This window comes from Coregonus lavaretus, assembly GCF_964263955.1.
Source record: "Coregonus lavaretus genome assembly, chromosome: 4".
Classification (NCBI taxonomy): Eukaryota; Metazoa; Chordata; class Actinopteri; order Salmoniformes; family Salmonidae; genus Coregonus; species Coregonus lavaretus.
In genome coordinates, this window is record NC_139991.1 from 72,175,539 (window position 1) to 72,438,418 (window position 262,880).

The 262,880-nt window shown below is 44.2% G+C and overlaps 2 protein-coding genes across 5 annotated transcripts; both read right to left on the reverse strand.

Moving 5' to 3' along the window:
• Nucleotides 1-27,672: 27,672 nt before the first annotated feature.
• Nucleotides 27,673-38,623, reverse strand: pofut3 (protein O-fucosyltransferase 3). Its single transcript, XM_084159675.1, has 4 exons — nucleotides 38,352-38,623; nucleotides 37,371-37,650; nucleotides 28,680-29,515; nucleotides 27,673-28,348 (listed from the first exon to the last, which is right to left on the reverse strand). The coding sequence occupies exons 1-4, from the start codon at nucleotides 38,439-38,441 to the stop codon at nucleotides 28,124-28,126; spliced, it is 1,431 nt and encodes a 476-aa protein (XP_084015801.1). The 5' UTR covers nucleotides 38,442-38,623; the 3' UTR covers nucleotides 27,673-28,123.
• A 33,036-nt stretch (nucleotides 38,624-71,659) lies between these two features.
• On the reverse strand, nucleotides 71,660-224,219 carry psd3l (pleckstrin and Sec7 domain containing 3, like; the record flags this gene model as incomplete). 4 transcript variants are annotated; one of them, XM_084158985.1, is made up of 16 exons in its annotated part: nucleotides 71,660-75,143; nucleotides 87,073-87,216; nucleotides 89,265-89,409; nucleotides 90,104-90,261; nucleotides 103,114-103,184; nucleotides 105,185-105,363; nucleotides 117,371-117,414; nucleotides 143,739-143,828; nucleotides 154,591-154,649; nucleotides 155,422-155,534; nucleotides 155,770-155,850; nucleotides 161,159-161,353; nucleotides 197,639-198,133; nucleotides 201,960-202,989; nucleotides 207,102-207,213; nucleotides 223,125-224,219. In XM_084158985.1, 16 exons carry the CDS (start codon nucleotides 224,217-224,219, stop codon nucleotides 74,949-74,951), a joined length of 4,206 nt encoding a protein of 1,401 aa, XP_084015111.1. In that variant the 3' UTR covers nucleotides 71,660-74,948. The 4 variants fall into 4 exon arrangements, with proteins under 4 accessions (XP_084015111.1, XP_084015113.1, XP_084015112.1 ...); XM_084158987.1 differs by lacking the exon at nucleotides 223,125-224,219 and adding an exon at nucleotides 216,749-216,845 and having other exon boundaries at nucleotides 161,159-161,350; XM_084158986.1 differs by lacking the exon at nucleotides 223,125-224,219 and adding an exon at nucleotides 216,749-216,845.
• Between the last annotated feature and the right edge of the window lie 38,661 nt (nucleotides 224,220-262,880).

A 262,880-nucleotide genomic window follows, 5' to 3' on the forward strand; every position in this document is an offset into this window, starting at 1 on the left:
TGTTTAAAGCTGTTCAACTGAAAAAGTTTGTAGATTAGAAATGTAATTAGTTAAGAATGTTGGGTAAGGCTGGAAAACAAAAGTTGCAAATGGGATTTGAACTAGAAACCTTGCAGGTCACAACCCATGTATAACACCCTCCATCCACCTCCAAACTGCCACCTGTAAGGCCTCTTAGAATTTGACTCTCACCTGTAAACTCCACCCACTGCCCTGTCACTCTAAGCCTTGCCCACTGACCTTCCATCTAATCAATTCACCCCTGACAACCTCTGGAGGTGGTCAAGAAGATCGAATCACAGTCAGTTCTTAAAAGCTTTGTTTATACAGTTGCAGTCATAAGTTTACATACACTTAGGTTGGAGTCATTAAAACTCGTTTTTCAATCACTCCACACATTTCTTGTTAGCAAACTATAGTTTTGGCAAGTCGGTTAGGACATCTACTTTGTGCATGACACAAGTAAGTTTTCCAACAATTGTTTACAGACAGATTATTTCACTTATAATTCACTGTATCACAATTCCAGTGGGTCAGAAGTTTACATACACTAAGTTGACTGTGCCTTTAAACAGCTTGGAAAATTCCAGAAAATGATGTCATGGCTTAAGAAGCTTCTGATAGGCTAATTGACATAATTTGAGTCATTTGGAGGTGTACCTGTGGATGTATTTCAAGGCCTACCTTCAAACTCAGTGCCTCTTTGCTTGACATCATGGGAAAATCAAAAGAAATCAGCCAAGACCTCAGGAAAAAATTGGTTCATCCTTGGGAGCAATTTCCAAACGCCTGAAGGTACCACGTTCATCTGTACAAACAATAGTACGCAAGTATAACACCATGGGACCACGCAGCCGTCATACCGCTCAGGAAGGAGCCTAGAGATGAACGTACTTTGGTGCAAAAAATGCAAATCAATCCCAGAACAACAGCAAAGGACCTTGTGAAGATGCTGGAGGAAACAGGTACAAAAGTATCTATAGCCACAGTAAAACGAGTCCTATATCGACATAACCTGAAAGGCCGCTCAGCAAGGAAGAAGCCACTGCTCCAAAACAGCCATAAAAAAGCCAGACTACGGTTTGCAACTGCACATGGGGACAAAGATCGTACTTTTTGGAGAAATGTCCTCTGGTCTGATGAAACAAAAATAGAACTGTTTGGCCATAATGACCATCGTTATGTTTGGAGGAAAAGGGGTTGCTTGCAAGCCGAAGAACACCATCCCAACCGTGAAGCACGGGGGTGGCAGCATCATGCTGTGGGGGTGCTTTGCTGCAGGAGGGACTGGTGCACTTCACAAAATAGATGGCATCATGAGGAAGGAAAATTATGTGGATATATTGAAGCAACATCTCAAGACATCAGTCAGGAAGTTAAAGCTTCGTCACAAATGGGTCTTCCAAATGGCCTGCAAAATGTCTTAAGGACAACAAAGTCAAGGTATTGGAGTGGCCATCACAAAGCCCTGACCTCAATCATATAGAACATTTGTGGGCAAAACTGAAAAAGCGTGTGCGAGCAAGGAGGCCTACAAACCTGACTTAGTTACATCAGCTCTGTCAGGAGGAATGGGCCAAAATTCACCCAACTTATTGTGGGAAGCTTGTGGAAGTCTACCCAAAACGTTTGACCCAAGTTAAACAATTTAAAGGCAATGCTACCAAATACTAATTGAGTGTATGTAAACTTCTGACCCACTGGGAATGTGATGAAAGAAATAAAAGCTGAAATAAATCATTCTCTCTAGTATAATTCTGACATTTCACATTCTTAAAATAAAGTGGTGATCCTAATTGACCTAAAACAGGGAATTTTTACTAGGATTAAATGTCAGGAATTGTGAAAAACTGAGTTTAAATGTATTTGGCTAAGGTGTATGTAAACTTCTGACTTCAACTGTACCAGCTGTTAACATGGGTACTTTGTCCTGAACTTATCCACATTTTGATTGTGCCCACATTGTAGCTGTTGCATCTACACATGGTAGTAAATGGGTGTCTTATTCATACACTGTGTGTCCTCTAAAATCATTGACAGGTGACGCCATTGATTTAGGGGATCAATATGTGTCAGAATAAACAGATACATATTATTTTGAAAGAATATCTATCAAGTTATTTGCATACATGGATGGTCCAGGGAATCTGGTGACAATGCTTCACAGTTGACGGATAAGATACATTTTACTATATTGTCGAGAGATCAGAATGCAGACAAGATCAGAACACGGGATACATGTTACTGCCAGGTGTATCAGGGGCTTCTCAAACTGTTAATTGCCAACTTCAATGGTGTGGCATACTGTATGTATTGCATGGAGTAAAAACTAAGGCCTAGATTCAATCAGATCAAGCATTAACCAGCGATAGCAGACACCCGCATAGTGGATGTTTTGGCAGTGTTGGAGGTGGAACTGTGTTGGAGCAGTCAAATTGGTGAGCAGCTACTCTTGCGATCATTGTCACGAAGCCACACCTGCCCCACTCACATTAGAAGATCAGAACGAGAAAGTGAAGGCTATATATAAATAATTACGCTCAAATTGAAAAATCATTAAACTAAATAATAAGGATTTCTATCAGCCTAATCGAGGTGTAGATGATATCTTACATTCCAGTGTTCGAACTTGTAAATAAGGCTGGCATGGGATTTATTTTAATACGACTCCGTGTAGCCAATGGTAATGTCCGCTTTAGGTATAATGCCAGGAGCCGCTTGTGGATTTAACAGCTCCAACACAGTTCCACCTCCAACACCATCAATACATTAGCTATGCGGATGTCAGCTAAAGCGGATCTTATTGAATTGGGCCCTAAATCCTAAAGCTATCTGCTATCAATCATTTCTGTGCAATACTGCACATATGTTCAATGGAGATACAAAATTAGTACGCAATAATGATTAATAATACATGTATCGCTTGTCAAACGCTGTCCTAGAATTCCGCAAATAAAAATACAGAAAATAGATTACTGGGAAATGAAAAGAAAAGTTGTCATTGGTTGCACCGATCTGGACATTCTGGGCTGAGAGCAAAAGCAATGTTTTTACTTCGTCCTGGTGGTTGATACTGATATCAATAGTGTTTTTGTTCAGGCACCCCTACAGACATAAATTATGAAGGATTCTAAGCTGGTAGTTTACTAGGGGCTCATTGGGCTGACCGTGTGGTTTATGGGATATGCTCCTACTGCTGACAGAGACTCCTCAGGGATACTACAGCCATTTTCCCCCAATTTATGGCTCCATAGATTGTTTAACTTTCAGTGACAAGCTACAACGAGAATGGACAAGGATCTGCCTTCTGTCTGTTTTGAATTCAAAAATATAACTTTCATAATTGTTATGAGGCTTGTGTAATTATCTTTTATGTTTTTGGGTCTGAATATTTAATAGGACATACAGTCGGTACTAAAACACACAGTGGCTCTCTTCCTGCAAGTGGCCATAATGCACTACAGTTCACAACTCCATGATGTTGTTTCCTATGTCCTCAGCATTTCGTCAGTTTCATCTACCTGCCCGGGCATGTCCCCTGGATTCATGCACTGTCCACATTTCGCATTCCTGTCATACATTCCTCTTGACATAATCAGCAAATAGATGAGGTAAAGGGATCAATTACATGCACAGTAATAATTAAATATTAAACTGATTATGGCAGTAGGCAGATTATGCAATAGCTATGTAAACACCTTACTCTGTAAACACCTTACTCTGCTCATCTTAATCGGCGTAAGGTCAAAATCTAAGTAAGCATACACCGATTTAAAACATCTGGTTTTCTGAGCAATCTTTCAAATGATTAGGACATGTACACACCTTAAAGGACATGTAAACAACTTAAAGGGACAGTCAGCAGTTGCTACATACATTTTTGTACTTGTAAAACGTTGGATGCCAACCGCCGAAAAACCCCACAGAAGAAGAAGAGGCGCGCGACAACAGTAGCTAGCTATAGCTAGTATACACCGGTAGTGTCCTTCGGCCCCCCGCCTGTCAGGCACTGTTCTGTTAACGGCAGGCGAGGGCAGGTGTTCGGCAGGCATAGGCGAAGGACACTGTGTGCTAGCTTAGCCAGTTAGTCCTAAGGAGGACTCCGGTACACATCAGGCAGGAGACGCGGGTGACACCATGTGCTAGCTAGCTAACTAGCAAGCTAGCTAGCACATAGTGTCGCTAGCACACAGTGTCGCCCCCACCTCCCCACTGCTGTGTCCCGGAGTAGCTAGCGGTCGGCGTGGGCAACATCAGTAGACAGTGTCCTTTGCCCCCGCCTGTCGGGCACAGTTTTCTCCCGTACACAGCAGGCGGGAGGCGGGGGCGACCCTGTGTGCAGGCTAGCCACACAGTGTCGCCCCAGCCTCCCGCCTGCTGTGCTAGCGGTAGGCGGGGGCGACCGGTAGACAGTGACCTTGGCCCACGCCTGTCGGGCACGGTTTTCTCGGGTACACGGTAGGCGGGGGCGACACCGTGTGCTAGCTAACTAGCAAGCTAGCACACAGTATAGCTAACTAGCAAGCTTGCTAGCTAGTTAGCGCACGGTGCCGCTCCAGTCTCCCGCCTGCTGTACTAGTGTGTCCTTCGCCCGCCTGTCGAGCACTGTTTTCCCGCAGTGAGGGCAGGTGTTCGGCAGGCAGGAGTGAAGTACACTGTCTACCGCTCACGCTAGCTAACAAGGAGGACTCCAGTAGGTAGGAGTGAAAAAACTCAAATAATGCTTTTATTTCCCTTTTGACCCACATTCAAAAGTGTCACACAAGCATAAAGATGTCATGCTCGACAGGAACCAATGGGATGCTTGAGGTGCAGGAACACCCCGAATTGCAGGCTGCAGTTGCACACTATTGCTTTAGCACGAGTGAAGTGAGTTCGGAACAACTGAATATGTCCGAACGTTGATTTTGATTGGTGATTTTCTGCAATTATCTGAGTGCCTCAGGTAGCATGATTTCAGATGTGTCCATGTAAACAGGATTATTAGGGAAATTGTTCTTCTTGCAAAGCATGTAAACGTTTTAATCAAATTATTTTATTAATCTGACCATCCACAATAATCACAGTATTGTGTGTAAACTGGTTAACATAGCTAGCATACACAAATCAGAAGTCGTCAAAGTTGTTTTTATCTGAAATGCAGCTGACTGGTCCTGATGACATTAACATGTGTTGGGGTTGACATCCATACAAGCATTATACTCCTATTTTTACCTCAACATAGTGTGAAATACACATATAAATAATACCCTAAATGTAGGCTAATTTTGCTGGGGGGGCAATCAGGAGATTCGGGATCTTTCCCCCACTGCCCTTTCCCCGCCGAGTTCGATTGGCCTCTTTACCGCATCTATACCTTGCGTACCCATTTATCATTCTCTTTGGTGTAGCTAACAGCTGACTCACAGAAGAGGATTGCACTTTAGGGACAAGGGTGAATCCCTACTTGACAGATAATGAGGTCAACGCCAGTGAAGTCAATCATCAGCCTTCTGAATACCTGAGGAACTTTGCCACGTTTGGCTGAGATGATTGAGCTGACATCCACAGTATTTACCAGGGGTGGGGGTCTACTAAGCTATATGGAATTGTTTTAAGAAGGTCATACCAAGGATCATTTAGCTATTTGATTTTACATTTTAAGACCCCTTGAAGTATAAAACAAAAAATATTGTAAAAGAATGTGATGCAAAAAATAATTTGGCCTTACTGCTATTAGCCCATACAAATGCATTGAATAACAGATTCACTACATGGAACAACAGATAGTCCTTACTGCTATTAGCCCATACAAATGCATTGAATAACAGATTCACTACATGGAACAACAGATAGTTCCAAAAGAAAAATCTAAAGGAAGTTTGTTCTGTGTCTGTCCTACAGTGAGGGAAAATAGTATTTGATCCCCTGCTGATTTTGTACGTTTGCCCACTGACAAAGAAATGATCTGTCTATAATTTTAATGGTAGGTTTATTTGAACAGTGAGAGACAGAATAACAACAACAAAAAATCCAGAAAAACACATGTCAAAAATGTTATAAATTGATTTGCATTTTAATGAGGAAAATAAGTATTTGACCCCTCTGCAAAACATGATTTAGTACTTGGTGGCAAAACCCTTGTTGGCAATCACAGAGGTCAGACGTTTCTTGTAGTTGGCCACCAGGTTTGCACACATCTCAGGAGGGATTTTGTCCCACTCCTCTTTGCAGATCTTCTCCAAGTCATTAAGGTTTCGAGGCTGACGTTTGGCAACTCAAACCTTCAGCTCCCTCCACAGATTTTTTATGGGATTAAGGTCTGGAGACTGGCTAGGCCACTCCAGGACCTTAATGTGCTTCTTCTTGAGCCACTCCTTTGTTGCCTTGGCCGTGTGTTTTGGGTCATTGTCATGCTGGAATACCCATCCACGACCCATTTTCAATGCCCTGGCTGAGGGAAGGAGGTTTTCACCCAAGATTTGACGGTACATGGCCCCGTCCATCGTCCCTTTAATGCGGTGAAGTTGTCCTGTCCCCTTAGCAGAAAAACACCCCCAAAGCATAATGTTTCCACCTCCACCAAATTTCACAGTGGGTGCGAGACACTGTGGCTTGTAGGCCTCTCCAGGTCTCCGTCTAACCATTAGAAGACCAGGTGTTGGGCAAAGCTGAAAATTGGACTCATCAGAGAAGATGACCTTACTCCAGTCCTCTACGGTCCAATCCTTATGGTCTTTTGCAAACCTCAGCATGGCTCTTCTTTGCTTCTCATTGATGAAGGGCTTTTTTCTAGCTTTGCACGACTTCAGCCCTGCCCCTAGGAGCCTGTTTCGAACCGTCCTCGCCGTGCACTTACATTTAAGTCATTTAGCAGACGCTCTTATCCAGAGCGACTTACAGTTAGTGAGTGCATACATATTTTTATTTATTTTTCATACTGGTCCCCCGTGGGAAACGAACCCACAACCCTGGCGTTGCAAACGCCATGCTCTACCAACCATTCCCTCCCCTACCCTACCCTGGACGACGCTGGGCCAATTGTACGCCGCCCCATGGGTCTCCTGGTCGCGGCCGGCTACGACAGAGCCTGGATTCGAACCAGGATCTCTAGTGGCACAGCTTGCACTGCGATGCAGTGCCTTAGACCACTGCGCCACTTCACCCCAGCTTCCGTTTGCCATTCTTTTTGTAGGTCACTTGATGTCATCCTGCGGTTGTTGAGTGACATTCAAATGAGTTGGCGTCATCCCGGTCAGTAGAGAGTCGTTTTCGCCCTCTGCCGGTCTGTAGCTTTGTTGTCTCCAATGTCTGCTGCTTGACCTTGTTCTTATGAACCGCCGTCTTTGACATTTTAAGGATGGAAGCAACCTGACACTCACTGTATCCCTCTGCCAGTAAAGCCAGAATTGAACCCTTCTTTTCCTCACTCAAAACTAGTTATTTTTTTATTAATATTACTTTTGAGGTACAATTAGCACTGTTTTTGCCATCCAGCTGGTCCTATTGCAAGAGGATAGTGATGACCACAGCAAAGGTTTTTATACTTTTCCTCGTTAAATAAGATTTGGTTCATGTGATCACCTAATCAGTACCTAATTCAGTAGAATGAGGTGTGCCTGTGTTGGAAATCAACAGACACTGGAATGGAATGGCTGTCATACATGTAGAGATGCTGATTTAAGAAAAATTTGCAGTGGTCTCTTAATTTTTTCCACAGCTGTAGGTAAATCGAAAAATGTAAAAAGGTGAACTGTCACTTTAAGCACCTCATCGATACCTGTGGCTCATGTCCGAGAGGAAATGAAGACCAGAGAAAATGAATATCATTAAAGCTAAATGGAGCATGTGGAATGTTGAGGTAAAGTGGCATCTAATATGATAATTTAGACTGTAGTGAAGTTAAGGCTTGTGCAATCAGTACAATTTACTGTTCCATCTTAACTGCACTTAGTTTTCACACACACTATACACTGTATTTGACAGGGATCATTAACTAGGGGGGGGGGGGGCAAATAAAATAACCGACAGTTGGGGAACCCTGTTATATAGTATATTCTATATACAGTAACTACTATTAACATGTATGACCAATGTCCACAATGTAATTAATACCACTTCTAGTGATACGTGCCACACATGGTCACAAACGAACATCAATGAGGCGAAGTGACACACAATTCAGAGGATTCAGTGAAAAGTAAAGGATGTAGGAAGTGACAGGAGGAAGACAGAGGAAAGGCAGTTCCAAACGTGATCATGGACCCTGGGCGTTAGACAAAGCAAATACCTTCTACTCCAACAGTTTCCACATTCCCAGCTGTCAACTTCGCACAGAGGAGCGGAAGGAAGCATTTAATAGAACTACTACTTTTACATCTTGCATATTTGATCATGTACATCACATACATTATTTATGATGTGCATATGGGTCTTTCTATAAATAAAGGGGCCAATGTGTGACATTGGGATGAACATTTCATTCCTGTGGTTTAAAACAAAAATAAAAAAGGATTTTGAAAATAAAAGTGAATATATGAAAATGGCCCCTAACTCCACCTACACAACAACATAGGCCTTTACCTCCTGTAAGCAAGGTTCATACACACATTGGCAAGTCACATTCAAGGACTTTCAGGGACTTCTTCAAGCACTTCATTGTAAGTTATACAATTGTATAATTTATATAACTGTACTTATAGGGTTTTTCAGGGGGTGCTGCAGCACTCTCAGCCCCCCTACTTCCTGTGGTTATGTAGGCTAGGATGTCTTGAACAGGATTATCTATTTTGGACGCAATTTCAATGGAATTGATGGAGAGAGAGAGACTTATCGCGCAATGCTCTGATTTAAAGCAAAGATATTCGAGTGATAGGCTGTTTTGAAAACTCTGCAACTGCAATTTAAAAAACTGTCTCTACAATAAAAAAAATATGGTGACCCCAAAAGCCAGATGCAGATGGGAAATTAGACGCGCATTCATTCATTATATTACTGTAAGCTATGCTGCAGCAAATGTAAGCCTACCTGTCACATTTTTTTTTCTTCCCATGATGATACATTATATTTACAAAGGTATGTGGACACCCCTTCAAATGAGTGGATTCAGCTATTTCAGCCACACCCGTTGCTGACAGGTGTATAATATCGAGCACACCGCCATGCAATCTCCATTGACAAACATTGGCAGTGGAATGACCTTACTGAAGAGCTCAGTGACTTTCAACGTGGCACCGTCATAGGATGCCACCTTTCCAACAAGTCAATTCGTCAAATTTCTGCCCTGCTAGAGCTGGCCTGGTCAACTGTAAGCGCTGTTATTGTGAAGTGGAAACGTCTAGGAGCAACAACGGCTCAGCCGCGAAGTGGTAAGCCACACAAGCGCACAGAGCGGGACCGCCGAGTGCTGAAGCGCGTAAAAAAAAGTATCTGTCCTTGATTGCAACACTCACTACCGAGTTACAAACTGCCTCTGGAAGCAACGTCAGCACAAGAACTGTTCGTCGGGAGCTTCATGAAATGGGTTTCCATGGCCGAGCAGCCGCACACAAATCTAAGATTACCATGCGCAATGCCAAGCGTCAGCTGGAGTGGTGTAAAGCTTGCCGCCATTGGACTCTGGAGCAGTGGAAACACGTTCTCTGGAGTGATGAATCACGCTTCACCATCTTCACCAGGAGAATGCTACCTGCCCGGATGCATAGTGCCAACTGTCAAGTTTGGTGGAGGAGGAATAACGGTCTGGGGCTGTTTTTCATGGTTCGGGCTAGGCCCCTTAGTTCCAGTGAAGGGAAATCTTAATGCTACAGCATACAATGACATTCTAGACGATTCTGTGCCTCTAACTTTGTGGCAACAGTTTGTGGAAGGCCCTTTCCTGTTTCAGCATGACAATGCCCCCATGCACAAAGCGAGGTCCATACAGAAATGGTTTGTTGAGATCGGTGTTGAAGAACTTGATTGGCCTGCACAGGGCCCTGACCTCAACCCCATCAAACACCTTTGGGATGAATTGGAATGCCGACTGCGAGCCAGGATTAATCGCCCAACATCAGTGCCCGACCTCACTAATGCTCTTGTGGCTGAATGGAAGCAAGTCCCTGCAGCAATGTTCCAACACCTAGTGGAAAGCCTTCCCAGAAGATTGGAGGCTGTTATAGCAGCCCATGATTTTGGAATGAGATGTTCGACGAGCAGGTGTCCACATACTTTTGGTCATGTAGTGGATAGGGACTGCTCTCCATACTGAGATGGGCTGTCTGTCCCCACCATGAGCGTTGATGATTCATCATGCAGAGAGAAGGCCGTAGAGAAGCCAGATTTAGACATTGCATATAATTGAACAGTTCCATTTCACGTCATGCTGTTGATATAAATAATGTATTATAATTTACCAGTTTCTCCCTAAGTTCTATACCTCAGCTGAATCTGATAATGAATTATGTGGCTGTTGAGCAATTTGGGGAGACTAAATTACTTGGTGTTACCTTGGAGTGGTTTTGGGAGGTAAATCTCGGTAACTGGGTTTCCGCCATTCAACCCTACTTCACATCAACTGACAGAATACCTATCCCAGTGTGAAAAATGTGGTTGCAATGACGTCATTATGATGTTTTTATAACGTCATGGTCAGATTGTATACTGGTTGTATAAGGTAATGTAAAACTTTTGTTAACATCTCTTTAGCAACCAGAGACGTTGACAAACAGACCAGAAACGTTCACAGATAACAACCAGAATATTACTTATTTTCCATGACATCTTGATGTTGTCATGAAAAATATGTCTTTACCTGGTTGTAACAGTGACCAGTTGGTAATCTGGTTTTACAAAATATTCTCAACCAAGAAAACCAAGATGCCTTGTCTTGACCTTGGGACTGTAAGGTCATATCTAAGCAAAGCATAGTGCTGAGAAATTGAGCATCAACTTCTTTCATAATCCATTAAGGTCCTCACCTTTAAAGGTACCTAAAGTGCAGAGTTTTAGAATCCTGAGACATTTGTAAATCTGTTTTATTAGAGGGTTGCAATCGCAGATAGAACCTTATGGCTCTGAAATGTCAATCTGGGTTCAGCCATAAGGTTCTGTCTGACACTTCTGAATAAGATATTCAAATGGATTTATGCAGATTTAAAATTTACTTTAAAAATGTACTTCACAGCCATATGAAGAAGCATCTAAAGATCAATTAAATGTGACTAACTCATTTATGACAAAAATGTCAGATAGAACCTTATAGTCCCAAATTCTTGATGTGCCAAATTTTGCCCATTGGGATACATATTTTGAAATGGATCTGATAGAACGCTTAGGTCTTGAATTTCAAACTGGGAAATGGATCAAATATAAAATATGACTGTGAAATTGATAAAAAAGTACAGGTAAAGGTATAGAACATTCTGACATCTAAGTATTGGCACATGCAGTCAGTTCAAGATTATTATCTATTTTTTTAAAAGGTAATTTAACATACTATGTGCAATGACACTTTTGTCATCTGATAGGAAGTCACAATGAAGAGGCGCGTGCCATAAATAACTAATTCATCTGGGATGTTTCAAAAGCCTGACAAGGAAGGGCGCATTAGTTGTATTTCCTCAGAACCCTTGACTGCTCTGCCTAGATTCCAGTTGATCTAAAGTCAGAAGTTAACATTCACCTTAGCCAAATACATTTAAGCTCAGTTTTTCACAATTCCTGACGTTTAATCCTAGTAAAAATTCCCTGTCTTAGGTCAGTTAGGATCACCACTTTATTTTAAGAATGTGAAATGTCAGAATAATAGTAGAGAATGATTTCTTTCAGCTTTTATTTCTTTCATCACATTCCCAGTGGGTCAGAAGTTTACATACACTCAATTAGTATTTGGTAGCATTGCCTTTAAATTGTTTAACTTGGGTCAAACGTTTTGGGTAGCCTTCCACAAGCTTCCCACAATAAGTTGGGTGAATTTTGGCCCATTCCTCCTGACAGAGCTGGTGTAACTGAGTCAGGTTTGTAGGCCTCCTTGCTCGCACTCGCTTTTTCAGTTCTGCCCACAAATGTTCTATAGGATTGAGGTCAGGGCTTTGTGATGGCCACTCCAATACCTTGACTTTGTTGTCCTTAAGCCATTTTGCCACAACTTTGGAAGTATGCTTGGGGTCATTGTCCATTTGGAAGACCCATTTGCGACCAAGCTTTAACTTCCTGACTGATGTCTTGAGATGTTGCTTCAATATATCCACATAACTTTCCTTCCTCATGATGCCATCTATTTTGTGAAGTGCACCAGTCCCTCCTGCAGCAAAGCACCCCCACAGTATGAAAATGTATGCACTCACTAACTGTAAGTCGCTCTGGAGCGTTTGCTAAATGACTAAAATGTAAAATGTAAATTATGCTGCCACCCCCGTGCTTCACGGTTGGGATGGTGTTCTTCGGCTTGCAAGCAACCCCCCTTTTCCTCCAAACATAACGATGGTCATTATGGCCAAACAGTTCTATTTTTGTTTCATCAGACCAGAGGACATTTCTCCAAAAAGTACGATCTTTGTCCCCATGTGCAGTTGCAAACCGTAGTCTGGCTTTTTTATGGCGGTTTTGGAGCAGTGGCTTCTTCCTTGCTGAGCGGCCTTTCAGGTTATGTCGATATAGGACTCGTTTTACTGTGGATATAGATACTTTTGTACCTGTTTCCTCCAGCATCTTCACAAAGTCCTTTGCTGTTGTTCTGGGATTGATTTGCACTTTTCGCACCAAAGTACGTTGATCTCTAGGAGACAGAACGTGTCTCCTTCCTGAGCGGTATGACGGCTGCATGGTCCCATGGTGTTTATACTTGCGTACTATTGTTTGTACAGATGAACGTGGTACCTTCAGGCGTTTGGAATTTGCTCCCAAGGATGAACCAGACTTGTGGAGGTCTACCATTTTTTTCTGAGGTCTTGGCTGACTTCATTTGATTTTCCCATGATGTCAAGCAAAGAGGCACTGAGTTTGAAGGTAAGCCTTGAAATACATCCACAGGTACACCTCCAATTGACTCAAATGATGCCAATTAGCCAATCAGAAGCTTCTAAAGCCATGACATCATTTTCTGGAATTTTCCAAGCTGTTTAAAGGCACAGTCAACTTAGTGTATGTAAACTTCTGACCCACTGGAATTGTGATACAGTGAATTATAAGTGAAATAATCTGTCTGTAAACAATTGTTTGAAAAATGACTTGTGTCATGCACAAAGTCGATTTCCCAAAACTATAGTTTGTTAACAAGACATTTGTGGAGTGGTTGAAAAACTAGTTTTAATTACTAAGTGTATGTAAACTTCCGACTTCAACTGTAAATCACTTGAGTGCACAGAGTTTCTGAGTTCAAAACAAAACAATAAGGGGAATTCCAGAGGAGTTTTTCATCAGATACATTTACATTTTAGTCATTTAGCAGACGCTCTTATCCAGAGCGACTTACAGTTAGTGAGTGCATACATTATTTTTTATTTGTATATTTCATACTGGCCCCCTGTGGGAATCGAACCCACAACCCTGGCGTTGCAAACGCCATGCTCTACCAACTGAGCTACATCCCTGCCGGCCATTCCCTCCCCTACCCTGGACGACGCTGGGCCAATTGTGCGCCGCCCCATGGGTCTATCAATACTATGTATGCCAGATACACAGCTAACCTAACACTAAGGTATGACTAAAATGTGTTTACAGAGAACAACTAGTTCTGGCCAACAAAACCATCCTCTCTTTGCCGTTGAATACTTTTTGGAACACTGTCACAATACTATGCCATTTTAATTCACAACGCTATTAGTTAAAGCACAATGTTGTTGATATTGGAAGACGAAACAAAACATGGGAGTATTCTGTTTCTACAGTGCAACTGCTTGGTAACAGCTAAACCAATAACCAAAGATTAACAGCTTTAATTGTGAAATATGATACATATTCTACCCTTTTTATCATCGTAGATTACAAAAATTCCTAAATCTCTTCTTCAATGTAGCCCTGTGAAAACCCATCTCTGGCTGAATGTCCGGCTGAGTGTCCATAAGTGTCCAGTTGAGTGTCCGGCGGAGTGTCTCTGCTGTGTCCGGCGGAGTGTCCGGGATGTTTCCGGCTGAGTGTCAGGGCTGTGCTTAGATGCTCCATTCCTGAACATCTCTAAAACTAAGAGCATTGCATTTGGTACAAATCATTCCCTAAGTTCTAGACCTCAGCTGAATCTGATAATGAATAATGTGGCTGTTGAGAAAGTTTGGGAGACTAAATTACTTGGTGTTACCTTGGATTGTAAACTGTCATGGACAAAACATATTGATTCAATGGTTGTAAAGACAGTGCTCTGCTTTTTTGACACCACACTCCACAAAGCAAGTCCTGCAGGCTCTAGTTTGATCTTATCTTGATTATTGTCCAGTCATGTGGTCAGGTGCTGCAAAGAAGGACCTAGTTAAGCTGCAGCTGGCTCAGAACAGAGCTGCACGTCTTACTCTTCACTGTAATCAGAGGGCTAATATCAATACTATGCATGCCAGTCTCACTTGGCTAAAAATAGAGAGACTGACTGCATCACTTCTTTATACAAAAAACATTCATGTGTTGAAAATTCCAAATTGTTTTCATAGTCAACCTAGACACGGCTCTGACACACACACTTACCCCACCAGACATAAAGAAAACGTACAGTATTGTATAGAGCCATGATTGCATGGAACTCCCTTCCGTCTCAGATTGCTCAAGTGAACAGCAAACCTGGTTTAAAAAAATCAGATAAAGCAACACCTCACAACGCCTTTCCCCCATTTGGCCTTAAATATTCTGTGTGTGTGTACTGATATGTAGGCTACAGTGCCTTCAGAAAGTATTCACACCCTTTGACTTTTTCCACATTTTGTTGTGTTACAGCCTGAATTTAAAATGGAAGTAATTGAGATTGTTTTTGTCACTGACCTACACATAACAACCCATAATGTCAAAGTGGAATTATGTTTTTAGCCATTATAACAAATGAATAAAAAATAAAAAAAGCTGAAATGTCTTGTGTCAATATGTATTCAACCTCTTTGTTATGGCAAGCCTAAATAAGTTTAGGAGTAAAAAAGTCACATAATTAGTTGCATGGACTCTGTGTGCAATAACAGTGTTTAACATGATTTTTGAATGACTACCTCATCTCTGTACCCTACACATACAATTATTTGTAAGGTCCCTCAGTCGAACAGCGAATTTCAAACACAGATTCAGCCACAAAGACCAGGGAGGTTTTCCAATGCCTATTGATAGAAAAGCACCTATTGGTAGATGGGAGAAAAAAAAAGCAGACATTGAATATCCCTTTGAACATGGTGACGTTATTAATTAGACTTTGGATGGTTTATCAATACATCCAGTCACTACAAAGATACAAGCGTCCTTCCTAACTCAGTTCCGGAGAGGAAGGAAACTGCTCAGGGATTTTACTATGAGGCCAATGGTGATTTTAAAACAGTTACAGAGTTTGATGGCTGTGATAGGAGAAAACTGAGGATGGATCAACAACATTGTAGTTACTCCAGAATACTAACCTAATTGACAGAGTGAAAAGTAGGAAGCCTGTAGAGAATAAACATATTCCAAAACATGCAACAAGGCACTATAGTAAAACTGCAAAACATTTGGCAAAGCAATTCACTTTTTGTCCTGAATACAAAGTGTTATGTTTGGGGCAAATCCAATACAACATATTACTGAGTACCACTCTCCATATATTCAAGCATGGTGGTGGCTGCATCATGTTATGGGTATGCTTGTAATCGTTAAGGACCGTTGAGTTTTTCAGGATAAAAGGAAAACGGAATGGAGCTAAGCACAGGCAAAATCCTAGAGGAGAACCTGGTTCCGTTTGCTTTCCAAAATAAAAAGCATGAGCTGGCGCACACCCAGATAACATTATTTAGTGTAGAGGTGCTGACTAAACGGTGAATAAACTGTAAGCTATAAAAACAAATAAAGAGAGTCGCACTCTATGTATAAACTCCCAGTAATTTATTGGGTAAGAAACCAATGTTTCGGCATCACTGTGCCTTCTTCATGGTCAGTCTGCTTTCCACCAGACACTGGGAGATGAATTCACCTTTCAGCAGGACAATAACCTAAAACACAAGGCCAAATCTACACTGGAGTTGCTTACCAAGACGTTTTAAATGAATGTAGGTCTGTCCTTGAGTTGTTCTTGTCTATTAATGTAATGTTTTATGTTGTTTCATGTTTTGTGTGGACCCCAGGAAGGGTAACTGCTGCTTTCCCAACAGCTAATGGGGATCCTAATAAAATACCAAATACCATTCTCCTGAATGGTGAGAGAGGATAACCCCCAGGAGTCCAATGAAAGTGTTTATCACTGTTATTTCTACAGCTGTTGCATAGTTGCTGGGGTAACTCCATAGGAAAAGACAGCAGAGATGGTCAGAGATGTTCACATGGTTCAGTGGAAGATCAGGGAGACAAAGGCTGAGAGGATTTTGACCACAACTAACAGCAAAAACAAGACGTTGCTAATATATGTAGATATGTATATATGTAAACTATATATATATATAAATATATATGTAAACCATATATGTAAATCATATACAGTAATCCCTCGTTTATCGCGGGGGTTACGTTCCGAAAATGACCCGCGATAAGTGAAATCCGCGAAATAGGAAACTTTTTTTTTTTACAATTAGCAACTATTACATGTATACAAATACAGTGACTCACGTGTAGGCCGTTTCACTGCTCTTCAGACTGGGCCGCTGCATCCTGACTGCGCTCTGCAGTGTTCTCTTCTTCTGAAGCCCGCGGTGCAGGTGTGTTTGTTCGGGAGAAGAACATAGTGATAGGCAGCTGTTGTCGCTCTTTTTTCTTCTTTGCAAAAAGATCCTTGTACACCGACATGCCACCATCGATTACGTTGGAGAACTGTAATGAACGGCTCATCAAAGGGTCCCATTCCTCAGCTACTCGCTTAAGTTCAGTGGCCATTCGCACCATGGTTGCTAAGCGACCAAGCGTTAGTCCTTCCTCCTCATTGACTGCTGCTGTCGTCCTTATGTTTTTTTCCTCCTTCTTTATGTAACGAACGGAAGATTCATTGATTCCGTAATGGCGAGCAACGGCTGCATAGCTTTTACCTTCCCTTAGCATGTCCAGAAGTTTAACTTTATCTGAGATAGGTAGCATCTTCCGCCGTTTGGGCCCATCCGCAGGTGCTTTTGTCGGTCCAGGCCGTTTCGTCGACATTATGGGTTTAGGAGATGTTCGAAATTACAAGATAATTTGGCCAACTTAATGTAAATTTGCCAAGCTGTTTTATGTACGTACACATAACTGCACGAGACGACAAAATGATAGCACAATTCGTAGCATGTTTTGATACAAGAAGCGGGAGTGAGTTTTTAGCGAATCAGAATGCAGAGCACAATGCACCAAAAAAAAAAAAATGCATTATGAAAATCCGCGAAATAGCGAATCCGCGATAAGTGAACCGCGAAGTGGCGAGGGATCACTGTATACAGTATGTAAATATATATGTATATATGTAAACCACTTCAATAACTTGACTTGGATAGTATTGTCATGAAGAAGTAAAAGATATTGTGTCACTAATAAGTACCGACTTGCACGGAGATGCCGCTCTACTGGAAATAGGTTAATGAGTCAAACTCGATGGAGCCTTGCACATCTGAGTGGTGTTCCTATTGATGTAGATAATTGTGCATTTGGCCACCCACAGACAATAAAGTGAGTTCAACTTCATAGGCTTAGCATCCAATTAAGGGTTACGCCAGAGGCCTTTTGCATCAGTTAATATAGTAATATGACATTTGTGTCTACTTGAAATAATTAAACATTTAAAAACAATTCTCTAGCCTAGCATTAGGATGCAGTCATTTGAAATCCAGCCCATTCAAAGATCAAGATGCAATGTAACTACTATAAAGGCTTTAGAATATTCTCACCATCAGAAAGGTTTAACCAATAGGCTTTAGAATATTCTCACCATCAGAAAGGTTTAACCAATAAGGTCTGAGTTCAATCATATGTCTTCCGAAGAGATTTTTGTCAAAGTGCTTGTTCTCTTCAGCTGATCTTGAATACTTACGTAAATAAGGTATTTCTGTTTTCTATTTTTAATACATTTCCAAACATTTCTAAAAATGTGTTCGCTTGGTCATTATGGGGTATTGTGTGTAGATTGATGAGGAAAATGTTTCATTGAATCTATTTTAGAATAACGTAACAAAATGTGGAAAAAGGGAAGGAGGATGTCCATCCTGTTTCAATTGATCATCCTTGAGATGTTTCTACAATTTGATTGGAGTCCATGATTTGCAAAGGCACACACCTGTCTATATAAGGTCCCACAGTTGACAGTGCATGTCAGAGTAAAAACCAAGCCATGAGGTCGAAGGAATTGTCCGTAGAGCTCCGAGACCGGATTATGTCGAGGCACAGATCTGGGGAAGGGTACCAAAAAATGTCTGCAGCATTGAAGGTCCCCAAGAACAGAGTGGCCTCCATCATTCTTAAATGGAAGAAATTTGGAACCACCAAAACTCTTCCAAGAGCTGGCCGCCCGGCCAAACTGAGCAGGGCCTTGGTCAGGGAGGAGACCAAGAACCCGATGGTCACTCTGACAGAGCTCCAGAGTTCCTCTGTGGAGATGGGAGAACCTTCCAGAAGGACAACCATCTCTGTAGCACTCCACCAATCAGGCCTTTATGGTAGAGTGGCCAGACGGAAGCCACTCCTCAGTAAAAGGCACATGACAGCCCGCCTAATGGACTCCCACCTAATGGACTCTCAGACCATGAGAAACAAGATTCCCTGGTTTGATGAAACCAAGATTGAACTCTTTGGCCTGAATGCCAAGCGTCACATCTGGAGGAAACCTGGAACCATCCCTACGGTGAAGCATGGTGGTGGCAGCATCATGATATGGGGATGTTTTTCAGCGGCAGGGACTGGGAGACTAGTCAGGATCGAGGAAAAGATGAACGGCGCAAAGTACAGAGAGATCCTTGATGAAAACCTGCTCCAGAGCGCTCAGAAGGGGGTGAAGGTTCACCTTCCAACAGGACAACAACCCTAAGCACACAGCCAAGAAAACACAGGAGTGGCTTTGGGACAACTCTGAGTGGTCCAGCCAGAGCCCGGACTTGAACCCGATCTAACATCTCTGGAGAGACCTGAAAATAGCTGTACAGCGACGCTCCCCATCCAACCTGACAGAGCTTGAGAGGATCTGCAGAGAAGAATGGGAGAAACTCCCCAAATACAGGTGTGCCAAGCTTGTAGCGTCATACCCAAGAAGACTTGAGGCTGTAGTCGCTGCCAAAGGTGCTTCAACAAAGTACTGAGTAAAGGGTCTGAATACTTATGTAAATGTGATATTTCCATTTTAATTTTTTTATAAATTGCCAAAATGTTCTAAAAACCTGTTTTTGCTTTGTCATTATGGGGTATCGTGTGTAGATTGATGAGGGGAAAAAAACAATTTAATCAATTTTAGAATAAGGCTGTAACGTAACAAAATATGGAAAAGGTAAAGGGGTCTGAGTACTTCTGAATGCACTGTCTAAACCCATCTAATGGTCAGAGTTAATATGCTAATTATAAGCAGGGTAAACCCATCTAATGGTCAGAGTTAATATGCTAATTATAAGCAGGGTAAACCCATCTAATGGTCACAGTTAATATGCTAATTATAAGCAGGGTAAACCCATTTAAAGTAATTACTCTTGTACATCTTATGAAGGGTTTAGATTTGAGCTTCTCTACTACATTTACAGAGAGCCTAGCTTATCAGTCAGCTGCTCTATGAGCTCTCCCCGATCCTCCTAGACACACAATACATTTTATTCTGCTTCGGACAAGGAAAGCTACTAATTAGTCCATAATAATAATAATAATAATGAGAGTTTCGTGTGAGGCAAAGAAAGCGTCTGCATTCCCAAATGGCACCCTATTTCCTACATAGTGCACTACCTCTATGGGTCCTGGTCAAAAGTAGTGCACTATATTGGGAATAGGGTGCCATTTGGGATGCATCCGGGGTATGTTTTCAGAACATGTCTTCAAACTGGCAGCCCTCCCTGAAGATTAACCCAGTGCAGCTAATGAGGACATCACGTTTACTGTCCACGCAGGTTATACTGACTGGCTGATGTTGTTCCTACATCAGGGGTGTCAAACTCATTTTAGCTCAGGGGCCACATGGAGGAAAATCTATTCCCAAGTGGGCCGGACCGGAAAAATCATGGTATATATAACTTAAAAACAACAACTTCAGATTGTTTTCTTTGTTTTAATACGATCAACATACAACATAAAGCTGGAGCCTGAGGACAGTGTGTCCAAAATAGTACAAGCACAACATCACTATTAATCATAAAACACGTCAAGTTTATTTGAAAATTCTAAAGAAAAAGAACACACAAACACACAATGCCTCAGTGATTAACATAACTGTTTCACAGATCACAGAACTATATCAGGGTGTCATTTCTCAGGCAGAAATGTAGATAAAAAATAATGAAATCCTGTTCCCCAAACAAGTGCAAGAACCACAGAGTCAAGAATAGGTTAAATATACAAATAAAATAAAATCAATTAAAAACAATAGCACATCAACATAAAAACATATAAACATAAATCTGAAAGCGTTGCTCAAACTCCCGTAACAGTCCCGTTATTTTATCTTTGAACCGCTTCATGTCTGCCACATGTTGGGTCGCGCACACATTTTTCAGACAGGGGAAGTGAGCTGCATCACCACCGGCAAGTTGCGTCTCCCACAATGACAGCTTCAACTTGAAAGAACGTATGCTGTCATAATACTGCGTGACAACTTTGTTGCGCCCTTGCAGCTGTTTGTTCAAGTTATTCAGGTGCTCTGTAACATCCACCATAAATGCAAGGTCCTGCATCCATTCTGCGGAATGAAAATCTAACACTGGTTTGCCCTTTTCTTCCATGAACTGTTCAATTTCTTCTCGTAAATCAAAGAAACGCCTCAGCACAGCACCTCGGCTTAACCATCTTACCTCAGTGTGGTATGGCAGGCCATAGATGTGGTCTTTCTCTCTGAGAAGGCTGTCAAACTGACGGTGATTCAGGCTTCTGGATCGGATGAAATTAACAGTTTGGATGACCACCTTCATGACGTTATCCATCTTTAATGACTTGCAACACAAAGCCTCCTGGTGCAAAATACAGTGAAAAGTCAAAAAATCACGTCCTCCATTTGCAGATTGCACTTTCTCTCTGAACTTTGTCACAACGCCTGCTTTTTTCCCGATCATTGAGGGCGCACCATCTGTAGCCAGGCTGACAGCGCGGGACCAGTCCACTCCGACCCTGTCCAGCGCGCCGACGAGTGCGGTAAAAATATCAGCTGCTGTCGTTGTATCTGTCATCGGCACCAACTCCACGAACTCCTCGGTGACGGTCAATGTGTCATCAACTCCGCGGATGAAAATGGCCAGTTGTGCAACATCTGTAATGTCCGTGCTTTCATCAATTGCAACCGAAAACGCAATAAATGACTTTACTTTTTGCTTCAACTGGCTGTCCAAATCCACTGAAAGATCGGAAATCCTGTCTGCAACTGTGTTTCTTGTCAGGCTGATATTTGCAAAAGCCTGCCGCTTTTGAGGGCACACAATCTCCGCTGCCTTCATCATGCATGTTTTTACAAATTCACCCTCACTAAATGGTTTTGAAGCCACTGCGATTTCATTAGCAATGAGGTAGCTAGCTTTCACTGCAGCGTCACTGATGTCTCGGCTGTGAGTAAACACAGACTGCTGTTTCTTCAGACCCGCCAACAGTTCATTCACCTTCTCTCATCTCCGCTGTCCTTGAAAGTTGTCATATTTGTCGGCATGAAGACTCACATAGTGGCGACGAAGGTTATATTCTTTCAGCATAAATAGGATGACCATTTTTCTTGGAACACTCTGCGTCCACTTTTCTATTTTTTGACAGAGACATATTGGGGCAATGAGGGTGCCAAAGCACATAATGTTAAAAGTAGAAGCCGTAATAAATATATCGCGGGCAAAACAAAGTAGCTCATTGGCTGCACGTGCTTGACCTACTTGCTCTGCCCCGGTATAAACAGTTTGCTTGCTTAACACAATTGCTATTGCGCCATCCAGTGGACGCAATTGGAACAGCAGTTTATTTTATTGAAAAATTGCAGCGCATTTTTATACTTTACAAAATTATTATTATTATTATTTTTATTTTTATTTATTTTTTTCTCCAAAATCATCTCGCGGGCCGGATTAAACCCATTTGCGGGCCTGATCCGGCCCGCGGGCCGGACGTTTGACACCCCTGTCCTACATGCAGTAAGGATAAGGCTACTAACAAGGCTGTATACGCCTCATCACAAAAGGGGAAAGCTATGTGATCATTCGTACCATTGGTCAATTCGACCATTGATTCACAAAATCTGGTTTAAATATAAGATCTTGCTATTGAATTTAATCAAAAGTTTTATAACCTGAAAATCAAAACAGACTTGTCAATAGGTGACGACAACATCAAATGATGTTGAACTTCAACATATTGCAATATTTAAAGAACTGCAAATTGGCCCCTTAGAGCTGCCTGATTCCTGTGTCTGTATCCAAATTCAGTTAGGAAACACCCAGAGCCATGCTAGTAGGAAGGGTTTCCAGAGGTTAGTTCTGACTTCGACGTACATACAGCACGAAATATCTCGCAAGCGTAATAATGACTCCCTCTCTGCCAGCAACAGCCATCTACAGTGAGAGATGCAATGAAGAGCAGGAAGATGGAAAATACTCATCTGTCATCTGACTCACACGCCCGTCCTCTTGAAACACCATTAACCAGCTGCAACACCGAAAAGCTAGTGGAGGTACAGTGCATTTGGAAAGTATTCAGACCCCTTGACCTTTTCCACATTTTGTTACGTTACAGCCTTATTCTAAAATTGATTAAATTCATTTTTTCCCCCTCATCAATCTACACACAATACCCCATAATGACAAAACGAAAAACAGGTTTTTAGAAATGTTTGCTAATTTATTAAAAATAAAAAATGGAAATGCCTTATTTACATAAGTATTCAGACCTTTCGCTTTGAGACTCGAAATTGACCTCAGGTCCATACTGTTTCCATTGATCATCCTTGAGCTGTTTCTACAACTTGATTGGAGTCCACCTGTGGTAAATTCAATTGATTGGACATGATTTGGAAAGGCACACACCTGTCTATATAAAGTCCCACAGTTGACAGTGCATGTCAGAGTAAAAACCAAGCCATGAGGTCGAAGGAATTGTCCGTAGAGCTCCGAGACTGGATTGTGTCGAGACACAGATCTGGGGAAGTGTACCAAAAAACTATGCAGCATTGAAGGTCCCCAAGAACACAGTGGCCTGGAGGAAACCTGGCACCATCCCGACAGTGAAGCATGGTGGTGGCAGCATCATGATGTGGAGATTTTCCTGAATAAATGTTTATTCTACCAGGTTAAACTAACTGCAGGAGACTGTCTTAAAAGACAATGGTCACGTTCGACGGTTTCTGTCAATATAGCCCAGGAAATGAATTCAAAAAGTGAATTATTTTCAAAGAGGAAAATATCCATTCAAATTGAATTTCAATTAATCTCCTGAATTGATTGCAACTGAAATGAAATTGGTCCAACCAACTCAGTGACACCACCACCACCTCTGCACACCATGAAGCCACAAACATATTTTTGGTAGTTCTATTTCTTTAATATTCCCCACCGTCTATCATAGGGTATCATTGCAGTAAAATCCAGAGGCCACATTTGACTGCTATTAAAATATATTGGATGTGATGGGCCATTACTTTCATAGGGGGAAAACTAACCAAAGATAATTCCTCTCTCCATAATTCTGAGATTTAGATTTATCCAGTCTGGAGAGAGATGTCTCTGTTAATGGTACAATATTATCACAAGGCTTCCAAAATTATCACAAGTCATCCAATATTATCACAAGTCATCCAATATTATCACAAGTCATTCAAATGGGAGATAATGCTTATCGCGGAACATGTACACTACATGAACAAAAGTATGTGGACACCTGCTCATCAAACATCTCATTCCAAAATCATGGGCATTGATATGGGGTTGAGGTCAGGGCTCTGTGCAGGCCAGTTAAGTTCTTCCACACCGACCTCGACAAACCATTTCTGTATGGACCTTGCTTTGTGCACGGGGGCGTTGTCATGCTGAAACAGGAAAGGGCCTTCCCCAAACTGTTGCCACAAAGTTGGAAGCACAGAATCGTCGAGAATGTCATTGTATGCTGTAGCGTTAAGATTTCCCTTCACTGGAACTAAGGGGCCTAGCCCGAACCAATGGTGGTGAGCTTTACCCTACTCCAGCCGACACTTGGCATTGTACATGCTGATCTTAGGCTTGTGTGCGGCTGCTCGGCCATGGAAACCCATTTCATGAAGCTCCCGACGAACAGTTCTTGTGCTGAAGTTACTTCCAGAGGCAGTTTGGAACTCGGTAGTGAGTGTTACAACCGAGGACAGACCATTTTTACGCGCTACGTGCTTCAGCACACGATGGTCCCATTCTGTGAGCTTGTGTGGCCTACCACTTCGCGGCTGAGCCGTTGTTGCTCCTAGACATTTCCACTTCATTATAACAGCACTTACAGTTGACTGGGGCAGCTCTAGCAGGGCAGAAATGTGATAAACTGACTTTTTGGAAAGGTGGCATCCTATGACAGAGCCACGTTGAAAGTCACTGAGCTCTTCAGTACGGGCCATTCTACTGCCAATGTTTGTCTATGGAGATTGCATGACTGTGTGCTGGATGTTATACACCTGTCAGCAACGGGTTTGGCTGAAATAGACGAATCCACTAAATTGAAGGGGTGTCCACATACTTTTGTATATATAGTGTATTAAAGTAAGTTCCAGACCCTTTGCAGGAATAGGGGTATGAAGTCCAGCATGGAGGTATTTGATGCATAGCGCAAATGTGCCATTAAAATAAACATTTTATTTTAGGTTTATTTGTGTTGCTTTGAGGGTGCTAGACAAATGGGAGGCAGGTGACTGACCAATCAGGTGAAAGGTGAAGGTGAGAATAGAGTTAACATGAGGTTTAGAGTATTAATACATCACATAGAAATAATGTAAACATATTGTTGTTCATCCCACAAAGGTAAACATAATAATGTTTCCTCCTCTTCTACATTACATTTACATTTATATTTTAGTTATTTAGTAGACGCTCTTATCCAGAGCAACTTACAGGAGCAATCAGGGTTAAGTGCCTTGCTCAAGGGCACATCAACAGATTTTTCACCTAGTCGTCTCGGGGATTAGAACCAGCGACCTTTCGGTTACTGGCACAATGCTCTTAACCTCTAAGCTACCTGCCACTACATGGTTTGATCCAGGCAGACATTACAAAACACTTTGAAAATACCGGATTTACATTTGTCATAACTGACATTGCTGTTTAAATGTATCCTGCAGTCAAGATTGTCGTGGAAACGTTCAGTTATTAACCTTATCTAGCAGGTTTCCTGACCGGCACTATGAAACAATTTAATCAATTTTAGAATAAGGCTGTAACGTAACAAAATATGGAAAAGGTAAAGGGGTCTGAGTACTTCTGAATGCACTGTCTAAACCCATCTAATGGTCAGAGTTAATATGCTAATTATAAGCAGGGTAAACCCATCTAATGGTCACAGTTAATATGATAATTATAAGCAGGGTAAACCCATCTAATGGTCAGAGTTAATATGCTAATTATAAGCAGGGTAAACCCATCTAATGGTCAGAGTTAATATGATAATTATAAGCAGGGTAAACCCATCTAATGGTCAGAGTTAATATGCTAATTATAAGCAGGGTAAACCCATCTAATGGTCAGAGTTAATATGATAATTATAAGCAGGGTAAACCCATCAAATGGTCAGAGTTAATATGCTAATTATAAGCAGGGTAAACCCATCTAATGGTCAGAGTTAATATGCTAATTATAAGCAGGGTAAACCCATCTAATGGTCAGAGTTAATATGCTAATTATAAGCAGGGTAAACCCATCTAATGGTCAGAGTTAATATGCTAATTATAAGCAGGGTAAACCCATCTAATGGTCAGAGTTAATATGATAATTATAAGTAGGGTAAACCCATTTAAAGTAATTACTCTTGTACATCTTATGAAGGGTTTAGATTTGAGCTTCTCTACTAAAGTGTTTTGTGAAACTACTTAATGAACATGGGATGTCAGTTGATAACACATTATATTGATGAACGGCATTGCAATATTACTTGAGTTTCTTCGAGCAACAAAAACAAAAGACCCACTAAAATAGATAAACTATAGCATCATTTCATCATTCTAACATACTTTGCTGGAACCAAATTTGTGTTCCAACTTTGGAGACAGAGTCCAGGACTAGGCTTAATCTAGAACTGGGAAACCAGTCCTTAAGGTTAAATGGCTGCAATTTCCCCAGATACGAGGAGCCACAACTTTGCAGAACTTTTGGATTTCACTTGAGAGCTGAACAAATTAAACCACAGAGAGTGAGTGGTAAACTGACTTAGTTTGAGGATAAATCTATGACAGCTTTGCACATTCTTGGCATTCTCTCAACCAGCTTCATGAGGTAGTCACCTGGAATGCATTTCAATTAACAGGTGTGCCTTCTTAAAAGTTAATTTGTGTTTGAGTCAATCAGTTGTGTTGTGACATGGTAGCGGTGGTATACAGAAGATAGCCCTATTTGGTAAAATACCAAGTCCATATTATGGCAAGAACAGCTCAAATAAGCAAAGAGAAACGACAGTCCATCATTACATTAAGACATGAAGGTCAGTCAATCCGGAACATTTCAAGAACTTTGAAAGTTTCTTCAAGTGCAGTCGCAAAAACCATCAAGCATTATGATGAAACTGGCTCTCATGAGGACCACCACAGGAATGGAAGACCCAGAGTTACCTCTGCTGCAGAGGATAAGTTCATTAGAGTTACCAGCCTCAGAAATTGCAGCCCAAATAAATGCTTCACAGAGTTAAAGTAACAGACACATCTGATCATCAACTGTTCAGAGAAGACTGTGTGAATCAGGCCTTCATGGTCGAATTGCTGCAAAGAAACCACTACTAAAGGACACCAATAATAAGAAGAGACCTGCTTGGGCCAAGAAACACGAGTGATGGACATTAGACCGGTGGAAATGTGTCCTTTGGTCTGGAGTCCAAATTTGAGATTTTTGGTTCAAACCGCCGTGTCTTTGTGAGATGTGGTGTGGGTGAACGGATGATCTGCGCATGTGTAGTTCCCACTGTAAAGCATGGAGGAGGAGGTGTTATGGTATGGGGGTGCTTTGCTGGTGACACGGTCTGTGATTTATTTACAATTCAAGGCACACTTAACTAGCATGGCTACCACAGCATTCTGCAGCAATACGCCATCCCATCTGGTTTGGGCTTAGTGGGATTATCATTTGTTTTTCAACAGGACAATGACCCAACACACCTCCAGGCTGTGTAAGGGCTATTTTACCAAGAAGGAGAATGATGGAGTGCTGCATCAGATGACCTGGCCTCCACAATCCCCTGACCTCAACCAAATTGAGATGGTTTAGGATGAGTCGGACCGCAGAGTGAAGGAAAAGCAGCCAACAAGTGCTCAGCATATGTGGGAACTCCTTCAAGACTGTTGGAAAAGCATTCCAGGTGAAGCTGGTTGGCAGAATGCCAAGAGTATGCAAAGCTGTCATCAAGGCAAAAGGTGGCTATTTGAAGAATCACAAATATAAAATATATTTTGATTTGTTTAACACTTTTTCGTTTACTACATGATTCCATATGTGTTATTTCATAGTTTTGATGTCTTCACTATTATTCTACAATGTAAAAAAATAGTAAAAATAAAGAAAAACCCTTGAATGAGTAGGTGTATCCAAACTTTTGACTGGTAGTGTATATTGATCAAACGTTATTGTGTGATTGTCATGTGCAACCAGAAGTCATAATATGTGGACCATTTTCATGTTCATAGTGTTTCTGAACTTTTACACACCACCACCAAAGCGTACGGTGGCCATATGAATTATAGTATTTTAGCAGTGTTTTAGTCAGTGAATACCTCCTTCCAGTACTGCGCCACAGTGAAATTCCTGTTCCTCTCGGCCAAGCGACGCAACGCCCTAGCCTCTTTCTTGGACTGCTCGTAACTGGCCGTCCAAATTCCTCGCAAAAATGTCCGGTTTCTAGGGTCTGAAGCAAAGTCAAATATCCTCGGAGGCGGACACTTTAGGTGGTTTCCCTCTGCTTGCCAGGTTTTCGGAACAAGGCCCTGTTTGGGAGGCAAAAATTTACTATAATATGCACAATAGAAAAATACAATATTCTTGCAGGTCTATTTCATACCAGCCTGAATATTATTATTATTATTAACACAATATTGTGTTACAGTCTTGTAATGCCAATAATGTAAAGTCTACTGTCTTTTTTGTTGTGTGTACAGACCACGGGAAGAGTAGCTGTCATCATGGCGTCAGATCATGGGGATCTACTGTCAAACTAATAATACTGTCAAACTGTTGACACACCAAGTAAATTGTACTCAAAGAAATGGGCAACCTTATCATTAGACGTCACAAATAAAACAGTTCAGTTCATGTTACCTTTTTCTGTCTGTCGATGTTCTCCCACACCCTGTTGCACACCATGCACTCAAACACATCTACGTAGTTCTCCTGTGTCAGGTCCTGGACACCCCACGGGCGTTCCTTCAGCTCCTTTACCAACTCCAGGTTGGAGACTTCACGCTTCAACTTCCACTCCAGATAAGTGGCATACTCCCCGTCGTCCTCATCTAACCTCTTCAGATACCGAGCCAGTTTTTCTGGGGGCTCGTCTGGGACGACTACAACCGCACTACTGTTGCTCGGCAGCCATTTCCGAACGTTGGGAGCCCCGTAATACACGGGGACCACCCCAAGCTTGAGAGGCCTCCACAGTTTCTCTGTGATGTAGTCGTCGCAGACGGCGTTCTCAAAGGCCAGAATGAACTTGTACTGGGCCAGGATCTGGTAAAAGGCCTGCTCCTCCATGGTGGTCGAGTCCCTCAGATGGGAAGGCAGGTCTTTGTTGTGGAGGCATTGTCCATAGGAATCAACCTGGATGTGCTTCATTAACTCGCTCACATAGGTGTCCCGGTCCGACGGAGGGTCGCAGTCTGACTGGACGTACACCACCGGGGCTAGTGTTTTCCTCAGCTCGTTCTTCTGGTCGAGGGACACCAGGTAGGTCTGAGAGGTCAGAACCTCAAGGCTCTCCAGGTACTGGGAGGTGAGGGGCAGGTGGGAGTGCTGGCTGAAGGTGGCTGTGTGGTTAAAGAGGGTGATGACGGGCTCGTGGAAGAGCTTGTAGTTGTTTTTGGGTGACTCCTCGTGAAACAAGGCCCACTGGTGGTGCGCTCTCCTCGGCAGTGGAAGACTCTCGATGTTGAAGTCGGTGCCTGGTTTGATTCAAGAGGGTTGGAAAGGGGAGACATTAGTATAGAGTTGATGTCTTGAATGTGAAGGGTCAGCACACTGAAAGCAATGCTGACCATTTCACTTATTACAGAAGCAATACGTAGAGTAGATTACCATAAAATATGATTTATATTCTTCCTTTTACTCATTTTATCTGAGATGACTTTGAGACAGATTACTCTGGGATCTGAAGAATGATGAAGTAACAGTTGTATGTCTTTCTGCCTTGCAGTGTTTATGGTAGGAGATGCCAGGTGTTTTATTATCATCGGAAATGCTCAAATCAATTTGTCTCGGATATCCTCTTAAATCAGGTGCACTGCTGTCCTCTACTAGGCTGTCAATATATATATTAAATCCTCAATGAGAAGGTTAATATTCCTGTAATAATAAGATATATATAGGAAATCCTCAATGAGAAGCTTAATATTACTGTAATAATAAGATATATTTATATATATATATATTAAATCCTCAATGAGAAGTTTAATATTACTGTAATAATAAGATATATATAGGAAATCCTCAATGAGAAGGTTAATATTACTGTAATAATAAGATATATATAGGAAATCCTCAATGAGAAGGTTAATATTACTGTAATAATAAGATATATATAGGAAAACCTCAATGAGAAGGTTAATATTACTGGAAAAATAAGATATAAAGTGAGGGAAAAAAGTATTTGATCCCCTGCTGATTTTGTACGTTTGCCCACTGACAAAGAAATGATCAGTCTATAATTTTAATGGTAGGTTTATTTGAACAGTGAGAGACAGAATAACAACAACAAAAATCCAGAAAAACGCATGTCAAAAATGTTATAAATTGATTTGCATTTTAATGAGGGAAATAAGTATTTGACACCCTCTCAATCAGAAAGATTTCTGGCTCCCAGGTGTCTTTTATACAGGTAACGAGCTGAGATTAGGAGCACACTCTTAAAGGGAGTGCTCCTAATCCAGTTTGTTATCTGTATAAAAGACACCTGTCCACAGAAGCAATCAATCAATCAGATTCCAAACTCTCCACCATGGCCAAGACCAAAGAGCTCTCCAATGATGTCAGGGACAAGATTGTAGACCTACACAAGGCTGGAATGGGCTACAAGACCATCGCCAAGCAGCTTGGTGAGAAGGTGACAACAGTTGGTGCGATTATTCGCAAATGGAAGAAACACAAAAGAACTGTCAATCTCCCTCGGCCTGGGGCTCCATGCAAGATCTCACCTCGTGGAGTTGCAATGATCATGAGAACGGTGAGGAATCAGCCCAGAACTACACGGGAGGATCTTGTCAATGATCTCAAGGCAGCTGGGACCATAGTCACCAAGAAAACAATTGGTAACACACTATGCCGTGAAGGACTGAAATCCTGCAGCGCCCACAAGGTCCCCCTGCTCAAGAAAGCACATATACATGCCTGTCTGAAGTTTGCCAATGAACATCTGAATGATTCAGAGAAGAACTGGGTGAAAGTGTTGTGGTCAGATGAGACCAAAATGGAGCTCTTTGGCATCAACTCAACTCGCCGTGTTTGGAGGAGGAGGAATGCTGCCTATGACCCCAAGAACACCATCCCCACCGTCAAACATGGAGGTTGAAACATTATGCTTTGGTGGGGTTTTTCTGCTAAGGGGACAGGACAACTTCACCGCATCAAAGGGACGATGGACGGGGCCATGTACCGTCAAATCTTGGGTGAGAACCTCCTTCCCTCAGCCAGGGCATTGAAAATGGGTCGTGGATGGATATTCCAGCATGACAATGACCCAAAACACACGGCCAAGGCAACAAAGGAGTGGCTCAAGAAGAAGCACATTAAGGTCCTGGAGTGGCCTAGCCAGTCTCCAGACCTTAATCCCATAGAAAATCTGTGGAGGGAGCTGAAGGTTCGAGTTGCCAAACATCAGCCTCGAAACCTTAATGACTTGGAGAAGATCTGCAAAGAGGAGTGGGACAAAATCCCTCCTGAGATGTGTGCAAACCTTGTGGCCAACTACAAGAAACGTCTGACCTCTGTGATTGCCAACAAGGATTTTGCCACCAAGTACTAAGTCATGTTTAGCAGAGGGGTCAAATACTTATTTCCCTCATTAAAGTGCAAATTAATTTATAACATTTTTGTAATGCGTTTTTCTTGATTTTTTTGTTGTTATTCTGTCTCTCACTGTTCAAATAAACCTACCATTAAAATTATAGACTGATCATTTCTTTGTCAGTGGGCAAACATACAAAATCAGCAGGGGATCAAATACTTTTTTCCCTCACTGTACACTACCGTTCAAAAGTTTGGGGTCACTTAGAAATGTCCTTGTTTTCGAAGAGAAAATCTTTTTTTTTGTCCATTAAAATAACATCAAATTGATCAGAAATACAGTGTAGACATTGTTAATGTTGTAAATGGCTATTGTAGCTGGAAACGGAATGGAATATCTACATTGGCGTACAGAGGCCCATTATCAGCAACCATCAGTCCTGTGTTCCAATGGCACGTTGTGTTTGCTAAACCAAGTTTATCATTTTAAAAGGCTAATTGATCATTAGAAAACCCTTTTGCAATTATGTTAGCACAGCTGAAAACTGTTGTGCTGATTAAAGAAGCAATAAAACGGGCCTTCTTGAGACTAGTTGAGTATCTGGAGCATCAGCAATTGTGGGTTCGATTACAGGCTCAAAATGGCCAGAAACAAATCACTTTCTTCTGAAACTCGTCAGTCTATTCTTGTTCTGAGAAATGAAGGCTATTCCATGCGAGAAATTGCCAAGAAACTGAAGATCTCGTACAACGCTGTGTACTACTCCTGTCACAGAATAGCACAAAGTGGCTCTAACCAGAATAGAAAGGGGAGTGAGAGGCCCCGGTGCACAACTGAGCAAGAGGACAAATACATTCGAGTGTCTAGTTCGAGAAACAGGCGCCTCACAGGTCCTCAACTGGCAGCTTCATTAAATAGTCCCGCAAAACACAGGTCTCAAAGTCAACAGTGAAGAGGCGACTCCGGGATGCTGACCTTCTAGGCAGAGTTGCAAAGAAAAAGCCATATCTCAGACTGGCCAATAAAAATAAAATATTAAGATGGGCAAAAGAACACAGACACTGGACAGAGGAAGATTGGAAAAAACTGTTATGGACAGACGAATCGAAGTTTGAGGTGTTCGGATCACAAAGAAGAACATTTATGAGACGGAGACCAAATTAATAGATGCTGGAGGAGTGCTTGATGCCATCTGTCAAGCATGGTGGAGGCAATGTGATGGTCTGGGGGTGATGGTCAGCTCCAAACTATGCAATAACTATTTAGGGAAGAAGCGGTCAGCTGGTATTCTGTCTATAATGGAGTGGCCAGCACAGTCACCGGATCTCAACCCTTTTGAGCTGTTGTGGGAGCAGCTTGACCGTATGGTACGTAAGAAGTGCCCATCAAGCCAATCCAACTTGTGGGAGGTGCTTCAGAAAGCATGGGGTGAAATCTCTTCAGATTACCTCAACAAATTGACAACTAGAATGCCAAAGGTCTGCAAGGCTGTAATTGCTGCAAATGGAGGATTCTTTGACGAAAGCAAAGTTTCAATTAAAAATCCTTATTTTTAACCTTGTCAATGACTACATTTCCTATGCATTTTGCTATATTTCCTATTCAAACTCATTTCATGTATGTTTTCATGGAAAACAAGGACATTTCTAAGTGAACCCAAACTTTTGAACGGTAGTATATATATATATATACACAGTGGGGAAAAAAGGATTTAGTCAGCCACCAATTGTGCAAGTTCTCACACTTAAAAAGATGAGAGAGGCCTGTAATTTTCATCATAGGTACACGTCAACTATGACAGACAAATGGAGAAAAAGAAATCCAGAAAATCACATTGTAGGATTTTTATTAATTTATTTGCAAATTATGGTGGAAAATAAGTATTTGGTCACCTACAAACAAGCAAGATTTCTGGCTCTCACAGACCTGTAACTTCTTCTTTAAGAGGCTCCTCTGTCCTCCACTCGTTACCTGTATTAATGGCACCTGTTTGAACTTGTTATCAGTATAAAAGACACCTGTCCACAACCTCAAACAGTCACACTCCAAACTCCACTATGGCCAAGACCAAAGAGCTGTCAAAGGACACCAGAAACAAAATTGTAGACCTGCACCAGGCTGGGAAGACTGAATCTGCAATAGGTAAGCAGCTTGGTTTGAAGAAATCAACTGTGGGAGCAATTATTAGGAAATGGAAGACATACAAGACCACTGATAATCTCCCTCGATCTGGGGCTCCACGCAAGATCTCACCCCGTGGGGTCAAAATGATCACAAGAACGGTGAGCAAAACTCCCAGAACCACACGGGGGGACCTAGTGAATGACCTGCAGAGAGCTGGGACCAAAGTAACAAAGCCTACCATCAGTAACACACTACGCCGCCAGGGACTCAAATCCTGCAGTGCCAGACGTGTCCCCCTGCTTAAGCCAGTACATGTCCAGGCCCATCTGAAGTTTGCTAGAGTGCATTTGGATGATCCAGAAGAGGATTGGGAGAATGTCATATGGTCAGATGAAACCAAAATAGAAAAAAAAACTCAACTCGTCGTGTTTGGAGGACAAAGAATGTTGAGTTGCATCCAAAGAACACCATACCTACTGTGAAGCATGGGGGTGGAAACATCATGCTTTGGGGCTGTTTTTCTGCAAAGGGACCAGGACGACTGATCCGTGTAAAGGAAAGAATGAATGGGGCCATGTATCGTGAGATTTTGAGTGAAAACCTCCTTCCATCAGCAAGGGCATTGAAGATGAAACGTGGCTGGGTCTTTCAGCATGACAATGACCCCAAACACACCGCCCGGGCAACGAAGAAGTGGCTTCGTAATAAGCATTTCAAGGTCCTGGAGTGGCCTAGCCAGTCTCCAGATCTCAACCCCATAGAAAATCTTTGGAGGGAGTTGAAAGTCTGTGTTGCCCAGCGACAGCCCCAAAACATCACTGCTCTAGAGGAGATCTGCATGGAGGAATGGGCCAAAATACCAGCAACAGTGTGTGAAAACCTTGTGAAGACTTACAGAAAACGTTTGACCTGTGTCATTGCCAACAAAGGGTATATAACAAAGTATTGAGAAACTTTTGTTATTGACCAAATACTTATTTTCCACCATAATTTGCAAATAAATTCATAAAAACTCCTACAATATGGTTTTCTGGATTTTTTTTCCTCATTTTGTCTGTCATAGTTGACGTGTACCTATGATGGAAATTACAGGCCTCTCTCATCTTTTTAAGTGGGAGAACTTGCACAATTGGTGGCTGACTAAATACTTTTTTTCCCCACTGTATATATATATATATATATATATATATATATAGGAAATCCTCAATGAGAAGGTTAATATTACTGTAATAATAAGATATAGGAAATCCTCAATGAGAAGGTTAATATTACTGTAATAATAAGATACAGTTGAAGTCGGAGGTTTACATACACTTAGGTTGGAGTCATTCAAACTTGTTTTTCAACCACTAATTTCTTGTTAACAAACTATAGTTTTGGCAAGTCGGTTAGGACATCTACTTTGTGTATGACACAAGTCATTTTTCCAACAATTGTTTACAGACGATTATTTCACTTATAATTCACTCTATCACAATTCCAGTGGGTCAGAAGTTTACATACACTAAGTTGACTGTGCCTTTAAACAGCTTGGAAAATTCTAGAAAATGTTGTCATGGCTTTATAAGCTTCTGATAGGCTAATGACATAATTTGAGTCAATAGGAGGTGTACCTGTGGATGTATTTCAAGGCCTACCTTCAAACTCAGTGCCTCTTTGCTTGACATCATGGGAAAATCAAAAGAAATCAGCCAAGACCTAGGAAAAAAATGGTAGACCTGATAGATTTGAAGGTACCACATTAATCTGTACAACCAATAGTATGCAAGTATAAACACCCTGGGACCACGCAGCCGTCATACCGCTCAGGAAGGAGACGCGTTCTGTCTCCTAGAGATGAACGTACTCGGGTGCGAAAAGTGCAAATCAATCCCAGAACAACAGCAAAGCACCTTGTGAAGATGCTGGAGGAAACAGGTACAAAAGTATCTATATTCACAGTAAAACAAGTCCTATTTCGACATAACCTGAAAGGCCGCTCAGCAAGGAAGAAGCCACTGCTCCAAAACAGCCATAAAAAAGCCAGTCTACAGTTTGCAACTGCACATGGGGACAAAGATCGTACTTTTTGGAGAAATGTCCTCTGGTCTGATGAAACAAAAATAGAACTGTTTGGCCATAATGGAGGAAAAAGGGGGTTGCTTGCAAGCCGAAGAACACCATCCCAACCGTGATGCACGGGGGTGGCAGCATCATGTTGTGGGGGTGCTTTGCTGCAGGAGGGACTGGTGCACTTCACAAAATAGATGGCATCATGAGGAAGGAAAATTATGTGGATATATTGAAGCAACATCTCAAGACATCAGTCAGAAAGTTAAAGCTTGGTCGCAAATGGGTCTTCCAAATGGACAATGACCCCAAGCATACTTCCAAAGTTGTGGCAAAATGGCTTAAGGACAACAAAGTCAAGGTATTGGAGTGGCCATCACAAAGCCCTGACCTCAATCCTATAGAACATTTGTGGGCAGAACTGAAAAAGTGTGTGCGAGCAAGGAGGCCTACAAACCTGACTCAGTTACACCAGCTCTGTCAGGAGGAATGGGCCAAAATTCACCCAACTTATTGTGGAAGGCTACCCGAAACGTTTGACCCAAGTTAAACAATTTAAAGGCAATGCTACCAAATACTAATTGAGTGTATGTAAACTTCTGACCCACTGGGAATGTGATGAAAGAAACAAAAGCTGAAATAAATCATTCTCTCTACTATTATTCTGACAACAAAAGCTGAAATAAATCATTCTCTCTACTATTATTCTGACATTTCACATTCTTTAAATAAAGTGGTGATCCTAACTGACCTAAAACAGGGAATTTTTACTAGGATTAAATGTCAGGAATTGTGAAAACTGAGTTTAAATGTATTTGGCTAAGGTGTATGTAAACTTCTGACTTCAACTTTATATATAGGAAATCCTCAATGAGAAGGTTAATATTATGGTAAGAATTAGCAAATGGATGCACACAATGCTATTGGATACATATAACTCTATAGTTCCCTCTAAGAAAATCATGGTTAGAACCAAGGTACGAGGAGGTAAGAACCAGATGTGATTCTGAACCTTCATTCACATACATTAACATACATTGCAATTCCAGCAAGAGTTTTTAGTGCCATACACATAAGGTAGGCCTACAGGATACGCAAATATTATCTTTCATCAATCACTGTTTTCACAATAAGGTGCTCTAGGGTCAACTATTTCTATGGAAACGGTTGAACCAATACAGTAACATGCATCTGCAATCGCAGGGCATTCTCTTCAGCGTGGACCCACAGAACAATGGCTCCCTCTAGTGTACATTTGATCATGTTTACTCAAATCAAAAACGTGGTCCATCCCTACTGTATCATATCACACCAATTGAAGAATCAGAGGATGATAATGTCATACCAAACCATCCATGTAGATGAATACATCTCAACAAAGACGGTCTAATCAGTTTTTACTTGACTGTAGAAATGTACTAAATCTTGTCCTCCTTCAAGCCTCTTGTCAACTAGGCTAAGTATCATGAAGACAAACAATTCGTCTAAATCAAACACCATACCAAGTTGAAATAATTATTTACACTGTTAGCTTGAGGAACTATACAGACCCATACATAGTACATTTTCAGATGTTCCTATAGTCTCAACGAATGTCAAATAAAGAAATACAAATAAAGTCTCACCATAGAATAGGAAGGCCTGTGTTGATGAGTGAGAGTAGAGGGTTCTGTTGATGGTGAAGAAGCACTTGTTTGTCCCACACTCTCCTAGTCGTCCAATCTCTCCTGTTAGTGGGGACCACCATACAATGTAAGGGTACTGGCCCTCTGGACCTCCAGGGGGGGTTCTCTCACTGGCCAACATGCCGCTGCCATGTAAACCATGTCTCCAGCCTGACTCGTGTAGGTTCCTTGGAGGGAGGATGTGTACTGTCCTTTCAAACTGACCAAGCTCCACCACCACCTATGCAAAGACAGAAAATCTATATTACCACTGAATGTACCTTTTGGGAAATATAGACCATCTTTTTGACACCACACTGTTTGGGAAGTATATGGATTTTGAATGATTCAGGTTATGGTCATTTTCATGAAGATGTGCAATGCATGCAATAACATGCACCTCAGCATAAACACATGCATGCAGCCTGACAGTAAAACACTACGAAAGTATGATGATAATACATGCAATAACGTATGTATAGCTAAATTAATGAGTTTCAAATACCAACAGACATCTAATTCCATGCATTCTGGAATATACCAGTTAATGATATGGGATTGAGATGGTTAACCAGGTGGGAAAAGATAAGGAAATACCAGAGGTGAAAGAGATTCTAGTTTTCATCCCAGTATTAGTCAGATAGACCAAGCAGACCTAGGAACAGATGTTGGGGAGGGAATCTATTGCGTTTCTGCACTTTGTGCCTGCAAACAAAAGATAGGAATCAACACAACTCTCTATATGCAAATGTTTGCGTGCAAAGCGTTTGTTATTCTATGTAGTGCCACGTTCTTGAAGACACAATGTAACCACTGCGAGAAAAAAATGGATACATTTCACAACGGTGGAAACCATTGGCGTGAAAAGGTCACTACTGTAGGGTACAACTGACAGTGTTTCTGTTCGACCTCTATACTTTTCGTTCATGTAACAACAAATACCTGCAGAGTAATCCAAATAAAAAGTACAGCTGATAGGCAGAGGAAGAAAACTAAAAGTTTCCTCAAAGAAAGTCTTGAAAGTCTTGCCATCTTTCGACAATTGAGCAGCACGGAGGGAAAAACAACTTGCTAAAACTCATATTTAAATGTTCCTCTGTTCAGTGGCGTTTCTAAAAGTATTTCAAATTGTTTGATTGTATTGTTAATAGCGAATCGCTTGTTTTGAAGTAGCGGAGATGCACGCGGCCATTTTCCATATTTTCGTTGGCAATGAGGGGATTCGATTATTCGGCCCGGGTTACCCGGTGAAAGGAGTTTCAAAGGGTGAAAAGTGATATCATTCGTTTTGGGAACCGGGCTGCCTCCTGTGTGTGAGACAGGAGCCAGTTCAAAGCCCACGCGAGAAGTCGGCTCAAAACAAAAGTGATGTAGCCTAGGCCAGATTAAGCACGTGGAGAAATTAGTAGGAATCTGTGTTTTCACTTGCAAAAGTGATTGCTTTTTAAAAAACACTTTATCTGCCTTCCCAATGAAAACTATTTTGAAAATACGAACATATATTTTACGGAAAATATATATTGTATGTTTTTGGACGATGCACCATGCTGCCTTGTTGACAACCTGACCGAGCGGCGCAGATTACTGCTCGATTTGAGAAGGGCGGTCCTCCCTCACCGCTTTTTCCCGTTCACATCACGGGCCATAGACCGTTGCACCGCGGCTCAGGTTCATAGAGCTCCCTCAGCATTTTCACAAACATCAGGGGAGGTCCCAATTCTCATTGGTTATTGTACACTTCCGTCAATCAGAGACCTTCTAGGAGTCTGATAGGCTTGTGAAGTAGGCTAAATGATCATGCCAACAAATATACATGAACATAAAATTGCATAAAATAGTACAATTACATAAAATTAGGCTTATAATTGGTATAAAAATTTATATATTTTGTATCACTGCTCAATACAGTATCTGAATAAGTAATTTTACATGAAGGTATCTACTATCTATCGATTGAGCTTATACCACAACTCGAAATCAGGACCACCTAGCTGATGAGTGATTTTCACAGAGTGTGCAGCATTTTCCTTTCTGTTCCCCATCTGCTACACCAATCTATTTGGAGACTTACCTATTCTGTCCACTTTAGATTTAATCAGTCCATGTTTAGTCCAGCTTTATCTTGGCCAGGTCGCAGTTGTAAATGAGAACTTGTTCTCAACTGGCTTACCTGGTTAAATAAAGGTGAAATAAAATAAAAAATAAAAAATGTGTGGGTTGGTTGGTTCTTTACAAGACCTTCACCTTCTCTTTCACATTTTTGTCACTTTATGTAGGGCTTTTGTACTTGTGAAATTGTTTTCTTTGTCTGCTCCAGATTTATCCCTTTCAGGGCCAAAGTATCACTGAAGAGAAGCTTTAACATTTTAAAGTAATTTCAGATTGAGCCAACATATGCAGCGTTGACCTTGAATGCAGTCTCCGCGACCACGGGAACATTGCCTTTAATAGTCAATGGCGCTAGAAAGCGGATGTTCAGCGTTACGGATTGAATAGAGCCCTTTCACTTCTTTCCTCTGTTGAACTTTAAAGCCAAAACTCCACTTCTTATAAAAACTTGATTATATGAAACAGGCCCAGCTGACATGTTTGATGAGAAAAATATAGTCCAGAGACCTAGTCTTTCTTTATACAGTATAGTGTATTTTTTCATGTGTTTTCTGTCAAAGGTTTGCCTTTAAGAAGAGAGACAGTAAGAAAAAGAGGCGTGAGACCACAGATGTAAAGAAAGTGAATCAGCAAAACAAATGCTGGGTACAGCACAGACCATTTTACACAATCAATAATTTTCAGCAAATAATTCTCTCAAATTCGTCTACAGGGATTTACTCTCTAATTTTACTCATGGCATAACATCTGATTGAATATGTATGATGTAATGACTTCCATTTAACAACAACAGCAGTGGTGACCTGTCATTTAGCTAAAATATATACACTACCAGTCAAAAGTTTGGACACACCTACTCATTCCAGGATTTTTATTAATTTTTACTATTTTCTACATTGTAGAATAATAGTGAAGACATCAAAACTATGAAATAACACATATGGAATCATGTAATAACCAAAAAAGTGTTAAACAAATCAAAATATATTTTATATTTGAGATTCTTCAAATAGCCACCCTTTGCCTTGATGACAGCTTTGCACACTCTTGGCATTCTCTCAACCAGCTTCATGAGGTAGTCACCTGGAATGCATTTCAATTAAAAGGTGTGCCTTGTTAAAAGTTAATTTGTGGAATTTCTTTCCTTCTTAATGTGTTTGAGCCAATCAGTTGTGTTGTGACAAGGTAGGGATGGTATACAGAAGATAGCCCTATTTGGTAAAAGACCAAGTCCATATTATGGCAAGAACAGCTCAAATAAGTAATGAGAAACGACAGTCCATCATTACTTTAAGACATCAAGCGCTATGATGAAACTGGCTCTCATGAGGACCACCACAGGAATGGAAGACCCAGAGTTACCTCTGCTGCAGAGGATAAGTTCATTAGCGTTGCCCAAATAAATGCTTCACAGAGTTCAAGTAACAGACACATCTCAACATCAACTGTTCAGAGGAGACTGCGTGAATCAGGCCTTCATGGTTGCCCCACCAACATTTACATGCAAAAATTGCCACTGCACAACAGTCACAGAATGGGAGGGGGAATTTACTTCATTTTTTCTGTGTCCTAACTGACCTCTTCACCTCTTTATTTATATCTGCCCAGTGTCCTAACTGACCTCTTCATCTGCCCAGTGTCCTAACTGACCTCTTCATCTGCCCAGTGTCCTAACTGACCTCTTCATCTGCCCAATGTCCTAACTGACCTCTTCATCTGCCCAATGTCCTAACTGACCTCTTCATCTGCCCAGTGTCCTAACTGACCTCTTCATCTGCCCAGTGTCCTAACTGACCTCTTCATCTGCCCAGTGTCCTAACTGACCTCTTCATCTGCCCAGTGTCCTAACTGACCTCTTCATCTGCCCAGTGTCCTAACTGACCTCTTCATCTGCCCAGTGTCCTAACTGACCTCTTCATCTGCCCAATGTCCTAACTGACCTCTTCATCTGCCCAGTGTCCTAACTGACCTCTTCATCTGCCCAGTGTCCTAACTGACCTCTTCATCTGCCCAGTGTCCTAACTGACCTCTTCATCTGCCCAATGTCCTAACTGACCTCTTCATCTGCCCAATGTCCTAACTGACCTCTTCATCTGCCCAGTGTCCTAACTGACCTCTTCATCTGCCCAGTGTCCTAACTGACCTCTTCATCTGCCCAGTGTCCTAACTGACCTCTTCATCTGCCCAGTGTCCTAACTGACCTCTTCATCTGCCCAATGTCCTAACTGACCTCTTCATCTGCCCAGTGTCCTAACTGACCTCTTCATCTGCCCAATGTCCTAACTGACCTCTTCATCTGCCCAATGTCCTAACTGACCTCTTCATCTGCCCAGTGTCCTAACTGACCTCTTCATCTGCCCAGTGTCCTAACTGACCTCTTCACCTCTTTATTTACACTACATGACCAAAAGTATTATCACAAGTCATCCAATATTATCACAAGTCATCCAATGTTATCACAAGTCATCCAGTATCACAAATCATCCAATATTATCACAAGTCATCCAATATTATCATACGTCATCCATTATTATCACAAGTCATCCAATATTATCACAAGTCATCCAATATTATCACAAGTCATCAAAATGGGAGATAATGTTTATCGCGGAACATGTACACTAAATGACCAAAAGTATGTGGACACGTGCTCGTCGAACATCTCATTCCAAAATCATGGGCATTAATATGGAGTTGGTCCCCCTTTTGCTGCTATAACAGCCTCCAGTCATCTGGGAAGTCTTTCCACTAGATGTTGGAACATTGCTGCATGGACTTGCTTCCATTCAGCCACAAGAGCATTAGTGAGGTGGGGCACTGGCCCGCAGTTGGCGTTCAAATTAATCCCAAAGGTGTTCTATTGGTATGAGGTCAGTGCTCTGTGCAGGCCAGTCAAGTTCTTCAATACCGATCTCGACAAAGCATTTCTGTATGGACCTCGCTTTGTGCACGGTGGCATTGTCATGCTGAAACAGGAAAGGGCCTTCCCCAAACTGTTGCCACAAAGTTGGAAGCACAGAATCGTCTAGAATGTCATTGTATGCTGTAGCGTTCAGATTTCCCTTCACTGGGACTAAGGGGCCTAGCCCGAACCAATGGCGGCGAGCTTTACACTACTCCAGACAGCGCTGGGCATTGCGCATGGTGATCTTAGGCTTGTGTGTAGCTAATCGGCCATGGAAACCCATTTCATGAAGCCCCCTGACGAACAGTTCTTGTGATGACATTGCTTCCAGAGGCAGTTTGCCTCGAGTCTTCTTGGGTACGACACTACAAGCTTGCTACACCTGTATTTGGGGAGTTTTTCCCAATCTTCTCTGCAGATCCTCTCCACCTCATTTGAAAAATAAAACTACTTTGTACAGTGAGGGGAAAAAGTATTTGATCCCCTGCTGATTTTGTACGTTTGCCCACTGACAAAGACATGATCAGTCTATAATTTTAATGGTAGGTTTATTTGAACAGTGAGAGACAGAATAACAACAAAATAATCCAGAAAAACGCATGTAAAAAAAAAAAATAATTGATTTGCATTTTAATGAGGGAAATAAGTATTTGACCCTTCTGCAAAACATTACTTAGTACTTGGTGGCAAAACCCTTGTTGGCAATCACAGAGGTCAGACGTTTCTTGTAGTTGGCCACCAGGTTTGCACACATCTCAGGAGGGATTTTGTCCCACTCCTCTTTGCAGATCTTCTCCAAGTCATTAAGGTTTCGAGGCTGATGTTTGGCAACTCGAACCTTCAGCTCACTCCACAGATTTTCTATGGGATTAAGGTCTGGAGACTGGCTAGGCCACTCCAGGACCTTAATGTGCTTCTTATTGAGCCACTCCTTTGTTGCCTTGGCTGTGTGTTTTGGGTCATTATCATGCTGGAATACCCATCCACGACCCATTTTTAATGCCTTGGCTGAGGGAAGGAGGTTCTCACCCAAGATTTGACGGTACATGGCCCGTCCATCGTCCCTTTGATGCGGTCAAGTTGTCCTGTCCCCTTAGCAGAAACACATCCCGAAAGCATAATGTTTCAACCTCCATGTTTGACGGTGGGGATGGTGTTCTTGGGGTCATAGGCAGCATTCCTCCTCCTCCAAACACGGCGAGTTGAGTTGATACCAAAGAGCTTGATTTTGGTCTCATCTGACCACAACACTTTCACCCAGTTCTCCTCTGAATCATTCAGATGTTCATTGGCAAACTTCAGACGGCCCTGTATATGTGCTTTCTTGAGCAGGGGGACCTTGCGGGCGCTGCAGGATTTCAGGCCTTCACGGCGTAGTGTGTTACCAATTGTTTTCTTGGTCACTATGGTCCCAGCTGCCTTGAGATCATTGACAAGATCCTCCCGTGTAGTTCTGGGCTGATTCCTCACCGTTCTCATGATCATTGCAACTCCACGAGGTGAGATCTTGCATGGAGCCCCAGGCCGAGGGAGATTGACAGTTCTTTTGTGTTTCTTCCATTTGCGAATAATCGCACCAACTGTTGTTACCTTCTCACCAAGCTGCTTGGCGATGGTCTTGTAGCCCATTCCAGCCTTGTGTAGGTCTACAATCTTGTCCCTGACATCCTTGGAGAGCTCTTTGGTCTTGGCCATGGTGGAGAGTTTGGAATCTGATTGATTGCTTCTGTGGACAGGTGTCTTTTATACAGGTAACAAGCTGAGATTATGACCACTCCCTTTAAGAGTGTGCTCCTAATCTCAGCTCGTTACCTGTATAAAAGACACCTGGGAGCCAGAAATCTTTCTGATTGTGAGGGGGTCAAATACTTATTTCCCTCATTAAAATGCAAATCAATTTGTAACATTTTTTACATGCGTTTTTCTGGATTTATTTGTTGTTATTCTGTCTCTCACTGTTCAAATAAACCTACCATTAAAATTATAGACTGATCATTTCTTTGTCAGTGGGCAAACGAACAAAATCAGCAGGGGATCAAATACTTTTTTCCCTCACTGTATGTGCATTTGCAGAGACATTCTGAAAAACAGTTGGTTGCTCTGTGACATCACTTGCTCAATTGCTCTGTGACATCACTTGGGGAACCACTCGCTAAACTGGTGGCGTTTGAACAATGCGACTGAGTGTACTGGCACTGCAAATATTATTCACATGTAAAGCGTTTTATGTCATGTTGCTATCCTATGAAATTATTTTGCAACAAAATGTTCGGTATAACAATGGGCCATTTTGGATATTTTACAGATGTACATGTCCTACGATAGGGTGACAGATGGCCTTTACACTCATCACTGAAATGTGCCGATCATGCCAGCTGTCATATCATAATAACACAGTCATTTTGTAATGTCAAATATGAGATGTAGGGATGCATAGATCAGGGGATGTTCATTAAACAAACGAACCGCCAGCTGTCCAACTCAATGCCTATCCAGGGGAGTAGCCTACTGTCCAACTCAATGCATATCCAGGGGAGTAGCCTACTGTCCAACTCAATGCCTATCCAGGGGAGTAGCCTACTGTCCAACTCAATGCCTATCCAGGGGAGTAGCCTACTGTCCAACTCAATGCCTATCCAGGGGAGTAGCCTACTGTCCAACTCAATGCCTATCCAGGGGAGTAGCCTACTGTCCAACTCAATGCCTATCCAGGGGAGTAGCCTACTGTCCAACTCAATGCCTATCCAGGGGAGTAGCCTACTGTCCAACTCAATGCCTATCCAGGGGAGTAGCCTACTGTCCAACTCAATGCCTATCCAGGGGAGTAGCCTACTGTCCAACTCAATGCCTATCCAGGGGAGTAGCCTACTGTCCAACTCAATGCCTATCCAGGGGAGTAGCCTACTCACACGTCCAAAAGGCTACTGACTGAGAGTACAGTGATAAAGTCTAAACGCTATAGCTGCCATGGTCTCATGTTAGAAAACATGCCATGGTCTCTGCCTAGAAAACTCCTTGGACTAGCCTATTATGTAAGCCAGAGGGGACAGCACAGCACACGAACAAGGGAGGGAGGGAGACAGGGAGAGAGAAGTTGGCGGCCGCCCACTGGGGCTATACAGTGCATTCGGAAAGTATTCAGACCCCTTGACTTTTTCCACATTTTGTTACATTACAGCCTTATTCTAAAATTGATTAAATTGTTCCCACCCCCTCAATCTACACACAATACCCCATAATGACAAAGCAAAAATAGGTTTTTAAATATTTACAAATGTATTAATAAAAAATAAAAACGGAAATAACATTTACATAAGTATTCAGACTCTTTACTCAGTACTTTGTTGAAGCACCTTTTGCAGCGATTACAACCTAGAGTCTTCTTGGGTATGACGCTACAAGCTTGGCACACCTGTATTTGTAGAGTTTCTCCCATTCTTCTCTGTAGATCCTCTCAAGCTCTGTCAGGTTGGGTGGGGAGCGTCACTGCACAGCTATTTACAGGTCTCTCCAGAGATGTTCGATCGGGTTCAAGTCTGGGCTCTGGCTGGGCCACTCAAGGACATTCAGAGACTTGTCCCAAAGCCACTCCTGCATTGTCTTGGCTGTGTGCTTAGGGTTGTTGTCCTGTTGGAAGGTGAACCTTCACCCCAGTCTGAGGTCCTGAGCACTCTGGAGGAGATATTCATCAAGGATCTCTGTACTTTAATTTGTTAATCTTTCCCTCGATCCTGACTAGTCTCCCAGTCCCTGCCGCTGAAAAACATCCCCACAGCATGATGCTGCCGCCACCATGCTTCACCGTAGGGATGGTGCCAGGTTTCCTCCAGACGTCACGCTTGGCATTCAAGCCAAAGAGTTCAATCTTGGTTTCATCAGACCACAGAATCTTTTGGCAAACTCCAAGCGGGTTGTCATGTGCCTTTTACTGAGGAGGGCTTCCGTCTGGCCACTCTACCATAAAGGCCTGATTGGTGGAGTGCTGCAGAGATGGTTGTTGTCCTTCTGGAAGGATCTCCCATCTCCACAGAGGAACTCTGGAGCTCTGTCAGAGTGGCCAATCGGGTTCTTGGTCACCTCCCTGACCAAGGCCCTTCTCCCCCGATTGCTCAGTTTGACCAGGCGGCCAGCTCTAGGAAGAGTCTTGGTGGTTCCAAACTTCTTCCATTTAAGAATGATGGAGGCCACTGTGTTCTTGGGGACCTTCAATGCTGCTGCAATTTTTTGGTACCCTACCCCAGATCTGTGCCTCGACACAATCCTGTCTCGGAGCTCTATGGACAATTCCTTCGACCTCATGGCTTGGGTTTTGCTCTGACATGCACCGTCAACTGTGGGACCTTATATAGACAGGTGTGTACCTTTCCAAATCATGTCCAGTCAATTGAATTTACCACAGTTGGACTCCAATCAAGTTGTAGAAATATCTCAAGGATGATCAATGGAAACAGGATGCACCTGAGCTCAATTTCGAGTCTCATAGCAAAGGGAAATACTTTTTTTATTTTAATACATTTGCAAACATTTCTAAAAACCTGTTTTAGCTTTGTCATTATGGGGTATTGTGTGTGGATTGATGAAGAAAAAAATATTAATTTAATCAATTTAAGAATAAGGCTGTAACATAACAAAATGTGGAAAAAGTCAAGGGGTCTGAATACTTTCAGAATGCACTGTATATCTACCCAGTGTCCTTACTGACCACTCCACCTCTTTATGTATATCTGCCCAGTGCCAGATAATGGGGATGAGACCATCCACACAAATAACTTCATTATATCTGGATCTATTTACGTAAGAAAGCCACGACCCTGGATTTACAAACAAGAGCAATATAATATAGATTAGTACAGTATCTAGTCTGCCACATGTCAATTATATCACATGACAATCATCCAGCAATAAGATAGTTGTTGTCTTTCACTTCACTTTTGTATTCTGAATATGACCATTTTGTTATGGCTGCTGTAGTTGAATTGAATAAAGCATGTTAACTCATACCTTTTTCTTATTCGACTTGACCTAAGGACACAGCCTGGTCTCATAGACTAGACGTAGCATAGTAAATGTAAATCCTGGACACCCAAATTAGTATGATACGTTATCTTTGGTATGGTTACATAAGACAGGTGGTTACCTAAGGCAAAAACGAAAGTAGGGTGGTTGGTCGGGGTGGTTAGGTAGGCATATGACGCAAACGTCTAGCAACCCAAAGGTTGCGAGTTCAAATCTCAACATGGACAACTTTAGCATTTTAGCTGATTAGCAACTTTTCAAGTACTTACTACTTTTTAGCTACTTTGCAACTACTTAGCATGTTAGCTAACCCTTCCCCTAACCCTAACCTTAACCGTTTAACCTAACTCCTAAACTTAATCTTAACCCTAACCCCTAGCCTAGGTAACGTTAGCCACCTAGGTAGAATTCGTAACATGTCATACATTTTGCAAATTCGTAACATATAGTGATTTTGAAATGTTTTAACACATTGTAAGTTTAGCAAATTCCTAACATATAATACGAATTGTAATTCGTAACATATCATACAAAATGGGTGATGGACATCCACAAATTAATACATACCATACGAAATGTAGCATATTATACTAAATGGAGTGTCTCAGATTCACATACAGAATAATACAAAATGCTCTGAAACCAGTTCGAAGGACAGAGTGCCCTCAACCTGTAAAAGACCAAGATGCAAAATTGGGTGCATTTTTCAAAACCTTCAATGTTTTGATGCTGAGTCTTTTCAGAAGGACATAAACTGCATTACCCTGATAAAATAGACTGAGGACAAATGGTTACGAGCTCGAGGCAAAAGTGTGAGACAGCTGGCCTATCCTGCCAATTTTGAAAAGCATAGTTAAGAGTTATGAAGGCCTGACACTGCTGTGAGAATAAAGAACATTTTAATGGGCCTACATGAACGTGTGATATAAAAGGATTGGCCCAGAGCTCACGCCGATAACTTTAGTAAAACTTGTAAAAGGGAACTTTTGGCATACTGAATTTGAGGTTGTGAACATGTTGTGATGTTGGGTGACAGTAGCATTTGTGAATGGAATGAAGAGCTGTTCGGAGCCGGCTCTTTTCGGTGAACGAATCCAATAAGAATGAAAAGGCTGAGTGAAAAGACTTGAAATGCCCTTCACTAGTAAAGGTCTCTGCATCAACATAGAAGACAAGGAGGCAGGACAATTGATAAGAGGAGACAGACTATTACTCTTTGATATTTATTTGATATGATTAATAATATTAATAAATATGATATTTATTTGGCTGGTCTCCTCTTAGGACCTGCTTAGAGTGCTGGATGTGTGTGTGTGTGTGTGTGTGTGTGTGTGTGTGTGTGTGTGTGTGTTAGAGTTCTCATCTGGCTTGAAAATTAAAGCCCGGTCTTACCCAAGCCCGGTGAGCTGAAGCCCAAACCCAAGCCCAGGCCCAGTCCAACATCACTGAAATGTAAGCTAAAAAAATATATATATAGCCAGATTTCAAGAAGGCGTGCGGCAGTGAAATGTGATGAGACGAGGAGACAGCCCTTGTCTTCGAAAAGCGAGGAGAGAGGGAAAACTCACCATAGTAATAATCAACTGAATGATGAACATATTGAAATAAAGTTGGCTAATGCAATTGAAGGCATGTATCAAATTGTTGCTTATAGGCCTACTGAAAGTCCTATCCAACCGTTATACACAATTTAAAGCAATAACCGTGTGTGGTCAACTAGATGATCATTTCAGCACTGTTTTCATTGGGACAGCGCCAAGTGTGGGGTTTGTCTTGATAAATCAATCAATGTCCGATTTGTTTTCACTTAATCTCCGTTTGGATATTTAGCTAGTCTACAGTTAGGCTGGGAAAATGTTATCTAAGTTGAGGTGAATGCTCATGATCATCTTTATTCTTGTTTGCTCATATATTAGTGATCATTAACATTTTGCTAGCATGTTATGTGGCTCAGTGGCGACCCGTTATTCAGGGCCCTGCCCCACCTGTTTTGAGCCCCACCTGTTTAGCAAAAAATAAATAAGTTGCCTGTTTTGCATGTTATTTTGGCATTAACACATGTCACATATCAGTTAGTAAACAATGTAAAAATATATAATATTTGAGTTAATAAAGCCGCATACAAACATGGTCTGTTTTTTGCTTTCTTGGTAAGGCAGCTCCAAAACGCAGGTGTTTCAGCCTAGCTCAAATACGGAGCGTAGGGGTTGGTAATGTTCTCTAGTTGCGCTGTGATTGGCTCAGCGTTCTGTCACTCATGGGGACACTACGTCACTGCAAAATCTACAGGGAGAGCAAAAAAATTCAAGCCCCTTGGGTGCTGCCATAGAGTTACATTAGAAGTACCCATCCAAGAAGGCTCAAGGTCATTGGCCACAGATAAAATGACGTCAAATCACGCTATATCTACCATAGCTTTGATTGGACTGATCATGTCAACATCATACTTTGATAATCTTAGCTAGCAAGCTAGACAAGCAGTCATCATCATGAATCATGTCGACAATCTACTGGCAAATCCTTTTCAATCATATGAAGAGAAATCATAGATAAAATGTATTGGTGCTCATCGGCCATTGGACATAAACATTACACAACAAGTTGGAAATCGCAAATTCAACAATGAGTCGTTTGGAAGGAATCAGTGGCTAACTGCAAGCGTTGCAAAGCAATCACTAGACTGCTATTCAGTGGAGAGGGTCTGTGGTCCAAGTCTAGGTTTAAGGGTCTCTTTTCCGAGCTTAAAAAGATAAACATTCACATGCCATGGGCCAGAAAAGGTTGAATACATTGGCCATGCTGTCAATTCAGCATAACTTCTGCTGTGTTCAAAACAACTGGAAACTCAGAACTGGGAAATATCAGACTTCAGTGAGTTCAAGACAACTGGGAACTCTGAAAAAAATGAGCTCCGACTGGGAAAATAAGTTTGAATGGTCATCCAACTCGGAATTCCAAGTTGAGAACTAGGGCCTCTTTCTAGAGCTCCGACCTAAAGATCACTGACGTCATGATTCGACCTTGTTTTTTTTCCAGAGTTCCCAGTTGTCTTGAAAGCACCATAAATCCAGAGAATACCAGACTTTGATAACAAAGCTTGATGACAAAATTTGCCCACAAGGACCGCCATGCAACCTTCCTGTTCAAGTGAGCACAGCACAACAAGGTGAGTCCAAAATTGTATTTTATGCTGCTGCATAAATGATGTAATATGCCAGGGAGATATGTATACTGTAGCTAAGAAAGTAATACTAAGTGTATGTTGTGTAGTAAGCTGTTACCCTAATAATTTGTTCCCTTTCCCCCTCATAACTTAGCCTACTGTTCTGACTTGGTGGTGCACATGTAGCCTATAGCCTGTTTTAGAGAAATGTCATCATCGAATATTGAAAGAGCTTTCATTGTCTGCTTATATGCCCCCGTTATTTATCCTACGGTTCTGACTTGGTGTACAGGGAGAATACTGTAAGAACGGCCCATGTTCTGAATTCTGTCGCTGTGCATTTCTGAACGAAGTGCTGAACGAATAGTTATATTGACTACATCCATCCTAGCTCGCTCATTAATGTCTTAATCGAAATTACGGATTGCCTCTTATCCGCTCGTCATCCCCTCATGCCATAGTTTGTACATTTCAATTGTCAGTAGAAACCACATTTGTTTAAGCAAGTCAGCCATTTCAGCTATGTTTTTAAAAGGCAGTAAATGAGGCTGAATGAACTGTTTCGCTGCCAGACAAGGCTCTGCTGATAGCCGGGTGTAACAGTGATAAGGTGTTGGGACTGCTGTTGGGACTCTGCTGTTGGGACAGCTTTATGTACAGTGCCTTCAGAAAGTATTCAGACCCTTTGACTTTTTCCACATTTTGTTACGTTACAGCCTCATTATAAAATTGATTAAATAAAAACAATTCTCAGCAATCTACACACACTACCCATAATCACAAAGCGAAAACAGGTTTTTTGAAATGTTTGCTAATTTATTAAAAATAAAAAACAGAAATTCCTTATTTACATAAGTATTCAGACCCTTTGCTATGAGACATGAAATTGAGCTCAGATGCATCCTGTTTCCATTGATCATCCTTGAGATGTTTCTACAACTTGATTAGAGTCCCACCTGTGGTAAATTCAATTGATTGGACATTATTTGGAAAGGCACACACCTGTCTATATAAGGTCCCACAGTTAGTGCATGTCAGAGCAAAAACCAATTAATAAGGTCAAGCTAATTGTCCGTAGAGCTCCGAGACAGGATTGTGTCAAGGCACAGATCTGGGGAAGTGTACCATAAAATGTCTGCAGCATTGAAGGTCCCCAAGAACACAGTGGCCTCCATTATTCTTAAATGGAAGATGTTTGGAACCACCAAGACTATTCCTAGAGCTGGCCTCCTGGCCAAACTGATCAATCGGGGGAGTAGGGCCTTGGTCAGGGAGGTGACCAAGAACCCGATGGTCACTCTGACAGAGCTCCAGAGTTCCTCTGTGGAGATGGGAGAACCTTCCAGAAGGACAACAATCTCTGCAGCACTCCACCAATCAGGCCTTTATGGTTGAGAGGCCAGACGGAAGCCACTCCTCAGTAAAAGGCACATGACAACCCGCTTGGAGCTTGCCAAAAGGCACCTAAAGACTCTCAGACCATGAGAAACAAGATTCTCTGGTCTGATGAAACCAAGATTGAACTCTTTGGCGTGAATGCCAAGCGTCACATCTGGAGGAAACCTGGCACCATCCCTACGGTGAAGCATGGTGGTGGCAGCATCATGCTGTGGGGATGTTCTTCAGCAGCAGGGACTGGGAGAGTAGTCAGGATCGAGGCAAAGATGAACAGAGCAAAGTACAGAGAGATCCTTGATGAAAACCTGCTCCAGAGCGCTCAGGACCTCAGACTGGGGTGAAGGTTCACCTTCCAACAGGACAATGACCCTAAGCACACAGCCAAGACAACGCAGGGGTGGCTTCGGGACAATCTCTGAATGTCCTTGATTGGCCCAGCCAGATCCCGGACCTGAACCCGATCAAATATCTCCGGAGAGACCTGAAAATAGCTGTGCAGTGACGCTCCCCATCCAACCTGACAGAACTTGAGAGGATCTGCAGAGAGGAATGGGAGAAACTCCCCAAATACAGGTGTGCCAAGCTTGTAGCGTCATACCCAAGAAGACTTGATGCTGTAATCGCTGCCAAAGGTACTTCAAAGTACTGAGTGTAAAGGGTCTGAATACTTATGTAAATGTGATATTTCCATTTATTTTTAATAAATTAGCAAAAAAATCTAAAAACCTGTTTTTGCTTCATCAATATGGGCTAATGTGTGTAGATTGATGAGGGGGGAAAAAACAATTTAATCAATTGTAGAATAAGGCTGTAATGTAACAAAATATGGAAAAGGTCAATACTTTCTGAAGGCGCTGTAGGCCCTAACAGGTTGTGGGCACCGTTTGTCATCGTTATAGTGCAATTAATGTATTGTTTAGTGTTGTGTTGTGGCTTTGCTGGCATGCATCTACATATATATATATATTTTTTATCCCACCAAGATGTACATGCTAAAATCGCCATTAATGTAGCTTTACAAGTGGCTTTTGCTCTTCACTTGCATAGTAGCCTGTTCTTCTACCAACCAAAAGCCTGTGACTTGTCTGATAATCAATCATTGTGATTTTGTTTCACTGAATCTCCTTCTGTATATTTGTATAAGTGGAGGTGGTATCTTATTTATTAGTTTGCTCATCTTTTGCTGATCCAAAACATTTTTGCATGCAATAATGTAGACTAAATCAATTGCATTATTTTGCCTTATACAATCTATCCATCCAACTGTGAGAGCATGTCCTGTTATATCTGTCTTAACGTAACTTACTTCAATATATCTCAATCAATCATTCATTCATGTCATTACACAGCATAGGAGTCATTCAACAAAATGTATTCATGCCCCCCCCATCTTCTTTGCAAATGTGAAGCTTACAGCAGATTTTGCTGATGCTTAATCAACCTGCTGAAGCAAAACAGAAGGAGAGCGGTGAGCTGAGCTGAGTATTCCAGTTGATGTATTTTCATATTACAGCTCAACAGTTTTGGTAACCATGAGTTCTCTCTCATGGGCTTTTTATTTTTGAATGTTATATTTAACATTACAACATTATCTCTTACACATAGACCAATTTAAATCAGCAAACGGTATTGCAACCTTAAAACCGGAGAACTTATTTTAAAATGAACTCATACATGTTCAGTACTTTCTATTTTACCACAAGGTCCTGAAACCCCTGTAACCGCTGCCTGCCAGCCTCAATAACAACCCCTACTCTGACAAATGGTCTCAAACATTCTTACTGAAAGGAGAAAATGGTAATTCAGCTACTGTGTGTTATACTATTGGGGCAAACAGACTATATTACAGTACTATCTATTGTCGACATTGGTAGGTTATTCCATGGAGATCGATAATTACACATCTGTTACACAGCATAAAGATGAGGTAACTGATGCTCTGGAATCTTAAGTTAAAATAGTTATCACCAAGCACAGGGAAGATGAAAGGATTTGTTGCATATATACTGTGAAATATTAATTAATAGAACGATGCATACATCCTGCTATCATTTATAGATATTTTCAACCTGATTGCTGATGTATAACATGAAGCAGAGGGCCTCACTGCCCTTATGTACCATCAGCAGTGTGTGCATTTGTGTGTGTGTGTGTGTATATCCGTACGTGCACGTCCGTGTCTGCGCGTGAGTGTCCATGTGTCTCCCTCCCACTCCATGGCGAGCTCTTCACAAGGGAAAACAATGAGTCATACCTGTATACCTCCATAGCAACTGCAAAATACATTGATTGGCCCATGAGTACATCTATTTTTCTGGGCTTTCAATGAGCAATCATTTGTTTACCGAGTTAAATAAAAAGAATATGATTCAATGCATATGTAAGCAGAGGAAATGTCAGGCAAATGACAAACTGCTGCATTCACATTTCAGGACCAAAGCTGGGATGTAGAGACCTGCTCTTTTACCTTAAGGTAAAATAATCTTATTATTCATTATATAATTCATTCATTATGTAAATGGTTTCATTATGTAAAGTGTGTGAAATAGGGGCTTTCAAACTAAACACCAATAATTAAATCAATTCATAAACATCCTTCTATGACCATATGACTTCCTAACTTCGGACTTCTGTAGCTTTAAATCAACCACTGCAGGTAGACAAATTAATACATTTGTCCTTGAGCCTCTTGCATTTCTAGTAGTCATTTCTCATCCATTTAAACAGCATTCAGCCCAGCCAAGCCCGAAACTCTATTTGCATTGATATTGAATGTGTAAACCAAAAAGTAACTATTGGAATGCAGCCCAAAAAAATATTCATAGCAAATGTACTGCCTGACATACCTTTTTCAATGTGGTATAAACCCTGGTCATTCCACCTATATTATCCCCAACATATAGTACTGAGATATATCAACCCTGGTCATTCCATCTATATTATCCACAACATATAGTACTGAGATATATCAACCCTGGTCATTCCACCTATATTATCCACAACATATAGTACTGAGATATATCAACCCTGGTCATTACACCTATATTATCCCAACATATAGTACTGAGATATATCAACCCTGGTCATTCCACCTATATTATCCCCAACATATTGTACTGAGATATATCAACCCTGGTCATTCCACCTATATTATCCACAACATATAGTACTGAGATATATCAACCCTGGTCATTACACCTATATTATCCACAACATATAGTACTGAGATACAGTGGGGAAAAAAAGTATTTAGTCAGCCACCAATTGTGCAAGTTCTCCCACTAAAAAGATGAGAGAGGCCTGTAATTTTCATCATAGGTACACGTCAACTATGACAGACAAAATGAGGAAAAAAATTCCAGAAAATCACATTGTAGGATTTTTAATGAATTTATTTGCAAATTATGGTGGAAAATAAGTATTTGGTCAATAACAAAAGTTTCTCAATACTTTGTTATATACCCTTTGTTGGCAATGACACAGGTCAAACGTTTTCTGTAAGTCTTCACAAGGTTTTCACACACTGTTGCTGGTATTTTGGCCCATTCCTCCATGCAGATCTCCTCTAGAGCAGTGATGTTTTGGGGCTGTTGCTGGGCAACACGGACTTTCAACTCCCTCCAAAGATCTTCTATGGGGTTGAGATCTGGAGACTGGCTAGGCCACTCCAGGACCTTGAAATGCTTCTTACGAAGCCACTCCTTCGTTGCCCGGGCGGTGTGTTTGGGATCATTGTCATGCTGAAAGACCCAGCCACGTTTCATCTTCAATGCCCTTGCTGATGGAAGGAGGTTTTCACTCAAAATCACACGATACATGGCCCCCTTCATTCTTTCCTTTACACGGATCAGTCGTCCTGGTCCCTTTACAGAAAAACAGCCCCAAAGCATGATGTTTCCACCCCCATGCTTCACAGTAGGTATGGTGTTCTTTGGATGCAACTCAGCATTCATTGTCCTCAAAACACGACAAGTTCTATTTTGGTTTCATCTGACCATATGACATATGACATTCTCCCAATCCTCTTCTGGATCATCCAAATGCACTCTAGCAAACTTCAGACGGGCCTGGACATGTACTGGCTTAAGCTGGGGGACACGTCTGGCACTGCAGGATTTGAGTCCCTGGCGGCATAGTGTGTTACTGATGGTAGGCTTTGTTTCTTTGGTCCCAGCTCTCTGCAGGTCATTCACTAGGTCCCCCCGTGTGGTTCTGGGATTTTTGCTCACCGTTCTTGTGATCATTTTGACCCCACGGGGTGAGATCTTGCCTGGTCATTACACCTATATTATCCCAACATATAGTACTGAGATATATCAACCCTGGTCATTCCACCTATATTATCCACAACATATAGTACTGAGATATATCAACCCTGGTCATTACACCTATATTATCCACAACATATAGTACTGAGATATATCAACCCTGGTCATTACACCTGTATTATCCACAACATATAGTACTGAGATATATCAACCCTGGTCATTACACCTATATCATCCCAACATATAGTACTGAGATATATCAACCCTGGTCATTCCACCTATATTATCCACAACATATAGTACTGAGATATATCAACCCTGGTCATTACACCTATATTATCCACAACATATAGTACTGAGATATATCAACCCTGGTCATTCCACCTATATTATCCCAACATATAGTACTGAGATATATCAACCCTGGTCATTCCACCTATATTATCCACAACATATAGTACTGAGATATATCAACCCTGGTCATTACACCTATATTATCCACAACATATAGTACTGAGATATATCAACCCTGGTCATTACACCTATATTATCCCAACATATAGTACTGAGATATATCAACCCTGGTCATTACACCTATATTATCCACAACATATAGTACTGAGATATATCAACCCTGGTCATTACACCTATATTATCCACAACATATAGTACTGAGATATATCAACCCTGGTCATTACACCTATATTATCCCAACATATAGTACTGAGATATATCAACCCTGGTCATTACACCTATATCATCCCAACATATAGTACTGAGATATATCAACCCTGGTCATTCCACCTATATTATCCCCAACATATAGTACTGAGATATATCAACCCTGGTCATTACACCTATATTATCCACAACATATAGTACTGAGATATATCAACCCTGGTCATTACACCTATATTATCCACAACATATAGTACTGAGATATATCAACCCTGGTCATTACACCTATATTATCCCAACATATAGTACTGAGATATATCAACCCTGGTCATTACACCTATATTATCCACAACATATAGTACTGAGATATATAAACCCTGGTCATTCCACCTATATTATCCACAACATATAGTACCAGTCAAAAGTTTGGACACACCTACTCATTCAATGGTTTTTGTGATCAAGGCGTTAGGCTTACACTATCTGCTGCGAGGAAAAACACTATCTTCCAGGGTGAAGTTTCCCCTAGGTACAGATCTAGGATCAGCTACCCCTCCCCCAATCCTAACCTTAACCATATAGTGGGGGAAATGCTAACCTGTAGGACAACTTCACTCTACTCTGGAAAACTGCAGAGAGAAGTCCTCCATTATAAAGACTGTGAGTTGGCACCATGTGGTTGGTACGCTGCAGAGTTCATTTCCCCCCTCCACTCCTTGGAGCCGGAGACCGAATGATTGGCATGTCCCTAGAGTAGGGTCTGTGTGACCTCTGTCCCATGTGACAGACACTAAGTCAGACAGTAATTTTTTGAGTTTTCATTTTCTAATCAAGTTGAAGTGTCCTTCATTCCAAAGATCATAACCTATTCCTGGAAGAAAAGATACCGATATATTTAGCTTCTACAGGGGCCTCTACCGGGGAAGTGGAACTGTATCTTCAACATGTTTAGTGCTTGTATGGACATATAGGTTTAGAGGGACACTGTCCTGCCCCATGTTACGGACCCATGGCATGAAAACTAAGCAGAGACGGTATCAAATAAGCCTGATTCATTAAATAAAGAGACAATATACCATCATAGACCAGGTAAATATTTATTTATGGACACTTTTCTACTCTATTAAAAAATGCAGATACTAATGTCAAAGTCCATTCTCCATCTGAATACACTTAACTGTACTTTTCAAGAATATGGCTGAGAATTTATGTAAATTAAAGTCCTATAATTCCGAAGCAAACTCGATGGCTTCTGAATATGAAAGCGGAGCTAATTATGAACAAACGATAAGAAAAGAGTTTACAAGAAAATGGCCGTTGCTAATGACAACTTGAGAGACATCTTGTATCTAGTTGCTAGAGGCAACGTGTGTAGGTGGCCACAAGTCTAGAAAGTGAGAAAAAATACAATTTGTTTTATGATTGGAACGACAGCTCATTTACTGTGTCTGGGGTGCTATATTGCTATTATAATCAGTCAAATTTGATGTCAACATGATAACAAAAAGTGCTGAATGAGGTCAAGTACAAGTCAATGCTATTTGAATTTCATCAGAGAGACATATCATTTATGGCAATGGCAGACAGAATGAACTAAACCTTGCTATCCTCCATGTCACCATCGTCCCAGTGAGGAAAGTAGAAAACGCCAAGAGAGTACAAGGTACACTAAAAGGTCTGATTACTTTCTGATCTAAAAATTGAGGGGAACTTGAGCCCTGTTCTTTGAAACATTTTCTTTACTGCATTAAGGCAGTTGTTTATCATTGTTTATTTTTACTGCAAGTACAGTAGCCTTCATTGTTCAAAAAAATGTAATATGAAGAGTATCCTTATATTAGTATTCAGAGAGTGTGGTCTCTAAACACATTTATGGAATCCACTGTTACCGAATGATGGTGGAGAGTAGATCCTAGACCCCCAGATTCAAGATCTACTGCAGGGATGCACATCTTCAAGGCTGCAGACGTGTTGGTTTTTGGTTCCTGACTTACACTTTAGTGATCCATAATGCCACTGATTGCAAAAAGAGTGCAAACAGTCACTGATTAAAAAGGCAATAGTTAAAACCAGCAAAAAACAGATGTTGCTATGTAAAACGAAAACAAGTGTTTCTCTTTGGACAAGTTCAGATAATACCAGCGTAGTGTTTTCTTCTGGTTTGAGCCTACCGAACACAAGCCTGGTCTATAATATTGTACGGCTGTTTGACATATCTTTGAGCTCATTTGATTAGTGGTTGGGGCTAATGGTAGCGAAATAAACTTCTCACAGACAAGTGATCCTCGTCTTGACCTTACCTGAAGCTGGAAGCAGACAGGCCACTCCTCTCCTCAGAACAGTGTAGATCAAAGGGCCAACAAGGCTGTCTCCCTGAGAATGTCCTGTCAGGTGGAATCACGACAATACAGACAATCCATCAAAGCCAGGGAAAACAGTGGGACCCTGGTGACTGGGACCAGTCATGGGTGTCCACTCTTCTCATTTCAAATCTCTCCTCTCTATTGCCTGGTTGTGTGCCACCAAGGCTGTGACAGAACAGCGGGGGGAAGAGAGAAGAGGACAAAATGTCTTCAGTGTCACCTTTCTGTCCAAGAAAATATATTATTTAATATTGGCTTGGCATTTTAAAGGTAGAAGTGTCGGTACTGGAATAAAAAGAGAACATCTGTATGCTTATTCCAAAGATGCTGTTTTAGTAGATAGTAGTTGGTGGTAATTGTTATGGTTAGGTAAACCCTATTCCTTAAAATAATACATAGCCAAGTTTAGACCCAAACTCAGTTGCTATTACAGTACACATTTGTGTCATGTATTGTAAATATAACATGATTTAAAATGTTCTTGTACAAAGGCGTCTACAAGATTCATTTACTGTAGCTTACGCTCCACTGCATTTCAAATCAGTTACCATAATAATTGGTTGCTTCTCTACATGTAACAGACAAATGATTGTGATTAGCACCAACACATTGCACGGTGGAAATGACCTTTTATGAGGTGGTTAACTATTTGGCATCAGTCAGAATGTACTTTTTCATTAACTTGACGTCAGTTAGATATACTGTATGCCGTTTTTTCAACCTTTCTCCAAACCCAATTTACACCACACTGTTTCAAATGTATGGATTCTCTTGGCACTGATGATTTTCAGTTGCATTCACTTTCCTGAACTTGAAAAAGTAAGCCTACCAAACATCGCGGCCTGACTATTTCGGTTCATAATGTACGACTGCACTTCCTACTGCCAGGGTTTTCACCAACACCGCTTGTCCACCTTTCATCAACCTATCCGGAGATAGGGGCTCCAAGGTCTTTCGTCACAGCTTCACAAGTTTTATATACAGTGGGGAGAACAAGTATTTGATACACTGCCGATTTTGCAGGTTTTCCTACTTACAAAGCATGTAGAGGTCTGTAATTTTTATCATAGGTACACTTCAACTGTGAGAGACGGAATCTAAAACAAAAATCCAGAAAATCACATTGTATAATTTTTAAGTAATTAATTTGCATTTTATTGCATGACATAAGTATTTGATCACCTACCAACCAGTAAGAATTCCGGCTCTCGCAGACCTGTTAGTTTTTCTTTAAGAAGCCCTCCTGTTCTCCAATCATTACCTGTATTAACTGCTCCTGTTTGAACTCGTTACCTGTATAAAAGACACCTGTCCACACACTCAATCAAACAGACTCCAACCTCTCCACAATGGCCAAGACCAGAGAGCTGTGTAAGGACATCAGGGATAAAATTGTAGACCTGCATAAGGCTGGGATGGGCTACAGGACAATAGGCAAGCAGCCTGGTGAGAAGGCAACAACTGTTGGCACAATTATTAGAAAATGGAAGAAGTTCAAGATGATGGTCAATCACCCTCGGTCTGGGGCTCCATGCAAGATCTCACCTCGTGGGGCATCAATGATCATGAGGAAGGTGAGGGATCAGCCCAGAATTACACGGCAGGACCTGGTCAATGACCTGAAGAGAGCTGGGACCACAGTCTTAAAGAAAACCATTAGTAACACACTACGCCGTCATGGATTAAAATCCTGCAGTGCACGCAAGGTCCCCCTGCTCAAGCCAGCGCATGTCCAGGCTCGTCTGAAGTTTGCCAATGACCATCTGGATGATCCAGAGGAGAAATGGGAGAAGGTCATGTGGTCTGATGAGACAAAAATATAGCTTTTTGGTCTAAACTCCACTCGCTGTGTTTGGAGGAAGAAGAAGAATGAGTACAACCCCAAGAACACCATCCCAACCGTGAAGCATGGAGGTGGAAACATCATTCTTTGGGGATGCTTTTCTGCAAAGGGGACAGGACGACTGCACCGTATTGAGGGGAGGATGGATGGGGCCATGTATCGCAAGATCTTGGCCAACAACCTCCTTCCCTCAGTAAGAGCATTGAAGATGGGTCGTGGCTGGGTCTTCCAGCATGACAACGACCCGAAACACACAGCCAGGGCAACTAAGGAGTGGCTCCGTAAGAAGCATCTCAAGGTCCTGGAGTGGCCTAGCCAGTCTCCAGACCTGAACCCAATAGAAAATCTTTGGAGGGAGCTGAAAGTCCGTATTGCCCAGCGACAGCCCCGAAACCTGAAGGATCTGGAGAAGGTCTGTATGGAGGAGTGGGCCAAAATCCCTGCTGCAGTGTGTGCAAACCTGGTCAAGACCTACAGGAAACGTATGATCTCTGTAATTGCAAACAAAAGTTCTGCTTTTCTGATGTATCAAATACTTATGTCATGCAATAAAATGCAAATTAATTACTTAAAAATCATACAATGTGATTTTCTGGATTTTTATTTTAGATTCCGTCTCTCACTGTTGATAAAAATTACAGACCTCTACATGCTTTGTAAGTAGGAAAACCTGCAAAATCAGCAGTGTATCAAATACTTGTTCTCCCCACTGTATGTATACTAGTTGAAATCGTAATGTTCGTGTTTTGATGGAGAATCACATCACAGGTGAGAGCAAGAAAACTAGATATATAGTTAGTACATAGTATATGGTTAGTACATAGTATATGGTTAGTACATAGTATATGGTTAGTACATAGTATATGGTTAGTACATACAGTACATCAAAGCAGTGGGCATAAATATGATTATAATATAATATAATATGCCTTTTAGCAGACACTTTTATCCAAAGCAACTTCGTCATTCGTGCATGGGTGGCAGAAATTAAACCCACAGACCCTGGCATTGCAAGCGCCACGCTCTACCAACTGAGCTACACAGGACCACATCTTATAGGTGATCTTATAGTGCCTCAGAGGTATAAGTGGGGTATTGTATGATTACCTTTGAAGTTGTTTGGTAGGTGCAGTTGAAAGCTGAAAACTAAACCTGAGCTGTCATACATTGATGAACAGTAAAAGCAGTGGTGTAAAGTACTTAAGTGAAAATACTTTAAAATACTACTTAAGTAGTGTTTTGGGGTATACTTTACTTTACTATTTTATTTTTTTACAACTTTTACTTCACTACATTCCTAAAGAAAATAATGTATGTTTTACTCCATACATTTTCCCTGACACCCAAAAGTACTCGTTACATTTTGAATGGCTAGCAGGACAGGAAAATGGTCAAATTCCCGCACTTATCAAGAGAACACGTGGTCATCCCTAGTGCCTCTGATCTGGCGGACTCACTAAACACAAATGCATAATTTGTAAATGATGTCTGAGTGTTAGAGTGTGCCCCTGGCTATCCGTACATTTTAAAAACAATACAATGGTACCGTCTGGTTTGCTTAATATAAGGAATTTGAAGTGATTTATAATTTAACTTTTGATATTTAAGTATATTTTAGCAATTACATTTACTTTTGATACTATATAGTATATTTAGAACCAAATACTTTTAGACTTTTACTCAAGTAGTAGTTTACTTGAGTAACTTTCTATTAAAATTGTAGACCTGCACCAGGCTGGGAAGACTGAATCTGCAATAGGTAAGCAGCTTGGTTTGAAGAAATCAACTGTGGGAGCAATTATTAGGAAATGGAAGACATACAAGACCACTGATAATCTCCCTCGATCTGGGGCTCCACGCAAGATCTCACCCCGTGGGGTCAAAATGATCACAAGAACGGTGAGCAAAAATCCCAGAACCACACGGGGGGACCTAGTGAATGACCTGCAGAGAGCTGGGACCAAAGTAACAAAGCCTACCATCAGTAACACACTACGCCGCCAGGGACTCAAATCCTGCAGTGCCAGACGTGTCCCCCTGCTTAAGCCAGTACATGTCCAGGCCCGTCTGAAGTTTGCTAGAGTGCATTTGGATGATCCAGAAGAGGATTGGGAGAATGTCATATGGTCAGATGAAACCAAAATATTACTTTTTGGTAAAAACTCAACTCGTCGTGTTTGGAGGACAAAGAATGCTGAGTTGCATCCAAAGAACACCATACCTACTGTGAAGCATGGGGAAACTTTTGTTATTGACCAAATACTTATTTTCCACCATAATTTGCAAATAAATTCATTAAAAATCCTACAATGTGATTTTCTGGATTTTTTTTCCTCATTTTGTCTGTCATAGTTGAGGTGTACCTATGATGAAAATTACAGGCCTCTCTCATCTTTTTAAGTGGGAGAACTTGCACAATTGGTGGCTGACTAAATACTTTTTTTCCCCACTGTACTTGTTAAAATGGTAATGAAGGCTTCCATTGGGAGAGTTATATTTGGGTGTTGTGGTGAGGGAGGCCCCGCTCTCTCCTTTCCCAGATGTTTAGTTCATTTCATTCCGATCTCCTTTGCATTATTGTAGCCATTTTCTGCAGCCTGTCAACTATGCCTCTGTCTATCCCTGTTCTCTCCTCTCCGCGCAGGCTATACAAACGCCTCACACCGGGTGGCTGCTGCCTCTCTAAACTGGTGGTCCCTGCACGCACCACCCACGTGGAGTTCCAGGTCTCAGGCAGCCTCTGGAACTGCCGTTCTGCTGCCAACAAGGCAGAGTTCATCTCAGCCTATGCTACCCTCCAGTCCCTCGACTTCTTGGCGCTGACGGAAACATGGATTACCACTGAAAACACTGCTACTCCTACTGCTCTCTCCTCGTCTGACCATGTGTTCTCGCATACCCCGAGAGCATCTGGTCAGCGGGGTGGTGGCACAGGAATCCTCATCTCTCCCAAGTGGACATTCTCTATTTTTCCCCTGAACCATCTGTCTATCTCCTCATTTGAATTCCATGCTGTCACAGTCACTAGCCCATTTAAGCTTAATATCCTTGTCATTTATCGCCCTCCAGGTTTCCTTGGAGAGTTCATCAATGAGCTTGACGCCTTGATAAGTTCCTTTCCTGAGGATGGCTCACCCCTCACAGTTCTGGGGGACTTCAACCTCCCTACGTCTACCTTTGACTCATTTCTCTCTGCCTCCTTCTTTCCACTCCACTCCTCTCCTCTTTTGACCTCACCCTCTCACCATCCCCCCCTACTCACAAGGCAGGCAATATGCTTGACCTCATCTTTACTAGATGCTGTTCTTCTACTAATCTCACTGCAACTCTCCTCCATGTCTCCGACCACTACTTTGTATCCTTTTCTCTCTCGCTCTCCTCCAACACTACTCACTCTGCCCCTACTCAGATGGTAATGCGCCGTCGCAACCTTCGCTCTCTCTCTCCCGCTACTCTCTCCTCTTCCATCCTATCATCTCTTCCCTCTGCTCAATCCTTCTCCCTCCAATCTCCTGATTCTGCCTCCTCAACACTCCTCTCCTCCCTTTCTGCATCCTTTGACTCTCTATGTCCCCTATCCTCCCGGCCGGCTCGGTCCTCCCCTCCAGCTCCGTGGCTTGATGACTCATTGCGAGCTCACAGAACAGGGCTCCGGGCAGCCGAGCGAAAATGGAGGAAAACTAGACTCCCTGTGGACCTGGCATCTTTTCACTCCCTCCTCTCTACATTTTCTTCATCTGTTTCTGCTGCTAAGGCCACTTTCTACCACTCTAAATTCTAAGCATCTGCCTCTAACCCTAGGAAGCTCTTGCCACCTTCTCCACCCTGCTGAATCCTCCTCCACCTCCCCCCTCTTCCCTCTCTGTGGATGACTTCGTCAACCATTTTGAAAAGAAGGTTGACGACATCCGATCCTCGTTTGTTAAGTCAAATGACACTGCTGGTTCTGCTCACACTGCCCTACCCTATGCTTTGACTTCTTTCTCCCCTCTCTCTCCAGATAAAATCTTGCGACTTGTGACGGCCGGCCGCCCAACAACCTGCCCGCTTGACCCTATCCCCTCCTCTCTTCTCCAGACCATCTCCGGTGACCTTCTCCCTTACCTCACCTCGCTGATCAACTCATCCTTGACCGCTGGCTATGTCCCTTCCGTCTTCAAGAGAGCGAGAGTTGCACCCCTTCTCAAAAAACCAACACTCGATCCCTCTGATGTCAACAACTACAGACCAGTATCCCTTCTTTCTTTTCTCTCCAAAACTATTGAGCGTGCCGTCTTTAGCCAACTCTCTTGCTATCTCTCTCAGAATGACCTTCTTGATCCAAACCAGTCAGGTTTCAAAACTGGTCATTCAACTGAGACAGCTCTTCTCTGTGTCATGGAGGCTCTCTGCACTGCTAAAGCTAACTCTCTCTCCTCTGCTCTTGTCCTTCTAGACCTGTCTGCTGCCTTTGATACTGTGAACCATCAGATCCTCCTCTCCACCCTCTCCGAGCTGGGCATCTCCGGCGCGGCTCACTCTTGGATTGCGTCCTACCTGACCGGTCGCTCCTACCAAGTGGCGTGGCGAGAAACTGTCTCCGCACCACGTGCTCTCACCACTGGTGTCCCCCAGGGCTCAGTTCTAGGCCCTCTCCTATTCTCGCTATACACCAAGTCACTTGACTCTGTCATATCCTCACATGGCCTCTCCTATCATTGCTACACAGACGACACACAACTAATCTTCTCCTTTCCCCCTTCTGATAACCAGGTGGCGAATTGCATCTCTACATGTCTGGCAGACATATCAGTGTGGATGACGGATCACCACCTCAAGCTGAACCTTGGCAAGACGGAGCTGCTCTTCCTCCCGTTCCATGATCTCGCCATCACGGTTGACAACTCCGTTGTGTCCTCCTCCCAGAGTGCGAAGAGCCTTGGCGTGACCCTGGACAACACCCTGTCGTTCTCCGCTAACATCAAGGCGGTGACCCGATCCTGTAGGTTCATGCTCTACAACATTCGGAGAGTACGACCCTGCCTTACACAGGAAGCGGCACAGGTCCTAATCCAGGCACTTGTCATCTCCCGTCTGGATTACTGCAACTCGCTGTTGGCTGGGCTCCCTGCCTGTGCCATTAAACCCCTACAACTCATCCAGAATGCCGCAGCCCGTCTGGTGTTCAACCTTCCCAAGTTCTCTCACGTCACCCCGCTCCTCCGCACACTCCACTGGCTTCCAGTTGAACCTCGCATCTGCTACAAGACCATGGTGCTTGCCTACGGAGCTGTGAGGGGAACGGCACCTCCGTACCTTCAGGCTCTGATCAGTCCCTGCACCCAAAACGAGGGCATTGCGTTCATCCACCTCTGGCCTGCTGGCTCCCCTACCTCTGCGGAAGCACAGTTCCCGCTCAGCCCAGTCAAAACGGTTCGCTGCTCTGGCACCCCAATGGTGGAACAAGCTCCCTCACGACGCCAGGACAGCGGAGTCACTCACCACCTTCCGGAGACATTTGAAACCCCACCTCTTTAAGGAATACCTGGGATAGGATAAAGTAATCCTTCTACCCCCCTCTTACCCCACCCCACCCCCCCCAAAAAAAGAAAAAAAGAAAACATTGTAAAGTGGTTATCCCACTGGCTATAAGGTGAATGCACCAATTTGTAAGTCGCTCTGGATAAGAGCGTCTGCTAAATGACGTAAATGTAAAATGTAATGTAAATGTGTTCTCGATGGAGAATCACAGTTGAGAGGCATATGGTGTATCTAGGCATACGTACATCAAAGCAGTAGGCTTAAACATATACTCATGCAGAGGAGCTGAAGTTGAGAATGACGTCAGCCAGACCCTTCACCTCCTCGTTCCATTCTCCTTCTTCACCACATCCAGTACGTCTTGGTCGCTTCTATGCTGATAATGAGAGGAGCAGGCTGCCTCTCTCTCCTACTCACTCCTTTACTTCCAGTGTTCACATTGATTAGGCACCATGGATACCACCAAACTACGAATTAGCCTCCACTCCTTTATCCTTTCCATTTAATCTTGGTATGTCATCTGCACTGAGAAATGCACTGAGAGATGGACATTGCCTGTAATGATATTCTGATACGTATCATGTGTATTTCAATTGAAGTGTTTCCACTCATTTCTGTGGCAGCGATAGCCAATAAACAACATTATTTAAAAAATGGAACTTGCTATTAGTGCTGAGCGATTAGTGCTTTTTGAGGTTGGTTTGGTTTCGGTTCGATTATTAAAAAATAATCACGATTTTCAATTTTGGTTTCGATAATTTTTTTAAACATTAAATGCACTATGCATTATGTGGGTTGAATGCTGTAACAACACAGAATAAAACAATTAATAAAAGTCCCAAGATGGTAGTGCAGCGTTACCAAAACTCGGTCCTCGGAACCCCAAGGGGTGCATGTTGATTTTTGCCCTGCTGATTCAAATAATCAAGTACTCATTGGCTATAGGGTGAATGCACCAATTTGTAAGTCGCTCTGGATAAGAGCGTCTGCTAAATGACGTAAATGTAAAATGTAATCATCAAGCTTTGATTTTTGAATCAGTTGTCTAATGCTTGGGCAAAAAACTAAATGTGCACCCAGGGGGAGGGGGGGGGGGGCCAAGACCGAGTTTGGGAAACACTGTGGTAGTGACTGACCATTACTGCTTATCAGTTATTCATATTACTTTACTTTAATAAAATATTTCAGTTGTGTATATTACATTTATTTTATTTGATGACTTTATTATTTCATTCCAAGTCATCATCTCATTTCTATAGAGCTGCTGCCTATGCTGTCTGACTAAATCACTATTTTAGTAGTTCTTCAAAGTAAATAAGGCAAACTTTTATGACTGCTGAATACCAATATCTCGTGAAGCAACTGATCTATCTAGTGTCTAGATAGATAGACCACAAAGTAATGTGTCTGGATAGATACAGTGCATTCAGAAAGTGTTCAGACCCCTTGACTTTTTCCACATTTTGTTAAGTTACAGCCTTATTCTAAAATGGATTAAATTGTTTTTTCTCCTCTTCAATCTACACACAATACCCCATAATGACAAAGCAAAAACAGGTTTTTAGACATTTTTGCAAATGTATAAAAAGGAAAAAAACGGAAATATGACATTTGCATAAGTATTCAGACCCTTTACTCAGTGCTTTGTTGAAGCACCGTTGGCAGCGATTACAACCTAGAGTCTTCTTGGGTATGACGCTACAAGCTTGGCACACCTGTATTTTGAGAGTTTCTCCCATTCTTCTCTGCAGATCCTCTCAAGCTCTGTCAGGTTGGATGGGGAGCGTCACTGCACAGCTATTTACAGGTCTCTCCAGAGATGTTCGATCGGGTTCTCTGTACTGTGCTCTGTTCATCTTTCCCTCGATCCTAACTAGTCTTCCAGTCCCTGCCACTGAAAAACATCACCACAGCATGATGCTGCCACCACCATGCTTCACCGTAGGGATGGTGCCAGGTTTCCTCCAGATGTGACGCTTGGCATTCACGCCAAAGAGTTCAATCCAGGTTTCCTCGAATAATAATAATAATAATAATAAGCCATTTAGCAGACGCCTTTATCCAAAGCGACTTACAGTCATGTGTGCATACATTATTACGTATGGGTGGTCCCGGGGATCGAACCCACTACCCTGGCGTTACAAGCGCCATGCTCTCCCAATTGAGCTACAGAGGACCACATGATGCTTGGCATTCAGGCCAAAGAGTTCAATCTTGGTTTCATCAGACCAGAGAATATTGTTTCTCATGGTCAGAGTCCTTTAGGTGCTTTTTGGCAAACTCCAAGCAGGCGGTCATGTGCCTTTTACTGAGGATTGGCTTCCGTCTGGCCACTCAACCATAAATACCTGATTGGTGGAGTGCTGCAGAGATGGTTGTCCTTCTGGAAGATTCTCCCATCTCCACAGAGGGACTCCAGTGCTCTATCAGAGTGACCATGGGGTTCTTGGTCACCTCTCTTCTTGGTCACCAAGGCCCAAACTTCTTCCAATTAAGAATGATGGAGGCCACTGCGTTCTTGGGGACCTTCAAAGCTCCAGGAATGTTTTGGTACCCTTCCCCATATCTGTGCCTCGACACAATCCTGTCTCGGAGCTCTACAGACAATTCCTTCGACCTCATGGCTTGGTTTTTACTCTGACATTCACTGTCAACTGTGGGACCTTATATAGACAGGTGTGTGCCTTTCCAAATCATGTCCAATCAGTTGTATTTACCACAGGTGGAATCAAGTTGTAGAAACATCTCAAAGATGATCAATGGTAACAGGATGCACCTGAGCTACATTTCGAGACTCAAAGCAAAGGGTCTGAATACTTATGTAAATAAGGTATCTGTTTTTTATTTGTATTACATTTGCAAACATTTCAAAAAACCTGTTTTCACTTTGTCATTATGGGGTATTGTGTGTAGATTGATGAGGGAAAAAAATTAATTGAATCCATTTTAGAATAAGGCTGTAACGTAACAAAATGTGGAAAAAGTCAAGGGGTCTGAATACTTTCCGAATACACTGTACACCACAAAGTAATGTGTCTAGATAGATGGAGGGAAATAGAAAGTAGTGTTGTGTAGCTCCATTTATTTTAAGAGGCGGGCGTAGACTTAGGGAGTCTTATCAATAAGAGGCGGGCGTAGACTGTGGGAGTCTTATCAATAAGAGGCGGGCGTAGACTGAGCGAGACTTATCAATAAGAGGCAGGCGTAGACTGAGGGAGACTTATCAATAAGAGGCAGGCGTAGACTGAGGGAGTCTTATCAATAAGAGGCAGGCGTAGACTGAGCGAGACTTATCAATAAGAGGCAGGCGTAGACTGAGGGAGACTTATCAATAAGAGGCAGGCGTAGACTGAGGGAGACTTATCAATTAGAGGCAGGCGTAGACTGAGGGAGTCTTATCAATAAGAGGCAGGCGTAGACTGAGGGAGTCTTATCAATAAGAGGCAGGCGTAGACTGAGGGAGTCTTATCAATAATAGGCGGGCGTAGACTGAGGGAGTCTTATCAATAAGAGGCAAAGCGTAGACTGAGGGAGTCTTATCAATAATAGGCGGGCGTAGACTGAGGGAGTCTTATCAATAAGAGGCAAAGCGTAGACTGAGGGAGTCTTATCAATAAGAGGCAAAGCGTAGACTGAGGGAGTCTTATCAATAAGAGGCAAAGCGTAGACTGAGGGAGTCTTATCAATAATAGGCGGGCGTAGACTGAGGGAGTCTTATCAATAAGAGGCAAAGCGTAGACTGAGGGAGTCTTATCAATAAGAGGCAAAGCGTAGACTGAGGGAGTCTTATCAATCCCTGGATGTCATTCTTTGCCCTCTCCCGAGTTCTAACTTTCTGATTGATAAGCTACTTTACAGGTCCACCCTCTCTTTCATTGGAACTGCCACATGCTTTTATTTCATCATTAAGCTCCCCATGTAATGCCAGTTTATATGCCTCTCCCCCACATGAACACTAGATCCCAATACTTTCTCGAATGCCCCCGTATTCACCTTTCTGATGGTAACATTCTACAATCTCGCTCTGTTGTTTACCCATATGTCTAATATTCTACTATTCTACCGGTCTTTTCTGGCCAATCATATTGTAATTTTCTCAAATGTGATTTCATAGAGAGAACACAATTTCCTGCTGGAATTCAGTTGAAAGAAGTCTTAACCAAAGAACAGACCAAACTGAGATTAGCATGTACTCTTAGCATCTTGAAACTACTCTGGTACAGAGGATTTTATTGCATACTACTCTAAAGGCAAAGAACTAAGAGAACGATACAGATATTTTTTCCTTATGAGGTTTACATGAATTTGTGTAATAACATTTTCCAACTGTCCCAGAGTCCAAATGGAAAGAGAGATTAAGACATTTGAGTGTCTCAGTTGCCCATTGACTGAGGTGCATGTTGGGTAATAGAAATCAGGACATTTAACACGTACTACCTGCTGAATTCTGCACGACTGCCTGATTGGACCAAATCAAATGTTGGGATTTTGTTATGAGATGCATTAAAAGACCATACTATACAAATGGAATAACCTGTCAGTTGATAAATGCAATAATAGTGTATTAAAGTAAACCCCATTAATTGACTGCATTGCCTTGTTGATTATTGATCTATTAAAAAGAATGAAAAGGGGGAAGTTGCATTCAACTGAAATGTGTCTTCCGCATTTAACCCAACCCCTCTGAATCAGAGAGGTGCGGAGGGCTGCCTAAATCCACATCATCGGCGCATGGGGAACAGTTCTGCCTTGTTCGGGGGCAGAACGACAGAGTTTTACCTTGTCAGCTTGGGAACGCTCCTACCCGCCAGGCTACCTGCCACACCAATTATTATATTGCACTAGTAAATAGGTTATAAACTTTGCCACGTGAGTTAACCTTTTTGTCCATTGGGATGATTTTCTTTCAGAACCAGATCTTTAGTGCCTATCTATTTTCTACCAACACAGCGCAAGACTGGGGAATAAATCACAAGAAAATGCAATGTTCAAATAAGTACAGTATTTTATTAATTGAAATCACCTACAGTTGTATTACCACCGACATAGTGTTACCAATCCTGACCTAAGGGCGTAAGACACGCTCTGGGCCGAAGAAGAGACCACTTGAACAACCAAACAATGCAATCCTGGGCCTTTGAAAAAACAGAGGGTAACAGTTATATTTAACAACATTTACAGAGTTAAAGGATTGTACAGGATCACAGCTTTCAGAGATATTTGATGCGTACGTACGTGTAGAGACAAATAGAGCCTCGTAGGAGACTTAGGTGCATTGTTTTTTTACAGTATAGAACAATCAATAGGCATGGGAATCTATAGGGGCACACAGTCCTCTGTCTGTCTTCTCATGTCCACAGACAGAGGTGCAGGACTGAGTCTATTCTAACAAGTGATACGCCAGTATACAGAGGCTATGCAAGATATGGTTGAGAAAAGTATTAGAGGTAAGTGCTAAAAATAAGCCCTCCATTGAAGTGATATGGAGAAATGTTGTAAATGTTAAGGGAAAGGTAACAAGACGCCTGACTCACTGCTAGTCTTAAATTGGAAAAAATGTCACATATTGATGCATTTACTGTGCTTCATGAAAAAGATCAGTCTTTGCTACCCCTTTTCCAGACCATCTAATATCAAATCAGAAATTAATCAGGAGGTGAGATTTGACATTTCAACTGAAACAGTAATTTAGATGAGCCGTTCCACATGAATACACAATTCACTCCACTGGCAAGATAGTATTACAAGGTTGTTTTTAAAATGAGTTCATAGATTCCATCTACAGACGTAGATTATTTATCAATCCACTCAAAAGCACAGTTTATGCTAACGCATCATTACAACAACAAAAGCCTATATTTACTTAAAATCCTTTGAAATGTGCAAAAGTAATAAAAGTGTACCAATTGATAAACAGCAACAACATATCTGTAAAATGTAGGATTTATCATTTCAGAACAAAGGATTATTGTATGCGCATAAGAAAATACTGGGATTATGTTTACACTATGGAGGAATTTTGAATTTTGACTATAGATGTCTTCAAGTGGTCAGCCATCGTCTTAAGATAAAATATCAAAAGGTTAAAAGAATAAAACATTTAATATTATATTCAAAGTGAATTCAAGGGCAGACCTCTTCATATGGACATATGGACATCTGTATATAAATAAAAATACTATCCTCACATTTATATAACAGAATCAGCTGTTAAGGTCTCGTGATATTAACTTGAAACCTTTGATGAATGTACCACATGTATTCTCTATATTAAGTGCTTCAATGTCAAAACACTCACTAACTTTCACAATAATCGTATGGGTAAAATAGCGCCACTAAAGTGAGGAAAACATTTCCAAGGAAAAGGTTTGCACACTAGCTAGCTAGCACAAACTACTGTAGAACGTTTTTTTCCAAAAACATGCATTACGGATATAGGTATATTTAGTTGGCTATTACCATCGAGCTCTACTAAGACATTCTATTTTGTGTCCTCGTAGTGAATTTAAGAGAAAATAAAAAAAGGTAATAAAACAAAGTGTAAATAATAAAAACATTTAAAGTAAACAATATATATTTTTTTTAACTGTAAAGACTCGGTACTAGCCTAATTTCTTCCAAAAAACAAGTACATTTTCAATTGGCTTTGTATCGTTACAAATGTTTCTTCATAACATGTTAAAAAGCAAAATTCCTTCCGAAATCTTCAACACATGGAAAAAAAACGCACACATTTTGGTAAGGACGAAACATATGTTGGTATGCAAAGGTCCATTGTGGAAGTGTAGACATACAATCCAATGTCTAACAAAAATGCTTATGTCGTTCAAATGTCAGTAATATTTCTAATGAAAATGTGTAAATGACATTATAAATATAATATCACCAGCATTGGAAAAAGGCAATAATTGCAACGTACAGCTCTATAAATAGTTTCCTAAAAGGAAACTTTGTCAATTCAACAAATCTACCTAGAACAGCAAAACTACCAAACCACTTAAAACAAACTAAGACGACGTTACGAGTTGAGCTGACGGAAACCTACTGAACTGTCGCGCTCAAGTACCTTCAAGAAAACTAAAATAGTTCTGCCTGAAAAACCTGTGATGTCAAAGAAACATAGCAGTCTAACCTTTATAAAGCTCTCTATAATATCCAAAAAGAACTCATTTATAAAGTGCACTATAAATACTAAATTTGATCTTTACAACAATAGTTTTCAACTTAGAATCCAAAATACATACAATTATAAAAAGACACAAAGAGCATTGGCATTTACACTACTCAAAAAGCAGAAGTATATTTTTTGCCTTAAAAGGATAAAAAATAAAAGGCTCAGCTGCATAAACTCTGATCTTAAGTCCACCATCAGTGATATACTGCAGTCTGAAAAGGTACGGATGCTGCTGCGACCTGGGGAATAGGTTTATACATCCCAAGTTGTTAATATGCACAATTAGGGATTGGAACTCTTTTGAACTGCGTTTTCTAACGTGATAGTGCAGCCTCCCAAACAACTAAGGATATTACTACGTTGTTATCTGGGGTTGTTTTTTTTTGTTGTAAATGAGAGGCAAGAGATTCAAGATCCTAACCACATTTTTTAAAATCCACAATTAATCCCTTTCCAGCATTTACACCTTGGTGCGTCTTCTGTATGAAAAATAAACATTCCCAGGAGAAAGGAACCCTAAAAGGTCTATGAGGAAAAAGCAGGGAGGAAATTGGACGTCAAAACCACCTACCTATTCTCAATGGAAGCCATATTCATGTCAAATACTCTCAACTTTTAACTGGTTCAATGTCCAACATTCACTTAACCTACATATTAAAATAAAAACTTCAGAGCGAGACTACTCTATATCTAGCTACTATTTATATATCCAGGAGCTAGCGTTGGTAATTCCACTAAATTGGAGACAAGAAAAATCCTTTCTCTTGACTGAAAGGCAAATAAATTGTTTTTATGAGAGGAAGGAACAACACAGCGATATCGAATAAAGCAATAAAGAGTCAAATGCGTCACAAAAAAAAAATCTTACGTTCAATACAAGAATGACAACATCAACATCAACATAAAAAGGACCACAAACATATAATGCAATGTTTCCAAACAAAAACACTTCGCCAGTCAATTTAAGAAGGACGAGTATTCATCATTTACATTTTACACAACTGTTTTTGTTACAACAGTGGCCAGATAAATAAATTACATAAAATATATTCACACATTTTTGTTGCGTATTCATGGCTCTTTTACAGGGGGGGGTAGCTTCCTATGTCACCTTGGGCGGCGTCTCGGGTCTCCTCTCCGAGGTGTTGCGTTTGACTTTGGCCGCGGCCGGCTGGCCCTCCTGGTTGAGAGAGGGGCTGGACTGGGACTTCTTGAGGCCCGCGTCGCCATCTTTGCCAACGAGCAGCTCCTTCACACCCTCCCTCAGGAGTTTGACGTACATCTCATAGCGGTTCTCCTACAGGGGAGAGACGACACAGAGAGTGGGAATACAAACACAACACTGGAGAACATGAAGAAATGACGGAAACACAAACTACAGCAACTACTTTAGTTTACACCAGAAATTCTAATAAAGAAATATAGCTAAACGCAGCAATGAATCATATCGCCACCTCTGGCCTGATCATGTATCCATTGAATGAGCGCCTCCTCTACAAGTCTGCCAAATATCATGACAACAAAACAAGTTAAATAATCATGTGCTAATTATAGCACCAACAATGTCAGCATCTATGTTAAGGTAACGCCCTTATTCAAGCTCATTGGTTCACGGCAACCATTTTGCAGTGCTTGGACCCCTACTTACCACACAGAATTAAGAGGTGAAATCAAGGGTCGATAAGGCAATTAATTACAACAAATGGTATGTACTGTAAACAATGAGGGCGTCCAGTCAAGGATGTGTCCCAGTGCTGTAAGCAGCCACATTTCAGGATGCTTTCCTTGTTTAACCAGAGAAACAGATTTATCTGCAAATCGAGTGACTGCACCGTTTTCTCATCATTTCTTTAAGGTTCTATATGACACATAACAATTCCAGGGAGACAGACTAACACTCATATAGCAACAACTCTAGAGACATTTTCTTCTGTAGTATGAAACAGTTCTCAAAGTATCTCTGAAATGTTAAGTGCCTTACAGTGGAGAGGGACCAGGGGATGATGTTTGTGTTATATCGCTCTGATTTAAGATCATTCTATTAATTCAGGGAAGGATTCATTGGAGATCCACAACAGAATTAATGAGTTGGTCATGAATGTTTAATTATTCTCTGCCATAACTCCCTGTGGTAGAATAACTCTGCTAAAAATGAGAAATATCAAACTAAACTCAAATAGCAGAAGCATTGATAAGACATGTGGCAGTGAGGTGGACTTCGTTCTCTGAGATATTCCTGGCCCAGCGTTAAATCCTCTATTAACCCTGCAGATTACTAACTCAATAACTTCACTGACCGTCACCCCCACCTGCATGACAAGCTTGTACTAATGGAATACCAACACAAAAAACATACATTAGAAAACGAAACTACATATAACTAGATCTAATGTACAGTGGGGAAAAAAAGTATTTAGTCAGCCACCAATTGTGCAAGTTCTCCCACTTAAAAAGATGAGAGAGGCCTGTAATTTTCATCATAGGTACACGTCAACTATGACAGACAAAATGAGATTTTTTTCCCCAGAAAATCACATTGTAGGATTTTTTATGAATTTATTTGCAAATTATGGTGGAAAATAAGTATTTGGTCAATAACAACAGTTTCTCAATACTTTGTTATATACCATTTGTTGGCAATGACACAGGTCAAACGTTTTCTGTAAGTCTTCACAAGGTTTTCACACACTGTTGCTGGTATTTTGGCCCATTCCTCCATGCAGATCTCCTCTAGAGCAGTGATGTTTTGGGGCTGTCGCTGGGCAACACGGACTTTCAACTCCCTCCAAAGATTTTCTATGGGGTTGAGATCTGGAGACTGGCTAGGCCACTCCAGGACCTTGAAATGCTTCTTACGAAGCCACTCCTTCGTTGCTCGGGCGGTGTGTTTGGGATCATTGTCATGCTGAAAGACCCAGCCACGTTTCATCTTCAATGCCCATGCTGATGGAAGGAGGTTTTCACTCAAAATCTCACAATACATGGCCCCATTCATTCTTTCCTTTACACGGATCAGTCATCCTGGTCCCTTTGCAGAAAAACAGCCCCAAAGCATGATGTTTCCACCCCCATGCTTCACAGTAGGTATGGTGTTCTTTGGATGCAACTCCGCATTCTTTGTCCTCCAAACACGACGAGTTGAGTTTTTACCAAAAAGTTCTATTTTGGTTTCATCTGACCATATGAAATTCTCCCAATCCTCTTCTGGATCATCCAAATGCACTCTAGCAAACTTCAGACGGGCCTGGACATGTACTGGCTTAAGCAGGGGGACACGTCTGGCACTGCAGGATTTGAGTCCCTGGCGGCGTAGTGTGTTACTGATGGTAGGCTTTGTTACTTTGGTCCCAGCTCTCTGCAGGTCATTCACTAGGTCCCCCCGTGTGGTTCTGGGATTCTTGTGATCATTTTGACCCCACGGGGTGAGATCTTGCGTGGAGCCCCAGATCGAGGGAGATTATCAGTGGTCTTGTATGTCTTCCATTTCCTAATAATTGCTCCCACAGTTGATTTCTTCAAACCAAGCTGCTTACCTATTGCAGATTCAGTCTTCCCAGCCTGGTGCAGGTCTACAGTTTTGTTTCTGGTGTCCTTTGACAGCTCTTTGGTCTTGGCCATAGTGGAGTTTGGAGTGTGACTGTTTGAGGTTGTGGACAGGTGTCTTTTATACTGGTAACAAGTTCAAACAGGTGCCATTAATACAGGTTACGAGTGGAGGACAGAGGAGCCTCTTAAAGAAGAAGTTACAGGTCTGTGAGAGCCAGAAATCTTGCTTGTTTGTAGGTGACCAAATACTTATTTTCCACCATAATTTGCAAATAAATTCATTAAAAATCCTACAATGTGATTTTCTGGATTTCTTTTTCTCAATTTGTCTGTCATAGTTGCCGTGTACCTATGATGAAAATTACAGGCCTCTCTCATCTTTTTAAGTGAGAGAACTTGCACAATTGGTAGCTGACTAAATAATTTTTTTCCCCACTGTAGATCTAAAAGAGAGCTCCTTGGCTTTGCATTCAGATCACTCCTTGACCAATTAGCGCGTTAGTTTCCCTGAGGTTGGGGTGGGGTTTGCCCTGACATGGTGCGGATTGGGAGTGAAGGATAACGGAGCAGTTCGGAGGTTAATGTAGCCGGTGTATCAACCAGGGCTCTCCAGCCACAACGCAGTCTTTAATCACTCAACTAGAGAACAAGGCAAAGGGGCCTTAGGTCCCAAAAAAATCTAAAATGATCTGTTCATACCTTCATACTCCAACAGGACATAAAATAGAAACAGTGTAAGTAATGCCATCTCATGCAGACTTTTTGGATACTGTAGGTGGAAAAATACTATTCCTTTGGCACAGAGGTATAGCTAGCGCATTGACTACAGTAGTGTTTCACAGAGGTATAAATCAAATCAAATGTATTGGTCACATACACATGGTTAGCAGATGTTATTGTAAGTGTAGCGAAATGCTTGTGCTTCTAGTTCCGACAGTGCAGCAATATCTTGCAAGTAATATCTAACAGTTCCACAACAAATACCTAATACACACAAATCTAAGTAAAGGAATAAGAATATATAAATATATGGATGAGCAATGTCATTATCAGAGCGGCATAGGCTAAGATGCAATAGATAGCATAGAATACAGTATATACACATATGAGATGGGTAATGCAACATATGTAAGCATTATTAAAGTGGCATTATTAAAGTGACTAGTGTTCCATTTATTAAAGCGGCCATTGATTTTCAAGTCTGTATGTAGGCAGCAGCCTCTCTGTGCTAGTGATGGCTGTTTAACAGTCTGATGGCCTTGAGATAGAAGCTGTTTTTCATTCTCTCGGTCCCAGCTTTGATGCACCAGTACTGACCTTGCCTTCTGGATGATAGCAGAGTGAACAGGCAGTGGCTCGGGTGGTTGATGTCCTTGATGATCTTTTTGGCCTTCCTGTGACATCGGGTGCTGTAGGTGTCTTGGAGGGCGGGTAGTTTGCCCCGGGGGATGCGTTGTGCAGACCACACCATCCTCTGGAGAGCCCTGCAGTTGTGGGCGGTGCAATTGCCGTACCAGGCGGTGATACAGCCCGACAGGATGCTCTCAATTGTGCATCTGTAAAAGTTTGTGAGGGTTTTAGGTGACAGGCCAAATTTCTTCAGCCTTCTGAGGTTGAAGAGACGTTGCTGCGCCTTCTTCACCACACTGTCTGTGTGGGTGGACCATTTCAGTTTGTCAGTGATATGTACGCAGAGGAACTTTCCACCTTCTCCACTGCTGTCCCGTCGATGTGGATAGGGGGGGTGCACCCTCTGCTGTTCTTGAAGTCCACTATCATCTCCTTTGTTTTTTTGACGTTGAGAGTTTATTTTCCTGGCACCACACTCCCAGAGCCCTCACCTCCTCCCTGTAGGCCGTCTCATCGTTGTTGGTAATCATGCCTACTACTATTGTGTCGTCTGCAAACTTGATGATTGAGTTGGAGGCGTGCTTGGCCACGCAGTCATGGGTGAACAGGGAGTACAGGAGGGGGCTGAGCACACACACTTGTGGGGCCCCAGTGTTGAGGATCACCGAAGTGGAGATGTTGTTTCCTACCTTCACCACCTGGGGGCGGCCCGTCAGGAACTCAAGACACCTGTCCACAGAAGCAATCAATCAATCAGATTCCAAACTCTCCACCATGGCCAAGACCAAAGACCTCTCCAAGGATGTCAGGGACAAGATTGTAGACCTACACAAGGCTGGAATGGGCTACAAGACCATCGCCAAGCAGCTTGGTGAGAAGGTGACAACAGTTGGTGCGATTATTCGCAAATGGAAGAAACACAAAATACTTGTCAATCTCCCTTGGCCTGGGGCTCCATGCAAGATCTCACCTCGTGGAGTTGCAATGATCATGGGAACAGTGAGGAATCAGCCCAGAACTACACGGGAGGATCTTGTCAATGATCTCAAGGCAGGTGGGACCATAGTCACCAAGAAAACAATTGGTAACACACTCCGCCGTGAAGGACTGAAGTCCTGCAGCGCCCGCAAGGTCCCCCTGCTCAAGAAAGCACATATACAGGGCCGTCTGAAGTTTGCCAATGAACATCTGAATGATTCAGAGGAGAACTGGGTGAAAGTGTTGTGGTCAGATGAGATCAAAATCAAGATCTTTGGCATCAACTCAACTCGCCGTGTTTGGAGGAGGAGGAATGCTGTCTATGACCCCAAGAACACCATCCCCACCGTCAAACATGGAGGTGGAAACATTATGCTTTGGGGGTGTTTTTCTGCTAAGGGGACAGGACAACTTCACCGCATCAAAGGGACGATGGACGGGGCCATGTACCGTCAAATCTTGGGTGAGAACCTCCTTCCCTCAGCCAGGGCATTGAAAATGGTTTGTGGATGGGTATTGCAGCATGACAATAACCCAAAACACACGGCCAAGGCAACAAAGGAGTGGCTCAAGAAGAAGCACATTATGGTCCTGGAGTGGCCTAGCCAGTCTCCAGACCTTAATCCCATAGAAAATCTGTGGAAGGAGCTGAAGGTTCGAGTTGCCAAACATCAGCCTCGAAACCTTAATGACTTGGAGAAGATCTGCAAAGAGGAGTGGAACAAAATCCCTCCTGAGATGTGTGCAAACCTGGTGGCCAACTACAAGAAACGTCTGACCTCTGTGATTGCCAACAAGGGTTTTGCCACCAAGTACTAAGTCATGTTTTGCAGAGGGGTCAAATACTTATTTCCCTCATTAAAATGCAAATCAATTTATAACATATTTGACATGCGTTTTTCTGGATTTTTTTGTTGTTATTCTGTCTCTCACTGTTCAAATAAACCTATCATTAAAATTATAGACTGATCATGTCTTTGTCAGTGGGCAAACGTACAAAATCAGCAGGGGATCAAATACTTTCTTCCCTCACTGTAGGTATGTATTCCTCTTGTCCAGATGGGATAGGGCAGTGTGATGGCGATTGCATCGTCTGTGGACCTATTGTATAGCTTGCTCATTAAGGTAGTGTTTCACAGAGGTATAGCTAGCTAATTGATTAAGGTAGTGTTTGTATTTGTATTTTGTATTTATTTTTGAGGCAGCAGCTACTCTTCCTGGGGTCCAGCAAAATTAATGCAATTATACATTTTTTAAAACATTACAATACATTCACAACATATTAAGTGTGTGCCCTCAGGCCCCTACTCTACAATACAAAATCCATGTGTACGTGTGTGTATAGTGTGTATGTTACTGTGTGTTTGTATGCATGTGTCTGTGCCCTAGGTTAGTGTTGCTTCACAGTCCCCGCTGTTCCATAATGTTTTTTTTTTAATCTAATTTTACTGCTTGCATGAGTTACTTGATGTGGAATAGAGTTCCATGTAGTCATGGCTCTATGTAGTACTGTGCGCCTCCCATAGTCTGTTCTGGACTTGGGGACTGTAAAGAGACCTCTAGTGGCATGTCTTGTGGGGTATGCATGGGTGTCCAAGCTGTGGGCCAGTAGTTCAAACAGACAGCTCAGTACATTCAACATGTCAATACCGCTCACAAATACACAAGTAGTGATGAAGTCAATCTCTCCTCCACTTTGAGCCAGGAGAGATTGACATGCGTATTGTTAATGTTAGCTCTCTGTGTACATCCAAGGGCCAGCCATGCTGCCCTCTTCTGAGCCAATTGCAATTCCAATTCCAATTTGTGGCACCTGACCACACGACTGAACAGTAATCCAGGTGCGACAAAACTTGGGCCTGTAGTACCTGCCTTGTTGATAATGCTGTTAAGAATGCAGAGCAGCACTTTATTATGGACAGACTTCTCCCCATCATAGCTACTGTTGTATCAATATGTTTTGACCATGACAGTTTACAATCCAGGGATCTTCAAGCAGTTTAGTCTCCTCAACTTGCTAAATTTCCACATTATTCATTACAAGATTTAGCTGAGGTTTAGGGTTTAGTGAATGATTTGTCCCAAAAACAATGGTTTTAGTTTTTGAAATATTTAGGACTAACTTATTCCTTGCCACCCATTCTGAAACTAACTGCAGCTCTTTGTTAAGTGTTGCAGTCATTTCAGTCGCTGTGGTAACTGACGTGTATAGTGTTGAGTCATCCACATACATAGACACACTGGCTTTACTCAAAACCAGTGGCATGTCGTTAGTAAAGATTGAAATAATTAAGAGGCCTAGACAGCTGCCCTGGGGAAGTCCTGATTCTACCTGGATTTTGTTGGAGGGGCTTCCATTAAAGAACACCCTCTGTGTTCCATTAGACAGGCAACTCTTTATACACAATATAGCAGGGGGTGTAAAGCCATAACAAGTTTTTCGATAATGTCAAAAGCCGCACTGAAGTCTAACAAAACATTTTTTCCCCATCCATTTCTCTCAGCCAATCAGTCATTTGTGTAAGTGCTTTGCTTGTTGAACGCCCTTCAGAGAGGTATAGCTAGCTCATTGATTAAGGCAGTATTTCCCAATCATGATCCATTTTAGTTTTTGCCCTAGCACTCACAAACTTGATTTAACTAATAATCTCACCATCAAGCCTTTCATTATTTGAATCAGGTGTGTTGGTGTTACGGCAAAAATATGAATGATTGGGAAACACTAGCTAGATTAAAGGGAACTCATGGTGATTTGGTTAGGGCAGGGGTGTCATACTCATTTTGGCCTAGGGGCCACATTCTGTATTCATCGAGGTTCGGGGGGCCGTACTGCAAATTGGGTATAGGCCATTGCCTTGCTGTCAAAATATCATTTTTGGATGTCGATGCCCGCAACGGTCTATGCTCCACATCTCTAGCTTTTGTTTTGCCGATTGTGGGCTGGACACAGTAACGAGACTGCAATCAACCACACCAACCTTCAAATAACAGATTTAAGAAAAAGTTCTCAAAGAGGAAATATTCTTATATTAAATATATATTTAGGTCCATTACCATTTCTATAAAATGTCTGCATTAGGGATTAATATGTCTGCATGGTTTTAGTCATTCAAGTTGAATGATGAAGTAGCTTGTTCAACAATAAAATAACTCAGGGGTTGTGGGATGGATGGACACTGTGTTTCCCAGCAACTCGACAGCAGTTCTGAAGGTTAGGGAGCTGAGGGGCCTGTCCTGTGTGTCTGAACCCTACTCCAGGAGATCTGACCACATTGATCCCCAGTAGCTCGACAGCAGTTCTGAGGGTTAGGGAGCTGAGGGGCCTGTCCTGTGTGTCTGAACCCTACTCCAGGAGATCTGACCACATTGATCCCCAGTAGCTTGACAGCAGTTCTGAAGGTTAGGGAGCTGAGGGGCCTGTCCTGTGTGTCTGAACCCTACTCCAGGAGATCTGACCACATTGATCCCCAGTCAAAGGCTGTGTAAACAGGGTCTGCGTCCTAAATGGCACCCTATTCCCTTTATAGTGCATTACTTTTGACCAGGGCCCAAAGGGTAGTGCACTATATAGAGGATGCCATTTGGGACACAAACAGGGCTGTATAGTAACACACAGGGCTGTATAGTAACAGACAGGGCTGTAGAGTAACAGACAGGGCTGTAGAGTAACACACAGGGCTGTAGAGTAACAGACAGGGCTGTAGAGTAACACACAGGGCTGTAGAGTAACACACAGGGCTGTAGAGTAACACACAGGGCTGTAGAGTAACAGACAGGGCTGTAGAGTAACAGACAGGGCTGTAGAGTAACACACAGGGCTGTAGAGTAACACACAGGGCTGTAGAGTAACACACAGGGCTGTAGAGTAACACACAGGGCTGTATAGTAACAGACAGGGCTGTATAGTAACAGACAGGGCTGTAGAGTAACACACAGGGCTGTAGAGTAACACACAGGGCTGTAGAGTAACAGACAGGGCTGTAGAGTAACAGACAGGGCTGTAGAGTAACAGACAGGGCTGTAGAGTAACAGACAGGGCTGTAGAGTAACACACAGTGCTGTAGAGTAACACACAGGGCTGTAGAGTAACAGACAGGGCTGTAGAGTAACACACAGGGCTGTAGAGTAACAGACAGGGCTGTAGAGTAACACACAGGGCTGTAGAGTAACACACAGGGCTGTAGAGTAACACACAGGGCTGTAGAGTAACACACAGGGCTGTAGAGTAACAGACAGGGCTGTAGAGTAACAGACAGGGCTGTAGAGTAACAGACAGGGCTGTAGAGTAACAGACAGGGCTGTAGAGTAACAGACAGGGCTGTAGAGTAACACACAGGGCTGTAGAGTAACACACAGGGCTGTAGAGTAACACACAGGGCTGTAGAGTAACAGACAGGGCTGTAGAGTAACAGACAGGGCTGTAGAGTAACAGACAGGGCTGTAGAGTAACACACAGGGCTGTAGAGTAACACACAGGGCTGTAGAGTAACACACAGGGCTGTAGAGTAACACACAGGGCTGTAGAGTAACACACAGGGCTGTAGAGTAACAGACAGGGCTGTAGAGTAACAGACAGGGCTGTAGAGTAACACACAGGGCTGTAGAGTAACAGACAGGGCTGTAGAGTAACAGACAGGGCTGTAGAGTAACACACAGGGCTGTAGAGTAACAGACAGGGCTGTAGAGTAACAGACAGGGCTGTAGAGTAACAGACAGGGCTGTAGAGTAACAGACAGTGCTGTAGAGTAACAGACAGGGCTGTAGAGTAACAGACAGGGCTGTAGAGTAACAGACAGGGCTGTAGAGTAACAGACAGGGCTGTAGAGTAACAGACAGGGCTGTAGAGTAACAGACAGGGCTGTAGAGTAACAGACAGGGCTGTAGAGTAACAGACAGGGCTGTAGAGTAACAGACAGGGCTGTAGAGTAACACACAGGGCTGTAGAGTAACACACAGGGCTGTAGAGTAACAGACAGGGCTGTAGAGTAACAGACAGGGCTGTAGAGTAACAGACAGGGCTGTAGAGTAACAGACAGGGCTGTAGAGTAACACACAGGGCTGTAGAGTAACACACAGGGCTGTAGAGTAACAGACAGGGCTGTAGAGTAACAGACAGGGCTGTAGAGTAACACACAGGGCTGTAGAGTAACAGACAGGGCTGTAGAGTAACAGACAGGGCTGTAGAGTAACACACGGGGCTGTAGAGTAACACACGGGGCTGTATAGTAACAGACAGGGCTGTAGAGTAACAGACAGGGCTGTAGAGTAACAGACAGGGCTGTAGAGTAACAGACAGGGCTGTAGAGTAACAGACAGGGCTGTAGAGTAACACACAGGGCTGTAGAGTAACACACAGGGCTGTAGAGTAACAGACAGGGCTGTAGAGTAACAGACAGGGCTGTATAGTAACACACAGGGCTGTAGAGTAACAGACAGGGCTGTAGAGTAACAGACAGGGCTGTAGAGTAACAGACAGGGCTGTAGAGTAACAGACAGGGCTGTAGAGTAACAGACAGGGCTGTAGAGTAACACACAGGGCTGTAGAGTAACAGACAGGGCTGTAGAGTAACAGACAGGGCTGTAGAGTAACAGACAGGGCTGTAGAGTAACAGACAGGGCTGTAGAGTAACAGACAGGGCTGTAGAGTAACAGACAGGGCTGTAGAGTAACAGACAGGGCTGTAGAGTAACACACAGGGCTGTAGAGTAACAGACAGGGCTGTAGAGTAACAGACAGGGCTGTAGAGTAACAGACAGGGCTGTATAGTAACACACAGGGCTGTAGAGTAACACACAGGGCTGTAGAGTAACACACAGGGCTGTAGAGTAACAGACAGGGCTGTAGAGTAACACACAGGGCTGTAGAGTAACAGACAGGGCTGTAGAGTAACAGACAGGGCTGTAGAGTAACAGACAGGGCTGTATAGTAACACACAGGGCTGTAGAGTAACACACAGGGCTGTATAGTAACAGACAGGGCTGTATAGTAACACACAGGGCTGTAGAGTAACACACAGGGCTGTATAGTAACAGACAGGGCTGTAGAGTAACACACAGGGCTGTAGAGTAACACACAGGGCTGTATAGTAACAGACAGGGCTGTAGAGTAACACACAGGGCTGTAGAGTAACACACAGGGCTGTAGAGTAACAGACAGGGCTGTAGAGTAAAACAGAAGAGGAGAGAGTGGTAAAACCGGGAGGATATCATTATTCCTAAGATGTTTTGCACACAAAGAGAGCGCACACTTTAATTACCATTCATGTACTGAGGCAAATTAGGACCAACTGATTATCTGGTACTTCAAGAAAGCGCTGTTTTGATGAAACAAAAACAAGAAAAAATAACAATTTGCTCGTTGAAGGTTTGTGATGAGGTCGTGTCTTCTCCTGTGGCAGTTTGATTGGAAACCATGCTACAATCACAGCTCAATTAATACTGGGCTCTGGTGGGCTTTATTAGAAACCTATGACATGGAGGAAGGCCAGAAGAAAGCTGTGATGAAATAATTGCTGACACTGATGAGAAGCATGTGTAAATTCTCTAACATGTTCATCAACTAATGCTTTTTAAGATGAAAAAAATATTCTAAAAGACTCGCTATCCATAATCAATGTGTAAGACTCCTGATACCTGTATGTAAATACATTGATTTTCCTGTGGTTACCAGCATAAATGAGTTAAAGGGATGAAATGTAAATTACATTTCTAATGGAGGTTTTGTCTGTGCGCTATACTGTAACGCCATGACAGTAGAGGTCAGATAATTCCTTTTACAAATGCTCTCGTTAAGCTTGCCAGTGCAGCCACCCCCTAAACAGTGATAGATCTGCATACTGTACGGGTCTACCATACCCACTCTATTTAAATCAGGAAAACAAACGCCCAGAATTACCTTTCAAGCAGCTACTTGGCAGTTTGTAACCTTGTGTGTTTTCAAAAAACTAATGCAAATCAAAAAAGGTAGCAAGACTTCTCAAATGTTTCTATTCCATCTTCGTTGATATCCTTGGAATCTTGACCTAAGGACGCGCCCGTGTTCAGAACACAGAACAGGGCTGAGAGACGCAATCCTGAGGCTGGCGGATGAGAAAAGCAAAGCTCCATTTCGTTTGTCAGAGACTCTTCCCCAGTGGTCTGCCTGGAGGCATGTCAGAAACAATGGGTGTATAGTCTCTGTGTCCGCACGGATCAATGTTCGGAAGGGCTAGATGCAGAACGAAACAAGAGTGTTGCGGAATAAAAGAAAAGACCATGTGTACCAGAGCGTTGGACTCTGACTGGCAGCAATCTGCTGCCTCGCCCACCCAACCCCCCGCCAGTGCACATCTGTGCTGAATGGTGATGTCTTACCTCAAACTCCAAGTAGTGCTCTTTGAGTCGGTACTCGTCGATCTCCTTGGCTTTGACCTTCTTGTCAGGAGGGTAGGATCTGTGCTCTGCCAACTCCGTGGAGACATGCTTCAGCTTCGCCTCGTGAGACTTCAACTGTTCCTCCTGTAAATAGCCAGATAACACTTTGTAGACGCAACGCCAGGTTCTTAAACGCCAGACTGTGTCATCTCAAATAACATTTTGGGCCAACAATGTATTTAATGGTAGGCTGGTCTAGAACAGTGGTCAACCTTTGAGTCCAGATCACTTTCTAAGTCAAAATGCAAGCCGAGATCTACTGCTCAGATAAAACAATTAAAAAAACGTAAGTCTATACTACATGAACCAATTAAAAACAGTTCTGTAGCAATGAGGTTTGTGCAGTAGGCTATAGGCCCAATACATTATCACCTCATATTGGCTACGCTTGAATTGTCCTGTCAATGTTGTTCTTCTCTGAACATTTAGAAATTATATTTCAACATGTTAGGTATATGATTCCACTGGTAGTAGATCATTACTTGTGAGCAGAATATTTTTTTATATTTTTTTACTGGACTGATGGCCTGCATCTGATGGTCAGTCTGAGGGGAGGGAGAGAGCAGCGGTGAGGCTGACTGATGGCCTGCATCTGATGGTCAGTCTGAGGGGAGGGAGAGAGCAGCGGTGAGGCTGACTGATGGCCTGCATCTGATGGTCAGTCTGAGGGGAGGGAGAGAGCAGTGGTGAGGCTGACTGATGGCCTGCATCTGATGGTCAGTCTGAGGGGAGGGAGAGAGCAGTGGTGAGGCTGACTGATGGCCTGCATCTGATGGTCAGTCTGAGGGGAGGGAGAGAGCAGTGGTGAGGCTGACTGATGGCCTGCATCTGATGGTCAGTCTGAGGGGAGGGAGAGAGCAGCGGTGAGGCTGACTGATGGCCTGCATCTGATGGTCAGTCTGAGGGGAGGGAGAGAGCAGTGGTGAGGCTGACTGATGGCCTGCATCTGATGGTCAGTCTGAGGGGAGGGAGAGAGCAGTGGTGAGGCTGACTGATGGCCTGCATCTGATGGTCAGTCTGAGGGGAGGGAGAGAGCAGTGGTGAGGCTGACTGATGGCCTGCATCTGATGTTCAGTCTGAGGGGAGGGAGAGAGCAGCGGTGAGGCTGACTGATGGCCTGCATCTGATGTTCAGTCTGAGGGGAGGGAGAGAGCAGTGGTGAGGCTGCCTCTCACCCGACTCACCGTCCCTCCCTCCCTGCATTGAGAAAAGGGTGCACAGTCTTTCAGCTGATGGCGAAACACAAGTCGAAACTCAAGCATTATTTCTGCCTCATGCACCAATTCATTCTCTATGACCAGAGAAAGGGAAATATTCCACGATATTAAAAAAGACAAGGGGCTAATGATACCAACGCAAGCTTATAGGAACACTCTGCTATATCCACTCATTGCAGCTGCAGTCTTGGTTGTAGCGTGAGTGGGAGTAGGGAGAATACACATTTTATTGCTAATAAAAAGGTGTCGAACAAAGTGTTGACAGCTGAACAACAATTTAAACATGAACTTACACATAAAATCAACAGCTCTTTGCTGTATTTGTTGAGTCTCTCTCTAGTCATGTTTTAAACGTTTTGAAATCTCACAGTATCAACTTTGCTGTGCGTTCAAGGTTTCTTTTTACAGTCTATAGCTCGAGGAAACTGTGCAGACACAGTGATCTGAGCTAACCGATTGGCCAGCGGTAGGCCTATAGGTGCACTTGATTTGCTCTCTGGGCCTGCCGGGTAGGCGGAGTTCTACCTTCAGACACATTAAATGGCTCAAAATAGGAACACTTTGCCTTCCCGGCGCTAGGGCTGCTGAATCAAGTGCGCCTACCGCCAACAGCACGAAACAAAACAAAAAAATAGGAACGCAAGGCTTTATCGTTGGGATTTTTACAGAAATGTTTGGGGATCGACTAGGAATGCCTTGGAGATCGACCGGTTGGTGACTACGGTCTAGAAGGACATTTGCGCTAGCAGGGGCGAATCCTAACTTCAAGTAAAGCCGAATTTTCACTTAGTCAGACATTTATGTCAATGGGAGAAGTGAACATTTGACTAAAGTGGAAGTTAGGATTCCCCCACAGAGAGCCCAAATTTGTACCTAGGTAACAGTGATACTCCAGAGAAGGAGGCTGTACCGTACCTGTGACATCCTCGTGGTGGTGGCAGGTAGCAGTGGACGGCTGAATTTCTTCTGAGAGCCAATGGCGGCGGGGAATGAGGGGGCAGAGAACATGGCCGCCACAGAGTTGACTACTCTGATCCAAGAGTCCATTTCCTCTGGGCTCCTGTTGGGAAAGAGACAAATAAACACTCACATACAAAAACTGCCATTTGCTTTGAGACTTTGTATGGGAACATTTTGATTAAACACACAGCTTTGGTATTCAACCAAGTTCAGGCTAAAGCTGCAAACAGTTTTCCCTGGAATAGCTTTGTGTTGGGGAAAAATCATCATTCAAAGTTGATAACAGAGTAAGGTAAACTATAAAGCAATACAACCCAACTGTGCCACAGTTGATTTATGCATCATGGAAGCACAGCCTGTGAGAGGTCCTGCCTTCTTCATTGATAAGCACCTCTATTAGGTACCTGGAATACTGCATGATGAGGGAACAAAGGAAAACAAGAACAATAGACTTTGGACAGACTAATGGCAGAGATAAATGGGTTTTCACTGTGCTTGAACCCAAGCATGAAATTTGATTTTGCTTCCAGGAGTGGTCCTTCTACTCTCCCGTCTCTCTAGCTCTACTGGAAATAATGTTGGGGTTTGTTTTGCGGCAGTAAATTGTGCGTCTCTCTCTCGCCCGATGGCGGCGGCAGCGGTCGACTGTTGCGCAATTTAGGAATAAAGGTTGCCCCTAGACGCTGATCTGTGGTTAGTTTTGCATTTCCCCCCACTAATCGTTCAGGTTAGAATTGGAGGGGCAGCTGATCCTAGATCACCCTAGGGTAAACTTCACTCCGGAGCCAACTTACTGGGCCTGGAAGAGGAAGACCCTCCAGTCGGCTGTCTTGAGCTTGAGCACGTTGGGCTTCTTCTCGTAGTCCACGGCTTTGATGGACAAGGCGTGGTGGACGCTGATGGCATTCTTTAGGTCCTCCTCCGAGAGGGCCTTCTCAGGCTTGTACTCATCCTGTGGGAGGGTAGAGGACAACAGAAATCAGGCATTGGGTCGCACACCTCTATACTGCACAAGAAACCAGTTGGATATAATCTGATCATATGACATCTTCTCAACCAGAAAACAGTTCACAACCATAAAGTGACGCCATGTCCCTCTGTTCCATTTTTCCCACTGGGTATATGATACCATTTATGTCGGAGAGGATGGCTCGGGGAGCCGGAAAATCATTATAATCATTTTTACACTGCGAATTGACCACAACTAAGCCCCAAAATAGATTGTATTTCAAAATAACAATAACTTCATACCTTGCTTACATTGAGACACGATCACATAATTTTTTTGTGGGAATACTTGGATACAGATTTCCTAAATTAAACACATTTCTAGCCCAAAATGACAAAAAATATTCTAAAAACTTTATCACTGCCTGTTGAAGACCCCTGCTCTAAATGATTCTCCAGAAGAGTACATTGTCCAGCCATGCTTGCACCAATCCAATGTTTTTAAATGCAGCAGGAGGGAGTGTAGGGCAGTGTGAAGTCTGTCAAACTTTCTTTGTTTTGTGTCATAAAAGAGTTCCTCGAGTGACACCTCACGGCATACAAAACCCCAAAGACACAGAATAATGACTCAGGATGGATAAAAATATGACAAATGAGTTGAAGAACTGTCTTGAACAACAACAAATCTAATATGACAAGACAGACAGGTCTGAATACGAGGTGTGGGTTAACATGAAATCGCTCAAACCTTTGCGCCTCAGTGCATTGACAGATGTGTGGAGAATAGTAAACAGTGGGGTGCTGATAAGAGTAAATCTGTCAGGTGGCATGTCAAGGTTACAGTTTATCATTTAGCCTAGCACCCCCAAGCTTCAATAGGTTACAGTTGATAATTTAGCTTCAATAGATTACAGTTGATCATTTAGCCTAACATCCCCAAGCTTCAATAGGTTACAGTTGATCATTTAGCTTCAATAGGTTACAGTTGATCATTTAGCTTAAATAGGTTACAGTCGATCATTTAGCTTCAATAGGTTACAGTCGATCATTTAGCTTCAATAGGTTACAGTTGATCATTTAGCCTAACATCCCCAAGCTTCAATAGGTTACAGTTGATCATTTAGCTTCAATAGGTTACAGTTGATCATTTAGCTTCAATAGGTTACAGTTGATAATTTAGCTTCAATGGGTTACAGTTGATCATTTAGCCTAACACCCCCAAGCTTCAATGGGTTACAGTTGATAATTTAGCTTCAATAGGTTACAGTTGATAATTTAGCTTCAATAGGTTACAGTTGATAATTTAGCTTCAATAGGTTACAGTTGATCATTTAGCCTAACACCCCCAAGCTTCAATAGGTTACAGTTTATCATTTAGCCTAACACCCCCAAGCTTCAATAGGTTACAGTTGATCATTTAGCTTCAATAGGTTACAGTTGATCATTTAGCTTCAATAGGTTACCGTTTATCATTAAGCTTCAATAGGTTACAGTTGATCATTTAGCTTCAATAGGTTACAGTTGATCATTTAGCCTAACATCACCAAGCTTCAATAGGTTACAGTTGATCATTTAGCTTCAATAGGTTACAGTTTATCATTTAGCTTCAATGGGTTACAGTTGATCATTTAGCTTCAATAGGTTACAGTTGATAATTTAGCCTAACACCCCCAAGCTTCAATAGGTTACAGTTTATCATTTAGCTTCAATAGGTTACAGTTGATCATTTAGCTTCAATAGGTTACAGCTGATAATTTAGCTTCAATAGGTTACAGTTGATCATTTAGCCTAACACCCCCAAGCTTCAATAGGTTACAGTTTATCATTTAGCTTCGATAGGTTACAGTTTATCATTTAGCTTCAATAGGTTACAGTTGATCATTTAGCTTCAATAGGTTACAGTTGATCATTTAGCCTAACATCCCCAAGCTTTAATAGGTTACAGTTTATCATTTAGCTTCAATAGGTTACAGTTGATAATTTAGCTTCAATAGGTTACAGTTGATAATTTAGCTTTAATAGGTTACAGTTGATCATTTAGCCTAACACCCCCAAGCTTCAATAGGTTACAGTTTATCATTTAGCCTAACACCCCCAAGCTTCAATAGGTTACAGTTGATCATTTAGCTTCAATAGGTTACAGTTGATCATTTAGCTTCAATAGGTTACAGTTTATCATTAAGCTTCAATAGGTTACAGTTGATCATTTAGCTTCAATAGGTTACAGTTTATCATTAAGCTTCAATAGGTTACAGTTTATCATTTAGCTTCAATAGGTTACAGTTGATCATTTAGCTTCAATAGGTTACAGTTGATCATTTAGCTTCAATAGGTTACAGTTGATAATTTAGCCTAACACCCCCAAGCTTCAATAGGTTACAGTTTATCATTTAGCTTCAATAGGTTACAGTTAATCATTTATCTTCAATAGGTTACAATTGATCATTTAGCCTAACATCCCCAAGCTTTAATAGGTTACAGTTGATAATTTAGCTTCAATAGGTTACAGTTTATCATTTAGCCTAACACCCCCAAGCTTCAATAGGTTACAGTTTATAATTTAGCTTCAATAGGTTACAGTTTATCATTTAGCTTCAATAGGTTACAGTTGATCATTTAGCTTCCATAGGTTACAGTTGATCATTTAGCTTCCATAGGTTACAGTTGATCATTTAGCTTCAATAGGTTACAGTTGATCATTTAGCCTAACACCCCCAAGCTTCAATAGGTTACAGTTTATCATTTAGCTTCGATAGGTTACAGTTTATCATTTAGCTTCAATAGGTTACAGTTGATCATTTAGCTTCAATAGGTTACAGTTGATCATTTAGCCTAACATCCCCAAGCTTTAATAGGTTACAGTTTATCATTTAGCTTCAATAGGTTACAGTTGATAATTTAGCTTCAATAGGTTACAGTTGATAATTTAGCTTTAATAGGTTACAGTTGATCATTTAGCCTAACACCCCCAAGCTTCAATAGGTTACAGTTTATCATTTAGCCTAACACCCCCAAGCTTCAATAGGTTACAGTTGATCATTTAGCTTCAATAGGTTACAGTTGATCATTTAGCTTCAATAGGTTACAGTTTATCATTAAGCTTCAATAGGTTACAGTTGATCATTTAGCTTCAATAGGTTACAGTTTATCATTAAGCTTCAATAGGTTACAGTTGATCATTTAGCTTCAATAGGTTACAGTTGATCATTTAGCTTCAATAGGTTACAGTTGATCATTTAGCTTCAATAGGTTACAGTTGATAATTTAGCCTAACACCCCCAAGCTTCAATAGGTTACAGTTTATCATTTAGCTTCAATAGGTTACAGTTAATCATTTATCTTCAATAGGTTACAATTGATCATTTAGCCTAACATCCCCAAGCTTTAATAGGTTACAGTTGATAATTTAGCTTCAATAGGTTACAGTTTATCATTTAGCCTAACACCCCCAAGCTTCAATAGGTTACAGTTTATAATTTAGCTTCAATAGGTTACAGTTTATCATTTAGCTTCAATAGGTTACAGTTGATCATTTAGCTTCCATAGGTTACAGTTGATCATTTAGCTTCCATAGGTTACAGTTGATCATTTAGCTTCAATAGGTTACAGTTGATCATTTAGCCTAACATCCCCAAGCTTTAATAGGTTACAGTTTATTATTTAGCTTCAATAGGTTACAGTCGATCATTTAGCTTCCATAGGTTACAGTTTATCATTAAGCTTCAATAGGTTACAGTTGATCATTTAGCTTCAATAGGTTACAGTTGATCATTTAGCCTAACATCCCCAAGCTTCAATGGGTTACAGTTTATCATTTAGCTTCAATAGGTTACAGTTGATCATTTAGCTTCAATAGGTTACAGTTGATCATTTAGCTTCAATAGGTTACAGTTGATCATTTAGCTTCAATAGGTTACAGTTGATCATTTAGCTTCCATAGGTTACAGTTTATCATTAAGCTTCAATAGGTTACAGTTGATCATTTAGCTTCAATAGGTTACAGTTGATCATTTAGCCTAACATCCCCAAGCTTCAATGGGTTACAGTTGATCATTTAGCTTCAATAGGTTACAGTTGATCATTTAGCTTCAATAGGTTACAGTTGATCATTTAGCTTCAATAGGTTACAGTTGATCATTTAGCTTCAATAGGTTACAGTTGATCATTTAGCTTCAATAGGTTACAGTTGATCATTTAGCTTCAATAGGTTACAGTTGATCATTTAGCTTCAATAGGTTACAGTTGATCATTTAGCTTCAATAGGTTACAGTTTATCATTAAGCTTCAACAGGTTACAGTTCATCATTAAGCTTCAATAGGTTACAGTTGATCATTTAGCTTCAATAGGTTACAGTTTATCATTTAGCCTAACACCCCCAAGCTTCAATAGGTTACAGTTTATAATTTAGCTTCAATAGGTTACAGTTTATCATTTAGCTTCAATAGGTTACAGTTGATCATTTAGCTTCCATAGGTTACAGTTGATCATTTAGCTTCCATAGGTTACAGTTGATCATTTAGCTTCAATAGGTTACAGTTGATCATTTAGCCTAACATCCCCAAGCTTTAATAGGTTACAGTTTATTATTTAGCTTCAATAGGTTACAGTCGATCATTTAGCTTCCATAGGTTACAGTTTATCATTAAGCTTCAATAGGTTACAGTTGATCATTTAGCTTCAATAGGTTACAGTTGATCATTTAGCCTAACATCCCCAAGCTTCAATGGGTTACAGTTTATCATTTAGCTTCAATAGGTTACAGTTGATCATTTAGCTTCAATAGGTTACAGTTGATCATTTAGCTTCAATAGGTTACAGTTGATCATTTAGCTTCAATAGGTTACAGTTGATCATTTAGCTTCCATAGGTTACAGTTTATCATTAAGCTTCAATAGGTTACAGTTGATCATTTAGCTTCAATAGGTTACAGTTGATCATTTAGCCTAACACCCCCAAGCTTCAATAGGTTACAGTTTATAATTTAGCTTCAATAGGTTACAGTTTATCATTTAGCTTCAATAGGTTACAGTTGATCATTTAGCTTCCATAGGTTACAGTTGATCATTTAGCTTCCATAGGTTACAGTTGATCATTTAGCTTCAATAGGTTACAGTTGATCATTTAGCCTAACATCCCCAAGCTTTAATAGGTTACAGTTTATTATTTAGCTTCAATAGGTTACAGTCGATCATTTAGCTTCCATAGGTTACAGTTTATCATTAAGCTTCAATAGGTTACAGTTGATCATTTAGCTTCAATAGGTTACAGTTGATCATTTAGCCTAACATCCCCAAGCTTCAATGGGTTACAGTTTATCATTTAGCTTCAATAGGTTACAGTTGATCATTTAGCTTCAATAGGTTACAGTTGATCATTTAGCTTCAATAGGTTACAGTTGATCATTTAGCTTCAATAGGTTACAGTTGATCATTTAGCTTCCATAGGTTACAGTTTATCATTAAGCTTCAATAGGTTACAGTTGATCATTTAGCTTCAATAGGTTACAGTTGATCATTTAGCTTCAATAGGTTACAGTTGATCATTTAGCTTCAATGGGTTACAGTTGATCATTTAGCTTCAATAGGTTACAGTTGATCATTTAGCTTCAATAGGTTACAGTTGATCATTTAGCTTCAATAGGTTACAGTTGATCATTTAGCTTCAATAGGTTACAGTTGATCATTTAGCTTCAATAGGTTACAGTTTATCATTAAGCTTCAACAGGTTACAGTTCATCATTAAGCTTCAATAGGTTACAGTTGATCATTAAGCTTCAATAGGTTACAGTTGATCATTTAGCCTAACATCCAAGAGATTCAATACCGCTGCTGTCTATCTCACTATATGGAAAAGTTGTTGTTCTGAATTTATCTAGAGTCATGCCTGTCATCCCTCACCAACAATACCAAGGCAGTGTCGTTTTTAAATCCCATTCAATTGTACTTCGATCATCGTTCACTCATTCATTAAATCACAACTAACACAGTTGATAATTTAGCCTAACATCCCCAAGCTTTATTAGGTTACAGTTTATTATTTAGCTTCAATAGGTTACAGTCGATCATTTAGCTTCCATAGGTTACAGTTTATTATTTAGCTTCAATAGGTTACAGTTGATCATTTAGCCTAACATCCCCAAGCTTCAATAGGTTACAGTTTATCATTTAGCTTCAATAGGTTACAGTTTATCATTAAGCTTCAATAGGTTACAGTTGATCATTTAGCTTCAATAGGTTACAGTTGATCATTTAGCCTAACATCCCCAAGCTTCAATGGGTTACAGTTTATCATTTAGCTTCAATAGGTTACAGTTGATCATTTAGCTTCAATAGGTTACAGTTGATCATTTAGCCTAACATCCCCAAGCTTCAATGGGTTACAGTTTATCATTTAGCTTCAATATGTTACAGTTGATCATTTAGCCTAACATCCCCAAGCTTTAATAGGTTACAGTTGATCATTTAGCTTCAATAGGTTACCGTTTATCATTAAGCTTCAATAGGTTACAGTTGATCATTTAGCCTAACATCCCCAAGCTTCAATAGGTTACAGTTTATCATTTAGCTTCAATAGGTTACAGTTTATCATTAAGCTTCAATAGGTTACAGTTGATCATTTAGCTTCAATAGGTTACAGTTGATCATTTAGCTTCAATAGGTTACAGTTGATCATTTAGCTTCAATAGGTTACAGTTGATCATTTAGCTTCAATAGGTTACAGTTGATCATTAAGCTTCAATAGGTTACAGTTGATCATTTAGCTTCAATAGGTTACAGTTGATCATTTAGCTTCAATAGGTTACAGTTGATCATTTAGCTTCAATAGGTTACAGTTGATCATTTAGCTTCAATAGGTTACAGTTTATCATTAAGCTTCAACAGGTTACAGTTCATCATTAAGCTTCAATAGGTTACAGTTGATCATTAAGCTTCAATAGGTTACAGTTGATCATTTAGCCTAACATCCAAGAGATTCAATACCGCTGCTGTCTATCTCACTATATGGAAAAGTTGTTGTTCTGAATTTATCTAGAGTCATGCCTGTCATCCCTCACCAACAATACCAAGGCAGTGTCGTTTTTAAATCCCATTCAATTGTACTTCGATCATCGTTCACTCATTCATTAAATCACAACTAACACAAATAATTAATCTCATCTCAATGTATTTTTCTTCCAAATACAATACAAAATATACTACAGTATAACATTGCATCAGAACAAAATAATAGGAACCTTAAGGGAAACTGGAATAGGACACAGAGGAAAAGAGATGTGAACACAACCAGTCTGTTTTGCACTACAATAAAACTGCACTTAAAGCCTACAGATGCACACTTCATCCAATTTACACCGTAGAAAGTTAATAAACATGTCAACAAGCGGAATGCACTATTTTTACCCTCACTTCGGTTATAAAACAGTTGAAGTTATGCTGAAATATGCAAATACGTCAGGATTTACATCATTCTGATATGTAGGAGTACTGGCAACCTTTCACTATCTTTAAAGGATTCTTCTACACATCTCCAGAGCATAACGTTTCATAAAAACATTACTGAATTTCAGGAGTAGTTTATGTAACTTCCTGTGTGTGTGACGTACTAAAGGGAAGTGCCATTGACCTCTGCCGGTCGTGATTGTCACTCAGTGTTCTCAGGTGTTGTGATGAGTGCTAGAACTCAAACCAGCTGGTGTCAAGTCTGAGCACCTCGCTGCCTCCACATGTCACAGGAGTCCACATTATAAACGTAGGACAAATTATTCTCTGCTTCCCAGAGCCTATTGACGAGGCACAGAGATTAATTTCCGGTGATTGCTACTTCAAAGTTAATGTAGCAGTAACGTCATTGGTCATTAGCCAACAATACCACGGCAACCTGTGGCAGCCAGGCATCGAAATCAGCACACGAGGTAGAAAGGCAATCTTCAAGACAGCCGGTTTCCTAGCCATTTCCAATCTGTGCTTTTCAGCGGCACCAGGCTACATAGCAGCGGCACCAGGCTACATAGCAGCGGCACCAGGCTACATAGCAGCGGCACCAGGCTACATAGCTCATCTGTCGCTACGGATTGAAAAGTAAAAAGTTATCCAACTGTTTTGCTCTGATGGGTTTAGTCAAGGTTTTTATAAGGACCATGTTTAGCATGACAATGTCATTTTAATTTGGCAACATTTTGTCTGTGCCACTTCGGAAATTACAATGCAATCCAATATTATACTACTCTTAGTAACAGATGTTGATAATTAATAGCTGCATCTGTGAGTGATGCATGTGGAAGGCAGAATGGAAAACCGTTTAAAAAGAGTGCACCCAATGCGAGCGGTTCCATATGTGACAGAGATGAAAATATCCATTAGAAACTTAGAGTCGGAGTCTAATAGCAACAAGGATGGGCTGCTAATATGACTAAGATTGTGCCTTTGGCTTCTGGACAACGAAAGAAAGGTGATATGAAAACCAATACAGGACAGAAATGCTGGTTGACCTCTCCTGGATGGGTGTCCCGAAAACGGGACAGTTGTTGCTCAATATGGATAATGTGACTACAATGACGTTGTAAACAAAAGCACATTTTCACGGACATATACATGTCTTATATGGGCAGAAAGCTTCAATTATTGTTAATCTAACAGCAGTGTCCAATTTACAGTAGTATTACAGCGAAAAAATACCATGCTATTGTTTGAAGATAGTGCACAACAACGAAACACTTTTATCACGGCAATTGGATTGATACATTCATCTCTGAAGGTAAATAATGTACTTACATTCAGTAATCTTGCTCTGATTTGTCATCCTGAGGGTCCCAGAGATAAAACGTAGCGTTGTTTTGTTTGATAGAATCCATTTTTATATCCTACAGCGTGTCGCCTGAATTCCAACTCGTTCAACTTGCAACAAAACATTGAGGGACTGGTATTACGCTCGATTAGTTCTACCAAGTTTATTACTATTTTAGAAAGTAGAACATGGCTAATAAAACAGGAAAAGCTCAATCGAAGACCAAGTATACAGATTTGGACGAGATTATTGCAGAAATCGATCGGGAAAGTGACATAGAAATTGATGAGGACTCCGTTCGTGATTACACTGTAGACTCACGCTAATTTCTTTAGGATGGGAAAGACATAACTTTAGACTGACTTTTTAAAAACATTTTGAGTAATTTAGCAGACGCTCTTATCCAGAGCGACTTACAGGAGCAATTAGGGTTAAGTACCTTGCCAAGGGCACATTGACCGATTCTGATACTGGCACAACGCTCTTAACCACTAAGCTACCTGCCGCCCACTTCTCATGCAGTTGTTTAAATGGTTGCATATTATTCATTTGAGATATTTTTATTTGATTGAGATATATATATATAAATAATCACTATAATGAAATATGTTTACCAATAGTAAATAGGGCACTCAAAAACCACAGGCACAGGATGTGATAGTCAACATAAAATACACATTGGCTAGGGCTCACCCCCCTGCTAAAATAAAGGTTCAATGAAATAAGTAATAGTAAAATTGAGTTCTTACTGAATTTGTTTTACTTCTATAGTGCTAGAGACTCAGTCCACATAAAATACACAATGGCTATGCTAATACATTTTAGGTCTGTATAAATACATTGTAGGTCTGTCCCCTATTTACTATTGGTAAACATATTTCATTATAGTGATTGTGTTCCCCAAACTCTCTATAATATGTTTATAAATATGTGTTGTTTATTTGATGTATTGATGCAGGGCTCATCCGTAAAAGTATTGATGCAGGGCTCACCCCTGCTAAAATACAAGTTAAGTAAAATAAGTAATAGTAAACTTGAGTTCTTACTGAATTTTTAAAATCTTCTATAGGGCTAGAGACTGACTCAGATGACCTCTGGGAGCCAACACCAAAGAGACCACATTCAAGTCCTCCAGTAGAAACTGGTTCATTCAGTCAGACCCCAGCTGCTGTCTCTGGCTCCACACCCACCCCGCCCAGCCATCTAGATGTGTGAAGGTAAGTGTCTTATGTAGGGAAGCTAATGATCCATCATGTATGACAATACTGAGTGTGTAAACTTGTATTTTTTTTTTCCATAGCATTTTTGTATGTTCTCTATAGTTACAGTGGAATGTCTGACCTCTGTGATTGCCAACAAGGGTTTTGCCACCAAGTACTAAGTCATGTTTTGCAGAGGGGTCAAATACTTATTTCCCTCATTAAAATGCAAATCAATTTCTAAATTTTTTTTACATGGGTTTTTCTGGATTTATTTGTTGTTATTCTGTCTCTCACTGTTCAAATAAACCTACCATTAAAATTATAGACTGATCATTTCTTTGTCAGTGGGCAAACGTACAAAATCAGCAGGGGATCAAATACTTTTTTCCCTCACTGTATGTACTTGAAAATGTATCAATTTACCGATTCGGCCACTTGGGTACATTTGGGCAAACTCGTGAGGGACTCCTGGGTGACATCATACTAAATGTTATGTAGCTCCCTTATTCTTGAAGGAATCAGTCTGAAACTTTGCACATACACTGTTGCCCTCTTGTAGACAACATCTAAATTACCTCCAGCTTCCTATCTGAATGTATGGCTTTTATTTTTAATGTCAAAAATGCAACAAAAATAAAAAGCGTATGTTTTTTGTTTTTGTTTGATCTTTTACCAGATCTATTGTGTTATGTTCTCCTACATTAATTTCACATTTTCACAAACTTCAAAGAGTTTCCTTTCAAATAGTACCAAGAATATGCACATCCTTGCTTCAGGTTCTGAGCTACGGGCAGTTAGATTTGGGTATGTCATTTTAGGTTGGAAATTGAAAATAAGGGTCTGATCCTTAAGAGGTTAATGACATGAGGAAGTCTTTATAAAATAATTGCACGCTAATATCCTGCCTACCGTTGACTCGAATGGTGAATGCGAGGCGTACTTTAATTAAAAGTTGATTGCGAAATAAAAATAGCTATTTTTAAATCAAAAAAACTGTTAACACACCATTGCATTTAGAACTGTTGTTTGATGCGTAATGACTGGGCTTACAAAAGCACGTTTCACGCCTAGGGTTGCATCCCAAAAGCACGTTTCACGCCTAGGGTTGCATCCCAAAAGCACGTTTCACGCCTAGGGTTGCATCCCAAAAGCACGTTTCACGCCTAGGGTTGCATCCCAAAAGCACGTTTCACGCCTAGGGTTGCATCCCAAAAGCACGTTTCACGCCTAGGGTTGCATCCCAAAAGCACGTTTCACGCCTAGGGTTGCATCCCAAAAGCACGTTTCACGCCTAGGGTTGCATCCCAAAAGCACGTTTCACGCCTAGGGTTGCATCCCAAAAGCACGTTTCACGCCTAGGGTTGCATCCCAAAAGCACGTTTCACGCCTAGGGTTGCATCCCAAAAGCACGTTTCACGCCTAGGGTTGCATCCCAAAAGCACGTTTCACGCCTAGGGTTGCATCCCAAAAGCACGTTTCACGCCTAGGGTTGCATCCCAAAAGCACGTTTCACGCCTAGGGTTGCATCCCAAAAGCACGTTTCACGCCTAGGGTTGCATCCCAAAAGCACGTTTCACGCCTAGGGTTGCATCCCAAAAGCACGTTTCACGCCTAGGGTTGCATCCCAAAAGCACGTTTCACGCCTAGGGTTGCATCCCAAAAGCACGTTTCACGCCTAGGGTTGCATCCCAAAAGCACGTTTCACGCCTAGGGTTGCATCCCAAAAGCACGTTTCACGCCTAGGGTTGCATCCCAAAAGCACGTTTCACGCCTAGGGTTGCATCCCAAAAGCACGTTTCACGCCTAGGGTTGCATCCCAAAAGCACGTTTCACGCCTAGGGTTGCATCCCAAAAGCACGTTTCACGCCTAGGGTTGCATCCCAAAAGCACGTTTCACGCCTAGGGTTGCATCCCAAAAGCACGTTTCACGCCTAGGGTTGCATCCCAAAAGCACGTTTCACGCCTAGGGTTGCATCCCAAAAGCACGTTTCACGCCTAGGGTTGCATCCCAAAAGCACGTTTCACGCCTAGGGTTGCATCCCAAAAGCACGTTTCACGCCTAGGGTTGCATCCCAAAAGCACGTTTCACGCCTAGGGTTGCATCCCAAAAGCACGTTTCACGCCTAGGGTTGCATCCCAAAAGCACGTTTCACGCCTAGGGTTGCATCCCAAAAGCACGTTTCACGCCTAGGGTTGCATCCCAAAAGCACGTTTCACGCCTAGGGTTGCATCCCAAAAGCACGTTTCACTCCTAGGGTTGCATCCCAAAAGCACGTTTCACGCCTAGGGTTGCATCCCAAAAGCACGTTTCACTCCAGTACCAGCTTTCTGAGGAGCTGCTCTCAAACTGTCTGAGATGCATGACGACTAACGAAAATACACACACGGCAATTTAATTCCACTAAATTACGCAAATGAACCTATAGCCCGATAAGCATGACTGGTCAAATGTATTTACGGCGGCTAACCGATTGACGGCTTACTATTAACATCCCTAGTTGGAAACATACCCACTATATGGAACTATGGGCACTGTGTGGAACATATGGTGTTAATGAAATGATTAGCAACATCTAATACGTTTTACATTTACAGAGCGACTTACAGGAGCAATTAGGGTTAAATGCCTTGCTCAAGGGCAGATACAGATTTTTCACCTAGTCCGCTGGGCGATTCGAACCAGCAACCTTTCGTTTACTGGCACGACGCTCCTAACCGCTAGGCTATCTGCCGCCTCATGAATGGACAAATAGAATGGACAAAATCAAGTCAGTGTCATAAATGACATGTGGCCCATTGTTAACCTGAGCAATGACCACAAATGTTATAGAACGCTTAATTCAAGGTGGTGTACATAGCATTGTATTACCTTCTGCAAGTAGAGGATCATTCCTTTGAGAACAGCATAGAATGTTTTCCAGCCTCGCTTTCCTCTCGGTGCTGGAAAATGAAGGAGGACATTTTAGTGACCAACAACATATCGTTTTAAAAGAGAATTATAGGTACATTATTATTTTGGTAGGAGCGCAAATAGTGCTCAATTGCAATTTCATCTCTAATCTGTTGTGTTAATCACTGATACGATCTGTTTCAGTATTGGGGTCGATCTCATTTAATTCCAGTCAAATAAGGAATTCAATGGAATTCATATAGAGAGATTCAATGTCCAATTCAGCTGTCAGGAATCGGAATGGAATCAAGCCCAGTTCTGGAATTCATTTCAGGTCTTCCCCATTACTTTAAAATCCTTCTTTCATGATATTGACTTCAACAACCGATCAAAACAAAACCCAATCTGATTATGAATAATCTAGCGTGACTCAAAAGTAATCTAAATCATTCAGTTGGAAGACCAACTAAATGCGCCATAACAAAAATACTATTTCCAGCCATGCTACCGGGGAGAGGGTTTTGTCTTTGGCAGACATTCCAATGAGGACTCTGATGTGGGACATGGATTTCATCCTGAGCAGTGCCTGGGGTTGCGTCTCAAATGACACCCTATACCTTTTATAGTGTACTACTTTTGACCAGGGCCCATAGAGTGCACTATGTAGGGAATCGGATGCCATTTGGAATGCAGCCCTAGAGTCTGGGGTTCTGAGAATCTCGTCTCTAGCTGGTCATATGTATGAAAAACGTATGCACTCACTAACTGTAAGTCGCTCTGGATAAGAGCGTCTGCTAAATGACTAAAATGTAAATGTAATATGTTATGGCCCGACTGCAGCCCCCCGTGGGACAGCGACGTGCATTCTTACAGGGCATCATGTGATTAGCGGGATCAGGGATGAGTGTGGACACTCGTAACCGGAGCTACTTTTAAACTCCATTGTGGTCCCAGCATGGAATGGTATGGGAACGTTAATAACCACTCAGGGGTATGGAAAATATTGGAGGAATGGTCTGAGACTGTTTGGAATGTCCCAGGCTTGGACTAATGTACCTGAAAACAGCCTGCTCTGGAAGGCATCACTATAGTTATTTATGTCGACCATAGAGACTGACAGTTGAGAGGGATTCATTTTGTGTGACTTATCTCCCACGAGCTGTGTCCAGAATTTAAATAGGCCATTGTAAAAATCTGCATAGTGTACATATAAACCTTGACGACAGGACGTGATGCGGAAAACTAATCATCTATCAAAGACATTGATCAAGCAGCTTCTAACACTTTCCTCACCGGTGACCTCTCGTTTCATGCCATATATTCAAATATATTTACTATCAGTCGGAAAGCCATTGTGGTATCTTGGAAGTGAATTCAACTTTCAAATGCCGGGTTACCCTGTGCAGCAGATATTGACTGTAATCTGGATGGTTTTCAGCAGGCAAAATAAGCGCAGTGCTAACAAGTCAGCAGGTATTTTCTTCCTGAGGAACTCCTTAAAGTCATTAGAGCCCAGAGATATATGGATGTGAAAGACCAATACCATCCATTCACGTCGGGTTAGCCAGCAGCCGCTGCATCTAAAGTGCACCCGGTAGGGGTTACGCATTACGCAGCAATTCTTTTAATGCCCTATTTGTCTCCGTTTCCAGACACACATCACCATCTTAAGGCAGAGGTGGAATCTGGATCTTCAGACTGGGAAATCGGCCATTAGGGGGATCCTAGAGAGCAGAGGTTTGTCACAACGTTCAGTCTTTGAACCGAGAGGCTGCAGCAAATCAGCATTTCAAAAAGCCCCAAAATCCCATCCCTCATTAGAATGGTATGAATTAGAAAAATATGTTTCTCTGACTGATGCTAGTTAGGAAACCACAGAATGCTAATAATATCCTGAGTGGGCATATGAAATATATGCTGAGCACAGTGCCATTTTAAATATAATATGTTACGTACTGTATGTAGGTGACATTTAAAATGGTTCTGCTTGGGTTCATCTGAAGGCATACTTCAAAAGAAAACAGAGAAAATCGGTCTAAGACACACTTACTTTTCTTGCCGTCCATGTCGGCGTGGATTTTGCGGGCCAGGAAGCCCATTTTGTAGACTGCGGCGTTGGGGTCGTGGGCAATGTCCAGGAAGGGGTTACTGCCACTGCTGATCCGCGTGATGCTTTTATTGTCCTTGTCTGCCAGCTCAGACAGAGACTTCTTCAGCTCATCTCCATCTCTGGAAATAAAACCCACAAATAGGATTGTGTGTTATGGATGTTGGCTAGGGTTAGGGTAAGAGGTATGCTAACTTTGATCATATTCCCTGAATAGATAGAGGCGATTTGGCTTTTATCTCCTCCCACCATTTGGGTTATTTTCTAGTGGAACAGAGGCTGTGCTTTTGGAGCTTTCTGGTTGTTTCCATTGATGACGATTCAAAACCGTCATTTTGACTTTTACCACGACTGACTGGGGGGGGTGGGGGTGAAGGACAGTTTGGGAAAGCCTGGGATATCCACTGTAGTTGTACATCCTACTGAACCACTCCGCTTTAGTTTTATGTACTACTGAACCACTGTTGTACTATTGACCATTTAGAATGTTGTTTGATGCTTTGTTGGCGTGCTATGCTTTCACTAGGGGACTCCCAGTGGGGGTGTTTGTGCAGTCGGAAACAACGGCCCCATTCAGACGGCTCTACTAACAGCACCCTGTCCGCCTTCATCACAATCAATTCTGGGACCTCAGCGTCATGACACACCATGGTGCGCATGCACACACAATCACTGGGTCGATCAGCACCACACACAGGACACAATGCCATTACACCAATGAGTGGTCTTTGAGAGTCTGTCAGTTTCTATTCACGAACCCAGAGCTCTTAAATGAACTCTAAATATGGTATTGTTTATGGAACTGTTGGTGATTTTGAAACTCCTAAAGATAGTTCTCAGTAAACAAAAGGAAAAAGGATTACTGCAGTATCCCACCCAGACATTTCACAGGTGTCCTCTAACTGAAGGAGCTAGTTGCAGTGCCTGCCTAGTCAAGGTCTACAGTACACCCTTGCAAACATTTCACATTCGACAGCCTCAGATCAGAGGTAGGTTATGAATTTATTCCAAGACACTAAATATTCCTTTGAGTACGGTCATGTATGGTAATTAATCTGTGGATGAAGTATCACATCACCCAGACAGATCTGTCCGTCCACCCTAACTGAGCCGTGGGATGGTAATGAATACAACCTGCTCAGGGGTATCACTATGAGGCTAAAGGTGCTTTTAAAACAGCAACAGAGTTCATTAGCTGAGCGGTGAGAAAACTGTGCATGGATCAATAACATTGCATTCACTCCACATTACTGGCCTGTATGACAAGAGTTAAAAGGAAGAAGCCTGTGCTAAAGAAATCCATTCCAAATCCTGTTTGCAAAAAGGCCTTTAAGTAACACCGCAAGAGAACAGATTTAAAAGTAAAGCAGCAAAATGTGACAACTGTGCATGGGTGTTCAGACTTTCACCATAGGTATTGTATACAGTATGTGGGAAAACAAAACCCAAACATTTCATACCAATGTACTATATACACACACTGTATTATAGCCTATTCTGTGCCATTGGGGTGAACAAAATGTAAGTGAACCAAGGTGCGAAATTTGGCACATGACGTCATAAAGGGATATTTCTCCCTTGAAAGAAACTTTGTCAAACATTTGTATACCTTGATCAACCTGAACTTGTATTTACTCCATGTATCCATAAAAACCTCTGCAGAAGGAATAAAAACATTTTGCCAGAAGGAATGGGAAAAAAATTGCACCATTACATTTTTGCACAACTGTTCCAAAAAACTACTTCAAATTTGCACACAAAACAGCAAACGATATGTTGAAAAGTTAATTGCTAAGACAGCTGTACATACCTTGTTCTCCATCCTTGAATTCATATATACAGTGCATTCGGAAGGTATTCAGACCCCTTGACTTTTTCCACATTTTGTTACATTACAACCTTATTCTAAAATTGATTAAATCGTTTTTTTCTCCCTCATCAATCTACACACAACACCCTATAATGACAAAGCAAAAACAGGTTTATATAATTGTTTGTAAATGTATGTAGAGTTGAAGTCGGAAGTTTACATACACTTAGGTTGGAGTCATTAAAACTCGTTTTTCAACCACTCCACAAATTTCTTGTTAACAAACTATAGTTTTGGCAAGTCAGTTAGGACATTTACTTTGTGCATGACAAGTAATTTTTCCAACAATTGTTTACAGACAGATTATTTCACTTAATCACAATTCCAGTGGGTCAGAAGTTTACATACATTACGTTGACTGTGCCTTTAAACAGCATGGAAAATTCCAGAAAATGATGTCATGGCTTTAGAAGTTTCTGACATCATTTGAGTCAATTGGAGGTGTACAGTGAGGGGAAAAAAGTATTTGATCCCCTGCTGATTTTGTACGTTTGCCCACTGACAAAGACATATATACATATAATTTTAATGCTAGGTTTATTTGAACAGTGAGAGACAGAATAACAACAAAATAATCCAGAAAAACACATGTAAAAAATGTTATAAATTGATTTGAATTTTAATGAGGGAAGTAAGTATTTGACCCCTCTGCAAAACATTACTTAGTACTTGATGGCAAAACCCTTGTTGGCAATCACAGAGGTCAGACGTTTCTTATAGTTGGCCACCAGGTTTGCACACATCTAAGGAGGGATTTTGTTCCACTCCTCTTTGCAGATCTTCTCCAAGTCATTAAGGTTTCGAGGCTGACGTTTGGCAACTCGAACCTTCAGCTCCCTCCACAGATTTTCTATGGGATTAAGGTCTGTAGACTGGCTAGGCCACTCCAGGACCTTAATGTGCTTCTCCTTGAGCCACTCCTTTGTTGCCTTGGCCGTGTGTTTTGGGTCATTGTCATGCTGGAATACCCATCCACTACCCATTTTCAATGCCCTGGCTGAGGGAAGAAGGTTCTCACCCAAGATTTGACGATACATGGCCCCGTCCATCGTCCCTTTGATGCGGTGAAGTTGTCCTGTCCCCTTAGTAGAAAAACACACCCAAAGCATAATGTTTCCACCTCCATGTTTGACGGTGGGGATGGTGTTCTTGGGGTCATAGACAGCATTCCTCCTCCTCCAAACACGGCGAGTTGAGTTGATGCCAAAGAGCTCGATTTTGGTCTCATCTGACCACAACACTTTCACCCAGTTCTCCTCTGAATCATTCAGATGTTCATTGGCAAACTTCAGACGGCCCTGTATATGTGCTTTCTTGAGCAGGGGGACCTTGCGGGCGCTGCAGGATTTCAGTCCTTCACGGCGTAGTGTGTTACCAATTGTTATCTTGGTGACTATGGTCCCACCTGCCTTGAGATCATTGACAAGATCCTCCCGTGTAGTTCTGGGCTGATTCTTCACTGTTCTCATGATCATTGCAACTCCACGAGGTGAGATCTTGCGCCAAGGGAGATTGACAAGTATTTTGTGTTTCTTCCATTTGCGAATAATCGCACCAACTGTTGTCACCTTCTCACCAAGCTGATTGGCGATGGTCTTGTAGCCCATTCCAGCCTTGTGTAGGTCTACAATCTTGTCCCTGACATCCTTGGAGAGCTCTTTGGTCTTGGCCATGGTGGAGAGTTTGGAATCTGATTGATTGATTGCTTCTGTGGACAGGTGTCTTTTATACCGGTAACAAGCTGAGATTAGTCCCTTTAAGAGTGTGCTCCTAATCTCAGCTCATTACCTGTATAAAAGACAACTGGGAGCCAGAAATCTTTCTGATTGAGAGGGGTCAAATACTTATTTCCCTCATTAAAATGCAAATCAATGTATAACATTTTTGACATGCGTCTTTCTGGATTTTGTTGTTGTTATTCTGTCTCTCACTGTTCAAATAAACCTACCATTAAAATTAGACTGATCATTTCTTTGTCAGTGGGCAAACAAACAAAATCAGCAGGGGATCAAATACTTTTTTCCCTCACTGTACCTGTGGATGTATTTCAAGGCCTACCTTCAAACTCAGTGCCTCTTTGCTTGAGTAATCAGCCAAGACCTCAGAAAAGAAATTGTAGACCTCCACAAGTCTGGTTCATCCTTGGGAGCAATTTCCAAATGCCTGTAGGTACCACGTTCATCTGTACAAACAATAGTACGCAAGTATACACACCATGGGACCACGCAGCCGTCATACCGCTCAGGAAGGAGACGCGTTCTGTCTCCTAGAGATGAACGTACTTTGGTGCGAAAAGTGCAAATCAATCCCAGAACAACAGCAAAGGACCTTGTGAAGATGCTGGAGGAAACATGTACAAAAGTATCTATATCCACAGTAAAACAAGTCCTATATCGACATAACCTGAAAGGCCGCTCAGCAAGGAAGTAGCCACTGCTCCAAAACCGGCATAAAAAAGCCAGACTACGGTTTGTAACTGCACATGGGGACAAAGATCTTACTTTTTGGAGAAATGTGCTCTGGTCTGATAGAACTGTTTGGCCATAATGACCAAAGTTATGTTTGGAGGAAAAGGGTGGTGGCTTGCAAGCCGAAGAACACCATCCCAACCGTGAAGCACGGGGGTGGCAGCATCATGCTGTGAGGGTGCTTTGCTGCAGGAGGGACAGGTGCACTTCACAAAATAGATGGCATCATGAGGAAGGAAAATTATGTGGATATATTGAAGCAAAATCTCAAGACATCAGTCAGGAAGTTAAAGCTTGGTCGCAAATGGGTCTTCCAAATGGACAATGACCCCAAGCATACTTCCAAAGTTGTGGCAAAATGGCTTAAGGACAACAAAGTCAAGGTATTGGAGTGGCCATCACAAAGCCCTGACCTCAATCCTATATAAAATGTGTAGGCAGAACTGAAAAGGCGTGTGCGAGCAAGGAGGCCTACAAACCTGACTCAGTTACACCAGCTCTGTCAGGAGGAATGGGCCAAAATTCACCCAACTTATTGTGGGAAGCTTGTGGAAGGCTACCCGAAACGTTTGATCCAAGTTAAACAATTTAAAGGCAATGCTATCAAATGCTAATTGAGTGTATGTAAACTTCTGACCCACTGGGAATGTGATGAAAGAAATAAAAGCTGAAATAAATCATTCTCTCTACTATTATTCTGACATTTCACATTCTTAAAATAAAGTGGTGATCCTAACTGACCTAAGACAGGGAATTTTTACTAGGATTAAATGTCAGGAATTGTGAAAAACAGAGTTTAAATGTAGTTGGCTAAGGTGTATGTTAACTTCCGACTTCAACTGTATGTATGTATATATAACAACAATTAAAAATTAAATATCACATTTACATAAGTATTCAGACCCTTTACTCAGTACTTTGTTGAAGCACCTTTGGCAGTGATTACAGCCTTGAGTCTTCTTGGGTATGACGCTACAAGCTTGTCACACCTGAATTTGGGGAGTTTCTCCCATTCTTCTCTACAGATCCTCTCAAACTCTGTCACGTTGGATGGGGAGCATCGCTGCACAGCGATTTTCAGGTCTTTCCAGAGATGTTTGATCAGGTTCAAGTCCGGGCTCTGGCTGGGCCACTCAAGGACATTTAGAGACTTGGCTGTGTGCATAGGGTTGTTGTTCTGTTGAAAGGTGAACCTTCACCCCAGTCTGAGGTCCTGAGCGCTCTGGAGCAGGTTTTCATCAAGGATCTCTGTACTTTGCACGTTCATCTATCCCTCGATTCTGACTAGTCTCCCAGTCCCTGCCGCTGGAAAACATCCCCACAGCATGATGCTGCCACCACCATGCTTCACCGTAGGGATGGTGCCACGTTTCCTCCAGACGTGACGTGGTATGAGAGTCCTTTAGGTGCCTTTTGGCCACTACCGTAAAGGCCTGATTGGTGGAGCGCTGCAGAGATGGTTGTCCTTCTGGAAGGTTCTCCCATCTCCACAGAGGAGCTCTAGAGCTCTGTCAGAGTGACCATCGGGTTCTTGGTCACCTCCCTGACCAAGGCCCTTCTCCCCCGATTGCTCAGTTTGGCCGGGCGGGCAGCTCTAGGAAGAGTCTTGGTGGTTCCAAACTTCTTCCATTTAAGAATGATGGAGGCCACTGTGTTCTTGGGGACCTTCAATGCTGCAGAAATTTTTTGGTACACTTCCCCAGATCTGTGCCTCGAAACAATCCTGTCTCGGAGCTCTACGGACAATTCCTTCGACCTCATGGCTTGGTTTTTGCTCTGACATGCACTGTCTGACATGCACAATGCCTTTCAAAATCATGCCCAATCAATTGAATTTACCACAGGTGGACTTCAAATCAAGTTGTAGAAACATCTCAAGGATGATCAATGGAAACAGGATGCACCTAAGCTACATTTCGAGACTCAAAGCAAAGGGTCCAAATACTTATGTAAATAAGGTATGTTTTTTTTTTTTTTTATACATTTGCTAACATTTCTAAAAACCAGTTTTCGTTTTGTCATTATAGGGTATTGTGTGTAGATTGAATCCATTTTAGAATAAGGCTGTTACGTAACAAAATGTGGAAAAAGTGAAGTAGTCTGAATACTTTCCGAATGCACTGTACATTTATTTATATACATCTTAGCATTGGCAATTTGCTAGGTTGCTAAACCACAGATTCAAATTTGTTTCCTGTTTTGACTGTGTTCTCGCGGTATTTGGGGTCGATCTCACAGGAATATGGTCTGACTATAGGACACTCCCCAAGGTATAAAAACATTTGAGAACGTTAATTGTCGGGTTTTCTGGTTCAGATGTCATTTAAGCAGGTTTCAATGAACTACTCTCTATTAAAACCAGGTCATCTTTTTTATGACTGGATCAGGACTAGATCATGAGAGAGACTTATTCTGGTTGGTATCTGGTCATATACCCAAATAACTATACGATAAAGAAAAGAAAGGTTGATCATGAAATCATAAAATGCTTCTATGCAACCAGTATAGAACCCGACCATGACATCATAAAATGCTTCTATGCAACCAGTATAGAACCCGACCATGACATCATAAAATGCTTCTATGCAACCAGTATAGAACCCGACCATGACATCATAAAATGCTTCTATGTAACCAGTATAGAACCCGACCATGACATAAAATACATCATAAAGGCATCATTGCAACCTATTTTTTTTTTTGCACTACAAAGTGAGCTACTGTGTAACCATAATGTCCCATACTCAGTAACACATCTCCTCATCACACATCCGCCTTGAGGTTTCAGAGTTGGCAGCAATTGAGCAACGTTTACGGATGAGTTTTTTGACCTAACAACAAAGGGAAGCCTGAAATAAATTGCTGTAACTGGACTGAACCTAGTTTTAGCACCTGTTTCCCCTGCAGGTTGAGCAATGAACGCCCAAAAACGTAGTGAAATAGTGAAACTATGAATACTTCTGAATCTTGACAAAAACAACTCCCAAAAAGGCCTAACAGACTCCTACTAATCTAATTTTGCTCACGAGGAATGAGTTCTTACTAAAGGCGAGCAGCTGTGGATCAGGAGGGGCTGTGCACAGGTCAGAAATGCTGCAGTGGGGCCATTACCCAAACAAACACCACTAAAACGCATTCTGCAGATAGTGAGGGATTCTTTTACACTGTTAACAGGTTTGAGGGACTTTTTTGATAACTGCTGTGTAGTATTAAATGAAAACAAAGCAGGCCTAATTGATACTTGCAACAAACCATAACTGAATAATGACATAACTGCTTTGAAGACAAGGCCACGATTTTGATCGGTGGCCTACTTTAATACCAGGACATATAACATTATTCAATAACATATTCAAAAACAATGAGGGACTGCCTTCAATGATTTTCATTCAAAATGAAAACCAAATGAAATTCTAACTAAATTCCTAATCAACATGAAGGTCCCCATGGTCTTAGTAGCTGCAGGCTCTTCAAGAAAGACTGGTCTGATCTGGCTTGATTCAAGAGAGACATTTTCTACAAGATTCCTAATATAATTATTTTGGTGTGGTTTTGAGCAAGCAATCTTCTCTAATACATGGATTTGTAAAACGTACTACTTACTTAAGACTGGTCATGCCCTGATAGGGACGGTTTCCCGGACCTAGATTAAGCCTACTGTTAGAACTTTTAAATGAGATTCTCCATTGGGTTTTTAGTCCAAGAATAGGATTCATCTGGGTCTGGAAAGCCGTCTCCTTGTGTAAAATGCTCAAAATCAAAATTTGTCTATATGCCTTTGTATGTAGATTAATGTGACGCAACAGAAAAACTGTTGCTGTGACAACAGAGGCATATTTTTCTCTCAAGGCAGCTATTTCTGGTAAGGGGACAGTGAAGGCTCCTCCATCACACAACACATTCAACTTTAACCATTTCAAATGTAGATTTTAAACAATAATTGAGTAGTGCTAAAATATATCAATTTATGTACCAAGTGTATTCCATTTCATGTTAATGTATCCTTTGGTAGGTCTATGCTACATTTTCAATGACAAATTAAACATCCCTTAATACTGTGGTATTTAAAATCTTCCAGCTGGGGCCCCCTTGAAATCTCAAAAATGTTCCTTTACCTCAAATAACATTGAAATACCACTCTCCAGTAACGCCCCCTTACTATTTTACTCCTGTAAACAACAAATGTATTGCCTTACCTCAGAACTACAAAGCTAATATTCTTGGAAAGTGGAGATGACAACCTGCAATAATGTAAACAAAACTGTGGACAGCCTTTGTTTGCTAGCAAAGGGAGGTAAATAAGTTAATTGTTTCGACGCAGTTAGCTAAGATAATTAGCTAGCTAAGGTTGTTTACAGTTAGCAAACGCTACTACACTCTTTTGCTAGCTACCGTAACGCAGTCATGTCAAACAGATTTCCAAAAATGACAAGGTGTATCGAATTGTGTTCAAATTTAGCAATTGTGATGCACCATCCATGTACATTCGCTTTCTATCCGCTTGGCCAACAGAATGAATTAAGTAAAACAAAACGCAAAATTAAGAACATTTACTTTGAATCAGTGCATGTCTGGCTCTGAGTTAATACAGTGCAGTTGGAGTATTTGTCTGCAAACCTTCTTAGAGTGCTTAAGCAGCAAGGTCACAGAGGTCAGAAACATTGGGTGTGTGAAGCGCCGATTTTAACTAAATGCTAACAACTCTGGTCCCAAACATATTAGTTGTGACAAAAAAGCAGTGACCGAGGCCTTTCAGATCACCACTGGTCTGTTGCGTCTCCAGTGACCGAGGCCTTTCAGATCACCACTGGTCTGTTGCATCTCCAGTGACCGAGGCCTTTCAGATCACCACTGGTCTGTTGCATCTCCAGTGACCGAGGCCTTTCAGATCACCACTGGTCTGTTGCCTCTCCAGTGACCGAGGCCTTTCAGATCACCACTGGCCTGTTGCATCTCCAGTGACCGAGGCCTTTCAGTTCACCACTGGTCTGTTGCGTCTCCAGTGCCCGAGGCCTTTCAGTTCACCACTGGTCTGTTGCGTCTCCAGTGACCGAGGCCTTTCAGATCACCACTGGTCTGTTGCATCTCCAGTGACCGAGGCCTTTCAGTTCACCACTGGTCTGTTGCGTCTCCAGTGACCGAGGCCTTTCAGATCACCACTGGCCTGTTGCATCTCCAGTGACCGAGGCCTTTCAGATCACCACTGGCCTGTTGATCCCCTGTAGCTCAGTTGGTAGAGCATGACGCTTGCAACGCCAGGGTTGTGGATTCGTTTCCCACGGGGGGCCAGTATGAAAATGTATGCACTCACTAACTGTAAGTCGCTATGGATAAGAGAGTCTGCTAAATGACAAATGTAAAATGTTGTAGCTCCAGTGAGATGCCTTTGTAGATTACTAATGCCACAATAGGCCTGCTTCATTCCTTATTACTTATCAGGGAGACCGATTGTCATGTTTTTCTAATGCTAATTACAATACACTGCTTAGCTGTCACCTGTCCCATCATTTAGCTGATGATATACAAACACATACACTACCAGTCAAACGTTTGGACACACCTACTCATGCAAGGGTTTTTCTTTATTTTTACTATTTTCTACAATAGTAGTTAAGACATCAAAACTATGAAATAACACATATTGAATCATGTAGTATCCAAAAAAAGTGTTAAACAAATCAAAATATATTTTATATTTGAGTTTCTTCAAAGTAGCCACCTCAGCCTTGATGACAGCATTGCACACTCTTGGCATTCTCTCAACCAGCTTCATGAGGTAGTCACCTGGAATGCATTTCAATTAACAGGTGTGCCTTGTTAAAAGTTAATTTGTGGAATTTCTTTCCTTCTTAATGCGTTTGAGCCAATCAGTTGTGTTGTGACAAGGTAGGGGTGGTATACAGAAGATAGCCCTATTTGGTAAAAGACAAAGGCCATATTATGGCAAGAACAGATCAAATAAGCAAAGAGAAATGACAGTCCATCATTACTTTAAGACATGAAGGTCAGTCAATACGGAACATTTGCAGTCGCAAAAACCATCAAGAGTTATGATGAAACTGGCTCTCATGAGGACCGCCACAGGTTACCAGCCTCAGAAATTGCAGCCCAAATAAATGCTTCACAGAGTTAAAGTAACAGACATCTCAACATCAACTGTTCAGAGAAGACTGTGAATCAGGCCTTCATGGTCAAATTGCTGCAAAGAAACCACTACTAAAAGACACCAATAAGAAGAAGAGACTTGCTTGGGCCAAGAAACACAAGCAATGGACATTAGACCGGTGGAAATGTGTCCTTTGGTCTGGAGTCCAAATGTGAGATTTTTGGTTCCAACCGCTGTGTCTTTGTGAGACGCAGTGTGGGTGAACGGATGATCTGCGCATGTGTAGTTCCCACCATGAAGCATAGAGGAGGTGGTGTTATGGTGTGGGGGTGCTTTGCTGGTGACACAGTCTGATTTATTTAGAATTCAAGACACACTTAACCAGCATGGCTACCACAGCATTCTGCAGCGATACGCCATCCCATCTGGTTTGGGCTTAGTGGGACTATCATTTGTTTTTCAACAGGACAATGACCCAACACACCTCCAGGCTGTGTAGGGGCTATTTGACCAAGAAGGAGAGTGATGGAGTGCTGCAACAGATGACCTGGCCTCCACAATCACCTGACCTCAACCCAATTGAGATGGTTTGGTATGAGTTGGACCGCAGAGTGAAGGAAAAGCAGCCAACAAGTGCTCAGCATATGTGGGAACTCCTTCAAGACTGTTGGAAAAGCATTCCAGGTGAAGCTGGTTGAGAGAATGCCAAGAGTGTGCAAAGCTGTCATCAAGGCAAAGGGTGGCTACTTTGAAGAATCTCAAATATAAAATATATTTTGATTTGTTTAACACTTTTTTGGTTACTACATGATTTCATGTGTTATTTCATAGTTTTGATGTCTTCACTATTATTCTACAATGTAGAAAATAGTAAAAATAAAGAAAAACCCTTGAATGAGTAGGCGTGTCCAAACTTTTAACTGGTACTGCACATTTACAGCTTTGTTTGAACATAGTCCCTCAGGTCTCTTTAGTCTTAAGAAAATCATTTTAAAAAACGATAAGATACAATATGAGTCATTTTAGATGAGTCCCAAATTATAAAAAATTCAATATCATCCAGTATAACTTGAAGTGTGGCAATTTTAAATATGGAAATGTGCATTGTTGTAAATGTCTTTAGAAGTCTACAAACATTGAAAATAAAAACATGATTTCTTATCGACTGAACACTCCATTGTCACTAACTCGCTCCCCGCAGAACTCGATTTACTCAACACATAATTGACACGGTATTTCTCTGCATCGTTTAACTAGTTTATATTTCAGTGGAGTACATTTGCGCAATTCATCTGCCACCAACTAGATAATTGACTGTGGCGCCCATTGCTTCCAATTTATTTTCGAGGCCTGCAACATAAATAAATGGGTGCCCAATGTAATTAAATGGGGCCATCTGAAACAGTTTATTCATGGGATCATGTTGCTATGTTGCCCTTTAGAATGGTACTCTGGGTCAGTGTAAATGCTGAGACATTGCCTCGTTCCTTCTAGGAGGTAGAGTAGTAGAAAGTGGAAGATGCCAGGGTGATCACAGGCAAAAACAGCACTTCTATAAATATATATGTTTTCAATTCTACGCAACCGTGTATTTATAAACATTTTATTCATATACAGTATCGACATGTTTCTCCTATTGGAGCATGAATGCTTATGTTTAGAATTCAAAATAGAATCTTACTTACATGGCCCATTCCAGCTTGTCGTTTTTGATTGAGTTGTGCAAGGCCTGTGAAGAAAATCAATCTATTAGTATACATTATTTTAAAAGATTGTCTGAGCTGGTGTATGATGGTTCAAAACCCTGTATTGACATCTTGACAGCTTCCATCACATCACCATCTTCTAAACCATTTTGCGCACACACACAGACCCCTCTAAAAACAGTAAGACAATTAGGCTAAATAAAGCGAGACACATATAGTGGTAGCCTACGTGTTTACATGCACCACTGGCAGAGTGTCCATCTCAGGGTGGCTGGTATTCATCTACAGTGCATTACAGAGAAGAGATATTGACAGCTGAGGGGAAGTTGACAACGTTATCGATGGTTATGGGGTAGAAAAACCAAAAGCGCTGGACTCGCAGTGGGCCAACAACACGGGCGCTTCCTTCCTTTAGTAAACAAGCAAGCAGAAAAATGAGTATCATCACTTTGAAAAGCCCCATGCCGCGCCCAATCGGTCAAATAATATTCCGTGGAAATACCAAAAGGAGCTTTTAACCAGGAAGGAAATGCAGCCATTTGATCCCTGGGATGTCCCCTAAGACCAGTAACACTGCAGACTCAACACTAACACGTCCAGACACAGATTAAGTCCCTGGTCTAACAAGTGGTTATTTACTGGAAAGCTCTGTCCTCACCCACAGATGGAAATACAGTAATACAAAAACAGGCTATTGATTTAAACAGATGTCGAGTTAAGGAGAAAAGCTCCAATGCACAAACCATGCAACTCAAAACCAGCAGTCTAGATACATTCAAACAATTCCAGTCAGTTGTAAATGCCGTGCGAGAAAAACCGTGTCTTTGACTTCAGAATCAATAATGCTTGTTCTCCGTCTCCTCTGCATGCAGAGTTTCCTAATTCAATCTCCCAAAACGTAAATCTCCAAAACACACTGCAACTGGAGTCACAGTCAAGCAGGGCCATGCTTTTACCTTCTCATGTTTCTCCTTCTCATGTTTCTCCTTCTTTTCTTTTTCAGATGCAAATTCGGTGGAGTGGGACGTTTTCAGTGACTTGGAGCGGTGCTGCGGCGCCCGACGCATCGACTCCTCCCTGCCATATTTGACCGAGCTGCTGCCGGGCCGCCGATGGCTGCCTGTCCCCTGGACACTGTTTACTCCGATCATCTCCGAAAAAAGGCAGCTACAAAAACAGACACGAGACCAAGCAGTAGCGAGAGAGAGACCTGGAGAAGCTCCTAGATGCACAGCTGTCCCAGAGACCCTGCGCTTGTTCCAGCCCCTGCAGCGGGTAGTGGTGGTGGTGGGGGGTAGCGGGTTTCACTGAAGCCGAGGCAACGAGAGAGAGAGAGACAGAGCAGGAATGATCATATACCACGTCCACACTCTTTCAAAGCACCAGCAGTGCTGCCTTCTCCAGCATCGCTCCACTAGTGTTCGGATTCAGAGCGATAGTCCCAGTGAGAGCCTGGCGTCAGTGAGTTACACACAGAGAAGAGGGAGGGAGGGAGGGAGGAAGAGGAAGACGACAAACCCTCCTCCCTTTCCAAAACTAAGGCAAATGTATATCGCTTCATTTAAATTCGCCACAGGTCACTGAACCTGCCGCGTAAAAACAACTACACTGGGCAGAAACCTCGGGCTTTTCCACTGGCTTGTGGTAGACACCTGATGCCTAATGGACTGATCAGCCCAATGAGCAAACAGCACTGCTTTCACATCACTTCGGATTCATTCAATGCGTAAATCGAGCAAAATCGATAATCCAGAGCAATTACCGAATTCAGAGTGCGATTAAATGCAAATCAATTATTAAACGCTTGGGATTACGCAGCTGGTTCCAATTATTCCAACAAGCCAACTGGGAAATGATGAGGGGCTGGCTAAATGAATTAACACAATGAACCAGAACCACAATGTCGATCATGCCTGATAGAGCACAGCCCCCCTCCCCCCACAACACACACGGTCACTCAAATTAAACTAAAACAAGTCAATGGGATGAGTATGAAAACACAAACTAGAGTAAAAATCATGACATACTGGAGTTTAAAAGGCTTGATCAAATTGGCATTTCAGTGAGCTTTTAAGGTTTTGCAAATGAGAATCTTAATCTCCGACAGTGAACATGGGTGTTTTTCTATGAATAAACATGACAGCTCTTAGACCTGCCACCAGCTTTAACTTGCACAACCATGGACCCAAAAGCACTGATACGAACTAAATTCAGAGGTGTAATGTACAGTTGCATTGTTTCATTGGAGTTGGCATGAGTCTGTCGGTGAAAATGTCCAAAACATTTCATTTGGGACCATCTCACACCAGTGATATTAAACGGCAATTTTGGGTATGTGCCATGTTCTGTGGAAATTTGTTGGACTAAAATAAAAATGGTAGCAAATTTGCACCGCTGGGAATGGGCTCATTGGTTAGATAATTAACTCTGCCAATTCCCTTCAATTGTCTGTGGATTCCATTGTGTAGTTATCTTGTGTTTTGACGAGCTGAAAAATTCATCTTTATATAAGCCATGTGTCATAAATCCTCACCACTTATTAAATTTGTTCTCCAAATACGTATAGAAAAATAGCAAGAGTTCTATACTGTTATTTACCATATTGTGGTCACATGCAAATCAACGTGGCTTCATGTGATCACTGAGGCAGTGACCTGATGTCATCAACGTGGCTTCATGCGATCACTGAGGCAGTGGCCTGATGTCATCAACGTGGCTTCATGTGATCACTGAGGCAGTGGCCTGATGTCATCAACGTGGCTTCATGTGATCACTGAGGCAGTGGCCTGATGTCATCAACGTGGCTTCATGTGATCACTGAGGCAGTGGCCTGATGTCATCAACGTGGCTTCATGTGATCACTGAGGCAGTGGCCTGATGTCATCAACGTGGCTTCATGCGATCACTGAGGCAGTGGCCTGATGTCATCAACGTGGCTTCATGTGATCACTGAGGCAGTGGCCTGATGTCATCAATGTGGCTTCATGTGATCACTGAGGCAGTGGCCTGATGTCATCATCTTAGCCATCTGTTCCTTGGCTGTTTGCAGGAGAGAATGTTGCTGAACCATGTCTCCTGGCGTCTCCTGCAGCACTCAGGCTGCTCCCATTTCTCCCCAGTGCTGCTCAGCCTCTTTCCCACTGTGTGGTACTTTGTGTTTTATCAGAGATCTGTATATAATGAGGAGATGCTCATGTCTCTGCCCTAACAACGGGAGTCGTTGTCCCAAAGACGGGAAGGAAACTTAGGTCCAAAATAAGCCCGTAGAAAGGCATTGGGCTTATTTTGGCGAGATTTTGGCGACTCACTTCCATAACATACCCCGAGACCACACGTATATCCACCAGATTCAGCAGAAAAAAAAGTGGGTGTGACAGGCCGACGACAGGGTAATTCATTTTGGCTTACAACATTGTGACACAGCAAATTAAAGTCTCATGAGACTGTAAAACACGAAGGGATAGTCAGAGTAGCTATGATTAACTCATCAACACAGTGTAACTGATATAACTACACCAATCATGGGTTTAAATAAAGTTCATTCAAAACGTTTTTTCTTTACCATTTAAATTTCATCCAATATTTCTACCATTCATGTACTAACCAAGATCCTTTAGTGGAAATCTATAGCAGATCATTGAAGCTGGTGATGTCACAGGCTTATAGCCACTCCCCTCAGCATCATTGAGATTCATTGCATGCTTTTACTTTGACAATTATGATGCCATTTGAAAAGGTTTTACGTCTAGATGAAGACAGAGCGTCATAGACGGACAACACCCTTTGAAGTAACCTGAGATGAGTAGAAAGAGATTGACAGAAATGGCAACTACCTCTACTCAATCATTTTGCTAATGGGTATTTTGTATCATTTGAAACAAACATGTACATGAAGGAATACAGCAGCACAACAGACTGTTACAGGGTTTACATCTGTTCAGCCGGAGTGTGTGTGTTTGGCTCGCGGCCCAGTGTTTGGAAAGGGACACCTTTAGTTGTTTTTTCTTGTAGCGCATTGCTCACGCTACTCTGATGCCCAGCCAGCTACATGTGGGAGGCTTTCTGTTGTGAAGGGGGTTTTGTGAGGCTGTGTGTTGTGAAGGGGGTTTTGTGAGGCTTTCTGTTGTGATGTGGGTTTTGTGAGGCGTTGTGTTGTGAAGGGGGTTTTGTGAGGCTGTGTGTTGTGAAGTGGGTTTTGTGAGGCGTTGTGTTGTGGAGGAGGATTTGTGAGGCTTTCTGTTGTGTTGTGGAGGGGTTTTGTGAGGCTGTGTTGTGTGTTGTGGAAGGGGTTTTGTGAGGCGTTGTGTTGTGGAGGGGGATTTGTGAGTCTGTGTGTTGTGTTGTGGAGGGGGATTTGTGAGGCTTTCTATTGTGTTGTGGAGGGGTTTTGTTAGGCTTTCTGTTGTGGAGGGGGTTTTGTGAGGCTGAGCATATGGCGCTCATTGTCTTTATGTTAATACAGTTGATGAACTCTGAATAAATGATGACTATAACCTTACAAAGGAATTTTCTGCACTTTCCTACTCATCTTGCTGTCACCTCTCCCATTTCATAGCCCGTCATCTGAGAAGCTTTAAGTAATAAAGCAAGGTAAGATGATTGATAAGGACCAGCTATGTAAGGATGATTTGTAGCACTGCTCCCGACCATTGTAACTCTCGGTGACGATACAGTTCATTACCCTTAATAAATAGTGTACAACAGAAAATATGCTAATGGTTGCAGAAAACTATCCAAGCATGTTTTTCACTATCTCTAAATGGAACTATCACTTTTTTCAGATAACATTTCAATTTAAAATCACACCATCATGAGAATGAGAACTACTTAAATCAACCGCGTTAACCACTAGCGTGCTCTGCTGGGCCCCGATTTAAGATTCAGTGTTTGGGGTTATACTTCCATTATGTGACTTGACCATGTTACTGTACCATTGAGAGCATCCTGACTGGCTGCATCACCGCCTGGTATGGCAACTGCTCGGCCTCCGACCGCGAGGCACTACAGAGGGTAGTGCGTACGGCCCAGTACATCACTGGGGCCAAGCTTCCTGCCATCCAGGACCTCTAAACCAGGCGGTGTCAGAGGAAGGCCCTAAAAATTGTCAAAGACTCCAGACACCCTAGTCATAGACTGTTCTCTCTGCTACCGCACGGCAAGCGGTACCGGAGCGCCAAGTCTAGGTCCAAAAGGCTTCTTAACAGCTTCTACCCCCAAGCCAAAATACTCCTGAACAGCTAATCATGGCTACCCGGACTATTTGTTTTGATCAGTAATCACATCTTCAACAGATTGGACTCATTCATTCACTGTGGATCTGGGTGGCTTACATGGCAACAAGCTGTTCAGCATTAGCAATTTAATCAGATCAGATAAAGCGATCTGTTTATTATACAAGTGACTAAATTGCTTTACAGTGTCAAGTTTGTTAAATTTGACATGGGAGCACTGTTGGTTTAAAATAAATTAGCAGAAGATGTTTTCTACTGTACATGGACGTTTACAGAAAAAGCGCTATTTTGTTATTCTGCAAAAATGTCTGAACCCTATCGTCTATAACAAACTATACACATCAATCAGCATTCTGCTAAAATGTATGAAAAGATGTCAATATCCTACAAATCTCTGAAAACCCATGGTGCCATGTATAGCATTTGCTGGGAGATGTGTAAACGATTGCGGAGGCTGACAATGGATCAGAAAGGAGAGTACAGCCACTGAGCTCTCCCTCCCGGTCTCAACCAGGGGTACGTCATCCCAGCCGCTTAGCTCTCCCTCCCGGTCTCAACCAGGGGTCCATCATCCCAGCCACTGAGCTCTCCCTCCCGGGCTCAACCAGGGGTCCATCATCCCAGCCACTGAGCTCTCCCTCCCGGTCTCAACCAGGGGTCCATCATCCCAGCCACTGAGCTCTCCCTCCCGGGCTCAACCAGGGGTCCATCATCCCAGCCACTGAGCTCTCCCTCCCGGTCTCAACCAGGGGTCGATCATCCCAGCCACTGAGCTCTCCCTCCCGGGCTCAACCAGGGGTCCATCATCCCAGCCACTGAGCTCTCCCTCCCGGGCTCAACCAGGGGTCCATCATCCCAGCCACTGAGCTCTCCCTCCCGGTCTCAACCAGGGGTCCATCATCCCAGCCACTGAGCTCTCCCTCCCGGTCTCAACCAGGGGTCCATCATCCCAGACACTGAGCTCTCCCTCCCGGTCTCAACCAGGGGTCCATCATCCCAGCCACTGAGCTCTCCCTCCCGGTCTCAACCAGGGGTCCATCATCCCAGCCACTGAGCTCTCCCTCCCGGTCTCAACCAGGGGTCCATCATCCCAGCCACTGAGCTCTCCCTCCCGGTCTCAACCAGGGGTCCATCATCCCAGCCACTGAGCTCTCCCTCCCGGTCTCAACCAGGGGTCCATCATCCCAGCCACTGAGCTCTCCCTCCCGGTCTCAACCAGGGGTCCATCATCCCAGCCACTGAGCTCTCCCTCCCGGTCTCAACCAGGGGTCCATCATCCCAGCCACTGAGCTCTCCCTCCCGGTCTCAACCAGGGGTCCATCATCCCAGCCACTGAGCTCTCCCTCCCGGTCTCAACCAGGGGTCCATCATCCCAGCCACTGAGCTCTCCCTCCCGGTCTCAACCAGGGGTCCATCATCCCAGCCACTGAGCTCTCCCTCCCGGTCTCAACCAGGGGTCCATCATCCCAGCCACTGAGCTCTCCCTCCCGGTCTCAACCAGGGGTCCATCATCCCAGCCACTGAGCTCTCCCTCCCGGTCTCAACCAGGGGTCCATCATCCCAGCCGCTGAGCTCTCCCTCCCGGTCTCAACCAGGGGTCCATCATCCCAGCCGCTGAGCTCTCCCTCCCGGTCTCAACCAGGGGTCCATCATCCCAGCCGCTGAGCTCTCCCTCCCGGTCTCAACCAGGGGTCGATCATCCCAGCCGCTGACTCGCTCACTGCTGCGGGTTCTTAAAATACCACAGCAGTAATTATTCTATAGAGCAGCTCCTGATGGGCTATAGGCACAGACACAATCATCTAAAGAAACGTGTCTGTTCCAGCGTATACCCTTCAACTGTGTGTTAATATCTAGGCTACACTATGTGCCTTATACAGCGGCCCTGCTTACACAGGGTTGTGGAGCGGTCTTAAATGTCATATCCAAAGGAAGTTGAATAACAGCACTGTCGGCCATTATTTACTTGCCCTTTCTTAGAAAATATAAACAGGGCCCTGGCACTTGCGTTGCCAACATACAGTACAGAGGACATCTCTGGGAGGCTTAGCTGTGCTAAATATATGGGTCAATCCATCACAATATATGACAGGCACTGTTCAAACACCACCTACCAAGAGGAAAGAATGTTCCGGGTAATATGAACCATGTGGAGATAGCGACACAATGTTAAAAGCTGCTTCATCAGAATCGGGGCATTACTAGTTTATTGTTAATGACACGTGGGGGAAAAAAGTGTCTTCCATAATTGTTTTCTTGTATAGTATAGTAAATTCAATAAATGAAGTGATAACCATTCATTCAAGGCATTTAACTTTTCAGGAAAGTACACCGATGTGAGTTACTGACTGGGTCTTTTCTTCTTAGCAGGGGGACTAGAGTGGCGTAAAGCTCGCCACCATTGGGCTCTGAAGCAGTGGAAACGCGTTCTCTGGAGTGATGAATCACGCTTCACCATCTGGCAGTCCGGCGGATGAAATTGGGTTTGACGTTTGCCAGGAGAACGCTACCTGCCCCAATGCATAGTGCCAACTGTAAAGTTTGGTGGAGGAGGAATAATGGTCTGGGGCTCTTTTTCATGGTTCGGGCTAGGCCCCTTAGTTCCAGTGAAGGGAAATCTTAATGCTACAGCATACAATGACATTCTAGACGATTCTGTGCTTCCAACTTTCTGGCAACAGTTTGGGGAAGGCCCTTTCCTGTTTCAGCATGACAATGCCCCCGTGCACAAAGCGAGATCCATATTAATGCCCATGCTCTTTAATTATTTGTAACTTTTATTTAGTATTATTTTATATTGTATGTTTTTGTGATTTTAAAACTGCATTGTTGGTTAAGGGCTTGTCAGTAAGCATGTCACTGTTGAATTCGACGCATGTGACGATTTTTGATTTGATGCATAAATGTTTGTCGAGATCAGTGTGGAAGAACTTGACTGGCCTGCACAGAGCCCTGACCTCATCACCATCTAACACCTTTGGGATGAATTGGAACGCCGACTGCGAGCCAGGCCTAATCGCCCAACATCAACGCCCGACCTCACTAATGCTCATGGCTGACTGGAGGCAAGTCCCCGCAGCAATGTTCCAACATCTAGTGGAAAGTCTTCCCAGAAGAGTGGAGGCTGTTATAGCAGCAAAGGGGGACCAACTCCATATTCATGCCCATGATATTGGAATGGGATGTTGGACGAGCAGGTGTCCACATACTTTTGGTCATGTAGTGTATCTGAGTGAGAGTGACTAACAAAATCAAAATGGGGGCCCCCTGGAGGTCAGGGCCCCTGCCCTGCGTGAACGGTTGGTAATTCAGCCATGCTTACTACAAGTTTAGATAGCTGGCTATACTAACTAGAATCATTTATCTAAAAAAGTTTAACTGATATGGGCTTAATGAATGACTGTCAGTGAGTGAAATATATCAAGAGGAAAACTGGTTTTATTAAAATGTGTTATTATTATTTACATTTTTTATTACCGAACCGGACCTCTGTGTCCTCATATGTAGCTACGGCCCTGATGACGATGATAACAGATAATACATATTTGGGGGGGGAAATGGTAGCTAACCGGTCTGTCTATTAGCTGGGGTTTTCAAGATAAGCCTCCCAATTTGTTTGTCGACTTAAGTCGGCAACATCTGAAAATGTTTACAGCAATTTTTAGTTGACAATAGTTTACTTACATAAATGGGAAACAATGAACTCTATCATTAATGAGATCCTATTGGTGAGCAGAGATACATTTACATTTTAGTCATTTAGCAGACCCTCTTATCCAGAGCGACTTACAGGAGCAGTTAGGGTTAAGTGCCTTGCTCAAGGGCACAGACAGATTTTTCACCTAGTCGGCTCGGGGATTAGAACCAGCGACCTTCCGGTTACTGGCACAACGCTCTTAACCACTAAGCTACCTGCGATACGACAGAAACATTTGGCTTCCCTCTTATGATATATACTGAACAAAAATATAAAAGCAACATGCAACAATTTCAAAGATTTTGCTGAGTTACAGTTCATGTAAGGAAATCAGTCAATTGAAATAAATAAATTAGGCCCTAATCTATGGATTTCACATGACTGGGCAGGGGCGCAGCCATGGGTGGGCCAAGGAGGGCATAGGCCCACCCACTGGAGAGCCAGGCCCAGCCACTCAGAATTAGTTTTTACCCACAAAAGGGCTTTATTACATTTTAGTCATTTAGCAGATGCTCTTATCCAGAGCGACTTACAGTTAGTGAGTGCATTCATTTTCATACTGGTCCCCCGTGGGAATCGAACCCACAACCCTGGCGTTGCAAGCGCCATGCTCTACCAACTGAGCTACAACTGAAATACTCCTCTGCACCCCCCCTCCCTCGATCCCGCAGGTGAAGAAGCCAGATGTGGAGGTCCTGGGTTGGCGTGGTTACACGTGGTCTGCGGTTGTGAGGCCGGTTGGACGTACTGCCAAATTCTCTAAGACGACGTTGGAGGTGGCTTATGGTAGAGAAATTAACATTTAATTCACTGGCAACTGCTCTGTTGAACATTCCTGCAGTCAGCATGCCAAATGCACGCTCCCTCAAAACTTGAGACATCTGTGGCATTGTGTTGTGTGACAAAACTGCACATATTAGAAGGAACTTTTATTGTACCCAGCACAAGGGGCACCTGTGTAATGATCATGCTGTTTATTCAGCTTCTTGATATCCCACACCTGTCAAGTGGATGGATTACCTTGACAAAGGATAAAATGCTCACTAACAGGGATGTAAACAAATTTGTGCCCAATATTTGAAGGAAATAAGCTTTTTGTGCGTATGGAACATTTCTGGGATCTTTTATTTCAGCTCATGAAATATGGGACCAACACTTTAACATGTTGCATTTATATTTTTTGTTCAGTGTATAAACCCTGTTTCTGTACCCGTTTCATGTGCTGATGATCCCAAACTGTCATTGCATTTTTTGTGGATGTCGATGAGTGTCTGATTACATAAAGGCACGTTTGCGCGGCTCCTCTGTTCTGAAGGTCAGCGTCTGAACGCCACACTTTGTTCGGAAACAAACGCGGAGGACTGTGTGCTGCCATTGGTAAGCATGTAGGCTTAGTGATGCGCTCCTGTCAAAACATTGTCCAGGGCCATAAAATGTTGTCCCAAAAACATGCCCCTTTAATCCCCCTGATATTTGATCTCGTTGTGTGCTTAGGGCCACAACAGAACCTCTTTCGATAGGGTTGGGCGGTGTCCAGATTTTCATACCGTTCCTGTACCATCCCGGGGTATACGCTATTACCGGCAGTGCACACAAGGGGCCCTATCTTCTTTCCAAACATTTTATTTTTTAAGGCACAAAACTAATTTAGGCAGCAGGGATCTTGATCCAGGCCGGGATTGATAGTCTCTGCTGTAACCAATAAGCTTGATCTCACAAGCTAGCCACTTAGCTAGCAAGCTAGCAAACCAAATGCAAGCTGGATATAATTTATTTGGCACATCTTAGATAGTTAACTTATAAGAAGTGGTGTAGCAGCATCTCAGCACCCAATAACAAGACAGTGATGACCAATCCTGTGGTCACATCCACTAGACAGGGTTTATTTGGAGTGAGTGACGGAGGCTAAATTCAATAACATCCTGGGCTGTCAGCAGGGCCTATCTGGACTCCCTGCTAATCCAGAGGATATAGGGCTTCAATGGAGGAGTCGAACATCTTAATACCCTGCCTTTCTAGAGCAAACACACATTCATAACAGCAGGCCATGGACTGGTGTGTGTGTGCTATCTAGTTATTATAGAGGAAATCTGGGGATCTACAGAATACATCTAAGGCCCCAATTTAATCAATCACAGATAGAGAAAATCAGCACTGCGGGTTCACTGAGAATATTTGTATTTGAAGGGCAGATGTGGTTTCCCTCAATATCCAATGTCTGCGAGAGGAGCAGATTGCGGGGTGTATCGGTTTAAACATGGTTAACCCCTCCAATAGAGCATACACATTCCTTTATCTGTGTTTGCTTGAACAGGGGGCCAAGTGTTCTGCTTGTTCTTAAAAGTCAAAAGAAGCCAGGTTAAATATTAGGATGTATGCTAACTCATAAATGCCTATTTTGGGTGATGTGATCCATTGAAATGCTACTGTAAAAGCCAATAGCTGGAAATTCTGGTTGGAAATTCTGGGAAGAGAGTAAATCACCAGAGAATTAGAAAACTTGCCACTTTGCACTTCACAGTTGCTTTCACCCAGCCTTGACAAAATGTACCTCACCTCATCAAAGGTTACCTCACCTCATACACGGTACTGCTTAGTAACCACCAAATGAAAAACAATCAACTGATAAAAATGAATAAGAAATAAGCCCCATTATAACCATTAAAACGGTATACTGCAATTTATCAAATTGTATTACTCGATTTTGAACAGCAGTTGACTTAGGGCTCTCTCAGTTCAATAAAATTGGTTAACCATTAACCATTGTTTCTAAATTGCGAATAGCATGTCTGGATTTAGATATTCTACAAATCCATTTTTATATATTTTTTTAACAGTGTGAATAAAAGAATACCAGTAAACTAAAGAGAAGGTGTTGAAAGAAAGATGTAAACAAAATCCCTATTAGCACAGGACTAGTATTACTATAGAACGTTGGTTATGTATTCATCACCCCAGCAGGTCCGTTTTTCCAGTGGACGAGTCGGACGGGATTAGTTTTACCAAACTGCCCCCTGAATTTTATTTTTTATTTTCTCTCCTTCAAAATTCACTGTTATGACGATAGCCTGGAGGATGTTCTAGAAATGAAGATATTTCAACTTGTCTAGGGATACCCTATTACTGGTCTTCAGTTGGGAAACATCAACAATAATTAATATCTATATGATCCATGAACTGTATGCAGATCATTTCATTAACTGACGTATTTAGCGATTTATTAATTCCTTGGCACAATATTGTCCAGTCTTTTTTTAAAAGAAAAATGGGCACCGGGAAAGTTGCTATATGACAAGACAGATCATTTATCCATAGCACTTTGTGTGAAGCATCAATTTGTTCCAATGTTCTTACCCAAAAAGCATGCAGCACCTGTTAAACTCTGTAATATCCCTCAAAACACAGGGATGACAATTCACACGGGATAAGTATTATCAGAGGACCTGTGAGTTTCCTGAAAAACAGCAGGTTATTAGGGCTGAAATGATAACCTTCCTGCCAAGTCAAAAATTACTGACATGGCAGATTCGGACGGGATTAAAATAACGAATGTGGTGATTTGTGCTCGTGTACATAATTATATAAACTGAGCCCCCCCCAATAAAAGTACTCCCGTCCGAATAGGGCTATCGACTATCAACGGGTGGAAGACAATCCTGGTTTACAAGGTCATTATAACCTTGGGGCTAACTGAAGCAATGACGTCCGTGAGTCTCAGATCAACATTAAACTTTTACAGCATGCTTGTGACGATTCTAACTGTATGAAAAAGTCCATGAAATGATCAGTTTCATATTCAAGGCAACAACTATCCTAAGACAACGGTAATGGCTTAGGTATTAAGGATATTCAATCCCATTCTAACTCAGCTACCGACGAAAGCCATTACATTAACACCTTAGCAAATTGCATTGCCGAGCCATACTGTACAAGTACCCGGCGGAAAATTAGAGTATGTAACTGGAGTACATCTAGGCTACAAGTGGGATATGAGATACATCTACATAGACGCTGTTTAATATTGCAAGAGACAGCTCCCATATTTCCATATGTATCCTCTTGTTTGACGATCACATGGAGCCTTTGGCCAAAAAGCGAAGGCAGACTGAAGGTTAACTCACGACCAAACAGCACGTCATGCTTTCTATACAAGCCACTGGTGCCAGCTTTTTCTTAGCTTATAACTTTGAAACGGTCCAGAACAACCTTCAATAGTTTTTACATCTGGCTAACCTGCTCTACCTGTCTGAGCGTGCAGTATACTCATTAAATTTTTATACAACAGTGTACTAATCTAGAGAGAAAGTATGTGACACTCTATGAATCAGCTCCATCTAGTGAGAACATGAGTTGAGGGATATTATGGACACGTACATCCAGTACTAACCATTTCAAGAGCCGTAGAGTTCCCTTAGGCAAAATGACCATGAACAAAAATATTCTCAACCCTGACCTATTTGCTAACCAGAGTAGAAGAAAGACAATACAGGATTTGTAGAATTTAAATAACTGACACTCACTTATAGAACATCTACATTCACATACAAGGTTGACAATAGACTATACAATTTGGTCCCTTCAAAACAGCCACACAAATTTAACTGGAAACAGAGTTGTTTAGGGCAAAAAGGTCTTGAAACTTTTGTGGATTCATTACATCCATCCAGTTGGTAGAGCACCCAGGTTTCTTTGAGCACTGTACTAACAAACATAAAACAGCTACAATCACTAGCCAATCAAACAGCTGGTAGTACACATTTTAGAGACAAAGTACAATCAGCATATTTGCATGCTTCAAGCTTTAGGTCTGAGAGTCAGTTTCCCCTCGCCATCTTTTTCCGATTTTTTGCATGACCATAAAAATATCAACTACATACAGTGGGGGGGGGAAGTATTTAGTCAGCCACCAATTGTGCAAGTTCTCCCACTTAAAAAGATGAGGCCTGTAATTTTCATCATAGGTACACGTCAACTATGACAGATAAAATGAGAAAAAAAAATCCAGAAAATCACATTGTAGGATTTTTTTATTAATTTATTTGCAAATTATGGTGGAAAATAAGTATTTGGTCAATAACAAAAGTTTCTCAATACTTTGTTATATACCCTTTGTTGGCAATGACACAGGTCAAACGTTTTCTGTAAGTCTTCACACACTGTTGCTGGTATTTTGGCCCATTCCTCCATGCAGATCTCCTCTAGAGCAGTGATGTTTTGGGGCTGTCGCTGGGCAACACGGACTTTCAACTCCCTCCAAATATTTTCTATGGGGTTGAGATCTGGAGACTGGCTAGGCCATTCCAGGACCTTGAAATGCTTCTTACGAAGCCACTCCTTCGTTGCCCGGGCGGTGTGTTTGGGATCATTGTCATGCTGAAAGACCCAGCCACGTTTAATCTTCAATGCCCTTGCTGATGGAAGGAGGTTTTCACTCAAAATCTCACGATACATGGCCCCATTCATTCTTTCCTTTACACGGATCAGTCGTCCTGGTCCCTTTGCAGAAAAACAGCCCCAAAGCATGATGTTTCCACCCCCATGCTTCACAGTAGGTATAGTGTTCTTTGGATGCAACTCAGCATTCTTTGTCCTCCAAACACGACGAGTTGAGTTTTTACCAAAAAGTTCTATTTTGGTTTCATCTAACCATATGACATTCTCCCAATCCTCTTCTGGATCATCCAAATGCACTCTAGCAAACTTCAGACGGGCCTGGACATGTACTGGCTTAAGCAGGGGGACACGTCTGGCACTGCAGGATTTGAGTGCCTGGCGGCGTAGTGTGTTACTGATGGTAGGCTTTGTTACTTTGGTCCCAGCTCTCTGCAGGTCATTCACTAGGTCCCCCCGTGTGGTTCTGGGATTTTTGCTCACCGTTCTTGTGATCATTTTGACCCCACGGGGTGAGATCTTGCGTGGAGCCCCAGATCGAGGGAGATTATCAGTGGTCTTGTATGTCTTCCATTTCCTAATAATTGCTCCCACAGTTGATTTCTTCAAACCAAGCTGCTTACCTATTGCAGATTCAGTCTTCCCAGCCTGGTGCAGGACTACAATTTTGTTTCTGGTGTCCTTTGACAGCTCTTTGGTCTTGGCCATAGTGGAGTTTGGAGTGTGACTGTTTGAGGTTGTGGACAGGTGTCTTTTATACTTATAACAAGTTCAAACAGGTGCCATTAATACAGGTAACGAGTGGAGGACAGAGGAGCCTCTTAAAGAAGAAGTTACAGGTCTGTGAGAGCCAGAAATCTTGCTTGTTTGTAGGTGACCAAATACTTATTTTCCACCATAATTTGCAAATAAATTCATTAAAAATCCTACAATGTGATTTTCTAGATTTTTTTTCCTCAATTTGTCTGTCATAGTTGACGTGTACCTATGATGAAAATTACAGGCCTCTCTCATCTTTTTAAGTGGGAGAACTTGCACAATTGGTGGCTGACTAAATACTTTTTTCCCCCACTGTATTTAGTAAATAAAAACTCTTGAGTAAGAGACTTAATTTAGTAGTTTGGTGGCTGTCGTTCAATTTAACATAATTCTATGCCCTAAATGTAGGTTTAAGCTGTCGGCCAAGACTAATCATCCTTAAACCCCAGACAAGAATCCTCAATTAATGTTTAATCAACTCCATTGGCAGGATGAAATCATTATTTTGCAGGTGCTCGCATCTTTCGAATTTTGGAAGGGGAGGGGACATTTAGCCCATAGACTTGCCCGAAACTGGCTGAGAGTTTCTGTTTAGTGAGGTGAAGACGTCGCAAGTCTTGTTAGCAATGTTCCCTCTAAGCTCCCCGGGACTGCTGCGCAGAAGAAATATCAGCCTTCGTAGAGAAGCACGAGATTGAACTTCACTCAACTTTCTAGAGCTTTCCCCCTTAGTTAACAATATCAACTTTTCCCTTTACTGTGGGAATTATGATCGAATCAACGCAATATTTGCCACTTTCAATGAAACATACTGAAACAAAACAAACTATGCAAGAGATTTTGTTGTTGTTGTAAGCAGAACGCATCGGAATAGGATTCTATTGCATTGACAGCATGCCTCAGCCTGTACTATACACAAACCGGTGCGTCATAACCAAATCAGAGCTGCAGTAGGCCTGTATGCAAATAGACCATTGCCATATATGGATCTGTGCCATTCACTTTGAACTGGACTGTGTTTACAGCATTATCGGTCGTGAGTAGATGCGCTTGTTTTGAGATCAAAGCGAGAGCTACATGTAGCCATGTGTGCAAATTTTGATAATATCTTTTGCTAGTTAGTGAGTTAATAGCCCAGTTATATATCATTTGTAGTCAGCAATGGGGGAGTGATTGCTTCCTACAAGAGCACAAATCGTCTACATTTCTAGACATCTTTAAAAAGTGAGTCGGGTAAAGAGCTTTTGTATGTCTTAAAGGGGCAGTGTTGTATTTTGAGGCAGGCTTGAATAAGCTAATTAGCCAATAGGCAGAGTAGCATAATTTGTCTGATTCTCTGTAATAATGGTATGGGAATAATAATGCATTTTATTTTGTAAAGTGGTTTCTTGCATCAAACAACATTTTCAGTCACCTTGTCTGAAGGACAAGAGGATAAACAGGTTAATGTCAAGCCCTGCATGTTTTTTTCCAAAAGTCTCATGGAATGTAGGCCTACATTGAACACCACACATTGCCTGCTACTGTAGGCTCAATGATAGAACAGCTATTTATTTCCATGTTAAAATGTTATGGGATGCATTTTCTAAATTTCAGCAGACCTCAAATTTGCTCAATTGAGGGAACATTGTTTGTTAGTATCTTTTCTCATACATCTCCCCCTTGAACATAATCGAGCATCTGACAATTCTGCTAGATTTTAGTTCTGGGTGTCAGATTAAGATGAAGCCGTCTACATGTCAGGATTGTACAATGCCAAATGTCTCCAGTTTCTCTACTCATCTGCTTAAAAGACTCAGAAACCTTTCTCCAGTAAAGGTCTTAGTCAAACATGAAGAAGCAAACACATTTAACATTTGGCTCTCCCTTCTAAATGTTATCCACCTGTGCATTCATGCTGGAGCCTGTGTTGGCCAAGCTTAAGGGAATGCTACCTCTGCTTACATAAGCCCATGTTTTGCAATGCACCAAGTACCAACGGGTACATGCAATGAGGCATCTTGATTTACATACAACGGCTATGCTTGTAATCCTCACAACTCTCCAGTTACCTCGCCTTTCTCATTAATCAAATCGCTAACCATAGTCAAACGTCCAATAAGTCAGATGTGTTTACCGTTGATCTGATGGGCCAACCTTTTAGTGACAAATGGCTGAAAACTTCAGGGGCTAAGGTGGGGTGGTTTCACTAGACAATAAGGTAGGCTTAGTTTGTAGGCCATGAAATCTCCAGAATTAATTGTAATTTAAAATTAAGACAAAGTAAGAGATCTTCCATGTAGCCTACCCTTTTCCAAGGTTGTAACTACAGCAAGTGAACTACCTGAAGATTGGAAAGAAAAAACAAAAACGGCTAGTGTGGAAAATAATATTAAACCAATCACATGTATAAATGGCCGAGCTAGATCCTTCCCACATTGTGTAATGTAGTTTACGGTCAAAGGGGACAAAAGCTACAATAGTCAGTTTAATCATAGCTATCTGTTCTTTTACAGAGATACAGTGATATATCTAAACTTCCATTAGTGCACTACATACCGCTTTTGATTATTTTGTGGTACTCTGGTACAGAAATGTAGATAACTGTTTTTTTCTGATAACATAACCAGAAAACTCAGGGACCTCCACTTCATAGTATCTCAGGGCTGTAATCAAACCAAACTAGCATCTGGATTTCAAGGATAAGTGGAAAACTTGAAGAAAGCTTTGATTATGCTGCCTATTTTCCTTTGGTTTCACAGTGTAAATATTGGTTTGTTAGACCCATTCATCCAGCAGGAATTATTAAAGGGTGTATATGAAACAAGGGAGCCTGGAGAAGGAAACCCGTCACCAGGCTCCATTGTACTGTTTTTCAGTAAACATTTTATCACAAAAAAAATAAACAATATGAATTTTAAACTAACGGTTAGAAATGTACTTTTGACCTTTTAGGGATGTTTGGCGTTCTGAAACAACGGACTTTGATGTCAGTTGGGGAACCAGTCAAGCAACTGCAGCATATTACAGCAGAGGCCATAGACATAATGAGAAAAGGATGAATATGTTTTATGAAATCGATAGCCCATTGCTATCGAGTTTGAAATTTTTGCAAATTATTACAAATAAACAGAAATACCTTATTTAAATAAGTATTCAGACCCTTTGCTATGAGACTCGAAATTGAGCTCAGGTGCATCCTGTTTCCATTGACCGTCCTTGAGATGTTACCTGTGGTAAATTCAATTGATTGGACATGATTTCGAAAGGCACACACCGGTCTATATAAAGGTCCCACAGTTGACAGTGCATGTCAGAGCAAAAACCAAGCCATGAGGACGAAGGAATCCTCCGTAGAGCTCCGAGACAGGATTGTGTCGAGGCACAGATCTGGGGAAGGGCAGCAAAAAAATCTGCAGCATTGAAGGTCCCCAAGAACACAGTGGCCTCCATTCTTAAATGGAAGAAGTTTGGAACCACCAAGACTCTTCCTAGAGCTGGCCGCCCGGCCAAACTGAGCAATCGGGGGAGAAGGGCATTGGTCAGGGAGGTGACCAAGATCCCAATGGTGACCAACAGAGCTCCTCTGTGAAGATGCGACAACCTTCCAGAAAGACAACCATCTCTGCAGAGCTCTACCAATCAGGCCTTTATGGAAGAGTGGCCAGACGGAAGCCACTCCTCAGTAAGAGGCACGACAGTCCGCTTGGAGTTTGCCAAAAGGCAAATAAATGACTCTCAGACCATGAGAAACAAGATTCTCTGGTCTGATGAAACCAAGATTGAACTCTTTGGCCTGAATGCCAAGCGTCACGTCTGCAGGAAACCTGGTACCACACCTACGGTGAAGCATGGTGGTGGCAGGATCATGCTGTGGCGATGTCAGGATCGAAGGAAAGATGAACGGAGCAAAGTACAGAGAGATCCTTGATGAAAACCTGCTCCAGAGCACTCAGGACCTCAGACTGGGGAGAAGTTTCATCTTCCAACAGGACAATGACCCTAAGCACACAGCCAAGACAATTCAGGAGTGACTTCGGGACAAGTCTCAATGTCCTTGAGTGGCCCAGCCAGAGCCCAGACTTGAACCCGATGGAACATCTCTGGAGAGACCTGAAAATAGCTGCGCAGCAACGCTCCACATCCAACCTGACAGAGCTTGAGAGGATCTGCAGAGAAGAATGGGAGAAACTCCCCCAAATACAGGTGTGCCAAGCTTGTAGCCTCATACCCAAGAAGACTAGGCTGTAATCGCTGCAAAAGGTGATTCAAAAAAGTACTGAGTAAAGGGTCTGAATACTTATGTAAATGTGATTTCAGTTTATTTTTAATAAAATGTGTAAATGTCTAAAAATCTGGTTTTGCTTTGTCATTATGGGGTATTTTGTGTAGATTGAGATTGTAAATTTTTTAGAATAAGGCTGTAATGTAACAAAATGTGGAAAAAGTCAAGGGGTATGAATACTTTCCGAATGCACTGTATAGCCCCAGTGGGCGGCCGCCAACTTCTCTCTCCCTGTCTCCCTCCCTCCCTTGTTCGTGTGCTGTGCTGTCCCCTCTGGCTTACATAATAGGCTAGTCCAAGGAGTTTTCTAGGCAGAGACCATGGCATGTTTTCTAACATGAGACCATGGCAGCTATAGCGTTTAGACTTTATCACTGTACTCTCAGTCAGTAGCCTTTTGGACGTGTGAGTAGGCTACTCCCCTGGATAGGCATTGAGTTGGACAGTAAGCTACTCCCCTGGATAGGCATTGAGTTGGACAGTAGGTTACTCCCCTGGATAGGCATTGAGTTGGACAGTAGGCTACTCCCCTGGATAGGCATTGAGTTGGACAGTAGGCTACTCCCCTGGATAGGCATTGAGTTGGACAGTAGGCTGCTCCCCTGGATAGGCATTGAGTTGGACAGTAGGCTACTCCCCTGGATAGGCATTGAGTTGGACAGTAGGCTGCTCCCCTGGATAGGCATTGAGTTGGACAGTAGGCTGCTCCCCTGAATAGGCATTGAGTTGGACAGTAGTCTACTCCCCTGGATAGGCATTGAGTTGGACAGTAGGCTACTCCCCTGGATAGACATTGAGTTGGACAGTAGGCTACTCCCCTGGATAGGCATTGAGTTGGACAGTAGTCTACTCCCCTGGATAGGCATTGAGTTGGACAGTAGGCTACTCCCCTGGATAGGCATTGAGTTGGACAGTAGGCTACTCCCCTGGATAGGCATTGAGTTGGACAGTAGGCTACTCCCCTGGATAGGCATTGAGTTGGACAGTAGTCTACTCCCCTGGATAGGCATTGAGTTGGACAGTAGGCTACTCCCCTGGATAGACATTGAGTTGGACAGTAGGCTACTCCCCTGGATAGGCATTGAGTTGGACAGTAGGCTACTCCCCTGGATAGGCATTGAGTTGGACAGTAGTCTACTCCCCTGGATAGGCATTGAGTTGGACAGTAGGCTACTCCCCTGGATAGGCATTGAGTTGGACAGTAGGCTACTCCCCTGGATAGGCATTGAGTTGGACAGTAGGCTACTCCCCTGGATAGACATTGAGTTGGACAGTAGGCTACTCCCCTGGATAGGCATTGAGTTGGACAGTAGGCTACTCCCCTGGATAGGCATTGAGTTGGACAGTAGGCTACTCCCCTGGATAGGCATTGAGTTGGACAGTAGGCTACTCCCCTGGATAGGCATTGAGTTGGACAGTAGGCTACTCCCCTGGATAGGCATTGAGTTGGACAGTAGGCTACTCCCCTGGATAGGCATTGAGTTGGACAGTAGGCTACTCCCCTGGATAGGCATTGAGTTGGACAGTAGGCTACTCCCCTGGATAGGCATTGAGTTGGACAGTAGGCTACTCCCCTGGATAGGCATTGAGTTGGACAGTAGGCTACTCCCCTGGATAGGCATTGAGTTGGACAGCTGGCTACTCCCCTGGATAGGCATTGAGTTGGACAGCTGGCGGTTCGTTTGTTGAATGAACATCCCCTGATCTATGCATCCCTACATCTCATATTTTCCATTACAAAATGACTGTGTTATTATGGATATGACAGCTGGCATGATCGGCACATTTCAGTGATGAGTGTAAAGGCCATCTGTCACCCTATCGTAGGACATGTACATCTGTAAAATAACCAAAATGGCCCATTGTTATACAGAACATTTTGTTGCAAAATAATTTCATAGGATAGCAACATGACATTGACATTGAAATTTTAGTCATTTATCAGACGCTCTTATCCAGAGCGACTTACAGTTTAGTGAGTGCATACATTTTTCATACTGCCATAAAACGCTTTACATGTGAATAATGTTTGCAGTGCCAGTACACTCAGTCGCATTGATTCATTAAAACGTCACCAGTTTAGCGAGTGGTTCCCCAAGTGATGTCACAGAGCAATTGACAGAAACCAACTTTTTCAGAATATCTCTGCAAATGCACATACAAAGTCGTTTATTTAAAAAATGAGGTGAAATTAGATTACTACTGGTTGTGAAGAAGCTACTGGGCAGTTTAGTTGTTTTATAAACAGTTATTTGGCCTATTAAAATGTTTAATATATTCCTTTAAAGGACAACATTTTCAAACATTTTATTATGGTCACCAATATTGATAAATTAGGGCCCGAGTCTTAATAGGGGGGTGAAAAATGTACGTTTGGGTATTATATAAGTGGTGGCAAAATAGATCAAATGTGAATATTTGACATTCTAGCGCAATAGGACAAAGTTAAGAAGAAAGCGCCGCCGGTTTCCACATGAAGTATGAAAGATGTCTGCTAGATCAAGTACTTCTTTATTTAATGTCTTGCTTCAGTGAGGCACAGCTGTTTTTGATGTTGTTATCCGATAATTGGCACTCAATGCAAGTGCATTTGTCACCAATATGCAGCGGGTCCTGTGATTCCCAAGCATGAAGCACCTAAAAGGACAAAGCCATTAATAAATATATTTTGAGAGCAGTTCTGCTGATTTCTCTACAGGATATTGCAGACAACATCTCAAGGTCTTATAACTTCACCTTGTGCAACCAATTATTCATAAAGGAGGCATCCACGAATGAGGAGTCAAAAAACGGGTACAAATCTTCCCATTTTCCACAACCAAAATGTCTAATGTAATGGATTTGTATTGTTACTACATATACACTTCATGACCAAAAGTATGTGGACACCTGCTCGTCGAACATCTCATTCCATTATCATGGGCATTAATATGGAGTTGGTCCCTCCTTTGCTGCTATAACAGCCTCTACTATTCTGGGAAGTCTTTACACTAGATGTTGGAACATGGTGCGGAGACTTGCCTCCATTCTGCCACAAGGGCATTATTGAGGTCAGGCACTGATGTTGGGCGATTAAGCCTGGCTCGCAGTCAGCTTTCAATTCATCCCAAAGGTGTTTGATGGGGTTGAGGTCAGGGCTCTGTGCAGGCCAATCAAGGTCTTCCACACCGATTTCGACAAACCATTTCTGTATGGACCTCGCTTTGTGCACGGGGGCATGCTGAAACAGGAAAGGGCCTTCCCCAAACGGTTGCCAGCAAGTTGGAAGCACAGAATCGTTTAGAATGTCATTGTATGCTGTAGTGTTAAGCTTTCCCTTCACTGGAACTAAGGGGCCTAGCCCGAACCATGAAAAACAGCCCCAGACTATTATTCCTCCTCCACTAAACTTTACAGTTGGCACTATGCATTGGGGCAGGTAGCGTTCTCCTGGCATCCGCCAAACCCAGATTAGTCCGTCGGACTGCCAGATGGTAAAGTGTGATTCATCCCTCCAGAGAACGCGTTTCCCCTGTTCCAGAGTCCAATGGTGGTGAGCTTTACACGACTCCAGCCGACGCTTGGCGTTGCGCATGGTGTTCTTAGGCTTGTGTGCGTCTGCTCGGCCATGGAAACCCATTTCATGAAGCTCACGACGAACAGTTCCTATGCTGACATTGCTTCCAGAGGCAGTTTGGAACTCTGTAGTGAGTGTTGCAACAGAGGACAGACAATTTTTACACGCTACGCGCTTCAGCACTCGGCAGTCCCATTCTGTGAGTTTGTGAGGCCTACCACTTCGCGGCTGAGCCATTGTTGCTCCTAGACATTTCCACTTTACAATAACAGCACTTACAATTGACGAGGCAGCTCTAGCAGGGCAGAAATTTGACAAACGGACTTGTTGGAAAGGTGGCATCCTGTTACGGTGCCAAGTTGAAAGTCACTGAGCTCTTCAGAAAGGCCATTCTACTGCCAATGTTACTGCCAATGTTTGTCTATGGAGATTGCATGGCGGTGTGCTCGATTCTATACACCTGTAAACAACGAGTGTGGCTGAAATAGCCAAATCCACTAATTTGAAGGGGTGTCCACATACCTTTGAATATATAGTGTACAGTGGGGAAAAAAAGTATTTAGTCAGCCACCAATTGTGCAAGTTCTCCCACTTAAAAAGATGAGGCCTGTAATTTTCATCATAGGTACACGTCAACTATGACAGACAAAATGAGAAAAAAAATCCAGAAAATCACATTGTAGGATTCTTTATGAATTTATTTGCAAATTATGGTGGAAAATAAGTATTTGGTCAATAACAAACGTTACTCAATACTTTGTTATATACCCTTTGTTGGCAATGACACAGGTCAAACGTTTTCTGTAAGTCTTCACTAGGTTTTCACACACTGTTGCTGGTATTTTGGCCCATTCCTCCATGCAGATCTCCTCTAGAGCAGTGATGTTTTGGGGCTGTCGCTGGGCAACACGGACTTTCAACTCCCTCCAAAGATTTTCTATGGGGTTGAGATCTGGAGACTGGCTAGGCCACTCCAGGACCTTGAAATGCTTCTTACGAAGCCACTCCTTCGTTGCCCGGGCGGTGTGTTTGGGATCATTGTCATGCTGAAAGACCCAGCCACGTTTCATCTTCAATGCCCTTGCTGATGGAAGGAGGTTTTCACTCAAAATCTCACGATACATGGCCCCATTCATTCTTTCCTTTACAGAAAAACAGCCCCAAAGCATGATGTTTCCACCCCCATGCTTCACAGTAGGTATGGTGTTCTTTGGATGCAATTCAGCAGTCTTTGTCCTCCAAACACGACGAGTTGAGTTTTTACCAAAAAGTTCTATTTTGGTTTCATCTGACCATATGACATTCTCCCAATCCTCTTCTGGATCATCCAAATGCACTCTAGCAAACTTCAGACGGGCCTGGACATGTACTGGCTTAAGCAGGGGGACACATCTGGCACTGCAGGATTTGAGTCCCTGGCGGCGTAGTGTGTTACTGATGGTAGGCTTTGTTACTTTGGTCCCAGCTCTCTGCAGGTCATTCACTAGGTCCCCCCGTGTGGTTCTGGGATTTTTGCTCAACATTCTTGTGATCATTTGGACCCCACGGGGTGAGATCTTGCGTGGAGCCCCAGATCGAGGGAGATTATCAGTGGTCTTGTATGTCTTCCATTTCCTAATAATTGCTCCCACAGTTGATTTCTTCAAACCAAGCTGCTTACCTATTGCAGATTCAGTCTTCCCAGCCTGGTGCAGGTCTACAATTTTGTTTCTGGTGTCCTTTGACAGCTCTTTGGTCTTGGCCATAGTGGAGTTTGGAGTGTGACTGTTTGAGGTTGTGGACAGGTGTCTTTTATACTGATAACAAGTTCAAACAGGTGCCATTAATACAGGTAATGAGTGGAGGACAGAGGAGCCTCTTAAAGAAGAAGTTACAGGTCTGTGAGAGCCAGAAATCTTGCTTGTTTGTAGGTGACCAAATACTTATTTTCCACCATAATTTGCAAATAAATTCATTAAAAATCCTACAATGTGATTTTCTGGATTTTTTTCCCCTCAATTTGTCTGTCATAGTTGACGTGTACCTATGATGAAAATTACAGGCCTCTCTCATCTTTTTAAGTGGGAGAACTTGCACAATTGGTGGCTGACTAAATACTTTTTTCCCCCACTGTATGTATAATATGTATTAATCTGAAATGCAGAAAATATCTGATCTCAAAAGACGCACAAAATGTACAGTAATTCATGTCAGAATTTTGTAGACGAAACAGTCCAGTCCCATTCCCTATGGAGCCAAACTACAGCCATGAAGCAAATTCCCAAAAGACTAATGGAGAAAGAGAAGAGAAGCTAAGATGACTTATCCAAGCTGGCACCAGGCAATGCCGAGGAGGCACAGTAAGGGCATTTTGCTTTGCCCGGAGATCGTCATCCTGCCCACCATTTGGCCATGTCCAATGCCAACGGGTGTTATTGCCAAATGCTAGTCGATGCAAGAAATTTGCTGTGAGAGTTAGGTGTGTGTTCTTTTTAATTAGACAGGAGGGGGGGGGGGGGGGGTATTATTTCATTAATTATGTACAGTGAGAAGGAGTCTTGGCAGAACATGCTAATTTCCTATTTTCTCGGGCAGGGGAGCTTATGGCCAGTAGGTGTGCTCTGTTTGGCCAAGCGAGGGACTAAGCTTTAGCCACACCTAGCGTGCCAACACCGGACATCTCAGAATGACCGTGGGAAGAGATTAACCAGCAGGAGGTGTTGCTTTCTATTGGTGCGATATTGGCGGATCGCTGAGATGATTGCAATATTTGCTGACGGTGAAAAAACTGCCGGTTCATTAAACTACAGCCTGTAATCCATATCCTCTTAGAGAAAATTATACCTAAAAACGTCTGAAGGCCCTCAAGTAAACAAAAAAGACATTAAGAATATTACAATATTATTATTATATATCTGTAATGTTTTTGCAGTGTAATAACTGAAGAACTAGTAGCAACAAATAGTTTGCATAGTTCGCCATAGACCACAGCAGCTGCCATAATATGAGTGGACTGTAATAGAGCCTTCTATGCTTGTGTGGTCTGATGTTTCACTTTGAGGCAAAGTCCCAAGACCTTTTATACCCGGTCTCCAATGACAGAACCTAACTAGCACTAATTAATAGCAGGGTAGAACGTTTTTGTCATTCGGTTGTAAGTCATACAGAATATCAGGTGAACAAATATCAGGTTAATGTGGGCTGCATGGTCGAGGCAAGTGCTCTCTGACGGCTGAAGGGATCGGATTGTTATTCGAACTGAGTGGACCGAATATAGCGTTTTGTGTTACCTGGTCCAATAGAAGTCTCCTCTTTCACATGACAGGCCATTGGACCAGTCTATCCACCGTCTTGTTTCACTCATGCCATTGTGGCCCTTTTATTTTACATTTGAGGGCCAGACATGATCCTCCATCACCCTTACACAATCATTAGCAAAAGATTTAACGAGACAAAGCAACAGGACCTACCTTTAGGAGCTCTCTGGGGAAATCTTGTCCTCCATTCAGCCCTTCCAGGTTATTGATGAATTCCTGGCATGTCATCTTCTTCCCGATATTCTGCAAGGTGTTCGAAACATTTATTACTGGGATAATGTGAAAGGAGCGTCATGCAACAGCCTCAGCCCAAGGCCTTGGTTAACCCTATCAACAATATGCCATTTGAACTTATTGACAGGTGAGGGGGCCATGATCATGACTTCCTTATGCAGTAAGCAGAGCATCGCCTGCATTCTAAAATAGCTCCTGACCCTAAATACTAAACTAAGTGGATAGGTGCTACATTTATGGCAACATCAAACAGAGCTACTATATATTTGGCATTATCCATAACTCATACATTTTCATGTAGCAAATTTCAGAATAAGCACCAAGTCCAGAATTCTAATACGAACATCAGGGGTAGACGGAGGTGGGAAAGTGGCATCTTATGGAATTGGAAGATATAATCACTTGGCTCCCATAAGAGGAGACCATTAAGCTTTTTGCTCTGAAGCAGTAAGTAAGTCGCTGGCTGGATAACAGTACACTAGGGGGAATTTAAAGTCCAGGCTGAACGTAGGTGCAATCAAATACTATCTTTATTCGATACATTGGATTTACTTCAAATAAACTAACGACGTAAAAGAAAAGTTACAAGATCAAATGTAAATGTAAATGCATTGCTGCTGCATAGTATATCAGTGTGTTTTAGAGGAGGTACCTAAAGGTGCACTAAAACGAAAAGTTTGGACATTATTATTAGCTACCACAAATGCCCTACATTATCAAATACATAATTGTTGTGCAGTGTGTTCCCACAATGCACAGCGATGAAATCCCAGCCTAAAACTAACCTCCTTCTAATGCATGGCACTACACCATTCAATACAGACAAGGACACACTCACCCTCACCCAAACCACACTCACCCTCACCCAAACCACACTCACCCTCAACCAAACCACACTCACCCTCAACCAAACCACACTTGTACTGTACACTCATGTCAAGTAAGGGGTCCGTTTCCTACGGGCTCTCAGAAACCTAAAATACCTTTGGCATAATTAAATACTTACATGTGTAATGTAACATTGAGAGTGTATCATTAGTAAAGATTGAGCGAGGTTTTTCCTTTAGTACGAAATGGTTGTAGACTAAATCACTAATATTGCTGTTAATAGTGTAGGGGACGAAAGATAATATCCAATGCAGCCGCTTGTTCTAACAGAGTGAGCAGACGGTGTTTGTTCCAATGACTTGACGGTTCCTGCCAAAGCCGGCCAGAGTTTGTAGGTGGACGGCACTAACAAATGTTCAGACTGGCACAAGATTTCCAAAAGGCAACACAGAGCACGTTTTGATCTATAGAACTGCAAGAGCTGAGAATATATCTCTGTGTACGAGTGCAAGGAGGGCTTGTAATGAAATCGTACGCAATGTGTTCATGGTGCAACCTCTACATCAGCGGTTTGTTGTTAAGACATTCTCTTTAATCTATGCTACACCAAGAGGCATCCATTTACTGTGCGATGAGGCCATGGACCCATCTAAGGCATTAAATATCCTCCCCGTTTCAACTTGCTAGCAAACAAATTATGTTTAATGCCCCCACCTTCAGAACAAGACTTGTGACAGCTTGTAGGCAAGGACAGAGAGTGGCATCCCATAACTTGTCCATAGTGCCAATGACCACACTTAGAGCCCCCCCCCCCCCCCCCCCCGAGAACGTAAATATACTTGAGTGACCATCAAATCAATTCACAGCAGGTTGTTTTCATCCAGGCCTCTCGAAAACGCATTTCTAGCAACAAAAAGAAGATGGGCTCGCATGAAAGCATCTATCATAACGGCACGTGGCCACAAGGCGATGCCGAGGCCGTTTCGGGCTGGACTACTCGAATGGAACAGTTAAATCATGTTTTAATGGCGCTGTGGGCCCTGTGCAGCAAGCAGCAGAGTAATCATTGAACTATACAAAAATATAAAACAACATGCAACAATTTCCAAGATTTAGCTGAGTTACAGTTCATATAAGGAATTCAGTCAATTGAAATGAATTCATTAGACCCTAATATATGGACTTCACATGACTGGGCAGGGGCGCAGCCATGGGTGTGCCTGGGAGGGCATAGGCCCACCCACTTGGGAGCAAGGCCCAGACAATCAGAATTAGTTTTTATCCACAAAAGCGCTTTATTACCGACAGAAATACTACTACTACTATTTTCCGGATTGACTGACCATCATGTCTTAAAATAATGATGGACTGTCGTTTCTCTTTGCTTATTTGAGCTGCTCTTGCCATAATATGGACTTAGTATTTTACCAAATAGGGCAATCTTCTGTATACCCCCCCTACCATGTCACAACACAACTGATTGGCTCAAACGCATTAAGGAAAGAAATACCACAAATTCACTTTTAACAAGGCACACCTGTTAATTGAAATGCATTCCAGGTGACTACCTCATGAAGCTGGTTGAGAGAATGCCAAGAGTGTGCAAAGCTGTAATCAAGGCAAAGGGTGGCCATTTGAAGGATTTCAAATATAAAATATATTTTGATTTGTTTAACACTTTTTTGGTTACATGAGTCCCTATGTTATTTCATAGTTTTGATGTCTTCACTATTATTCAACAATGTAAAAAATAGCAAAAATAAAACACCCTTGAAATGAGCAGGTGTCCAAACTTTTGACTGGTGTATGTATATATACACACAGTGAGGGAAAAAAGTATTTGATCCCCAGCTGATTTTGTACGTTTGCCCACTGACAAAGACATGATCAGTCTATAATTTTAATGGTAGGTTTATTTGAACAGTGAGAGACAGAATAACAACAAAAAAATCCAGAAAAACGCATCACGTAAAAAAATTTATAAATTGATTTGCATTTTAATGAGAGAAATAAGTATTTGACCCCTCTGCAAAACATGACTTAGTACTTGGTGGCAAAACCCTTGTTGGCAATCACAGAGGTCAGACGTTTCTTGTAGTTGGTCACCAGGTTTGCACACATCTCAGGAGGGATTTTGTCCCACTCCTCTTTGCAGATCTTCTCCAAGTCATTAAGATTTCGAGGCTGACGTTTGGCAACTCAAACCTTCAGCTCCCTCCACAGATTTTCTATGGTATTAAGGTCTGGAGACTGGCTAGGCCACTCCAGGACCTTAATGTGCTTCTTCTTGAGCCACTCCTTTGTTGCCTTGGCCGTGTGTTTTGGGTCATTGTCATGCTGGAATACCCATCCACGACCCATTTTCAACGCCCTGGCTGAGGGAAGGAGGTTCTCACCCAAGATTTGACGGTACATGGCCCCGTCCATCGTCCCTTTGATGTGGTGAAGTTGTCCTGTCCCCTTAGCAGAAAAACACATCCAAAGCATGTTTCCACCTCCATGTTTGACGGTGGGGATGGTGTTCTTGGGGTCATAGGCAGCATTCCTCCTCCTCCAAACACGGCGAGTTGAGTTGATGCCAAAGAGCTCGATTTTGGTCTCATCTGACCACAACACTTTCACCCAGTTCTCCTCTGAATCATTGAGATGTTCATTGGCAAACCAATTCTTGGTGACTATGGTCCCAGCTGCCTTGAGATCATTGACAAGATCCTCCCGTGTAGTTCTGGGCTGATTCCTCACCGTTCTCATGATCGTTGCAACTCCACGAGGTGAGATCTTGCATGGAGCCCCAGGCCGAGGGAGATTGACAGTTATTTTGTGTTTCTTCCATTTGCGAATATTCGCACCAACTGTTGTCACCTTCTCTCCAAGCTGCTTGGCGATGGTCTTGTAGCCCATTCCAGCCTTGTGTAAGTCTACAATCTTGTCCCTGACATCCTTGGATAGCTCTTTGGTCTTGGCCATGGTGGAGAGTTTGGAATCTGATTGATTGATTGCTTCTGTGGACAGGTGTCTTTTATAGAGGTAACAAGCTGAGATTAGGAGCACTCCCTTTAAGAGTGTGCTCCTAATCTCAGCTCGTTACCTTTATAAAAGACTCCTGGGAGCCAGAAATCTTTCTGATTGAGAGGGGGTCAAATACTTATTTCCCTCATTAAAATGCAAATCAATTTATAACATTTTTGACATGCATTTTTGTTGTTGTTATTCTGTCTCTCACTGTTCAAATAAACCTACCATTAAAATTATAGACTGATCATTTCTTTGTCAGTGGGCAAACGTACAAAATCAGCAGGGGATCAAATACTTTTTTCCCCTCACTATCATATATATATACAGTGGGGAGAACAAGTATTTGATGCACTGCCGATTTTGCAGGTTTTCCTACTTACAAAGCATGTAGAGGTCTGTAATTTTTATCATAGGTACACTTCAACTGTGAGAGACGGAATCTAAAACAAAAATCCAGAAAATCACATTGTATAATTTTTAAGTAATTAATTTGCATTTTATTGCATGACATAAGTATTTGATCACCTACCAACCAGTAAGAATTCCGGCTCTCGCAGACCTGTTAGTTTTTCTTTAAGAAGCCCTCCTGTTCCCCAACCATTACCTGTATTAACTGCACCTGTTTGAACTCGTTACCTGTATAAAAGACACCTGTCCACACACTCAATCAAACAAACTCCAACCTCTCCACAATGGCCAAGACCAGAGAGCTGTGTAAGGACATCAGGGATAAAATTGTAGACCTGCACAAGGCTGGGATGGCTACAGGACAATAGGCAAGCAGCTTGGTGAGAAGGCAACAACTGTTGGCGCAATTATTAGAAAATGGAAGAAGTTCAAGATGACGGTCAATCACCCTCGGTCTGGGGCTCCATGCAAGATCTCACCTCGTGGGGCATCAATGATCATGAGGAAGGTGAGGGATCAGCCCAGAACTACACGGCAGGACCTGGTCAATGACCTGAAGAGAGCTGGGACCACAGTCTCAAAGAAACTACGCCGTCATGGATTAAAATCCTGCAGCGCACGCAAGGTCCCCCTGCTCAAGCCAGCGCATGTCCAGGCCCGTCTGAAGTCATGGTGTGGGGTGGCATTTCTTTGGGGGGCCGCACAGCCCTCCATGTGCTTGCCAGAGGTAGCCTGACTGCCATTAGGTACCGAGATGAGATCCTCAGACCCCTTGTGAGACCATATGCTGGTGCGGTTGGCCCTGGGTTCCTCCTAATGCAAGACAATGCTAGACCTCATGTGGCTGGAGTGTGTCAGCAGTTCCTGCAAGAGGAAGGCATTGATGCTATGGACTGGCCCGCCCGTTCCCCAGACCTGAATCCAATTGAGCACATCTGGGACATCATGTCTCGCTCCATCCACCAACGCCACGTTGCACCACAGACTGTCCAGGAGTTGGCGGATGCTTTAGTCCAGGTCTGGGAGGAGATCCCTCAGGAGACCATCCGCCACCTCATCAGGAGCATGCCCAGGCGTTGTAGAGAGGTCATACAGGCACGTGGAGGCCACACACACTACTGAGCCTCATTTTAACTTGTTTTAAGGACATTACATCAAAGTTGGATCAGCCTGTAGTGTGGTTTTCCACTTTAATTTTGAGGGTGACTCCAAATCCAGACCTCCATGGGTTGATAAATTTGATTTCCATTGATAATTTCTGCGTGATTTTGTTGTCAGCACATTCAACTATGTAAAGAAAAAAGTATTTAATAAGATTATTTCATTCATTCATATCTAGGATGTGTTATTTTAGTATTCCCTTAATTTTTTTGAGCAGTGTATATGTGTGTATACATATATACACACATACACACACACACACGTATTTATCCCTTTATTTCAGGCACTGAACTATCTCCATACAGTGCCTTCGGACAGTATTAAGACCCCTTGACTTTTCCCACGTTTTGTTACGTTATAGCCTTATTCTAAAATGGATTAAATTATTTTTTTCCTCAGCAATCTACACACAATACCCCATAATGACAATGCGAAAACAGGTTTGTAGAAATATTTGGAAGTTTATAAAAAAAACAGAAATACCTTATTTACATAAGTATTCAGACCCTTTGCAATGAGACTCGAAATTGAGCTCAGGTGCATCCTGTTTCCCTTTATCATCCTTGAGATGTTTCTACAACTTGGAGTCCACCTGTGGTAAATTCAATTGATTGGACATGATTTGGAAAGACAGGTGTGTGTCTATTTAAGGTCCCACAGTTGAGATGTCAGAGCAAAAACCAAGCCATGAGGTCGAAAGGAATTGTCCGTAGAGCTCCGAGACAGGATTGTGATGAGGCACAGATCTGGGGAAGGGTATCAAAAAATGTCTGCAGCATTGAAGGTCCCCAAGAACACAGTGGCCTCCATCATTCTTAAATGGAAGAAGTTTGGAACCACCAAGACTCTTCCTAGAGCTGGCCGCCCGGCCAAACTGAGCAATTGGGGGAGAAGGGCCTTGGTCAGGAAGGTGACCAAGAATCTGATGGTCACTCTGACTGAGCTCCAGAGTTCCTCTGTGGAGATGGGAGAGCCTTCCAGAAGGACAACCATCTCTGCAGCACACCACCAATCAGGCCTTTATGGTAGAGTTGCCAGACGGAAGCCACTCCTCAGTAAAAGGAACATGACAGCCCGCTTGGAGTTTGCCAAAAGGCACCTAAAGAATCTCAGACCATGAGAAACAAGATTCTCTGGTCTGATGAAACCAAGATTGAACTCTTTGGCCTGAATGCTAAGTGTCACGTCTGGAGGAAACCTGGCAGCATCCCTACGGTGAAGCATGGTGGCGGAAGCATCATGCTGTGGGAATGTTTTTCAGCGGCAGGGACTGGGAGAGTAGTCAGGATCGAGGCAAAGATGAACGGAGCAAAGTACAGAGAGATCCTTAATGAAAACCTGCTCCGGAGCGCTCAGGACCTCAGACTGGGGCGAAGGTTCACCTTCCAACAGGACAATGACCCTAAGCACAAGACAACGCAGGAGTGGCTTCGGGACAAGTCTCTGAATGTCCTTGAGTGGCCCAGCCAGAGCCCGGACTTGAACCCGATCTAACATCTCTGGAGAGACCTGAAAATAGCTGTGCAGCGATGCTCCCCATTCAACCTGACAGAGCTTGAGAGGATCTGCAGAGAAGAATGGGAGAAACTCCGCAAATACAGGTGTGCCAAGCTTGTAGCGTCATACCCAAGAAGACTCGAAGCTGTAATCGCTGCCAAAGGTGCTTCAAAGTACTGAGTAAAGGGTTTGAATACTTACGTAAATGTGATATTTCAGTTTCTCTTTGAATACATTTGCAAACATTTCTAAAAACCTGTTTTTGCTTTGTCATTATGGGGTATTGTGTGTAGATTGATGAGGGGGAAAAAACATTTTAATCCATTTTAGAATAACACTAACCTAACAAATTGTGTGAAAAGTCAAGGGGTCTGAATACTTTCCGAATGCACTGTATATAGTTCCATAATTTTTTTAAACGGGTACTGGGGACCTTCAGATGAGTCTTGAGGCTTGCGTCCTAGAGCGAAACGGAGAACATCATCATGTTCGTGTCTCATCTTTCCATAGAGGGGTCATAATAGTTTGTAGGCCAAACCGTTTGGACGCTACAGACGTTTTCATGAGAATACCGATTTTCTGGATGTTTCATGGTCTGAAACGCTGCTCTAGCTCTGCCACCTTTCACCGCAGATGCGGAAGAGCGATATCGGCGGATGCGGTGGATTGAGACGCAGCCCATGCAAATAAATCACATATCTAGCTTAAACAGAGACATTTTGATGGGGATTTTTTTATTATGTTAATTACATTTCCGTGGGTGCGCGACCATTGTAGGCTAAGGGTTAAATCAGCTTCTTGATATGCCACACCTGTCAGGTGGGTGGATTATCTTCACAAAGGATAAAATGCTCACTAATAGGTATGTAAACTAATTTGTGCACAACATTATTGAGAAAAGCTTTTTGTGCGTATGGACAATTTCTGTAATCTTTTATTTAAGCTCATGAAATATGGGACCAGCACTTTACATGTTGAGTTAATATTTTTGTTCAGCGTAGTAAAATAAATATCAAAAGGCTAGTCTGAAAGGGAAGAGACTAATTCAAATACATTTAATCTCTCACCAATGTGTTTGACAGTTAGCTTGACTTAGAAGTGAGACAAGGGTTTCTTTAGAGCACACAGGGTCTGTCAGACAGGTTTTATACAGTGTCAGGGTGTTGATCAAACTGACTCATGCCTACCCAACCAAAGGCTGGATGGCCGAGTAGGGAGCCACAAGCAGATGGTACATGGGAGAAAAAACATTGAACGGACTGAGAAAATATTCAAAACCTTGAGCCAATACAAAGTTGCATTAAGAACACTTTCCATCACTTGCATGAACATGCCAAACATCACAGTGCATAGCCTACTCCTCTTCTGTGTAAGAGGGGCACATAATATAATAACGAATGGACAGATTCCCCCGCAAAATCTATTGATCCCAGTATTTATTGAGTGGTGGTGTGTGAATCAATCAGTCATCCTCTTACTGCCCCTGTCCCCAAACAGAGAGAGGCGTTTGTGTTCGACAGGCACTGCTTCTATATCCCTTCATCACTGCTCTGTGTCCTTGTCTAGGAGTATTCAGCCATTTTACAGGAGGGACTAGAGAGGATGCTGGGGTGAAGTGGTAGCCTTCACTTTATAAATTGCTCAAAGCTTTAAATAAAAACACTAAAAATCAAATAAAAGCCTGAAATATGGCTGCCGGTTCTCAGAGAGGGTGACATAAAAAAAAATGCATGAAGTTCCAAATTATTCAATTATCTTTGAGGCACAAGCTTAATAGTTAGAATAATCATTGTTGTTTTTGTAATCAAATCTATTATCGTGTCTCCTTGGAAAAAAATACACTTTAAAAAAGGGGCAATCTGGAGTTGGTACATACAGTTGAAGTCAGAAGTTTACATACACCTTAGCCAAATACATTTAAACTGAGTTTTTCACAATTCCTGACATTTAATCCTAGTAAAACATTCCCTGTTTTAGGTCAGTTAGGATCACCACTATTTTAAGAATGTGAAATGTCAGAATAATAGTAGAGAGAATGATTTATTTCAGCTTTTATTTCTTTCATCACATTCCCAGTGGGTCAGAAGTTTACATACACTCAATTAGTATTTGGTAGCATTGCCTTTAAATTGTTTAACTTGGGTCAAACGTTTTGGGTAGCCTTCCACAAGCTTCCCACAATAAGTTGGGTGAATTTTGGCCCATTCCTCCTGACAGAGCTGGTGTACTGAGTCAGGTTTGTAGGCCTCCTTGCTCGCACATGCTTTTTCAGTTCTGCCCACAAACTTTCTATAGGATTGAGGTCAGGGCTTTGTGATGGCCACTCCAATACCTTGACTTTGTTGGCCTTAAGCCATTTTGCCACAACTTTGGAAGTATGCTTGGGGTCATTGTCCATTTGGAAGACCCATTTGCGACCAAGCTTTAACTTCCTGACTGATGTCTTGAGATGTTGCTTCAATATATCCACATAATTTTCCTTCCTCATGATGCCAATATTTTGTGAAGTGCACCAGTCCCTCCTGCAGCAAAGCACCCCCACAGTATGATGCTGGCACCCCCGTGCTTCACGGTTGAGATGGTGTTCTTTCGACTTGCAAGCAACCCCCTTTTTCCTCCAAACATAACGATGGTCATTATGGCCAAACATGGCTCTATTTTTGTTTCATCAGACCAGAGGACATTTCTCCAAAAAGTAAGATCTTTGTCCCCATGTGCAGTTGCAAACCGTAGTCTGGCTTTTCTATGGCGGTTTTGGAGCAGTGGCTTCTTCCTTGTTGAGCAGCCTTTCAGGTTATGTCGATATAGGACTCGTTTTACTGTGGATATAGATACTTTTGTACCTGTTTCCTCCAGCATCTTCACAAGGTCCTTTGCTGTTGTTCTGGGATTGATTTGCACTTTTCGCACCAAAGTACATTCATCTCTAGGAGACAGAACGCGTCTCCTTCCTGAGCGGTATGACGGCTGCGTGGTCCCATGGTGTTTATACTTGCGTACTATTGTTTGTACAGATGAAAGTGGTACCCTCAGACGTTTGGAAATTGCTCCCAAGGATGAACCAGACTTGTGGAGGTCTACAATTTTGGGCTGATTTCTTTTGATTTTCCCATGATGTCAAGCAAAGAGGCACTGAGTTTGAAGGTAGGCCTTGAAATACATCCACAGGTACACCTCCAATTGACATTTTCTGGAATTTTCCAAGCCGTTTAAAGGCACAGTCAACTTAGTGTATGTAAACTTCTGGAATTGTGATACAGTGAATTATAAGTGAAATAATCTGTAAACAATTGTTGGAAATATTACTTGTGTCATGCACAAAGTAGATATTCTAACCGACTTGAGAAAAATATAGTTTGTTAACAAGACATTTGTGGAGTGGTTGAAAAACAAGTTTTAATGAGTCCAACCTAAGTGTATGTAAACTTCCGACTTCAACTGTATGATATTTAGCCATGAATTATTGAAGAATATAAAACTTAGAAATGCCTTATGAGCTTAGGTCAACTGTTGTACCCCATCAGAACCTAAAATAATCTAATTTTATTCCATGTATTTTTTATTGTAAACAATGTTTAGCTTCATAACATGGTTAACACTTATCCTTTTGATCTCATGGAGGGTCAGTCCTTACATCTATAGCGCTGTCTTGGAATTTGAGAGTGGTTACATTTCTCCATCCCCATCCCTCAGTTGTTTACCAAAACAAAGTGTCAGGGTGAATGCTTTGCTGTTGTTTGAATCGCAGATTGCCCCTTTAACAATGCCTTATGTGATGAGATTAGTGTAGTGGTTCTCAGGGTTTGGAATGGCAGGAACAAAAGGTCAAAAGCTCAGCACAGAAAGAGAGTGAAGAACTTACATGACCATGAAGGTCCGTGTTCAACAGCATCAGAGCACATGTAAGGCAATGGGCTCCATCTGCAAAAATGAGGTTAATTAGTGAAGGTGAATTTTAGGAGTACCCATTTTAACAATGACAGATGGTTGTTCTGTGTTAATATGTAAAGTACCATCGACAAATGTTTTGTTTAATGTTATATTTCATGAGCAACGGGATACAGGTTGTGGTGTGTACTGGTGGTTAATCAGCAAGGAACACAAAAACATCACGTTTTATCTTTCTCGTACTGCTGAAATGTCACATCTTCCACAGGCGGATTTATAAAGATACCCTCTAGAAAGGCACCAGTCCCCGCTATGATGATCACAACATCCATCTCTACATAGTGGTGTAACATGACTTCCATGGCAACGAGAAGACCGTTTTAGCTTTTACCCATACTGGTCAGAGGCTTGTTGTTACTAAGACTGTTGCTATGGGAGACATGACACTCTTGGGGGGGAAAAACGTACTGCAGAATGCATATGAAGGTAAAGCGAATGCATTTGATTCCATTGATATGGACATTGTTAGAAAGACTACAGTCTAATACAACTACTGAGCCAATGAAGTGACTTATGATTTAAGCCTGTTGAGTCAAATGCCTCAATGAAAGCTACACGATATAACAGGATTTAAATAATGGAACTAGCACAGCAAATAGTAGCCCTTTAGCACACACTAAAAGGCTGGTAAGACATGACAAAAGCTTTGGTATGTCAGCCATTGGAAAGCAGTTTTTATATTGCCAGTCAGTCAATCTTGTTTAATCAAGTCATGTAGCATAGAGACAAAGAAGTTAACAAGTACCTTGTGAGGAGATGACTGAGGGGTTACATTGATAGTACCTATTGGAAAAGTGGATCAGAACCCGTTCCCTCTCCTGGGTTTCGCCTATTAGTGCAAAAGCTTTCAAGAAAGATCTGAGGATACAGAAGCAGCAAGTCAGACGAAATGAAATACATCAATATCAGGGCTCAGAGGCCCCTGGGTCTCACAAATTTTAAATAAAAAACACTGATCGTGTCAAGATCTAATTTATTTGGATTACCAGGGCGGCAGGCGTTAAACCTCTGATATATGATTTGAGGAATGCCTTTGTAGCCTGCATGCTTGTACTAAATTTGTTAAATGGCTACAATAGTGATAAATGGTTACCTGAGAGATTGGTCCAATGTCATCCCTGTAAATTCAAAAAATGTGAGGTACTCTTCGGCGACCATCTTGCTGAAGTCATTGCTGTAAGACAAAAAAAGATAACCGTGTTTAGATACACACCAAAGACCACAATTGCCAGTAACAAAACTCACACAAGTAATTAATTTAGAGGTAACTACTGCCTTAAGATGAGGATTAAAACCTCCCCACACTCCCCTGAAATGGTCAAGGATATCAGCCTCTTATTGGTTTGTATAGAGCAGTGTTAGCCTGGATGTATAGAGCAGTGTTAGCCTGGATGTATAGAGCAGTGTTAGCCTGGATGTATAGAGCAGTGTTAGACTGGATGTATAGAGCAGTGTTAGCCTGGATGTATAGAGCAGTGTTAGCCTGGATGTATAGAGCAGTGTTAGCCTGGATGTATAGAGCAGTGTTAGCCTGGATGTATAGAGCAGTGTTAGCCTGGATGTATAGAGCAGTGTTAGCCTGGATGTATAGAGCAGTGTTAGCCTGGATGTATAGAGCAGTGTTAGCCTGGATGCATAGAGCAGTGTTAGCCTGGATGCATAGAGCAGTGTTAGCCTGGATGCATAGAGCAGTGTTAGCCTGGATGCATAGAGCAGTGCTAGCCTGGATGTATAGAGCAGTGTTAGCCTGGATGTATAGAGCAGTGTTAGCCTGGATGTATAGAGCAGTGTTAGCCTGGATGTATAGAGCAGTGTTAGCCTGGATGTATAGAGCAGTGTTAGCCTGGATGTATAGAGCAGTGTTAGCCTGGATGTATAGAGCAGTGTTAGCCTGGATGTGTAGAGCAGTGTTAGCCTGGATGCGTAGAGCAGTGTTAGCCTGGATGTGTAGAGCAGTGTTAGCCTGGATGTGTAGAGCAGTGTTAGCCTGGATGTATAGAGCAGTGTTAGCCTGGATGTATAGAGCAGTGTTAGCCTGGATGTATAGAGCAGTGTTAGCCTGGATGTATAGAGCAGTGTTAGCCTGGATGTATAGAGCAGTGTTAGCCTGGATGTATAGAGCAGTGTTAGCCTGGATGTGTAGAGCAGTGTTAGCCTGGATGTGTAGAGCAGTGTTAGCCTGGATGTGTAGAGCAGTGTTAGCCTGGATGTATAGAGCAGTGTTAGCCTGGATGTGTAGAGCAGTGTTAGCCTGGATGTATAGAGCAGTGTTAGCCTGGATGTATAGAGCAGTGTTAGCCTGGATGTATAGAGCAGTGTTAGCCTGGATGTATAGAGCAGTGTTAGCCTGGATGTATAGAGCAGTGTTAGCCTGGATGTATAGAGCAGTGTTAGCCTGGATGCATAGAGCAGTGTTAGCCTGGATGTATAGAGCAGTGTTAGCCTGGATGTATAGAGCAGTGTTAGCCTGGATGCAGCGCATCACTTTCATACATAAAACACAGCAGGCCATGACTTCTACACGGCTTTTCATTCATTTTTAGTTTGAAGGGAAAAACACACGTGTTTCTATAAACACCCACACATGAAAAACACAGTTACAGTTTCAAATCAACAAATTATGTACAGTAGAGGACAAGGAATATAGATGTACGGCTCTACTTCTGGCTTTATCTGGGGTTAGGGTTTTATCTGGGGTTAGGGTTTTATCTGGGGGTTAGGGCTTTATCTGGGGGTTAGGGCTTTATCTGGGGGTTAGGGCTTTATCTGGGGGTTAGGGCTTTATCTGGGGGTTAGGGCTTTATCTGGGGGTTAGGGCTTTATCTGGGGGTTAGGGCTTTATCTGGGGGTTAGAACTGTGTATGTGCTCTCTAACACCTGGAGTTGCATGTCAAATGGTCCAGGAACAAAGGAAAATGCCCAAGGACTAGTCAGCCCTTACACCCGAGGGGCCAAAATGTATCTCTGTTAAAGTATTCAGAGGACTGACTATTGTGACAGAATAATGCTATAGTATCCATGTATGGTATCGAAAACTTGTTTACTGAAGCCAACTCTGATGTTAACTATATGGATGTATGATCTCTGTGGTTACTTGTATCTGTACAGGGTGAACTCTGAATTACTATTATGCAAAGGGATTTTGTCTTCTCAGGAATTCTGTCTTGGTTTTGGGTGACACCTTCAGATGTTATAAATGGAATTAAATGCCTTTGTTCACTCTCTTATCCTGTATCCAGTTCACAGAGGAAGGTTGTATGATCCATTCTGATTTCCTAGGCCTCGTAGGCATCTCTTTGTTCATGCTTTGTCTTCTAAGTTAACCTTAGGATCTATATGCCTAGAAGTATGCTTTGTAACTTAAGCTTTATGCCTTGTATGTGAATCCATTCATTGTACAATGTTAATTAAATATCTGCCTTTGATAGAGACAATTTTCATACCAATTCTTGCTAGTCAACGTCAACTCATTGCCTAATGCTTGCTTGTATATTTTAATTACCTTTATGGAATCTGATAACATTTTAATAGGCTAATTACTTAGTCTTATTACAGGTCGCATGTGAGGTATTTATAATATCTTATATTCTGTATATACACATGCCAAATATTACTGGCCACTACAGCGTTACTCGGAATAAAGGACAAACCAATGTAGGAGTTGGTTTCCTTGGCGACACAGACCACTGTATTTGATCAGACTCTCCTTAAAAAGCTGTGTGCATCTGACAGCCAGTTAATTTTGGGGTTATTCCAATGACGAATAATAATAATAATATATTATTTCATTTGTAGAGCATATTCTCCACGCTCAATGCACAGAAGGTAGAAAACCTGAAAAACAATACATCAAAATATAACATTAAAAGTTAGCTTGAATAGCTCGGTCTTCAGTTGCTTTTTTAAATGAGGAAATTGAAGCTGCCTCCTTGACATGTGCAGATAGAGTGTTCCAGAACTGAGGGGCCACGTGAGAAGGCCCCGTCACCCATTCTGCACAGGTTTGTGGCTGGTGTTAGCAGGCTGTTTGAGTCTGATTGTAGTGGGTGTACTGGGGAGTAGCTCTCTAGATGTTGGCATACGTATGTTGGTATGTTGGTGCAATAGGTTTTATTTAGAATAATGTGGTACGTAATCAATACCAGTGAGATGTTATATTTTGGGGTGTATAAAAGGATTGGGGTCCCAGAGATGGAATAGCTGCACCCCAGGGCAGCGTTTAGGCCTGGCAGGGAAGCATTAGGAAATTGGAAGCGTCGCTGGAACCCAAAGTAGTCCTGACCAAATCTGCATTCCAAATGGCACCCTATTCCCTATGTAGTGCATTACTTTTGACCAGGGCCTATAGAGCGCTGGTCAAAAAGAGTGCACTATGTAGGGAATAGGGTGCCATTTGGGCCGCAACTAGAAAGTGATGAGACCAGAAATGCGTAAATTGCGTAAGCACAAAGAGTAAGCCTGTTAGACGGCTATAGTGGCTTTTTAGCCAGGACTATTTTGGTGCCAGCATGCAAATATAAGTCCTGGATTTTTGCATGTGTGGCATTTCTAGGGTTGAGAGAGATCTTGTTTGTTGACCTTTCGGTGACTCATCACAAATGGAAAAAATTCATAAAATCACCCAGCACAACATCTTCAGCAAAGAGCAGTATTTTCCCTGCCAGTGATTTTACGCTGGTACACAATAGCCAGCTAGCTTTGTAGCCATGGACTGTGCACCTTCCATTGTTTAGCTAAGTAGCTAGCTGCTTTATGTTTTCCTCTTCTAACCAGAACAGATGAAAGCAATATTCACCTCCACAAATGCGGTTTACATTGATATCCATACTGCAGTTAAGGGACCTGGTAGGCACCCTTAACTTTTTTACTTAATTTAAGGGGGAAATTAACTTAATGTGTTTTATGCAACTGGGCCCAGGTGATTGGCCACAGAGAGCCTAAGAAGGAGTGGAGGAGACCTGGGATAGGTAACTACAGTACAGGACATGAAGGAGACCTGGGATAGGTAACTACAGTACAGGACATGAAGGAGACCTGGGGTAGGTAACTACAGTACAGGACATGAAGGAGACCTGGGGTAGGTAACTACAGTACAGGACATGAAGGAGACCTGGGATAGGTAACAACAGTACAGGACATGAAGGAGACCTGGGATAGGTAACTACAGTACAGGACATGAAGGAGACCTGGGATAGGTAACTACAGTACAGGACATGAAGGAGACCTGGGATAGGTAACAACAGTACAGGACATGAAGGAGACCTGGGATAGGTAACTACAGTACAGGACATGAAGGAGACCTGGGATAGGTAACTACAGTACAGGACATGAAGGAGACCTGGGATAGGTAACAACAGTACAGGACATGAAGGAGACCTGGGATAGGTAACTACAGTACAGGACATGAAGGAGACATGGGATAGGTAACTACAGTACAGGACATGAAGGAGACCTGGGATAGGTAACAACAGTACAGGACATGAAGGAGACCTGGGATAGGTAACTACAGTACAGGACATGAAGGAGACCTGGGATAGGTAACTACAGTACAGGACATGAAGGACACCTGGGATAGGTAACTACAGTACAGGACATGAAGGAGACCTGGGATAGATAACTACAGTACAGGACATGAAGGAGACCTGGGATAGGTAACTACAGTACAGGACATGAAGGAGACCTGGGATAGGTAACTACAGTACAGGACATGAAGGAGACCTGGGATAGGTAACTACAGTACAGGACATGAAGGAGACCTGGGATAGGTAACTACAGTACAGGATATGAAGGAGACCTGGGGTAGGTAACTACAGTACAGGACATGAAGGACACCTGGGATAGGTAACTACAGTACAGGACATGAAGGAGACCTGGGATAGGTAACTACAGTACAGGACATGAAGGAGACCTGGGATAGGTAACAACAGTACAGGACATGAAGGAGACCTGGGATAGGTAACAACAGTACAGGACATGAAGGAGACCTGGGATAGGTAACTACAGTACAGGACATGAAGGAGACCTGGGATAGGTAACTACAGTACAGGACATGAAGGAGACCTGGGATAGGTAACTACAGTACAGGACATGAAGGAGACCTGGGATAGGTAACAACAGTACAGGACATGAAGGACACCTGGGATAGGTAACTACAGTACAGGACATGAAGGAGACCTGGGATAGCTAACTACAGTACAGGACATGAAGGAGACCTGGGATAGGTAACTACAGTACAGGACATGAAGGAGACCTGGGATAGGTAACTACAGTACAGTACAGGACATGAAGGAGACCTGGGATAGGTAACTACAGTACAGGACATGAAGGAGACCTGGGATAGCTAACTACAGTACAGGACATGAAGGAGACCTTGGATAGGTAACTACAGTACAGGACATGAAGGAGACCTGGGATAGGTAACTACAGTACAGGACATGAAGGAGACATGGGGCAGGTAACAGTACAGGGTATGTCCCACTCACTTCTTGCCCAGGTGCTTGGCCACGTCGGAGCGGCGGAAACCCTCCAGGTGGTAGAGGCGTCGTGCGAGGCGCCGGGCCCCCTCTTGGTCTCCTCTGTTTCCATTTAGCAGTGTGTCCGTGCTGCCCTTCAGCCGCTCCGTGCTGCCCATGTCCGAGTCCCAGTCCGACAGCGCCGTCTTCAGCCCTGCATCACTGCTGGGAGAGAGGGAGAGAAGGAAGGATGGGAGAGAGGGAGGGAGGGAGAGAGGGAGGGAGAGAGAGAGCGGGAGAAGGAAGGATGGGAGAGAGGGAGGGAGAGAGAGGGGGAGAGAGAGAGAGGGAGGGAGAGAGAGCCGGAGAAGGAAGGATGGGAGGGAGAGAGGGAGGGAGGGAGGGAGGGAGAGAGAGGGAGGGAGAGAAGGAAGGATGGGAGAGAGGGAGAGAAGGAAGGATGGGAGAGAGGGAGGGAGGGAGAGAGAGAGATGGAGGGAGAGAGAGGGAGAGAAGGAAGAATGGGAGAGAGGGAGGGAGGGAGAGAGAGAGAGAAAGCGAGTCAGATAAATGTTTATCAGGGCACAATAACAAAACCCACACATTACCTCAGCAAATACAAATAACCCAGGACAAACCTGTCACATACAAGTCAACACACAAATCTAGAACGTAGCGCACATCTTGAAGGGTTGGCGATGGGGATCACACTCTGAAAAGCTTGGTCCCAGAAACCTAGAGATTAATAATGTCAAACTAGGACTGTATTCATTCATGGAAAAACTAAAACAAGCGTTTCTAAAAATGGACAAGTTCAGGTTTGTCCCTCCCCATTTCAGCCCGTGTGAATACACTCCAGGACAGAGCGGAGAGGTGGTCAAGACTGCAACATCACTTCCATCTGGTGACCAGACATCTTTAGGTTTTACTGATGGCTAGTAGAAAGACATAACGTTATCCCACCCATCTATTCTACAACAGAAAAAGTAATGTATGTATTCATGTCGACTCGTCACCATCTCATTATGTGAACTTTTAATAGACGTGGCTGGGACATCACAGCCAGCTGGGACATCACAGCCAGCTGGGACATCACAGCCAGCTGGGACATCACCGCCAGCTGGGACATCACAGCCAGCTGGGACATCACAGCCAGCTGGGACATCACAGCCAGCTGGGACATCACAGCCAGCTGGGACATCACAGCCAGCTGGGACATCACAGCCAGCGTTCTGTGCTTGTCAATCCAGAAGCTCTTCTGCCTGACAGTCTTTTGAAACGTTTAAATTAAACTCCTTGAAGAGAAATCAGATTGCACTGACAGTGGAGCCTGGGAGTCAAGTGCTTATTTGTAGTTTGCCTTTCATTCCTGACGATGTCAATTGCTTTTACCTGCTAGGAAGATAATGGCTGCACATGAAGCTTTTACCTGCTAGGAAGATAATGGCTGCACATTAAGCTTTTACCTGCTAGGAAGATAATGGCTGCACATGAAGCTTTTACCTGCTAGGAAGATAATGGCTGCACATGAAGCTTTTACCTGCTAGGAAGATAATGGCTGCACATTAAGCTTTTACCTGCTAGGAAGATAATGGCTGCACATGAAGCTTTTACCTGCTAGGAAGATAATGGCTGCACATTAAGCTTTTACCTGCTAGGAAGATAATGGCTGCACATGAAGCTTTTACATGCTAGGAAGATAATGGCTGCACATGAAGCTTTTACCTGCTAGGAAGATAATGGCTGCACATGAAGCTTTTACCTGCTAGGAAGATAATGGCTGCACATGAAGCTTTTACCTGCTAGGAAGATAATGGCTGCACATGAAGCTTTTACCTGCTAGGAAGATAATGGCTGCACATGAAGCTTTTACCTGCTAGGAAGATAATGGCTGCACATGAAGCTTTTACCTGCTAGGAAGATAATGGCTGCACATGAAGCTGATCAGTGAAATAAAGACAGGTTGGTGGTGGCATTATTAGCATTGACTTAACATTAGAAGTGACAGAAAAGTAATGAAGCCAAGTACAAACACTTAGTGTACTTCCTACATACTGCTAGGCTAAACACAGCAGATTGTCTTTCAAACGAGGCCAGCCTGTCAATTTAGAACAATTTCTTATTTACAATGACGACCTGTAACTAGACTAAGAAAGGAATCCACCTTACACCTAACCAGACAGTCCAACAATTAAAAATTACAAAATAAAATCACCCTGAGTGGGCATCAAGGGGGGAAAAAAATCCTCAAACTAGACAGACATACCATCAGCGAGTTGAGATGACGTAATTGGGTATATGCAGTACGCATCATCTGAACCCTGTAATGGCATCAGAGGAGCAGGTTCTGCTGCCTCACAGACAGAACAAGGTGGATCCACTCTCAACACAGAGGAGAGGGAAAGACAAGGACCAGCTAGAACCAGCCATTAGGGAGTACTCCCACAGGCCCGGCAGTGCCAGTAGCAATTAGGCTGTACCATCTAGGGTGAATATGTGCTGCTCGGGCGGAGTGATGAACGATGATGACTGGAAAGTGATTTGATGTTGCACAAGGACAACCGCTAAATAACGCTGTTAATTTCGAGCAAAACTGTAGAGTTGAGTAACAACTTGAGTTCCTAACTTCTGTGCAAATGTTGGCCTACAGTAAGTTGGTTCATTGGTAGTAAGAAAATGTACTGCGTCACTCTCAGGTCTAAATCCCACTGAGATTGGAGCGTAATATCCAGTAATGGAGTTGAAACTGTCTATTTCCATTAGACCTACTATACTAGGAACTTAGGACAACTTCAATACTTATGTGCTTAACAAGAGAGTGGAAAACATGGAGCAATATCACGACTGTGCTTGGAAATGGAAACAACACGGCCAGTTAAGGGATACAGTGGGCTCTACAACACTCTACTAGCTAAAAGAGGAAGACCAATAGTTTATACTGCACTGCCACCTGTTGATCGTACAAGCACACAGCAGCACAATAGCCTCCATTTCTACCACATTCACCTATATGTTTATGTTTAGATATTACTCTGTACTACTATCGCAATTAAATCACTGCAAAAAGGGATGTGTGGAAGAGAGCGCTAAACAAGTCAAACTAAATGGCCCTGTTCATCCAGAGACGCATTCAGTAGGGAACAGCATGTGAAATAGGTTTATGATATGTAATGTATCATGCCTTTCTAAGGAATCATGTCAGCTCTATTCATGAGATTTAGAAATGTAACGTTCCACAACGTTTGCATACTGAACATCAGGCAGGACTAGAGAAGGCCACTGTTTGACAGTGTTTCCCATTTGAATCCCATTTCCCTACGTCAACATGCCTGTGTTTTATCCCCTATCATTTTACTACCACTCACTGCTCTAAAAACCTAAAAGAAGTGGGTTTAATACTTGGAAAATTTGCTGAACAAATAAACCGTCTAGTGCTGTGTGTGTCTGCGTATCATACCCATTACCACCTGGATGGATGACAAGCATCATACCCATTACCACCTGGACGGATGACACGCATCATACCCATTACCACCTGGACGGATGACACGCATCATACCCATTACCACCTGGATGGATGACACGCATCATACCCATTACCACCTGGATGGATGACAAGCATCATACCCATTACCACCTGGACGGATGACACGCATCATACCCATTACCACCTGGACGGATGACACGCATCATACCCATTACCACCTGGACGGATGACAAGCATCATACCCATTACCACCTGGACGGATGACAAGCATCATACCCATTACCACCTGGACGGATGACACGCATCATACCCATTACCACCTGGACGGATGACACGCATCATACCCATTACCACCTGGATGGATGACAAGCATCATACCCATTACCACCTGGACGGATGACACGCATCATACCCATTACCACCTGGACGGATGACACGCATCATACCCATTACCACCTGGACGGATGACACGCATCATACCCATTACCACCTGGATGGATGACAAGCATCATACCCATTACCACCTGGACGGATGACACGCATCATACCCATTACCACCTGGATGGATGACAAGCATCATACCCATTACCACCTGGACGGATGACACGCATCATACCCATTACCACCTGGACGGATGACACGCATCATACCTATTACCACGTGGATGGATGACACGCATCATACCTATTACCACGTGGATGGATGACACGCATCATACCCATTACCACCTGGTTGGATGACACGCATCATACCTATTACCACCTGGTTGGATGACACGCATCATACCTATTACCACGTGGACGGATGACACGCATCATACCTATTACCACGTGGACGGATGACACGCATCATACCCATTACCACCTGGATGGATGACACGCATCATACCCATTACCACCTGGACGGATGACACGCATCATACCCATTACCACCTGGATGGATGACAAGCATCATACCCATTACCACCTGGACGGATGACACGCATCATACCCATTACCACCTGGACGGATGACACGCATCATACCCATTACCACCTGGACGGATGACACGCATCATACCCATTACCACCTGGATGGATGACAAGCATCATACCCATTACCACCTGGACGGATGACACGCATCATACCCATTACCACCTGGATGGATGACAAGCATCATACCCATTACCACCTGGACGGATGACACGCATCATACCCATTACCACCTGGACGGATGACACGCATCATACCTATTACCACCTGGACGGATTACACGCATCATACCTATTACCACGTGGATGGATGACACGCATCATACCTATTACCACGTGGATGGATGACACGCATCATACCCATTACCACCTGGTTGGATGACACGCATCATACCTATTACCACCTGGTTGGATGACACGCATCATACCTATTACCACGTGGACGGATGACACGCATCATACCTATTACCACGTGGACGGATGACACGCATCATACCCATTACCACCTGGTTGGATGACACGCATCATACCTATTACCACGTGGACGGATGACACGCATCATACCTATTACCACCTGGTTGGATGACACGCATCATACCTATTACCACGTGGATGGATGACACGCATCATACCTATTACCACGTGGATGGATGACACGCATCATACCTATTACCACGTGGATGGATGACACGCATCATACCTATTACCACGTGGATGGATGACACGCATCATACCTATTACCACGTGGACGGATGACACTCATCATACCCATTACCACGTGGACGGATGACACGCATCATACCTATTACCACGTGGACGGATGACACGCATCATACCTATTACCACCTGGTTGGATGACACGCATCATACCTATTACCACGTGGACGGATGACACGCATCATACCTATTACCACGTGGACGGATGACACGCATCATACCTATTACCACGTGGACGGATGACACGCATCATACCCATTACCACCTGGATGGATGACTTTTTCACAGCAGCCACAATAAGAGCAGGAAGATGTGATGCTGGGAGACTAAAGGGTGGAGCTTGGCCAGTGATGCTGGGAGACTAAAGGGTGGAGCTTGGCCAGTGATGCTGGGAGACTAAAGGGTGGAGCTTGGCCAGTGATGCTGGGAGACTAAAGGGTGGAGCTTGGCCAGTGATGCTGGGAGACTAAAGGGTGGAGCTTGGCCAGTGATGCTGGGAGACTAAAGGGTGGAGCTTGGCCAGTGATGCTGGGAGACTAAAGGGTGGAGCTTGGCCAGTGATGCTGGGAGACTAAAGGGTGGAGCTTGGCCAGTGATCCTGGGAGACTAAAGGGTGGAGCTTGGCCAGTGATCCTGGGAGACTAAAGGGTGGAGCTTGGCCAGTGATCCTGGGAGACTAAAGGGTGGAGCTTGGCCAGTGATCCTGGGAGACTAAAGGGTGGAGCTTGGCCAGAGCCTAATATTCTAATTTGGATGGATATTTTCTCAGAGTGAGATGTGTACTGGATCCGACAGACAGGCGCTCCACCCACGGCAGTGTTATACTTGGAAAGCTCTCTGGCAGAGCCAGAGGCCCCAGGGCTAAAGAGTTGGACGGATACACATGGGTTGCGTCCCAAATGGAACCCTATTTCCTATATAGTGTACTAAGTAGTGGGGGAGGGATGTGGAGACGCGCTCCACTTTGACACCATCCTCTGACTCATCCTCAAAACACACGTTGCTATGCAGCATTATTTTATGCAAGGCAACAACTTGTATTTATCTGTGAAATGGTGCTAGGTTAAAATACAAATAAAAGGTATTTTTGAGTTCTTCAGGCAGAAGTTAGTGCCTTCAGAAAGTATTCATACCCCTTGATTGATTCCACATTTTTTTGTGTTACAGCCTGAATTCAAAATGGATTAAATATATTTTCCCCCTCACCCATCTACACACACACACAATACCCCATAATGATAAAGTGAAAACGTTTAGAAATATTAGCTTATTTATTGAAAATGAAATTCATTTACATAAGTATTCAACCCTCTGAGTCAACACATGTTATAATCACCTTTGGCAGCGATTACATCTGTGAGTCTTTCTGGGTAAGTCTCTTAAGAGCTTTGCACACCTGGATTGTACAACATTTGCCCATTATTCTTTTTTAAATTCTTCAAGCTCGGTCAAGTTGATTGCTGATCATTGCTTGACGGCCATTTTCAAGTCTTGCCATAGATTTTCAAGCCAATTTAAGTCAAAACTAACTAGGCCACTCAGGAACATTCACTGTCGTCTTGGTAACCAACTCCAGTGTAGATTTGTCCTTGTGTTTTAGGTTATTATCCTGCTGAAAGGTGAATTTGTCTCCCAGTGTCTGGTGTAAAGCAGACAGAACCAGGTTTTCCTCCAGGATTTTGCCTGTGCTTATAGCTGTATTCCATTTATTTTTGTCCACCCAAAAAACTCCCTCGTCCTTGCCGATGACAAGCAGACCCATAACATGATGCAGCCACCACCATGTTTGAAAATATGAAGCGTGGTACTCAGTGATGAGTTGTATTGGATTTGCCCTAAACATAACACTTTGTATGTTTTGGAATATTTTTGTTCTGTACAGGCTTCATGTTTTTCCACTGTCATTTAGGTTAGTATTGTAGAGTAACTACAATGTTGTTGATCCATCCTCAGTTCTCCTATCCCAGCCATTCAACTCTGTAACTGTTTTAAAGTCCCCACTGGCCTCATGGTGAAATCCCTGAGCGGTTTCCTTCCTCTCCGGCAACTGATTTAGGAAGGACGCTTGTATCTTTATAGTGACTGAGTGTATTGATATAGCATCCAAAGTGTAATTAATAACTTCACCATGCTCAAAGGGATATTCAATGTCAACTTTTTTTTTTTTTTTTACACACATCTACCAATCGGTGCCCTTTGCGAGGCATTGGAATACCTCCCTGGTGTTTGTGATTGAATCTGTGCTTTAGATTCACTACTTGATTGAGGGACCTTACAGATAATTGTATGTGTGGGGTACAGAGATAGGGTAGTTCCTCAAAAAATAATGTTAACGACTATTATTGAAAACGGAATGAGTCCATGCAACTTAATGAAATTTGTTAAGCACATTCTTACTCCTGAACTTATTTTAGGCTTGCCATAACAAAGATGTTGAATACTTATTGACTCATGACATTTCATCTTTACATTTTTTTTATTCATTTCTAAAATGTTCTAAAAAAAGAATATTTCCACTTTAACATAACGTTCTTTATTCTATTTTAAATTTAGGCTGTAACAACGTGGAATAAGTAAAAGGGTGTGAGCACTTTCTGAAGGAACTGTATACTGTGAAAATAGGGAACGGTTTCAATTCCAGCACCACAGCCCCAGTGAAGAATTCACATTCCTGGGTCAGTGGAGCAATCTAAGACAAAGGAAAATTCACTATTGAAGGTTAGACAAAACCAAGTTTTTCATAGTTCTGCATTTAACTGAGCAAATGGTAGTCACACGCAAAAGTAAACTGTTAATCTAGACCCAAAAAATAGCCTTTGTTTCAATAACTGTCGGTTGAGTAGGCCCAAGTAATTTAAAAAAATATTGTTTTTATACAGTCAATAACTGGGAAGTTGTCCAGCCAATTCACTGACCCACATTTGTTTTCCCATTTCTCGAGCTATGCACCAACCAAAACTATAATAAAGCTATACAAACGGCAGTATTTTGTAGAGCTGTGATTTTTCATTAGGGAGTTTACAGTGAGTTTTGGATTGTGGGTCTGGCACTAAACGGAATGTAAAATAACCCAGATGTATTTGAGGGAAACAATTAGTGAAAATACTTTCTGCTGCCTGCCTGAGCCTAATCCTTAAGATGCCACCCAAAACACAATTTGGCTGTTTGCACTAAGGAACAGTGTCACTGCTAATCATGGTATTTACTGTACTGTGCATGCATGCCCTTGGTTTCAATTATTTAATTTCAAAAAGCCTACTGAAAATACATTACGGCCATGACAGAAAATAAAGTGAACTTGCTCATGAGTCCAGTACACTCTGTCATCTTATAACTCAAACACTTCTCATTTTTCTTCCTGAACAAATATGCCTACAACTGTTGCTAAGTAAATGTAGGCTTGTTCCATTCCCTATGAACCAGTGTTTTCTCGGCACCAGCCTGGGGTGTTACTGACTGGGATGTTGCTCGGACGGTTGGCCCATTTAGTCAGCTCTCCTCTCCTCCGAGTATAGCAGTGGACCTAGCACATTACTGATCCCATAAGCATGTGCCCTGAAAAAGCACGCTTCAACTCATACACAAAAAGGTTCTCCACGAGTGAGTGAGAGTTTTAAGGATGCTATTCTAGATTTCTACCACTGTGTGGCACAACTGTAAGTGAAAGCCAAGGCAGATTCAGCTTCATGCATTGTACAGCTGCCAGATGGGTTATACGGTTATAACGATATATAATATTGTTCCTAGGAAATCACCTTATCATTCTTATTCAACTGTATCGCTAGACATGGACTACAAACTTGTTTCTTCGAATTGGACATTGCTTCACTGACTCATCCCTCAAGGAGTTATCTAAGCGACAAGCTATGCCAGGTATCCTTTGCAAATCCAATGCAATACATCAAAGAATGTCTGGCATTAATGCCTTAGGATAGCCCAGCATAAGCACATACAGTCCAGTTGATATAGCCAGATAAACACACAAATACTATAGGGCCTTTTCAATATAGCTTCTCAGTCACCTGGACTTTTTAGAGTATTTGTGAGACAAAAGATCTGGCAACATGATATATGCAAATAGCATATTACAAAATAGTAGCAGGAAGAGCTTATCGTGAAGACAGTTAAAATGTTAACAGGAAATAAGCAGACAAAAGTCTACAAAAGATAAATCAAAAGCTTGAATGTATGACTATTTTAGCCAAAGCATCCATGGCATTAGTACAGTGACAGAGGAAAACACTAAATTGACAGTGGATGACAGGTGATGAATGCGATATCCCAGACGTGGAGCAAAACAATTGGTGTGACTCTTAAGCAAATAATTAAAATAGTTGTGCATAAATGCAACCATGAACTGCACGTATTGTTTGATTTAAACGTATAGTTTAATTGAAACATTGTTTAATTGAAGACAATGACAAACATAGAAAGCTGGTTTGGGAATCACGTGCTTCGTTCTGACTGTCACGCAATTCCAGGGTAATAACGAAAGTGTTATTTTGAAAGGCTATTCACTAAATGACCAATATATGTCATGATTCTAAGCGCTGAAAGAAAGACAACCAAAAGAGCTCCGTTTTGAACGTTACATAGGCTGCGTTTAGACAGCCAGCCCAATTCTGATATTTTTTCAATAATTGGTCTTTTGACCAACCAGATCAGTTCTGAGAAAAAAATCTGATGTGAAAAGATGTGATGTGATTGGACAAAACACCGATTAAGTGGAACAAGATCAGAATTGTGCTGCCCGTCTAAACACAGCCATAGTTGTTCCCGTGAAGTGAGAAATTAGACATTACTAAGAGAAGAAACCTGTTGAAAATCCCTCTCTCTCTCTCAAACGGATCCTCCTACGCTCCACCCTCCTAAAAAGACAACAGTGTAGCCTACTTGCCAACTAGTAACAGTGCCATGGATAAACTTACCGTCCAAACATTCCTGTGTCCCTTTGGTTATACGTCACATTTAGTGAACTGTTGGTTTTGTCTTTCATGTGAGTAAATAGCACTAAGTAGTCTCATCGCAAGTTGAAATTCAATTCACCACCGTGTCAGCGTTTCACCAACAAAAAAACTTTTTTACCTGCTGCGCTGCGATATTGTGCAGATATCCAACAATTAACTCTGAATACGTTGCTTTAAAACGACTACGGAAAGTTATCCGCGTGGATTCCAGTCCAAATGTATGGAGTGCTGCTCATGCTGTATTAGTACCGCGCACAATACGTGTTCAGCGAATAAGAAAATAATTTTGCTTTGTTGAATCTAGGCTCATCTCCTACTAGGCTGAAATGTGGAGGCATTTCCCACAAACCATTGCATCTAGATAGCGAGTACCGAAAGAAGAGAGTCCCGTCAGAGAGCAAGAGGCGAAGCGAGACGGTTCACTCCCGTCAAAATCGGTCCACCATATACAGTCCGCCCGCCTTTGGGACAACGACTCCCATTGTTAGGGCGGAAACAAGACCACCTCGTCATTATACAGTATCTCTGGTCCCGTACATTGAAACCATAGACACATCAAACAGAGAAAGTTATAACATCCTGCCTCCCCGCGAGTTGCAGCACAACTTCCCCTTCAGCGGAACAGGCAAGGAGTGTAAGAACAGAAGTAATTAAAGACGGATGCTGAAATTAACACTTCAATCTGCTCATCCATCCGACTTGCCCAACTATATCTAATTCATGTTAATGATTATGTTAATGATATATGGTTTGGCGTTATCCATCTGTGGGATTAACATGGACAATAAACTATTCGTCATTTTAATCGACTGCATGTTGTCTGACGAGTCATACCAAAACAAACCTAAATTTTAAAGCAGTAAAGCCTCTTATACAGGTCTAAACTAGTAAAGAAAACACAGAAACCATTTCTCGACCACAATAACCCTTATTTCAGCCAAACAGGCAATAACAAAAATACACAGTTGATCCTCCTAGGATCAAGATAGAGATAAAATAAACCATTTGCATACAGCCAGTGTATAATCAGCTTTTAGAAGGCTTTTACTGAGCATTGAAATCATGTCATTTAGTCTGAAAATGAGAAAGCACTGCAATTACAGAACCAACTCATCTGTGACGTTGGGTTGGATGTTCCTCAATTCTATCAATTCAAGTTAAGGTTGCAACATTTTGTAAGATCAAAAATAAATGAACCTTTCATTTGAATGAGAATGAAATCAAGAACCTCAATCTGCGTTGCACTAAAATGTAGGCCTAGGCCTATTGCATGAAAACCCTCAAACATAGAGCTTTAAAGAAAAAAACAAGCTCATAGTCCAATAAAGCAAATGACGGACCTTTAAACCATTACATTCTCAATAAAGACAAACAAACCCCAGTTTAAGCATTCAGAGACAGATAAAGTAAGCTGACCACTCTCTGGTGATTGACCATTTAAACACCACAAGGGGAAACCAGCATGGGAATGTGCTGTTTGAGTTCAACTTCATAGGTCATTTTAAGGTGCATGAAGAACTTGAATGCCTCCTCTACTCTGCCAATGATTGTCTCTCCGTCACTGTCTGTGACCACAGGCAGACCAAGCCAGCGGTGTCTCCCAAGGGTGTGTCCAAAAACAGCTGCAGAGAGATTTCCCAGAAATGACTCACTGTCGTCTCGCCCATCCATGGTCTCACTCTCGTCTCATTAGACGTCCTGGAGGCCTCTTCCATCTGGGACAATGGAGGATCAGGGGTCTGTGTCTCAAATGGCACTCTATTCCCTGTGTAGTGCAATACTTTGGACCAGGGCCCATAGAGCCTATATGGCTCTGGTCAAAAGTAGTGCACTATATAGGGAATAGGGTGCCATTTGAGACATATGCAAGGTTATGTTGAAAAAACAGTAGCAGTTGCTAGAACCAACAGAGTAGAAGTTACTAGAGCCAACAGAGTAGAAGTTACTAGAGCCAACATAGTAGAAGTTACTAGAGCCAAAAGAGTAGAAGTTACTAGAACTAACAGAGTAGAAGTTACTAGAGCTAAAAGAGTAGAAGTTACTACGTGGTCCTCTGTAGCTCAGCTGGTAGAGCACGGCGCTTGTAACGCCAAGGTAGTGGGTTCGATCCCCGGGACCACCCATACACAAAAATGTATGCACGCATGACTGTAAGTCGCTTTGGATAAAAGCGTCTGCTAAATGGCATATTATTATTATTATTATTATTATAGAAGTTACTAGAGCCAACAGAGTAGAAGTTACTAGAGCCAACAGAGTAGAAGTTACTAGAGCCAACAGAGTAGAACAGAGTAGAAGTTACTAGAGCCAACAGAGTAGAACAGAGTAGAAGTTACTAGAGTCAACAGAGTAGAACAGAGTAGAAGTTACTAGAGCCAACAGAGTAGAAGTTACTAGAGCCAACAGAGTAGAAGTTACTAGAGCCAACAGAGTAGAATTTACTAGAGCCAACAGAGTAAAAGTTACTAGAGCCAACAGAGTAGAACAGAGTAGAAGTTACTAGAGCCAACAGAGTAGAACAGAGTAGAAGTTACTAGAGCCAACAGAGTAGAAGTTACTAGAGCCAACAGAGTAGAAGTTACTAGAGCCAACAGAGTAGAAGTTACTAGAGCCAACAGAGTAGAATTTACTAGAGCCAACAGAGTAAAAGTTACTAGAGCCAACAGAGTAGAAGTTACTAGAGCCAACAGAGTAGAAGTTACTAAAACTAACAGAGTAGAAGTTACTAGAGCTAAAAGAGTAGAAGTTACTAGAGCCAACAGAGTAGAAGTTACTAGAGCCAACAGAGTAGAAGTTACTAGAGCCAACAGAGTAGAAGTTACTAGAGCCAACAGAGTAGAAGTTACTAGAGCCAACAGAGTAGAAGTTACTAGAGTCAACAGAGTAGAACAGAGTAGAAGTTACTAGAGCCAACAGAGTAGAAGTTACTAGAGCCAACAGAGTAGAAGTTACTAGAGCCAACAGAGTAGAAGTTACTAGAGCCAACAGAGTAGAAGTTACTAGAGTCAACAGAGTAGAACAGAGTAGAAGTTACTAGAGCCAACAGAGTAGAAGTTACTAGAGCCAACAGAGTAGAAGTTACTAGAGCCAACAGAGTAGAAGTTACTAGAGCCAACAGAGTAGAAGTTACTAGAGCCAACAGAGTAGAAGTTACTAGAGCCAACAGAGTAGAAGTTACTAGAGCCAACAGAGTAGAAGTTACTAGAGCCAACAGAGTAGAAGTTACTAGAGCCAACAGAGTAGAACAGAGTAGAAGTTACTAGAGTCAACAGAGTAGAACAGAGTAGAAGTTACTAGAGCCAACAGAGTAGAAGTTACTAGAGCCAACAGAGTAGAAGTTACTAGAGCCAACAGAGTAGAAGTTACTAGAGCCAACAGAGTAGAAGTTACTAGAGCCAACAGAGTAGAAGTTACTAGAGCCAACAGAGTAGAAGTTACTAGATCCAACAGAGTAGAAGTTACTAGAGCCAACAGAGTAGAAGTTACTAGAGCCAACAGAGTAGAAGTTACTAGAACCAACAGAGTTCACATTTTTTCCACAAAAGCTATAGGACCAGGTGGATGCTAGTGGAAATGAATGCACCAATTTGTAAGTCGCTCTGGATAAGAGCATCTGCTAAATGACTTAAATGTAAAAATTCAGATTGTTCCACAACAGCTTTTTAAACTGCAAGATTAACTTAAATTTGAAGATTAAGTTCAAGTTCTTAAATCAAGAATATTATGCAATTTCATTTATTCTGCTTAGCGGTACATTTTTCAGTGGAGCGCTCTCGCTAGCACCGTTTGAGCTGCACTATAGAGCTGTCAAATTGACTAACTAAACGTTATTAATATTTCATTTGAATTTAACTTGCGGGGATGAAATGACTATTCTCATTGTTCACAAACGGGGAGGATCACTTAATGCTTAGCAGCGTTTATGTCTGCATGTGGGAGAACATTAAATCATTTAAAATCATAATAGTCTGATACCAGCACGTCTCCACCCCTGCTTTCTCAAAACTCCTCCAACACGATACTCTTCTTACATCACCGTTTTGCTATGCTACATTGATTGACAGATAAACCACGTCACAGTCACTAAAACCCGCTGACACTCAGTTGACTCTGGTTCATAAAACACATGTAGAAGGGGCGGTTTTATCAAAATCGACTTACAACTTGTCAACATTGACAGCGTTTTCACTCATTACTGTACATGGCCTATGCGGGATATCAACCCACAAGCCTAATGTTGCCAGCACTGCGCTGTAGAACTCATTTCACGGAGGGCCCATTGTCTGCAGGTTCTTGGTTTTTCCTTTCAATTAAGACCTAGGCAACCAGGTAAGAGGAGTTCCTTACTAATTAGTGACCTTAATTCATCAATCAAGTACAAGGGTAGAGCAAAAACCCGCAGACACTCGGCCCTCCGTGGAATGAGTTTGACACGAGCTCTACAGTTTAACCCACAAGCCTAATGTTGCCAGCACTGTGCTCTACAGTTTAACCCACAAGCCTAATGTTGCCAGCACTGTGCTCTACAGTTTAACCCACAAGCCTAATGTTGCCAGCACTGTGCTCTACAGTTTAACCCACAAGCCTAATGTTGCCAGCACTGTGCTCTACAGTTTAACCCACAAGCCTAATGTTGCCAGCACTGTGCTCTACAGTTTAACCCACAAGCCTAATGTTGCCAGCACTGTGCTCTACAGTTTAACCCACAAGCCTAATGTTGCCAGCACTGTGCTCTACAGTTTAACCCACAAGCCTAATGTTGCCAGCACTGTGCTCTACAGTTTAACCCACAAGCCTAATGTTGCCAGCACCGTGCTCTAACCCAGTGAGCCATTGGAACCGTACTCAACACAGCTTGCTCACTCCAAGTTATTTACTGCATCGCAACAGAGGAATTGGGGCTACGTCCCAAATGGTACCTTATTCCTTATTTAGTGCACTACTTTTGACCAGGGTCCTATGGGTCCTGGTCAAAAGTAGTACACTATAGAGGGAATAGGGTGCCATTTGGGACGCAACCTGAGGGCTTACGAATCATTCGGTTTGGTTTCTGGTTTCATTACAGAAAAGGAAGGGTGGAGGTGCTAGAACACATGACTAGTTCAGTACAGTAATCATGATACTTTCACATTTGTTTCCTCTGACATCTAAAGGAAGAACTACCCAAGATGAGGAAGTTCTTGTCACCATGACAACCTGTATACTACCCCAGCAAACACGAAGTATGCCTCTCCCTTCATCAAAATGAAATCTGGTTATGGCACTCCGCTTGCTTGAGAAACACATGAGGGGATTTAATTGCAGTGAAATTGTTTTTAGCTGAATACTTTGCATGTGAAGAATGTCTCTAAATGTGTCCCTCCCTGTGGGTTTATGCCACAAAATAACAAAGATATTTTCAAGCCAAATAAAACTAAACATCCACAGGCATCCTAAATAAGTGCTTTTTACTCCAAGATGTGAACAAGAGAAGAGGCACACGTTTTGTATACCAGCTATGAGAGGGGATTCACAGCGCCCAAAAACCACCAGTTTTGCAACATCACCATGAGATCTTTCTACACACTTGAATCCAAACAATAATACTGGCTCCAATTCATACAAACTCAAGTCACCATTCTACCACCAACACTAAACCGAATCCATGTGAGTGGTGCTTGAGCTTGTGCACCGACCCCTGAAATATTGGTTGATCTAACAACAAAGTGAGGCTATTGAGACTTATTTTTCAAGCCAAGTGGAAGGTGGGACTACAAAGCAGCACAGGCAGGCGTTTTCCCTGTCTGACTAGCCTAGTGGAAGGTGGGACTACAAGGCGATTATTCTGTAACTGATTCACACTACATGTGCAATATCATGCTGAAACATGAGGTGATGGCGGTGGATGAATGGCACGACAATGGGCCTCAGGATCTCGTCCCGGTATCTCTGTGCATTCAAATTGCCCACGATAAAATGCAATTGTGTTCGTTGTCCGTAGCTTATGCCTGCCCATACCATAACCCCACCGCCACCACGGGGCACTCTGTTCACAACGTTGACATCAGCAAACTGCTCGCCCACACAATGCCATACACGCTGTCTGCCATCTGCCCGGTACAGTTGAAACCGGTATTCATCCGTGAAGAGCACACTTCACCAGCATGCCAGTAGCCATCGAAGGTGAGCATTTGCCCACTGAAGTTGGTTACGATGCCAAACTGCAGTCAGGTCAAGACCGTGGTGAGGACAACGAGCACGCAGATGAGCTTCCATGAGACGGTTTCTGACAGTTTGTGCAGAAATTCTTCGGTTGTGCAAACCCACAGTTTCATCAGCTGTCCTGGTGGCTGGTCTCACACGATCACGTAAGTGAAGAAGCTGGATGTGGAGGTCCTGGGCTGGCATGGTTACATGTGGTCTGTGGTTGTGAGGCCGGTTGGACGTACTGACACATTCTCTAAAACTACGTTGGAGGCGGGTTGTAGAGAAATGAACACTCAATTATTTGGCAACAGCTCTGGTGGACATTCCTGCAGTCAGCATGCCAATTGCACGCTCCCTCAAAACTTGAGTAATCTGTGGCATTGTGTTGTGTGACAAAACTGCACATTTTAGAGTGTCCTTTTATTGTACCCAGCACAAGCTGCACCTGTGTAATGATCATGCTGTTTAATCAGCTTCTTGATATGACACACGTCAGGTGGGTGGAATGTGTAAACACATTTGTGCACAACATTTGAGAGAAATAAGCTTTTAGTGCGTATGGAACATTTCTGGTATCTTTTATTTCAGCTCATGAAACATGGGGCCAACATTTTTTAAAATTAAAAACAAAATATATTTCCCTTTATTACTTTCCAACCCCACCACTCCTTCCCTAATTGGAGTAGACTAGTGAACAACAATGCTTAGGCCTCTACTACATTTTATGGACACAGTCAATTTTACAATAATTATATTTTGTTTGTTTTTACTCCTGAACTTCCTCTACCCTCAACCTCTTCGATCATTTTCATGATGTCCATCCGGTTTGCTTCTATATGCCATATCTTTCTAACTGTGCTCTTTCACAAAAGCTCTCAACCTATAACCTATATACTTATTATGGACACAGTATGCTTTACATTAGTTACAGTGGGGGAAAAAGTATTTAGTCAGCCACCAATTGTGCAAGTTCTCCCACTTAAAAAGATGAGAGAGGCCTGTAATTTTCATCATAGGTACACGTCAACTATGACAGACAAAATGAGAAAAAAATATCACATTGTAGGATTTGTAATGAATTTATTTGCAAATTATGGTGGAAAATAAGTATTTGGTCAATAACAAAAGTTTCTCAATACTTTGTTATATACCCTTTGTTGGCAATGACACAGGTCAAACGTTTTCTGTAAGTCTTCACAAGGTTTTCACACACTGTTGCTGGTATTTTGGCCCATTCCTCCATGCAGATCTCCTCTAGAGCAGTGATGTTTTGGGGCTGTCGCTGGGCAACACAGACTTTCAACTCCCTCCAAAGATTTTCTATGGGGTTGAGATCTGGAGACTGGCTAGGCCACTCCAGGACCTTGAAATGCTTCTTACGAAGCCACTCCTTCGTTGCCCGGGCGGTGTGTTTGGGATCATTGTCATGCTGAAAGACCCAGCCACGTTTAATCTTCAATGCCCTTGCTGATGGAAAGAGGTTTTCACTCAAAATCTCACAATACATGGCCCCATTCATTCTTTCCTTTACACGGATCAGTCGTCCTGGTCCCTTTGCAGAAAAACAGCCCCAAAGCATGATGTTTCCACCCCCATGCTTCACAGTAGGTATGGTGTTCTTTGGATGCAACTCAGCATTCTTTGTCCTCCAAACACGACGAGTTGAGTTTTTACCAAAAAGTTATATTTTGGTTTCATCTGACCATATGACATTCTCCCAATCCTCTTCTGGATCATCCAAATGCACTCTAGCAAACTTCAGACGGGCCTGGACATGTACTGGCTTAAGCAGGGGGACACGTCTGCCACTGCAGGATTTGAGTCCCTGGCGGCGTAGTGTGTTACTGATGGTAGGCTTTGTTACTTTGGTCCCAGCTCTCTGCAGGTCATTCACTAGGTCCCCCCGTGTGGTTCTGGGATTTCTGCTCACCGTTCTTGTGATCATTTTGACCCCACGGGGTGAGATCTTGTGTGGAGCCCCAGATCGAGGGAGATTATCAGTGGTCTTGTATGTCTTCCATTTCCTAATAATTGCTCCCACAGTTGATTTCTTCAAACCAAGCTGCTTACCTATTGCAGATTCAGTCTTCCCAGCCTGGTGCAGGTCTACAATTTTGTTTCTGGTGTCCTTTGACAGCTCTTTGGTCTTGGCCATAGTGGAGTTTGGAGTGTGACTGTTTGAGGTTGTGGACAGGTGTTTATACTGATAACAAGTTCAAACAGGTGCCATTAATACAGGTAACGAGTGGAGGACAGAGGAGCCTCTTAAAGAAGAAGTTACAGGTCTATGAGAGCCAGAAATCTTGCTTGTTTGTAGGTGACCAAATACTTATTTTCCACCATAATTTGCAAATAAATTCATTAAAAATCCTACAATGTGATTTTCTGGATTTCTTTTTCTCAATTTGTCTGTCATAGTTGACGTGTACCTATGATGAACATTACAGGCCTCTCATCTTTTTAAGTGGGAGAACTTGCACAATTGGTGGCTGACTAAATACTTTTTTCCCCCACTGTATCTTGTTGTTGTTGGTTGTTATTAGTCCCATCCTTCAACACCACCCATCTATCTCTTAACACCATCCATATTGGATTTCTATTTGCCATATCTTTTTCAACTGTACTGTGATGTTTTACAAAAGTTCTGAACCTTTCTATTCTTATTGTTTCTACAGTTTGTGAATTGAAAATAAACATTTTTGCTATTATTATATTATTGATCGATTGACTATGACTTTTCAGATCACCCAGTAGTGCTATCTGCAGGGTCAGCTCCAGGTAAATATTGCAATTCTTTAGTCATTCCTGGACCTGTGTCCAAAAACAAGCTACAAATGGACAGTACCAAAACAAATGATCTAATGATTCTGTCTCTTCGCAGCAAAATCTGCAGAGCTGGGAAGATTGTATCCCCCATATAAATAACATTCTATTGGTAGCAAGAATTTTATATAATAATTTAAATTGAAAAAGTATAAGTTTTGAATCCGACGTCGTTTTGCGTATCAGTTCACACTATGCCACGGAATCGGTACGTCAAAAATCTCTTCCCAACTATTTTGCAATCTATATGGGACAGCTGTCAATCCTTTGGTCCTTAAATGAAACTGGTATACTTTTTTATTTATCACAATTTTCTTTAACAAATTATGTTCTTTAATGCAGGGCCGACAGACAAGTTCCTTACTTTTTCCCCCTTCCACTTTCCTCTTTCATTTTTGCGGTAATGCTGCAATTATTTGGTTGTAATTTTGGGTAGAGCAGACATTTCCATATGTTTTTGTTAGCTGCATGTGCGACATAACTCCACCAGTCCTACCGATGATATCATTTACGAAGATTATACCTTTTTAAAACATTTTGTCAAAAAAAAAAATTCTTTTTATCAATTAGTATATTTGAGATTAACCACAATATTTGTTCCATTATTTGTTCTGTCGTTTCTGGAGGATTAAATTGATATTGCAACCAACTTTCTATGGCTTGTTTTAGAAATAGTGATATTTGGGAGATGATTTCCTTTTCAAATAACTGAAAGTGAGAGGTTGTAATCTGAATAAAGGGAAAAAGGCCATTCTTGAACATTGGGTGAGAATTTTACTAATTTGCTGGAGAACCAGTTCGGATTTAAGTATAACTTTTGTATGACTGAAGCTTTTAGTGATAGGTCTAATGCTTTAATATTTAATCATTTCTGTCCTCCGAATTCATATTCATTATATAAATAGGCCCGTTTAATTTTGTCTAGCTTGCCGTTCCAAATAAAATTGAATATTTTTTTCGCTAGGCGTAGGCAAGACCATAAGCAAATAGGTAAACTGGGATAATACTAAAGAGTTAATCAGGGTGATTTTTCCACAAATTGACAGGTATTTACCTTTCCATGGTAGCAAGATCTTATCTATTTTTGCTAACTTTCTATTAAACTTTATTGGAGTGAGATCATTTATTATGTATTCCGAGTATATCCACATCACCATCAGACCATTTTATTGGTAAACTACATGGTAATGTAAAATTGTATTTTTTTAGTGATCCAATACGTAATATAGTACATTTATCATAATTTGGTTGTAATCCAGAGAGGTTAGAAAATGTATCTAGATCCTCTATGAGGCTGTGGAGGGATTCAATTTGTGGATTTAAAAGAAAACATGAATCATCAGCGTACAATGACACCTTTGTTTTTAAGCCATGGATTTTATAAGCCATGGGGCCAACACTTTACATGTTGCGTTTATATTTTTGTTCAGTGTATTCAACATCTCTTACGTACGACTTTGTTCTCTGTTTTCTGACATTTCACGTACTTGTGTCATGTGTCTTGATCAGGGCCACTGACATAACAAGAACCACAAATAAAGGACTGTTGACTGGATCACAAGACGCTTTCAGAGCAAATGGTTTTTATTAGGCCTACTTTTTACTGATTGATAGAAAAATAGTTCAGGTATGACAAATCAACAGTAATAAATATTGAGACCAGCGAAGAAAAATATGTGTCTGGTTTTTCCCGCTTTCCTTTGTATATCATCTGAGGCCCTATCCTGGCCTGGGTTAACTGTGCCTCCTCCATACGGTGGGCCCCTCTCACATGGTTTATTTTCTTTATACCATTCATCATATGACCCGGCAGCACAGTCTGCTCACCATTCATCACATGACCCGGCAGCACTGTCTGTTCACCATTCATCATATGACCCGGCAGCACTGTCTGCTCACCATTCATCATATGACCCGGCAGCACAGTCTGCTCACCATTCATCATATGACCCGGCAGCACTGTCTGTTCACCATTCATCATATGACCCGGCAGCAGTCTGCTCACCATTCATCATATGACCCGGCAGCAGTCTGCTCAGCCCATCATCATATGACCCGGCAGCAGTCTGCTCAGCCCATCATCATATGACCCGGCAGCACAGTCTGCTCAGCCCATCATCATATGACCCGGCAGCAGTCTGCTCAGCCCATCATCATATGACCCGGCAGCAGTCTGCTCAGCCCATCATCATATGACCCGGCAGCAGTCTGCTCAGCCCATCATCATATGACCCGGCAGCAGTCTGCTCAGCCCATCATCATATGACCCGGCAGCAGTCTGCTCAGCCCATCATCATATGGCCCGGCAGCAGTCTGCTCAGCCCATCATCATATGACCCGGCAGCAGTCTGCTCAGCCCATCATCATATGACCCGGCAGCAGTCTGCTCAGCCCATCATCATGTGGCCCGGCAGCAGTCTGCTCAGCCCATCATCATATGACCCGGCAGCAGTCTGCTCAGCCCATCCATTCCAGTGTTAATACTAATTGTAATTATTTTGCACTATAGCCTATTTTATTGCCTTACCTCCATAACTTGCTAAATTTGCACACACTGTATATTATATGTATTTCTGTTGTATTTTTGACTTTGTTTTGTTTTACCCCATATGTAACTCTGTGTTGTTGTTTTTATCGCACTGCTTTGCTTTATCTTGGCCAGGTCGCAGTTGTAAATGAGAATTTGTTCTCAACTGGTTTACCTGGTTAAATAAAGGTGAAATAAAAAAATAAAAAAAATAAAAAATCATCATATGACCCGGCAGCATTGTCTGCTCAGCCCATCATCATGTGGCCCGGCAGCAGTCTGCTCAGCCCATCATCATATGACCCGGCAGCAGTCTGCTCAGCCCATCATCATATGACCCGGCAGCAGTCTGCTCAGCCCATCATCATATGACCCGGCAGCAGTCTGCTCAGCCCATCATCATATGACCCGGCAGCAGTCTGCTCAGCCCATCATCATATGACCCGGCAGCAGTCTGCTCAGCCCATCATCATATGACCCGGCAGCAGTCTGCTCAGCCCATCATCATATGACCCGGCAGCAGTCTGCTCAGCCCATCATCATATGACCCGGCAGCAGTCTGCTCAGCCCATCATCATATGACCCGGCAGCAGTCTGCTCAGCCCATCATCGTCCTGGAGTAAGGGGAGTGGAGGAGAAACACAGGGGATTACAGAAAAGCACTGCAAGGACTCAGACGTAAAGAGAAAGAGGGTGTGTTTGTGTGTGAACAAAAGACACACACACACACAGAAAAAAGAAGAGAGTGGTGATCTAAAAGTCAAAGAGCACAAGACAATTACCATACCAGAGGAATGGAGCTGCTTCCTGTTATCCTCCCCTGCATCGCGTTGCATCGGCTCAGGAGATGACAGCGTGCAGATGAAGCCCAGTCCTAACACTGAACCCTGACGGTCTAGGGCAGGGGTTCCCAAACTTTTTCATTTAGGCACCCCCAAGCTTATTTCCTGCAATTCTATACATTTATAATGTGGTGCAGAGAAAATGTTGCCGTTTTAAAGCTAATTTTCTTGCAATTCTACACATTTTGCCATGTCTAATGAGTATTCATGTGATATTTGAGTGACTCGAACATTACTACAAAATCTATGGGCTAAAAAACCTAGCCAAAACAAAATGATAGCTGACATGGGCTAGTTGATCTGGACATTTCTGCCAAGTTATAAATAGCTCTCTAAGGCAAGGTTTCCCAAACTCTGTCCTGGGGCCCCCCCTCTCGGTGCACGTTTTGGTTTTTGCCCTAGCACTACACAGCTGATTCAAATAATCAAAGCTTGATGATGAGTTGGCTATTTGAATTAGCTATGTAGTGCTAGGGAAAAAAACTAAAACGTTCACCCAGGGGGGTCCAGGACCTAGTTTGGGAAACCTTGCTATAAGGTATGGAATGACTGACATGACAAGAGGAAAACTGATGATGCCTTACCCAATTTCGAAATTGCACCTATTACGAGTTTGTTGAAAGCCGGACTGGTGGGGGGGGACCACTAGTCTAGGGTGAAGTTGCCACTAGACACTGATCTTCAGTCAGTTTTGCATTTCCCCCACCAATGGTTAATGTTAAGATTTGGGGAGGGGAAGCTGATCCTAGATCTGTGCCTAAGGGAAACCCTGACAGAGAGGGTAGGGGATGTAGGGAGAGGGCCATCTGTCTCTGGAGGAATGACTCAGCATCTGCACCGTCATCTAGCCTATAAGCTCAGATTCACCGTCCTTAGAGACAACACTAAAGGGCATGGCTAGTTCATTGATCTCTCTTTGATTCAGTATGTCTTGTTAAGCTTCCACCAGCTTCTCATTTGGTTGTGAATCTTATATACTTCATAATAAGTTTGTTCACATTATTATTTGGCAGTTAAGAACAGCAGAAAAGGGGTGTGATTTTCTGACAATGCTCAGCATTAGTGTCGTTGTCTTCCAGGGGTAAATGGCTCGGTAGAATAGAATATACAGGAAGGCACAGTTTATAGTCCAATATTTACATGTGTATTGGGGAAGGGGGGAATGGGGGGCAGTGTATAGACTGAGCAGTATAATAAGAGTCTGGTAGCAGCAGTTGTGATGTGTGTGTAGCATGAATGTTCACAGTGTATTAGGTACACCACCCCATTCGCGAAAATAGATTGCCCCTACAGACAGTGAGTCACAAGGCAGTGGCTTGTTATATAAAGCAGGCAGACAGGCATCGAGGCATTCAGTTACTGTTCGATTGAACATTAGAATGGGCAAAACAAGTGACCTAAGCGACTGAGCATGGTATGATCGTCGGTGCCTGGCGCCAGATTCAGTATTTCAGAAACGGCCGTCCTCCTGGGCTTTTCACGCACGACAGTGTCTAGGGTTTATCGAGAATGGTGCGACAAAAAAACAAACATCGTCAGTGGCAGTCCTGTGGGCAAAAACAGCTTGTTGATGAGAGAGGTCGAAGGAGAATGGCAAGAATCGTGCAAGCTAACAGGCGAGACACAAACAGACAAATAACGGCGCAGTACAACAGTGTTGTGCAGAACGGCATCTCGGAACGCACAACTCGTCGAACGTTGTCATGGATGGGCTATTGCAGCAGACGACCACACAGGGTTCCACTCCTATCAGCTAAAAACAAGAAGAAGCGTCTCCAGTGGGCACGCGATCACCAACACTGGACAATTGAGAGTGGAAAAACATTGCCTGGTCCGACGAATCCTGGTTCCTGTTGCGTTATGCTAATGGTAGTGTCAGGATTTGGCGTTAGCAGCATGAGTCCATGGCCCCATCCTGCCTGATGTCAACGGTACAGGCTAGGCTGGTGGCGGTGGTGTAATGGTGTGGGGAATGTTTTCCTGGCACACGTTACGTACTTTGATACCAATTGAGCAACAAACATTTCGGACACATTGTAGAATCCATGCCCCGAAGAATTCAGGTTGTTCTGGAGGCAAAGGGGGTCCAACCCAATCCTAAATGGGTGGACCTAACAAACTGGCCAGTGTGTGTATGTGTGTGTGTGTATATGTGTGTGTGTGTGTATATGTCTGTGTGGGTGTGTGCATGAGTGAGTGCATGTGTTCTAAGGTGCAGAGAATCAGAGCAGATGGTCAGTCCAGTTCAAGTGTTCAGCAGTCTGATGGGTTGGTATAAGACCTCATCGCTTGTTGTGTCACCGTACACCTCACTGTTGTGCAGGTGGCTCATCAAATTCCTCTTCGCTAACGTAAAACAAACTCCCTGCTGAATCTCATGAAAAAGGTGCTTGGCTGCAAGACAGGCTTCCTTTCCAAAGAGGCTCAAATGTCTCACTTTTACATTGGTTTTATTTGGTAATTTACTTATTTGATGTTCTGATTGAGGCATCAGACATTGAACAGAAAGGCTTTACTAAAAAGCTCCAAACATAGCGTGCTGATTGAGGTTCTCCTATCTCTGAACCCTGACAAGAGAGAGGAGGGAGAAGGGGAGAAGGCTTTCTGGAGGACACTGAAACCATCAGAATGGCTTTATTCAAAAGTTCCAAACAACTCAATATGGCTGTGACAATACATGGTGTTTGTTTGCCTTTTACCCATGAGCTCTGGGTGAGGCAGGCAGGAGAAGAGCAGAGACAGCGAGAAACATGGATACAGAGAGATACAAAGAGAAAGAGAGAGGCAGAGAGAAACATGGATTCAGAGAGATACAAAGAGAAAGAGAGAGGCAGACAGAAACATGGATACAGAGAGATACAGAGAGAAAGAGAGAGGCAGAGAGAAACATGGATACAGAGAGATACAAAGAGAAAGAGAGAGGCAGAGAGAAACATGGATACAGAGAGATACAAAGAGAAAGAGAGGCAGAGAGAAACATGGATACAGAGAGATACAAAGAGAAAGAGAGAGGCAGAGAGAAACATGGATTCAGAGAGATACAAAGAGAAAGAGAGAGGCAGAGAGAAACATGGATTCAGAGAGATACAAAGAGAAAGAGAGGCAGAGAGAAACATGGATTCAGAGAGATACAAAGAGAAAGAGAGATACAGACAGAAACATGGATACAGAGAGATACAGAGAGAAAGAGAGAAACAGCAATAGATGAATACAGATACAGAGAGCGAGAGAGAGAGAGAAAGATGGCGAGAGAGAAAGAGTGAGAAAGAGAGGGAGAGAGGCAGAGAGAGAGAAATACAAGTAACTGCCAAAATAATGGAAACACTTGAGAAAATGATAGTGCTGAGCGATTAGTGCTTTTTGAGGTCGGTTCGGTTTCTGTTCTATTATTTTAAAAATAATAGCGGTTTTCGATTTCGGTTTTGATTATGTGGGTTGCATGCTGTAACAGAATAAAAGTCCCATGATGGTAGTGACTGCACATTACTGCTTATCACTAATTAACCATCATTTATTCACATTACTTTAATAAAATATTTCAGTAGAGGTGTATAATAAACTATTTGTTTTATTTGATGACTTTATTCTTTCATTCCAAGTCATCATCTCATCTCTATAGAGCTGATGCATTTGTTGTCTGACAAAAATCACTATTTTGTAATTCTTCAAAGTAAATAAGGCATACTTTTCTGACTGCTGAATACCAACTATCAATCACTTAGATCATGTATTTTAGAGATACCTCACGAAGCAACAGCTGCTCTCTATATCCCCTCAAGATTGTGCATTCTTCTGCCTCTTCCGTAGCAGGTGTAAAAGAAACACAGACCGGACAAGTAGATGCGCAATGGCTTATGGTCATTGTAGTTAATTACCACGTTTTATGCGCTAAAGTATGTTGAATATTGGCCTGTTGGAAACTACAACTCCCTACTACATCGCACAGTTTAGGCTGGATATGATTTATCTCTAGAGAAACTGCAATGTGCGCAGAGCTCACAGAAAAAAACCCGGAACAAAACGGAATTCAAATAATATAACCGACATCATCACTTGGTTGTTTAAAAATAAATAAAATAAAAATAATGATAATAATGATAATAATAATATCGGTAAAATCGCTCAACACTATTAAATGAGGGATATAAAGTATATTGAAAGCAGGTGCTTCAACACAGGTGTGGTTTCTGAGTTAATTAAGCAATTAACATCCCATGCTTAGGGTCATGTATATAAATGCTGGGCAGGCCATTATTTTGGCTACCATGGCTATGCCCCCATAGGATGACAATGCCCCCATCCACAAGAGGTCACTGAATGGTTTGATGAGCATTAAAAATATATGTAACCCATATGCCATGGTCATCTCAGACACCAGATCTCAACCCAATTGAACACTTATGGGAGATTCTGGAGCAGCGCCTGAGACTGCGTTTTCCACCACAATCAACAAAACACCAAAATATGGAATTTCTCGTGGAAGAATGGTGTCGCATCCCTCCAATAGAGTTCCAGACACTTGTAGAATCTATGCCTGGTGCATTGAAGCTGTTCTGGCTCGTGGTGGCCCAGCGCCCTATTAAGACACTATGTTGGTGTTTCCTTTATTTTGGCAGTTACCTGTAGATACAGAGAGATGCAGAAAAACAGAAACAGAAAGTAGAAATACAAAGATAAACACAGAGAGAGAGAAGTGAGCCGATATAGTGAGAGATATACAGAGAGCGAGAGAAGTGAGCCGCTATAGTGAGAGATATACAGAGAGCGAGAGAAGTGAGCCGATATAGTGAGAGATATACAGAGAGAGAGAGAAGTGAGCCGCTATAGTGAGAGATATACAGAGAGCGAGAGAAGTGAGCCGCTATAGTGAGAGATATACAGAGAGCGAGATCTGAGTCACACTGCTCTCTGATAGTGAGAGTAAGTCACCACTGAGGGACCTGTTAGTCATTCAGTCAGTCATCACTGAGGGACCTGTTAATCAGTCAGTCAGTCATCACTGAGGGACCTGTCAGTCAGCCAGTCAGTCAGTCACCACTGAGGGACCTGTTAGTCATTCAGTCAGTCACCACTGAGGGACCTGTTAATCAGTCAGTCAGTCATCACTGAGGGACCTGTCAGTCAGCCAGTCAGTCAGTCACCACTGAGGGACCTGTTAGTCATTCAGTCAGTCATCACTGAGGGACCTGTCAGTCAGCCAGTCAGTCAGTCACCACTGAGGGACCTGTTAGTCATTCAGTCAGTCACCACTGAGGGACCTGTTAATCAGTCAGTCAGTCATCACTGAGGGACCTGTCAGTCAGCCAGTCAGTCAGTCACCACTGAGGGACCTGTTAATCAGTCAGTCAGTCATCACTGAGGGACCTGTCAGTCAGCCAGTCAGTCAGTCACCACTGAGGGACCTGTTAGTCAGTCAGCCACCACAGAGGGACCTGTTAGTCAGTCAGCCACCACTGAGGGACCTGGTAGTCAGTCAGTCAGTCAGTCACCACTGAGGGACCTGTTTATCAGTCACCACTGAGGGACCTGTTAGTCAGTCAGCCAGTCAGTCAGTCACCACTGAGGGACCTGTTAGTCAGTCAGTCAGTCAGTCACCACAGAGGGACCTGGTAGTCAGTCAGCCACCACAGAGGGACCTGGTAGTCAGTCAGTCAGTCACCACTGATGGACCTGTTTATCAGTCACCACTGAGGGACCTGTTAGTCAGTCAGCCAGTCACCACAGAGGGACCTGGTAGTCAGTCAGCCAGTCAGTCAGCCACCACAGAGGGACCTGTTAGTCAGTCAGCCAGTCAGTCAGCCACCACAGAGGGACCTGGTAGTCAGTCAGCCACCACTGAGGGGCCTGTTAGTCGTTCAGTCAGTCACCACAGAGGGACCTGGTAGTCAGTCAGCCACCACAGAGGGACCTGGTAGTCAGTCAGTCAGTCACCACTGATGGACCTGTTTATCAGTCACCACTGAGGGACCTGTTAGTCAGTCAGCCAGTCAGTCAGTCACCACTGAGGGACCTGTTAGTCAGTCAGTCAGCCACCACTGAGGGACCTGTTAGTCAGTCAGTCAGCCAGTCAGCCACCACAGAGGGACCTGGTAGTCAGTCAGCCACCACAGAGGGACCTGGTAGTCAGTCAGTCACCACTGAGGGACCTGTTAGTCAGTCAGCCAGTCACCACTGAGGGACCTGTTAGTCAGTCAGTAAGTCACCACTGAGGGACCTGTTAGTCAGTCAGCCAGTCAGTCAGCCACCACAGAGGGACCTGGTAGTCAGTCAGCCAGTCAGTCAGCCACCACAGAGGGACCTGGTAGTCAGTCAGTCAGTCACCACAGAGGGACCTGGTAGTCAGTCAGCCACCACAGAGGGACCTGGTAGTCAGTCAGCCACCACAGAGGGATCTGGTAGTCAGTCAGTCAGTCACCACTGATGGACCTGTTTATCAGTCACCACTGAGGGACCTGTTAGTCAGTCAGCCAGTCAGTCAGTCACCACTGAGGGACCTGTTAGTCAGTCAGTCAGTCACCACTGAGGGACCTGTTAGTCAGTCAGCCAGTCAGTCAGCCACCACAGAGGGACCTGTTAGTCAGTCAGCCAGTCAGTCAGCCACCACAGAGGGACCTGGTAGTCAGTCAGCCACCACTGAGGGACCTGTTAGTCAGTCAGTCAGTCACCACAGAGGGACCTGGTAGTCAGTCAGCCACCACAGAGGGACCTGGTAGTCAGTCAGCCACCACTGAGGGACCTGTTAGTCAGTCAGCCAGTCAGTCAGTCACCACTGAGGGACCTGTTAGTCAGTCAGCCAGTCACCACTGAGGGACCTGTTAGTCAGTCAGCCAGTCACCACTGAGGGACCTGTTAGTCAGTCAGCCAGTCACCACTGAGGGACCTGTTAGTCGTTCAGTCAGTCACCACTGAGGGACCTTTTAGTCAGTCAGCCACCACAGAGGGACCTGGTAGTCAGTCAGTCAGTCACCACTGATGGACCTGTTTATCAGTCACCACTGAGGGACCTGTTAGTCAGTCAGCCAGTCAGTCAGTCACCACTGAGGGACCTGTTAGTCAGTCAGTCAGTCACCACTGAGGGACCTGTTAGTCAGTCAGTCAGCCAGTCAGTCAGCCACCACAGAGGGACCTGGTAGTCAGTCAGCCACCACAGAGGGACCTGGTAGTCAGTCAGCCACCACAGAGGGACCTGGTAGTCAGTCAGTCAGTCACCACTGAGGGACCTGTTAGTCAGTCAGCCAGTCAGTCAGTCACCACTGAGGGACCTGTTAGTCAGTCAGCCAGTCACCACTGAGGGACCTGGTAGTCAGTCAGCCACCACAGAGGGACCTGGTAGTCAGTCAGCCAGTCAGTCAGTCACCACTGAGGGACCTGTTAGCCAGTCAGTCAGCCACCACAGAGGGACCTGGTAGTCAGTCAGCCACCACTGAGGGACCTGTTAGTCAGTCAGTCAGTCACCACAGAGGGACCTGGTAGTCAGTCAGTCAGCCACCACAGAGGGACCTGGTAGTCAGTCAGTCACCACTGATGGACCTGTTTATCAGTCACCACTGAGGGACCTGGTAGTCAGTCAGCCAGTCAGTCAGTCACCACTGAGGGACCTGTTAGTCAGTCAGTCAGTCACCACTGAGGGACCTGTTAGTCAGTCAGTCAGCCAGTCAGCCAGCCACCACAGAGGGACCTGGTAGTCAGTCAGCCACCACAGAGGGACCTGGTAGTCAGTCAGCCACCACAGAGGGACCTGGTAGTCAGTCAGTCAGTCACCACTGAGGGACCTGTTAGTCAGTCAGCCAGTCACCACTGAGGGACCTGGTAGTCAGTCAGCCACCACAGAGGGACCTGGTAGTCAGTCAGCCAGTCAGTCAGTCACCACTGAGGGACCTGTTAGCCAGTCATTCAGCCACCACAGAGGGACCTGGTAGTCAGTCAGCCAGTCACCACTGAGGGACCTGTTAGTCAGTCAGTCAGTCACCACAGAGGGACCTGGTAGTCAGTCAGCCACCACAGAGGGACCTGGTAGTCAGTCAGCCACCACAGAGGGACCTGTTAATCAGTCAGCCAGTCAGTCAGTCACCACTGAGGGACCTGTTAGTCAGTCAGCCAGTCACCACTGAGGGACCTGTTAGTCGTTCAGTCAGTCACCACTGAGGGACCTGTTAGTCAGTCAGCCAGTCACCACTGAGGGACCTGTTAGTCGTTCAGTCAGTCACCACTGAGGGACCTTTTAGTCAGTCACAGCATCTATGATTCACATGGATCATGGCCAGAAGAAAGCCCACTGGACATAGGACTTGTGACATAGACATATATTCACTTCTGAGGCTAACAATTCCTCATAGCAATAAACCTCCAAAAGTGTCAAATGATATACTTAAAATGATAGACTTGCATATATCAGGGTAATCCTCCAAATGTATAAAATAGTGTTTCGATATTATTCTGAACAATAAACAGCACAGACTATTGAGGAACGTTCCTTGTCACGATTAAAGGATGACACATAATGGTGTGTCTGATTCAGGCATCTAAGACACACTAGGCTAACCCTGAAGAAGTAAGCTGCAATCATCAAGTTTATTACTTAAATCCACCCAGAGCTACAGGATTAGGCCTAAATTCAAATATAGAAATGTGCAGTATTCACTATTCGTACGCATGACACGCCAACCTGCTACAAACCACAACATGCAGTAAATATTACATTTCAACATCCAATATTGGAGTAAAATGGCAATGGTTAGAGAAACTTCAATCATATAACTTGCAAGCGTGGCTCTTCACATGAAAAATCTCCTTATTCGGCCTGTTAATTAGGCTAATTTAAGAAATATAATGACCTGCTGTTGATCAATAATGACCTCAGCAGATTCAATGTAAAGCAATTCAAATCAGTAAAGAGCAACTTCATTGACCAATCTTGCTCGTCATATTTCCAATTGATGCAAAGAAAAGGCGTGATTTGTTTAGCCACGTCTTATCAGCAGTGTGGAGGAATTATCATACGCCAGTTTCCACCAGTTTTTCCACCATAAGGTCGGTTTTTGGACTTGAATTAATATACATGACTACAAACCACATCTCAACTGCAAATTTCAACTGTAAAAAAAGGCTATTTGTTTTTAGACTAAAATGGCTTTTTTTCAGCCTTGCTACATTTCGATCAAGGTCTGCACGTTGCATGAAATCCTCCCCACAACACCAACGTGGTTCTAGAGAACTACACGTTGTGTGTGCAGGAAGGATGAAGGTTTTAACAACTCAATGCAATGAAACTGAGTATTAAAGTCTTACAGGAGATTAGTACTTTTGATTTCCGTTTGTCACTCAATGGTCACTGATATGCCATGTACATGTACCACTGTCAACTGTCCATCTTGTGTGTACAAAGTAAATTGCATGTATTTTTAAAACAAATCATGTGAATGATCTTTGCATTTCATGGACATTATTTAGGTTCACACCAGCCTATATTTCACCAATGTATGAGCTGTCCTGGATGAGTTACTGGGCTGCACATTATATAGTTGCTGACTTGACACAAATGCCCAGAGAGGCTATATTTTCTCAACCCAGACAGCAAATAGGCAAATGAGTCTAATATCTCAACTGGCTTTCCATTTAGCATGACATTGAATAGTACATTAATATTCTTTGCCAGACTCCTGTTCTCTTTCCTGGTAGCATAAGAACCACCCACTTCTTGGGAGAAGGAGAAAGTGAGGGGGAAAAGGACAACAAAATTAATACGGCAAAGCCTCCCGTTAACAACCTTCACTGGAGACAGAGAGAGACAGAGACAGCGACACAGACCGAGAGAGAGAGAGAGAGAGAGAGAGAGAGAGAGAGAGAGAGAGAGAGACAGAGAGAGAGAGAAAGAGAAGGAGTAAATCGGTGTCTGTTTCTACAAGGCACACGTTTAACAGCAGGAGAGGAGAGCGAACCGCTTGGCTGCATTCTCCCAGCCGACAGCCTATGAAAGAAAGGCTAGGAGCAGCCATCGTCATGACGATAAGGCAGCATGTCATGCATTGCTGAAGGTCGCCACTTACTGGATGGAGTCGCTTTCAGAGGCAGCGGCATCAGCGGCGTCCGAGGCGTCGGCTGGGCCTGGCTGGGAGAAACAGGACGACACAAAGGAGCCCATAGGAAGCCGGCCTCACCGGCAGGAGAGGAGGGGGAGGAGGAAGAGGAGAAAAGTCCCTAAGAATGAAACTCTTTAGCTTTAGCCTGTGTCATGTGACCAGCGGCCGGGTCCCTCAATGCTCTGTGCTTTGACCTACATGGAGACAAGAGCACTGCTGTTTCCTGCCCTCGGCTGCTGCTGCTGCTGCTGCTGCTAGGACAACACAGGTAGAAAGCCCCGATTCTGCTTATCCATTTGAAGCCGACAGCTCTGGGCCGACTGGCCGGAGTATGTCTGTCTGTGTATGTGTGTGTGTTTGTGTGCGTGTGCATGCGTGCGGCAGGGAGCCGGCGAGAGGACGCGAGTTTAGTCCATGACGGTGCTGCTTGTGATATCCAGCTGGAAATGTGCCTTGCTTCCTGCCTCCCTCCCCATCTGCTGAAGGGGCCTGAGCCCTGAACGTGTGCTGAGGCCACTCCTCACGGAAGCATGAATGAAGGAAGGAGTGGGATTGTGCTGGCTGCTCGTTGGTGGCAGGCAGGGTGTGTGTGTGTATATATATATATATATATATATATGTGTGTGTGTGTGTGTGTGTATGTGGGGGGGGGATGTATTTATGTCCTTCACCGTACGAGTGTGAGAGTCGGGGCTCCGCGGGTTTGTGTCTGCTGTTCTACCGAGGCTATAAATAACACTGCTGCTTAATTTCCTCTAACATGGCTTGGTGGTAAAATGTTAAAAAATTGCCATCGCAGGGGGATGATGTCAGTTGCACACACGCGCTGAAAAATGCTGGAAATAGTGGACTACAGTATCAGCTCACAGGATAGATAACTAACCTCTGATGATGTACTGCAGTGACGTAACATATTGAATGCCAAATTCATTTTCCGAATGGAATATCATTGCTGCAGTGTTTAGGGACACGTATTAAATAGGCTGTGTTTCAGAATAAATCTTTTACAAAAAGCTCCCTACAAATTGGATGCAAGAGCCATCGGATAAAATTCTGAATTATTCGAAATTAGGATAGAAAAATTATGTGCATTTACAATTCACTGCTCATTTGACCTTTTTCAAGGGCAGATGGTTGTATCAATTAATTCGACCCATTACTCTTACCCATCCTTCCACTTTGACATGATGTGAGTCAGTTCCTACTAAAGGTCGATGATAAACATCAAAGCCGGGGTGAAGCTCTCCTTTCAAATGTGGGGGGAGGGTCAGACCACTTGGCTTGAGGAGCTTTTGAAGTTAGGGCTGTGACGGTCATGGAATTTTAGATTATGGTTTTGTCAGCCAAATGTTAATTTAATTTATCATTTAATTTATTTTCTCCTCTCCTGAATGCATGCGCTGCTGCTACAGGGAGGTGGGTGCATTGCCTAGGCAACCAAAGACTCATTTGCTACAACACCTTGCTTGTTTCAGCAAAGGAGTACAAAGTTCCATCATGTTGTAAAGAGTCTATGTTAACGTGGAAATCACGTGGTCCTCTGTAGCTCAATTGGTAGAGCATGGCGCTTGTAATGCTAGGGTAGTGGGTTCGATCCCCGGGACCACCCATACGTAAAAATGTATGCACACATGACTGTAAGTCGCTTTGGATAAAAGCGTCTGCTAAATGGCATATTATTATTATTATTATTATTATTATTATTATATTATTAAATGGACTAAACCGCACAAATGCCCGGCCATCCCGTCTTTAGTCAGCTGTTCGTTCCACACAACAAAAAACCTTCATGACAGTCTTCATCTAGAAATCGGCGGTTACACGATTATACAATTACCGTGCCAGCCCTATTTGAAATAGGTACAGTATATTCCTTTTAAAATAAAAAAATGATGGGGGCATACATCTTACCCTTGCTGCACCCCGCCCATGTAGCTGTGGATTTACTGTGTGTTTTCACGTTTGTGTTGGGAAAAGGACGGAAATGTCTGCAGCCTTCTTGCCCCCTGCTCAGTAATATACTCAGGAATTCAGACCTCAAATCCTAAAACCTGTTTCCAATGTAAGTTGTGCTCTTCCAGTTTCGGTTTTATTGTCTGTTAGCTTCAAAAAGTACAAGAACAAAGTTTACAATGTTTTGACTAGGGGAGGCTGCAGTAGGCCTAGACCAAATGTGGATTCTGAGAGCACCTAAAAAGGTCAAGGTATGGAACAACAAGACATTATTTCATTATGGCCAATTTAGGATTCACAAAATAATGCTTTACCACAAAACACAAAGAACGATGGGCAAGTTACTGTAACTGAGCTGGTGGGTTGTACACATTCAATTCTGTGCCTTTTAGATGTTTTTGTTGTGTCCACGGCACACTGTGCAAAAACAATCATATATTAAATGACACTTTACCTAATGGCCTGACCCTAATGGCTCATGCAACCAATGATAAAAACCTATTATCATTGTGTGGTGATGGGCTTTTCAAACTGCTCTTTCAGGTGTCCCTGGAGTGGAAGAAAGTATCCAAAGTATACTGGAAAAAAGTATCCAAAAACCTAGCTATATCTGCATAAACATATTAGGAGACACTGGGGCGTGTTTCTTAACACCTAGGCCCACTGGGGCATGTTTCTCAACACCTCAGCCTACATAATATCAAAACATAGCCTAGGCTATATCTACTTGTAATCATAGATACCGGACTGAATAATGGAGATATTGATTCATACAATTCCTTATTGGGGTTTAAAGTTTACCCAAGGCAGTGGACCACCAGTATTATTCTCTCCCATGTAATACTGCAACAGAAGGATATGTCCAGCAGAAGGCAGCATTACCACAGTAATAAAACCTAGCGCAGCTACATCGATGCACAATGGCAGTGTTCTGTCCCAGAGTAGATTCAAGATCCTTAGTTGCTAAGTTAGCATCGTAATTGATAGCTTGTGTCACTCAAAGCCTTACTGTGAAGCAGGAACTGGGTAAGATTGGCAGGCACTGGGTAAGATTGGCAGGCACTGTGAAGCAGGAACTGGGTAAGATTGGCAGGCACTGTGAAGCAAGAACGGGTTAAGATTGTCAAATATCTGGGAGTTTGGGTGGATGAGAAGTAGAGCTTCACCACCCATGTAGGGAACCTTGTCAGGAAACTCAAGCTGTGTATTGGGGTTTTATTACCAACACAAAGCTCGTTTTTCCTTTGCTGCCAGGAAAGAGTTGATTAGTTGTACTTCTCGCTCTGTATTGGACTATGGTGATACTATTTATGTAAAAGCCTCAAGCTCTACAGTGAAGGCTCTTGACTCTGTGTATCATGCAGGCCTTAGTTTTGTCCCAAATCAGAGACGTCTAACTCACCATTGTGATCTCTACAGTCATGCCAGGTGGACATCACTAGCAACACGCTGGCTCAGACACCGGGACATTCTTATTCAGAAGGCCATTTTATCTATCCTCTCTTCTAGCTCCAAATGAAAACACAAACAAGCTCAGATCTCAATCTTGTTTTATGCCAACAGACCCGAACATTAGAACAGAGCATGGAAGAAGGTCCTTTCATTAGTCCCCAAGCCAACCTAAAACTCCAGGACCTGGTGTCCCTGGATGAGTTCAAAGGACAAATAGATGAACAGGTTGTTGAGACATGTAGTTGTTTCTAGTTGTTACCCCATGTCACTAGTTTGTGTTGCCTTATGTAAGGAAGCATGTTGTTTTACTTCACACACACACACACACACACACACACCTCACCTGCTTTGATAAGCTTATGTAGAATAAATCACCTTGAACCTTCTGTTCAGTACCAGTGTAAGAAGTGCCACAACGTAGAACAAATGATCTACGAGAGAACAGGCCTAACAGTGTAGTGAGCCTGTTGTTATTCAGCCACAATAATAAAGTATATTTTTTCCTACCTCAGGCAGCCGTGCAGCCAGTCCTTTGGTTCCCGCTCCACCCCATTGGCCAGGGGTCCGCTGGAAAATGTATCTGATTGGCTGCTGAAAGCGGGGTCCCCACTCGCTACCACCTCCTCTAGGTAGGCCGACGTCACTTCCAGGGCGGCTTTCCCGCTCTTCCCCGTGGTCGTGACGCTGAGCACCTCCTGGCGTTCCCCCTGGCGCCCCACGTCGGGCGACACCTCCACGAAGTGGCCCATCTCCTTGAGGCGCTGCTGGATCATGGGCGTAAGGGGCATGTCGAAAGTTAAGCATGAGTCCACCTCATCGTCAGCCGAAGAAGACAGGGCGTCCAGGGAGTCCAGGCTGCTGTAGAGGGTGCTGCGGAAACGGTCCGACTCCAGGATGCTCTCGAACTGCGAGCTGAAGACGTCGGTGGCCTCCTGGCTCTCCGATGTCTCCTTGCCATCCTGGTTATCTGACGGGTCCTCGCTGCCATTGGTCTTCGTACTCCTGAGGGAGTCGGGGACAAACAGAGACAATCATGGAAACTTTGACTGGGGCCAAAAGTCAAGTCTTAGCCTAAACTTAGCAGAAGAAGACTGAAATTCAAACTGGCCTGTTGGGAAAACTTAGCCATTATATTTCACTTCACATTTCAGTTTGGCATTCCTCCTCATTGAAACGGTTTGAGCCATAGAGATAGAGGACTCATCTTTGTATCTGCCCTATTATAGAGTATGTGACAGCATGTGCAGCGCCATTGAGGCAATCTCCATTTTCAAGTAGTCAATTTTCTTCTTCACGATTGGCTGATCCCTCATGATGACCCGGTTGAACATGACTCCAACAGGGTCACCAGGAGGGATCAGTCAATGAAGTTGGAAGTCCCACCCAGTTGACTACATTAAAATGGTGGAAGCCCTCAATGGCTCTGCCCATGGTAATATGCCTTTTGGCCACTAGAGGCCTCTATCATTCTCTATGGTTTGAGTCTACCTTTAATGAGAGGCATTATTCAAAACCACCTCGTCTGCAATTGGATCACCTTCAACCAATCAGTGGACGGCCTAATTTATAGCAGTGTTTGGCCACCTTGGGTTTTGTCCTAAACCCACTCATTGTTTCTGAAAGGAAGCGGATTGGACCGGTCATTTGCTAACTCGTTCCAAACGCCAATCTATTGGAGGAAGGCCTGACTGATGTGATAGTGAAGTGAATCAGAATGGTGAATGCCGCGATCAGGCTGGTTCTACCAGGGTACTGAAACCTGGCCTAAATTGCTTGGATTAGTATATTGTTCCTCTGCCAAGAAGAAATCGATTAGATTCAGCGATACGACGCTACCATAAGAAGCAGGGCAACTTTCAACCCAAACAAAAAGAGTACAAAGCAAGAGGCTAATCTCGTCAGCAAGTGTTGTCAAGCGACTATCACCTTACTCGAGGGAAGCGTGTAACTCCCTGCACATGCTTAAAAGTATCTGTACCAGTCAACAAGTGCAGCATCTTGCTTGGCACTCCACATGATAACATATTTGGTCCCACTGCTGTTTATGGTCACATCATACTGCTTCTTTCCTGCTCCTCAAACAGAGCTAAATTCACTGTCCCTGTCGTAGAGGTCTATAGCCCCTGTGGTAAACTCAGCTACAGTGAGGGAAAAAAGTATTTGATCCCCTGCTGATTTTGTACGTTTGCCCACTGACAAAGAAATGATCAGTCTATAATTTTAATGGTAGGTTTATTTGAACAGTGAGAGACAGAATAACAACAAAAAAATAAGTATTTGACCCCCTCTCAAAAAGATTTCTGGCTCCCAGGTGTCTTTTATACAGGTAACGAGCTGAGATTAGGAGCACACTCTTAAAAGGGAGTGCTCCTAATCTCAGCTTGTTACCTGTATAAAAGACACCTGTCCACAGAATCAATCAATCAGATTCCAAACTCTCCACCATGGCCAAGACCAAAGAGCTCTCCAAGGATGTCAGGGACAAGATTGTAGACCTACACAAGGCTGGAATGGGCTACAACACAATCGCCAAGCAGCTTGGTGAGAAGGTGACAACAGTTGGTGCGATTATTCACAAATGGAAAAAACACAAAATAACTGTCAATCTCCCTCAGCCTGGGGCTCAATGCAAGATCTCACCTCGTGGAGTTGCAATGATCATGAGAACGGTGAGGAATCAGCCCAGAACTACACGGGAGTATCTTGTCAATGATCTCAAGGCAGCTGGGACCATAGTCACCAAGAAAACAATTGGTAACACACTACGCCGTGAAGGACTGAAATCCTGCAGCGCCCGCAAGGTCCCCATGCTCAAGAAAGCACATATACAGGCCCGTCTGAAGTTTGCCAATGAACATCTGAATGATTCAGAGGAGAACTGGGTGAAAGTGTTGTGGTCAGATGAGACCAAAATCGAGATTTTTGGCATCAACTCAACTCGCCGTGTTTGGAGGAGGAGGAATGCTACCTATGACCCCAAGAACGCCATCCCCACCGTCAAACATGGAGGTGGAAACATTATGCTTTGGGGGTGTTTTTCTGATAAGGGGACAGGACAACTTCACCGCATCAAAGGGACGATGGACGGGGCCATGTACCGTCAAATCTTGGGCGAGAACCTCCTTCCCTCAGCCAGGGCATTGAAAATGGGTCGTGAATGGGTATTCCAGCATGACAATGACCCAAAACACACGGCCAAGGCAACAAAGGAGTGGCTCAAGAAGAAGCACATTAAGGTCCTGGAGTGGCCTAGCCAGTCTCCAGACCTTAATCCCATAGAAAATCTGTGGCGGGAGCTGAAGGTTCGAGTTGCCAAACGTCAGCCTCGAAACCTTAATGACTTGGAGAAGATCTGCAAAGAGGAGTGGAACAAAATCCCTCCTGAGATGTGTGCAAACCTGGTGGCCAACTACAAGAAACGTCTGACCTCTGTGATTGCCAACAAGGGTTTTGCCACCAAGTACTAAGTCATGTTTTGCAGAGGGGTCAAATACTTATTTCCCTCATTAAAATGCAAATCAATTTATAAAATTTTTGACATGTGTTTTTCTGTATTCTTTTTGTTGTTATTCTGTCTCTCACTGTTCAAATAAACCTACCATTAAAAGTATAGACTGATCATGTCTTTGTCAGTGGGCAAACGTACAAAATCAGCAGGGGATCAAATACTTTTTTCCCCTCACTGTAAATGCACTGTCCCTGTCGTAGAGGCCTATAGCCGCTGTGGTAAACTCAGCTAAATGCACTGTCCCTGATATAGAGGCCTATAGCCGCTGTGGTAAACTCTGCTAAATGCACTGTCCCTGTCGTAGAGGCCTATAGCCGCTGTGGTAAACTCAGCTAAATGCACTGTCCCTGTCGTAGAGGCCTATAGCCGCTGTGGTAAACTCAGCTAAATGCACGGCCCCTGATATAGAGGCCTATAGCCGCTGTGGTAAACTCAGCTAAATGCACTGTCCCTGTCATAGAGGCCTATAGCCGCTGTGGTAAACTCAGCTAAATGCACGGCCCCTGATATAGAGGCCTATAGCCGCTGTGGTAAACTCTCAGAGGAAGTTATAAAGCACATGATTCCATTATTAACCCAGAGACCTTGCACCTTTCTACTTCCTCTCAGCGAAACTCTAACAAAACAAGACATTTCTGTGGACTGTGACACTGCTAGTTTCCATGTAGTGGAAACATCCTGCAACTAAAAAGGAACTCAGCATTTTCTAAGGATAAAAAAGCAACGGACGGTTGAAATATTGAAACATAGTGCGCGTCAAGTGTAAATAGTGCCATTAAATAAACAGTGAAATAAACAGTGCATCATAATCAATACACTATTTAGCTTGACATCTTATTTTGCCGGCCTTCAGTCACGACAATCTAATTGGTCACAAGGGGATGAGCTGAGGAGAGAAGTGCTGAATTCCAAATAGACACCAAGCCCCCCATAGCCCCTAGGGCAGGCGATGAGAACCAAAAGGTTCACTAAAACGTAGTACTCTGGGAGCCACGATGGAAATACCCCACAGATGAACCCGTCAAAAAAATGGAGAGACGTGGCCTGGGGTGATCTAGCTGTCTAAGCTGCTGCCTCTGGAGCACATGTTTGATGTACCGCTGCCAGCATGGATTTTCAGCACTCACTCTCCTATTATTCACCTCTATCACTTACTATCCAAAAGTATCTCAGAGCATGAGTGCTGACCTAAGATCAGGAACTTCCTGTCCATATAATCGTATTCATTGAAAGGAAACAATGAAGCTGAATACAGCCTCAGATCCACAGGAGTGGCTAGGAGTCAGGGTCCATTAGAGATTTAGCAGAGACGTGACGTACCTATCCGAGCTGGGCTCCCGTGCCGCGTCTCCATCGGGGCTCTGGTGCACCCAGAACACCTCGTCCTCCTGGGACAGCCGACAGGGAGGACTGTCCACAGAGCTCTCCACCTTCAGACTGCTGCAGCTCCTATCTCCCTCCAGTCCCTTCACCGAGTCCTCACTCCCTCGCTCCTGTCCCATCTGACCACAATCGTCCGTTGTCGCCACCGTCGTGCTCCCCGGCCTGCTCTCCACAAAGCGCAGTTTCTTAGGGGGCTTCTCCCTCAGCTGGCCACCGTCCAGGAAGGCGGTGAAGATGCCGGGGATCTCGGCCAGGATTTTATTGGACTCCTCCAGGGACTCCTCGTCCAGGAGTGGCCCTCCTCCGGCGGGCTCGGGCGCTACCTCTGAACCCCTCCGGGCAGGCTCCGACTGGTCCACCGCGGGTACTTCACCCGCCCCTGAGCACGGCCCAGATGTGAATGCAGCAGCCGCCAGGCCGGCGCTTGTTTTTTCTTGGCAGTTCGCTGCGGTCGCATTCCTGAAGTCTCCGTTTACCCCCGCCGCCACGCTTGAGACGCCCAAGGCCTTCTGGGCCGCTGAGCTCAGGGAAGCCGTATCCTTCAGCAGTGCCTCCGTCCACGAGTCTAGGAGGAAGGTGGGCGAGAGGAGCGGGTCTCCCGGTGAATCCAGGCCCAGGCCAGACATGTCCAGGTCCACATTAGTCTCCTTCTCCTCCCCCTCCCCATTTCTCTCTGAGGTCCGGCTGGCCATGTCCGGCGAGGCCCCGTTCTGACCGTTACAGGGGATCATGATGGCTGCGCTCCGCTGTTCACTACTGTCCGCTGGGTGTTGGCTGTCCTCAGGTTGGGCGTGGGCGGCTGTAGCATTCTGGCTCCTGGCGCTGAGGCCGCTCAGCAGGTTGGCCAGCTCACGGTCGATCTCCAGGAACAGCGAGGTTTCATCGATGTCCTCGTCCTGGAGACAGGTGTCCAGACTGGGGCAGCTGCTCCCCTCCTCTTCTAAGACGTGAGAGTTTGAGGCTGAAACTGACAAATGGATCAATAAAAATGTCAAGTGTGCACTTTAAAATACATATCAATTCTTATTTATCATCCTATCACCATCATTAGCTAGATTATATTGATTTATGATGTGAAACAGTGTTTATTTCCTCTCTGTGTAAGAGAAAGATCTCTCTTGGGCTAATTCTGAATAAGCCTTGTAGTCTGAACACTAAGGCACTGTGTCCACTTCATGAAAGGAGAAGGGCTAGGAAGGGCCAAGGAAGGGCTGGGATGAATCCAACCCAAACTAATACTGCCGATTCCTTTCTCTTGACCCGTCACACAGACAGATGTCCCTTTCACTGGCCGGCAAATGGCTTCAGACAGTGGACCAAAGCTCAGCGTGCTCAGCTCACATGTATTCACAGACATTTATTTCAAATTAGCTGAGTGTGTAGGATACAATTTAGCCAAAACAGCAGGTTTCTTTTTTTTCCAAATTGAATACCTTAGTATCTAGTTAAATATTGAACAGCTTTTAGCTGCTTTGATCCATGTAGGGGGAATGTATAATTACTAAATTTATCCTGGAGTAATTCGCTCTGTCCTCTTGTTGAACCTGTTCACGAAGAGTTGGACGAGAGAGCTGTGTCAATTAATACAATTATCCAGTTTAACTTGACATGAACGGTGGAGTGGATAAGGTCAAGTAAGACGTCTTTTGTCACAGCGATACATAGTGAATAGGTACAGTATCATCAACATGTAGGATCAATTCTTTGTTCATGATAAAAACGTTGGTTTTGAAATCCAGAACAGAACTGGATAAACAGGAGGTACTTTAAATCTAAAATACTGTGCAACCTGCTCTGCCCTGTTTAGGCTAATAGGCCAATCCTTAAGACCAAACATAAAGGTAACAAGTTGAACATGGTCGTGTTCATTAGGGCACACTGTTTTGCAACAGTAAAAGAAAGCAATTGTTCCTTTTCAGATAGTACCGCTCCGTTTCAGAACGTTTTTGTCCATGTCCTGCCGACTTAACACAACCCTGATCTCTGTCTCCAGCTACTGTATGTCCTTGTCATACAGGACGTTATGACAGGAGGACTATCACACTAGATGGCAGCATTTCCTTGTTTTTAACTGTATCAATATCTGTTTCTACTGGAGAGTGACTGACATGGCATGAGAGATTCATGGACATGTCTCTTAACCCATAAGAGTCTAAGCTCTGTCTAAGCCAGGGGGGTTCTACTAAGCTATATGGAATTGTATTTGGCCTTACTGCTATTAGCCCATACAAACGCATTGAATAACAGATTCACTACATGGAACAACCGATAGTTCCAAAAGAAAAATCTAAAGGAAGTTTGTTCTGTGTCTGTCCTATATCTGAGAGATATAAGAAAGATCAGGAAGCATTTGTAATTTTTTTGTACAGGTATTTAACCCCTTATTTTTGGCACTAAACAGTCTCCATATATACTATACTTCCATTTCAACTGGTACCGGGGGACCTTCAGACGAGTCGTGAGGCCTGTAGTCGTCCTAGAGAGTCTCCCCTTTCCACAGAGGGGTCATATTAGTGTGTAGCCCAAACTGTTCGGACACTACAGACAGAAGTTGGCAGATCGACTGTACCGACTCCAGACGAGTCCAAAGACACTTGTGGGGGTCATAGAACCATCATGTTCGTGAGAGTCTAATCTTTCCAAAATTGCTACAGATGATTTTGTGAGAAGACCAATTTTTCAGGACATCTCACGGTCTGACAAACACCGCTCTAGCTCTGTCACCTTAACTGCGGATGTGCGACACAGGCGGATGCGGTGGATTGAGACGCATCCAAAGCAAAATAAACAGATATCTCTAGATTAAACAGATGGATTTTTATAGGGATGTATTATTATTATGCTAATTCGATTCTCGTGGGGGCGTGGACATCAACCTTAGGGGGTTAAATAACATGAATTTGTCTCAATTATGAGATGCAGTGTCTAAAAACTCATCCTGCTTGGAGTAGATTACGTGCAGCTCAGTTGGTAGAGCATGGCGCTTGCAACGCCAGGGTTGTGGGTTCGATTCCCACGGGGGACCAGTATGAAAAAATGTATGCACTCACTAACTGTAAGTCGCTCTGGATAAGAGCGTCTGCTAAATGACTAAAATGTCAAATGTAGATTACGATTGAAAAATACCACAACTTCTTTCATGCTGATTCTGCAAACAAATAAGCCTACCAGAGACAAAGTGCTAGGGGTTGCAAAGCACTCAATAATGTTTACAAAATTATTGTGGTATAATTACAAAATGGAAACCTGCTTTGCAGGGGCACAGGAGTCAATAATCAAATTACAGAGGGGAAGAGGAATGAAAGCTATCCATATCATTGCTATCTTTACTGCTATGCAAAACAAGTTATGACTGGGGTGACACAGGGAGTTAAAACAATAGACCTTCTGAGACTATTTAGACTTGTGTTGCATCAGAAGCACACACATCCCTGGGTTGCTCCTCTTTTCAGTTTGCTGCAGCTAGCGACTGGAACGAGCTGCAAAAAACATTGACTGGACAGATTTCTCTCCATCTCTTCATTCAAAGACTCAATTATGGACACTCTTACTGACAGTTGTGGCTGCTTCGCGTGATGTATTGTTGTCTCTACCTTCTTGCTGTTGTCTGTGCCCAATCATGTTTGTAGTGGGTTCGATCCCCGGGACCACCCATACACAAAAAATGTATGCACGCACGACTGTAAGTCGCTTTGGATAAAAGCGTCTGCTAAATGGCATATTATATTATTATTACTATGTTTTGTGCTGCTGCCATGTTGTGTTGCTACCATGTTGTCATGTGGTGTTGCTACCTTGCTGTGTTGTCATGTGTTGCTGCCATGCAATGTTGTTGTCTTAGGTCTCTCTGTATGTAGTGTTGTGGTGTCTCTTGTCGTGATGTGTGTTTTGTCCTATATTTTTAATCCCAGCCCCAGTCCCCCTTTTGGTAGGCCGTCATTGTAAATAAGAATTTGTTCTTAACTGACTTGCAAAGTTAAATAAAAGGTTAAATAAATAAAATAACAGAGGCTGCGTCCCAAATGACATAGCGTACTACTTTTGAACAAAGCCCTATGGACCCTATAGTAGTGCACTTTATAGGGAATAGGGTGCCATTTGGGACGCAAACCAGAGTATCTTATATAATAACAGTTGTGTATAATGTATAGTTAACGAGGGAGTTATGTGCCTCCTGGAGAGAATGATAGGATAGTGGGCAGAGTGAAAGTGATAGCACTAAGTCATGACTTTGCAGCATCGCTTGGGAGACGTCTAGAGGATGTTTGCAAATCCCCTTGGACTACTAATGACCTTTTAAGCTCCTGCTAAATAGCCTGGGTAACCAGTCAGGGCTGAGACCTCTTATCGGACTGGCTATTGAGGGGTAATGAAACCGAAAGTCTTCCCTGGCAGATTTAGCATTACCTCAGCAAACAGGCTAATTTTCATACTAAATGTAAGATAGAATAGAAACAGTATACAGTGTTTATTGATCTCCAGTTTCTGGGAATGTTTGACACAGTACTTCACTACTGTTCATGGGCTTGCTTTGACAAATGGTTTGTTTATATTAGGCCCTACTACAGTTTGCCTAATTTATTCATTGCACTTAGGGAAAGTAGGCATAGCTCTGTTCAACTCATGGCTAAAAGTCAGTGAAAGCAAAGGCTCAACTTCTAAAGCCTCTTTCTGTGGAGAAATTGGCTTGTTGGGCCGATTCATCAATAACTGGTTGATATAGGAGCTTCCTATAACTTCACAGTATGCTTCTTATAGTGCACTATAAATAGCTAAGTACTGTAATTGGGCAGTCCTGCACTAATCATTTAGAATTATTAATATTAGCCAGTAAAATAATGTATGCATTTGGCCTGATGCTGAATGATTTATAGACCAGGATTAGCCTATATTTTTAGTGGACTTCATGAACACTTTTCAGCAAAAGGCAGGGGTCCATTTTTCCAACTGTGATAAATGTCATGCCTGTTATTAAATTAATAATTAAAAGAGGATAATATCCACGACCAAATGCCAAGTGTAGCCCAAGCTAGCACGTTAGTCCTACTGTTGTGAAGTATCAGGTGGAAGGTGTCATACCGCTGTCAGTAGAGCTGGTGTCCTCTCCTTTTCCAAAGAGAAACTGGTACTTGGCCTTCGCAACACTTTGAGCGTGTGAAGACGAGCTGTTAACCCAAACAAACGTTTCAGCCTGCAAGAATAAACAAGAAAGAACATGTGTTTACTGCAGGCAAGATGATTCTCTGACAAGCAATCATTAACATTCATAATCATTGAGATCTCTCATTGAGATCTCTCTCTCTCATCGCAGTGCTAGCTGTGCCACTAGAGATCCTGGTTCGAATCCAGGCTCTGTCGTAGCCGGCCGCGACCGGGAGACCCATGGGGCAGCGCACAATTGGCCCAGCGTCGTCCAGGGTAGGGGAGGGAATGGCCGGCAGGGATGTAGCTCAGTTGGTAGAGCATGGCGTTTGCAACGCCAGGGTTGTGGGTTCGATTCCCATGGGGGGCCAGTATGAAACATTTTTATAAAAATAAATAAAAAATAATAATGTATGCACTCACTAACTGTAAGTCGCTCTGTATAAGAGTGTCTGCTAAATGACTAAAATGTAAATGTAAATGTAATCTCTCACCACCAGTGGCCATTGATTGGACAGTAACCGAGTTCATTTCATCTGGATGTTTGGAAACCAAAATCTAAAATCAGGCTAGTCACATCAGCTTGACAGCAGGCCAATTTCTATTTAAACATCTGATCATGTTTTCAAAAGCATTTCCCTTCACCATGCTCTATGAATCAGCTTCAGGTCTTGACAGCTTTTCTGATTATGAACGACCAAAATAGTTTCCAGATGCTTTATTTTGATTCATTGATTTTTTTAACAGCAACATCTTTGATTCATTATGATGTACAGAGTACCATCAGCCACTTACCGCCATGTCTCTTTCAAAGCAGGGAACGCTCGTTGGTAAAACCTCTGTGAGCATAAGGGTAAGACTAACATGAGTTTGTAATGTAAAACCATAAAGTTATTACAAATGAAATAAAGGCCAAAGGCAGAATCTTGAAAGAGCGTAACCTAGCCCAGGGGTTCCGAAACTTTTTCACTTAGGTCCCCCCTTCCAGCATTGGGGAACATCCCGTGGCCCTCTTGTTGGCAGAGAGAACATTTTATAGGTTTAAAGCTTATTTCCTGCAATTCTACACATTTATCATGGGGTGCAGAGAACATTTTGCAGTTTTAAAGCTCATTTTCTTACAATTCTATACATTTTACCATGTCTAATGTGTATTCATGTGATACTCAAACATTACTACAAAATGGGCTAAAGAAACGTTAGCCGACATGGGCTAGTTGATCTGGACATTTCTGCCAAGTTATAAATAGCTCTCTAAGGCATACAATGACTGACATGACAAGAGGAATACTGATGATGCACGACCCAATTTAGAAATTTCACCTTGTGCGTTCTACTATTACAACTATCAAGAGTAAGTTGAAAGCCGGACTGAGTTCTTTTAAAAATAAAATAGCCGGACCCCCGCACCCCTCCTGCCAACCCCTCGCATCCCCACAGTTTGGGAACCACTGATGTAGCCTAATCAAACATTGACGAAGTTGGAGGATTCTAAAACAAATCTCTGACTTTTTAAAGACCAAAGTCAGTGCTAAAAGGGCAAAGTAAAATGTGATACAGGAATAGAGTTTAGGCCTTCATTATCCTACACTATCTGTGTTATAGATAAGAACATGCCACACAGCATTGTCAATAAAAACTCAAGCAGCCCATGTTCTGAAAGTCACAGCCTCTCTTAAACAGCCTACAGTGATGTCTCTAGAACGTGAAGTCTGCCTGCCAGGCTGACAATGCCATCAGAGAGCGGTCTCATGTATCAGAGTAGCTTCTCACCTGCCATGATCTCAAAGACACTTAAGCTACTGCCTAGGAGGTCACAAGTTCACATAGGAAGGATCCATTGAATGTACGTGAAGCATTTGGCTCTCTCACTCCAAGTAAGGCTAGTGAATGCTGTTTGAACCTTAGTAAAGGCTCAGTAAAGTATTTCATTAGCCAACATTCCCATCAGCCATACAAATGAATAGGCCTAGTTCTGCTCAAGTTTACAACAGTGATTGCATGACGTTCATTCAGGATGACTCAACAGGAGAAAGGCACTCCGATTCAATCAAATCCACATTTGAAACCATTCCAAAGCTTAGTGCCATGACCATTACAAGAATTAAGCTCTGCGGATCAAATGGCAGGCAACTAAAACTGTAATTACTCCACCATCCATCAACGAGCAAAGGGGAAGAGTGGAAAAAGCACCATAGATGGGCTACAGAAACGCAGTGAGATCATTATTTAGAAATACTCAATAATAGCCTACATTTTGGGCTACACTAGGTTAGTAGGCTATGACAGGTAGTTTAATCTGAAAGATTGATAAAAATTCCTACATAGACTAAATAGCAACTTTCCAAGTAACTGACCATGTAAATTACATTCCAATCTAAATTGAGAGGTTAAATTGTAGAAGGGACTATGGAGTGAACCTAGCTCTCTGTGGGAAAGCTGTTGCCATGGCTGCCAATGGGAGACTTGGGAATGCAGACCTCTTTTCTCAGAAAAGTGTTTTTGCATCGGTCCCCCCAAACTCTCTTGTAATTAGACCTTGCTTAAATTGACAATTGATAGGCCAATATTGATGACTCAGTGCCCATAAAGAGACTAAAAAGGTATCATGTTGACTGCAATAACGGGATTTATGCTATTCAAATGAGGTGGTTGGTTAGTCAGAGACCATCTTTTGGAACTGTTACGACATTCATGAGAAATGTTGTGTTGATCAAGGTGAACAAAGCCTGGAAAAATAACAAAATTCCATCATTTTGTGAAAGACAAGAGGCTATGGAAGTGTTTTTCACAGAAAACATTTCCCCCCCAAAAAACACTTTGGTTAGCCTAGATAGACTACACCACTAAATCTGACTAAATTATTTCGCTTAGCAACAGCTGGGAATCTCATTGGAGGGTGAAGGCAACATCATAATTCACTAGTTTGTTTAATGCTTCGGGTAATTCATAGAGGTGACTTCCACATAGTCATGGGAGGTGAGCTGTCAATCAGCTTTCCATTAAAGGTCACGATGATCTCTGTCTATATTCCAAATGGCACCCTATTCCCTATCTAGTATACTACTTTTGACCAGGACTCATACATAGGCCTCTGGTCAAAAGTAGTGCACTATACAGGGAATAGGGTGACATTTGGGACGAAGCCTTAGCCTATTCTTTACACTCCAGAGAGGCACCATAACTCAGCACATTGTCCTTGGGGTTGCCACTAGGGTGGCAGGTAGCTTAGTGGTTGAGAGCGTTGTGCCAGTAACCGAAAGGTCGCTGGTTCTAATCCCCGAGCCGACTAGGTGAAAAATCTGTCGATGTACCCTTGAGCAAGGCCCTTAACCCTAATTGCCTAACCCCACAGCAGTGTCACATCAAGGTCCTTCAAAACACTGGAGATCAAGAACTCAAGCTAAGAGTTATCATACTCCAATGGGTTCAGAAAACCACAGCCTGAGCTAAAGTAAAGTCACTCGCAGGTAAGGGCAATTCCATGGTAACGGAATTACACTGAGACCTAGATTTTCCACTTTAAAATGTTACTGAGACCTAGATTTTCCACTTTAAAATGTTACTGAGACCTAGATTTTCCACTTTAAAATGTTGACCAAACAAAAAACATCTGATTTCAAAGTTTAATACAGCATAGAACTCTATGCACAAAGACTAATTGTAACAATTTCCACTGAAAGTTTTTCCAGTCATTTTATTTTATTTTATTTACATTTTAGTCATTTAGCAGACGCTCATATCCAGAGCGACTTACAGTTAGTGAGTGCATACGTTATTTTTTTATTTTTCATACTGGCACCCCGTGGGAATCGAACCCACAACCCTGGCGTTGCAAACGCCATGCTCTACCAACTGAGCTACATCCCTGCCGGCCATTCCCTCCCCTACCCTGGACGACGCTGGGCCAATTGTGCGCCGCCCCATGGGTCTCCCGGTCGCGGCCAGCTACGACAGAGCCTAGATTCGAACTAGGATCTCTAGTGGCACAGCTAGCACTGCGATGCAGTGCCTTAGACCACTGCGCCACTCGGGAGAGTGAATTTACTGTGTAAATTGTTCAAAGTAGTAATTTTGCATAGAGTTGTATGGTTTGTTAAACTTTAAAATCAATGGTTTTTGTTTGGCATACATTTTAAACTGATAATTTTAAAGTGAGTCTCAGCGTAATTCCGTTACCTTGGAATTACCCGTAACAAATCTGGCAATGTTTTATCCTCAAAAGCATCAAAATACAATTGGAAAGAGAACATCTAAACTGGATCCACATCTGAGCTGAATTACCTGCCTAAATCTGACGGAAATGAATGACAAAAGATCAGTGTGATTCAGGATAATAAAACATTTCAAATCCATCACAATGTTTTGGGAAATTAGTCAAATGAAACAGTTTGCATTCGAGTTTGTTAAATGTGGAGAGGGGGTTCCCATTTTTTGGTTCAGATTTGCCTAATCCCAAAGCCCAAGACAGGACATTAGAGTACATGATTTATTGCATTTTGCTAGCTCAATATCTGAGCCAAACTTACATCTGCGTAAAAAATAGCAGTAAATCTCAAACAGGATATCATTCCTTTGACTGTGAAAGATGTGCTCGGCTGTAGAACTAGGTATAGTACTTCCAGAACATGTGTGGGACTTGTGTGAACAAGCACAGAAAAGGTTGGGCATTTCCTTTTCAAGGACTTGCAGACTGAGGAGTTCATGGGGGACTTCCCAACCCTAACCAGTCCACAAACAAACATCTTATTCCAAACTATCAAAAAAATGCTTCTTGGCATTATTACCAAGGCTATCATTACAGAACAAATGATACATTAACTCACGAACACAAGGAGAAAATGACTGGGGAACAGATGTTGAAGAATGGTGCAACTGTTCTACTGTTCTGATAAGAGAAAAAAAAGACAGCCATATCTAGGTGAACGCAAAAGTACAGAAAGCTAAAAATAACTGAAAATAGATTGGCCTCCCTGCATCTCATGAATTTGAGAAGCTCCTCTCGGTCAATGAAAAAGTTTTCAACCCTCTAACTAAAGTGTCTGTCATACAGTGTGTAGAGGTCTGGCAGAGTGTTCGGAGGACAAACCGAGCATTCTAAAGCTGTTGGAAACTTTCACTGTGCACACATATAGAGCAAGTCTAGGCTATTAGAGTAGTAAAAACAGTCAGAAACATACAGCCGGTGTGCATTTTATGGTTAGCAAGTATTTGTCAATCCCAAGGCTGTGGGACGACCGTGCTCCGATCCATCTAGGGTCGGAAAATGTTTTGGGGGTTGAAAGAAAATGAAAATGCAGATGGCTCGGAACACGTCGCTGCACAGTTGGTTCACTGCGTTTGGAGCGCCTAACCTACAGGTCAGCTTTTCTGTTATGACACAAACACAGCCCACATAGCGTCCTAGAGAACTTTAACTCTCTAAAGGGAAAGTAATGTCCCTGACAATATCAAGCCAGGACAACAGATAGGCTAAAAGTGAAGAAAATCAGCTTTTGAGGTGTTGCGTAAGATGAGATGCTACTCTAATGAACCCACTGACCCATCCGCAGTCATTTACATTTTTACATTTTAGTCATTTAGCAGACGCTCTTATCCAGAGCGACTTACATTTAGTGAGTGCATACATTTTCATACTGGCCCCCAGTGGGAAACAAACCCACAACCCTGGAGTTGCACGCGCCATGCTCTACCAACTGAGCTACAGGGGTGAGTCATGAGAGGGTGAAGACAATATACGATTCCCCTGTCATTTTTACAATGCCATAATAAGGCTGGGCCACATTGGCTCTGCCATGGGCAAACATTCCAGATTAAAGCTGAGCAACACGTCTGCCTGTGATCTGGTGTGGTTGTGTTTCTGTGTCACCATGTAATTACTTGTAATGGAGGAGGTGAAAAAGTACTAATTATTACAGAGCCAATGTGTGTGTTTACAACCTGGTCCTGTGAGTGTATGAAATTGTACATAGTAAGTACACCATTGGCCTGAAGACTTAGAAGAGTGTAATATCCCCAAAAAATTGAGGCAAAATATGCTTTCATCAAAGCAAAATATGTTAGGCTTTTTATTCCAGACCAGTAATGTGATATGCCTAAATATGCTCATCTTGCAATAGGCCTATCTAGCCTACTTCAACTACACTCAGCTTTTGTGTATTTCTCTCTGTTCTGTTTGTAAATAGGCTCCAATCTGTAGTGCTGAGTCTGCCATAAAGTACAACTAAAGTACTCTCATGAATCTTCCGGTATAATCCGCTTTTGGACCTTTCATGAGCGTTTGATAAAAACGACAAAAGAGCTCCCTTTAGTGCAGCTCCTTGCCAAATCTCTTATTTATATCAGGTGTCAGACACTTCAGTCACTTGACACAGGCTTTTATACCTGCACCCTCTTTAGCGAAGTGCTTTTAAACTGCTTTTAAAATCCAAGACATTTGACCCAAAGACGTAGGCCTATAACTTGCATGTAATGTGGTTGGTGATGCAGTTCTATTCCTTTACTGATCACTGGATGTTAGTTACTGGGATTGCCATATGGCCTATCAGTCAAACAGGATAGACTGGATATTAACCCTGAAGGGTAATACCATTTAAGCGGTGATAATAACATATGTTAATGAGGTGAAATGGGGGCTTCCATGTAGGGCACTCCTTATAGAAAGAAGCAGACTCCTTATAGGGAGGGTGCTTGTGAATTAGACATGATCTAGTTAGTGCTGTATTCTGCAAGGGCAAGACTGCTTTTATATTTCCTTATCACATTTCTGTTCTGGAAAAGTCCTGTTACAGGACTTCAATAACAATGATTGTGCATCTGGAGACCTTTGATATGATAGAATAGATAGGCTATGCGGCATTAGTGAATTGCATTTGCCAATGCATAATGAGCAAAAAACGCTAGAAAGATTCCAAACACTTGCAAATGATGTACCAAATCATGTCACATTTTGCTAAAAGACTTCATTTTTTTAGGTTTGAAATGCATGCACACTTTATTAATGGAAAACAGATCCCCCTGTGTCACTGGGTTTAGCTTGACTCATGGAAGTAAAGGCAGGTCTGTCCAAGAAGACACAAAACTCTCACTATTCACGTCAGCAGAGGAGAAAACTACTCCTTGTTTGCCTGTAAAAAAAAAAAAAAAAAAGACAAGAGTGCTTGTCCAAAAACTGTGCTGCATGGGTTATGGGGGAAGGAGCTGGGTTAGAGGCAATTATAATAGAAATGAGCTACAGAGTAGGTTAGTAGTGGGGAAGTCAACCAAATGAAAGTAATAATGATCGTATATGCTCGCTGATACCAAGGCAAATGTAGAATCATTTAAATGATTATTTGATGTTGATCAAGCCACTTTTTATGATAGCCTTACTCTCCTGGACAAAGACTACCAATTCCCAGTCAGGCCCTTTTGGCTCTTAGCATAATGCTTTGTTTGTCTCTCCCCTGAGGAAACAATGCATCCTTCACAGCTGTCAGGCCAGTCAACACCATATGCAGCCACTCCCATGTCAGACCGGGCCAAGTGTCAGGTGAAGGGGGGGGGGGGGGACAGAAACCCAGACAAACACAGGACACCTACTGGAGGTGGCAGGAATCCCTCTTCTGAGTGTAAGCCGGGAATACCGTAAATAGCCTAAGTCGTCATTAAAATGTTCTGGAACAGTGGAGGAAGTGCGCTCTTCATGGCAGGTTGCAGGCATTCCTATTGCTCACAGGATAGACTTCTGGACCATCATGACTCAGGGCCATTGAGGGCCTATGTAACAACACAATAAAGACTGTCTTCCAGAACTGTGCTATGATGTGGTAAAACCAGGGCATCCTCATTAGTAGTAACAACACTTAGAAGGGATATCATCTCTAATGTTCTGTCATTCATAGGCCTAGTGGATAAACTACCCTGTGCATGGGACGAACTGTAAGATGTGTCTTGGACAATAGGCCTAAAAAGATTATGTCGGTAACTATTGTTCCCCTTGAATTGAACCATGTGGTCTGTCTTCTCGCTAAGGTAAATGAAAGACTGTAAAAAAGCAAGAGAAAGAAACACTGGCGATTTTTCAATCCTGTACTTAGTCAAACAGCTTACGAACGAAGCCATTGCTGCTTAATGCACTGCTCTCTTGGCAATTCATTTTACAATGCCAGTAAGATTGCGGGACCACTCCAAGCCTTCCCAATTACATTAACATACTCACATCCAAACAGAGCACAACAGTACAAAGTCAAGATTTAGTTCAGGCAGACCCCGCTGACTTCTAGCTAAAGCTCCTGAAATTGGAGAGAGAATGAGGGGAAAATATTGAAGTGGAAACATTTGCTGAGGGGAAAACACTGTTGGGGCTCTACCCCTGATTTGAATCTGAGCCAAGGATTAATCCAAGCAAGCACAGCCAATTTGAATTTCATATTATAAGGAGCATCCTTGTTATGTTAAACCCCTTGGCTCGTTGAATCTACTTTCAAAATAATGTTACAATGAGTACAGTGTTGAAAACTGAACTAGCAACACAGTTACTGTTAATAATGTAGCTACTAGGCTTACCTTCAAAATGTCATTTTTTTTACAAAAATAAAGAGTAAATTGCTATGATTTAGTGAAGAGTGCAAACTAGGCTTTGATCAGGAATTACAGCAACAAGATCTAGCCTCTTCAATGGATAAAACATGTAACGTGCTGGCTCGCTAGCTAACAGTTAGACTATAGATAATGGTTAATTGAAGAAGCTGGCTGGCAACAAAGAGCTTCCACTTGATACTTTTCCAGCACCACAGCAAGCCACATTTTCAAAATGTCTTGGCTATCGTTATATACTCTGACTGGTATAGTGGCAAATATAAGACGTTTGGCAAAATTGTCTTAGCTATATTTGTCACTATGCTTGCTATGGTGTGATAGGACAGTTAGATAGCTAGCATCATGCTAACAATACTGCCAGGGACAACAGCTAACAGTATCAATCACAGCTGACAAATTAGCTAGCCAGCAAACCAAATGACCGTTATATTCAGAGCTGGCTAGCTAACTAGCTAAAAAAAACAAGACATTATGGAATTTAGCTTAGCCAGTTTACAGTTACTGCTAACAGCACCTTACCCCATCATCACTCTCGTCCATATCTCGAATGTTTTGTGATCACTCTTCGCGACGGAGCTGGCAGACTGTTCATCTGACAGTTGTTCACTTCAGATCCCTTGGCTGACTGAAATCCCCCCACACCATTTCTCAGTATGTAAAACTAGCCAATATTTACTTATGCTACAGACGCATCAAACAGTTCTCTCCTCCGAAGAAAGCTGACCCATTTTCCTAAAATGCAGGACATGGCTTGCACTACTCGTAAGGTTTACTTTCAGCCCTCAATCCAAGGAGCAGAATCCGGCTGGGCATGGGACGGTTGGAGGCGTGACAGAATCCCGTGGAACTCGAAACCCCACGAGCTACTGTACTGTAGCTAGCTAGCCCGCGAGCTAACAACGAATTCGACTCCAGCCCGCTCCAGCATCCTTCTGAATCCAATAACCAGCCATTGTTGACTCGAAAAGTTTGGTCTTGAGGTAGTTAACAATGCATTTACTTACCAACGATTGATTTAGTCCATCTGTGCGCAAAGCATTTTCACGATCCGACGTCCTACTATCGCTTCCTATCTGCTACACTTTGCCCTCCGTGTTATCTATTGACTTTTGTTACGCTTTCCAGCCTTCCCCTCAAACGTCGTGACACTTGGTACGTTCCTGTCTAAAAGCGCTTCCTCGTTCATAATATTCCCGATCAAACGAGGGTAGATTATCCTGTGGCAGAAAGAGGACATTGAGGAAGGGAAAATAATAAAGAAGCTCTTTTCCAATGATTCTACTGACTGGCAGCATGAACCTGTTCATTAACTATCTATCCATCATAAATGTGCAATAGTTTTAGAATCCAGAATTTCACTCATGCATGCTGTATTTCTGTAGGCTACCTTGTGTTTATGAAAGTTGTATTGTTTTTCCCGTGATGATAGGCTATCATGACTATGGCTAAACTATCATCTTGAACCCATTCTGCAAATTCTGAAATTCTGAGACGACAATTTCCCCTCATTCATGAGAAACGACTTAAATTTGGTTTAAGTAGTGTTGCCAACTGCAAGGCGTGTCTGGACAGAATGACTATAAACTGTGCCTTCCTGTATATTCTATTCTACTGAGCCATTTACTTTATGTTCGTATTCTTATATTTTATTATTTCTTATTGTTGTTGCATTGTCGAGAAGGAACCTCCAAGTAAGCATTTCATTGAACAGTACCAAGTGTATCCTGTACATCCACTAATAAAACTTACATTTACATTTACGTCATTTAGCAGACGCTCTTATCCAGAGCGACTTACAGTTAGCACATACATTATTTTATCGAACCCACAACCCTGGCGTTGCAAACGCCATGCTCTACCAACTGAGCTACATCCCCTGCCGGCCATCCCCTCCCCTACCCTGGACGACGCTGGGCCAATTGTGCGCCGCCCCATGGGGTCTCCCGGTCGCGGCCGGCTACGACAGAGCCTGGATTCGAACCAGGATCTCTAGTGGCACAGCTAGCACTGCGATGCAGTGCCTTAGACCACTGCGCCACTGCCTTAGACCACTGCGCCATGTTACACGTGTTTTACAAAAACCTGAAAATCTCAACCCCAAAATTACTTTATTTGACAGATAAAAAATACATATAATCAAGACATGCGGTTGAAATGCTGTGTGTGCAAAATGGAAAGGGAACATGAAAACACATCCCAAGAAATGTATGGTACAGAATGAATAGAGTTAGTGCAAAGCGCCATGTGGCAGTAGGCCTATACATGCAGGTTTTATGTTCTGTAGCATGTACATTTATTTGATACAGCACTTTTTCACGACTCCCTTCAATTACTGGTCTCTACAGGCAGACTAAACACCATTATTATGTATATCTTTTTTTTTAAATACTGTATTTTTACATTAACACATGTAATCCTTAAATAGACATTTACTGCAAAGTGTCAGATTTTCCAAACATTAGAACAGAAAACCAGCTATGGGAACCAGCTATGACAAGCCTACAGAAATTGGGATTATGATTTTGCTGTTTTAAGCAAGAACATACAGTTGAAGTCGGAAGTTTACATACACTTAGGTTGGAGTCATTAAAACTAGTTTTTCAACCACTCCACAAATTTCTTGTTAACAAACTATAGTTTTGGCAAGTCGGTTAGGACATCTACTTTGTGCATAACACCAGTAATATTTCCAACAATTGTTTACAGACAGATTATTTCACTTATAATTCACTGTATCACAATTCCAGTGGGTCAGAAGTTTACATACACTAAGTTGACTGTGCCTTTAAACTGCTTGGAAAGTTCCAGGCTTTAGAAGCTTCTGATAGGCTAATTTACATCATTTGAGTCAATTGGAGGTGTACCTGTGGATATATTTGAAGGCCTACCTTCAAACTCAGTGCCTCTTTGCTTGACATCATGGGAAAATCAAAAGAAATCAGCCAAGACCTCAGAAAAAAAATTGTAGACCTCCACAAGTCTGGTTCATCCTTGGGAGCAATTTCTAAACGCGTGAAGGTACCATGTTCATCTGTACAAACAATAGTACGCAAGTATAAACACCATGGGACCACGCAGCCGTCCTACGTCTCAGGAAGGAGACGCGTTCTGTCTCCTAGAGATTAATGTACTTTGGTGCGAAAAGTGCAAATCAATCCCAGAACTACAGCAAAGGACCTTGTGAAGATGCTGGAGGACACAGGTACAAAAGTATCTATATCCACAGTAAAACGAGTCCTATATCAACATAACCTGAAAGGCCGCTCAGCAAGGAAGAAGCCACTGCTCCAAAACCGCCATAAAAAAGCCAGACTACGGTTTGCAACTGCACATGGAGACAAAGATTGTACTTTTTGGAGAAATGTCCTCTGGTCTGATGAAACAAAAATAGAACTGTTTGGCCATAATGACCATCATTATGTTTGGAGTAAAAAGGGAGACGCTTGCAAGCCGAGGAACACCATCCCAAACGTGCAGCACGGGGGTGGCAGCATCATGCTGTGGGGGTGCTTTGTTGCAGGAGGGACTGGTGCACTTCACAAAATAGATAGCATCATGAGGAAGGACAATTATGTGGATATATTGAAGCAACATCTCAAGACATCAGTCAGGAAGTTAAAGCTTGGTCGCAAATGGGTCTTCCAAATGGACAATGACCCCAAGCATACTTCCAAAGTTGTGGCAAAATGGCTTAAGGACAACAAAGTCCTTTTGGAGTGGCCATCACAGAGCCCTGACCTCAATCCTATAGAACATTTGTGGGCAGAAATGAAAAAGCGTGTGCAAGCAAGGAGGCCTACAAACCTGACTCAGTTACACCAGCTCTGTCAGGAGGAAAGGGCCAAAATTCACCCAACTTATTGTAGGAAGCTTGTGGAAGGCTACCCGAAACGTTTGACCCAAGTTAAACAATTTAAAGGCAATGCTACCAAATACTAATTGAGTGTATGTAAACTTCTGACCCACTGGGAATGTGATGAAATAAATAAAAGCTGAAATAAATAATTATCTCTACTATTATTCTGACATTTCACATTCTTAAAATAAAGTGGTGATCCTAACTGACCTAAGACAGGGACTTTTTACTAGGATTAAATGTCAGGAATTGTGAAAAACGGAGTTTAAATGTATTTGGCTAAGGTGTATGTAAACTTCCGACTTCAACTGTAAGTGGAAATAACCAGTTTTTCCTGTCTGATTCTTAAAGGAAACAAATACTCCATAGCATAACTTCCCTGGATGGTCAGGGACAGTTCCAGGCATAAACTGGTAAGGGGCCCCCGACCCAAATGTTTATTTTATTTTTTATTTTTTATTATAGGTACTCAGTCGCGGTCTCAACTTACTATTGAGAGTAAGAACAGTAGAACATACTAGGTGCAATTTCAAAATTTGGTTGTGCATCAGCAGTTTTTTTCTTGTTATATCAGTCACTGACAGTCACTCAATTAGCCATGTCAGCTAACAATTATTTGATTGGTAGTTAGTCTAGCCAGCTATCTAAACTTGTAGTAATCATTGCCGAATACCAACCGGGCCCACAGGGCATGTACCTAGGGGCCCTGACCTCAAGGGGGCCCTCATTGATTTTGTTAGTCATTCTCACTCAGATATCAAATTAATATGTCATAATTCATTACAATATTTTTAGAATTGGAGGAAATTAGCTTTGAAACTGCAAACATTTCTCTCCACCCCATGGAAAAATGGGTAGAATAGCAGAAGATTTGCTGTAAAACTGCCAACATTTTCTCCCTGCCCCATGGCAAAATGTGTAGAATTGCAGGACATTAACTTTAAAACATAAATGTTTCTCTCTGCCGTCAAGAGGGGGGCCACTAAAATGTTTTGCCGTGAGGTGGGGGGCCCCTCCCAACCAAATCACACGTAGGGCCCCCAAAAGGCTAGGGCCGGCCCTGTGGATGGTGCAACGTGTATATGGGAATTATGTAGCAATGTCATTGAACATCTTGAATATGTGGGAAAGTGGAGCTAAATACTTGATGACTATAACATACCTTACTGTATTAAAGTACCTTACTCGTATTTACTCAAAGTTACTTACTAAAATGTATATGGAACAGGTTTGTGCAAACATAAAGTAGACAGATGAAACTCATTTTGGGAAAGGTGTGGGGTTTGGGACAAAGCCAATAAATGTAGGAGCACATTCCCTGTATGTATGAAGGATTGAATGAAGCCTCTCTATATAGTACTTCCATAGTTCCATGAAGGAACCCTAGTGGTGTACTTCCACAGTTCCATGAAGGAACCCTAGTGGTGTACTTCCACAGTTCCATGAAGGAACCCTAGTGGTGTACTTCCACAGTTCCATGAAGGAACCCTAGTGGTGTACTTCCACAGTTCCATGAAGGAACCCTAGTGGTGTACTTCCACAGTTCCATGAAGGAACCCTAGTGGTGTACTTCCACAGTTCCATGAAGGAACCCTAGTGGTGTACTTCCACAGTTCCATGAAGGAACCTTAGTGGTAAGGGCATTGGGCCAGTAACCGAAAGGTGAAAAAATCTGTCGTTCTGCACTTGAACTGCTCCCCGGGCTCCGATTCAGAGGGGTTGGGTTCAATGCGTAAGACACATATTTCAGTTGAATGCATTCAGTTGTGCAACTGACCAGGTTTACCCACCTCCCCAAAGCACAGCTATCTGAAATGTAGTTAAAGTAGATTCAGCTATATTACATTGTCATATACAGCGGGGTGACTTCTTGCTTACCGATATCAACAACAAAATTCAGATCAGTTAAGACTGCCATTGGCTCTTTCCAATGTGGCAGATTTGAATGATATTATTGTTGATGTCTGTACGCAGGAATTCACCCCGCTTTATATCGAGATGTCATATTGCTGAGTCTACCTTTATAAGATTGACTGTCCTATTCATCATAAATGACAAAACAAGATACTGTAGGCAAATAAAGCAATACATTTAGCAAGAGACTGCTAGACGTTAGAAAATTCAAATTCACCTGCATAGATATAGATTTTATAGCTATTTATGTAAATATAGATATGTTCTTTATTGCAAATGTATGGATATTTAGATCACAAACTGCCATATCTGATAAGAGTGTTAAGAGTTGAAAGGGCATTGTTAATCATATATTTGACAGCGCAGGATTCATTTGCGGGATTCGTGGAATAATATTGTTTAATCCTCTCTGCAAATATTTAATAAAGCATGGCAGATAAAGTGCTATTCCTATTTTCCAGTACAATATTTGAAAATCCAACACTAGGGGGTCATCCAATTCAAGGTTGAGACATTCACCCACACCCCCACTCACCTCAATCTTATTTTGAAGGTTTTTCCATAATAATACTACGGCATCCAAATGGTGTCAAAGACGATCATGGCCCTGTTTACACAAATCATCACAACATTGGAGCGCTGATCTAGGATCAGTTTTGCCTTTTAAATCGTAACGAATAAGAGGGCCGACCTGATCCTACATCAGCGCTCCTACTCTGAGACACTTTGTGAATACAGACCGCGAAAATTCAGTTTACCACAGTAGCACAGAGAGGCCTACAAGAAAAAGTGGAGTTGGATTTATTTACAGAGGGTTAGGGTTAGACTGGGGATGCTGGTGGACTTAACCCACCTAAATACTAATTATCTCATTACTTCATTAGTGTGGACACGGACAAACAGCAGATGTGTGTGAAAATCTGTCTCTACAGTAATTACACTGTAACGACACTGTAATAACTCAACCTTTTATAAGCCTTCTGCCGAGATAGAAATGGTGGAGATAGCGGAACTGTTTGTTACAAATACCAATTTCAAGAGGTTAAAATACAGGACCGCTCCATGGGCTGTTTGTGAATTGTCCAAAGGACTTCAGAGACTGGTGGGTTATCTCTTGAACAGATGAAATGTCTTTCTAGGCCATTTAGCCTGAGGAATGACAGACAAGCCCCGGATACCTACTAGCTATCATTCCATCTGGGTGGGGAGCTATAGAGAGTCTTATTTGTCTTACGTGGTCATGACTCATGTCTCATGGAAGGTGATTGGCTGGTTTAATGTCTACACTACCAAGAGCACTTCGACATCTCAAATCTACTGTACATTAGGGCCCTGGCTGGTTAGTTTTGGTATAATCCCAGTGCTCAAAATCACAAATGCTCTTCTTGGGAAATATCAATGTAATGTTGATCGCAAAATCACATAATTATGTAGTAGCCTAAGGACACAAAATGCAAACAGTAAACTGTACTGTAATTATGGAACAATCAAGGATGTGAAGCCACAACATCTCATCAAGTCGTCAACTGTACATGCAACTGGACCATCCATCAGATGCACTTTCAGTAGCAGCACATCTCTGCACACACAGAACCAAAACAGCAACTCACCTTCTGAGCTGGAACAGGCTTAACCATGGAGGGACGAGCAGCACCGATCACAGAGGATGGAGCAGCAACTGTTGAGACTGTGGGTTGTGACATAGCTGAGCTCACCACAGAAGGCTTAGAAGAAGAAGCCGGTGAGGTCACAACACTGGGTTGAGTGACAGCTATAGACGTCGAGAGACTCCTTGTCACTGCGTTCCTGTACGTATCTCCAGGTATCTTTGAGGACCTCTCCTTGACTGCATACAGAAAGGTCTTGCGCTCTTCTGGACTTCTAAGGACCACTTGTGGACCACTGGGTGGACCTCTTGGCTTCTCACCAGCCTCCTTCTGCTTTGCACTGCTAACCCAACTGTTAGTGCTGCTGGGGCGATGGAGGCTGGGAGCCACGTTGGGCTGGGTAGGTGCTGGGGCCGGAGCCTGGTGGAAAGGCTTCTGGCTGGGCTTCTCCCTCTCCATCTCAGTGGCCTTGGGTCCCTGGGTGTCGGGCCCGGATCCCTCTGCTGGGTGTAGGAAGCTGACCCGTGGTGCCGCAGAACGGGCTTGAGAGGGGGCTGTTGGGTTGGTGGCGGTGGTTGGTGTCCCTGCTAGCGGCTGTTGATTCTCCTTATTCATCATTGTCCGAGGACTGTCCTCCCGTAGGACCCAAACTGGGAAATCCGATTCTGAGGTACTGAGACTATGGTCCTGTAATCCAGTCACTGATCCCAGATCAGCGATCAACAATGAGCTCTCCTGGTTCTGGTAGTTCTGGGTCTGTGGGTCTCCTGAGACAACCGAAGCCACATCTCCAGCGCGAGCTGAACAATCAGATGTTTCCCTTCTCTCTCTGGCTTTTTCGTCTCCTTCTTGATGTGAGTTGACGTCTACTCTCGAGGCCGTGACGCTGCAGTCCTCTATGTGTTCAGGTGGGATGGGTGCTGCGGCTGCAGCTGTGGATGTCACTATAGCTCCAGCCGAGTTGTTGGTCGACACTCCTTCCTCTGTGGCGATGGAGCTGACAGTGTCAGCAGGATACGGCGGGCCACGGGCCTTAGAGGGCGACTGCAGTCGAATAAAGAGGAAGGAAGTCTTGACCTGATGATGATGATCGGCCATTTCCTCTAAGGGCGCTGCAGGAGGGGGGTGAGTGGGGCCAACACGGCCCTGCAAAGGGCTCAGTGGAAGAGGAGATGGGTTCCCAAGGCCAGTCCCACGTATGTCACTGCAGAGCTGGGAGAGACAGAGAGAGAGAGACAGATGGAGAGAGAGAGAGAGAGAGAGATGGAGAGCGAGAGCGAGAGAGAGACAGATGGAGAGAGAGAGAGAGAGAGAGATGGAGAGAGAGAGAGAGAGAGACAGATGGAGAGAGAGAGAGAGAGAGAGAGAGAGAGAGAGAGAGAGAGAGAGAGAGAGAGAGAGAGAGAGAGAGAGAGACAGATGGAGAGACATTGAGATTTTAGATGTGGGAATGGATGTGTGTTTCATCTCAACGTAATTTGATGGCCTACAATAAGATGACAATGCAAAGATCCAGAAAGTACTTGGCCAATATCTTGTTTGTGCTGTATAATGATGTATCCATTCTGATAGTCATCTTGACAGGAATGTATGTTTGTATATGTTTAGATGAATGGATGGGTAGATGAATGGATAAATGTGTATAGTTACATGTACTGTACATGTTGATTGATGTTGGTTCATGTATATATTATGGATGGATGGATGGATGGATGGATGGATGGATGGATGGATGGATGGATGGATGGATGGATGGATGGATGGATGATGGATGGATGGATGGATAGATGGATGATGGATGGATGGATGGATGGATGATGGATGGATGAATAGATGGATGGATGATGGATGGATGGATGGATGATGGATGGATGGATTAGAGGTATGGGTGATTGATGGATGGCCCCAAAGAAGGTATATTTGAGAGTTACCCTCCTCTCTGCTTTTACACACTGTAGAAATGCAGTGCACTTGTTTATTTTTTTCTAGTTCCACTCAAAGCTGACCAAATGCTCAGCAACCTTGCATAAGACCCAACTGACATGAAGTCACTATGATACATCTGGTTAGATCATTCTACAATCCCCCCTCCCCGCCACACACACGCACGCACACGCACGCACACACACACACACACACACACACACACACACACACACACACACACACACACACACACACACACGCACGCACACGCACGCACGCACACACACGCACACACACACACATCAAGCCCATCCCCCATCCCAAGCTAACATATCAGAACTGGCACTGTGACCTAAACATAAGCCTCTAATTCCCAGGATTCACTTACGGACATCATCACATCAACATGGACTCTCGTGCCCCTTGCCACAGTGAAAAGACTGGGAGTGTGCTGGGGTCACCTGACCAACAGCAGTGAAATGCTCACCAACCCATACAGTACATCTTCTGTTTCGCTGGTTACACGCACTGTTTCTCACAGTAACAATAAGAGAAATGAAACCACTGGGTAAATGTGGTTTCATTCAGAATATGCTGTCAATGCCTAAACTGGCATCTGAGTTAAATGCATTTTACTGGGAAATAAACTGTATAATTGAATAGGGATGCACTTGCACAGCTCATAAGATATCTCTTAGGCCTGTATTTGAATATATGTGATACAAACTAGCTCTGATGAATGTCAGTAGACCAAAACATTGGCAAATTGAAAGTGAAACTTTGCAAGCAAGCATTGTCAGGAGCTGTTTGGTAGTACAGAAGAATATCCACTTGAGGTTTTGTCAGCAAATATGCAATATGGCAGCACAGTAGACTCCCTCTGGGCATTGCTTAAACTGATCACTGAGGAGGAAACCGTTTAATCATGTGACTTCATCTACAGTCACTCAGACTGATGCAATTCGGGTAAGGATTGGAAAAACACCACCCAAGACTTATATGCATACGAAAATATTGTAATATTGACGATGTGGGTTATAAATACTTACCCTAATTAAATATGCTCATTAAATCAATTCAACAATCAATAGGCTGTAAAAATAAAGAACCTGTTAGACTATGACTATTTTTTGTCAGACTGGTCTTCAAAACCTCGCCCCCCTCAACACCAGTCCTTTACTCCGGCAGCATCCTAAATTGCACCCTATTTCCTTTTACAGTGCACTACTTTTGAACAGGGCCCTATGGGCTTTGGTCAAAAATAGTGCACTATATAGGAAATAGGGTGCCATTTGGGATTCATCCTCTCTTAAAAAGCACACACCGTTGTGCTGAGCGGACCAGACCAGTGTGTGGCAGAATGCAAATTTAATCTCCAGTACGGTTATTACTGTGGAGCCGAGGTTTAGGGGAACGTGCTTAATGTCAGTTTGAAGTGGGATCCATCTAATTCAGTGGTCAAGCAGTGTGACCCACATACAGAAACGCAAAGAGATTCTTCTTACAGCAACCATTATCTCCAACCAGGGTCACGATGTGCCGCAGACTGTATAGCCAATGTGGTCTAACCACTGACTGTCTTCGTGCTTTTTTTTGGCCAGTGGAATTTTTAAGAATGGGAGGATAGAGATGATGGTAGCTATGATAGCCTACACTGCTTTAAACATTTTGTAATGGCCAATTATGTATTGTAAGTATGCAGACAGATTTCCACTTTCCTAGTGCTGTGGTGGTGGAGTTTAGACGGACGGACCGCCAATAAGCAATTTTCCACTGTTATCGTAGTAGTGCCCAATTATAGTATATCCTCTGTTTACAGAACGGTTGGCCATAAACTTACTGTAGCATACAAAATGCTGGAAGTCCAACTGAACTGATTCCAAAGCTGACCACATTGCAAGTACCCCAAGCCATGTCTTTTCAAAGATGAAGTTACTCTACATTAAAAATGTAATGACATTTTTAACTGGAGAATTTGTCTTGTTTGTGTTCTTTCTTTTACAGGTGGACAAAAAGTAGTGCAACCACCCTACACCCCTTCCCAGTGTCCAAAACAACCTGACCACAGCCTCAACGACCCACCCTCCATCCCTTCCCAGTGTCCCCCACAACCTGACCACAGCCTCAACCACCCACCCACCCTCCATCCCTTCCCAGTGTCCCCCACAACCTGACCACAGTCTCAACCACCCACCCTCCATCCCTTCTCAGTGTCCCAAACAACCTGACCACAGCCTCAACAACCCACCCTTCATCCCTTCCCAGTGTCCCCCACAACCTGACCACAGCCTCAACCACCCACCCTCCATCCCTTCCCAGTGTCCCCCACAACCTGACCACAGTCTCAACCAACCACCCACCCTCCATCCCTTCCCAGTGTCCCAAACAACCTGACCACAGTCTCAACCACCCACCCTCCATCCCTTCCCAGTGTCCCAAACAACCTGACCACAGTCTCAACCACCCACCCTCCATCCCTTCCCAGTGTCCCAAACAACCTGACCACAGCCTCAACCACCCACCCTCGATCCCTTCCCAGTGTCCCCCACAACCTGACCACAGCCTCAACCACCCATCCACCCTCGATCCCTTCCCAGTGTCCCCCACAACCTGACCACAGCCTCAACCACCCACCCACCCTCCATCCCTTCCCAGTGTCCCGCACAACCTGACCACAGCCTCAACCACCCACCCTCAATCCCTTCCCAGTGTCCCCCACAACCTGACCACAGCCTCAACCACCCACCCACCCTCCTTCCCTTCCCAGTGTCCCCCACAACCTGACCACAGTCTCAACCACCCACCCTCCATCCCTTCTCAGTGTCCCAAACAACCTGACCACAGCCTCAACAACCCACCCTTCATCCCTTCCCAGTGTCCCCCACAACCTGTCCACAGCCTCAACCACCCACCCTCCATCCCTTCCCAGTGTCCCCCACAACCTGACCACAGTCTCAACCAACCACCCACCCTCCATCCCTTCCCAGTGTCCCAAACAACCTGACCACAGCTTCAACCACCCACACTCCATCCCTTCCCAGTGTCCCCCACAACCTGACCACAGTCTCAACCACCCACCCACCCTCCATCCCTTCCCAGTGTCCCAAACAACCTGACCACAGCTTCAACCACCCACACTCCATCCCTTCCCAGTGTCCCCCACAACCTGACCACAGTCTCAACCACCCACCCACCCTCCATCCCTTCCCAGTGTCCCCCACAACCTGACCACAGCCTCAACCACCCACCCTCCATCCCTTCCCAGTGTCCCCCACAACCTGACCACAGCCTCAACCACCCACTAACCCTCCATCCCTTCACCGTGTCCCAAACAACCTGACCACAGCCTCAACCCCCCACCCACCCTCCATCCCTTCCCAGTGTCCCCCACAACCTGACCACAGCCTCAACCACCCACCCTCCATCCCTTCCCAGTGTCCCCCACAACCTGACCACACTCTCAACCACCCACCCTCCATCCCTTCCCAGTGCCCCCAAACAACCTGACCACAGCCTCAACCACCCACCCTCGATCCCTTCCCAGTGTCCCCCACAAACTGACCACAGCCTCAACCACCCATCCAACCTCGATCCCTTCCCAGTGTCCCCCACAACCTGACCACAGCCTCAACCACCCACCCACCCTCCATCCCTTCCCAGTGTCCCCCACAACCTGACCACAGCCTCAACCACCAACCCTCCATCCCTTCCCAGTGTCCACCACAACCTGACCACAGCCTCAACCACCCACCCTCCATCCCTTCCCAGTGTCCCACACAACCTGACCACAGTCTCAACCACCCACCCACCCTCCATCCCTTCCCAGTGTCCCAAAACACCTGACCACAGCCTCAACCACCCACCCACCCTCCATCCCTTCCCAGTGTCCCCCACAACCTGACCACAGCCTTAACCACCCACCCTCCATCCCTTCCCAGTGTCCCAAACAACCTGACCACAGCCTCAACCACCCACCCACCCTCCATCCCTTCCCAGTGTCCCCCACAACCTGACCACAGCCTCAACCACCCACCCTCCATCCCTTTCCAGTGTCCCAAACAACCTGACCACAGCCTCAACCACCCACCCTCCATCCCTTCCCAGTGTCCCCCACAACCTGACCACAGCCTCAACCACCCACCCACCCTCCATCCCTTCCCAGTGTCCCCAACAACCTGACCACACTCTCAACCACCCACCCTCTCTCCCTTCCCAGTGTCCCCCACAACCTGACCACAGCCTCAACCACCCACCCACCCTCCATCCCTTCCCAGTGTCCCCCACAACCTGGCCACAGCCTCAACCACCCACCCTCCATCCCTTCCCAGTGTCCCCCACAACCTGACCACAGCCTCAACCACCCACCCTCCATCCTTGCCCAGTGTCCCCCACAACCTGACCACAGCCTCAACCACCACCCTCCATCCCTTCCCAGTGTCCCAAACAACCTGACCACAGCCTCAACCACCCACCCTCCATCCCTTCCCAGTGTCCCCCACAACCTGACCACAGCCTCAACCACCCACCCACCCTCCATCCCTTCCCAGTGTCCCCCACAACCTGACCACAGACTCAACCACCCACCCTCCATCCCTTCCCAGTGTCACCACAACCTGACCACAGCCTCAACAACCCACCCTTCATCCCTTCCCAGTGTCCCCCACAACCTGACCACAGCCTCAACCACCCACCCGCCATCCCTTCCCAGTGTCCCCCACAACCTAACCACAGTCTCAACCAACCACCCACCCTCCATCCCGTCCCAGTGTCCCAAACAACCTGACCACAGCTTCAACCACCCACACTCAATCCCTTCCCAGTGTCCCCCACAACCTGACCACAGTCTCAACCACTCACCCACCCTCCATCCCTTCCCAGTGTCCCAAACAACCTGACCACAGCTTCAACCACCCACACTCCATCCCTTCCCAGTGTCCCCCACAACCTGACCACAGTCTCAACCACCCACCACCCTCCATCCCTTCCCAGTGTCCCCCACAACCTGACCACAGCCTCAACCACCCACCCACCATCCATCCCTTCCCAGTGTCCCCCACAACCTGACCACAGCCTCAACCACCCACCCTCCATCCCTTCCCAGTGTCCCCCACAACCTGACCATAGCCTCAACCACCCATCCACCCTCGATCCCTTCCCAGTGTCCCCCACAACCTGACCACAGCCTCAACCACCCAACCACCCTCCATCCCTTCCCAGTGTCCCCCACAACCTGACAACAGCCTCAACCACCAACCCTCCATCCCTTCCCAGTGTCCCCCACAACCTGACCACAGTCTCAACCACCCACCCACCCTCCATCCCTTCCCAGTGTCCCCCACAACCTGACCACAGCCTCAACCACCCACCCTCCATCCCTTCCCAGTGTCCCCCAAAACCTGACCACAGCCTCAACCACCCACCCACCCTCCATCCATTCCCAGTGTCCCCCACAACCTGACCACAGCCTCAACCACCCACCCTCCATCCCTTCCCAGTGTCCCCCACAACCTGACCACACTCTCAACCACCCACCCTCCATCCCTTCCCAGTGTCCCAAACAACCTGACCACAGCCTCAACCACCCACCCTCCATCCCTTCCTAGTGTCCCCCAAAACCTGACCACAGCCTCAACCACCCATCCACCCTCGATCCCTTCCCAGTGTCCCCCACAACCTGACCACAGCCTCAACCACCCACCCACCCTCCATCCCTTCCCAGTGTCCCCCACAACCTGACCACAGCCTCAACCACCAACCCTCCATCCCTTCCCAGTGTCCACCACAACCTGAACACAGTCTCAACCACCCACCCACCCTCCATCCCTTCCCAGTGTCCCCCACAACCTGACCACAGCCTCAACCACCCACCCTCCATCACTTCCCAGTGTCCCCCACAACCTGACCACAGCCTCAACCACCCACCCTCCACCCCTTCCAGTGTCCCAAACAACCTGACCACAGCCTCAACCACCCACCCTCCATCCCTTTCCAGTGTCCCAAACAACCTGACCACAGCCTCAACCACCCACCCTCCATCCCTTCCCAGTGTCCCAAACAACCTGACCACATCCTCAACCACCCACCCACCCTCCATCCCTTTCCAGTGTCCCCCACAACCTGACCACAGCCTTAACCACCCACCCTCCATCCCTTCCCAGTGTCCCAAACAACCTGACCACAGCCTCCACCACCCACCCTCCATCCCTTTCCAGTGTCCCAAACAACCTGACCACAGCCTCAACCACCCACCCTCCATCCCTTCCCAGTGTCCCCCACAACCTGACCACAGCCTCAACCACCCACCCTCCATCCCTTCCCAGTGTCCCCAACAACCTGACCACACTCTCAACCACCCACCCTCTCTCCCTTCCCAGTGTCCCAAACAACCTGACCACAGCCTCAACCACCCACCCACCCTCCATCCCTTCCCAGTGTCCCCCACAAGCTGACCACAGCCTCAACCACCCACCCTCCATCACTTCCCAGTGTCCCCCACAACCTGACCACAGCCTCAACCACCCACCCTCCACCCCTTCCAGTGTCCCAAACAACCTGACCACAGCCTCAACCACCCACCCTCCATCCCTTTCCAGTGTCCCAAACAACCTGAGCACAGCCTCAACCACCCACCCTCCATCCCTTCCCAGTGTCCCAAACAACCTGACCACATCCTCAACCACCCACCCACCCTCCATCCCTTTCCAGTGTCCCCCACAACCTGACCACAGCCTTAACCACCCACCCTCCATCCCTTCCCAGTGTCCCAAACAACCTGACCACAGCCTCAACCACTCACCCTCCATCCCTTTCCAGTGTCCCAAACAACCTGACCACAGCCTCAACCACCCACCCTCCATCCCTTCCCAGTGTCCCCCACAACCTGACCACAGCCTCAACCACCCACCCTCCATCCCTTCCCAGTGTCCCCAACAACCTGACCACACTCTCAACCACCCACCCTCTCTCCCTTCCCAGTGTCCCCCACAACCTGACCACAGCCTCAACCACCCACCCACCCTCCATCCCTTCCCAGTGTCCCCCACAACCTGACCACAGCCTCAACCACCCACCCACCCTCCATCCCTTCCCAGTGTCCCCCACAACCTGACCACAGCCTCAACCACCCACCCTCCATCCCGTCCCAGTGTCCCCCACAACCTGACCACACTCTCAACCACCCACCCTCTCTCCCTTCCCAGTGTCCCCCACAACCTGACCACAGCCTCAACCACCCACCCACCCTCCATCCCTTCCCAGTTTCCCCCACAACCTGACCACAGCCTCAACCACCCACCCTCCATCCCTTCCCAGTGTCCCCCACAACCTGACCACAGCCTCAACCACCCACCCACCCTCCATCCCTTCCCAGTGTCCCCCACAACCTGACCACAGCCTCAACCTCCCACCCGCCATCCCTTCCTAGTGTCCCAAACAACCTGAAAACAGCCTCAACCACCCACCCTCCATCCCTTACCAGTGTCCCAAACAACCTGACCACAGCCTCAACCACCCACCCTCCATCCCGTCCCAGTGTCCCAAACAACCTGACCACAGCCTCAACCACCCACCCTCCATCCCTTTCCAGTGTCCCAAACAACCTGACCACAGCCTCAACCACCCACCCTCCATCCCTTCCCAGTGTCCCCCACAACCTCACCACAGTCTCAACCACACACCCTCCATCCCTTCCCATTGTCCCCCACAACCTGACCACAGCCTCAACCACCCACCCTCCATCCCTTCCCAGTGTCCCCTACAACCTGACCACAGCCTCAACCACCCACCCTCCATCCCTTCGCAGTGTCCCCAACAACCTGACCACACTCTCAACCACCCACCCTCTCTCCCTTCCCAGTGTCCCAAACAACCTGACCACAGCCTCAACCACCCACCCACCCTCCATCCCTTCCCAGTGTCCCCCACAAGCTGACCACAGCCTCAACCACCCACCCTCCATCCCTTCCCAGTGTCCCCCACAACCTGACCACAGCCTCAACCACCCACCCTCCATCCTTGCCCTGTGTCCCCCACAACCTGACCACAGCCTCATCCACCACCCTCCATCCCTTCCCAGTGTCCCAAACAACCTGACCACAGCCTCAACCACCCACCCTCCATCCCGTCCCAGTGTCCCCCACAACCTGACCACACTCTCAACCACCCACCCTCTCTACCTTCCCAGTGTCCCCCACAACCTGACCACAGCCTCAACCACCCACCCACCCTCCATCCCTTCCCAGTGTCCCACACAACCTGACCACAGCCTCAACCTCCCAACCTCCATCCCTTCCCAGTGTCCCAAACAACCTGACCACAGCCTCAACCACCCACCCTCCATCCCTTCCCAGTGTCCCCCACAACCTGACCACAGCCTCAACCACCAACCCTCCATCCCTTCCCAGTGTCCACCACAACCTGAACACAGTCTCAACCACCCACCCACCCTCCATCCCTTCCCAGTGTCCCCCACAACCTGACCACAGCCTCAACCACCCACCCTCCATCACTTCCCAATGTCCCCCACAACCTGACCACAGCCTCAACCACCCACCCTCCACCCCTTCCAGTGTCCCAAACAACCTGACCACAGCCTCAACCACCCACCCTCCATCCCTTTCCAGTGTCCCAAACAACCTGACCACAGCCTCAACCACCCACCCTCCATCCCTTCCCAGTGTCCCAAACAACCTGACCACAGCCTCAACCACCCACCCACCCTCCATCCCTTCCCAGTGTCCCCCACAACCTGACCACAGCCTTAACCACCCACCCTCCATCCCTTCCCAGTGTCCCAAACAACCTGACCACAGCCTCCACCACCCACCCTCCATCCCTTTCCAGTGTCCCAAACAACCTGACCACAGCCTCAACCACCCACCCTCCATCCCTTCCCAGTGTCCCAAACAACCTGACCACAGCCTCAACCACCCACCCTCAATCCATTCCCAGTGTCCCCCACAACCTGACCACAGCCTCAACCACCCACCCTCCATCCCTTCCCAGTGTCCCAAACAACCTGACCACAGCCTCAACCACCCACCCTCCATCCCGTCCCAGTGTCCCCCACAACCTGACCACACTCTCAACCACCCACCCTTTCTCCCTTCCCAGTGTCCCCCACAACCTGACCACAGCCTCAACCACCCACCCACCCTCCATCCCTTCCCAGTGTCCCCCACAACCTGACCACAGCCTCAACCACCCTCCCTCCATCCCTTCCCAGTGTCCCCCACAACCTGACCACAGCCTCAACCACCCACCCTCCATCCCTTCCCAGTGTCCCACACAACCTGACCACAGTCTCAACCACCCACCCACCCACCCTCCATCCCTTCCCAGTGTCCCAAACAACCTGACCACAGCCTCAACCATCCACCCGCCCTCCATCCCTTCCCAGTGTCCCCCACAACCTGACCACAGCCTTAACCACCCACCCTCCATCCCTTCCCAGTGTCCCAAACAACCTGACCACAGCCTCAACCACCCACCCACCCTCCATCCCTTCCCAGTGTCCCCCACAACCTGACCACAGCCTTAACCACCCACCCTCCATCCCTTCCCAGTGTCCCAAACAACCTGACCACAGCCTCCACCACCCACCCTCCATCCCTTTCCAGTGTCCCAAACAACCTGACCACAGCCTCAACCACCCACCCTCCATCCCTTCCCAGTGTCCCCCACAACCTGACCACAGCCTCAACCACCCACCCTCCATCCCTTCGCAGTGTCCCCAACAACCTGACCACACTCTCAACCACCCACCCTCTCTCCCTTCCCAGTGTCCCAAACAACCTGACCACAGCCTCAACCACCCACCCACCCTCCATCCCTTCCCAGTGTCCCCCACAAGCTGACCACAGCCTCAACCACCCACCCTCCATCCCTTCCCAGTGTCCCCCACAACCTGACCACAGCCTCAACCACCCACCCTCCATCCTTGCCCTGTGTCCCCCACAACCTGACCACAGCCTCATCCACCACCCTCCATCCCTTCCCAGTGTCCCAAACAACCTGACCACAGCCTTAACCACCCACCCTCAATCCATTCCCAGTGTCCCCCACAACCTGACCACAGCCTCAACCACCCACCCACCCTCGATCCCTTCCCAGTGTCCCACACAACCTGACCACAGCCTCAACCTCCCACCCTCCATCCCTTCCCAGTGTCCCAAACAACCTGACCACAGCCTCAACCACCCACCCTCCATCCCTTACCAGTGTCCCAAACAACCTGACCACAGCCTCAACCACCCACCCTCCATCCCGTCCCAGTGTCCCCCACAACCTGACCACACTCTCAACCACCCACCCTCTCTCCCTTCCCAGTGTCCCCCACAACCTGACCACAGCCTCAACCACCCACCCACCCTCCATCCCTTCCCAGTGTCCCACACAACCTGACCACAGCCTCAACCTCCCAACCTCCATCCCTTCCCAGTGTCCCAAACAACCTGACCACAGCCTCAACCACCCACCCTCCATCCCTTCCCAGTGTCCCCCACAACCTGACCACAGCCTCAACCACCAACCCTCCATCCCTTCCCAGTGTCCACCACAACCTGAACACAGTCTCAACCACCCACCCACCCTCCATCCCTTCCCAGTGTCCCCCACAACCTGACCACAGCCTCAACCACCCACCCTCCATCACTTCCCAATGTCCCCCACAACCTGACCACAGCCTCAACCACCCACCCTCCACCCCTTCCAGTGTCCCAAACAACCTGACCACAGCCTCAACCACCCACCCTCCATCCCTTTCCAGTGTCCCAAACAACCTGACCACAGCCTCAACCACCCACCCTCCATCCCTTCCCAGTGTCCCAAACAACCTGACCACAGCCTCAACCACCCACCCACCCTCCATCCCTTCCCAGTGTCCCCCACAACCTGACCACAGCCTTAACCACCCACCCTCCATCCCTTCCCAGTGTCCCCCACAACCTGACCACAGCCTCAACCACCCACCCTCCATCACTTCCCAATGTCCCCCACAACCTGACCACAGCCTCAACCACCCACCCTCCACCCCTTCCAGTGTCCCAAACAACCTGACCACAGCCTCAACCACCCACCCTCCATCCCTTTCCAGTGTCCCAAACAACCTGACCACAGCCTCAACCACCCACCCTCCATCCCTTCCCAGTGTCCCAAACAACCTGACCACAGCCTCAACCACCCACCCACCCTCCATCCCTTCCCAGTGTCCCCCACAACCTGACCACAGCCTTAACCACCCACCCTCCATCCCTTCCCAGTGTCCCAAACAACCTGACCACAGCCTCCACCACCCACCCTCCATCCCTTTCCAGTGTCCCAAACAACCTGACCACAGCCTCAACCACCCACCCTCCATCCCTTCCCAGTGTCCCAAACAACCTGACCACAGCCTCAACCACCCACCCTCAATCCATTCCCAGTGTCCCCCACAACCTGACCAAAGCCTCAACCACCCACCCTCCATCCCTTCCCAGTGTCCCAAACAACCTGACCACAGCCTCAACCACCCACCCTCCATCCCGTCCCAGTGTCCCCCACAACCTGACCACACTCTCAACCACCCACCCTTTCTCCCTTCCCAGTGTCCCCCACAACCTGACCACAGCCTCAACCACCCACCCACCCTCCATCCCTTCCCAGTGTCCCCCACAACCTGACCACAGCCTCAACCACCCACCCTCCATCCCTTCCCAGTGTCCCCCACAACCTGACCACAGCCTCAACCACCCACCCTCCATCCCTTCCCAGTGTCCCACACAACCTGACCACAGGCTCAACCACCCACCCACCCACCCTCCATCCCTTCCCAGTGTCCCAAACAACCTGACCACAGCCTCAACCACCCACCCTCCATCCCGTCCCAGTGTCCCCCACAACCTGACCACACTCTCAACCACCCACCCTTTCTCCCTTCCCAGTGTCCCCCACAACCTGACCACAGCCTCAACCACCCACCCACCCTCCATCCCTTCCCAGTGTCCCCCACAACCTGACCACAGCCTCAACCACCCACCCTCCATCCCTTCCCAGTGTCCCCCACAACCTGACCACAGCCTCAACCACCCACCCTCCATCCCTTCCCAGTGTCCCACACAACCTGACCACAGGCTCAACCACCCACCCACCCACCCTCCATCCCTTCCCAGTGTCCCAAACAACCTGACCACAGCCTCAACCATCCACCCGCCCTCCATCCCTTCCCAGTGTCCCCCACAACCTGACCACAGCCTTAACCACCCACCCTCCATCCCTTCCCAGTGTCCCAAACAACCTGACCACAGCCTCAACCCCCCACCCACCCTCCATCCCTTCCCAGTGTCCCCCACAACCTGACCACAGCCTTAACCACCCACCCTCCATCCCTTCCCAGTGTCCCAAACAACCTGACCACAGCCTCAACCACTCACCCTCCATCCCTTTCCAATGTCCCAAACAACCTGACCACAGCCTCAACCACCCACCCTCCATCCCTTCCCAGTGTCCCCCACAACCTGACCACAGCCTCAACCACCCACCCTCCATCCCTTCCCAGTGTCCCCAACAACCTGACCACAGCCTCAACCATCCACCCTCCATCCCTTCCCAGTGTCCCCCACAACCTGACCACAGCCTCAACCACCCACCCACCCTCCATCCCTTCCCAGTGTTCCCCACAACCTGACCACAGTCTCAACCACCCACCCTCCATCCCTTCCCAGTGTCACCACAACCTGACCACAGCCTCAACCACCCACCCTCCATCCCTTCCCAGTGTCCCCCACAACCTAACGACAGTCTCAACCAACCACCCACCCTCCATCCCGTCCCAGTGTCCCCCACAACCTGACCACACTCTCAACCACCCACCCTTTCTCCCTTCCCACTGTCCCCCACAACCTGACCACAGCCTCAACCACCCACCCACCCTCCATCCCTTCCCAGTGTCCCCCACAACCTGACCACAGCCTCAACCACCCACCCTCCATCCCTTCCCAGTGTCCCCCACAACCTGACCACAGCCTCAACCACCCACCCTCCATCCCTTCCCAGTGTCCCACACAACCTGACCACAGTCTCAACCACCCACCCACCCACCCTCCATCCCTTCCCAGTGTCCCAAACAACCTGACCACAGCCTCAACCATCCACCCGCCCTCCATCCCTTCCCAGTGTCCCCCACAACCTGACCACAGCCTTAACCACCCACCCTCCATCCCTTCCCAGTGTCCCAAACAACCTGACCACAGCCTCAACCACCCACCCACCCTCCATCCCTTCCCAGTGTCCCCCACAACCTGACCACAGCCTTAACCACCCACCCTCCATCCCTTCCCAGTGTCCCAAACAACCTGACCACAGCCTCAACCACTCACCCTCCATCCCTTTCCAGTGTCCCAAACAACCTGACCACAGCCTCAACCACCCACCCTCCATCCCTTCCCAGTGACCCCCACAACCTGACCACAGCCTCAACCACCCACCCTCCATCCCTTCCCAGTGTCCCCAACAACCTGACCACAGCCTCAACCATCCACCCTCCATCCCTTCCCAGTGTCCCCCACAACCTGACCACAGCCTCAACCACCCACCCACCCTCCATCCCTTCCCAGTGTTCCCCACAACCTGACCACAGTCTCAACCACCCACCCTCCATCCCTTCCCAGTGTCACCACAACCTGACCACAGCCTCAACAACCCACCCTTCATCCCTTCCCAGTGTCCCCCACAACCTGACCACAGCCTCAACCACCCACCCTCCATCCCTTCCCAGTGTCCCCCACAACCTAACCACAGTCTCAACCAACCACCCACCCTCCATCCCTTCCCAGTGTCCCAAACAACCTGACCACAGCCTCAACCACCAACCCACCCTCCATCCCTTCCCAGTGTCCCCCACAACCTGACCACACTCTCAACCACCCACCCTCTCTCCATTCCCAGTGTCCCCCACAACCTGACCACAGCCTCAACCACCCACCCTCCATCCTTGCCCAGTGTCCCCCACAACCTGACTACAGCCTCAACCACCCACCCTCCATCCCGTCCCAGTGTCCCCCACAACCTGACCACAGTCTCAACCACCCACACTCCATCCCTTCCCAGTGTCACCACAAACTGACCACAGCCTCAACCACCCACCCTCCATCCTTTCCCAGTGTCCCCCACAACCTGACCACAACCTCAACCACCCACCCTCCACCCCTTCCCAGTGTCCCCCACAACCTGACCACAGCCTCAACCACCCTACCTCCATCCTTTCCCAGTGTCCCCCACAACCTGAACACAGCCTCAACCACCCACCCTCCATCCCTTCCCAGTGTCCCCCACAACCTGACCACAGCCTCAACCACCCTACCTCCATCCCTTCCCAGTGTCCCCCACAACCTAACCACAGCCTCAACCACCCACCCACCCTCCATCCCTTCCCAGTGTCCCAAACAACTTGATCACAGCCTCAACCACCCACCCTCCATCCCTTTCCAGTGTCCCAAACAACCTGACCACAGCCTCAACCACCCACCCTCCATCCCTTTCCAGTGTCCCAAACAACCTGACCACAGCCTCAACCACCCACCCTCCATCCCTTCCCAGTGTCCCCCACAACCTGACCACAGCCTCAACCACCAACCCACCCTCCATCCCTTCCCAGTGTCCCCCACAACCTGACCACACTCTCAACCACCCACCCTCTCTCCATTCCCAGTGTCCCCCACAACCTGACCACAGCCTCAACCACCCTCCCTCCATTCCTTCCCAGTGTCCCAAACAACCTGACCACAGCCTCAACCACCCATCCTCCATCCCTTCCTAGTGTCCCCCACAACCTGACCACAGCCTCAACCACCCACCCACCCTCCATCCCTTCCCAGTGTCCCCCACAACCTGACCACAGCCTCAACCACCCACCCTCCATCCATTCCCAGTGTCCCCCACAACCTGACCACAGCCTCAACAACCCACCCACACTACATCCCTTACCAGTGTCCCACACAACCTGACCACAGCCTCAACCACCCACCCACCCTCCATCCCTTCCCAGTGGCCCCCCAAACCTGACCACAGCCTCAACCACCCACCCACCCTCCATCCCTTCCCAGTGTCCCCCAAAACCTGACCACAGCCTCAACCTCCCACCCTCCATCTCTTCCCAGTGTCCCCCACAACCTGACCAGAGTCTCAACCACCCACCCACCCTCCATCCCTTCCCAGTGTCCCCTACAACCTGACCACAGCCTTAACCACCCACCCTCAATTCTTTCCCAGTGTCCCCCACATCCTGACCACAGCCTCAACAACCCACCCACCCTCCATCCCTTCCCAGTGTCCCCCACAACCTGACCACAGCCTCAACCACCCACCCACCCTCCATCCCTTCCCAGTGTCCGCCCAAACCTGACCACAGCCTCAACCACCCACCCACCCTCCATCCCTTCCCAGTGTCCCCAAAACCTGACCACAGCCTCAACCTCCCACCCTCCATCTCTTCCCAGTGTCCCCCACAACCTGACCAGAGTCTCAACCACCCACCCACCCTCCATCCCTTCCCAGTGTCCCCTACAACCTGACCACAGCCTCAACCACCCACCCTCCATCCATTCCCAGTGTCCCCCACAACCTGACCACAGCCTCAACAACCCACCCACACTACATCCCTTACCAGTGTCCCACACAACCTGACCACAGCCTCAACCACCCACCCACCCTCCATCCCTTCCCAGTGTCCCCCCAAACCTGACCACAGCCTCAACCACCCACCCACCCTCCATCCCTTCCCAGTGTCCCCCAAAACCTGACCACAGCCTCAACCTCCCACCCTCCATCTCTTCCCAGTGTCCCCCACAACCTGACCAGAGTCTCAACCACCCACCCACCCTCCATCCCTTCCCAGTGTCCCCTACAACCTGACCACAGCCTTAACCACCCACCCTCAATTCTTTCCCAGTGTCCCCCACAACCTGACCACAGCCTCAACAACCCACCCACCCTCCATCCCTTCCCAGTGTCCCCCACAACCTGACCACAGCCTCAACCACCCACCCACCCTCCATCCCTTCCCAGTGTCCCCCCAAACCTGACCACAGCCTCAACCACCCACCCACCCTCCATCCCTTCCCAGTGTCCCCAATACCTGACCACAGCCTCAACCTCCCACCCTCCATCTCTTCCCAGTGTCCCCCACAACCTGACCAGAGTCTCAACCACCCACCCACCCTCCATCCCTTCCCAGTGTCCCCTACAACCTGACCACAGCCTTAACAACCCACCCTCAATTCTTTCCCAGTGTCCCCCACAACCTGACCACAGCCTCAACCACCCACCCTCCATCCCTTCCCAGTGTCCCCCACAACCTGACCACAGCCTCAACCACCCACCCTCCATCCTTTCCCAGTGTCCCCCACAACCTGACCACCACCCTCCATCCCTTCCCAGTGTCCCAAACAACCTGACCACAGCCTCAACCACCCACCCTCAATCCATTCCCAGTGTCCCCCACAACCTGACCACAGCCTCAACCACCCACCCACCCTCCATCCCTTCCCAGTGTCCCCCACAACCTGACCACAGCCTCAACCACCCACCCTCCATCCCTTCCCAATTTCCCCCACAACCTGACCACAGCCTCAACCACCCACCCTCCATCCCTTCCCAGTGTCCCCCCAAACCTGACCACAGCCTCAACCACCCACCCACCCTCCATCCCTTCCCAGTGTCTCCCAAAACCTGACCACAGCCTCAACCTCCCACCCTCCATCCCTTCCCAGTGTCCCCCACAACCTGACCACAGTCTCAACCACCCACCCACCCTCCATCCCTTCCCAGTGTCCCCTACAACTTGACCACAGCCTTAACCACCCACCCTCAATTCTTTCCCAGTGTCCCCCACAACCTGACCACAGCCTCAACCACCCACCCTCCATCCCTTCCCAGTGTCCCCCACAACCTGACCACAGCCTCAACCACCCACCCTCCATCCTTTCCCAGTGTCCCCCACAACCTGACCACCACCCTCCATCCCTTCCCAGTGTCCCAAACAACCTGACCACAGCCTCAACCACCCACCCTCCATCCATTCCCAGTGTCCCCCACAACCTGACCACAGCCTCAACCACCCACCCACCCTCCATCCCTTCCCAGTGTCCCCCACAACCTGACCACAATCTCAACCACCCACCCTCCATCCCTTCCCAATTTCCCCCACAACCTGACCACAGCCTCAACCACCCACCCTCCATCCCTTCCCAGTGTCCCCCACAACCTGACCACAGCCTCAACCACCAACCCTCCATCCCTTCCCAGTGTCCCCCACAACCTGACCACAGCCTCAACCACCCACCCTCCATCTCTTCCCAGTGTCCCCCACAACCTGACCAGAGTCTCAACCACCCACCCACCCTCCATCCCTTCCCAGTGTCCCCTACAACCTGACCACAGCCTCAACCACCCACCCTCCATCCATTCCCAGTGTCCCCCACAACCTGACCACAGCCTCAACAACCCACCCACACTACATCCCTTACCAGTGTCCCACACAACCTGACCACAGCCTCAACCACCCACCCACCCTCCATCCCTTCCCAGTGTCCCCCCAAACCTGACCACAGCCTCAACCACCCACCCACCCTCCATCCCTTCCCAGTGTCCCCCAAAACCTGACCACAGCCTCAACCTCCCACCCTCCATCTCTTCCCAGTGTCCCCCACAACCTGACCAGAGTCTCAACCACCCACCCACCCTCCATCCCTTCCCAGTGTCCCCTACAACCTGACCACAGCCTTAACCACCCACCCTCAATTCTTTCCCAGTGTCCCCCACAACCTGACCACAGCCTCAACAACCCACCCACCCTCCATCCCTTCCCAGTGTCCCCCACAACCTGACCACAGCCTCAACCACCCACCCACCCTCCATCCCTTCCCAGTGTCCCCCCAAACCTGACCACAGCCTCAACCACCCACCCACCCTCCATCCCTTCCCAGTGTCCCCAAAACCTGACCACAGCCTCAACCTCCCACCCTCCATCTCTTCCCAGTGTCCCCCACAACCTGACCAGAGTCTCAACCACCCACCCACCCTCCATCCCTTCCCAGTGTCCCCTACAACCTGACCACAGCCTTAACAACCCACCCTCAATTCTTTCCCAGTGTCCCCCACAACCTGACCACAGCCTCAACCACCCACCCTCCATCCCTTCCCAGTGTCCCCCACAACCTGACCACAGCCTCAACCACCCACCCTCCATCCTTTCCCAGTGTCCCCCACAACCTGACCACCACCCTCCATCCCTTCCCAGTGTCCCAAACAACCTGACCACAGCCTCAACCACCCACCCTCAATCCATTCCCAGTGTCCCCCACAACCTGACCACAGCCTCAACCACCCACCCACCCTCCATCCCTTCCCAGTGTCCCCCACAACCTGACCACAGCCTCAACCACCCACCCTCCATCCCTTCCCAATTTCCCCCACAACCTGACCACAGCCTCAACCACCCACCCTCCATCCCTTCCCAGTGTCCCCCCAAACCTGACCACAGCCTCAACCACCCACCCACCCTCCATCCCTTCCCAGTGTCCCCCAAAACCTGACCACAGCCTCAACCTCCCACCCTCCATCCCTTCCCAGTGTCCCCCACAACCTGACCACAGTCTCAACCACCCACCCACCCTCCATCCCTTCCCAGTGTCCCCTACAACTTGACCACAGCCTTAACCACCCACCCTCAATTCTTTCCCAGTGTCCCCCACAACCTGACCACAGCCTCAACCACCCACCCTCCATCCCTTCCCAGTGTCCCCCACAACCTGACCACAGCCTCAACCACCCACCCTCCATCCTTTCCCAGTGTCCCCCACAACCTGACCACCACCCTCCATCCCTTCCCAGTGTCCCAAACAACCTGACCACAGCCTCAACCACCCACCCTCCATCCATTCCCAGTGTCCCCCACAACCTGACCACAGCCTCAACCACCCACCCACCCTCCATCCCTTCCCAGTGTCCCCCACAACCTGACCACAATCTCAACCACCCACCCTCCATCCCTTCCCAATTTCCCCCACAACCTGACCACAGCCTCAACCACCCACCCTCCATTTTTCCCAGTGTCCCCCAAAACCTGACCACAGCCTCAACCACCCTCCATCCCTTCCCAGTGTCCCCCACAACCTGACCACACTCTCAACCACCCTCACTCCATCCCTTCCCAGTGTCCCACACAACCTGACCACAGTCTCAACCACCCACCCACCCTCCATCCTTTCCCAGTGTCCCCCACAACCTGATCACAGCCTCAACCACCCACCCTCCATCCCTTCCCAGTGTCCCCCACAACATGACCACAGCCTCAACCACCCACCCTCCATCCTTTCCCAGTGTCCCCCACAACCTGACCACAGCCTCAACCACCTACCCTCCATCACTTCCCAGTGTCCCCCAAAACCTGACCACAGCCTCAACCAACCACCCACCCTCCATCCCTTCCCAGTGTTCCCCACAACCTGACCACAATCTCAACCACCCACCCTCCATCCCTTCCCAGTGTCCCCCACAACCTGACCACAGCCTCAACCACCCACCCTCCATCCCTTCCCAGTGTCCCCCACAACCTCACCACAGTCTCAACCACACACCCTCCATCCCTTCCCATTGTCCCCCACAACCTGACCACAGCCTCAATCACCCACCCTCCATCCCTTCCCAGTGTCCCCCACTACCTGACCACAGCCTCAACCACCCACCCTCCATCCCTTCCCAGTGTCCCCCACAACCTCACCACAGTCTCAACCACACACCCTCCATCCCTTCCCATTGTCCCCCACAACCTGACCACAGCCTCAATCACCCACCCTCCATCCCTTCCCAGTGTCCCCCACTACCTGACCACAGCCTCAACCACCCACCCTCCATCCCTTCCCAGTGTCCCCCACAACCTGACCACAGCCTCAACCACCCACCCTCCATCCTTTCCCAGTGTCCCCCACAACCTCACCACAGTCTCAACCACACACCCTCCATCCCTTCCCATTGTCCCCCACAACCTGACCACAGCCTCAATCACCCACCCTCCATCCCTTCCCAGTGTCCCCCACTACCTGACCACAGCCTCAACCACCCACCCTCCATCCCTTCCCAGTGTCCCCCACAACCTGACCACAGCCTCAACCACCCACCCTCCATCCTTTCCCTTTGTCCCCCACAACCTGACCACACGCTCAACCACCCACCCTCCATCCCTTCCCAGTGTCCCCCACAACCTGACCACAGCCTCAACCACCCACCCTCCATCCCTTCCCAGTGTCCCCCAAAACCTGACCACAGCCTCAACCTCCCACCCTCCATCCCGTCCCAGTGTCCCCCACAACCTGACCACAGTCTCAACCACCCACCCACCCTCCATCCCTTCCCAGTGTCCCCTACAACTTGACCACAGCCTTAACCACCCACCCTCATTTTTCTTTCCCAGTGTCCCCCACAACCTGACCACAGCCTCAACCACCCACCCTCCATCCCTTCCCAGTGTCCCCCACAACCTGACCACAGCCTCAACCACCCACCCTCCATCCTTTCCCAGTGTCCCCCACAACCTGACCACCACCCTCCATCCCTTCCCAGTGTCCCAAACAACCTGACCACAGCCTCAACCACCCACCCTCCATCCATTCCCAGTGTCCCCCACAACCTGACCACAGCCTCAACCACCCACCCACCCTCCATCCCTTCCCAGTGTCCCCCACAACCTGACCACAATCTCAACCACCCACCCTCCATCCCTTCCCAATTTCCCCCACAACCTGACCACAGCCTCAACCACCCACCCTCCATCCCTTCCCAGTGTCCCCCACAACCTGACCACAGCCTCAACCACCAACCCTCCATCCCTTCCCAGTGTCCCCCACAACCTGACCACAGTCTCAACCACCCACCCACCCTCCATCCCTTCCCAGTGTCCCAAACAACCTGACCACAGCCTCAACCACCCACCCACCCTCCATCCCTTCCCAGTGTCCCAAACAACTTGACCACAGCCTCAACCACCCACCCTCCATCCCTTCCCAGTGTCCCCCACAACCTGACCACAGCCTCAACCACCCACACTCCATCCCTTCCCAGTGTCCCCCACAACCTGACCACAGCCTCAACCACCCACCCTCCATTATTTCCCAGTGTCCCCCAAAACCTGACCACAGCCTCAACCACCCTCCATCCCTTCCCAGTGTCCCCCACAACCTGACCACACTCTCAACCACCCTCACTCCATCCCTTCCCAGTGTCCCACACAACCTGACCACAGTCTCAACCACCCTCCCACCCTCCATCCTTTCCCAGTGTCCCCCACAACCTGATCACAGCCTCAACCACCCACCCTCCATCCCTTCCCAGTGTCCCCCACAACATGACCACAGCCTCAACCACCCACCCTCCATCCTTTCCCAGTGTCCCCCACAACCTGACCACAGCCTCAACCACCTACCCTCCATCACTTCCCAGTGTCCCCCAAAACCTGACCACAGCCTCAACCAACCACCCACCCTCCATCCCTTCCCAGTGTTCCCCACAACCTGACCACAATCTCAACCACCCACCCTCCATCCCTTCCCAGTGTCCCCCACAACCTGACCACAGCCTCAACCACCCACCCTCCATCCCTTCCCAGTGTCCCCCACAACCTCACCACAGTCTCAACCACACACCCTCCATCCCTTCCCATTGTCCCCCACAACCTGACCACAGCCTCAATCACCCACCCTCCATCCCTTCCCAGTGTCCCCCACAACCTGACCACAGTCTCAACCACCCACCCACCCTCCATCCCTTCCCAGTGTCCCCCACAACCTGACCACAGCCCTAACCACCCACCCTCCATCCTTTCCCAGTGTCCCCCACAACCTGACCACAGCCTCAACCACCCACCCACCCTCCATCCCTTCCCAGTGTCCCCCACAACCTCACCACAGTCTCAACCACACACCCTCCATCCCTTCCCAGTGTCCCCCACAACCTGACCACAGTCTCAACCACCCACCCTCCATCCCTTCTCAGTGTCCCCCACAACCTGACCACAGCCTCAACCACCCACCCTCCATCCCTTCCCAGTGTCCCCCACAACCTGACCACAGCCTCAACCACCCACCCTCCATCCTTTCCCAGTGTCCCCCACAACCTGACCACAGCCTCAACCACCCACCCACCCTCCATCCCTTCCCAGTGTCCCCCACAACCTGACCACAGTCTCAACCACCCACCCTCCATCCCTTCCCAGTGTCCCCCACAACCTGACCACAGCCTCAACCACCCACCCTCCATCCTTTCCCAGTGTCCCCCACAACCTGACCACAGCCTCAACCACCCACCCTCCATCCCTTCCCAGTGTCCCCCACTACCTGACCACAGCCTCAACCACCCACCCTCCATCCCTTCCCAGTGTCCCCCACAACCTGACCACAGCCTCAATCACCCACCCTCCATCCTTTCCCTTTGTCCCCCACAACCTGACCACACGCTCAACCACCCACCCTCCATCCCTTCCCAGTGTCCCCCACAACCTGACCACAGCCTTAACCACCCACCCTCCATCCCTTCCCACTGTCCCCCACAACCTGACCACAGTCTCAACCAACCACCCATCCTCCATCCCTTCCCAGTGTTCCCCACAACCTGCCCACAGTCTCAACCACCCACCCTCCATCCTTTCCCAGTGTCCCCCACAACCTGACCACAGCCTCAACCTCCCACCCTCCATCCCTTCCCAGTGTCCCCCACAACCTGACCACAGTCTCAACCACCAACCCACCCTCCATCCCTTCCCAGTGTCCCCCACAACCTGACCACAGTCTCAACCACCCACCCTCCATCCTTTCCCAGTGTCCCCCACAACCTGACCACACCCTCAACCACCCACCCTCCATCCCTTCCCAGTGACCCCCACAACCTGACCACAGCCTCAACCACCTACCCTCCATCCCTTCCCAGTGTCCCCCAAAACCTGACCACAGCCTCAACCACCCACCCACCCTCCATCCCTTCCCAGTGTCCCCCACAACCTGACCACAGCCTCAACCACCCACCCTCCATCCTTTCCCAGTGTCCCCCACAACCTGACCACAGCCTCAACCACTCACCCTCCATCCCTTCCCAGTGTCCCTCACAACCTGACCACAGCCTCAACCACTCACCCTCCATCCCTTCCCAGTGTCCCTCACAACCTGACCACAGCCTCAACCACCCACCCTCCATCCCTTCCCAGTGTCCCCCACAACCTGACCACAGCCTCAACCACCCACCATCCATCCCTTCCCAGTGTCCCCCACAACCTGACCACAGCCTCACCAAAGCGCTTGATGATACCACCAGGGGCTTGTGTTATTGAAACCAAACACTCAGGAATTGATGTCATCATAGGACTCCCGGGGTAGGAGGTCATGGTGTTAGTGGGGAGCACTGTTTTTTGGGCAGTTTCACTGCCTCACCTCGCCCTTGTTCATAACTGGAGCCCATAAAAATACCAGTGCTGATGGTTTCCCTTCGCAATGAAAGCATTGTCTTTGCAGCCTTAATGATGTGGGCTGGATAAGCGTGAGCCAGCAAGGGAAAACAGCTGGGCTAGCAATGAAAACAGACCACCCCTCTATTTGATCAAATAATCATTTTTTTCAGGACCTGAGGAAGTCGAGAGATTTTCTTAGAAAATAAGTACCACAAAAAGTAGCCGTTAAACGTGATACAATCATGGGGACAAGCTTACAAACGGTCAGACTCGAAGCTAAGCTACTCCTCCCACGTCAGAACTATCAAATTATATGGTATTTTGATAGTCCCCACAATGTTACAAGCCCAATGGGTGCCTCTCAATGGGTGAGTTTCAGAAAGGCTCCAAAGGCAATGTAGTCTAATATAAGGACCACTTGGAAGTGCGGACAGGGTTAAACTAAAGTCATTCTGAACTCTTGGTCTCTCGCCCACATGCCTTGGATGCTGGTGGCGGTATAGTGATAAGGCAGAAGACATGGTGGTGCCTTGCATGGGAGGCCAACCAAACATTCACAGCCATGATAAAAGGAAAGAGTGGGGGGCGTTGTCATAATCCCGGCCTACAGTTTGTGACCGAATCCTAACAGAGAGGAATCTGTCTGGGAAACAAACATCTCTTTATAGGAAGTATTTCTGAAGGAAGTCAGACCGTTAGAGCATTCTACTGTTGATGGACACTATTTGCTGCCATTGCTATGGGCTTCTGTGTGCTAACATCGAATCATCCTTAATGATGTTTACTTGCGATTTTGAAGCTAACATTAAAGACAACCAACGTGATTGAAATGACTGCCTAGGCTACCCTTGAAAGTACAAGATTTAAGGTTAAGTTACTTACAGGAATTGTAACAGGCTATTTAGATTAATTCTAGGCATTGCATAATGTATTCAGAAAACAGAAAGGAGCATATTTAATGGAAGTTAGGTGAGTCAGTGTATTGGGGGGAAAAATAACGCACCTATCATGTTAATATACCTACAGTTTATTCTACAGCAAGTATTGATAGAACATACTGTCTAATGGAAAGTTTACATTCAAGTTCAAGCAAGATACTGCAATAAGACACAAGTAGACCTGGTATGAAAAGGATCAAATACATTTTCTTCCTCCCCAGTCATCCTCAGTCGTTTGGAGGGCTGATAACGCTCTGTTGTGTGTATAATTATTATTATTATTATTATTATGCTGTAATAATGTAATGATCATTTTGTTCAGTAGTTTAACATTTTCATTCCCAGTACACATACCTCAGTCACTTGTACAGTATCATATAATGTGTAGATGACAGTTCATCCTCCCTGGGCTCAGAAAGATAATGGCACCCACCACCAGCTACATCTCAACGTGACTAAAGTTTATTCCAGGTCACTCAAATACCTGACCCATTGCTTCCAATTACTGAAACTCCCAATTTGCACAATTTGACATAAGCCACAAAGTCAGATGCTAAGTTCCCTTTTTAATAATTTCAATTTACCATTTGAGTCAATTCTCCAAACCCACTATGTTTTTTGATTGAAGCTTATAGTCGTTTACATGTGGCAGCTTTCTGGAATCACTTACTTTCATGAAAGTATACCTTCACTCTTGAATCATTGTGTCCAAAACCTCTTGCAAAGGCAATAGCGGTCCGGTCCAGCGGCGCTTCAAATTCACGTGTACAAGAGAGAATTAAATACCGCGTATCGTTGCTGAACTTCTTGCTACAGGCGCGCAAAGGTAGGCTACCCGTGGTCTCTCCGCTCCTTTTCTGTTACCTCGTTCTCTCGCTCCATGTGCCTCAAATCGAGATTTCTGGCGTCTTGCGCCGGGGGACCCTAACATAGACCTTATTTAGCATCGCAGGTTCTCAAAAGCATACTTTGTCAAGTGGGAAAACACTGTAAACCCCTCTTATGTGCCATCGGCACCCTCAGACCGTAGCGCAGGAGAGGTTAGGATATTCAGACATTCTGTAGAATTGAAAATATCTCTATGATAATTTCCGCAACAGACAAAATAACATAATCAGGGATGACTTTCATTGTGCTTCTTATTTTTTATTTTGTGTTGCTTCTTACTGTTTTTACAGGTAGGCCTAATTATGTTGAAAGGATGTATTTGTCTCTGTAGCAATCCATTTACATTTTTACATACTTGTCACAAACCTGTCCAATATTTATTCTTCCTCTCTGTTCATTGTCAAATGGCAGTGTGTTTACTTTAACGGTGACTGCGCCAGTGAACCAGATGATTGTGATGATAGGGATAGGAGGTGTTTCCAGCTGATTGCTCAGGGAAATACAGTGTTGTGTTACACTCCGAACTCAGTGGAGCAGCACAATGTCTGACCATCCAGATTGACAAGAGCACAGAGACAGACAGACAGACAGACAGACAGACAGACAGACAGACAGACAGACAGACAGACACAGACACAGACAGACACAGACAGATGTGACAAGAGCACAGAGACAGACAGACAGACAGACAGACAGACGTGACAGACAGACAGACGTGACAGACAGACAGACAGACAGACAGACAGACAGACAGACAGACAGACAGACAGACAGACAGACGTGACAGACAGACGTGACAGACAGACACACACAGACTTGTTGTGTACAATAAATGTAAATGTTTTATGTCTTTTTTTGATAATAACATTTTTAATGTTTGTGTGACATTAAAGGCAGTTTAGCATATTGGGAACACTTTATACAAATGCTAAAAAAAACAACAACAGTAGAATAGCATAGTCACACAGCAAATTCTATAGAAATGTAGGGGACCATTGCGTCTATAAAGCATGTGCAGGCCCACACATCCCTGGTTTTCCTATAGAAGGCCGTTGTGTATGACGGAAGTAGAGCTGTTTTCAATCTGCTCTTGTTCTGCCTCTAATCCAAAGAGTATGCTTGTGTCAGTTTAGCACAATGCATTGATTGTGCTCGGAGGAAATGATCTTATGCTCACCTCTTTCATTAGCACCAGAACAGCACACTTGCAATAGTCCCACACTGTGCATACAAAAAGCCTACATACTCTTAGAAAAAAAATATGCTATTTAGAACCTAAAAGGGTTCTTCGTAGAATAATTTTTGGTACTAGGTAGAACCCATTTGGTTACAGGTAGAACCCTTTCCACAGAGGGTTCTACCTAATACCCAAAAGGGTTCTAACTTGATACCCAAAAGGGGTCTCCAATGGGGACAGCCGAAGAACCCCTTTGGAACACTTATTTTCTAAGAGTGTACTTAAAGTGCATCTAAATGATTTCAGCCAGCCGGTCATGAAGATGCATTACTGTGTGTCTGTAATGACAGGTTCTGGAAGGGAAGAAAAGTGTGTGTGTGTGTGTCCACTTGTGTGTGTGTGCACGCATGTGCACGTGCATGTGAAAAAGTCTGTGTGGCCAAGGAAGCCTTTGTAAGTACCAGCCCTTTGGACAGCACTTGTTGACAAAAGTTCAACATCTTGGTTCATTTAGATGCCTTCTCTTCCGCAGTAAGTTAGTTTCCCAAGTAACGATTCATTCATCCCGGCAGCTCAGTTGGTAACCACTGCCTCTCCTTGTGTGACACAGCTTCCTGCTAATCAAGGACGTCGTCACTCACTGGGTACCTTTTATCTGCATCCATTTGGACTGTATATTCAACCTGATAGATTACAGTTGGAGCGAGACACACATACGCACACACACACACAATTATTTGCTTGCTTGTCTTGTTCAGGCTGAGGTGATTGTACGATTGGCGCCTGAATATGTAGCCTACATTTATTTCATCATTAGTTATTCAAAGACATACACCTTCTAACTCATACAGTATGTAAGAATTGAAAATTAAACTATTTTAACTTGATAGAAGAAAAAAAAAGTTGTCATCCGAAGGGGGGGTTGGTGGCATGATAGAGTAGTAAAGATTTTTTTAAACACGTAGTAATGTATATATGGGTTTAAACCTCCAATAAGCTTCTTGAAATCTCCTGTTCCTAAACCAGATGCATTTGTAAAGAGGACAGCTTTTTCAAGCGAGGGTTTCAAAATGAGGACATTACTTTTGAAATTAATTTCCTTCTGATTCGAGGTCAGTGCTAATTAGAGACACACTTCTCCCGACAATAAAGAAATGGGTCAGAGAGCGACATGAGAACCATCAGCCACCCTGTCTGCATCCCAAATGGCACCCTGCTTCCTATGTAGTGCACTACTTTTGACCAGGGCTCATCGGCAGGCCCCGCCTCTCTCTTTATGAATAACTGTTTCACACTAACTGGACCAGATTGCTGAAGCTCCAGTTAAAGTTTGTCAACCCAAAACAGTCACCTAGTAATCTTTTTGTTTGTATACCTGCCTTTACCCCTGTTGACATATAGTTACAGTACATAGTGTAGGTTCCAGTGTAACAGCTTCGGCTGTGTTTGATATAAACAATATCAATAGGTTTCACTGTTGATTCCATTCCACATAATCATCATCTGTAGTCGACATGATCATCACCATCGTCATCATCACCACCGCCCTCGTCGTCACCTTCTTCATCCCAATACCATCAAACACACCAGCTATAGCCCTGCCATACTGTGACAAGCTGTGCCGCTCAAATCAGTGTGTGTGTGTTTGCGCGCATGTGCGGGGGGGCTGCCTAGTACCTAGTTATCAAGGATTGTTTGATGATTTATGGAATGTGATACACAGGAGTTCCATTAAAACAATCACTTCAGCTTGTCCAGACAGACAGGCCAGTCCTGGGAAAGAGAGACCCAGATGTTGACCCCAGCAGCCCAGAGGTCGCCCTAATTGCAGCGCCGTGCGTTTGTGGAGGAATTCCAGTCAAAACAGAGGGAGGTCTGAAAGGGCCATTGTTCTGTTACCCATGCCTGGGGTACATGTAAAAGTAAGATGTCAGTTTGGCTCAGAGCAGCACAGACCTATAGCTGGAGTTCCAACTCAGAGGGGTAAAGTTATGATTGGAATCACCATTTTCTCAACATGTCATGCAATGATTAAAGTGAAGGATGAAGAAAATGCATTGGGTTATTTACATGTTAGTCATTTAACAGACACTCTTATCCAGAGCGACTTACAGTTAGTGCATTCATCTTAAGATAGCTAGGTGGGACAACCACATGTCATAGTAAGTCAATTTGTCCTCAATAAAGAAGTTATCAGCAAAGTCATTGCTAGGGGGGGGAGTCAATTGTGAGTCTAACGGCCCCGCTACACTACAGTCATCGGGTGACCGGCGTTAGCGTCAGACAGCCGTTGAGGGAATGCTTCCTTTGAAATCAATGAAAGCTGCTATACTGCCCATGTTGTGCTCGCATTGCGTCACATCTAATGGCAGCGTCCAAGCTCAATAATCGCCAAGGTTACATTTTTGACGGCAGACACGCGCGTTCGTTCTATCTTGTGAATTGAAATAATGAGAAATATGGTTTGATTCTGGTTTCATATGGCCTCCACTAGACACCACTGGTTATTTTACTAAGATTTGTGAAGACAAGAAGCTACTAGCTAGCAGAAACTATGTTCACAATGTAAACAAAAGCAACATGTGTAATTAGAGGATCATTTAGTACAACCGCTAGCAAGAATTTAAGAGTACTTGCGAAAAACTGGACCAAAGCTATTGTACTGACGCATAATGGATGAATATGGTCCAGTAGGGGAACATAGAATAAAGACGCTCTGTGCAGCAGGTAGAACGTCACATTGACACGACGCTGATGGCAAAGCGCCGCCTATAGTGGAGCTATAGTGTCAGGTTATGAAAGACAAGTTTTGCGATGGGGGGTGTGCTGTGGGATTATTTAAGATACTCTTTGAAGAGGTAGGATGTCAGATGTTTTTGGAAGATGGGCAGGGACTCTGTCCTAGCTTCAGGTAGAAGCTGGTTCCACCATTGAATGCTAGGACAGAGAAGAGCTTTCACTGGGCTGTGCGGGAGCTGCCCTCCCGTAGGAATGGGAGGGCCAAGAGACCTGAGGTGGCAGAACGGAGTACTCGGGTTGGGGTGTAGAGTTTCAGCATAGCCTGAAGGTAGGGAGGGGCAGTTCCTCTTGCTGCTCCGTAGGCAAGTACCATAGTCTTGAATTGGATGCAAATTTCAACTGGAAGCCAGTGGAGTGTGCGGAGGAGCGGGGTGAGATGGGAGAACTTGGGAAGGTTGAACACCAAGCGGCTGTGGCGTTCTGGATAAGTTGCGAGGAGTCAACAGCGAGTTGCACTAGTCCATACGGGAGATAACAAGCGCCTGGATTAGGACCTGCGCCGCTTCCTGTGTGAAGTAGGGTCGTACGTTACAGATATTGTAGAGCATGAATCTACAGGAGTCACTGCTTTTATGTTTGCAGAGAACCACAGGGTGTTTTCCAGGGTTACTCAACATTTTTTTGCACTCTGGGAGGGGGACACAGTGGAGTTGTCAGAGCAGCTCCGTCTTGTCGAGGTTGAGCTTGAGGTGGTGAGCCGACATCCAAGCTGAGATCTGCCAGGCACGCAGAGATGGTGTCAGAAAGTGGGGAAGGAGAATGTAGTTTAGTGTCATCCGCATAGTAATGATAGGAGATACCATGTGAGGATATGTACAGTGCATTCGGAAAGTATTCAGACCCCTTGACTTTTTCCAAATTTTGTTACGTTACCATAAAGGCCTGATTGGTTGAGTGCTGCAGAGATTGTTGTCCTTCTGGAAGGTTCTCCCATCTACACAGAGGAACTCTGGAGCTCTGTCAGAGTGACCATCAGGTTCTTGGTCACCTCCCTGACCAAGGCCCTTCTCCCCCGATTGCTCAGTTTGGCCGGGCGGCCAGCTCTAGGAAGAGACTTGGTGGTTCCAAACTTCTTCTATTTAAGAATGATGGAGGCCATTGTGTTCTTGGGGACCTTCAATGCTGCAGAAATGTTTTGGTAGCCTTCCCCAGATCTCGGAACTCGGACAATTCCTTTGACCTCACGGCTTAGTTTTTGCTCTGACATGCACTGTCAACTGTGGGACCTTATATAGACAGGTGTGTCCCTTTCCAAATCATGCCCAATCAATTTCATTTACCACAGGTGAACTCCAGTCAAGTTGTAGAAACATCTCAAGGATGATCAATGGAAACAGGATGCACCTGAGCTCAATTTCAAGTCTCATAGCAAAGGGTCTGAATACTTATGTAAATAAGGTATTTTTTTATTTATTTTTTATTATACATTTGCTAACATTTCTAAAAACCTGTTTTCGCTTTGTGATTATGGGGTATTGTGTGTAGATTGATGAGGGGATAAAAAAATAAATCAATTTTAGAATAAGACTGTAACGTAACAAAATGTGGAAAATGTCAAGGGGTCTGAATACTTTCCGAATGCACTGTATAGAGAGAAGAGGGCCTAGAACAGAGTCCTGGGGGACACCAGTAGGGAGAGTACGTGGTGCAGACACAGATCCTCTCCACGTCACCTGGTAGGAGCGGCCTGCCAGGTAAGATGCAATCCAAGAGTGTGCAGAGACGCTCAGCCTTGAGAGGGTAGAGAGGAGGATCTGATGGTTCACGGTGTCAAAGGCAGTGGATAGATCTAGGAGGATGAGAACAGAGGACAGAGAGTCAGCTTTGGCAGTGAGGAGCGCCTCTGTGACACAGGAGCGTAATCTCGGTTGAGTGATTCGTCTTGAAGCCTAACTGGTTAGGGTCAAGAAGATTGTTCTGAGAGAGATAGCGAGAGAGTTGGTCAGAGACAGCACGCTCAAGTGTTTTGGAAAGAAAAGAAAGAAGGGATACAGGTCTGTAGTTTGACGTCAGAGGGATCAAGTGTTGTTTTTTTGAGGAGGGGAGCGACTCGGACCATTTTGAAGTCAGTTGGGACGCTGTCAGTGGTCAGGGATGAGTTGATGAGGGAAGTGAGGAACGGGAAAAGGTAGGAGGGGATGGGGTCAGGTGAGCAGGTTGTCGGGATGCCGGTCTAGTCGCAGGATTTCATCTGGAGAGAAAAAGGTCAAGGCATTGGGTAGCTCTGTGTGAGTGGGACCAGTGGACTCAAAATGCTGAGTGAATGAGGAGTGGATGTCGTCAACCTTCTTTTCAAATTGATTGACAGAGGGAGGAGAAGGTGGAAAATAGTTTCCTAGGGTTAGAGACAGAAGCTTGACATTTAGAGCGATAGAAGGTGATTTTAGCAGCGGATACAGAGGAAAAGAAGGTAGAGTGGAAGGATCATAGGTCCTACGGAAGTTTAGTTTTCCTCTATTTTCACTCAGCTGCCCGCAGCCCTGTTCTGTAAGCTCGCAATGAGTCACTCAGCCACGGAGCAGGAGGGGAGGGCCAAGCCTGCCGGGAGGAAAGGGGACAGTGCGAGTCATAGGATGCGGAAAAGGAGGAGAGTAGGGTCGAAGAGGCAGACTCAGGAGACAGGAGGGAGAAGGATTTAGCAGAATGGAGAGATGATAGGATAGAATAGGAGAGAGTGAGCGAAGATTGCGATGGCGCATGACCATCTGGGTAGGGTCTGAGTGGGTAGTGTTAGAGGAGAGGGAGACAGAAAAGGAACCAAAGTAGTGATCAGAGGGGGGTTGCAGTGAGATTAGTAGTTGAAAAGCCTTTAGTAAAGATGAGATCAAGTGTATTTCCTGCCTTGTGAGTGGGAGGGGACTGGGAATGGGTGAGGTCAAAATAGGCAAGGAGGGGAAGAAAGAAGTGGACAGAAATGAATCGAAGACAGACGTCGAGAGGTTGAAGTCGCACAACACAATGAGCGGTGAGCCATTGTCAGGTAATTAGCTTATCAAGGTGTAAAGCTCTTTGAGGAACTCACTAAGGGCACCTAGTGGGCGATAGATGACAATGTTAATAAGCTTGAGTGGACAAGTGACAGCATGGAATTCAAATTAGCAAATTAACTCTCCACTTAGGAGAAATGAGTAGCCCTGTGCCACTATCACGATTACCAGATGCTCTCGGACTATGAGAGAACATGTAGTCAGATGAAGAGAGAGCACCCGGAGTAGCAGTGTTCTCTGGGGTGATCCATGTCTCCGTCAGAGACAAAAAGTCTACGGACTGAAGGGCAGGCTGAGATGAACTCAGCGTTCTTGACTGCAGATCGGCAGTTCCAAATGTTGCCGGAGACCAGGAATTTCACATGGGTTGTGCGTGCAGGGTACACTAAATTAGAAAGGTTGCTGCCAAGGGGTGGAGAGCGTCTGTAAAGCCTACAGGGAGAGGATTGAAAACACACACATAGTTGTCAAAGCTACAAAAAGAGCAAAATTAGATCATCTGAAAATAACTAGGCAAGATACAATTTTTTTGGGGTTACTTTTTACCCCTTTTCGTGATATCTAATTGATGGTTACAGTCTTGTCCTATTGCTACAACTCCCATGCGGACTCTGGAGAGGCGAAGGTCGAGAGCCATGCGTCCTACGAAACACGACCCCACCAAGCTGCACTGCTTCTTGACACACTGCTCGCTTAACCCGGAAGCCAGCCACACCAATGTGTCGGAGGAAACACTGTACAGCTGGCGACCGAAATCAGCATGTATGCGCCCGGCCACCACAAGGAGTCGCTAGAGCGCGATGGGACAAGGACATCCCAGCCACCCAAACCCTCCCCTAACCCGGACAACGCTGGGCCAATTGTGCGCCACCTCATAGGTCTCCCGGTCACGGCCGGCTGCGACACAGCCCGGTATCGAACCCGGATCTGTAGTGACGCCTGTAGCACTTCGACGCAGTGCCTTAGACCGCTGCGCCACTCGGGAGGCCCTAGGCAAGATACTTAAGTGAGAGAGTGGTGTGGAGCTTTCCTCTCATAACTCGACAGAACCATCTTTGTTTCGGTGACGAGACCGCCGCTGACACGGCAGCCGCTGAGAAAACAGGGGAGACTGAAGTACTAACAGTAATTGCTAATTGCCTAGGAGAGGAGAAATCACTCCCCCTCCAATACAGACACTGATTACCAAAACAACAACAGTCGCAAATTGCCCCGCCCCTATATCCTGGTTGATGTGTTAACAGTCATCTACAAGTTAATAGCAGTCAGCAGTTCACACACCAAGTAGGCTACTGGGAAGACAGGCAGTACTTAAAGTAGACAGCCCTAGCTAGCAAAAAGACAGCACTAGACAACAACAGATAAAGACCAAAATTATACTTATCCCTCCTGGAGATTTCAGGAGTCCTCGTGCTAGAGATTGAAGCGCGTGTCCATAGTCTATTATTACAGCACCCTTTGAAAGGGATATGGGCCAAAGGCTGAGTGAGTGGGTAATGCCATGTCTTCAGGGAAATGTTTCATGACCAGATTTCAACGGATTCACAATGACAAGGTTCATGTTTATTGTACCATTTCTTCGAAGGGTAATGTGTCTTTTTGAGCGATAGGCCTATATTTATTATTTGCCTGGGTGGAACATTGATATTCCGGGTCATACAAAGGGTCATACAAATCATACGTAAATAACACTACATCCAAATGACATATTACAACTCTATAATTAGTGGAGAAGAATATATAGTAGCAGCAGGTGATGGTGGGGTTACTCCATTTTGAAAAAATTAAAGTGATTGATAGTTTTGTTGAGTACATTCATTTATATGTGCACAGTTGCAACACATGAGAAATTTAGTTTTTGACATCCAGATGCACCATGACCTGCCTCCTTTGACTATTGCTGTAAGGAGATGTTTAAACAAACAAAAACATGTTTAAAAATATATATATATTCCGAAGACATTATTCAGAAGATTACAATATTCCCAAAACAATATTTTGTTTTGATGAGTCATATGTTAGAATCCTCTGGCATGGTCTATTCTGTGGAGACAGCAGGAGACGAATGAATGCAATCACATCCATCCCTCAGCCCAAGGACAGGGAACACTTTAAACGGTCGCAGCCCATGACCAGGCAGAAACAGAGAGGTCATTCACTACATGGAGGAAAGCTAGTTTGTCAAGCAAATACGGCAGTACCATGTCTTTAATTACCAAGATGTTCCTCAGACATCACAGCCTAAGACGACTGTTGGGACCATAAAGATACATATATATCACTACCTAGAAATAACCTGTTTTTGCATGGACATTGGCTTTGAGGACTTTGAGAATTTTTAAATAGTCAACTGGGTGGGACTTCCTATGAGTTAAGGAAGGGTCACACAATTCCATCCAGGTCATCAGGAAGGATCAGCCAATGAATTATACTAGTGAGCAAACATTCCATGAAGGCAGGTGGCAGTAAATCGCCAATCTTGGCTTTATACTTGTTCAAACAACACACTCCAAGTGACAGTTTGCACCCTTTCAGTTTGTTTACCAACTCATATAAGTAGTAGAAGAAGAAAATTGACTACGTCAAAATGGAGATGGCCTCAATGGCGCTGGCCATGCCCTCACAGACTCCAGAATTGGACCGATACAAAGATGTGTTATCTAACTAAGTCTATAGTTGGGACACTGCCCCCTTCCTCTTGAATTTGGCAGGGTTGTGATGATGACATAATCCAGCCAATCAGAGCCTCTCCTGGCAATGTCCACATGTATTGGCAGTGTTCTGATTGTATAAAAAGCATCTTGCACTGAAAATGTGACAAAAAGGTACAAAGAATATGAATCCAATTGTGTGTCTTTAACTTCATAATTGCACTTCCTTTGCAGAATTAGCTAGGTAAAAAAATCATGCGCATAAGGAAAACTAGACAAGTTACTATTCCTGATTTATTTGTTTTGGATACGTATTATTTATTTTAATATTTTTACTTGATTATGTGATTGAATTCAATAAGATTTGCAAGCATGCAACTTAATTTGAGAATGATTGCAACTAATTTAATAAACTTGCGAGTGGTGAATATTCTTCTGTGAATCACAACTACATTTGTCGAATCTGCGCATTCGGAATTCTGTCACAAATTTAGCGACTATTATTATTATTTATGTTGACATTTTCAAAAGTCTAACGGGCATAATTCACATATAGAAAGAACATTTCTTTCAATAAACACACTGAGCAAACTTAAATCAAATAATACTAAAACAAATACACAGGGTGGTCTATTCAGGAATCAGGAATCAAATTACAGAGATTATTAGAAATATCAATGGCTTGTTTGGATTTAACCAATTTCAAAGATTGTTTATATAACTAAACAGTTATATAAACAACATTTGTAAATGAAATATTTTGCTATGATGATGAAGTTATTATATACTGAACAAAAATATAAATGCAACATGCAACAATTTCAATGATTTTACTGAGTTACATTTCATATAAGGAAATCAGTCATTAGGCCCACCCACTGGGGAGCCAGGCACAGCCAATCAAAATGAGTTGTTCCCTGTGAAAGGGCTTTATTACAGACAGAAATATTCCTCAATTGGTGAAGAAGTCTGATGTGGAGGTCCTGGGCTGACGTGGTTACACGTTGTCTGCGGTTGTGAGGCTGGTTGTACGTACTGCCAAATTCTCTAAAACTACGTTGGAGGCGGCTTATGGTAGAGAAATGAACATAAAATTATCTGGCAACAGCTCTGGTGGACATTCCTGCAGTCAGCATGCCAATTAAACAATCCATCAAAACTTGAGACATCTGTGGCATTGCGTTGTCTGACAAAACTGCACATTTTACAGTGGCCTTTTATTGTCCCCTGTGTAACGATCATGCTGTTTAATCAGCTTCTTGATATGCCACACCTGTCAGGTGGATGGATTATATTGGCAAAGGAGAAATGCTCACTAACAGGGAGGTAAACAAATGTGTGCACAAAATTAGAGGAAAAATAAGCTTTTTTGTGCATATTGGAAATTTTCTGGGATCTTTTATTTCAGCTCATGAAACATGGGACCAGCACTTTACATGTTGTGTTCATATTTTAGTTCAGTATACATACATTCAGCTTTCCTGTCCTTCATTAGAAAACCAAACCTGATATTATTAAATGTTAAAGTGGGTATGAATAGATCATTATATATCATCCAGCACTGAAATACATCCCCCAAAATAAAATGGCATATTAAAAGGTTATAATGGGCTGATGTGAAAAAAATGTGTTCTGACATTTCAAAATCTGAGTGACAAAACACACAATGGTTAATGAAGAAAGTTACATCTCCGTCTTAAGAAATCATTACACGGGTAAATGTCATTCAATGTTTTGAGATTAACTTTTTCAGCTTTGGGAGATATTATTTTTAGAGAAGTAATGAGGTCCATAGAGGCAGGGGATTTGGAAGGACTACAATACCACACCCAATACCACCTGCATGCTGATGTCATGGCAAAGCATGCATCATCATGATGTAACTTCCCCCATTCATATCCAAGAGAAATATATGTGCACTGGCTATGCTGTACCACTATGATTCATGTTTGTGTTATAAATATACATTATTTCTGTTTCAATCAGGTCTGATGAGCAATTATTATTTCCTACACAAAAAAGACTACTGTTTCTTCTGATTTTAGAATGCAAACAAGTCAAGAATATATATTTTATTATTTTGTAAATTTTGTACATGTATTCTGTATTCTGTGATGATATTGTAGCAACCTCAAGTCACCTAGCAACCACATCAAGACATTCAGACCTCTTGGTGTAACGGTTAAGGTGTTGGCTTGAACGTAGCTAGACTAGGGTTCAAGTCTTGGTCGGGGCAACCACCCGAATTTGTTACAATTTTATTTTTGTTGAAAATGGGAGGATCAAATGTTTGTGATTGTCATGTGATAAACACATGATGAAACAGTTTCAAGAAGTATATTTTCATACTCAAAATAAACAGTATTTTGTTATTATAGGTATGTCATACTACACTACCAGTCAACAGTTTGGACACACCTACTCATTGAAATATGAATGTGAAATAACACATATTAAATCATGTAGTAACCAAAAAAGTGTTAAACAGATCAAAATATATGTTATATTTTAGATTATTCAATGTGCAAAGCTGTCATCAAGGCAAAGGGTGGCTACTTTGAAGAATCTCAAATATATTTTGATTTATTTAACACTTTTTTGGTTACTACATGATTTCATATGTGTTATTTCATAGTGTTGATGTCTTCACTATTATTCTACAATGTAGAAAATAGTAAAAATAAAGAAAAACCCTGGAATGAGTAGGTGTGTCCAAACTTTTGACTGGTACTGTATATAAAAAATAAAATACAAATGACTATCAAGGGCACTTCCCCTTTCAATGGAATCTTTCCATCTACCTAGACCACTTAACATGACTTCTGCTCACGTGTTGAGAGGAGGTCATTGGTAAGATCCTAAACCATGAAAGAAATCACAGGAATGTGACCAACAGGTGTTATGACAGCTTTAAACCACAAGCCCACTG

Bases quoted from the DNA above. Each gene is read 5' to 3' on its own strand.
- pofut3 (XM_084159675.1), bottom strand. From the start codon at position 38,441: ATGGCAAGACTTTCAAGACTTTCTTTGAGGAAACTTTTAGTTTTCTTC. The intron at 37,651-38,351 runs GTATTTGTTGTT...GTCTTTGCATAG, and splicing joins TTATTTGGATTACTCTGCAG to GTGGTGGTGGAGCTTGGTCA. The intron at 29,516-37,370 runs GTGAGACTTTAT...GAATCAAACCAG, and splicing joins ACAGGCCTTCCTATTCTATG to GCACCGACTTCAACATCGAG.